A 230,441-nucleotide genomic window follows, 5' to 3' on the forward strand; every position below is an offset into this window, starting at 1 on the left:
CGGAACCCCAAATAAAAAATTCCCAAAAAAACCCCTTCCCTACTCCTTCTCTTAATATAATCTAAGATTTCACTGTTGGCTACCATGTTGAACTTTTGGCTTTTGATGGTCCACTTAAACCCCCAGCTCTTTTTCAAATGTAAGCATTTGCTGGGAAAATGTTAGTGGCTTGCCACAACTATCCCTTTACATTCCCCATTAAGCCTTCCCTAATCTTGTTCCTGCTTCCAGACATTTCATTTTTCTCCCCTTCACATATTCTGGGTCCCAGGAAAAATGACCTTCTTCCTGTTCTGCAAACTTAGCCTGCTATCTCTTGCCATCTTTGCATAGGTTATGACTATTTCTAGAATGTTAATTAGCCCCTCTCATCTTTGCCTTCCCCAAAGTTCTGCTTCAGTAGTCATTTCTTCCATGAAAGCTCTTCCATGTTCCTATTTATTAATCACTCTCCCTCCTCAAATTACTCTATTTCCTAATCATTCACAAATTGTTTTGTCTTTCCCAGTAAAACACAAACACTTCTGGAGGGCAGGGATCGTTTTGTTTTTTTACATTTGTGTCCCTGATCCCCAGTACAACCAAACACACAACAGGAACTTAGTGAATTGTCTTATCCAGTAATCTTAGAGCTCACAGTTGCATCAGCACTCCCCGGCTTGCCCCCATGGCTCCCTCTGGTGGAAGAGACTTCAGGCAACTGGGCACTGTCAAGCCCTGGAAATAAAGAATCAATAATTCAGCAGATATCTATTGATTTCTTACTATGTGCCGAGCATTGTGTTGGGCATGGAGCGTACATGTATAAAGAATGAAAACAATCCCTGCTTGAAAGAAGATTACAGGAGCACCAGCCCTGAAGTCAGGAGGATTTGAGTTCATATCTGATCTCAAACACTTAATACTTTTTAGGAAGAAGGAGGAGGAGGAGGAGAAGGAGGAAGAGGAAAAGGAGGAAAAGAAGGAGAAGGAGAAGGAGAGGAAGAGGAGGGGAAGAGGAGGAGAAAAAGGAGGAGGAGAAGAAGAAAAGAATAAAAAGAGAAGAAAAGAAGAAGGTGAAGAGAAGAGAAGAAAAGAAGAAGAGGAAGAGGGAAAGAAAAGGAAGATGAGAAGGAAGGGGAAGAGGAAAAGGAGGAGGAGGAGGAGGAGAAGAAAAGAATTAAAAGAGAAGAAAATAAGAAGGAGAAGAGAAGAAAAGAAGAAGAAGAGAGAAAGAAAAGGAAGAGGAGAAGGAGGAGGAAGAGGAGAAGAAGAGGAGGAGGAGGAGGAGGAAGAAGAAAAAGAAGAAGAAAGAGAACATAAAAAGGGAAAAGGACCCACATGTACAAAACTATTTACTGCAACTCTTTCTGTGGCGGCAAAGAACTGGAAACTGAGGAGATGCTCAGCAAGTTGTGGTGTATGATTGTGATGGAATAGTATCGTGTTAGGACAAATGATTTCAGAAAAACTTACATGGAGCTGACTTACACCAACTGACGCAAAGTGAAGCAAACAGAACTGGGAGAACATCGTATACAGTAAGAGCAACAGTGTGTGATGGCCGACTACGATTACTCAACAACATCATGATCTGAGACAATTCCGAAGGACTCACACACCCTCCACATCCAGAGGGAAAAGCTCATGGAGTCGGAATGCAGATCGAAGCAAACTATTTTCACTTTATCTTTTTTGTAGGTTTTTTTCCTTTTGGTCTATTTCTTCTTTCACAGCGTGACTAATATGGAAATATGTTTTACATGATTCCACGTATGTGACCTATTTAAAATTCTTGCCTTTTTAGGGAAGGGTGGGGAGGGAAGGAAGGAGAAAAACTGGAACTCAACATTGTAAAACAATGCATATTTTGAAATCGCCTTTATGTGTAATTGGGCAAAATGAAATTCAGTTTAAGAAGAAATACCTTTGAGAAGGACATGATTAGAGGGGTGCTCTAGGAACACTAGTCTGGCAACATGTAGCTCTAGTGAATCAGGGAGGAGAGAGACTAGGGGGAGGAAAAGCAGTTCTCAGCTTTTATAATAATCCAAGAAGAAATGGAGAGGGGGTGGGTGAGAGGAGATGTTTGCCCAGAGCTTTTCTGTTTACATATGTTCTAAAAGGAAGAAACAGAAAGTCCTTCTACTTTGGTTTGAGAAGTCCACAGAAAGAACAGAATAGGGGAGCTGTGGCTAATCACTAAGAAATGAGCAGCTGGGGGAAAAAAATATCAGATACTGATGTGAAAAAGACCTGGGTTTTTTTAAGGGATATAAGGCAACCAAACACGTGTTGTGGCCAGAAGAACCTGATCAGATCTGAGGTCTAATGCCCCCATTTTACAGACAAGGAAACTGAGGTGTAAGGAAATATAGTGGGGAGGACAGAGCATTGGCCCTGGAGAACCTGAGTTTAATTCCAGCCTCAGACACGTAGTAGCTGGACCCTGGACGAGTCACTTAAGCCTGACTGCCTCCCCCCCCAAAAAATGTAAGGAGGTAGGAAGGGAAAGGAATGAACATTTAGAAAGTACCTACTATATGTTAGGCGTTATAATACTGTGCTCAATACTCTTCAGATTATCTCCCTTTTAATCTCATAACTACTCTGTGGGGTAGTTGCTGCTATTATTCTCATTTACATGTCTCCCTGCATGTAGCAGAGGCGTCATTGTGTGGCTTAAAAGGAGGCAGAAAATCTGTCTCTAGCCTCTCTATCTCTCTATGTCTCAAGTCTCTTTTTCTCTGTCTCTGTCTCTCTGAATCTCTTTCTCTCTTTCCATCTCTTTCTGTCTGTCTTTGTGAGTATGTCTTTCTGTCTCTATCTCTCAGTTTGTCTCTTCTCTGTGTGGGTGTCTCTTTCTGTCTATCCCTCTTTCTATCTGTCTGTCCCTGAATGTCTCTGTCTCTTTGTGTCTCTCTGTGTGTCTCTGTCTCTGTGTCTCTTTTTCTCTATCTCTCTCTCTCTATATCTCTTTTTCTGTTTCTTTCAGTCTGTCTCTGTCTCTATGTCTCTGCCTCACTGTTTCCTTCTGTCTGTCTTGTCTGTCTCTGTATGTCTCTGTCTCTCCATGTCTCTTTCTGTCTTTCTGTGTATCTCTGTCTCCGTATGTCTCCATCTCTTTCAGTCTGTCTCTGTGTCTCTTTTTCTCTATCTCTCTCTGCATCTCTTTTTCTGTTTCTTTCAGTCTGTCACTGTGTCTCCTGTCTGTCTGTCTCTCTCTGTCTCTCTGTCTGTCTGTTTCTGTTTCTCTTTGTCTGACACACACACTTTTAGTAAGGTAGACTTTACTTCCTGCCAGGAGGGAAACAGGAAGTTGGGGCCAGAGACTTCTCTGTTCTCTTCGGAAGAGGGCAGTACCCGAAGACTGGCTAGCTACTCCCTTGCATGCTGTTAGCAGGGGGGACATGATCAGATTCAAGCTAACTTCTGGTGGCTTCTTTCCCTAAGCGGGAGAAGGACCCTAAGTTTTATATCCAAGGCTTACCCCTTTCCCACCAAATATTTAGTCCTTGGTCAAGAAAAACCCATTATTCAAATCAGCAGCAAAAAAGACAACAGAGAAGGTCTACAACGGAACATGTACGTCAGACCATACAAGGTGAAGGAGCTCTCTCGTTGGGAGACAAAGTGAGAGAGAAGAAGGAGAAGGAAGAAAAAGAAGAGGAGAGACAGGAAGAAGAGAAGGAAGAGGAGGAGGAAGAAATGAAAAGAAGGAAGAGGAAGAAAAGGAAGAGAGGAGAGACAGAGAAAAAGGAGGAGGAGGAGGAAGAGAAAGGAGGAGGAGAGAGTAGAGACCGAAAGAGAGACAGAGATCTCAAGCTCTCACCCAAAGTGGGCACAGGGGTATGAAGACCCCGCCACCTCCTCTCGTTCAAATTGATAAAAGGCTTTCCCCAGGGTCTTTTCCCTCACCAAACTGAAGTCAGGCTGACCTTTTCCATTTCCCCTCTGAAGCTGGAAGGCAGAAGCGCCTGAAGGGATGCCAGGGCTTGAAGAAAACTCAGAGGCAGCTTTCACCTCCACCAAGAGAGAGCGAGTGCCATCCCAAGGGGCTTTGGCACTAGGATTACATACAGTTAAGGAAACTGAGTCAGAGAGAGATGGAGTGATATACCCGGGATCATGCAGCCAGTCTTGATACCAGGCCCAGTACTTTGCCCACTTTACCACCCAGCTAGCTCAGCAATAAAGTGATTTATCTAAAGTCAGAAGGGTAGTGAACCTCAGGGAGGAGATTTCAACTCGGGTCCTCTATTGCATAAGACATAGGATTTGAACTCAGGTCCTCTGACTTCAGAGACCACATTGCCTTTCCTAGACACATTGTTCAGAAAAAGAATACGATAGTCCCGTGGTGCCATGCCGTCCTCAGGCCACATCTAGGTTATTCTGCCAAGGTTTGGGCACTCCATCTTAGAGCAGCGGCTCAGAACTTTTTGGTGTCCTGGAGCCCCCCTTGGCAATCTGATGGAGTTTTCACAGGATCATCTTTTTAAATGCATAAAAGAGAAGCTGTTAGTTTTAGAAAATTGGGGGTAAATGTTTCTATTTGGGGGTAAATTGGGGGTTTGTAAGTATCTAGGGTGAGATTTGAACTCAGATCCTCTTGATTCTAGAGCTGGTGCTCTGTCTACTGTGCCACCTCGCTGCATAAGACATAGGATTACAAAGAATACCATGCCTATTGAAATGTAGTTCTCAAAAAAATATAGATATATTTTACATTTATAAGCCTCAAATATTGACAAGCTGATTGTGTTCTGTTAAATGATCAGACTGGAGAGATAATTGGTAAATCAGTCTTTCACAGATAAGTTAGAAATATTGGGAAAAAATTTTTAAAGACTTGGGGGACAGAAAGGAAAAGGAAGGTGGTATTTGTCTATTAATAACTAAGGGCAGGGAGGTAGTGCAGTAGATAGAGCACCAGCCCTAGAGTTAGGAGGACCTGAATTCAAATCTGGCCTCAGATTTTAATTGTGTGAATTTAGGTAAGTCAAGTCACCGAATGTGCCTCAGTTTCCCCATCTGTAAAATGAGTTGGAGAAGGAAATGGCGAACCACTTCAGTATCTTTGCCAAGAAACATCAAGTCAGCCTCAAACTCTCACGCTATATGACCTTCACTTTGTCACTTCACTTTGACTGCCTCAGTTTCCTCCTCTGTAAAATAAGTTAGAGAAGGATAAGGCAAACCACTTCCATATATGTATGAACAACAAAGCTTGGCCCCAGAGGACAAAACTAGAAGCAGTGGGTGGGAATTTCAGGAAACTATACTAGGAGGGCTATCAAATCGGGCGTACCCTTTGACCCAGCAGTGTCTCTACTGGGTCTGTAATCCAATGAGATCTTAAAAAGATCTTAACATCTTAAATGTTTATGGCAAGAAACTGGAAACTGAGTGGCTGCCCATCAAGTGGAGAATGGCTGAATAAGTTATGGTATATGAATGTTATAGAATATTATTGTTCTGTAAGAAACAACCAACAGGATGATTTCAGAAAGGCCTGGGGAGACTTACACGAACTGATGCTGAGTGAAATGAATCTGAAGATCATTATACACGGCAACAGCAAAATCATAAGATGATTGGTTCTGATGGACGTGGCTCTTTTCAACAATGAGGTGATTCAGGTCAATTCCAATAGACTTGTGATGAAGAGAGCCACCTGCACCCAGGAAGGGAACTGTGGGGACTGAGTGTAAATCACAACATGGCATTTTCACCATTTTTGTTGTTTACTTGTTTTTTTTCCTTGTTCATTTTTTTCCTTTTTCATCTGATTTTTCTTGTGTAGTACAATTCATGTGAAAATATGTATAGAAAAATTGCACATGTTTAACCTATGTTGGATTATTTGCTGTCTAGGTGAGAGAGGTGGAGGAAGAAAGGGAGAAAAATTTGGAACACAAGATTTTGCAAGAAAATGTTGAAAACTGGCTTTGCATGTATTTTATTTATTTTTATTTTTTTAATTATAGCTTTTTATTTACAAGATATACGCATGGGTAATTTTTCAGCATTGACAATTGCCAAACCTTTTGTTCCAATTTTTCCCCTCCTTCCCCCTACCCCCTCCCCCAGATGGCAAGTTGACCAATACACGCTAAATATGTTAAAGTATAAGTTAAATACAATACATGTATACATGTCCAACAGTTATTTTGCTGCACAAGAAGAATCGGACTTTGAAATACTATACTATTAACCTGTGAAGGAAATAAAAAATTTTACATGTATTTTAAAAGTAAAAAGCTATTATTTTTAAAAATAGAGCCTCAAAGGTGAAAAAAAGTCTCTATAACTTTAATTTGAAATATTGTGATTTGGGAATGAGTTCCTGTCTACATTTTTAAAAAAAAATTTTCAAGAGAATTGAGATTAAGTGACTTGTCCAGAATCACAAAGCTAGTAAGTGACCAAAAGGCCAAATTTGAACTCAACTCCTGACTCCAGGACCAATGCTGTGTCCATAGTACTACCCAGCTATCCCTTACATTTTACATGTAAAGGTCAGTGTCATAATTAGGAAGCACAATAGAAGGCTTAACTTGAAATCAAGAACTGAGTTCCGATCTCAACTCTAAACCATTCTAGCTGGATAACCATAGGCAAATCATTTAAATTCTCTGAGCCTCAGTTTCCTCATCTGTAAAATGGGAATAATCTGCCTGGAGAACTTACTGCACAGGTTTGGCAGGGATGGGGATAGGTCCTCTGATTTCCTTGACATAGAGAACTCCCAAATGAGGAAGGGCTCCTTACTTCTAGCCTGGGCACAGAGAGGTTAAATGATCACACAGCCAGGAATATTTGAACAGAGATTTCCAGAATTCAAGACTAACTCTCTCACCACTAGGCCAGGCTGACTCTCCTCTGGTTGTTGTGTGAGGAAAAAATGGGCAGCTAAAGACCCTAAAGCACTTTGAAGTCTTCAGATCATAACCATCTGTTATATCACATCATCAGAGAGAAAAAGCTGAGAATATTGGATTCCATGACCCTGGAAGCCCTCTCTTATTCTACATCTATGATCCTATCGTCCTCTGGTGCAATCACGCTTTATTTCTCTGAGCCTCAGTTTCCCCATATGTAAAAAGTGGGAGTTGAGCTCCAGGGCCTCACGGGTGTCCTTTTAGTCTCTAGATTTTATATATTTATATTTATATGTTTACATCTTATAAACCAGCAGCAGCATTTTTCTATCTCCCATCCCAATATAAACTCCAGTTTTGTTTTTTTTTTGTATTTTGGGGGGGTCAGGAGAGGGTCTATCCCCGGGATTTCATCCAAACATCCCAGATGCTTCATTTGGTTGAATTAAGGAAATTAAGGAGCCAAATCGGAGGTCTCTTTAACCAACAAGACTCATGTTGGGGGAGGGGACGGAGGGGAGGAGTGAGACATGACTCCCTGGCTTGGCATGTGAGCACTAGTTGACGGAGGTACCAGCCACAGAAACAGAGAAGTTGGGAGGAGGAGGAGGAGGAGGAGCAGCAGGTTCCAGGACAAGGAGATGTACTAGGAGGAGGAGGGCTTCAGGTTTGGGCACGTTGAGCCCAGCACGTGGAATCTATGAGTAGTCCCAGTTGGCTAGCATTTGGCTGAACTCTTTGTTTGTGGTATTTGACTGTCAGCCTGGCCCTTCGTTCAGAGACTCTCAGTTTCCTCATCTCTAAAATGGGCATTTATTTTCACGAACTACTTCCCATGGGTGTTATGGGAAGACTAAAGTACCTTTTTCTTGCTTGTGACCCCCTTGGACCACAGCACCCTCTGGTGGCGGACCACCCCACACTAGAGCCTTTCATTCTCTTTCAGTCTGTCCAAATTGTACTTTGAGGGGTTCTTTATTGTATCTTCTTTATTTCTTTATTGATGTCATCTTTTTTTTACATCCCTTCCATTTTCCAATATATCCCTTCTCAGCCCAGAGAATCATCCTTTATTTTTTATAATAGCGTTTTATTTTTCGAGATAAATGCAAAGATTTTTTTCAACTTTTACCCTTGAGAAAAATTGTGCTCCAGATTTTTCTCCTTCCCTCCCCCCTTCCCTCCTCCTCTAGTATCCAATATAAATTAAACATGTGCAGTTCTTGGGGAACGGCTGAACAAGCTGTGGTAAATAAAGATAATGGAATATTATGTTCTATAAAAAATGAGGAATAAGCTGATTTTAGAAAGGCCTGGAAAGATTTACATGAACTGATGCTGAGAGAAACAAACAGAACCAGGGATACATTGTATACAGTAATAGCAAGGATATACAATGATCAACTATGAAAGACTCAGTTCTTCTCAGTGGTTCAGTGATCTAAAGCGATCCCAATAAACTTAGATAGAAAATACCATCTGCATCCAGAAAAAGAACTAAGGAGCCCAAATGTAAATCATCACTTCTTTTTTATTTTTTTTTAATCTTTCCCCTGGTTTTCCCCTTTTGCTCTAATTTTTCTCTCCCAAAATAATTCATAAAGTAATGTATATTAAAAATAAATTTAAAAACAAAATACACTCAAAGATAGTTTTCAACATTCACCCCCGCAAAACCTCGTGTTCCATATTTTTCTCCCTCCTTCTTCCCCCCACTTAGTGTCTAATATAGGTTAAACATGTGCAATTCTTCTATACATATTTCCACATTTATCATGCTGCACAAGAAAAATCAGATCAAAAAAGGGGGAAAAACGAGGAAAAAAAACAAGCAAGCAAACAACAAAAAAAGGTGAAAATTTGTTGTGATCAAATAACTTTGGACATGTATACTTATATTGAATTTAATGTATACTTTAAATATGTTAAAGTATAAATTTATACTTTAACATATTTAACATGGATTGGTGACATGTCATCTGGGGGAGGGGGGAGGGAGAAGGAGGGAAAAAGTTGGAACAAAAGGTTTGGCAATTGTCAATGCTGAAAAATTACCCATGCATATATCTTGTAAATAAAAAGCTATAATAAAAGAAAAAGAAAAGAAAAGAAAAAACTAGAAAGGTAAAATAAAAAAAAAGAAAAAGAGGAAAAAAGAAAATTTGTTGTGATCTACATTCAGTCCCCATAGTCCTATTTCTGGGTGCAGATGGCTCTCTCCATCACAAGTCTATTGGAATTGCCCTGACTCACTTAATTTTTGAAGAGCCACAATTACAATTAATCATCACATAATCTTGCTGTTACTGTATACAATGTTCTCTTGGTTCTGTTCACTTCTCTTAGCATCCATTCACATAAGTTTCTGAGTCTCGCTAAAATCTTCCTGCTGGTCATTTCTTACAGGACAATAATATTCCATAATATTCACATACCACAATTTATTCAGCCATTCTCCAACTGAGGGGCATCCACTCAGTTTCCAGTTCCTCGCCACTACAAAAAGGGCCACTTGAAGCATTTTTGCACATGTGGGTCCTTTTCCCTTTTTTATGATCTCTTTGGAATACAGACTGAGTAGTGAGACTTCTGAATCAAAGAGTATGCACAGTTTGACAGCCCTTTGGGCACTGAGAGCCATCCTTTGCAACAAAGAATAAAAAAAGAGAAAAAAAAAGTTCAAAGAAATTAACTAACGATTAGAGAGTATATGCAATATTTCACAACCATAGTCCCCCACTTCTGCTGGGAGATACATCCTCATATTCGAGTTTTGAAAAGGAGGAAAATGTGCCCTGTTAAGTTGCTTTTCAATTCCTCCAAAGAATTATTTTCTAGCTTCTCTATTTCTCTTTATCTTAAAAATCGGGGCAGCTAGGTGGCGCCATAGTGAAGAGTGCCAAACTGCAGAAATAAGGATCCGAGTTCAAATTTGACCTCAGACACTTCCTACCTGGGTGACCTTGGCCAAGTCACTTAATGCTGTTTGCCTCAGTTTCCTCATCTGTAAAATGTGTTGGAGAAGGAAATGGCAAAAAATACTCCAATATTCTTGCCAAGATAATCCCAGACGGGGTCACGAAGAAACAGAAATGACTTAACAACAAAACAACAAAAGTTTGGTTTAAAATAAAGCTGGACTTTTTAATCACTCTAGTAGTGGTTATACTCTACTGTATGTAATTGAGATTCAGTAGTGGTATTATTTATGGTTTGTATTTGAATCTAATAATAATTTTCAGGTATCATAAAAGGATGTTGAATTATGAAAATGAGAAACAAATTTTAAAACTGGCCTGATTTACCATTTCCTTACTAAGATAGAAATAATAAAATGTCAGCAACTCTTATCTTTAAAAAATACATAAATAAATAAAAAATAAAGCTGGGGCAGCTAGGTGGCACAGTAGATGGAACACTAACTCTGGGGTCAGGAGGACCTGAGTTCAAATATAATCTCAGATGATTAGTAGCTCTATGACCTTATACAAGCCATTTAATCCTGATTGCTTCCAAAACCAAAATACTAATAATAAAAATAATGGAAGCGAAGATTGACGTTGGGTGGGGCTAAATTCTGGATGACCACCAATTGGAGATGTTATAAACATGTTCGGGAATGGGTTGGGCTAGCTCATGTTTGAGCTCCTTTTTAACTCAAGAGTCTGTGATTCTGGGGTTCTTTCTCTTGATGAGCTATATAAGCTAGGTCCTCGGTTTCCCCTAGTGAGATTCTAGACTTCCTGGGGGGCAGACCTTCCTAGTACCTTAAATCAGTATCCCTAATACTATATATCCATGCAGATTCCAGCCAAGGATTTGGGCCTCGGTGAATCCTTCCAATCTTTCCACAGATCTGAAGTCACAGGAAAGGGTGGCCCAGATATATGGGGAAATGTTTTATTCCTACTTTTCTTAATGTTTCTTAATTAAATGTGATTTTGGGGTGGTTACTGTGTTGTCTAGCTAAGGAATAAGAATAAATTTATTCCTTGTGAGTGGAGAGACCCATAAAGTACACAGGAATAGCTTTTCTGGGGTACTCATGAGAAAAATGATATCAATTGCTACATTAAAAGAAATAAAACTGAATTTCACAGAGAAATGACTTGTCCAAAATCACACAGTAGTTAGCAAGTTTGTGGAAGTAGGTACTCAAAGCCTACTTCAATATTCTTGAGATTCTATCATGTGTTTGGCCCCACATTTAGTACATATCGGGGGTGAAAGGGATATATTAGAAGTAGCGGCTGGGTGGTGAAGTGAATAGAGCATCTGTCCTGGAGTCAGAAGGACCTGAGTTCAAATTCAGCTGTTTGACCCTCACTGACTGCCCTCCCCCTAAAAAAAAGTGGATAGAAATTTTCCCTGACTGTCCTATTTCTAATCCTTTCCTACCTCTGCCCAAATAATCCCTGAAGCCCATAGTCTTGAGCATGTCATTCTTACTCAAAAGAACACTCCCAGTTGCCCAGTGAATAAATGATAGACTCCTGACTCTGACATTCAAGGCTTCCCACAGGGTTCCCTCTATTTTGTGGGTTTTGATTAGACTGCTTTCCATGCTCTGTTTAGTCTTGCCCCTGCCATCCCCTTTACTCCCACTGTCCCTCTGGTCTCAGATGGATTCTCTCACTTTCTCCAGCAATGGAAATTCATACCGTCTTAAGGGTTCAACCCAAGTGGCTTCTCCTTCAAAGGGTCTTCTTACTTCTCTTGCTGCTTCCTAATATTTTAACTGGATCTCTCCTTTGCATTTCATAATAACAGCTACCATTCATATAGCCCTTTCAGGTTCACAAAATGCTTTGCAAATATATTCTCATTTTTTCCTCACAACAACCTTGGGAAGGGTATGCTATTCCTATGCCCATTTTATATATGAGGCAAAGAGAGGCAGTGGTTAACTAATTTGCCCAGAGTCATATAGCAAGTAAGCATGGGACTTTCTGATCCAAACTTAAAACTCGATCCACTGCTTCATCTAGCTACATCTCCCCTTGTAATAAAGATTTTTTTAGAGTTTTCTATGGTGTGTTTTATATTTTCCCACACTTTCCAATGACATATAACGATAGTTTTTAACATTCATTTTTATGATTTTTGAGTTCCAGATTTTTCTCCCGCCTTCCCTCCCTTCCCAAGACAGCAAGCCATCTGATATAGGTCTACATGTACAATCACGTTAAACGTATTTTCACATTAGTCATGTAAGAGTGATTTGTATATTTGCCTTGAGAGGTAATGTAGTATAGCAGTTATTGCACCTAGGTTCAAATTTTACCATGGATATGTAGTAGCTGTATGACCCTGGACAAGCCAAGATTTATTTATTTAGTTAGTTTTTTGTTTTTGTTTTTGTTTTTTTGGACTAGGTGAAAAAGGAGATGTTTTGCCTCAGTTGTTACCTAGCCTTAATCACTGCATGAATTCAGCCTCAATCAAGCTGAGACCTGTTGAAGACCTTAGCTTAAAAAGGTTAAGATCTCCCATTACATCCTGGGTCATCTCCAGTTGTCTTGATCTTTATCTGGCCACTAGATCCGATGGCTCTAGAGGGGAAAGTGAGGTAAGTGACCTTGCACAGCCCTCCCTCACATAAATTCAATTCAGTTGTATATTGCAGCATCACCTCCCTGATGCAATAGTCCTCTTTCAGAGGAAGGACAAACAACAGTCTCCTAATCTCCATTTCCTCATCTGTCAAATGGGCATAATTTTGCCCATAATTCACAGGGTATCCATGAGCATTAAGCAAGGTTCTCCATAAAAGCACTCTACAGACCTTAAATCACTCTATAAATGTCAGTTTAACCACTATAATGGGTCTGCCTTACATGCAGATGCTTGGAATGGGTTTCCTCTTTACAGAGGAGCAGCTACTAGGACAGTCATCATGCAAGGGATAAATCTCTTACAGAGACTCTTAGGGAGCATGCACAGACATTCTGTAACTGGTTCTGGTCCACTGACCGCGAGGTGAACGAGAGACTCTTAGATTGGACATGGATGCATTCCATCGGCTTCTGTCATCTTTCTTGCCTCAATTCTTTCCGCTCTTCTGCTCCATCAGTTCTGCTCCATTCCCAGCATTCAGGGAGAGAAAATTCCATAAAGAGAAAGCCCCAAGAATGGGCTTTCCCCATGGCCTCCACATTCGCTCTTTTCCATTTTAGGGAGCAGTGCCTCCCTTTAAGTTGAAGCTAAAATTCCTCACCTTTTCCAATCGCTCTTAATACACTATTGTCTTCTCTCTTTTAAATATTTCTTCTTTATCTCATATATAACTTGTTTGTATATATTGCTATTAATTTATTCTATATCACTGCCTGATACAGCATCTAGGGGAGGAGGTGGGTGAAGGAGGAGAAAATTTGGAACAGAAGCTTTTGCAAGAGTCACTGTTGAAAAATTACCCACACATATGTTTTGTAAATAAAAAGTTTTAATAAAAAAATAATAATTTATCATGTATCCAGCTTGTTTGTATAAAATTTTGCACCATTAGATTGTGAATGGGGACTCTCTTTGCCTTTCTTTGTATTCCCCCACATGCTGTTTATATGCTTAGCCCAGTGCCTGGCATATATAATAAGCACTTAATAAATGCTAATTGACTGACTTTGAACATGAACTTGGTAAGACCCATGCTACAGAAGAGTTGAGGTAATCTGAGCCCTCCTAGAGATCTACTGGATATAGGCAGGATTTGGGGGGGAAATATTTATATTTTGTTCTTGCTGTATTTTCAAAGTAAATTTTTATTATTATTACAGTCAGGTCTCACTCTTTGTGACCCACTGGGGTTTTGGGGGCAAAGATACTGGAGTAGTTTGCCATTTCCTTCTGTTGTTCATTTTATAGATGAGGAAAATGAGGCAAACTGAGTTATTGCATTGTAAAATATAATCAATAATCACCATTAAGTATTAAATAGAACTGAGGTTTAAGTCATTGGCACCTTAAAGGTAGGGGAAGGGTGCCAGAGGTGCCCGTAATGGAGTAGAGAGATAATCAGTCAGCCTTGAGGGTTTCCCTCACACAAACACTAAAGAGTAGCCATAGCCTACCTTGCTCTTGAGAAGAGAGCCAGAGCTTACTTGCCATTTTAATATTCATTTAGGCAAGTCATTCTACACATGTTCTGAGTCTCAGTTCTTTATCTGTAAAATGGAAATAATTCTGCTTTCACTAGTTCCCTCAGAAGGTTGACTTCAATCATTCAATGGGCACTTATTAAGCACCTATTGTGTACCTGACACTGTATTAAGAGAGAAAGCGATACAAACCAAAAGGAAAAATGACCAAAAAGAAACAATTCTTGCCCTCAAGGAGCTTATGTCCCATTAGAAACAAACAACTAAGAAAAAGTTCTTGCCCTCAAGAAGTTACATTCTATTAGAAAGAAACAACGTGAGCATAGATAAATTATATATGCAGAATAATCTAGAAGAAAGAGCTGGAAGAGCTCCACTTCTTTTTACAAATGAAAAAACTGAGGTTGAAAAAAGGTTAAAAGAATACTATATGATGATCAATTCTGATGGAACTGGCCCTCTTCAACAATGAGATAAAACAAATCAGTTCCAATAGAACAGTAATGAACTGAACCAGCTACACCCAGGGAAAGAACTCTGGGAGATGAGTATGAACCACTACATAGAATTCCCAGTCCCTCTATTTTTGTCCACCTGCATTTTTGATTTCTTTTACAGGCTAATTATACACTATTTCAGAGTCCGATTCTTCTTGGGTAGCAAAATAACTGTTTGGACATGTATACTTACATTGTATGTAACTTATACTTCAACATATTTAACATGTACTGGTCAACCTGCCATCTGGGGGAGGGGGTGGAGGGAAGGAGGGGAAAAGTTGGAACAAAAGGTTTGGCAATTGTCAAGGCTGAAAAATTACCCATGTATATAACTTGTAAATAAAAAGCTACAATAAAAAAAGAAAGAAAAAAAGATTACAAGGCTTGCCCAGGATGGCACTCTAAGTAAACAGAATTTGAAGTTAGGTTTTCCTGTGTCTCTGGAAAGAGGGGAAGAGCTGGAGTTGGGAACTTCTGCGTTCTAATCCTGGCTCAGACACTTACCAGCTTTGTGACTTTGGCCAAGTCACTTTACCCCTACCTCAGTTTCCTTCTCTGTAAAACAAACTGCAGAAGGAAATGGCCAGTCAGGCCGGTGTCTTTGCCAAGAAAACCCCAAATGGAGTCACAGAGAGTCAGTCACGGCCGAACAGCAACACGACTTCCTGACCCGGGGGGCCCAGAACTCTCTCGGTACTACAGGACATAAATCAAACTTCAAAGAATCCCAGAATTCAAGGCGCTAGAGATAGCCAAGGAGAGCATTACAGGGGAAGGGTACGACCTGGGCAAAGGCCCAAAGGTGGGAGACGATTAGATTGTAACGTCCTTGGGCATAGGTGCTGTACTGTATTTATCTTGGCAATCCCAGAGCTGCTGAAGTGTTAAACAGCTATTTGCAAGACATGAGTAGCTGCCCTGGTATTGGGGATATTTTTATCCCCTACCGTTAACCATTTGTCCAATAGCCCCATTCTGGGCCGCTGACTGCTCCTGCCCCTTTTAGACACGCTGAGTCAGGGGCCGACCCCCTCCCTCCGATGGAGACTCCTTCCTCACCCCAAACTCCCAGGCTCTGAGCATTTTTCTGACCTTGGCAGAACTGGGGGGACTCTCTCCTTTCAGGGCCCCAGAAAAGGCAGCAAGTGGGTCTTAATTGTCACTTGAGCCTGTTGCCAGAAGCCTCTGGCAGGCAGTACCCTCCCCCTCTCGAGCTGAGCCGTTCTCAGGTCTCACTTTGTATAATTAAAAAGAAAAATAGAACAGCTGATGTTGCCCAACATGTATTTAAAGTGACATTGCAAGCTGTGGGAGTAAGTAATGGAAGCTTTTTAAGGTTTAGATGAAAAGGCTCCAAGCAAGACTGTCTCTTGACCCGGGACTGGGCCCCGCTGCTATTAATCCCCAGGCTTGGCCCCAAAAAGCCTTTTAGTCTGGGGGTATTTCTTTCCAGGAGAACAATTTTAGCTTGATAATAATAATAACTCCCTACATGCCTGGAACTTCGTGTCAAGCAATCCTTGAGGGCCCACGGGGAAGGCAAAGATACTCCAAGTGCAATGGGAGAAGCACTGACTGAAATCTGAGCTCCGGGTTCCAATACTACCTCTAAAACTCCTTTTGGTGACCTTGGGCAAGTGATTTCATCTGTCTGGACTAGAATTGCCACGTCTGTAGGGTTGGGACTATGTGATCCCTGAGGTCTCTTTTAGCTCTAAATTCATGATTTGCTATAATATATCAGATTGCTTGCTGTCTTGGGGAGGGGAGAGGTAAGGGAGGGAGGGAGACAAATCTGGAGCACAAGTCTTCCAAAAATGAATGTTGAAAACTTTTACATGTATTTCAAAAAATAAAATACTATTAAATGGGGGGAAATAAATAAATTCATGATTTGATCTCTTTGAGCCTCAGTTTCTCCCTCTGTAAATCTGAAGAGAGATGGTAGACCTCCCCTAGATGACCTCTAAGGTAGATCTTACCTTTGATGTACTCCTAAAGTTTTGCTAGAAACTGAAACACCCACTGGGAGGCTAGACGCCTAAACAAGTCAGAACTTAACTCACATTGAGACATCAAGGGCTAAGACCCAGAATCAGCTACTGAGAGAGCTCCGAGAAGTAGATCAGCCAAGGGGTTAATGTTTTCCTTGTTTTTTTTCTAGTAGAATTCTGTCTCGTTACAGTTAGGGCAAGCTTTCTGGCCACAAGAGCTTTCTTTTTTCCTAATGGGAAAAGAGAGAGGAAGAAAATCTATTTTACTTTATTTAAAAAAAAATAACTTTAAAACTCAGCAAGCTCTAGGTCCCTTCTAGTTTCCAAATCTCCAGTCCCATGGCATCCTGGGACAGCCCCATTGCACTGTGGGACAGCTCTAACTGTTAGGAAGTTTTCCCTGACAACATGCTGGATTTACAACTTCCCCCATCACTCTTGGAGTTACCCTTTGGGGTCAAACAAATCAAGGCTAATCTCTCTTCCCCATGACAACTCTTCAAATCCTGGAACTCGGCTTCCATCTCTCCCTCTTCTCAAGACTAACCCTGCCCAGTTTCTTCTGCTTATTCTTATGTACAATGTACTCAAGGTGCTTGACGATCTCAGTCTTCCCAGTCTGAACTCTAGCTTATCAATATCCTTCCAAAGAAATTCCCTGCCCAGAGCTGGACAGAGGACTTCCCAATGTGCTCTCAAAGGGGCAGAGAATAATGGGGTCAGATACCCCCATATTTTAGTCTCTTTAAACGGGCTGTGCTCCTATTAGCTGCATTCACATCCAGAATGTCTGGCTACTGAATTTCCCTTTTGGTTTGGTTTTGTTTTCCAAAACTTTAATCATATTTTAACAAATACATCAAAGTAACTATAGAAAAATCATATTCTGATTATTGTTCTGTAAGAAATGACCAGCAGGATGATTTCAGAGCGGCCTGGGGAGACTTTCATGAACTGATGCTGAATGAATGAACAGGACCAGGAGATCATTATATACTTCAACAACAATACTATATGATGATCAATTCTGATGGACGTGGCCCTCTCCAGCAATGAGATGAAACAAATCAGTTCCAATGGAGCAGTAATGAACTGAACCAGCTACACCCAGTGAAAGAACTCTAGGAGATGACTATGAACCACTACATAGTATTCCCAATCCCTCTATTTTTGTCCATCTGCATTTTTGATTTCTTTCACAGGCTAATTGTACACTATTTCAAAGTCCAATTCTTTTTGCACAGCAAAATAACTGTTAGGACATGTATACTTATATTGTATTTAACTTATACTTTAACATATTTAACACGTATTGGTCAACCTGCCATCTGGGGGAAGGGGTAGGGGAAAGGAGGGGGAAAAGTGGAACAAAAGGTTCGGCAATTGTCAAGGCTGAAAAATTACCCATGCATATATCTTGTAAATAAAAAGCTATAATAATAATAAAAAAGAAAAATCATATTCTACTATAAGTGACATAAATCACATAAGCCATAAATGATGTTTAATCAAGATGGTAAGATATGATCTTCAAGTTTTAAGGCCATTTTAAAACTTTAAAGCTGAACTTCAGAGAAATGTTACCATTTTGATAAAGTAATTAATTAATAAGGCATTTGAGCTATAAACCTTAAAAGGGAAGAATTTTCTTGTAAAAAGGTCTCATATATAAAATGGAAATTCACAACTTTCCACAAGGTAAGCTCATACAAGTCAATTAGAGAGACCACATAGTTAAGTCAGAGAAATCATTACTCTTGCGGCAAGTCACAACTAAACGCACTTCAATTAACTTAGTTTTAGAAATCTTTTCCTGCCTACTGATGCCAAATACACCTTAATCATTTGTCATGTTTTGTACTTAACTTGTATACAGTTACAAGCTTCTTGGAGAATCTCAAGACAGAGCACAAGATTCCTCTGAGGGCAGAGGTTTTTCTGTAGATCCCAGATGATTTACAACCAAAACTAGTGATACTGGATACATCTGTAAGACACCGGAGGGAAAATTCGTACCAAAAGAGTGGAACAGCAGCTGAAAGGTGTTGATCCAAAATGTCTGACAACTTTTAGCTTGAAAATGTTTCTAATGCTGAGCATCTTTCCAATAAATAATTTTCACTATTTAAGCAGACAGAGGTTTCCTTGAATTGAAAAAATAAACTACTTGATAAATATTATTTGAAATTATTCTACCCTTAATAAATTCACTATATGAACAAGCCTTGTGCATTTTTAGGACTAAGACTTGTACCATATTAAGTAATTCAAGTCATTTTAATTATAATAAAATATCAATTTCTTTCGTTTAGATTCTGTTTCATAAAGAATGTGAAAATCTAAAGTATTAAATCATCTCTTCTTCCTTCACCCTCATATAAAAAGTAATAAGCAGGGAAGCAATTTGGCTCTTAGAAATAAACGTTAATACCAAATGAAAAAGGGTTATGATTACATTACAGCTAAACCTTCCATAATTAGACACTGAATTCTTTAAGAAAAATCACATCTGAAACTATAAAATCAAATCATAATTAAAACAAAACAATTTCCAAACACCAGGTGATCAATTGATGCTTCAAAAATTAAAGCCCTTTAAAAACTGAGCTAACCTTGGAAGGATAGAGCCATAAATGGGAATTCATGCTCTGCTCATTAGGAAGCATCCCAAACCTTCCTCAGGCCAAGTAGCAGAAAAAGCTCCCTCTAATAGGGAGGGATTGGATACCACAACATGAGAAGGCTGCTCACTCACCTTCTCTGCCCCCATTCCCCAGGGAGACCTTGTCACCAGTAGCTCCCTTTTTAAATTAATTATTTTTTTAAAATTTTATAAGCTTAAAATTATTTTATTTTTCCAATTACACGTAAAGATAGTTTTCAACATTCTTAATGTGTTATTTTTAATAACTAGACACTAGGGTTACTTCATAGGATCATCTATTTAAAGCTGAACAGGAATTTAGGAGCCTTGAAATCCAATCCCCTCATTTTATACATGAAGAAGCTGAGACCTGGATCGGTGAAGTGCTTTCCCAAGGTTACCCAGGGAATAATGATCTCAAGGGGATATAAACTTAGATCTTCCTGATTCTGACCAATAATAATTATTGTTGTTGTTCACTTGGATCCAACTCTTCGTGACCCCTTGTGGGATTTCTTTGGCAAAGATAATGAAGTGATTTGCCATTTCCTTCTCCATCCAGTTCATTTTATAGATGTGGAAACTGAGGCAAACAGGTTAAAGTGACTGGACCAGGGTCACACGGCTATTATGTGTCTGAAGCCAGAATCAAACTAACAAAGTTAAATCTTTCTGGCTCCAGATCTGGCACTGGATACATTGTACCACTTCCTATATTATTCTATATTGGTTTTGGTAACACTCTTATTCAAGTCTCTCCCAGTCCAATAAATCCTTTTCCTCACATGCAATGTTAATCTCTCTACTCAACAAACTCAATTAACTCTAGGTGGCGCAATGGATAGTGCCGCAGCCCTGAAGTCAGGAGGACCTGAGTTCAAATCTAGCCTCAGGCACTTAATACTTTCTAGCTGTGTGACCCTGGACAAGTCACTTAACCCCAATTGCCTCAGCAAATAGAGAGAGAGAGAATACATGGTGCAGTTAGAATGTAAGCTCTGTGGGGGTAAGAACAATTAATTGTTTAAATATCACATAGCAGATACCTAAGAAATATTTGTTAATTGATTGGCTGATCCATGATCTCTAAAGAGATTTCTCAGCCCCTTCTCAATCCCATCATCTTTTGCCCTAAATTCGCTTCTAACATTAAAGTCCTCTCACCGTAAGTATCAAAGGGTGGGGAGACCCTAAAGTTGGTCTGAGCAGAAAGAAAGAAGGAAAGCTCCTGCTAGGCTGGGCAAATGGGGGAGGGGCCCCAGCAGGATGGAGAGATTATCTTCCACCCCCAAAACACCCCCCCACACACTCCATTTCCTCTGGAAAAAAAGTTCCATTGTTCTTTTTTCCGAGGGCCAATCAGACCCCTGCCCTGCCCCCACTGCAGGCCTTTCCCGACCCACATCCCCACTCCTCTCCCTCCCCGTCCTCCTGGCCATCTCGGTGGGGAACAATCTGTCTTCAAAGCCCTAGGGAGGCCTGTTTGGAAAGTGATTAATCCCCCCCAACCCCTCCCCTTAATGGCTTAGTCAAATGCTAATATTACCTCTCCTCCTCTCCCCCCAAATTCTGAAGAATGGTGTAGTCCAAGATTTCTTCCTTTCCTCCAACATATCCCGGAAGCTGGAAAATTGAGGACTACATCCATAAAGGTAAATGAATGGACACATGGATGGGTGGATGGATGAAAAAGTTTTGGCTAAGCTCCGCTATTTTGCCAAACCCTATGTTAGGCACTAGAAATACTAAGACAAAGGCAAGCTAGACCTTGCCTTCTTAGAGCTTATCTTTGAATGGGGCAGGCAACACATGAAGGGAATTAGAATCCTGGGAAGGAAGAAATTACCAGAAGGATCACTGGAACTGAAGGGCAGCTTTTTGTCATAGAAGCATGGATTTCAAATATAAAGGGACCTTTGAGATCATTAAATCCAATCCCCTTTCCCTTTGGACAGCTGAGGAAACCAAGGCAGAGATGTTCCATGATTTTCCCAGCCAGTGAGTATTTGAGACTGTATACAAACATAGATCTTCCTGACCCTATCCATTATACACACAGTGATTATTTTATGTAAATTCAACTTTATGATTTTAGGTAAAGAATTCTGAAAGAAATTTGCATTCAAAAAAAAAAAAAAACCCACACCGATATTACTTTTACTGTGTTCTCTCTTTCTATGCTCAGGTCCCTCTTCCCATCCACCACTCACCTCCACCAAAAAAACCAACTTTCTAAGTCAATGGAGAAGAATGGACAAGCTGTGACTCGGGACCCTAAAAGGAAAAACATTTGTTCCTTTCTGTCCACTTACCTTAATATCTGAACCTTTGTATGGCCATCCCAGACCCTGCATGTCACCTGGTCTGTGTCCATGTCCAACCTCCATGTTTTACCTGGATTTTTTCTTGTCAAATCCAGCAAGCCATGTTCCTCCTCTTGATTCTCTGTCCCCTTCCCCCTAGGTCCTTGCACCTGTGCGGGACCCCTTCCTTCAGGATGCCCTTTCTGTCTCCCTGCCTCTCTCCCTTCCTTATTGTATTAAATTCATATTAGGTTAAAATCGCTTTACTGTCCAGCCATCCACTTCCATAAGGAGAGAACAAAGGAGTTTGTCTTGTTTCTGCTTTTTCCAGAAGCAGTGGTGGTTGTTTGATTCATCTTCCCTGAAATAAAATGATATCTGAGTCCCCAAGATGGAGAGAGGTCCCTCCTAGCAAACGAGGTCTATTAAAAATTGTGTAGACCAGAGGTGTCAAACACTTGCGATTGGACACACTCCAGAATGGACTCCAATCAGATTAAAATGTCATTAGGAGATATTTAACAGCAACAACCAAAAAAAAAAAAAAAAACTCAATAGAACATAGATAATGCTATTGTGTGGTTTTCTAAGTCAGTGTATGCTTTATGTATGATTTTAGCGGCCTCCATTCCTATGAGTTCAACATTTGTGCTGTAGATCTTTTGGTGAGTCTGTGTTCTGGTTCAGCCCCAAGGCCAAGCTGAGTGAAAGTTTTTTTTGACACTATGGTTCTGGGCCAGGCCCTTGCCTTACATTCTGTCTGGTAAGAAGACATAAAGACACTTATTCTTTCTCTGCCTCAGTTGTCCCATATGTAAAATGGGGTGAGTAATAGCATAAAATGAGATTATTTGTAAAACATTTTGCAAATTTGATATCAAGATCTTCTTGATTCTAACTCCGGTGCTCTATCCACGGTGGTGCCATCTAGCTGCCTCACTTTGAATCCTATCAGCCAAATCCAAATTGAAAATATATCTGAAAGAGTGAAAATATGTTGTTTCAATAACAGCTTGAAGATGCCTGAAACAAAAGTGTGAATGAAGAAAAAGTATTCAATGATTTCCAGATACAATTTAGGATTTCTTCAGTAAACTTCATGCTGACACTGAAAAACAAGTTCTTGTGATAGAAGAGAGAAATAAAGAGTTAATCAATGAATGTAACCACTCAAGAGAGCAAATATGTAAATGTAAAAGTGAGAAAGCAGAAAGAGAGGTAAGTCTTTAAATAATATTATTTGATAAGCATTTGACTTTTTGAAATGATTTTCAAAGTTATTTTGAGCAAGAAAAATTAGGAATTTGAATTTTCAGCAGGTAGATGATACTAATGTTCATTGCAAAAATTCTGATATAAGAAAGGAGAATGAGGAAGCAATAACATGATGAAAATTACTCTGATATCTATCTTTTAGATAAGGTGACTCGCTTTGCTTAAATGTATTATGTAGCTAGGCCACAGAATTTTAAAAGCAGAGTATTGGGTTAATAAATATAGTTTAACACTTGTAAATAAATACATTTATAATTCAAAAAAAAAAAAAAAAGAAAGAAAGAAAATATATCTGAGAGCTAGAATTTATTTCCCAAGCTCATATGAGGATGAACACTCTAGGCAAGGAATGATTTCCCCAATCATCTTAAGATCACCAAGATCCCCTAAATTTTTCCAGGGCCCAGCTAATGTGGTGTTATAAGCTACAATAATCAGGGTTTCCCTTTGAACATACATTTCAGGACTTGGTGGGGAGGGAACCTCATTAATTCAGGAAAACTTGGGCACCTGCTGAGGCAGATGTGATAACATTCTATTAAAGCAGAGAAGTTCAGAGTTCAAGAAGGGTGGTAAGGTCTGAGATCAAAGGATGACAGGAAATAGCAGAAGTGAGAAGTGGGACTCAGGAATCACAACCTGAGCCAGTTTCTGCCAATAGATAAGATGGGTGTGCCTTTAATTCAACACACATTTCTTTTTTAAAGTTTTATTTAATATTTTACTTTTTTCCAATTACATATAAAACCAATTTTAACATTTTTTCAAAATTTTAAGTTTCAAATTCTCTCCCTCTTTCCCTCCTTCCCTTCACTGAGAAGATAAGCAATTTGCGTTATACACGCAAAACATATCTCCATGTAAGTCATTCTATGAAAGAAAAAACATACAAAAAACCCCCAAGAAAAATATAGAAATTAAAGAAAAGGTATGTTTGAGCTTCATAGGTACCTACTATGCACATGGCTCTGGGCTCAGCACTAAGGATGATAATTAAAATTATTTATTGTGTAGTGGTTAGAGTGTTGGACCCAGAATCTTCTGATTTTGCTGTTCTTCAATTGTTTTTCAGTCATGTCTGATTCTTTATGACTCCATTAGGGGTTTTCTTGGCAATGTTACTGAAGTGGTTTGCCATTTCCTTCTCTAGCTATTTCCTTCTCATTTCACAACTGAGGAAACTGAGGCAAACAGAGTCATCCAGTTAGGAAGTATCTGAGACTAAATTTGAACTCATGAAGATGAGTCTTTTTGACTGCGGACCTGGTGCTCTATCCACTGAATCATCTAGCTGCCCTTGGAATCAATAAAAAACCTGGATTCAAATCCTACTTCTGAAATACCATCTGTGAGATGTTAGGCAGATGACCTACCTTCCCTAGTACTTCTGTAAAATGAGTTTTGACTAGAAGGCCTTCAGAGTTGCCTTCTAGTTGTAAATCTATGATCTAATGAATCATTTCATCTTTCTGATCTTCCCTTTCCTCATGTACAAGTAGCCTCTTATCAGCAAATGGGCTGATGGGAAGCGTGTGATTGTTTCAAGTAGGAAATGGGAACTGAAGAGTTATGGGAGGTAGAGGAACTGGAAGGAGGGAAAGTCTGGGGAACTTTGGAACTCCTCTGAAAAGTGAAAGGCCTGGGGATAGATAGGTACCAGAACTAGATATTCAATTGCAGATGAAGCTCTAAGCAGAAGGTAAACCTGAGAAATTATAGTCAGTCTGGCTCATTGACCCAATTACAAGATGATCTTCCTGGACAGAATTTTGCAATTTCTATAACTGTCGTTTCCATTAACAGCTGCTGATTTTCTACTTCCTCCCCTTTTTATGCCCCATCCGTTCAGCCTGGTGAGCTGGCATCAGTTACCTTCCAGTTTCCTGATCTCTTTAAATCTCATTATTTACTGTCTGTACTTTTATAATGGGTTTTGTCTCCAGATAAGGATAAGTTGATTTTTCATTACGTTCTGAGGCAGCGTTTGCAATAAAGAAATGGACCACCCAGTGGGGAAGGAAAAAATATCTCTAGACTTACCCAAGAGTCATATTAAAAGGTGTCTCCTTCTTTAGAGACATGAAAAAGAGCTTTATGTAAAAGAAGGAACTTGGTCTGGATGGCCTCTGATTTCTCCCTGACTCAGTTTCTACATCAGTAATTCTATTTTCCTATATTCTTTGTGGAGCTCCCAATCTAGTAGGGGAGGCTTCCCACTCGCCAAAGAACAACAACAAAAATAAAAACCTAGGGGAAAAAAGTGTAACTATACAAAGGAAAATCTGTTAAGTATAAGAGAAATGGCAACCTTTGTGACACCTAATAGGAAAAGGGGACTTTTCCATCTCCCCCCCAAATAAATAAACCTGTAGAAGACGAGCTGGGATCTGCTTGTTTGCATAACCATTTGGTTAAAATAATATTTTGGACTTCATTAATATGGCTAAGAAAATCAGCCCTGGACTCTGCTGAGCTGGTACAGGTAAAGTGACATGTGGGGAGATAGAGATAGGAAACAGAAGCAAGAAAAGGAGGAGGAGAAGGAAGAAAGAAGAGGAAGATAAATGAGAAAAAGACAGAAATACAAATCTAATTTTAAGATTCTAGTTGTCTCTGGTTTTCTCTTTGCAGTATTCTGGTAAAAGAGAGAGACTGAGAGAGACAGAGAGGGAAGAAGAGAAAGGGAGAGACACACAGATAAAGATAGAGATAGAGAGACAGAAAGAGACAAAAATAGAGAAATAGAGAGACACAGAGAGAGAGGAGAACATACCATATGTAGAAAAATATTTAGAGCACCTCTTTATATAGTGATAAAGAATTGAAACCTAAGAAGAGACCCGAGGAGGAGCGACGAATTGTTGAGCAAGTTATAGTCTAAGAAGGTGATAGGAAATGATGAAGGGGGTGGTTTCAAAACAACCCAGAAAGACTTATATGAACTGATGCAAAGTGAAGTGAGCAGAACCAGAACGGTTTGTAAAATAACAACAATATTGTAGCGATAATCAGTTTTGAAAGATTTTACAAAATTTAATCAACAAAAAGACCAACCACAACTCTAAGTCCGAAGGGATTCAGGACCCATCTCCTGTTAGATGATGAAGTCTCAGTGTGTTGATTGAGGCATATTTTCTTTATACACATTTACAACAGCTTTGGGTTTTTTTTTTGTTTTTTTTTTTTTTTGTTTTTTTGTTTTTTTTTTTTTGCTTTCTCAATGGGTGGAAGACAGGGAAAGGGAGGGAAAGGATTCAAAACTGAAAAATAAATTCAATTAAATAAACAAAAAACAAATTTATTTGCCCTGTAGACAGCCTTCTTTTCCTTGTTACAGAAGGACTTTCTGACTCTGATTTGCTCTTGCTGGTTTTCCATCACTGACAATCTCCATTTCTTTGTCCCGTTACCTTTCCAGGCAGAATAGAATCTTCTCTCTGGAATTTTTGTGAGTTAACTTGGATGTTGCTTTCTCAGACTACAAATGAGAAAATGACCTGTTGGTAGTTGGGGGTTGAGTAAAAAAACTACTACCAAGGGCAGCTAGGTGGTGCAGTAGATAGAGCACCAGCCCTGGAATCAGGAGGACCTGAGTTCAAATTCAGCCTCAGACACTTAACATTTCCTAGCTGTGTGACCTTAGGCAAGTCACTTAACACCAACTGACTCAGCAAAAAAAAAAAAAAAAAAAACCACAAAAAAACAAAACTACTATCCCAAGAAGTTGGGGTCTTTGATCGTGGCTGACTCATAGACTTCTGTCCAAATGTTTGAATCATTCCATATAATCTATTGAGTTGTCACACAGTTGAAAGATTGTTTCAAAGCTACATCTCTTACAGATATCTTTAAATTGAGCCATCCCCATAGCCATTGACTTCTTGGGTCATTCAGGTCATATTTACATCTTCAGAAGGTATCATCTCTCTTGTTTCTATTATTATTGTCAATAGGCAACAAGAATTCAGATAGCAATTGTCCTTGGTACTGAATGATATGGCCAAATTCTGTCATTGACTTTGTGGTCATTTATTATTAGTTCGCATTAATGTAAGTATCTTAAGGTTTGCAAAATGCATATCTCTCAATTTCTCCTCAAAGCAACTCTAAGGTTGGGTGCTATTATTACCTCCATTCTACAGATGAGGAAACTGAGTCAACTTCACAGCTAGGAAATGACTGGGGAAGCATTTGAACTCAAGTCTTCCCCATTCCAAGTCCAACTCTGTAGCTACCACATCATTTAGCTGCCAAGGGCCATAAAATAATTCCTGTCTTTGATTGCAGTCCAAATATGAGGGTCCAGGGTTGCTTCTCCTTCGGAGAGCCCCACATCCCTTCCAGGTGTTTCAATTCAAAACCTGTTTGAGCAGTAGAGGCCATGTTCCTGCCAAAGGACTCACCATTGATCCCAGCTAACAAGGGATTGGGGAGCTCAGAAAACATTTGGGAAAATGAAAGTATAAACAGAATCTTAGGGACAAGGTTACCTCAGATTCAAGGATAACATAAACCGTAGCAATCAATCCCAGGCTGGAGATGAGTATAAGAGCTGGCTAATGATAGAAATTTAAGGCATCCTTCCCAAATCAATTCCAAAAGCAAATTGATTGTCTCTCTTGGGGTGGGAAAGGTCTCTGTTCCTAGTGAGACCCAGGGATAGAAGCAGGGCAGGTGGTAAGATGTATTTATTATCTAGACCCCGGTGCTTGGTAACAGTGGCCAACAGGTTCAAGACAGAAGCCAGAAACTTCATTTCACATTGCTGTGAGCAAGCTCTTGGATCAAGAGAAGACCAAAGAGAAAAATCGGTATCAAAATATATGTCATACATACTATTTGGAGCAGCACTTTTTGTAGTAACAAAGATCTGGAAGAAAAGTAGATGGCCAAGGATTGGGGACCAAATTGTAGTACATCAATGTAGAATGCCCCCTGGACAGTAAGAAACAGTGACCATGTGGAACACATGGAAGTACAGGAAGGCTTCTATGAACGGATGCAAAATGAATAGACAGAACCAGAAAAATAACATACACACAGACAACAATAACAGAAGTGAAAAGAACCACTACTGCAAAGAAATAAAAAAAATTTCCAAAATTACAATGAACAAACATGGCCCTCAGGAAAAATATGAGAAAACCCCTCACTTCTTTGCAGAAATGGGGATGCAAGGTCATGGAAAACTGTATACACTGGTTGTTGTTTTTTTCAATCAGAAGAATTGCTTGATTTTACTGTTTTCCCCTCTAATTACTTATAAAACTTTTTTTTCATTAAGAAGTCAGTTCTCTGAAAGGGGGAGAAAGATGGGAGGCAAGGGGTAGAATCTGGCTGATGTAGAAAGAAATCAATAAAGTCAATAAAATATTTTTTCACTTAATAGTATTTTATTTTTTCCAATTACATGTAGAGCTTTCAACATCCATTTTGTATTTTGAGTTTCAAATTTTTTTCACCCTCCCTTCTTTCTCTCTTCCCTTCCCCCATCCCAAGACAGCAAGCAATCTGATCTAGGTTATATATGTACAATCATTTTAAACATTTCCATGTTAGTTATGTTGTGGAAGAAAAATCAAGACAAAAGGGAAAAACCATGAAAAAGAAAAAGAAAAGTCAAAAATGGTATGCTTCAAATGGCATGAAGTCTCCACAATTCTTTCTCTGGATATGGATGCCATTTTCTGTCCCAAGCCTATTGGAATTGCCTTGGATTGCTGAGAAGAGCTGTCTGTCCCAGTTGTTCTGTTACTGCATACAATGTTCTCTTGGTTCTGCTCACTTCACTCAGCATTAGTTCATGTAAGTCCTTTTAGGCTTTTCTGAAATCAGTGGGCTCATCATTTCTTATATACAATCAACAGTATTCCAGAAAAAGCTATACAAGGATACTCTCAAATTCTCCCTTAAAAACTTTAGTGTCTGATGGGAGACACAGGACTGCCCAGCATGGCGAGCCTCGTCAGAGAGGGCACTGAGCTCTATGACCAAAGCAGAATTCAATTAGCTCAGAAGAGAGGCAAGATGTACAAAGTTGGAGAATCCGCTCGTCATGTTGATAGGAACTATTTGCCTCCTACCTGTGGCAGAGCAGTCGGTACTCCTATTGGTCTGATCAGCCAAGGTAGGACACAGTGTAATTTGACTCTTCTAGCAGAGTGATGTCATTCTGGTCCTCTGAGAACAAAGAACAATCTCATCTAATCCATTACATCCAAGTATGGCATCTTATTCAGCCATTCCCCAACTGATGGGTATCTATTCAATTTCCAATGATTTGTCACTGTTATGCCTTTTCTTCCTTTTTCTCTAACATCCTATCTCTCTATCTCTGTGTGTCTCTCTGTCTTTGTCTCTCTTTCTCTCTCTGTCTCTCTGTCTGTCTCTCTGTCTCTGTCTCTCTCTCTGTTTCTCTCTCGCTTTTTCTCTCTCTCCAACAAGGGCTGCTGGAAACATTTTTGCCCGTGTGGATCTCTTCCCCTCCTTTATGATTTCCTTGGAATACAGACCCAGTAGTGACACTTCTGGAACAAGGGTATGCACAGTTTTATAGCCTTTTGGGAAATAGTTCCAAATTACTCTCCAAAATATCTGAATCAGTTTGCAACTCCACCAATAATGCATTAATGTTCCAATTTTCCCATATCCTCTCCAACATTTCTGATCATCTCTCTTATAAATATTTTAGCCTGATATTTGGAGAACCTTCCCAGGCTCTAATATACCTTCCCAGGCTTGTTTCACAATACTGTCTTCAAGTATTCTGTATTCCTATCAAATTAAACTTCAGTTCTCTCACAGATTTAAAGTGGAAGGATCATCAGAGATCATCTAATCCAACCATCTTATTTTAGAGATGAGAAAACTCAGATTAACCCTGGATCCCATAGGACGAATCTGTAACCACATCAAAGGTCAATGCAATATCCTTCAATGGGTTTAAATTCTACTGCTTTCATGATGTTTCTGAGATCTTAGTTTCCGCTGCTGTCCCCATCCTTCTCAAATTATGTATACAGATAGATCTAAAATCCTTAATGTAATTTTGTTATGTTTCAAACTGCACAAAACTTTTGGGACAACTTGTTTGCATGGTGTATTCCATTGGTGGAATGTAAACTCCTTAAGGACAGGGACTACTTTTTCTTTGTGTGGGTACCCAGCACATAATAAATGCTTAATAAGTGAATTGCAGAATTTGAAAGCTGGTTTTCACAGGACTTTAATAAAGATGTGGTTCAATAAAATATCTCCCAGGCTTAGAAAATACTGCATGGTATAGTGGATAGTTTATTGGATTTGGAGTCCAAAATTCAAATGCAGCCTAAGTTGGAGAAACTTAGGACAAATTGCTTAACATTTCTCATCCTCAGTTTCCTTATCTGTAAATTGGGGGTATAAATGGAACCTCTCTGCTAGGGTCGTTGTGGGGGGTAAAATGGAATAATATTTACTTATTTATTTTCTCAAGAGTATTTTATTTTTCCAAATACATATAAAGATAATTTTCAACATCCATTTTTGTAAGACTTTATTTTTCAAATTTTTCTCTCACCTTCTCTCTCTAAAAGATAACAAGCAATCTGATATTAGATTAAATATGTGCAATTCTTTTAAACATATTTCCTTATTTGTCATGCTGTGCAGGAAAAATCAGAACAAAGGGGGGGAAAAACCATGAGAAAGGAAAAAACAACCAACAGCAACAACAAAGGTGAAAATGTTATGTTTTGATTCACATTCAGTCTCCATAGTTCTCTCTCTAGATGTGGATGGCATTTTCCATCACAATCCTAAGTCTATTGGAATTGCCTTGAATTACTATATTGTCGAAAAGAGCCAAGTTCGTATGAACCATTACATAGAATTCCCAATCCTTCTATTTTTGTCTACCTGCATTTTTGATTTCCTCCACAGGTTAATTGTACACTATTTCAAAGTCCTATTCTTTTTGTGCAGCAAAATAACTGTATGGACATGTATACTTATATTGTATTTAATTTATACTTTAACATGTTTAACATGTATTGGTCATCCTGCCATCTGGGGGAGAAGATGGGGGGAAGGAGGGGAAAAGTTGGAACAGAAGGTTTTGCAATTGTCAGTGCTGTAAAATTACCCATGCATATATCTTGTAAATAAAAAGCTATAATATTAAAATAAATAAATAATTAAGAAAAAAGAAAAGAGCCAAGCCCGTCACAGTTGATCGTTACATAATCTTATTTTTTTTTTATTTTATTTAATAGCCTTTTATTTACAGGATATATGCATGGGTAACTTTACAGCATTAACAATTGCCAAACCTCTTGTTCCAATTTTTCACCTCTTACCCCCCCCCCCCCCAGATGGCAGGATGACCAGTAGATATTAAATATATCAAAATATAACTTAGATACACAATAAGTATACATGATCAAAACATCATTTTGCTGTACAAAAAGAATCAGACTCTGAATTATTGTACAATTAGCTTGTGAAGGAGATCAAAAATGCATGTGTGCATAAATATAGGGATTGGGAATTTAATGTAATGGTTTTTAGTCCTCTCCCAGAGTTATTTTTCTGGGCATAGCTAGCTCAGTTCATTACTGCTCCATTAGAAATGATTTGGTTGATCTCGTTGCTGAGGATGGCCTGATCCATCAGAACTGGTCATCATCTAGTATTGTTGTTGAAGTATATAATGATCTCTTGGTCCTGCTCATTTCACTCAGCATCAGTTCGTGTAAGTCTCTCCAGGCCTTTCTGAAATCATCCTGTTGGTCATTTCTTACAGAACAGTAATATTCCATAATTTTCATATACCACAATTTATTCAGCCATTCTCCAACTGATGGACATCCATTCAGTTTCCAGTTTCTAGCCACTACAAAAAGGGCTGCCACAAACATTCGTGCACATATAGGTCCCTTTCCCTTCTTTATAATCTCTTTGGGATATAATCCCAGTAGTAACACTGCAGGATCAAAGGGTATGCACAGTTTGATAACTTTTTGAGCATAGTTCCAAACTACTCTCCAAAATGGTTGGACCCGTTCACAACTCCACCAACAATGCATCAATGTCCCAGTTTTCCCGCATCCCCTCCAACAATCATCATTATTTTTTCCTGTCATCTTAGCCAATCTGACAGGTGTGTAGTGGTATCTTAGAGTTGTCTTAATTTGCATTTCTCTGATTAATAATGACTTGGAGCATCTTTTCATATGACTAGAAATAGTTTCAATTTCTTCATCTGAGAATTGTCTGTTCATATCCTTTGACCATTTTTCAATTGGAGAATGGCTTGATTTTTTATAAATTAGAGTTAATTCTCTATATATTTTGGAAATGAGGCCTTTATCAGAACCTTTGACTGTAAAAATATTTTCCCAGTTTATTGCTTCCCTTCTGATCTTGTCTGCATTAGTTTTGTTTGTACAAAAACTTTTCAGTTTGGTATAATCGAAATTTTCTATTTTGTGATCAGTAAGTTACATAATCTTATTGCTATGTACAAAGTTCTTTTGGTTCTGCTCATTTTTTTCAGTATCAGTTCATGTAAGTCTTTCCATGCTTTTCTGAAGTCAGCCTGTTGATCATTTGTTATAGGACAATCATTAAAATAATATTTATAAATATATTTATAAAATATGTTATAAACTTTAAAGTAAATCCCCATTATTCAGAGGAAGAAACTCAGGCAAACAGAGCTTAAATGACTTGTGCAGTCATGGTTAGTAACTAAAGGCAGATTTGAACTCAGGCTTTTCTGATTCCAGACTTCATGCTCTGGCCACTGAGCCATCTAGCTTACCCCTGGTAAGTCATACTCTCAGTTGCTCATCTGTTAAAATAGGGCAACTAATCTGAAATCCTTTTCTTCCTTCCAGATCCAGCTACTATTCCAACTACTTCATGAAGTCTTCCTCTCCTTTTACTATCTCTTTCCTCAATTTTTCTCAGAATATTTGGTCTGGACTTCTTTGTTCCAATTCCAGTCTGTCTGTTATCATATTTGGAAATGTGTGGGTATTCTCTCCAAGAATTGTCTCAGAGAGGAGAGTGATATGTAAGAATCTAAAGGTACAGAGGAGCCAGATTGTGAAGGGCTTTGAATGTCAGAGTACTTTATATTTGATCCTGGAAGGATTGGAGAAAGAGTCCCTGGAGTTTGTTGAATAGAGGGACATCAGCTCTGTACTTTAGAAGGATCACCTCTGCAGCTGAGTGGAGGATGATTTAGAGTGGAGAGAGATTTAAGGCAGAGGATCAATAGACCACCTAGATCTATAGGACTGCTAAGGGGCACCAAAGTGTCAGGTCTGGAGTCAGGAAGATTCAACTTTCTGAGTTCCAATGTTGCCTGAGACACCTTCTAGCTATATGACCTTAGGTAAGTCACTTACCCCTGTTTGGCTCAGTTTCTTCATCTGCTGGAGAACGAAATTTATTTGGCAAACCACTCCAGTATCTTTGCCAAGAAAAGTTCAAATGGGGTCATGAAGAGTTGGATATAACTGAATATTATGTGGTAGAGATTTTGCTAAATGCTAGATACACACACACACACACACACACAAAAACAGTCCTTGATGTCAAGGAGTTCACAGTCATTGAGATGAGACAATACGTTAACAGCTATGTACAAACAAGATCTAGACAGGATAACTTGGGGGCAGTCTTAAAAGGAAGGAGCTGAGATTTTTATTTTTTTATTTTTTTGGTGAGGCAATTGGGGTAAAGTGACTTGCCTAGGATCATACAACTAGTAGGTGTTAAATGTATGAGATCAGGATTTGAACTCAGATCCTCCTGACTCCAGGGCCGGTGTCCTGTCCAGGAAGATGCTAAGATTAAAGAAGGCTGCCAAAGGCTTCTGAGCAAAAGGTAGGACTCTGTAGAGAAAGAAATGATAAGATTGGGTAACAGATTTGCTCATTAAGACCCAGCTGGTATTGAAATCCATTCTCTAATTAAAAAAAAAAATCTATTCTCCCACCTCCAATTCCAGAATTATTTCAATTATATTATGTAAAGCTGCCTCAGTGGCATTCTTACTGAATCTCAGGGTTGGGAGGGACCTTAGAACATAAAATAGCAAAGCTGAAAGGGATCTTAAATTACAAAATGTCAGAATAAGGGACTTTAGAACACAGAATGTCAGATCTGCCCTAGAATATAGTTTTCAGAGCTTTGAGAAATCTTAAAAGTAAAAACTGTCATTTTTCAGATGAGGAAACTGAGACTTAGACAATTAAATGACTTGATCAAGATCACACGGCTATTTAGCTGCAGAACTGGAATTTGTAATCAGGTCTCTTAACTCAGCCAAATGTTATTGTTTTGTTTTTGTTTTTTGGTAAGAATCCGAATGGCCAATTGCTCCTCAAACACAGATAATTTGATATTAGCACAAAGGTTTTGTGATAGAGAAATAAAGCACGACAGAGCACTTATATAAGCAAGATACACTGCTGGAAAGGTCCTTATCAACCATCCAGATCTTTGGGCAGCGAATATAATTTTGTTCCTTTCCAGGAGGAATATAATCTGCCCAACACTCTGGCTAGACACACCTATAACACAGACAGAACAAAGACTTTCTTTCTTTTCTCTGTATAGCTCTTTCCTCCCCCCAATTTTTAAGTAGCTCAACAAGTTTCCAGGACACAGTTTGTTTGTTTGTTTTTGAGGTTTGTAATTGGAGGTTGTGACTTGCCCAGGATCACACAATTAGTAAGTATTGGAACGTGGATTTGAACTCAGATTCTTCTGACTCCAGGACCTCTATCCACTTTGGCGCCATCTAGCTGCCTCCCCCACATGGTATTTTCTTAAGAGTTCCATCTAGGGAGCTGAGATAGAAAGGTGGAGTTTCTCCACTCCAAAGTATAGTCATGACAAGATTTTTATTGTGCTTTTGATGGTAGCCATAGTTGGTCAAATGTTGATGTTGTGAACCTGAAAACAGGGAGAGCATAATGTTCAAAACTTATCTCTATCTACCAGCTAAGAAGCTGTGTGAAGCCTATGCAAGGGTCAATGTTGAAAAATTATCCATGCATATGTTTTGAAAATAGAAAGCTTCAATTTAAAAAAAAGTGAAGAAAAAGAAGAGGAAAAAGAAGTGGAAGAAGATGGAGGAGGAGGAGGAGGAGAAAAAGAAGTAGAAGAAGAAGAAGGAGGAGGAGGAGAGGAGAAGAAGAAGGAGAAGGAGAAGAAGAAAGAGAAGAAGAAAGAGAAGAAGGAGAAGAAGAAGAAGGAGAAAGAGAAGAAGGAGAAAGAGAAGAAGAAAGAAAAAGAAGAAGAAGAAGAAAGAAAAAGAAGAAGAAAGAAGAAGAAAGAAAAAGAAGAAGAAGAAGAAAGAAGAAGAAAGAAGAAGAAGAAGAAGAAGGAGAAGAAAGAAGAAGAAGAAGAAGAAGGAAGAAGGAGAAGAAAGAAGAAGAAGAAAGAAGAAAGAAGAAGGAGAAGAAAGAAGAAAGAAGAAGAAGGAAAAGTGTGAAACTGAGAAACTTGAGTATCCTCTCAGAGCCACAGAAAACTTTTAAAGACTAAGACTACATTCTAATAAGGGGGATGGAGGTAGCGTAATAGTTGATAGAGCACTGGCCCTGGAATCTGGAGGACCTAACTTCAAATATGGCCTGATACTTCCTAATTGCGTGAACCTGACCAAGTCATCTCCCTATGTTTGCCTCAGTTTCCTCATCTATAAAATGAGCTGGAGAAGGAATGGCAAACCACTCCAGTATCTTTGCCAAAAAAATCCCAAATGAGGTCATGAAGAGACAGAAATGACTGAACAACTAGATCTCAATGAATGCAAATACCACCTACGTCCCAATTTGAATAATGAATCCTGGGGAAGCAGTCGCAGAATTCCAACTTTTCAAAATTATCAAACATATTATGTAAAATGTGGTAATTGGTTCCATCCTAAGGAAATATTTAGTGCTTATTCAGTTGGAATTTGTACTCAGGTCTCTTAACTCAGCTTTTTATTGTGGAATAGGGAGGAGAGAATTATTATTCCCATTTTAAAGGTGGGTAAACTGATACCCAGAGGGAATGTAAATGACAGATATAAGGTCATACAGTTATTAAAGGCAGAAATTGATTCAGAAACAGGTCATACAGTTCTTTCCAAATCTAATGCATGTTTTATGACTCTGTGGCAGGTCATTTCATATCTTTTGTAAAGTACAATAAAACAAATGTGTATTTTATTATAACTTTAAACTCCAGGGATCAATGGGCCAACCCCTCAAGGACAATGAATTGTTAAAAACAAGGTATGGAGAAAAAGCATATGGTAAACGTGATCTTAAATTTTATGGATTAAAATTGTGAAAATGTCAAGGAGGAAGAGACACAAAATATGAATTGTTAGAACAGGGATGGTCAGGCCTAGGAGGGCTCATAGAGCATGGAATGTCAATGCTGGGAAGAAACAAGACCATCTGTTCCTGTCTTCATCCTAGAGTTTAATGCCTTTTACAAGGTTCAAGATATTCTGTGGGTCCCCACCTCTAAAACTATAAGCCATTTGCTTTTATTGATATGTTTATATTTTAATAGTGTAACACCCTATTATACTGATTAACTTATTTAGGTCTAGAGCCAATATTGGCAGCTTAAGGCAGCTTGGTGGTACAGGGGATAGAATACTAGGTCTGGAATAATGAAGATTTGTATCCAAATCCAGTTTCAGGTACCTATTGACTATGTGACTAAATCACGGGATCTCTCTCTGCCTCAGTTTCCTCAACTGCAAAAGGGATTTAATATTTACACCTACCTTCCAGAATTGTTGTGAGGATCAAATGAGATCATATTTGTAAAGCACTATACCCAGTGCCTGGAATGTAGTAGGTACTTAATAAATGCTCATCTCCTTCCGTGAGGTACAAGTGTTTCTCTCCTTTTTGGTTTTATAGAGTTTCTTAGATGAAAAATTATGAATTTAATTACAATTACTTGGAGCCTGCAGTTAGGAAAATTCCTATTATTAACATAGAAGTTGGGCTCTGTGCCCACATTTCCATTTATATCTATCTCAGGTTAATCCTTGGCCATTTCATGGATGAGAAAAATTACAGTTTACTGAAAAAATTCTAAATAATTAAAGAACAGATCATATAATAGTAACATATTTGTGGGTGGTCAGGGGAAGTCGGGAAAAAAGTTGACCGTTTCTTGGAACTTCCCTTAGCCTAAATCTTGAGCTCTAAGATCCCCACAGAGCCAATGACCTTCCTCAGTGTCTCCCTTCTAGGCAGCAGTGCAGCCCTTCCTTTGCCCCTCTATGTGCTGGAATACCACCTTCTCTGCTGATTAGTTCTCTAGCCTGAGAATTTGTAGATAACTCTTGGGACATGATTAAGTATCTTCCACCTATTTGAATATGATTTTTGGGCCAAGTTACCACAGATCAAAGCACTTTCCTATTCTTCATTTAAGGTAGTGGTCCTCAAAGTAGAGTCCAAAGAATTGTTGGGGTCTCTGAATCCCTTTCAGAGGGTCTACAAATGCAAAATTATTTTTTATTTCTAATATAGTAAATAGGTATAAATATAACCCATGTGAACAAAAACTCTTTGAACAGATCCTCGATAGTTTTTTAACAACATGAAGATACTGAGAACAAAGGTTTGAGAACCACTGATTTAAGGTCTATCAGATCAGTGGGTTGTTCATAACACCCGTAGTTGAATATACCAATCACCTCACCTTTATAATAGTCAGCCTGAGGACATAATTAGCTCACAGAACCAGCATTTATTGAAATAAAACATCAAGAAAAGTAGCGACACTGATACATTGTTGGTGGAATTGTGAACACATCCAGCCATTTTGGAGGGCAATTTGGAACTATGCTCAAAAAGTTATCAAACTGTGCATACCCTTTGATCCAGCAGTGTTTCTACTGGGCTTATACCCCAAAGAGATACTAAAGAAGGGAAAGGGAGCTGTACGTGCCAAAATGTTTGTGGCAGCCCTGTTTGTAGTGGCCAGAAACTGGAAAATGAATGGATGCCCATCAATTGGAGAACAGTTGGGTAAATTGTGGTATATGAATGTTATGGAATATTATTGTTCTATAAGAAACGACCAGCAGGACGAATACAGAGAGGATTGACAAGACTTACATGAACTGATGCTGAGCGAAATGAGCAGAACCAGGAAATCATTATATACCTCAACAACGATACTGTATGAGGATGTATTCTGATGGAAGTGAATTTCTTTGACAAAGAGAAGATCTAATTCAGTTTCAACTGATCAAGGATGAACAGAAGCAGCTAATCCCAGAGAAGGAACACTGGGAAATGAATGTAAACTGTTTGCACTTTTGTTTTTCTTCCCAGGTTATTTATACCTTCTGAATCCAATGCTCCCTGAGCAACAAGAAAACTTCGGTTCTGCATATATTGTATCCAAGATCTACTGTAACCTATTTAACATGTATAGGACTGCTTGCCATCTGGGGGAGGGGGTGGAGGGAGGGAGGGGAAAAATCGGAACAGAAGTGAGTGCAAGGGATAATGTTGTAAAAAATTACCCTGGCATGGGTTCTGTCAATAAAATTATCAAAGCCAAAAAAAAAAAAAGAAAAGAAAAGAAAAGTAGTGACAAGACATCTCCCCCCATAAATCTGAAGTGTATATTTCTACAACATCAATGGCAAAAGTGGATGTCTTGATTTGAAAGGCACAAATGTAGAGAACATATATGCTCTCGGTTACTCAGCTGGACAGTGTCACATGTTACTCCCAAAAGGATTTGGATTATTTTTTTTCCTTCTCAATAGAACAGAATATATTCCCAAATTCTCTCTCAAGAAGATCCCTTATCTGGCATTCCAAAGCTTGAATCCCTATAAACTACGACCCAAAGAATCTCCTTTCTCTTCTAGAAGACTAGATTCTGAGGAAATGGTGTCTAGGGAACTTGGAATCACTTTTCTTCCATGAAAGCATAGGTCTCCTATGGCCATGTGTTTCTACAGGAAGTTACCAGGGTTCATTCTGGTTTAGGTGGGGAAATCCTCCCCTCCTTCATTTTGCAGCTACCCAAAGAAAACGGTGAGACACATGACAGAATCAGGTCCAATGACTTTTATAGGTTGTAAGGCATAAGGCTGATTTTCCACCAGCCAATCACATGGATTTTCCTGGGTTCCTTTAGTGGCCACCTTCCAATGGAGTGACTCATATAATGTGTCATGGAACTGCTTGAAGAACTTTTTCAGTTTAGTCAGTGACTAAACAAGAGGTTGTCCCCTACTTTGTTATCAGGTTGCTTGGGAAACTCCTTATTTAAGGACATCCTGACCTACTTCTGAAAAGCAGAAACAATCTGCAAATCACAACCCTCATTCCAGAAATGCTGAAGATGGGCACTAACAACAATTTTACCTCTAAAATCATAAATGAGTGTAATATAATATGAATATTATCATTCTTCTTATATAAGTTATTATATTGTTATAATTATATATTAAGGTATTATAATAATTATATGGTTAGAATTGTTATATTGTCATAAGTTTAAATAAATAAAAACAAAATCATTTTTTAATTGCATCTGAGATTCTTTGGCTACCAGTCAGTCAAAAAGCATTTATTAAATGTCTGTTATGTATCAGTCAATGTGCTAAACACTGGAGATATAAGAAGAGGAAAAAAAAGAAGAGGAAAGGAGTCCTCAATTCAAGGGGGGAGACAACAAACAAATATACACTTGTAAAATAAACTATTGGAATAGGAATAGGATTAGGAATATCCCAATATTTCAATAGGAATAGAAATTGGAAGAGGAATTGTAGGAAATAACAGAGGGAAGGCGCTAGAATGAAGAGGGATTGGAAAAGACTTCTTGTGGAAGGTGGGATTTGAAGGACGTCAGGAGATGGAATGTAAAGGGAATGTATTCCAGGCATGGAGGAGAGCCTAAATAAGTGCCCAGAGTCAAGAAGGAAAAGACACCAAATAGGAAAGATGGAGTACTTTATCATCATTGGGGAGACAGGTTTGTAGTGATGGCTAGAGTTTGAAGAAATAGGAAAGGAAAAGATTGAGATGAAGAACAGTTAATTGCTTATGAAATAGGTGTTCCAGAGGGCAGTTGTTTGGGATTTTGGGATGTGAATTTGAAGCAGATGAGAATAAGGAATCCAGTAGTAGGAGTGGAAAATAGGGTTTGGATGGTGACCCAAAAGGGTTCAGAATCAATGAGATGTGTAGGGTGTGATGTTCATCGTTCAATTCCTCTTCCCAGATGAGGCTGGAAATCAGACAGGAGCCATGAGCAGCATGAAATAGAAGGCACATAGTCAAGTGGGAAGCACCATTTTGCTCCTCATCTTCCTTCCAAAGGCTAAAGATTAGGCAGAAGATGAAAAGTTCCAATCCCTACTGATTCTCCTCTTCCTCTTCCCCTTCCTTCCGGGGACAGATGCAGAAGGGAAAGAAAGTTGCTCCTCTTTGCTCTGGGAAGCTCTCCATAAAAATAAGCTGTGTCTCATAAATCTTCTTCTTCTCTCAACAATGAACCCCATCGTTGACTTCCAAGATTGTAGGTTCCAAGATGTTAGGGCCTGCACTATTATTTATTAAACAATTATTATGTGCTAAAAACAGGGGAAATACACAGAAAAGTCCCTGTTCCCAAGGAGCTCACATTCTAAGGGGGAAAACAACACACATGGAAGGTTTCATCTCCAAGTCAGATGGAAAGGGCCTGTGGTTTTTAAAGTGCAGCAGCAAAGCAGACTGATGCCTGAGTACATTTCTTTGAACAGTAATTCTAAGAAAGACAGGGAATTTCCCCCCTTGGCTACCACTTCTCAGATTTGAGATGTCTTGGGTTCCTTTGTTGGTACCAGCTGTTTAAAAGAAAACATTTCTTGCAGTCAGACTGTTTTCTTTCTTTCTTCCTTCCTTCCTTTCTTTCTTTCTTTTTTTCTTCCTTCCTTCCTTTCTTCCTTCCTTCCTTCCTTCCTCCCTCCCTCCCTTCTTCCCTGTCTCTCTCCCTTCCTTCCTTCCTTCCTTCCTTCCTTCCTTCCTTCCTTCCTTCCTTCCTTCCTTCCTCCCTCCCTTCTTCCCTGTCTCTCTCCCTTCCTTCCTTCCTTCCTTTCTTTCTTTTTCTTTTTTCTTTCTTTCTCTTTCTTCCTTCCTTCCTTCTTTTCTTCCTTCCTTCCTTCCTTTCTTCTTTCCTTCCTTCCTTCCTCCCTCCCTCCTTCCCTCCTTCCCTCTCTCTCTCCCTTCCTTCCTTTCTTTCTTTCTTTTCTTTTTTGTAAATAGTATCTTGTTTTTTTTCCAATTATGTGTTCATAACTCATTCTTTGTTTAACAAGATTTTGACTTCTAAATTTTTTTCCCTCCCTTCTTTCCCTCTCTCCCTCTCCAAGACAGTAAGCAATCTGATATAGGTCATCCACGTGCAATCATGTAAATATATTTCCACATTAGTCATGCTGTGAAAGAAGAAACAGAACAAAAGGGAAAACACACACACACACACACACACACACACACACAAAGTCAAAATAGTATACCTCGATCTGCATTCAGACTCCATATTTCTTCCCCTGGATATGAATGGCATTTTCCATCAAGAGCCTTTTGGAGTTGTCTTGGAATATTGTATTTCTAAGTCCATCATAGCTGATTGTCATATAATATTGCTGTTACCATGCACAATATTACCCTTGTTCTGCTCACTTCACTCAGCACCAATCCATGTAAGTCTTTCCAGGCTTTTCTGAAATCATCTTGCTTATCATTTCTTATAGCACAATGGTATTGTAATACAACTTGTTCAGCCACTCCCCAACTGATGGGCTTTCTCTCAATTTCCAATCCTTTGAGCTAGATTGTTTCTTGGAGGAGAAGAAATACTTCTTCCAGATGCCATAGCTGAAAGGACTAAGAAAACTCAAACCACACCCTTCTTGTCCAGGAAATAGGGATTTTATGAGTCATTCAAGACAGTATAGGCTTGAGGTGAAAGTGAAATTTAGGTCCAGCAGTCCCACAAAGATCTTTTGTCTTTCACAGAGAATCAGTGCTGATGAGTTATTATTTTTTTCAAATATTCTTACTTGTTTTATTAAATATTCCCCAATCACATGTAAAAATTTCTTAATATTTGTTTTCTTTAAATTTCGAATTCCAAATTCTCTCCCTCCCAGCCCTCCCCATCACTTGAGAAAGCAAGCACCATGATGCTGATTATACACATAAGTCACACAAAATCTATTCCCGTGTTGGCTCTGTTTCAAAAGAAGAGACACGCAAAACCCAAGAAAAATAAAGTTTAAAAACTATGTTTTAATCTCAAAGTTTATCAGTTTTCTCTCTAGAGGTAGAAAAGCACTTTTCACCATGAGATCTTTGGAATCATCTTCGATCATTGTTTTCATCAGAGTAGTTGTCTTTTATAGTTGATCATCCTTATAATTTTGCTGTTATACTATACAATATTCTTTTGGTTCTACTCACTTTGCTTTGTATCAGTTCAGTGCATATAATCATCATTCATATATAATTTCATCAGTTCATATATAATTTCATATAGTCATCAGTTCATATAAATCTTCCCAGGATTTCTGAAACCATGCTGCTCATCATTTCTTATAGCACAATAGTACTCTAGGAGATAGATTTTAAAAAATAGTATTTGTTAATGCATTAATGCATGGTCATTCTGGCCCCCTCTTTCAAGGCAAGGTAGACTATATTTTCCCTCAGGCTTGAGGGATACCTTAAAGAATCTCTTTGCCATCAGCTTGAGCCCCCATCAGTGGTGTTCTCATTTTTAGGAGCTCAAGGGACTACCACACCACTTAACCACTTAACATTAGGTAGTATGCTGCTATCCATGTCTTTACAGACTATTCGGGTTGTAGGTGGCCAGACTCAACATATATATAAGACATACATATCTGAATAAGACATACATATATATATATATTTTTTTTTTTTGCTACGGCCAGCATGAGAATTTGCTTTGCCTAACTATGTATATTTGTTATAAGGTATTTCTTTTTCTTTTTCAATGAATAGTGACAAAACAGATCTTTGTTCATTGAGAAAAAATGAATTATTTTAAGATTACACATTTCTTGATCTCTAATACTCTGCGCAATAATATCGAACAATTCACCTTTTTGTTTGTTTTCTTCCTCGTGTTTTTTTCACTTTGGTCTAATTTTTCTTGGACAACACGACAAACATGGAAATATGTTTTAAAAGATTGAACATATTTAACCTATATTAATTTGCTCGATGTTTTGGGAAGGGGAAGGGAAAAATTTACAACCCAAAGTTTTACAAACATGTATGTTAAAAATTATATTTGCATGTATTTTAAAAAATAAAATACTATTGAAAAAATAATAATGTACATTATTAAGTTTAAGAAACTTAAATTTCAGGACAGCTAGGTGGCGCAGTGGATAGAGCACCAGCCCTGAAGTCAGGAAGACCTGAATTCAAATTTAGCCTCAAACACTTAACATTTCCTACCTGTATGACCCTTGGCAAGTCACTTAACCCCAGTTGACTCAGCAAAAAAAGAAAAAAAAAAAGAAAAAAAGTTTCCTCTTTTGTAAAACCTGGGAATTTAATATAGAGGAATTAGATCCAGATTTGGAGTTTGGGTTTGAGATTAAGCTCTATTATTAACTAGCTGTGTGATCTTGGATAAATCATTTTCTCCTTTCTCGATCTCAGTTTCCTAATCTGCAAAATGAGAGAGTTGGATTAGTCCTGTCCACTTCTAAATCCATATGTTCCTATGAAAAAAAAGGAAATTATTCACACTCTTAGTCTTACTTTTAAGAAGCCTTTCAACTAAAGCTAATCTTATTTAGACTTCCTGCAAAGAACAGGGTTTATGAAACTGGAATTCCAGTCCTGGTCCCTCCTACTTGGGTAACTGGATTTTCTCTTTAGTGACTTCATTTTTTTCAAATCTGTTTTAAAAAGGGTGGGGGGGCATGGCAGGGAAAGAGAATAAAGACAGCTCAGATTGCTTAAAAGGGCTGGTATTTGGGCAATTGAAATCTTGGCTATGCAAGACTTAGAATGATTCAGTATAAAATACACTGTTTATAGAGTCAGTATAGTGAAGTTCAAATTTCTCCTCTGATGTTAACTACTGGGAAGACCTTAAGTAAGTCATGTGCTTTCACTTCCCAGGCTATCTCTTTATTCATCAGTGAAATAAGCTGATTAACAACCATTCATTAACAAATAAGAGAAATCTCACTTGTGCCTTCTCTGGGAGGAAGGAGGGAAGGAGAGAATCTGGAAATCAAAGTTTTAAAAACAAATGTTAAAAATAAATTGTTTTACATGTAACTGGGAAAAATAAAATATTTTTAAAATAGGAGAAATCATGAAAAACCATTATTTCAGAAAAAAAAATTAAAACGACCCTGAGGTTCCACTTAATACCCATAAGATTGCCAAACAGGACAAATAAAGGAAAATGACAATTGTTGGAGGGGATGTGGGAAGATAAGCACGCTAATATGCTCCTTTTGGAGGAGCTATGAATTGGTACAACCATTTTAGAAAACAATCTGGAACTATACCCAAAAAGTCACTAAATGAAGCATTTTTTTTTTGACCCATGATTATCATTTCTATCTTTTTTTTCATAGCTTTTTATTTACAAGTTATATACACGGATAATTTTACAGCATTGACAATTGCAAAACCTTTTATTCTAACTTTTCCCCTCCTTCTCCCCACCCCCTCCCCCAGATGGCAGGTTGACCAATACATGTTAAATATGTTAAAGTATAAATTAAATACAATATAAGTATACATGTCCAAACAGTTATTTTGCTGTACAAAAAGAGTCAGACTTTGAAATAGTGTACAATTGGCCTGTGAAGGAAATCAAAAATGCAGGCGGACAAAAATAGAGGGATTGGGAATTCTATGTAGTGGTTCATAATCATCTTCCAGAGTTCTTTCACCACCATTATCATTTCTAAGTATTTCCCCAAAAGGGATCAAAGATGGAGGAAAGTCCCCATATCTACAAAATTTTTATAGTTGTACTTTCTGTTATAGCAAAGAATTGGAAAGAAAGTGAATATCCATCAGTTGGGGTACTGACTGAATAAACTTTTTTTAAAATTAGCTTTTTATTGAATACATGCAAAGATAGCTTTAAAAAAAAATTTTTTTTGCAAAGATAGCTTATAATATTCACTTTGCAAAACCCTGTGTCCCAAAATTTTCTTCCTTCCCCCTTTCCTAGAGAGCAAGCAATCCACTATAGGTTAAACATATGCAATTTGTCTAAACATATTTCCATTGAATAAACGTTTACTAATGCAATGAAATATTATCATAGTGTTGGAACTGCAAAAGGGACAGATTTAGAGATACCTTAAAAGACTTGTAGGATTTGCTATAGAGCAAAATAAGTAGTACCAGGAGAACAATTTATATAATGACCAATAGAAGGTAAAGGAATCTCACTTTCAGAGACTTAACTCAGGTCAATACAATGTCTAAACAAAACTTCCTGAAATCAATGATGGAGTAGGCCTTGGTAGACAGATGGCAGATTAAAAGTGCAGAATGAGATATACATTTTCAGACCCAGCTGAATTATCAATGTGTTTTGCTTGACTACTTTTATTTATTAAAAAGGAATAATTTATTTATTAAAAATATTTGCTTCTTGATCCATACTTAACGCCGTACACCAAGATAAGGTCAAAATGGGTTCATGACCTAGGCATAAAGAATGAAATTATTAATAAATTAGAGGAACACAGGATAGTTTACCTCTCAGACCTGTGGAAGGAGAAGGTCTTTATGACCAAAGAAGAACTAGAGATCATTACTGATCACAAAATAGAAAATTTCGATTATACCAAACTGAAAAGTTTTTGCACAAACAAAACTAATGCAGACAAGATTAGAAGGGAAGCAATAAACTGGGAAAATATTTTTACAGTCAAAGGTTCTGATAAAGGCCTCATTTCCAAAATATATAAAGAATTAACTCTAATTTATAAAAAATCAAGCCATTCTCCAATTGAAAAATGGTCAAAGGATATGAACAGACAATTCTCAGATGAAGAAATTGAAACTATTTCTAGTCATATGAAAAGATGCTCCAAGTCATTATTAATCAGAGAAATGCAAATTAAGACAACTCTAAGATACCACTACACACCTGTCAGATTGGCTAAGATGACAGGAAAAAATAATGATGATTGTTGGAGGGGATGCGGGAAAACTGGGACATTGATGCATTGTTGGTGGAGTTGTGAACGAATCCAACCATTTTGGAGAGTAGTTTGGAACTATGCTCAAAAAGTTATCAAACTGTGCATACCCTTTGATCCAGCAGTGTTACTACTGGGATTATATCCCAAAGAGATTATAAAGAAGGGAAAGGGACCTGTATGTGCACGAATGTTTGTGGCAGCCCTTTTTGTAGTGGCTAGAAACTGGAAACTGAATGGATGCCCATCAGTTGGAGAATGGCTGAATAAATTGTGGTATATGAATATTATGGAATATTATTGTTCTGTAAGAAATGACCAACAGGATGATTTCAGAAAGGCCTGGAGAGACTTACACGAACTGATGCTGAGTGAAATGAGCAGGACCAGGAGATCATTATATACTTCAACAACAATACTATATGATGACCAGTTCTGATGGACCAGGCCATCCTCAGCAACGAGATCAACCAAATCATTTCCAGTGGAGCAGTAATGAACTGAACTAGCTATGCCCAGAGAAAGAACTCTGGGTGATGACTAAAAACCATTACATTGAACTCCCAATCCCTATATTTATGCCCACCTGCATTTTTGATTTCCTTCACAAGCTAATTGTACAATATTTCAGAGTCTGATTCTTTTTGTACAGCAAAATAACGGTTTGGTCATGTATACTTATTGTGTATCTAATTTATATTTTAATATATTTAACACCTACTGGTCATCCTGCCATCTGGGGGAGGGGGTGGGGGTAAGAGGTGAAAAACTGGAACAAGAGGTTTGGCAATTGTTAATGCTGTAAAGTTACCCATGCATATAACCTGTAAATAAAAGGCTATTAAATTAAAAAAAAAAAATTTGCTTCTATTTTGTTAAAGGAGAGGTGTGAGTGGGGGTGAATGGGTACCTGAAATCGTGTGTTACCTTTACCTACTTGTCAGATAATAATTGCTTAATAATACTTTTTGTCCATTTTTTTTGTTGAAAGAAAAAAGGAAGAAGGAGAAAAAGAGAACCTTAAGAAGAGGTACCAGAAGAGGGTAGGAGGAAGTACTAAAAGGGGTCATGGTCAAGTTAGGCAATGTTAGTACTATAGTGTTAAAGTTAATGGACACTTAAAAATAACTGAATAAAAGAGATTTACTGACTGTTGAAATACTTTTGTTTGTTAGACTCATAATAAAATGAAATGAGGGGCCTGGATTGCATAGTTTCCAAGATCTCTTCTACCTTTAAATCATAAATAAATTATGTAATGTACTGTTTGTGTATGTGTTTAGTGATGGGGAATTTTTTTTTTAACTGGATTAGTGATTTCACTGATGTAAGGACAACTTCTGTCATGAAATTTCCTTTACTCATGCAAGTTGAAATCACTATATGCTCTTCTATTATAATCTTTAGAGCAATCACTCGATTCAATAGTGTGGTGAGACATAGTGGTTAGAGGCTAGAGTCAAGAAGACCTGAATTCAAATCTGGTACAGACACTTACTAGCCGTGTGACTCTGGGCAAATCACTTAACCTTGTTTGCCTCAATTTCCTCATATGTAAAATGAGTTGGAGAAAAAAAATGGCAAACCACTCCAGTATCTCTGTCAGGAAAACTCCATATGGGATCACAGAGTCAGATATAACTGAAAAATAATAACACCAATCCCTTCCCAAAACTATCTTTTAAAATTCATAAAATAGACTTCTAGTGTCGATATGGCAAAGGGAGGAAGGAAACCTCTAAAACTCTCCACCAGATGACTAGAAAATTGCCTCAGAATTGAAGCAGGAGCAGGGAAGTGGCTTACCAGGCCAGTATTCAAAGGTTGGTTTCTTTGGGGTTGGAAGTTTTGAGGTCCAAAAACCACAGGAGCAGCCAGCCTCATAGCAGGGGCCCATAGCAAGGCTCCATGTCTAAGGCCATCAACTATGAAGGTTCTAATCTCCTGCAAACCAGTAGTCCCCTAGGCAAGTAAACAAAAAAGCTCTACTCTAGAGACCCCCTATTCCCAGCACAAGCCACCAGCCAGGACTTAGGGTGCAGTCTCACCCTTGGGCTGGCCAATATGGAGACTCCTGGGGCATACCAACAGAAAAACTCAGCCCCAGGGCCCCACCTCTGGGGCACACTAGCAACAAGGCCCCTCTTTCAGAACCAGCCACCAGAATGACTCTGTTATCATAGCAATCAAGCAGCAAGGCTGTACCCCTAGAACTGGGCAGCAACCAAACCCCACAGCCAGTGAAGATCAAGCGGTAACCCCTACTCCTGGTATAAGTCAAAAGGGAAAACTACCTTCTAGAGAAAGCAAGCAGCTAAGTCTTGAAGTCCAATTAAAGCCAGCAGTAAGACCCAGAGCCTCAGCACGAAAACCTTGGGACAGTGCAGAACCAGGCAGAAAAAAAAGAGAAAACCAACCAAACAAAAAGGAGCTTAATTTTAGAAAGTTACTATGGTGATAGGGAGAATGAAGGCATAATCTCAGAAGTGGACAATGCTGTCAAAATGGCTATATGCAAAGTCTCAAAGAAAAATGTAATTTGGTCTCAGGCCCAAGAATAATTCCTGGAAAAGCTTAAATAAGATTTTAAAAGCAAATTAAAGAAATAGAAGAAAAAATAGGAAAATGAATATGAATTATGCAAGAGAATTATGAAAAAAGAGTCAAAAGAAAAAGAAAAGATATACAAAAATTTACCAAGGAAACTAGCTCCCTAAAAAATGGAATTGGCCAAATGAAAAAGGGGGTACAAAAGTTGACTGAAGAAAATAATCCCTTTAAAAATTAGAATTGAAAAAGTAAAAACTAATGAGTTTATGAGACACTAAGATATGATAAAACAAAATTTTTAAAAATTTAAATAGAAGTAAATGTGAAGTTTCTCATTGAAAAACAAAATGACCTAGAAAATAGATCCAGATATTATTGTTGTGTAAGAAACGATCAGCAGGATGGTTTCAGAGAGGCCTGAAGAGACTTAGATAAACTGATGCTAAGTGAAATGAGCAGAACCAGGAGATCATTATACAAGGTAACAATACTGTTCCATGATCAATTCTGACGGACATAACTCTCTTCAACAATGAGATGATTAAGACCAGTTCCATTTGTTCAATGATGAAGAGAGCCATCTACACCCAGAGAGAGGACCTTGGGAACTGAGTGTGAATTACAACATAGCATTCTCACTTTCTGTTGTTGTTTGCTTGCATTTTGTTTTCTTTCTCAGTTTTTTTTTTCCTTCTTGATCTGATTTTTCTCGTGTGGCAAGATAACTGTATAAATATGTATACATATATTGGATTTAACATATATTTTAATATATTTAACATGTATTGGACTACCTGCCATCTAGTGGAGGGGATGGGGGGAAGGAGAGGATAATTTGGAATGGAAGGCTTTGTTTGCAAGGGTCAATGCTGAAAAATTATTCATGCATATGTTTTGTAAATAAAAAGCTTTAATAATTAAAAAGAAAAGAAAAGAAAAGAAAATAGATCCAGGAGAGATAAAAATATAAGAATTATTTTATTACCTGAAAGCCATTATTTAAAAAAAAAATCCTGGACAACATATTTCAAGAAATTATCAAAGAAAACTGCCTTCATATATTTAGAACCAGAGGGCAAAATAGAAATTGAAAGAATCTACCAATTACTGCTTGAAAAAGAAACTAAAATGAAAACTCCCAGGAACATCAGAGCCAAATTCCAGAGCTCACAAAATGAGAAGAAATCGTTGCAAGCCAAAAGTATAATGGAGCTACAATCAGGATTACAGAATTCAGCATTTCCACATTAAAGAACCAGAATGTGATACACTGGAAGGCAAAGGAGTTAGGATTACAACAAGACTCATCTATCAAGCTAAATTGAAAATAATCTTTCAGGGGAAAAAATGGAAATTTAACAAAATAGATTTCTTTTAAGCATTTCTAATTAAAAAACCAGAACTGAACCAGAACATAAAAAGGTTAAAAAAGAAAAAAACAGAAATGAGAAAGAAAAAAAAAGAAATTCAAAAGGTTAAATTGTTTATATTTCTATGTCAAGATAATAGTTGTGAGGCAGCTAGATGGGGCAGTGGATGGAGCACCAGCCCTGAAGTCAGGAGGATCTGAGTTCAAATATGACCTCAGACACTTAACACATCCTAGTTGTGTGACCCTTAACAAGTCACTTAGCCCCAATTGCCTCAGCAAAAAAAAAAAAAAAGTTAGCTATGATATATCTCTGAAGAAAAATGAATGAGAAAGAATATGAATTTTTTCAGCAGTACATGGCATCTGCACAAAAATTGACATGTTTTAGGACAGAAATAGCAAACACATCCTTTTCCGATCATAATGCAATGAAAATTATACTTAATAATGGATAATTTTTACATCCAGTGTTTCTGATAAAGCTTTCATTTCTCAAATATATAGAGAATTGAGTCAAATTTACAAAAATGTAAGTCATTCCCCAACTATTAAGTCATCAAAGGATATGAATGGGCAGTTTTCAAATAAAGAAATCAAAAGTCGCATAAAAAATATTCGAAATCACTATTGATCAGAGAAATGCAAATTCAAACAACTGTGAGGTACCACTTCATATCTATCTGATTGCTAATATGACAAAAAAAAGGAAAATACAGGAGGGGATGTGGATATACTGTTAGTGGAGTGCAGTGATTCAACTACTCTGGACAACAATTAGTAACTATGCTCAAAGGGCTATGAAACTTGTGTATACCCTTTGATCCAGCAATACCATTGTTTAGTCTATAGCTGAAAGATATCCAAAAAATAAAGAAAAAGAAAAAGAACCTATTTGTACAAAAATATTTATAGCACCTCTCTTTTTTTTTCTTTTTTTCTTTTTTGCTGAGGAAGTTGGAGTTAAGTGACTTGCCCAGGGTCACATAGCCAGGAAAGTGATAAGTTTCTGAGACCAGATTTGAACTCAGGACAACCTGACTTCAGGGCTGGTGCTCTATCCATTGTGCCACCTTGTAGCAGCTCTTTTTTTTCTTCTTGTTTTTTTTTTTTTAATAATTTCTTTTTATTTTCAAAATAGATGCAAACATAGTTTTCAACATTCACCCCTGCAAAATCTTGCTTCTCTCACCACCTCAGACAGCAAGCAATCCAATATAGGTTAAACATGTACAATTATTCTAAACATATTTCCACATTTATCATGTTGCACAAGGAAAATCAGAGGAAAATGGGAAAAAAGTAAGAAAGAAAGAAAAAAAAAAAGCAAACAACAACAACAACAAAAAAAAGGTGAAAATATGTGATCCCCATTTAGTCCCCATAGTCTTCTTTGTGGATGCAGATGACTCTTTCCATCACAAGTCTATTGGAATTGGACTGAATCGACTCATTGCTGAAAAGAGCCAAGTCCATCATAGTTAATTATCACTTAGTCTTGTTGCTGTGTACAATGTTCTCTTCATTCTACTAATTTAGCATCAGATCATACAAGTTACAGCAGCTCTTTTTGTGGTGGCTAAGATCAAACAGAAGTCCAGCAATTGGGGAATGACCAAATAAGCTATGATATATGATTGTAATGGAATATTACTGTAGCATAAGAAATGACAAGTAGGATGATTTCAGAAAAACCTGGAAAGACTCACATAAACTGATATTAGTAAAGCAAACAGAACCAGGAAAATATTGTATATAGTAAGAGCAATATTGTTCCATGAAGAATTGTGAATGACTTAGCTATTTTTAGTATTACAATGATCCAAGATAATCCCAAAGGGCTAAAGATGAAGCATATTAACCACCTCCAGAGAAAGAATTTATACTGATTGAATAGACTGAAACATGGTATTTTTCACTTTCTTTTCTTTTCTTTTATTTGAATCTTCTTTACAAAATGATTGATTGGAAATGTTTTTTGCATAATCACATATGTATTACCTATATTTGATTGTTACCAGCTCAAGAAGGAGAGAGGGGAGGGATTGAATTTAGAACTCAAAACTTTATTTATTTTTTTAAAATTTTTTTTAATAACTTTTTATTGACAGAACCTATGCCAGGGTAATTTTTTACAACATTATCCCTTGCACTCACTTCTGTTCTGATTTTTCCCCTCCCTCCCTCCACCCCCTCCCCCAGATGGCAAGCAGTCCTATACATGTTAAATAGATTACAGTAGATCTTGGATACAATATATGTGTGCAGAACCGAAGTTTTCTTGTTGCTCAGGGAGAATTGGATTTAGAAGGTATAAATAACCTGGGAGGAAGAACAAAAATGCAAGCAGTTTACATTCATTTCCTAGTGTTCTTTCTTTGGGTGTAGCTGCTTCTGTCCATCTTTGATCAATTGAAACTGAGTTAGATCTTGTCTTTGTTGAAGAAATCCACTTCCATCAGAATACATCCTCATACAGTATCCTTGTTGAGGTATATAATGATTTCCTGGTTCTGCTCATTTCGCTCAGCATCAGTTCATGTAAGTCTCGCCAATCCTCTCTGTATTCATCCTGCTGGTCATTTCTTACAGAACAATAATATTCCATAACATTCATATATCACAATTTATTCAACCATTCTCCAATTGATGGGCTTCCACTCATTTTCCAGCTTCTGGCCACTACAAACAGGGCTGCCACAAACATTTTGGCACATACAGGTCCCTTTCCCTTTTTTAGTATCTCTTTGGGGTATAAGCCCAGTAGAGACACTGCTGGATCAAAGTTTATGCACAGTTTGATAACTTTTTGGGCATAGGACTCAAAACTTTAAATAAAAATGTTAAAAGATTGCAAAAAAAAAATCAAAGGAAAAATTCATAAAATAAAATACACAGGATTATAAAGGAAACCAATTGTACATAAACTATTAAAATATATTTTTAAAAAATTCATGAACTACAGGTTAAGAAGTCTTGCTACAGGGGCCCTTTGTTCAGATGACAAGAAGTAGGATATGAAATTCAAGATCAGCTTTCTTTCCCCTCCTGACTCAGTTTGTAAACTACAACAACATAAAAGAGTTGTCTGGTTAATGAATTAGTCTGGGAAATCTCTGTACCAGGAAATGAGATGGAAACATCCCTCTTTCTTCTCTTCTTGTATTTGTTTGTGGTCCTTTGGGTTACATAGGTGAATAACAAGCAATCCTAAAACATATTCCTGAAGAATTGTGATATAAACTGCTAGGCAGTTCAGGGGATTTAAGAGATTACTTCTGGTGAAAGGTAAATGACTTCAGTGTGGGTACTCTACTTCTCTCATAAGATTTTAAGGCAGGAGTTTTTTTTTTTCCTAACATACTTCCACTTTTATCATGCTGTGTAAGAAAAATTGCATCAAAAAAGGGGAAAATGAGAAAGAAAGAAAATAAGCAAGCAAACAAACAACAATGGCAAGAACAACAAAGGTGAAAATACTATGCTGTCATCCATATTCAGTCTCCATAGTCTTCTCTCCCGAAGGGGATAACATCCTAAGTCTATTGAAATTTAAGGAAGAAGTTCTAAGCTTGAGGTCTCTAAACTTTACACACACACACACACACACACACACACACACACACACACTCATTGATAATTGTATTTCAATTGATTTCTTTTGCAATCCTATATTTTATTTTTTATTTACTTAATATTGATTTTTAACTTGTTTTATTTACTTAAAACTATATTTCTGAGAAAGTGTCTTTGTTTTTATATAGTAAAAAGGTTCAAAACTTTTATTTTAAGAGATGGTCTATTGTCTTTAACAAAAAAAAATCATCATTTCTAATTCTCCCTCGCCCTCATCTATTTAACTCTTCCATGTAAAAAAGATAAATTTTTTTTTCTTATGATTAATATTTTGAAAGAAAGTTTTGAATTCCAAAATTTCTTTTTCCCTTTCACTGCTGCTTCCTCCGTAAGATAGTAAGCAATTTGATATAGGTTATGAATGGGACTGATTGGATGAAGTATTTCTCAGTATTGAGTCACATGTTCCCACAATGAGACCTTGCTCTCTGGAGGAATGAACTTTGAACCTGGAGATGTAGGAAGTTGCAGGAAGTGACATACCTGTGGGAGGCAGCCAGCATTAGCGATCATTGGATCATTGTTCAAGGATGGTTACATCCTGTGAGTCTATCTAATGAGAAGTCTCCAGTCTTTTGCTTTTAAACCTTGGACAAGGCAGAAGTTGACCAGGTTCCAGGAGCACATGGCGGGAGTTGGGATGGCTCCCAGTTGTGTGTTGGGCCTCTCCCTGCAGGGATTAAATAAATGTTTTCTCTTTGTACCTGAAGATGTCTCCGATTAGTTAATTGGATTGGGAAGGAGGTCTTGCATCCAACCCATCCCATACAGTTTCATCTGTGCAATCATATAGAACATATTTTCATATTAGTCATGTTGTGAAAAAAGAAAACTACAAAAAATAAAGAAAATGAAAAGAGTGTGCTTTGATCTATCTTCATACCCCACTTTCCCTGGATATAGATAGCATTTTCTATCATGAATCTTTTGGAATTGTCTGGGTTCATTGCATTGCTGAGAAGAGCTAACTCAACCATAATTGACCATTGAATAATGTTGGGGTTCCTGTGTACAGTGTTCTCCTGGTTCTGCTCATTTCACTTTGCATCAGTTAGGATTTAAAGGAAACCAGGGAGATCAATATTTGGAGTGGAGGAAGGAGAGTGTTCCCAGCATGGGGGACAGCCGGAGAGATGGACCATCTTGTTTGTGACAATTGGCACCAGAGAGAGGTGGTAGAGTGTGGAATACAAACCTAGCTGTGTAACCCCAATTTAATTGAACCTTTGCCTTCTTCATTTGTAAAATGGGCAGCTTGTCCTTCAGAGCCTCTGGGGTCCTTTTCAGTTCTAAATCTCTGATCCTGTATGGCTACTGACCCTCTTGGAGCCCCAGCATCTTCTTAGGAGTCAATGTATGGCTTTCTCTAAATGAATGAAATCACAAATTTTGGCCAGGAAATCTTTTACATGATTGAAGTCTTTGTGTATATGTGTTCTTGTTGAGACCATGGAAAGAGCAATGAATTTAGAATAAGAATAGCTAGGTTCAAATTCCACCCCCTGCGACCTCCTTCTGGTGCTGACTGTGACAAACAAGATGTTCCATCTCTCTGGCTGTCCCCCATGCTGGGAAAACTCTCCTTCCTCCACTCCAAATGCTATCTCCCTGGCTTCCTGTAAGTCCAGACTGAAATCCCATGACTTACAGGAAGACTTCTCCAACCCCCTTAATTTCCAGGGCCTTCCCTTGTTTAATTATTTCCTATTTATCCTCTAATCGCTTACTTCATATACATGTGATCTCTCCTGTTTGATTGCAGACATCTTTTATTTTTACATCAACTTTATTTTTGAATATATCCTTCTTCCTCCCCTTGGCAGCAAGCAAACATGCATAACCAAGATTTAACAAAGATTTACTTTTTAAAAATTTTTAATTAAATCTTTTTATTTTCAAAACACATGCATGGATAATTTTTCAACATTAACCCTTGTAAAACCTCATGCTCCAATTTCTCCCTCCTTTCCCCACTGCCTCCCCTGGCTGGCAAGTAGTCCAATGTGGACTAGAAATATATGTTAAATCCAACATATGCATACACATTTATATAGTTATCTTGCTGTACAAGAAAAAACAGATCAAAAAGGGAAAAAATGAGAAAGAAAATAAAATGAAAGCAAACAACAACAACAACAACAAAAAGTGAAAATGCTATTTAAGAAAGATTTAAAAGGATCTGACCATAACAGGATACAGGAATGGGTGAAATCACATAAAAATCACTTTACCTATGTGTGCCTCAATTTCTAAAAAAAAAAAAAAAAAAAAAAAAAAAAAAAGAACAGGGACTATTTTGATTTTCTATTTATGTTACCATAGCTTGGTGCAATGCTTTCTATAGACTAAACACTTAATGGATGCTTTGCCATTCTATTCCATAAGCTGAATATATGCCATAATCATCCGCCTTTATGTAATCATTGTCTCCCCTTATTGTAAGCTCTTTAAGGGCTATCTTTTGGCCCTTTTTTGTATCCTGAGTATTTAGCGCAGTGCCTGGAACATAGTAGGTTCTTCATAAAAGTTGGCTGATCAATTGAGTGCAAGTCACTTGACCTCCTTGATCTTTGGACTTCCATGCTTGCCTTTGGAGGGGAGACAGGTCACTGAAGGCTTGGTTTGGGGAGAACATGGCTACTCCGGGCCATGGGTGATGGGAGCCCCTACATACAAGGAAACAATAATTGCTCTGAGGCCCCAGGTAGGGAGAGGTACTTATCTCCTAGGAGATAACATGGCTCCACTGTTGCTTTATCTGTTCTTTCCTGATTTAGGTGAAAAAAGCATTGGAGATAGAACCTTAGGAACTTATAAAAGGGGGAAGGGGGACAGCACCAAGGGTCCAGAGTTTGTTGGTAGTGGGGTCTGGGGAGGAATACCCTTTACAGACCTACTTTAGCAATAGATAGAAAAAAGCTAAAGGGAGTTTAGCTCTTTAACAATGAAGCACTTAGAAGTGAACTTGGTGAGGAAGACAGTTGCCATTCCTTTAAGTTTGAGCCCACTCTCCCCAGAGCCTGAGATAATACAGGAGAGCAGTTCTAGAGCTTGAGGGATCTTTCGTTTTGTTGTTCTTGCTACATCTTCTCAGTAAATATCTTTGTTGAAGGAATTTTAAGGAATTATTTCATTAAGGGAGATTAATTAATTATTAGTTAATATTAATATTTATTAATCAGTAAATTAATTAAGATATTAATTAATATTAATTTAGCAGATTATCCCAGGAGGCTAATCGCTCTATCGAGGAAATAAGAGAAATGCTAATTGTGAATAATGATTGATTTCTCCAAGCGTCAGCCCATTGCATCAGAAGGAACTCCTAAGTCCCTCAAGGGGATCACTAGAATTCAGAGAGCCACCTTTGTTCTGGAGTGCGATCAGTGCCCAGCCCTGAAGAGTTTTTAAAGGCAATAAGAAAAGCATGGGCCTTCAACTGGATAGCCTCTGAGGTCCCTTTCTTTCTGTCAGGAGTGTGCTGGAGCTCTTGAAAACAGTTACAAATGATTAAAGAAAGCTCGGAAATCAAGAAAGGCTACAAATAAGGACTTTTTGTTTAGATCTGACAAAGCAAAGGAGAAAAAGTGTCACAAGGCAGATTAAACTTGCAAGTGTATCAAGTGTACAAAATCCCGCCTGCCTCCCAAGAGTCAGATGTTAAACATTTATGGGCATACGGCTGCTTCCAGATATAAATATATGATCTCTATTTAAAAAAAAAAAAAAAAAATCAGAGTATAGAACTCCAAATTGGAAGAAAAATGTAAGATCCTTTAGTCCAAGAACTATATTTTACAAATTCTCAAACTGAGACTCCCCTCTTAGATGGAGAGTGAAGTGACCTGCCTGAGGTCACAACTGTTAAATAAGAAAGCCAGAATTCTAACCCAGACTCTGGAAGCCTCTTTTCCAGGTACCTTGAAAATCTTGCGAGGGGAGGATGGATGGCTTCTGAGACCCTCTCCAGCTGTCAGTCTGTGACACTCTGCTCCTATGATCGCCTAGATTTTGGAGCTCAGGGCTGGACAAGTTGTCTTCATAAATATGGGCTTGAGTGAATAGGGCCACACACATTCCTGCTCCAGGCAGTTTTTCTGGGTGAGTGAGCAGAAGGTGTTAGTGAGGAAGTTATTATTATTGTGATTACAGTATTCCTTCTCCTAACACACCTTGTGTTCCAGGGAGCTTAAAAGCCTTACCATAGTGTTTCTTTCATGAAGCTAAATTAGAGCTTTCGGCAAAATTAAAATAACTGACTTCCCATGGTCCCTTCAAAAGCCACTTTTCTACCCATCAGCTCACTCTCCCTTCTAGCAACCACCCACCCAATCCGGCTGGGGCTGGGCCAGACACACAGCTCCAAGATTTAGGGCTGAAATTCAGGAAACACTTAATGATTGTGTGTGCCAGGCTTGGTGCTGGACGATGGGGAGACAAAGACAAAGAGAGACAATTCTGACCCTGAGGAGCTGATGATCTACTGGGAATGGGGAGACAGATAAGATAAAAAGCTGCCCTTCAGAACGGCATCTTTACTACATTTCCCATCATCCCTTTGTTCTAGCCCCTAGAATGGGAAATCTTCACCCCCACCTCCACCCCCACACCTCCCCTGAAAATTTCCAGTCAGTTCCAAGATCATCTTCTACAAGAAGTCTGTCCTTAATCCTGTGTGTGTATGAACATAAAAATATACACGGGTGTGTGTATAGACACCTGGGTATGTATATGTGTAGATATAAAGAGACCATATATTTGTATATTTATGCAGGTATACATATGTATCAATACATGCATGTGTATATCTAAACATCCCCATGTATATGTATATGTGTGGGTGTATATATACCTATAAAAGTGTATATAGAAACACAGAACATATGTATTATATACATATATATCAACCTATGCATATATGTACATATTACTCGGTTTGTATATGTATGCACATATGTAGGTATCTATAAATTATGTATCTATGAATATATGCATATGTATATCCCTCTGTATGTGTGTATATCCAAATATGCCCATATATATATGTGGAGATATATATATATATATACCTGTAAATGTGTATGTATAGAGTACATATGTATTATATGCATGTCTATATTTATCTATCAACCTACAAATATATGTATATATTACTCGGTTTGTATATGTATGAATATGGGTAGGTATATAGAAATTATGTATCTGTGCATATATGTATGTGTCTATCCAAATATGTATGTCTGTATGTATATGAGTATATACAACTATGAATGTATATGTGTATATATAAACTTGTATATATATATATATATATATGTGTATGCATACCTATATGTATAAATATATAAAATGTGTACATATGAATTATAAGTGCACATATACTGTGTATAAACATGTGTATATGTGTATATAAATCTCCATCTCTCTCTGTGTATATATATATATATATATACACTCACTACTTCCCTCAATAAAATGAATGAGTAAATACAAAGATAGAAATTATATAAAGTAATTCCAAAAAATTAGAAGATCTAAAAACTAGTAGAATCAGCCCATTAATAAACATTAATTAAATGGCAGTTAGTGTGCCGGGTCCACCAAAGAAAGGCAAAAAAACTGTCCTCAACAAGCTCACAATGTAATAGGGGAAAAACTGATACTGGAGGCAACACAGGAGCTTGCAGGGGGCTTGGTGTCATTTAATCATTTCAGTCATTTCTGACTCTTCATGACCCCTTTGGGTTTTCTTGGCAGAGATACCGGAGGGATTTGCCATTTCCTTCTCTCGCTCATTTTACAGATAAGGAAACTGAAGAAAACAGGGTGAAGTGACTTGCCCAGGGTCACATGGCTACTAAATGTCTGGGGCCAGAGGAACTCGGGGATTTCCTGACAGTCTATCTACTGCATTACCTAGCTGCCCCTTTGAGACTGACTGGAGAAGTCTTAAAAGTGGACATGAGAAGAGAAGGCGTTCTATTTGGGAGAGAGGTATTCCATTTATGTTTGCGGGCCCATCGGACCGTAACAGGATACAGGAATGGGTGAAATCACATAAAATCACTTTACCTATGTGTGCCTCGATTTCCTCATTTGCAAAACAGGGATAACATCTATCTCCCAGGGTTGTTGTGAGGATCAAATGAGATAATAATTGTCAATCACTTATGTAACAAGAGATGGATGGGAGTCAGAAGAGCTTCATTCAAATCTGCCTGAGGGTTTGTTATTTGACTTCTCTGGGCCTCAGTTTCTCCAAGCGTGAAGTCCAATTGTTGAACTAAACACGCCGATCCTTCAACTTGCAGCTTTGAAGTGGGAGCTTTGTGCTAGATGCTGGAGATACAGAAATAGTCCCTGCCCTCAAGGAGCTGACTTTCTAACACCAGAGACAAAGTCCACCCCCAGAAGTATAAGCCAAGCAGGTGAAAGGCAAGCCGGATGGGCAAAAAGATCCGTGGCCGGGGAACCAGCAAAGGCTGCCGGACTCTGTCACTTGAGCCGCTTTTTGAAGGAAACCAGAGATTCCAAGAGGCTGAGGGGGGAGGGAATTTATCCCAAGCAGGGGAAAGAACCAGTGTAAAGTCTCCAGATAAGAGATGGAGTGTGGAGTGGGACATCCTGTATAATTTTCAGCTTGTGTCTATGGATGGATGGAGGGAGGGAAGAGGGAGGGATGGATGAATGGATGGAGGGATGGACGGATGGATAGGTGGGTGGATGAATGAATGTATGACAGAGCATTTATTAAGCACATACTATGTCCCAAATATCTTGGGCTCAGGGACTTTTAATCTGGCACATTCCCCCCCCCCCAATTCCACTGGAGGTGGGGGTGGAGGTGGGGGCGTCCGGTGAGAGTAAGAAGAATTGACCAGAAGGATTTCAAAGGCTTGTTCTCAGTCCCTTCCTCCGCCCCCTTCCTACTCTGCTCCCAGAGTCTGAAATTCCTCCAGCAGTGCAACAAAGCCTTTCATTTCCCAATTAGAGATAAAGCTTAAAATGCAAATAGCCCAGAGAGAGCTAATCCATCAATCAACAAATATTTACTGAATGCCTTCCCTTTGAGAACCCCCAGGCTCCATCCTCCCCCAGCCCCAAAGAAGAGTAAGATTCTCAGTGGGACTTTGTTTGGGTAAGAAGCTTGAATACAACACACATCTATTAAGCTCCCCCAGGGCAAGGTACTGTCACTCTCTCCGGATCAGGTCTTCGGATTCCAGCCGGATAAAAAGGGGGTCAACAAATGCCAGACCTGAAAGGAACACACAGTCTCCCATAGTTCAATTCCCTACCAGCACTATGGTCCTCTCTCCAGGGACCCGACAAATGGGGCTTTTGTTTCCTCCCGTTTTGAAAGCACGCTCCTCAAGGGCAGGAACTGTCTGGATCCTGTAACTGAAGCCCCAGATTTTTAGCACTGGGCCTGGCAGAGTCAGAAAACAGTCGTAAAGAGTTTACTAAGTGCCAAGCCTTGTGCTAAACACTGGGGGTGCAAAGAAAAGCAAAGATAGGATCCCTGTCCTCCGGAGGGATTCGGGGCGGATCCCAGGGAAATAACAGGCAAGAGCTGTACAGAGAAAGTAGAAGTTAATCTGGGGGGACTGGGGAGGGTCGAGTTTTTGAAGAAGGTAGGATTTAAGCTATAACTTTCATTCATTGTAGTGGTCATTCATCCAGCCTAAAGATCAGCTGGGATGGGAAACCACACTTTCTCCCAACATAGCTCCTTCTATTTTTTGACAGGTCTCATGATTAGGAAGGTTTTCCATATATAGCCAATATTTTGTTCTCAGTTACTAGTCTCCATGATCCCCAGGTCTGTCCTCAGGGATGAAACCCAACTAATTTATCTTCTTCCTTCTGGAACAGAGGTCTTAAATCTTAACAGATAAATGATAAGGAGGTTCCTGAATTTTTTCTTTTAATATTGTGATAACTGTATTTCATGATAATTTGTTTTTTTTTGTAATCTATGTATTTTATTTCATGCATTTAAAAACATAATAATAATAACTAATATTTTCATAGCTCTGACTATATGCCAAGCAAGTGAAAGACAATGGTATTTGATTCCCATAACCACCCTAGGAGATAGGTGCTATTATTACCCCCATTTTCCAGATGAGAAAATTGAGGCAAACGCTGGTAAAGTAATCTGTCCAGGACCACACAGCTAGTCAATATCTGAGACTGGATTTTATTTTCATTTCTTCATAGTATTTTATTTTTCCAAATAGATGCAAAGATAGTTTTCACCATTCACTTTTGCAAAATCTTGTGTTCCAATTTTTTTTCTCTCTTCTCCCATTTCCCCCTCCCCAAGAGAGTAAGCAATCCTATATAGATTTAATATGTACAATTCTTCTAAAAATATTTCCATATTCATGCTGCACAAGAAAAATCAGATCAAAATGGGGAAAATCACAAAAAAGAAAAAAAAAACAAGTAAATAAACAAGCAAGAGGTAAAACTATTATGCTTTGATCCACCTTCAGTCTCCACAATTATCCTTCTGGATTCTGATGGCACTTCCCATCCCAAGTCTATTGGAGTTGCCCTAATCACCTCATTGTTGAAAAGAACCACATCCATCACAGTTGATCTTCCTGTAATCTTGCTATTGCTATGTACAATATCCATTTGGTTCTGCTCACTTCACTTAGCATCAGTTCATGTGTTTTTCAGACTTTTCTGAAATCTGAGATTAGATTTTAACTCGGGTCCTTCTGACTCAAGTCAAGCAATCTATTCAGTGGGCTACCTAGCATGCTTCTGATAAAGGGCCCATGACATCCAAAAATGAGGAGCCCCTGAAATCAATAGTTCAAATACTTGAAGAGGGACTAAGCCCTGGAAAGACAAGGACAGAGAACACAAATAAAGCAGTCCAGCCCTCAAGAACTTTACCATTCCATATGGGAAAATTTAAATAAATACTTAGGGGCATCTCTCTCTCTCTCTCTCTCTCTCTCTCTCTCTTTCTCTTTCTCTCCCTCTGTCTCTCTCTGTCTTTGTCTCTGTCTCTCTGTCTTTCTGTCTCTCTGTCTCTCTCTATCTGTCTCTGTCTCTCTATTTATCTGTCTGCCTACACACACACACACACACACACACACATCCACCGCCCTGGATGAGTAAGACAAGACTTATATGGGGGAGATGACATTTGAATTGACATTTGAAGGAGTCTAGGGATTTTGTCGGGGACTGAGGAGGAAGTAAATTCCAGGCATGGAAGACTGGGCAAAGGCATGGAGAGGTCAATTGGATTGTTCTGTTAGAGGGAGGTCAGAGCAACTGTACCTAAGCACACAGGAAGGATTGTGATAACCCTGGAAAGGTAGAAGACAGCCAGATCATGAAGGACGCTAAAAGGCAAAGAGACCAGTCTTAGAAGGAACTATTCTGCTTACTTCTGGCAAAGAGATTTTCAGAGACTGAAGTCTGAGGAGGAGAGGAGATGTCCCCCATCCCACACTGGGGACTGGGGAAGGGGGGGCCTCAGAGAGAGAAACTGGCTTTAAGAGAAACCACAGTCACTTCCTCTCCTGGCCTCAGTTTCCTCGTTTGCAAAAGTAGGTTGCAGATGACCCTTTCAGCTCTGAATCCTAAATCCCATTGAACACCCCCCAATCTACTCCTCCATACTTTTTTCAGGGCATCTGGATGGTTCCATTAATTAGGGAGAAGCAGGGGACATCCCTGCTACACTATGATAAAGTATACCCTCTATGTTTACAATTCCCATGAGGATAGTCAGCTGAAGCACTGGACTCTAATCTTTTTTGTTTTATTATTATAGCTTTTTATTTACAAGCTCTATGCATGGGTAATTTTACAGCATTGACAAGTGCCAAACCTTTTGTTCCAATTTTTCCCCTCCTTCCCCCCATCCCCTCCCCCAGATGGCAGGTAGTCCCATATATGTTAAATATGTTAAAGTGTAAATTAAATACAATATATGTATACATAACTGGACTGTAATGTTGAGGAAACTTAGCAGATCTTGATGAAGTATTATCCTACCTGAGACTCAGTTTCCTCATCAGTAAAATCCAGATAATATCTACTTTTATTTCCTTTACTGGAAAGAGAGCCCAGTGTGTCTCTTCTATTTTATAAATATGAGGAAGCTTGATAAATGCTCAAAGGATATAAACCGGGCAGTTTTTTGGTGAAGAAATCAAAACGAGTTATAGTCATATGAACAAATGCTCTAAATCATTATTTATTAGAAAAATGTAAATTAAAAACTTTGAGAAATCATTGTTAACCTAGCGGATTGGTTGAAATGACGGAGGAGGAAAATGACAAATGTTAGAGGGGATGTGGATGAGGGGAGATTAACTCACTGTTGGTGGAACTGTGAACTGATCCATCCATTTTGGAAAGCAATCATGCCCAAAGAGTTATAAAACTATGTATGCCCTTTGTCCCAGCAATATCGCTGTTAGATCTATTACCAAGATAATCGGGGAAGAAGGGAGAGAACCTATATGTTCTAAAATGTTTATAGTAGCTCTCTTTGTGGTGGCAAAGAACTGGAAATTGAGGGAATGCCCATCAGTTGGGGTGTGGTTGAACAAGTTGTGGTATATGATTGTGATAGAAAACTACTGTACTCTAAGAAACAATGGGCTAGTTGATTTTAAAAAAAAATCATGGAAAGATATCAATCAAGGGCGAAACTTTCTGAACCAAGAGACTATTTTAATCAGTAACGGCAATATTGTTTTAAAAACAACTTGAAGCAACTAACTAATTTTGAATATTATACTCAAGTCAGTTACAAAGGTCCTATGAAGGAAGATACTATCTGCCTGTAGAGAAAGAACTGATAAATAGGTGAATAGTATGATTCTAAATCCACATACAAACTTGTATCTAATGGTAACCATCTCTAGGGTGGGAAAGGGAGAGGGAAAAAATATAAAAAGTGCACAACAGAGAATAAAAATATAAAAATTTAGAAAGAAGCATAGAAAACAGAGTAGCTCGGAAAATGATGTGTATTGCTTATTATAGTTTTTCTTTCTTTTTAAAATTAAATTAAAAAGATTTTAGGTTATACATGTACATTCATTTTTTATATATTTCCATATGAGTCATAGACAAAAATCAGAACAAAAGGGAGGAAAAATAACAGAAAAAGGTGAAAAGATTATAGAGCTTTTAAAAAAATTAAAGTGTGAAATGGAAATTCATGGTTCTATATTGAATCTTCTTTTTATGTAGTGCGCATACGTACATGGAAACGTTCTCTCTTTTTTGGTCTTTGTGTATTTAAGTTCAAAATGAGTGGAAAAGAAATCCTCCAAAAAACTGATGTGAGGGGATCAGTGCTATTAGTCTATGGTAAAGGTAAAGGGCAGACCCCCTAATCTTCCAGTTCCATTAATTAGGGTAGAGGTGTTTGTCTGTCATTCACTATAAGTGTGGGGGTCTGTCATTCATTCAACCTACACAGATTTATTGCTGGGAATGTCAAGTTAAAGGGAAGACCATTACCCTCCCCCCACGCCTTACCCTTCTAGAACTTTTTCAATAGGTCAAGGGTACCATTAATCCCCCAAGCTCCCCTAGCCTGGTCCTCCCAAGGTGTGGTCCTGGGCTCCTCCCGCTGTCCCCCTCCCCATATCCAATCAGTTACTAAGACTTGTGGATTGCACCTTTGTAACGTTTCTGGTACTTATTCTGTCTCTCCTCCCTGGTGCGGACCCTCATCACCTCACTCTTGTAATGGCTGCCGGTACCTCTGTCTGTCTTAGATCTCTCCCGGTCCATCTGCTACTCAGCTGTTAAGTGGAACTTCATGGGAGTCTCTCTCTCCTCCTTTCTGTTTCCTGGCTTTCTGGCAAGTCCCAGATAAAATCCCACCTTCTACAGGGAGTCTTTCCTCCTCCCCCTTAGAGTTAGTTCCTCTCCTCTAATGAGCACCTCCATTTATGTCCCATCTTCATACATGTATTTAATTGCTGACACGTTGTCTTCCCCCATTAGACCGAGATCTCTGAGACCAGGAGCTGTCTTTTGCCTTCCTTTGTATCTTAGCACAGTGCCGGGCACATAGGGAAAACTTAATAAATACTTGACGTGAGTAAGCTTGGACTCAGAAAGGAGGTCACCTAAGGACACTCCGAAGGGGTATTTAAAAAGGAAGGGGAGGGTGGAGAACAGGTTGGGGGGGGACAGGGCCAATAGCTACTTCAACTCAGTTCAAAAAAGCAAGAAGCTTAGTTTATCAGAGCATAGAGATGATCATTTACTCCAGGCCCTTTATTTTAAAAAAGAGGAAATGGGGACCTGAGAAGGCACATGAAGAATCCAATTTTACCTTAGTGGCAGAGCAAGCCCTAGGACTCTAGGGAATAGCTGGACACTTTCAGAACATTTAGACAATCAATAGACAATAATGACAGCTAATTGCTATGCTGTGCTTTAAAGGTTTGCAAAGCCCTGGACATAAATTATCTTATTTGTCTTCATCAGAGACCTGGGAGGAAGGGGCCATTATTAGGCCCATTTTAGAGATAAGGAAGCCGAGTCTGAAAGTCACTTAACCAATATCTGTGGCAGGATTCAAATTCAGGTCTTCCCCTCGATTCCCTAGCTAACTTTAACAAGTATTTGTTAAGATACCTGGCTCTGAGATAGAATCTGAGGCTCTTCCTAAAACATCAAAATGTCCCCCCTGTCCCAGACCAAATAATTTTTTTTTTCATCATCTTTGTGAGGCCATCGGAATTAAGTGACTTGTCCAGGGGCCACATCTCTAGTCAAGTGTCTTAGGTCTCAAGGTCCTCCTGATTCCAACCACAGCATCACTTACCAGCCCCCTAAAATCATCTTTCCTAGTCTATGTTACTTAGTGGAATATAAACTCCTCCAGGGCAGGGGCAGCGTCTTAAATGTAACAGCATTTTCATATTTTTTGAATTCCACTCATTGAACTTGGGGAATAATAATTTCCACCAGTGTAAAAATTAACATTTAGAGGACAGGGACTGATTGTTTTTATCTTTAGAGAAATTGATGAAAACTGGGAGAAATTAACCAATCAACAGACATTCACTAAGCACTTCCGGAGAACTTCCCGAGGCACTCTGGGAAGGAAGGACCAAGAAAGGCCCTTCACTTAGAATGAATCAAGAAACCTCCCCTTCACTTCCAAGGGGAGGTTCAGCCCAGACTACATTTTCAGAAGAATTAAAGAAGGTCCTTCTTGTTCCTCAATAGTCTCCCATTTCAAGTCTTTCTTTTGTGGATAGAAGGCTAGAATTGGTACCACGAGAATGGGCAAACAGGCTTTCTGGCAGACCCTGCTTCCCTCATCTGTAAAATGGGCGAATTAAAATCTGTGGCATCCTACCTCATAGGATGGCTGTGAGCCTCCAGGAGATAAAGTGCTTTGTAAATAGCCCTCTGATTCTCCTCCCAAGGCTCAGGAAACCTTTCCAAAGTGGAAAGATCCTTCCCCTTGATGTTTGATGTTTCACACCTTAGAAGTACTCACTGTCCCAGTGGCCCTTCTTTCAGATTTCCTGGCTCCTCCCCTAACCTCCATTTTAACAATACGCCCACCCCACCTTCTTCTCTTGGCTGACTCCGTACTTGACTTTCTCTCCTGGATACCTTCTTCTCCCCACTACTCTCCTCCCCCGCTTCTTTTTTATGTATTGTCTTTCCGCCCATAAGAATCGTAAGCTTCTTGTGGGCAGAGACTGGCTTTCACCTTTCTTTGCTCCCTGTCTACACCTACTAAAAGCTTGATTTGATGAGTTAGTTCATGATTTAGTTGGTCAGGCCCTATTCTCCCTGACCTCATCTGGGGTTTTCTTGGCAGGGACACTGGAGTGGTTTGCCATTTTCTCCTCCAGCTCATTTTATAAATGCGCAAATGGAGACAAACAGGGTGAAGTGACTTGCCCAGGGTCACACAGAAAAGAAGTGTCTGAGGATAGATTTGAACTGAGATCCTCCTGACTTCAAGACCAGCACTCCACTGGCCGCCCAGCTGCCTGAAGAGTTGTTAGGATCACAGATGACAAAACTGGAAGGGACTTTGGTACACAGTTCTCTTTTATTGTCCTGACTCAGTTTCCCTAATTATCCTGACTCAGACTTGCCTCGGTTTCCCAGCTTCTCAGTTCTGCAAAACCTCCCCTCCCCCTTTATCAGAATACTTTGTTTTAGAGTATCAGAAAGCCTCTCCCCATCCCAAGCTATTAGAATATCAGATACTATCTTATCAACATGCCTCTCCCTAAGTCCCCAGTGTCTCCCCCTGATTATGTCATCCCCTTCTCTGGAGGCCCACCCCACCCTGTCAGAATCCTGTTCCGGCTCTCAATACCCTGACTCAGCTCCTGCCTCAGTCTATCCTCTGCGTCTGAGCCACCTGTATATATGTCATTGAGAATTTTGATTCTTTGCTGAATTCTTGGAGACCATAGTCTCCTTCAGCCCTGGGATCAAACATGGATCCATTCGATTTCAGTAAATCTCTTCATTTAATAAACTATTAAATACTCTCTAATCTCTACCTTGCTCATTTTCTCCGACATTACACTTCTAATCCATATGGACTTCTTATTTTATAGTGATGGGAATTGAGGACCAGAACAGGAATGAGACTTGCCCACGGACTCCCAGTTAGAGGCAAGGTTGAAAAACAAGTCTTTTGACTCCAGAACTGGGCTTTCAAGATAGAAGGTCAAAGTATCAGAGCTCTGCTACCAAAAGAGACTTTAGAGGAGATTAAATCCGGTCCTTCACTTTAAATATAGCCAAGAGAAATTAAATGACCTGCCCAGTGTATTTAGCTAGTATAGAACTCGAATCTTCTTGATACAATCTTGTCCAAGATAAGATTTGAACTCACATTCCCTGATCTATGCTGGCTCAAGAATCAAGCTCTTGTGAATTCAGGCTGTAGTTCCTATCTTTCCAAAGGACACAAAGTAGCCATTTTCCTTCTGTGACTCAACTCCTTTGTCAAGATCTACTGTTACTGTATTCTAAGGACTGCAAGCCCCAGAGGGAGACTGAAGATGAACAGAGTTTACAATTGAACAGGGAATATGATGAAACTTCAGACAGCTGTAATACACAATTCATAATAAATCAGAATTGCAAAATTAAATGATTGGGAAAAGTAAGCAAGTGTAGTTGTCCTGACTAATAAATTCAGGCTAAAATACTGGCCTTGGAGTCAGGAATGCCTAGATTTCTAATCCTATCTCAGACTACAATGATATGTATGTATGACATTGGGTAAATCATTTAACTCTTCCACATCAATTTCTTCATCTCTACAATGAAAGGGCTGGTTCATGTGTTTGACTTTAGTTCAAAATCCTTTATTAAGTTTTTTTTTAAAGCAGATAAATATTTGTTAAAGCCAGGCTTTAACTTTTTTTTATACTTAATAGTGCATTTTATTTTTTCAATTATTAGTAAAGTTAGTTTTTTTTTAATTTATAACTTTTTATTGACAGAACATATGCATGGGTAATTTTTTACAACATTATCCCTTGCACTCACTTCTGTTCTGACTTTTCCCTTCCCTCCTTCTACCCGTCCCCTAAATGGCAAGTTAGTTTTCAACGTTCATTTTTGTAAAATTTTGAATTCCGATTTTTTTTCTTCCCTCCATTCCTCTCCCAAGACAGCAAGCAATCTGCTATAGGCTGTCCATGTACAACCATTTTGAACATATTTCCATGTTAGTCATATTGTGAAAGAGAAATCAAAACAAAGGGAAAAACCACAAGAAAGACAAAACAAATTTTAAAAAAAGGTGAAAATGATGCTTCGATCCACATTTAGTCTTCAGAGTTCTTCCTTGGATGCTGAAGACATTTTCCATCTCAAGACTATGGGAACTGTCTTAGATCATGTATTGCTGAGAAGAGTTAAGTCTGTCATAGATGTCTTGCTAACAAGTATTTAGTGTTTGGAATCTCCTTCTTTGTGCTTACCTGCAGATGTCATTCCAATTCAGTCACGGCTGATTCTTGGTGACCCCGTTTAGAGCTTTGTTAGCAAAGATACTGGATGGTTTGCCATTTTTTTTCCCCTGCAGCTCATTTTATAGATGAGGAAACTGTGGCTTGCTCAAGGTCACACAGCTAGGAAGTGTCTAAGAGGCTATATTTGAACTCATATCTTCCTGACTTCAGAACCTTCGCTCTAACCAGAGTACTGCCTAGCTGCCTTAATTATTTATTGTCACAAATATCCTTCTTCAGGTTTTGTAAGGGTCAATGCTGAAAATTACCCATGTATATATCTTGTAAATAAAAAGCTATAATAAAAAATTTAAAAAACAAAACAAAAACCCCCCAAATATCCTTCTTCATGTGCAATAGGGCCCCCACTCCAGTTCAGGAATTAAAGAAGCATCGTGTCCTCTTCCCTTTCTCCCTGACAACTGAAAAGAAGGGGACACAGCTTGAAACAGTGGGAAAGGCACTGGATTCTAACCCTAATTCTACCATTGTGTGACCAATTCCAAGTTGCTTAAATTTCCTAGTGCCTCGGTTTTCTCATCTTTAATGAAGGAGTTGGGTTAGATGGTCTCTGAGATTTTTATGATCTATAGCTCCCTAGTCAGTGTCCCTGCCTCCAGTCTTCCCTCTTTTCCAATTTGTCTTCCAGACAGCTGCCAAAATCATTCCTTGCCTGGCATTTGAGGGCTCCTCCCCCATTCTGGCGCCCATCTATCTTTCCAGCCTCTTTTTATTACTCCTCTTCATGCACTCCATGTTCCAGCCAAACTGCCTGTTCTCTGAACTTGACATACCATTTCCCCCCTCTCTGCCTTTCACACAGGATACCATCTGGAGTGGTGGCGTGATGGCTTGGGATCGAATCCTGTGTCATCTCTGCTTCCTTTAAGGCCCATACAACCCCTGTTCCACTTTTTTCAGCTACAAGAACCATCACTGCCCTTGCATTGCTTCGTTCTTTATTCCCTATATATTTTAGTTTACTCTTTGTTTAATCTTATTTTTATTCTTTTGTTTACATGTCATTTCCCTAATACAGAGCAAAGCCCCTGAGAACAAGGACTGTTACGTTTTTGTGTGTGTTTGTATTCTCAGTAACCATCGGTTAGGTAGAACAAAGTGGAAAGACCTGGAATCAAGAAGATCAAAATCCAGTTGGGTTTCAAATTCAGTCTCCTTTCCCTCCCTGATCCACCATGAATCTATTTCTGTAAATCTTAAACCTCCCCAATAGAAGGGAAGCTCCTAGAAGGCAGGAATGAAGCCTCAACTTCTAGCACAGGATAGGAGTCGAAGCCTCTTGGCTTGTCCGAGATCATATAGGTGACAGATGGCAGATTTGGGCTTTGAACCCCCATCATCTCACTGCAAATATAGATCTCTCCTATCCCCAGCCAAATCCAGGTTGTTCACTAGAATACAACACAGACTCCCAAAGCTATCAGGATTTGTGAAATTAATCACTGAAGGGGAATCCGTCGTCCATGCAGAACCTAACCCTGTCTTTACCTTTGTAGACGGGCCCTGGGTGGCCATTTGCTCACCTAAATTCATCAGCCGGTAGCCAATTTTCTGGATCCATGCCTCTTCCAATTTGGCCATGAATAAAAGATATAATCCAATATGGGGTCTGTCTTAGAAGCCTTTCCAGCTTGAGGGAAACCTGCCAGAGATTGGGCTCTATTGATATCACGCTGGAGAACCTCCAATCCATCTGTCCATTCACCCATTTATAACAAGAGAGCGCTTTAGGGTTTGCAAAGTACAAATATTATCTCACTTTATCTCCTACCTCATATTATCCCCAATTTATTAGCTGAAGAAATTGAGGCAAATAGAGCTAAAGGGACTTGCCCAGGGTCACACAGCTAGCAAGTTTCTGAGGCAGGACTTCAATCTTGGTCTTCAAGACTCCAGGTCTAGTATTCAGATGCTGGGAATATAAAGACCCCAAAATCAATCAATCAGTACCCCAAAATCAATCAGTCAATACCCCAAAAGAAATAAAAAACCAAAACAAAACACCTAGTTCTTGCCCTCAGGGAGTTTGCATTCAATTATGGAAATGCTATGAAACTCTCTAAGAAAGGATATGTAAACATCCAAACACATTCTGAACATAGATATAGAATATATACAGAATAAATTAACAAGTAATAAAGAGGGATGTCTTGTGAAGGCTGGTGGGCTCCGTGAAGGAGGTGGGTCTTAAAATTTTGAAGGAGGCCAGGGATTCTAAGAGGGGGCCATGGAAGAAGGGATCAGTCTGGATAAAGGCCAGAGGGCTGGGGATGGGATGATCATGTTGGGAGGGGTGGAAAGCAGGCCTGCTGGGCCAGACTCTTGGGAATGATGGGATTTCAGAGGGCTTTACTGGGAGAGACACAACCTCAGAATATAAATGTCCGCCCAGTCTGGCCTGCCCCTGCAGGGTCTGCATTTTGGGGGTCTTCCATTTCACCTAGGAAGCTCTTTGAGAGCTGAGAACCTGCGGACTGCTGGATCTGGGCCTGAGCAAAAGTACACACCTCCTGAATACAGGTGCTCCTGCTTTAGAAAAGTCTCTCCAAACCCTCTTTCCCTCTGCCTCTCACTCAGTACTATTTTCTTCCTTTCAAAACAAGGGCTCTGTGGAGGCAGATAGATCGCTGTGGCATTGGGTTCAAATTCTGTCTTACTCATTTAACTTCAATTCCATCTAATTCAATAATTAAGTGACTACTACACGCCTGCTCTCAAGGAGCTTGCAATCCAACAGGACAGACAACAGGCAAACGAAGAGGTACAAAGCAAAGTACGCAGAATAAATAGGAAATAATTCACAAGGGATTAAGAGGAGTGGGGGGGGGGGGACTTCCTGTAGAAAATGTTAAGGAAACTAGTTAGTCAGTAAACGGGATAATAATGGGTGGTGGCTGTGAAGATCCATCGAGCTAATCGATATTAGTTTATAATTATTAGCTTTATTAACTATCTGTATACCTGAAGGCCCTCTTCCCCATTCCCATGTAGTCTTCAATTCAGCCACCGGGATCTCCTTGCTTAAGCCCAGAACTGTTTTTCCATCTCTTCCCAAAGGACCAAGTGGCTTCCTTCAAGTGCTGGCTAAAATTCCCAGTTCCACCAAAAGCCTTTGCATGAATCCCCTTCATTCTACTATCTTCCCTGGGGACGCTCTCCAGCCGATCCGATATTTGTCCATAGCATTTGCATTATTAGTTACCTGCCCCTTTAGAAGGCGAGCTCTGTTCTCCATTTTGCACTTAGCACGGCACCTGGAACAATGGGCGCCTAATAAGTGTTCACTGACTTTTTAAAGGCATGTGAGCCAGGTACCGTGCTGGCCTCGGGGATGGAAAGAAAGAAAAAACAAACAGCCCATTTTTTAGAAGGGACAATGGGTACACAGAGGACGCTTTTCGGTGGGGAGGAAACTCCTGCAAAAGGCGGTGCGAGAGCCCACTCTAAGAAAGCACGGGATTCTAAAAACCGGGGGGCAGGCACGAGGGACGGGCTGAGCCAAGGCTGGGAGCCTAGAGATGGGATATCCTGGGATAGATGTGGGAGGGGGGGCGGGATGCAGCCGGGAAGGGGAGGCTCCAGATGGTTTCCTAGGACTTTGCACCCAGGGGCCAACGGAACCCTCAGAAGTCCCCGCAGCCCTCGGCGGCGGCGCAGGCGTGCTGCCTGCTGCACACTCGTGACCCGACCACCAAACCCAGCAATGGGAAGCCAGTAGCTGCGCCCGCCCGCCCGGTGCATTCCGGGCTCTCTCTCCCGCGGCAGCCTCAGCCTCCGCCCCCGCCCGGCCGAATTCTCACCCCCCCCCCCTCCGCTCTCTGCCCCCGCCCCCGCCCTTCCCGGCCGAGCCTCCCTGCTCCGAACGCGATCGGCAACAATGTTTACGTTCCGGGGATTATGACGTCGCCGCCCTCCTCCTCCCCCCCCTCCCCAGTGAAAATGGTTTCCTAGGACTTTGCAAAACGGATCTCCCCAAAGTGTTGGTGCAAAAAACTTTGTAGATCTCGGCTGGGGCTTTTTTTTTTTTTTCGGCTTCTTTTTCTTTCAGATTCTGTTTTTGTTTTGTTTCCTTCGGTCCTTCTTCCTTCCCCCTCGGGGCCAAAATGCAGGGGGCAGGAGTGTTGCCAATTAATTGGTGAACTCTCCCAAAAAAAATGGAGGCAGAGAAAGGCTCTGGACGAAGATTGGTGTGTAGCTGGTTTTTTTTTTTTAATCTGTGTCTGTATATTATAGATCTCTAATTTTTCCTCCTCCTCCCCCCTCTCCTCTCCTGCGTTCTCTTTCCTTTCCGTGTGTTGAAGAGGACCGGAAAAGAAATAATAAATTGCATGCAAAAGGAAGCAGGCAGTTTACTCTTGGCCCCCCCCAGCTCAGACACTTAGGTGGGGAGGGCAGCTGGGGGAGGTGGCTGCCTGAGTGGGAACCGGGTGTGGGGGGCGATCGCTGGGGATTAGGACTCGCCAGCGTGGTGGTGATGGGGGGGGTGTGTGTGGGAGGGTTGTTGAGCTGGAGATGTGGGGAAAGGGGTGGGGGAATGTCCCTCCACGCCGCGTGCGTGTGTGTGTATGTGTGTGTGGTGGTGGGGGGAATGAGCAGTGGATGGAGGCAGCTGCTGGTGTGTTTGGGGTCCCCAGTGGGAGCTTTGTGAGCGGCTGGCCACCTTTCTCCAGTCCCTGTTCTCTCCCCCCCCCCTCTCATTCTTCGAGCGGGCGCAGACGAGCTCAATGTGCTGCAGCTGCCCGGTTCCCCGGAGGCCCTTGGGGGCACCTCGCTTCCCCATAACCAGATCTCCCTTTCTTCCACCCCGGTCCAGCGCCCAATGAGCCGCCGCCACCCGCTGCTACCGGGCCAGGCTTTACAAGCTCTCGGGGCCTACTCCCCCCTCCCGAGCAGCCCACCTTCTCCAGGCCCCTCACCTCCAACCCCCCTCGCGGCGCCCCCCAGCCCCGTCCGGCCGGAGCGCTTGGCTTTTCCTTGCCTGGAGAGCCCTCTTAGTTTACATAACCCGGGCTTGGCCCGCGGCTTCTACTGGTGGGGTGATGTCGCAGAGTAGGGGGACGCCCCCAAAGTAGTACGGGTGGGGCTAACTGCCCGAGGGTCCCATCGCTCTCGATTATCCGGCCGGGACTAATATGAAATGGCTGTGGGCGAGTTTTCCCTCCGGCTGGCTTTTCGAGGGGGGAGAACCCCCGGGCCCCCACCCTGATTGTAAAGGTGAATTCTCCTGGGGAGTCGGCCTGGGGGGGGGGGGGACGGTCACTGTGTAGGTGCCCTGCGTCTGCACCTGCCCGCTGGGTCGGGTTGCTGCGGGCTGGCAGACCCGAGGGACGCCCTCCCTGCACCCCGCAGTAACGCCGCGGGGTCTCTGGCTTGGGTCCCCGCAGCGTTCAATCAACCGTCAGGGGTATGACGAGAATGAGGATTCCTCGGACGTGGAGGAGATTGTGAGCGTCAGGGGCTTCAGCCTGGAGGAGAAATTACGCAGCCACCAGTATCGGGGGGACTTCGTGCGAGCCATGGACGGCAAAGGTGAGTCTGACCCCGCGTAGTCTGCCTCTCGTATTCATCCTGCCCGTCTTTGCTTGGCACTCGGGGGTCCCGGGCCGGCCGCTGCCGAGCAGCCCAGGCCGGCCCAGAACATCCCAGTCGGCGGTGCGCGCACGTGGGAAAGCTGTGGCTGGTTTGTATTTCGCGCTCCTGTCCCCCATTCCAGGGGATCCGGTGACGAAAGGAGGCTGAGCCGTGGGGGGGAGGGGGGAGGGTGTGGGCTGGGGGAAGGGTGACGGCCGGGGGTTAGGGGTGGGTAGCCCAGTGGGGCCTAGGCCGGATCTATGCCCGTCACCCGGGCACCCTGGTGCCCCTGGTCCCGAGCTGGGGAGGAGGGGGCCGCGCGCCTTGGACCAGGCCGTCTAGTCCGCTTAGTTGGGCCGTCTCCTCTGCCGATCTCCTGCGGGCTTCCCTGGCCGGCTGGTGCAATCCTGGCTTCGCCCTCAACCCCGAGCGCTCTCCGGGCCCCGCATTCCCTTGTCCCTCCTCTCTGCCCGTGTGTCCACCGGCAGCTTTTTCCTCCTTCCCAGCCCGAGATCCTAAGGGAGATAGGGCCCGAGCCCTCAAGGGCTAGAAGACATAAGCCGGCTTTGTGGGATTCCTTCCGGCCCCCGCACCTGAGCCTGGTCGCCTGGAAGTCGATCCAGACCGGGACAGCTCCCTGCGCCGGAACCCGGCGCCCTGTGCGCCTCTCGGCCGGTCCGAGACTGTTCGGGTACCCCCCTCAGCCCGCCCGGAGCCCAGCAGCAGAGGCTCAGCCAGTCTTTTTGCACATTTTTAGGGGGGGATTCTATGCCTTCGCACCCCCTGGTTTTATATCATAGCGTTTTCTTTCTGATTTGATTTTTTTACCTCTATTTATCAAAGAAAAAAAAAAAACAACCTTTTTCTTTTTCTACAGATAGCCTCCATTTCATTTTCTTTTGTCCCCTGTCTTTTAAACTAAATCCCTACGACTTTAGCTGCTGGCTCGTTTGCACGATTCCGCCTCCCTGTCCACTCTGGGAAAGGCTGAACCTCATCTTGCATTTGTCCTTAGAAGTTGTGTGTCGGGCCCCTGGGGCTGGGCCTAAGAGCTCGGGACTGGGAGGATTTTCTTCCCGGCCTTCCTGCCCATTGCACTTTCTCGTTAGTTCGCCACCCTTAACAAACCTTGGGGCGGGAGGGGGGAGGGGGCAGAGAAACAGGGAAGCTTCCTTTCCTCTTTTCCCGGGAGGATCTCCTAGCACCTCTGGAGCTTCTTTGAGGATGACCCCGAAGGCTGGCCTGGAGTCTTTGAATTGCTGACCTGGGGAGGTGTTGGGGGTGGGGGAGGACTCTTTTAACTGGCGCCACGGAGATCTCTCCCTTAAATCTATGGAGATTTCTTTCTGGAGCTGCCGTGACCTTGAGTAGGGGGGAGGCGGTGTCTTTCCAGGTGGGGTTGGGAATGGGAAAAAGAAACTCCGGGTCATTCGGTAGTTAAAGTCTTCTGACTCCCAATCCCGGCCTCTTTCAGCTGCATCTTGTTACCCTGAGCTTTGAGTTGTTAAAACTTTTGTACTGCCCTTCTTAATCCTGAATATTTGAGCCCTCGAGGCTCTGAAAATGGCCACCCTTTAGCTCTTTGCTAGTTCTCTGTTTTCTTTTTATCCTCTCTCTGAAAGTGGGCTTGTGTGGAGTTCCGGGTGACCTGCCCCCAGGGAAACTGCCCCTGGTATGGTTGGGAGAGTTGGGGGGAGGGGAGAGTGTGTGTCCCGGTCCTGAGGCTGAATCTTAGCTGAGACCTCTTCCATCTCACTGCACTCCGGGCCCCTGAACCGGAGAAAAGGGTTTATTCATCCGTCCCTAGGGCTGGGATGACCGGAGTGACATTTGCCTTGTGGGGATGGGCGTGTGTGGGGAGGGTGGGGGTGGGACCCGTTACCCTATCTCTTGCTTAAGACTTTTAGCCCTATCTTTCTGACTTGACTTCTCCCAGAAGTGTGACTGTGTTGGGTGTGGGGCTCAAAGGCAGGCACTCCTTAGTCTTTTTAGGAACAGTTCATTCATTGGGGAAAAAAAAAAAAACGAATTCAAAACCCTGTTCTCTGAAATTTGGGGGAGTGGGGAGGGGGTTTTAGAGGCGAGAAACCCAGATCAGCTTTGGGACGAGGAGAGGGATTACCTGCCACCTGTGGATTTTCAAAGACCTGAGACTTCTGGCTCCCTCTCCCTAAACTCTCTCGGCTTGCCCTCCCAAAGAACCCAATCCCCCCCAAACCTTTAGCCAGCCCTCTAGGTGGAAGGAAATACGTGATGGATGTAGCAGAATTGACACTGTCAAGACAACAGAATTGTACCTAAACTCCCTGGTTATTTTGGCACCAAATACATAGTTTCCAGGGAAACGGCTCACTTCCCCTCCCCTTCACTAGGCAGGCAATTACAATAAGGCCTTCAGAGATCTGGGGCTACAATGGGAGCCCTCCTCCGAGCTTTCTTCCCTATTCCGCACATCCATCCAGGTGTCAGGCTGGGCTGGGAAGGGCTTCTCTAGAAGCTTGGGTCTGAGGCTCCACCCTGATATCGGTCATAGCTCTAGGCTCCCTTCCTCCCCCTCCCCCCACTTCAGGGTGTTTCTGGACTAGTTCTGACCAGTGGGTTTAGGAATGACTGAGTAGGAAGAGAGGCAGTCTGGGCTCTGCTTATCTGGGCTGTTTCTTCAGGCAACAGCCCTCTCCCCTCTGATGCCCCAGAATTCCTTGGTTTATCCAGCTGGGAAATCGGCTTGGAGCTGGAAGAAACCTTGAAGGTTCTTAGGAGCATAGATTTTAGATTGAGAAGAGACCTTGAAGGTAGATGTTATTATTCATCCCCAGTTTACATTTGAGGAAACTGAGGCAGACAGCAGTTAAGTGACTTTGCCCTGGGTCACAGAGCTAAGTTTCTCAGTTGGGTTTTGAACTTGGGCCTGCTCCTAGTTGTCCCTGTGACACTTAGCTATGTTTTTTTTTTTCTTTATTGCTGAGGCAACTGGGGTTAAGTGATTCACTCAGGATCACACAGCTAAGTGGTTAAGTGTCTGAGGTCAGATTTGAACTCGGGTCCTTCCGACTTCAGGGCTAGTGCTCTGTCCATTGCACCACCTCGCTGCCCCCTTATCTGTGTTTCTTAAAGGCCTTTTGTGTACTAAGCACTGTGATAGGTTCTTGGGCTGCCAATACAACACGGAAAAAGAATCCTTATTCTCCAGAAACTTTTCATCCTCCAGGGGGAATGTAACCTGTCAACCGAGAATTATGAGGAGGAAGGAGGGAGCCCTAAGGATTATGGGGATTGGGAAAGGCTTCCGGTAGGAAGTAGCACATAAATTCTGCCTTGAAGGGATCTAGGGATTATAAGAGGCAGATGTGTAGAGGGGGTGCGTTTTGATCATGGGGACCAGCCTGTGCTGATGAGGTACAGAGCCTAGAGACGGCCATGTAGCCTAATTGCCTCCTTTTCCCTAAAAGGAAACTGAGGCACAGGGAGGCAAAGCAGCTCAAATCTCACTGGGGGGGTGGGGGTCTATGGCAGAATGGAAATTTCCTTCATTCCTTTGTGTATTGATCGATTTGCTTTAATCCAAATGTTCAGATTTCAACTTTGAGTACGTACAGAGAGAAGCCTTGAGAGTGCCTTTGGTCTTCCCAAACCCCGATGGACTAGGAATTAAGTAAGTCTATGTTACGTGTTTTCTCCCTCCCTCTGCATCTTCCCGGCTGCCAAGTTTTCTGACACTGGGCGAAAGGACTGAATGGGGTTGGCCCTTTTGAAAAGGAGCTGGCCCAAGCACAGCAGTGATCTCTAGTCGAGCTGCATTTTCTTAAGTACTGTTCAGTTTGCAGCCTCTCCCTCAGACCTCCTTCCATTGTGTCTCTTTCTATATTCCTATATCTGTTCATGTTATTTTTCTCATTGGACTGGAAGATACCTGGAAGGCCTGACTGGCTGGTGTGGATCATCCCCAGGGGTCCCTTTGAGATAATCCCCAAAACAGGGCTTTCCTAGGACAGAAACCGAGCTCCATGTCCAGATGTGGACGTGCGCTTGCCCCCTTGGGACCCCCCTCACCTTATATCCTGAGGAATATTCCGAGTTTACCTTTCTCTCTCTGGGTTGCTTGCTAGGGGGCTTGTTTTCCTGTCTCCCTCTCTCAGCTTGCCTCCTCTCCCCCCTGCCTCCAACTCCCCCCTTACATTCTTTCACGTTGAGATCTGTCAAAACCCAGAAAGAGAGAGGGAGGGAGGTGAGAGCAGCTGGATGTCTGGGCTGGGAAAGTGCAGGGTGGAAGAACTGGTTTCTGCCTTTGGAGAACGGACAGAGGGAGGAGGCTCCAATCCCATCATTCATGTCTCTCGTGTCCAGCATCAGAAGTGCTCTGAGCCCTGATCCTTAATTCTGGGGAGTTCGGACTCAAATCAGCCAGGTCACTATTTATTCTTCATTAGCACGGGGCAACTTTTTAACGCTGTTTAAGTTGCCTCAAAGGTGCGAACTTACATCCGCAACAGGAATGGCCTCATTCAGGAGAGTTTCCCCATGTCAGTGAAATCACAGAACCAGTCTAATTAATACTGCCACAACCATTATGGTTTAATGATGACAAATCCCTTTGAAGATGTGCTCTCCCCTTCCCCCTCCCAGTAACCTCTCTGGCTCAGCAAGTGGCCTGGTGGGAATTAGGGGATGGGAGTGAGGAGAGGAAGTCCCAGGGGAGAAACATGTACAAGAGATCTGTGAAGCCCCAAGGGAAATCAGGTATTTGAGCTCCCTTTCCCCCACCCCCACCCCCTAGTATGTCTCTGATCCAGATCTAACTTGTGGCTTCTGTCAATTAGTCATGAATCGGCAAGTCTTTATTAAGTGCTTGCTGTGTACTAGACACTGGGTTCAGTGCTGAGGATATATAGTCAAACACTACAGTCCTTCCCCTCACGTAGCTTACATTCTAAAGAGACAACATCTGTGTATACATATGTGTATAGCAGGGGTCCTCAAACTACAGCCTGCGGGCAGATGCGGCAGCTGAGGACGTTTATCCCCCTCACCCAGGGTTATGAAGTTTCTTTATTTAAAGGCCCACAAAACAAAGTTTTTGTTTTTACTCTAGTCCGGCCCTCCAACAGTCTGAGGGACAGTGAACTGGCCCCCTATCTGAAAAGTTTGAGGACCTCTGGTGTATATGATATATATAATATGTGTATATAATATATATATAAAGTATATGTGTGCATTTTATATATATTATAGGTATATTCAAGACAGGTACAGTATAACTTGGGAATCAAGGGAGAGAGTGGAAAGACTCCTCCAGAGTTTGTAGTTCAAGTATAATTCAATTCAGTAAATATTGATTAAGTGCCTGCTGTATGCTGAGCTGTGGGGATATATAAAGTAGCAAAAGACAGGCTTGCCCTCAGGGAGTTACAACCTAAATTAGGAGTCAGCTGAGTCCTGAAAGAAACTAGGAACTTTTAAGAGATGGAATTGAGAAGTGAGAGCTTTCCAGTACAAAGATTGAGGTGGGAGATGGGAGTATCTTGTATGGGGAACAGTCAGTCTTTCCAAGTTTCCTTCCACAGTTTAAGTCAGTGATTCTCAAAGTGTAAACCTTTCCAAGGGTCCTTGAGGTCAAGATTCTTTTTCTAACTAAAACATTTTTAGTTCTAATATGTTGAATATTGGAAATATAATTCTCAAAGTATAAACCTTTCCAAGGGTCTTGGAGGTCAAGACTCTTTATAAACAATAAGACATTTTTAGTACTAAAATGATAAATATTGAGAGATATAATCTGTGTAAACAAACCGTTTTTAGAAGGTCTCCAATAATGTAAGTAATGTTCTTAAGACCAAAAAAAAATTGAGAAGTGCTGCTCTAGGTCTATGATTTCTGTGATTTCTGCCTTCTCCCTCCTTTTTCTACAGTGGGGCAGAGGTGGGAAGTTGGTCATTTTTCTTCTGGATTTGGCCATAGCAGATCAGGTAATTGATGGAGAGGAAAGAGTAGCCCAGGGATGGGCTGCCTGGAAAAGAGAGCAGCTAAGGAAGGGTGTTAGTAGCAGGAAGTAGTTTAGGCCCTTAAGTTCAAGATTGGCACTTTCGGGGGCCTGCTCCTTTCCCATTCATTGACTGGTTGCACTATTTAGAACACCAGGAGCTGCTCAGAAAATTGCTTCCTTCCAAACTCTCCTTGTGCCTAGGCCAGACTCCATCCCAAAGACTGTGTTCAGTTCTAGGCGCCCTCCCGATTTAAGAAGGACATTGACAAAGTGGAAAATGTCCAGAAGATAGTCAAAGGTCCCACATAAATTGGAGGAACTATAGGTTTTTAACCTTGAAAAGACTTAGGGTGAGAAGTGCTGTTTTTGTTGTCAATACTGAGATTTGAAATATGGCTCTAATTTTAACTGACCATGTGACCGTGGGCAAATCCCTCACCTATCTGGGCCTTAGTTCCCTCATCTATAAAGGAAGGAGTTGGACACAATGGCCTCTAAGGTCTCTTCTAGCTTAAATTTGATCTTATGATCTGTCTCTGATATTAACTATGTGATCTTTGGGAAAAACACGTGACCTGCGTTTCCTCATCTGAAAATTGAGGAGGTCGGAATAGATCACCAACGTCAAGCTCAAGTGTCCCAACCCCTGCATATTGGCTTAGAAAACCACATATTAGCATCGTCTGTGTTCTCTCATATTTTTTATTATTTATTTTGTTAACCATCTCCCAGTCACATCTTCCTCTGGTTGCTGGTTCTCCGGAATGCTTGGTTCCATGACTTGGGGCTCTTCAAGCTTTCTGTCTGTGATCTTGTAAGCTCTCAAGTCCTGCTACAATGGGCTGTTGGGTAGAGAACCTGAGAACTCAGTGGGTTTCTGGAAGTAATGAATAGAATCCGCCTAGACCAGTTTTAGGTTAGACTTGAGGAAAAACTGTCTGAAAATGAGAAGTGTCTACATGTGGAATGAATGGGTCCTTGTGGGAGATCATTCATTTCTCCCTCACTGGAGATCACTAGGCAGAAGTGGGATGGCTGTGGGACAGGTGGGGATTCCTTTCAGGATTGAGCTGGAGTTCAAGGACCCCTGAGGTTCCTTCTAGCTCTGAACCTCTGATTCCTGGGCTCTGTTTACTTAGTTTCTTATCTGGTGTCTTTTGTCACCTCCAGGATGCCCGACCCTGATTTTACCGTCCGGGATGTCAAACTCCTAGTGGGTAAGTGACTGGCTTTTTCCTTTTTCTTTTCTGGAAAAAATTAAAAAATGATAAAAGCCCTTTGGTGACTTGGCTAGGCACGGGGTCCCCTGGGAGGTGGTGGGGAAGAAATGGTTGGTCACTTACAATCTAGCTGGTAAGGGCAGAGGGAACTGAAGGGAACGCTCGGCCCTTGGTCCTGTGGATATTGCCGCCATCTTTTTCCAAGAGACAGTTGGATGGGGGCTGACACCAGCCTCAGGAAAAATTGAACTGGAGTATGGCTTGAATGTTGCAGAATGAAGTAGAAATCTTCTTCCGTGTCCAGTAGAATAATGGCAACAGGAAGAGGCCAGGGCTAAAAGGGGCCCTTAGAACTCAGAGTGTCAGAGTTAAAAGGGATTGTGTCAGAGGTAGGAGAGACCTTAAACCAGGAAATTGTCAGGGCTGGAGGGGTCTCAGGATTGTTTGGGGCCTTAGGACATAGAATATCAGGCTTGAGAGAATCGTGGGAATACAGAATGTCAGGCTTGGGAGAGGCCCTAGAATAGAGATGTCAGTGCTTTCTAACCACACACTTACTTTTTAGAGAGGAGGAGTCGGCCATAGTGCTGAGACCAGAATCTAGCCCAAGGTTCTCCCTCTCTCTTCCTAGGATGTTCTAGCTCATCCACTGTGAGCCTTCCAGGACATAGGGGCAATACAGATGGGTTCTTGAATCCTGGGAAAGTGACTTTTTTCTCCCTTGAGGCTGCGCACTTTCCGGGTTCAGGAAGCTCGTCTCTCTTTTTCTCAATTTCTTTGAGTGCCCACTACTCGGATTGGCCCTTGGCCGGGTAGATGCTCCCAAAAGGGCATTGGCTTGGATTAAGGTTCTTGACAAGTTGTGGGCTTTGCCTGGATCCCAGGGAGCTCTCGGGCCTTCTTAGAAACTGATTCTTGTTCTGCCAGAAGTAGATAGTCCAACAGAAAGGGAAGATGAGTGAATATCTGTGTTCTAGATGTACGTATTATGGGAGACCATTCCAAATACAGAAGTGCCCAGGAATTTGTGGACTTTACAGCAGCAGGCAGATTTAGATTAATTCGAGAAGACATGGAAGAGATTTTGAGCTTTGTCAAGGACCAGAGTTTTGTGAAATGATCAAGGGGAAAGAGGCAGTTTGAGGGCTGAAGGTGGAAGAGAAGGAGAGTTTCCTAAAGGAATAAGGGCACTCATAGCTAATGACATCAGTTGGAAGGGATTAAAATGGAATCATGCTTTAAAATTTCCTTCCTTCCTTCCTTCCTTCCTTCCTTCCTTCCTTCCTTCCTTCCTTCCTTCCTTCCTTCCCTCCCTCCCTCCCTCCCTCCCTCCTTCCTTCCTTCCCTCCCTCCCTTCCTCCCTTCTTCCTTTTTTCCTTCCTTCCCCCCTCCCTCCCTTCCTCCCTTCTTTTTTCTTTCCTTCCTCCTTCTTTCCTTTCTTCCTGCCTTTTGCATTTTCTCTCCCTCTCACTGTCTTTCCAAATTGAACAATTAAAAAAATATTAAGCAAAACCCTTACAACAAACATTCATGGTCTAGCAAAACAGATTGCCACATTGACCATGCCCCCAAATGTATGGCTCCTTCTGCGTTTTACATTCATTTTCTCTTGGATGAGAAATGGATCTCATGTTTCGACTTCATTTTTCTGGACTTGGTTTCTCTTTGCACCGATTGGCTTTGCAGAGTTTCTTAAAGTGGTTTTTCTCTGTGATTGTTGTCATTATGAGACTGGTTCTCTTGCTTCTGCTCACTTCCATCTGCATCAGATCCTCAAGGACTTCCCAGTTTCCTCTGAAATTATCCTTTTGGTTATTTTTTAAGGCTCAGTAGTGTTGTTCCATCCCTGTTGTTTTCCCCATCCCTCAACAGGTGTTTCCAGTTTGGGGCTACTACTAAAAGAGCCATCATAAATGTTTTTGTAACTGCATGAAATTTTCAGTTCCACAATCATTCAGTCAACAAGTGTTTATTTAGCCCTGACAATGTGTCGGGCACTTGGCTAAGCTCTGAGAAAACAAAGAAAAATCTAAATCAGTCTTTGCTTTCGAGGAGTTTACATCGGATTGGGGAAGGTAACAAGCCCATAGGTGTGAGTGAGTGTGTGTGTGTGTGTGTGTGTGTGTGTATGTGTGTGTATGCCTCTGTAAGTAAGTACAAGATAGCCACGGTGGGGAGATGGGGAAAGACTTCTTATAGGAGTCGCCATGTCATCCGAGTCTGTGATAAAAGATGCTAGAGATTCAAAGAGCTGAAGGTGAGGAGGGGAAACATTCTAACCCTAATCTGAGGTGATAGATGGGACGTAGACTGTGGTTGGATTAAGTGAGGAGGAGAGGTAAAAGGTAAGGTTTGAGAGAGTCAGATAGGAGCGGGCTTTAAGTGCCAAACGGGAGTAGATATTTGATCCTAGAGGTAATAGGGAGCCATTAGAGTTTATTGAGTGAGGGCAGGGAATGACTGGTCACAGCTGATCAGATCTGTGATTTAGGGAGATCACTTTGGCAGCTGAATTGGAAGATGGGTTGGAGCAGGGAGAGGCTTGAGAGGCAGGACAACTGATGAGACTGGTGATAATCCATGGGAGAGGGGATGAGAGTCGGTAGTGGCAAGAGTCTGTAGTGGCAATGTGAGTGGAGAGAAGAGGAAAATGTGGAAATAAAATGTAAGAAGTCGCAACTGATTGCATCTGTGGGGACTAAGGGAGAGTGAGGAACCAGGGATGACATGGAGGTTGCGGATGCAAACCTGCGGCATTGGAAGGTTGGTGGTGCCTTCCATGAGTAATGATGAAGCACATAGGCCAGCATTATTTCTTGCTAACACTGAAGCCTTCGTTGTGTTACAGTCGGCTTCAGCTCTCAGATTCCTGCTTTTGTGATGCATAAAAGTCCATTTTTTAATTTTAAAATTAAAAAAAAGCTTATTTTTATTTTAAAAATGTATCATGTTCGATTTGGGATGGAAGCATGACACCCCGGATAAGAGAGTGAGCTTTAGAATTCTGGAGCCAAAAAGATCTGGATTCAAGTCCTGCTGTGTGATGCTAGACTAGTTACTCAATCTCTCTGTGCCCAAGCCTTTTAAGAGTGTAAATGAGAGTGAAGTATTGACCTTCATTGGTAGAGGGAATGTCTTCATTTGGGAATTTGTTCTGCTGACGAAATCGCTAGTTTGTACCAAGCTCATTAGTATTTTTTAAATTGAATCTTCTTTTTATTTGTTGTCTTTTGTTGAAGCTTCAAAAAACACCCCCCAGGGAATATCTCCCTTTAAAATTTTTAAAAAAAAACCCTTTTCTTCCCCCGGGGAACCTTTGGAAAAATTCCTTTTGTAAAGGAAATGGGTTTTTAAAAGGGGAAAAAAAAAAAAAAAAAAAAAAAAAAAAAAAAAAAAAAAAAAAAAAAAAAAAAAAAAAAGGAGGAAAAGGGGAAAGGGGAAAGAAAGGAGGGAAAGGAAAAGGGAGGGAAGAAGGAAGGAGAGAAGAGGAGGAAAGGGAGGGGAAGAAGGAAGAAGGGAAGAGGCAGAGAAGGGAGGGAGAGAGGAGGAAAGGGAGGTAGGAAGAAATGGGAGAGTGCTCAGAAACCATACTAGTTAGGTATTGGCCCAGTGGGGGCAGGTAGGTTTGGTGGTCTGTCTGTCTTTTCCCACTGTACCGGGCTGTCTCCTTGCAGGACATGTTCTGTTGGCTTAGCACTATCCTCCTAAGAGCCTGAAAGGCCTCTTTTATCTCATTTCGGTACTGGGGACACTGGGGCGAGAGTGGGAGAGGGATTCCTGGGCTGAACACTGCCCTTTCTTGGCAGAGCCCCCAGTCTGGAAACGCGTGTGTTTTCTGGAAATCTTCCCCCAAACGGTGATGGGTGCCCCTGGGAGAGCCTCAGAATTTCCAGGAGCTGTTAACTGGAAAGTTAGGTGTTAATTGGTTGGGATTTCCCTATTGACTTTCTTCTCTGAAATGTTTTCTCTTCCCTTCCTGAGGCTCTCTTGTTAGGGGGAGGGGGGGTCAGCTACCCTGCTTTTTGACCTTTGTCCCCCCCCTTGCTGCCTTGCTGGAGCTCCAGCCTATTGAGCTTTTCTGGGAGAGCTGGGGAAGGTGTGAAGCTTTTTCTTTGTCTCCTGGAAGTGAATTATCTCCCTCTAGTGTAGCTGTTTGGTAAATTTTTGTTTGGATTTGTTCTCATTTTCCCATCTGTTCTTTCTTTTTTCCTCCCCTTCTTCATTCCTTTTCTTCCTCCCTGTCTCCCCTTCTCCCTTTCTTCCTCCTCATCTCCCTTCTTCCTTCCCTTCCTCCCTCCTGCTCTCTTTTCCTCCCTCTCTCCCTTTCTTTCTCTCTTCCTTTTCTCTTCTCTCCCTTCCCTTCCTCACTTCTTCCTTTTCCTTCCCACTCCCTCCCCACACTCCCTTTACCCCTTTATTCCCTTCTCTTTCCCAGTGGATTTCACAGGTTTTACTGCAGACTGCTTACATCACGTTTGCATTTCCCAGAAGGGAAAGGGGGAGCTACTTCCTGACTAAGCTGGGTGCTAAAACGTAGCCTGAGGTTCCCGGGTGATGGGCAGCCAACCCATGTTCTGGGAGGCAACCAGCGGGGTGCAGAGCCGGCTTTGGGGCTGAGGGTGAGGTGAAGGGACCTCAGGCCCCCCAGCACATGTGACAAAGGAAGAAGCTGGCTCCTGGGCAAGTCCAGTCTCTGAGTTAGCAAGTCTCAGAGACAGATTTGAACATTTGACTCAAGAGTCTCGGTGTTGTTTTTGTCTTTCTTTGTTCCCTCTGGTGCTCAGCGCAGGGCCTGGCCCCACTCTTAGCGTTTCATAAATGCTTGGTGACCATCTGATGGCTCGCTGGACCAGAAGGAAGGCTGTCAGCCATCTTTGCTTTTCTTACTGTGTAATGTGGATCATTAAATCAGGCTTCACACTGGAGGGCATCACAGGGGCCATTTAGAAACTGAGGCACAGAGATTTTAAATCCCCAAACACAGGCTCTAGAACCTACAGATCTATGGATCTCGGCGCTCGAGTTTCCTCATTTTTCAGAACAGACAACTGAGTCCCAGAGACATTAAGTAATTTGCTCATGTCACACAGAATTTTTTTTTTTTAATAGCCTTTTATTTACAGGATATATGCATGGGTAACTTTACAGCATTAACAATTGCCAAACCTCTTGTTCCAATTTTTCACCTCTTACCCCCCCACCCCCTCCCCTAGATGGCAGGATGACCAGTAGATGTTAAATATATTAAAATATAAATTAGATACACAATAAGTATACATGACCAAAACGTTATTTTGCTGTACAAAAAGAATCAGACTCTGAAATATTGTACAATTAACTTGTGAAGGAAATCAAAAATGCAGGTGTCCATAAATATAGGGATTGGGAATTTAATGTAATGGTTTTTAGTCATCTCCCAGAGTTTTTTTCTGGGCATAGCTAGTTCAGTTCATTACTGCTCCATTAGAAATGATTTGGTTGATCTCGTTGCTGAGGATGGCCTGATCCATCAGAACTGGTCATCATCTAGTATTGTTGTTGAAGTATATAATGATCTCCTGGTCCTGCTCATTTCACTCAGCATCAGTTCGTGTAAGTCTCTCCAGGCCTTTCTGAAATCATCCTGTTGGTCATTTCTTACAGAACAGTAATATTCCATAATTTTCATATACCACAATTTATTCAGCCATTCTCCAACTGATGGACATCCATTCAGTTTCCAGTTTTTAGCCACTACAAAAAGGGCTGCCACAAACATTCGATGTCACACAGAATTTGAAGGAAGGTCCTGATTCCAAAGCCAGAAATGCTGGTCTCTAATTAGCTAAGCTGACCTGAAAGTTTTACTGGTTCCTTCCTTCATTCCTTCATTCCTTTGTTCCTTCCTTCCTTCCTTCCTCCCTCCCTCCCCCTCCTACCCTCTCTCCTTTCCTTCCTTTCTCCCCCTTTCTTTCTTTTTTTTTCTTTCTCTCTTTTCTTCTCTCTCTCTCTTCTTTCCATCCCTCCTCTTCTTCCTTCCTTTTCATGCTTTTCCCTCTTTTTAATTTCTTTCCTTCCTCCTTCCTTTTCTCTCCCTCTCTCCCTCCCTCCCTTTCTTTCTTCTTTCCATCTCTCCTCTCCTTCCTTTTCATGCTCTTTCTCTCTTTCTCTCCCTCTCCTTAATTTCTTTCCTTCCTCCTCCCCCCCTTTCCCTCCTTTCCTTCCTTCCTTTCTCCCTCCCTTTTCTTTTTCTTTCTTTTTTCCTTCCTTCCTTTCATTTTCTTTCTTTTTTTCTCTTCCTTCCATCCCTCCTCTCTCCTTCCTTCCTTTTCATGCTCTTCCCTTCTTTCTCTCCCTCTCTTCTTAATTTCTTTTCTTCCTCCTTCCCTCTCTCCCTCCCTTTCCTCTCTTTCTTTTTTCTTTCTTCCTTCCTCCCTCCCTCTCTCCCTTCCTTTCTGTTTCTCTTTTTCTTTCTTCCATCCCTTCTTTCCTTCCTAACTTTTCTTACTCTTTTATCTCTCCCTCTTTTTTCCTTCTTAATTTCTTTCCTCCTTCCCTCTCTTCCCTCTTCCCTTTCTCCCTTCCTCTCTCCTTTCCTTCCTTTCTTCCTTGACAGTTGGGGTTAAATGACTTACCCAAGGTCACACAGCTAGGAAGTGTTAAGTATCTGAGGTCAAATTTGAATTCAGATCCTCTTGACTTGTGGACTGGTGCTCCATCCATTGCATTTCCTAGCTGCCTTCATTTGGGGTTTTCTTGGCAAAGATTCCTTTTCCAGCTCATTTTACAGTTGGGGTAACTGAGGCATTTGCGGTTAAGTGACTTGGGGGGGGGGGGGTCACACAGCCCGGAAGTGTCTGAGCCTGGATTTGAAGATAAGCTTTCCTCATTCCAAAGACAGAGTCGGTGCACTATGGTGCCACCTAGCTGCTCACCTGGCACATAGTAGGTGCTAAATAAATGTTTCTTGATTCAGATGCTAAAAAATAATCCTAATTCATTTCAGTTGAATGCAAACAGCACGTGGATAAATCAGTAAATTCAAAATAACACAGTGGGCAAAAATTAATTGGGGGGGAAGGGAGACGAGCAGGAAGAGACACCTGAAAGGGGGGGGGCGGGATGCTTGAGCTGATCCTAGGCTGGAAATGGGTCTTTCATGAAGTGAAGAAGAGGAGAACACCCCCCACACACACACACCCACACCCCACCCCATTCAGTCCATGCAAGAAGGCAGGGAATGGGACTTCCGGGAGGCTGCTCCAGATTGTTCAGGGATGGTGCCAGTCCGGACCCTGGGGGATCCTGGGGGATGTCAGACACTTGGAGGTGGGGAGGGGAGGAAATCCAAGCATTTCCTGATGGTTGTTTGGTTGGGACCCGGGGAGGGAGGGCTGGCCAGAGCCTCCCGTGCCCTCGGGCCCGGGTCAAACACTAGGCTTTTATTTCAATGGGACTTTAAAATAGACTGCGCTAAGCCAGCTGGAGGCCGGGTAGCGGCCCTGGGCCCCACACGCCGGACCCTGGGGAGGGGAGGGGGTAGGGCAGGGGATGCTTGAAAGCTGTAGGCGGGCAGAGGATTAATTTCCCCTGTTGGAATTTGTCTGATGCATGTGCAGCAGGAGGCAGGGGCTGTGGGCTGAGAATACAAATGGAGGAGGAGGAAGAGAGGGGAGGGGAGGGGAAAGTAAGGGAGAGGAGGAGAGAGGAGGAGAGAAGAGGGGAGGGAAAAAGGGGAAAGGAGGGGAGGGGGAGGAGAAAGGAGGGGAGCATGGAAGCTGCTGGCCTACTTAGGCTTCTGAGCTTCAGCTTGCAAGTGGGGAAATTCCTGCTGTAATTTAGACTCCCAGAACCCTTTGCCCAGAGGCCCCGGGCCACAAGCGGCAGCAGCTCCTGAGGGTCCAGAAGAGGGAGGCTTTGGGATCCCTGGGAAAGGCTTCCAGGTTACAGGATGCTCCAGGGGGAGGGGGCTGCATATTCGGTGAGAAGTTCTGAGATTTCAGACCAGCAGAGGACTCACTTCCTGTCTGTCTGCCAACCTCTCTGGCCCTCGGTTTCCTCATTTGTAAAATGAAGTGTAGCCGGGGAACCTTGTAGAATCTTGCTCGAAATCTGTGACCTGAGCATTCCCTTGATCTGCATTTACATCAGCAGAGTCCTGCAGAGCTACAGAATGTTGGAATCGGGATTTGAACACAGATCGACCCCAAATTCATTGCTTCCCTGGCTCCTTTCAAGTCTAGTTAAAATCTCACCTCCTTGGGAAAGCCTTTGCCAATCACTTTAAACTCTAGTGCCTCCCCTCCCTTAATTATTTCCTATTTACCCTGTCTGCCGCTGCTTGCCCACAGTTGGTCATCTCCCCTGTTAGACTATAAGTTTCTTGAGGGCAGGAACTATATATTTTGTCTCCTTTTACATTTCGGGCACTTAGCACAAGGTCTGACGCTGAAGAAATGTTTGTTGACTGATAATAGAAAGAATCCTTTGAGGGCAGAGGGGGGTCTATGTGGGCAGTGGGCCAGCTCGTTTTTATTAACATTGGGAAGAGATTTGGTTGTGGGCAGTTAATCTTGGCTTGCAGGAGAGTCTCCTTCCTTTCTTTAATCAGAAGTAGAGAGCTCAGGGGTAGTTGGGGGGCTCAGTGGGTAGAGCACCAGCCCTGAGTTAGGAAGACCTGAATTCAAATCTGGTCTCAGACACTTAACACTTCCTGGCTGTGTGACCCTGGGCAAGTCACTTAACCCCAACTGCCTCAGCCAAAAAAAAAAAAAAAAAAGAAAAAGAAAGAAAGAAAGAAGAAGAAGCAGCTTGTAGAATTTTCCCTGAGTATCCTTTCTCCCTTCCCAACCCCCATCCCCCAGCCCACTGAATGATGTAGGGACATACCTGGTGGACCTCATTCCCCTAGACCAGCAGGCCATTTGACCATCTATTGGAGGTAAACTCAGTGCATGTTTTTGACATTGGAGTTGGGGGAAGAGCAGAAGTAACTCGAGCTCCTGAACACTGTCCAGGAAGCCGGACTTCGAAAGGGAACATCTCTTCTAATAATAATAGCTAACATTTATATAGCGCCTACTGTGTGCCAAAACACTTTACAGATATCATCTGATTTTTCCCCTCGTGACAACCCTGAGTTTGGGGCAGAGCCGGGATAAATAAAGCAAAACCTTCCTCTGTGTGATCTCATTTGTCGTCAAAAGTAGGACCAGTTATCACTAAGCCCATTTTGTGGAAGGAGAAACTGATGAATGACTTGGGGCTCTGTGGAAAGCTTTTGGGGAGCTGGTCTCAGAGATAGAGCTGCCCCAGTTTGGGGCCCAACACATCATGGTGCTTATGCTTTAGAAAATGCTGGTTAAAAAAAATGAATAAAAATGCTTGTTGTGGCTAATATAAAACTATCTTTTGCCTGACTTCATATGGACAGTCCATATCATATTATTTGCTTTCTCTATAGGGTAGGGAGAAAATATACAACTCAAAATTTAAAAAATGAATGTTATTTTTATTTTTGTTTTTTTGCTTTTTTGCTGAGGCAATTGGGGTTAAGTGATTTGCCCAGGGTCACACAGCTGGGAAGTGTTAAGTGTCTGAGGCTGGATTTGAACTCGGGTCCTCCTGACTTCAGGGCTGGGGCTCTATCTTTCCCCCGCCCTTTCTAGCTGCCCTGATAAATATTTATGAAGCTTCTACTGTGTGTCAGGTACTGGTGGAATAGGGCACATAGGAGGTGAGGGGTTAATTGTGTATGTTGTTTGTGAGCTCTTTGGGTCATAGCCTTCCATAAGTCATATTTGGACTTGTCTTCTAGCCATGAAAGTCCGGCCCTCTATCAGCCAGACGCAGCCTCCATGATGTGTCTATCACTGTTAATGCGTTCCACTGGACTCGAGAGCTCCAGAAATGGTTAATGAGATGGGGATCTTTGCCTTTAGTGCTGTTCTCAGCAGTCCCTCCAGCCCCCACTTAGGCCGTGGCTTCCAGGACACCTGGGGAGCTGTGGCCCGTCCAGAATCTGGGCCCGGAGCTCAGAGCGGCGCAGCTATTCTTAGCACAGAACATCCCTGTAAATCACTGTCCTCACACGCCGCCAGCTCCCCGCTCCCTCTCCCCGCCGGCTCAAGCCTTGGCTTCTGGCAGAACATGGGCCACTCTTAGGGAATTAACTCCTTTCCTGGGCTGGGGGGTAAGTGAGCCTGGCACTGAGCAGCAGGAAAGGTCCGGAAGCCAGCTTTGGCCCGGCCCCAGCCCCAGGCCTAGGTGCAAATCAGGGCTGAGAGGTCACAGCTTGACCTTCCTCCTGGACTGGGCTGGGCCAGATGGGCACAAGGTGGAGAAATGCTAGGATGAGGATGTGGCGCGTGGGTAACGATGAGGGTCATTTACTGTGTCACTCCAGGACCTGTGTGGTACTTACGGTAGTATGACATTTGGTCCCAGATTAATGTAAATTGAGGGACTGATGAGGCAGGAAGACGCAGAAGGATATCAGATATGTCCTCCATGGAAAGGGACAGAAAGATTTGATGAGAATAGTGAGAGAAACTTTCACTGAGGTTAGGATACAGGGTGAGTGGAATAAGAATAAGAATAGCCATTTATTCCTGTATAAATTTAAAGTTTACAAAGCACAGTGTACATGTTGCCTCACTTGATCCTCACAGCAATTCTGGGAAGTATTGCTATCATTATTCCCATTTTCCAGATGAGAAAACCAAGGCTGAGAAGTTAAATAATAATAGCTAATATGTTTGTAGGCTTGGACAACTAGGTGATATGATAGTGCACAAAATGCTAGGCCTGAAGTCAGGAGACTCACTCATTCAGATCCAGTTCAAATCCAGCCTCAGGAACTTACTAGCTGTGTGACCTTGGACATGTCACTTCACTCTCTTGCCTCAGTTTCCTCATTTGTAAAATGAGCTGGAGAAATGGTAAACCACGCCAGTGTTTCTGCCAAGAAAATCCCAAAGGGGGTCACGAAGAGTGAGACATGATTGAAATGAATGGACAGCAATAAAATATAGAACTTATTATAATTAAAGGCTTTACATTTATCTCATAAGTGTATCCTTTGTACACTTTCCTTTCAACAACCATGCAAGGTAGGTGCTGTTATTGTTCCTATTTTCCAGAGGAGAAAACTGAGGCTGAGAAAGCTTAAAAAGCAATAATAGCTAATATTTGTCATATTTACTGTGGCTAAACACTACTATTATGTCATTTAATCCTCACAACAACCATGCAGAGTAGGTCCTGTTATTATCCCTATTTTCCAGATGGGGAAACTGAGGCTGAGAAACCTTAAGTAATAATAATAATAGCTAAATGCTTTCCTATTATTATCTTATTTAATCCTCACAGCAACCATGCAAGGTTGCCGGTAAACCACTATTTTATAGTTAAGCCAACAGAGGCAAATAGGTTAAGTGACTTGCCCAAAATCACACTACTGGTAAGTGTCTTAAGACTAAATTTGAATTCAGATCTTCCTGATTCAGGACCAGTATTCCATGGACTGTGGTACCAGTTACCTTTGGGGTAAATGGTTTGTCCCAAACGTCTTTCAGAGGCAAGATTTTCACCAAGGGCCCTCTGGCCCCAAAGCTAGCCTTCTTTCCATTATGTCCCCGAGGCTGGCCGCAAGGATGGGGTTGACCTGGAAAGTCGGGAAGAGGGACAGTTTGGGGAAGGAATTCCATCATCTGTTTTCCTTTTACACGCGGAGCTGGGGAGTGGATGTGGAATCTCCAAGGAGTTGGGAGTATCTGCTAGTGTTTCTTGAGGCGGGTTGGGTCTGGAGCTAAAATCACCTGTGTGGAGGTGCTTATTGATCCCTCAAGAGATCCCTCCGAGAGAGTGTGGAGTCCGGGCCCAGGACAGGGTCTTTCTGGTGATTCTCGCTTAATTGAGCAGCTTGGCGACCCTTGGAGAGTCAGAATTGGGGGGCAGGGAAGCTGCGGGGAAGATGGGGAGAAGACACTTACTAAGGGGAAATAATTGTAAAGTGCTCAGCACAGTGCCTGGCCCAGAGTGGCTGCTCTGTCAGTGTTAGCCTTTTTTGTTATTTGAAAATAAGGTTTGTTAGGACGTAGGATTGGAGATTTGCACATGGAAGAAATCTTAGAGTTTTAAGTCTTTTTTCCCTTTCCCTCATTTTATCTTTCCAGAAATTAATCTTCACTCCCAACCCTTGAGCCCTCCCTTAGAATGAAGTACAGAAAAGGCATGGCACCAATTTACAACTCTCCCCAGTGTCTCTCTCTGTATCTGTCTGTGACATTTTGTGTCTTTCTGTCTGTCTTTGTCTCTCTGTGTGTCTCTTTCTTTGTCTTTATGAATCTCTTTGTCTTTCTATGTCACTTTCTCTGTGCCTGTCTCTCTCTCTCTGTGTCTCTTTCTCTGTCTCTGAATCTCTGTCTCTGTCACTTTTTCTGTCACTGTCTCTCTGTCTCTGTCTTTTTGTGTCTCTTTCTCTCTATGTATCTCATTTCTGATTGTCTCTTTCTGTTTAATTCTGTCTCTTTGTCTTTCTCTGTGTCTTGTTTCTGTCTGTCACTTTCTGTCTCTATGTCTCTTTCTGTTTCTCTTTGTCTCTTTCTTTGTCTTTATGAATCTCTATGTCACTTCTCTGTGTCTCTGTCTCTGTATTTCTGTCTCTCAGTGTCTTTTTCTGTGTCTATGAAGCTGTGTCTTTCTATGTCACTTTCCTTGTCTCTTTCTTTGTCTTTATGAATCTCTATGTCACTTCTCTGTGTCTCTGTCTCTGTATTTCTGTCTCTCAGTGTCTTTTTCTGTGTCTATGAAGCTGTGTCTTTCTATGTCACTTTCTCTGTTGCTGTCTCTCTGTCTCTATGTGTCTTTCTATGTATCTCTTGTTTCTGTCTGTCACTTTCTGTCTGTCTCTTTTTGTCTGTGTGTGTATGTGTGTGTGTGAATTTTTCTCTGTCTCTAAGAATCTCTCTGTTTTTGTCTTTGTATTTATGTCATTTTCTCTGTCTCTCTTTGTGTGTGTCTCTCTGTCTCTGTCTCTCTGCCTGAGCTGGGGCTAGTTTGTTTACCCCACCTTTATGTACCCAGTGAGCAGGTAAAGGTGTTGCTGTACCTCAAACTGTGTCAAAAGTCCTAGGAGTAACCCTGGGTGGAGGAGGGGATGAAGTGCCCTCCTCCTACTTGTCACTGTCGCCCCTGAACTTCCAAGCATATGTTTACCATTTATATATATAATCCATCACGATAACAAAATTGACACAAACAAGAAACATTTTCCAAATGAGAGTGGAAAAACAATAACCAGAACGTTTACTTAATAAAAAAACAAGAAAAAGAATAATCATGACATATCCTCTTCTATTGACTATAAATCAGGAATATCATATCATCACATTTACTCGGCGGGAGGCAAGTACAGGAATAACCAAAACACAAGTCTAACCGTAATCCACTTGTGAGGCAGACTCTCCCACCAATGTTGCAGCGTCCACGAGGGACAGCAGGCACACACTTAAACCTTCATGTGAAACCCACAAGTGGGAAAACCTTCACGTCTCAGGAGACTTATGATTTTGGACAAGAGGCCTTGAGATTGTTGCTCTCTTTAGAGAATAGTCTGAACTGTGTGTCACCTGTTGGGAGAGGCTGTGTTTCTCTGTTATTCTTGGGCTGCTGAAACAGGGTCAGGCTCTTTTTAGCACCTAGCCACCCTCGGCAGGGGCCTGTGAAATTGTTGTGTGCTTTCATGACAAGCAATTTTATTGAGCCTGAGAACTGTTGAGCCCCTCGGATCTTCTCTGGGCCTCTGAGAATTGTGATAGAGTCAGGCTGCCTTTCTTAGCGTCCAATAGCAGAAAATTGTGTTTTCTCCTGTCAGCCGTCAGCGAAGCCACATCCTTTCTTCAGTCTGCATAATTCACAGCAGTTCAGATGTCAAACTTTCTCCCTCTGTTGCTTTTTTTGGTCCCATATAAAAATAACAATAATGACAACAATAACAACTAGCATTTACATAGCACTTTAAGGTTTTCAAAGTGCTTTTTAAACATTATTTCATCTTGAGAAAGTTGCTATTATCTTTTTTTTTTCCAATGGATGAGAGAATTTAGAGAAACATTTTAAGGGACTTGCTCAGAATCACACACCTGAGTGTCTAATGCTGGATTTGAGCTCAGATCTTCCTGATTTCTGCTCCACTGTTATATCTATCATAATAGCCTCTCTCTTAAAGAAAGCAGAAAAAGAGGGGGAGCTAGGTGGTTCAGTTGGTAGAGCACCGCGCTGAAGTAAGGAGGACTTGAATTCAAATCTGGCCTCAGACACTTAATACTTCCTAACTGTGTGACCCTGGGCAAGTCACAAATAACCCCAGTTGCTTGGGGGGGTGGGGGTGGGAAGGGGGAAGCACAATGAGACAATATAGGCAAATCTCTGAGAGGTTTCCTTTTTCTCAGCCTGTAAGTAGTTCGAAAGGGCAATATTGTATTTTTCTATCCAATCAGCTCTCGGCAAAGTGTCACCTCTCCTGAAAGGCACAAATTCCAGCAAAAATCTACCATGCTCCAGTTAGTCGGCTCAGTATCTGTAAGCATGTCTTGTGGTTGAGTCTTCTCTGTCTTCTAGCCCTAACTCCTCATGAACTCATTTATTTCTCCTGTTTCTGTCTTCATCATAGGTTTTTCCAAAGCAGTGCCCATCTCTAATTTAAGATGAAAAAGGATTTCTCTTTCAGGTGTGACTTTGACAGCTCCTATTTCCTCATCCCACAGTCCCCAAATAGTACTTTGATTTACAGTTTCTCAGTTATAACCTTCAAAAAATCTGAAAAAAAATCATATATGAGTGAACTGATGTACAATGCCCTCCAGATATCTCCAGCTTCCTCGATGTTCTGCCTTCCAACAGATCCTTGTAGGACACTTAATGGTAGGTTGCTTTTTCTCTCAGCTTCATAGGATAGTCTGTGACTCTCTTCAAACATCTTTATTTGTGGAGCTGTTTCTTGTCAGATCTTATCAGGCTTTTGTACACAGTTCCCTTCCCCATCTATGTTCATATAACAGAGGGGCAGTACCTTGTACAAAAAAAACAGTTAAGAAAAACCTATGAATGAAGTCACAATTTGGGATAGGGAGGCAGTGTGGAATGATGGAAAGCACTGGTGATGGAAGTCAGAAGAACTTGAGTTCAAATTATGCTTTCCAGGGGTTTACTGGATCCAGAGCAAACCTTTTCAGTGTGAGCATACATTTCTCAGAAATTGACAAACGCTACCCATTGGGGGCTTTAGTCGTGTTGTGTGGATTCTTTAGAGTTGAGAAAGCAATGGAGAAAATGTTAATAATGCATATTAAACTTAAAAGTGTATGCAGTGCCCCTTCTCCCCCCAAGCTGGTTATTGAACATTTATCAGCAAGCTTATTACCTTGGAATCGTTAGCAAATCTCTTCATTTCTCTGATTCTCCCGTTCTTCATCTGCAAAACAAGGGGGTTGGGCTAGGTGACTTTTAATGTCTTTTTCAGTATGATGTTGGTGATAGCATATATACCATCCTGCCCCTGTAGCCCCCTACCCTTCTGCTCTATAGAGGAAGGTACTTCTTGACCACTTCTCAGGTTATCCTTCATTCCAGGCACTCTTCTCACAAGTCTTTTTGCATTCATATATTTCCTTTCTGGGGCACGAGTTTTATTGGTGCCTCTTTTTTTCTTCATTATAGTAATTTTTGTATCACCTCCATCGGTGAAATCTCCCTCTTCACAAACAGTCAGGCAAACCCAGCCGTGCCAGACAATGTATGTACCATTTCACACCTGTGGCCCTTCACCAAGAAGGAGACCTATTTCATCTTTGGCTTTCTAGGCTTAAAGCTGGCCATTGCAAGTTTTTGGAGTTGGGATTCCTTTTCAGTGTTGCTAACCTTTACAGCTAGGTGGCACCATAATGCAGAGAGTGCTAGACTTTGCGATCAGTCAGACTCCTTTTCCTGAGTTCAAATCTGGCTTTAGACACTTCCTGTGTGAACCTGGATAAGTTATTAATCTTATTTTCCTCAGTTTCCTCATCTGGAGGAATGAAATGGCAAATCACTCCAGGATCTCTGCCAAGAAATTACTGAACAAAAATAGTCATTTACTTGAGAGGTGTAAAACTTGCAGGCCACAGAAACTCTTGAGTGACAGAAACATCAAATTAAATGTAATTGGGAAATATTTTACAAAATAATGAATCGACAGAAATATATTAAGCATTTACTGTGTCCCAGGCACTGTGTTAAATACTGAGAATACATAAAGAGTCAAAAGATAGTCATTATTCTCAAGGAGTCTACAGTCTAAACATATGCAGACATGTTTAAAGCAAGTTATATACAGCATAAATAGGAAATAATCAAGTTATTGGAATAAAAAGGTTTGGGAAAAACTTGCTGTTAGAGATGGGATGTTATTTAAAACTTCAAGAAAGCCAGGAAGATAGTCATTGTAAAAGAAGAAGAATCTTCCAGACATGGGGGTTGGTGAGAGAGAATACTTAGAGCTGAGAGATGCAGAATCTTATTCATGGAACAGCCAGGAGGCTGATGTCACTAGATCAAAACCTCTGCATTAGGGAGTAAAGTGTAAGGAGATTGAAAAAAGTGGGAGCAGACCAGGTTATAAAGGGCTTTGAATGCCAAAAAAAGGATTTTTATATTTGATCCTGGAGGTGATAGGGAGCCACTAGAGTTTATTGAGTAGGGCGGTGACATGATCAGATCTGATTTTTAGGAAAATCACTAGTGACTAAATGAAGGATGAATTGGATGGATGGGAAGAGACTGGAGGCAGGTAGAATTCCAGCATGCATAAGGGTGAAATGGACAAGAGATGCTACAGAGGTGAAATCAACAAAAGATGTTGTAAGGGTGAAATCAGCAACAGGTCTTATAAGGGTGGGATGGACAAGCGATGCCACAGAGGTGAAATCAACACGAGATGTTAAAAGGGTGAAATAGACAAGAGATGCCACAGAGGTGAAATCAGCAAGAGGTGTTATAAGAATAAAACAGATAGAAGATGCTATAGAAGTGAACAGGCCATGGCAACAGCTTGGATGTGGTAGGGTGAGAGAGAGTGAAGAGACTGGGATGATTCCTATGACTCCTAGGTTAGGAGCCTGGGGAACTGGAAAGGATGGTACTTTCTTTTTGGTCAACGAAAAGTAGGAGAGGGGAAGGATTTAGGGAGAAATATAATCAGTTCTTTGGACACGTTGAAATAACTGGACATGCCATTTGAGGGGTTTGTAGCTGGAGACACAAAACTGGACATCAGCAGAGAGATTGAGGCATAAAAGGTGGGTTCTCAAACCATCAGCATAGAGATGCTCATTAAATCCACGCGAGTTGATGAGATCACCAAATCAAACAGTATAGAGGCAGAAGAGAAAAGGACCCAGGAGAGAACCCTATGGGACATCTATGATCAGAGAGTGATATTTGAAGAAGAGTCCTTCAGATAAGGAGGAGGAAAGGCAAGGGAGAGAGATGTCTCAAATACTTAGAAAAGAGTACTAAGGAGGGAGAGGATTTTCAGTAGTGTCAACAGCTGCAGAGAAGTCAAGGAGAATGAAGACTGAGAAGAGAAAAATTCAGCACAACCTAGAATAATGTTAATTTGTAGTTTTCTAAGTCAGCATGCTAAACTTTTTCTATGTGAGTTCCATGCTCTGCTATATATAATTCATAGTAGTTACTGTCTTTTTTTATTCATCTGGTTGCCTTACTTTGCTCTGTATCAGCTTGTATAAATCTTCCCAAGTTTTTCTGAATTTTCTAGTGCCATAATATGACATTATAGTCACATTCTGCAGTTTGTTCAGCCATTCTCCAGACCATGGAAAACCACTCTATCTGTAGTTTTTGGCAGCCACAGAAAATGGGGCTGTGAAGATCTTGGGGCCTGAATGGTGTTTTTTTCAGTCTTTGATCCATCTTTGTAATCTGGTCAGGAGTCAGATTACTGAATCTCAAGGTTTTGATGATGAAATATCTTTTATGTTATTTCTCAAGTGTACTATGTCTTTATAGGATCACAGAACCGCTGCTCAAGGGCTTTAGAGGGACCTCAGGGATTTTTATGTCTGATTCCCCTTCTTGGAGAAGTAACTAGTCTAAGATCATAGCAGTTAAATGGCAGTGTTAAACTCTGACGATCCCATGAGCCTCTCCTTTGCCCATTGAGTCAATTTCAGAATAACACTGGGCACCTGTGTGGTAGAGTGGACAGAGTACTGGACTTGGAGTCAGGAAGATCTGAGTTCAAATATGGCCCAGTATACTAATGATGTGACTCTGGAAAAGACACATAACTTTTTGCCTCAATTTCCTCTTCTGCAAAATGAACTGGAGAAAAAAATAACAAACCACTTCAGTATTTTTGTCAAGAAATTCCCAAATGGGGTCACAAAGAATCAGACATGATTCTTGAAAAATAAGTGAATGACAACAGAGTAAAATGCTTATCTATTTGTTTTCTCTGAGAAATATCTGTTAATCATACTTCTGGTTAGCTGACACTTCTGTCCTTGTTCAACTTTCATTTATAGAAAGTGTCAAAATTCATCTGATTTAGTTCCATTCTTCTAGCAGTGTACCTTGCATGTTTGACATTAGACTAGGAAATTCTATCGAGAGCATCAGTCACCAAATTAGAGATTTGTGAAAGCCTAACCATCATGTGATTCTCAGTACTTGCTGCTACTGCCACTCTAGAAGCAGGAGGGAGCCTGGCACTGAAGGCCATTTTAACATTTTCAAATGGGGAAAAAACCAAAAGCTAACATTTATATAGTCCCTACTATGTGCCAAGTACTATTCTAAACACTTTATAAATGTTGTCTCATTTGACCCTTGTAGCAATCCTAGGTCATAGGTACTGTTATTATATCCATTTTACAGATGAGGAAACTCGAGGCCTACAAACATAGAGTGACTTTCTTAGTGTCACTGAGTGCGTCTCCCAGATAACTTCATCCCTTATTTCTTCCTAGTGCTCTTGTCAGGTTAGATCTTAGCTAGTTATGACAACCTCCTCTCACCAGTGTCCTATGAGGGGGGTACCCAGGGAAGGGATTATTACTGTGATTTTACAGATAAGGATAAATGAAGTGGCTGAGTAGAGAAGAAATTTATTCAAAGGTACAGGACTCAGTAAGGTCCATAAGCCAGGTCTTATTTCCTGATTTCTGACTTCCAGAGAAGTGAGTAGAAAGACCGGAGGTGTTAAGGGAGGAAAGTGAGCCCAGGGAATTGGGCAGCAGGGAATCTTCAAGGTCTCTGGTACTAGTCCCCTTGTTGCCCTTGGATCTAGTCTAGGTGAAATAGGTTTTGAGTAGAAGAAGGAAGTCCAGAAGGGGTAAGGGAGGAGGGGCACAATGCTGAGGATATGAGATGAGAGTGATTTGTGAATGGAACACCCTCGGACAATTTTTTGATGAGGATTTGGAGATCTCTAGGCCAAGAATTGGTTCAGTGATGCCCTCTGGTGGATTTCTTCTTCCAAAAGAAAAAGGAAAAAAAAAAATTTTTTTTTTTTTGGCTCCAGGGCAACCAAACAGTAAACAAGCAATCAGGCAGATTGTTTAGCCTTCTCTTGTTCCTTATGATAACATTAACTGAAATTTAAAAAAAAATTTTTTACTAATGTCTTTGGTTTTTATGTCACCTACATTTCTCAATATATCCTTGCCCCTTCTAAAAAGTCAACTTGTAACAAAGAAGAAAAAGAAAAGAGGAAAAACCAGTCCATCAAAACTAACCAACATATTGAAAAAGTCTTATATGTAATGTTTTGCAACATAGTTTCTCACTTTGGCAAAGAATCAGAAAGTGAGGTTTCCCTTCTCTCTTTTGGGAGACTAAGCTTGAATTAATTCCCACTTGTAGAATAGTCACAAAATACTTTACATATAGACTCATTGTTGAGGTAAAACTTACAGTCCTTATCATACTCATTTTTACAGATGAAACTAAGTATCAGAGTTATGATTCTTCCCAGAGTCGCACAGCTTAAGTGCCCAAAGGAACATTTGAACTCTAGCCTTCTCCACTACAAAGCTAGCATTCTAACCCACGGAGAGACTCCACTACTGCTCTCTGATTGGATTATCAATTGTGGAAGTGGGTGTAAGTGGGTGGGTCTCTCTGATTCAGGTAGATTCTAGAGTTTAATGGTAATAACTCACCTACAAATTTTTAAATAAAATGCTATGCTAATGACAAACTTATAAGTATAATACAATTTTAGATATTTTACAATAAAAATATATTTATGTTATATAACGTATATGATATAGGACATCCCAGTGATTCCTATCCCATCATCTGAACCTTGCAACAAAATATAGTCAAGTAAAACAAATCAACATATTGGTCATGTCTAACCATATATGCCTCATTCTGTACCTGTAGCCCCTCACCTCTCTGTTGAAAGAAGGGACACATATATTGCCTTCAGTCCTCTGCAGTCAGGGTTGGTGATTGGTCAGAGTTCTGATATTTTTCACATTTCTCTAATTTTCTCTGGTTAGAAAAGTACTGCTACCATCCCTTTGCTAGATGGGGAGATTTATACTTTCAAAGTCACGGGACCATGTAAAGGGCCTCAGAGGCCACCTATTGTAATTCTTTTGATTTTACAGATAATGAAAATGTGCCCAATAAAATTATGACTTGCTCAGAGTCACTCCTTAGGTATTAAGTGTCAAAGGTGGGATTTGAACCCAGGTTCCTTGACTTCATAGCCACTGTGTAATTTCATTCCCCGTAAGCAGTCAGCATCAAAGATCCTTTGACTCCAGTCATGCTGCTTTACTAGAACCCAGATCACATCTCTTCCTTTGTCAGTTTGTGGGGGGGCAGTGGGTCTCCCCTCATAGTAGTCAGTAACCATTTGTAAAGCTCTGACTATGTGCCAGAGCACTGTGCTAGTATTAGGAAGACAGAAAAACCCAAAAGACAGCCCCTGTTCACAGCTCTGTGGCTGGCTGGCTGGCTGGTTGGATGTGATGGGGTTGGGGGAGCCCGGCTTTCTGAGTCCTGAGTCAGCTGGGGGGCCTATGTGTGGGTTCTGCCGCCAGGGAGCCGGCGACTGGTGGATGTGATGGACGTCAACAGCCAGAAGGGCACGGAGATGAGTATGTCCCAGTTCGTGCGCTACTATGAGATGCCTGAAAACCAACGGGAGAAATTGTACAATGTCATCAGCCTCGAGTTCAGCCACACCAAGCTGGAGAACCTGGTCAAGCGGCCCAATGTGGTAAAGACTCTCCTTCCCTCCCTTCCTTCCCCAGGGACTCCCATCTCCTCCCTCCTTGGCCCTGGGCCCTGCTGGTGTGGATCAGTATGGCCTTTGTCACAAGCTGAGATTGTACTGGACGTAGAGTTGCAAGGGACCTTAGAGAGCATTTAGTCGATCCCCCTCCTCTCCTTTCCCAGAGGAAATAACTAATACCCAGGTGAGGTACTTATCCCAGGGGATACTAGATCCTTCAAGTCCCAAGCTCCTTCCGTTCGTGGCTCCATGCTGCCTGTGGTGTATCATTGGCTTAAGTGGTGATTGAGACTAGAGGAAGAGGGCACCAGGGAGAAGGCTCCTTGGCCAGCTCCTGGCCAGAACAGGGGCTGTTGCGGGGGATAAAAAGGGCTGGTTCAGCTCTGGAGATGGCTGATGACTGGGGGCTTAGAGAAAATCTGTGAGATATTTAGGAATCTCTCCAGACGTCCTTGGAGCCCAAGGTCCACAGCATTCAACTCAACCCAACCCAACTCAATAGAACCCTTTGGATTGGATTTGACACAGTTCAGCCCAACCCAGTCCAATTTAAATCAGTATAACCAAATTAATTCAGTCCAGTCCAGGCTAAACCAGCCAATCCAATTCAAACCAACTCAACCCAATCCAAGTCGATATCATCCATCTAATTTAACTAAGCCAGTCTAATCCAGCCATTACTTATTAAGTGCCTACTGTGTGCCAGGTGCTCCTAAAGATATTTACGTTCTCCCGGAAGGATGGGTTGGGAGTGGTGGGAAGGTTCAAAATATAGCCAGAGAGCGTAGACCTGTGGAGGATTTACCAGGTAAGGCAATCAGGGAAGATTTCCTGTAGGAGCCGGTAGCCGAAGCTTGGTATTCCAAGAAGCAGAGGTGAGAATGGGAGCACGGCTTTCAGAGATCTCTGGCCTTGGCGGAGAGGGAAGGACGGGGCCTCCAGGCCAGGCCGAGCCAAGCCAGGGGCAGCCGCCCTGACGGGTGCGTGGTTATGTGGCTTTCAGATCGACTTGGTGGACTGGGTAGACAACATGTGGCCCCAGCACCTGAAAGAGAAGCAGACGGAGTCTACCAATCTCATTGCAGAGATGAAGTACCCCAAAGTTAAGAAGTAAGGCCATTCAGGGTTGGGGTAGAGGGCAGGGGGGCGGTGTGGGCCTGGGTGTAGACTCCCAGTTTAAAGGGAGGGCTGAGGAGTGGAGAGGGGCTTCTTGTTATTTGGGTCCAGCCTTCGAGGGGATTCTCCCAAGAGTCCCCAAACCCTTGGACCTCGGTCTTGTGTAGAAAGGGCTGCAGATCATTGTAGTCATTATTAAGCACCTGCTGTATGACACTCACCATTGTAGGTGCTAGGGATACAACAATAAAATGGAAGACAGCTCTTGCCCTCGAGGAGCTTGCCACAGCTGAGTACATACAGCCTGGTGACAGGTGGTAGGTCATAACGGGTAGCCTGCCGTATTGGGAGCCAGTCTTTCCCGAGCTACTTAATAGCTGTGCCAATTGGGGAGCATACTTAGAGAGATACAGGGATGACACCATCAGCCCAGGTAAGGGTCTTAGTCTTTCCCTGGACTCTCTTTTTCCATCTTTGTATTGGGTAGAAGAACCCCTTTCCTTGTCAGTTATAACATGGAAGTTCTCAACCCCACTGACTTAGAAAATACTAAAGTATCTCATTAAATCCCAGAGCACAGTGAATATTCTCAAGCGAGTTCCACCATGGAGGACTCGAGTCTGTGGACCTTGCTCCCACTGTATTGGCTTTTCTCTCTTTCCCCCATTAGAGCCAAGGCTTCCTTCTGGGCCAGAGCAGGAGCCCAAAGTCAGACCAATGGGAAAGGACTTTGATATTCCAGACTTCTCCCACTGACCATTCTGGGACCGACAGTGTCCTCCAACCAGACATTTCCTTTTCTCGCGGCTCCCAACTAAGTATAGTTTTAAATAGGAAATGAATTTAAGTCATTTTCCACAAATGGCACCATATACACTCATACTCCACATTAGGGAAACCCGGCAAATCTCGATCCACATGGAAGAAAAATTAGCAGGACCAGCACTTGACTTAAAGAAAACCACCTTCACTTTCCTCAGAAAAGGTTTCAGAATGGGATTCCTTTGAAGAGCACTGAACAGCGCTCTCTTGTTTGTTTCACCACTGGAATAGAATTTGTTGAATTAGGTTTACACACAATCCTTCCAAAGTTCATTCTCTTCTAATTTGCCTATTGTGCTGTAGGGCAGATAGATTTCCCAGCTCCAGCTGGTGACCAGGGGAGTGCCTTATGGGTACTCGGATTGTGATAGAAACAAAATTGTCACCTTGGAATCAGTCCATTTGTTCTCTCAGGTAAAAAAAAAGTTGATGTTTTTTTAACAAACTAGATAAAGAAGACTGGACTTCTGGGGGATTTATTTGGGATTTTTTCATAAATAATAATGATAGCAACTGGCATTTATGGAGTACTTGCTGTGTGCCAGGCACTGCCCCAAGCCCTTTATAAATTCTGTTCCATCTGCTTCTCCCAACAGTCCTGGAAGGTAGGTGCTATTGTTATCCCCATTTTACTGATGAAGGAATTGAGAAGGAATTTTTTTGCCCAGTGAGTACCTGAGGCTGGATATGAACTCAGATCTTCCTGAAACTTTTTCCATTTTTCTTGGTTATTATAATGTGTTGATCAAGGACCGTCTTATTCGTGTGCTGGGCACTATGTTAAGCACTGGAGATAATAAGAAAGGCCAAGAAAATAAAATCAAAAACACCCTCCAGTCTCCTCTCCCCAGGAGCTCACAATTTAATTGGCAAAACAACATGCAAGATGAGCAGGATGGGTGGAGGTGATAATAAAGAGAAATCGTCAGCTTTAAGGGGGATTGGGAAAAGTCTCTTACAGAAGGTGGGATTTTAGCTGAGATTTGGAGGAAGCCCAGAAAACCAGGCCCTTAGATGGTGGAAGGAGCGAGCAGAGAGACCAGAGTCAACTTGATCACATAGAGCATGCAGAGGGAGCTAAGGTAGGGGAATTTTGGTGTAATTTCTTCAGACCTCAGTTGTTTTCATGAAATGAGGAAATTTAGAATACGTCCCCAAAATCTCATCGCTCTGACCTCATCCTCATCATCACCATCACCATCGCAAGCCTTTGGCATTGTATTGAGTGCTTTACAAATATTCTCTGTCTCCCTTCTTCCCTCCCTCTCTCTGTCTCTCTTTCTCTGTCTCTGCTTCTCTCTTTCTCTCTCTCTGGCTCTCTGTTTCTGTCTCTCTTTTTTTAACAAGTTTGAACTCTCAAGACAACTAGATGGTCTAGTGGAGAGAGGACTGGGCCTGGGATCGGGAAGACGAGTGCAAATATAACCTCAAATACTTCCTAAGTGTGTGTTCCTGGAAAAATCATTTAGCTACTGTCTGCCTCAGTTTCCTTAACTGTTAAATGAGGGTAATAGCAACCTGCTTCCCCAGTTTTATGAGAATCAAATTAGATAGTTTGAAAATACTTTAAGGTAATGTCTGGAGTATTGTAGGAGCTTGATAAATATTTCTTTCCTTCCCTCCTCTTCTTATCCTAAAATAAGAACTATTAGGTACCTGAGATGTCAGTTGATTCAGTCCTTTCATTTTACAAGAAAGGTGAATGCCAGTGATTAAATTCAGGTCAGGAAGTAGATCTGAGATTCATACCCAGATCCTCCCAATCCACATCTGTCACTTCTAAGGATTGCTTGTGTAATCGACATTATTTTCTACAGTAGCTTTCCAGCTTTTCTAGCTTTGATCTTTTGTGTTCTAAGATGTCTTCCAGTGGTGAAGTCCTTGGTAACCATGATCCTTTGTGTTCCAAGGCCTACCCTAGTCCTGAAATTCTAAGACCCCTTTCCCTCTTCTGTCATTTTGTGTTCTAAACTGCCTTCTCATTCTAACCTTTTCTTTCTTTCTTTCTTTCTTTCTCTTTCTTTCTTTCTTTCTTTCTTTCTTTCTTTCTTTCTTTCTTTCTTTCTTTCTTTCTTTCTTTCCATTTTATTTATTTATTTTTTATTATTATAGCTTTTTATTTACAGGTTATATGCCTAGGTAATTTTTCAGCAGTGACAGTTGCAAATCCTTTTGTTCCAACTTTTTCCCTCTTTCCCCTCACCCCCTCCCCCAGATGGCATCTAACCTTTTATTCCAAATCAGCTTTTTGGATGCTTTTCAAAATGACAACTTTTAATTTAATTCTCAAGTCCATCTCTCCACTAGAGATCTCCTTTTTAGCAGAGAAGTATAGGTAAGACAGACTAATGCACTGTGCTTGTTTGATGATGTATGCCATATTTTACATCCGTAGCTCGCTGCCTTTTTATTAAGATTCCCTTCGCTGTTTGTCCGGTGAAATCATGTCACGGCTTTCAGAATTTTCAAAATCTTTCAGTGTCAGTAATTTGATTGTTGTCATTATGTTTGTCTTTCTGGCATTCTGTGTTCCAAGGGCCTTTCAAGGTATGACGTTCTCTGTTCTCGTGTCCCAGCTTTGCCGTTCTCTGTTACAAGGACCCTTCCAACTTGGAAGTTCTGTGTTTTGGGCTTTCCTAGTGTCCTCTCCTCTGAGATCGCCTCCACTTTATTCTGTATACAGCTTGGTTATATAGAGTTCTTTGCATGTGGTTTCCCCCATTAGAATGTGACCCCTTCAGGGCAGAAATTGGTTATTACCTTTCTTTCTATTCCAATCCCTTACTGCAGAGAACCCTTAATAAATGCTTAATGACTTGGCTTAAGGCCCCTTCTGGCTCTGATATTCCCTGTTCTAAGGCTTCTCCTAGCTGTGACATTCTCTGTTCTAAAGCCTTTTCCAACCCTGACATTCCCTGTTTTGAGATCCCTCCTTGTTCTCTCCCAGCTCTGACATTCCTTGTTCTAAAACTTTCCCGCTCCCCATCTTGGACATTGTCTGTACTAAGGCCTTTTGTTTTAAAATTCCTCCAGCTCTGACATCCCCTGTTCTAAAGTTCCTCCCACCTCTGACATTCCTTGTTCTCCTGCCCCTTCCATTTCTGATACCTCCTGTTCTAAGATCCCTTCCAGTTCTGACATCCCCTGGTCTAAGATCCCTTCCATGTCTGACACTCTCTGTTCTAAGATCCCTTCCATATCAGATACTCTCTGTTCTAAGATCCTTTCCATGTCTTACACTCTCTGTTCTAAGATCCCTTCCATATCTAACACTTTCTGTTCTAAGATCCCTTCCATATCTGACACTCTCTGTTCTAAGATCCCTTCCATGTCTGACACTCTCTGTTCTAAGATCCCTTCCATGTCTGACATCCCTTGGTCTAAGATCCCTTCCAGTTCTGCCATTCTATGTCCTCAGGTCCTTCCCAGCTCTTCATCCTGGGGACCCAAGAATATATTGCTAGATCTCACCTTCCTGTGGGCTGGGCTCTGCCTCTGAACAGTTACCAAGTTGGAAAATTGCTGCTTTTAAAACATTTTCCCAAATGCTTTTCCTCTGATCTTTTTAAAGAATGACCTCAAAGAGCCCATGCTTAGTCTGGGATGATTGGAACAAAGCACTGTAGCCATTTCTCTGCTGGCTGCTTTAACGTTTTCAATGCTCTTTCTTCCCATCTGGCCCCTGGAGAGATTCCTCCCATTTTAAAGACCTGCAGACTGAGGCAGTCTGGGAGGTTGCCCTGGGTACCAGAGCTAGGAAGCTGTAGAGACCAAATCCTATTCTTCACACCCACTTTTCTCTTGACCAGAATTCCCCCCTCTTAATGATGCTTTCCCTCTTGTAGCTTCTGGTCTTGGAACCATCTGAAGCCTCTGAAGCCTTGGGGCTATTTCTTCCTGCTGGGATGATTTGCAAGAAAGATGGTGGGAGGGTTTTGTTTATTCCCTCTGCCCCTAAAAGGAAAAATTCCAAATTCTGCCCAATCCCCTTCCATCCTGTGGAGCGCCATCTTGGGTAGGTCATGGGAGCCAAGATAGATGGCTAGAAGAGCCTCCTCTGACAGATAAGAGCAGGGAATCCCTGAGAGCTGAGTAATATTGCCCCAGGTCATACTAAGAAACAAGGTGCTGGCTTGGTTTGGGGAATTTAAATCCAGATTCTAGAGTCAAGGTCTCTTAACTGGAAGAGCCCTCCTAGGCCATTCAATCCAAGCTCCCATTTTTCAGGAGGGTCTTAATGGGGCTCAGCTAAGGTCATAGGTCACATGGATGTGACTTCTTATGAAGGGTGTTCCCTGCCTTCAGTGATTCGATGGAGGAGCAAGATTTCTGGGCTGAGACAGAGGACCCAATTGTGCCAGGGCTCCCACAGGGCTGGGATTTCTTTCTAAAACTAATGTTGCTCTCTGAGAGGAGCCTCAGGTTCCCCTTTCACTGCAGGCCTTCATACAAGAACAGAAGACTGGTTTAGGCCTTGGAAATTGCTCGGGCCTGGAGTCAGAAAACCCAAATTTGGTCTCAGACACTAGCTATGGGACCCTGCCAATAGGCTCCCTCTGCCTCAGTTTCCTTGTCTGTAAAATGGGGATCATATAATAGCACCTTCCCCTGCCAGGGCTGTTTGAGGAAGACCCCAGCGTAAAGCTCATTGCAAGCTTTTAAGCTCTGTCTAAATGCCAGCTTTTAGGCTGTTCCGGGAGCTTGGCGGTTGGGCCTCTGAGGGACTCGGAGATCCCTGCACCTGGGGTTTCCCCGGAGCAAGGAATTCCTGCTTAGGGGAGTTTCTTCTCCTGCGAAAGTCCTGTGGTCGTAGAAATGAATGAAATTAGGGGGATGTATTAACTGGATAACATATTAACTGGACAATTTCTTAGGTTTCTAGCTAGCTGTTTGTAGAAAGAGAGCCAAATCTTTTATCAATTTATATGCCTAGTTTTGCTGCTTCTTAGCTGTGTGTCATTGGGCAAGTAACTTAGCAGCTTGGAACTTCAGTTTCTTCATCTGTAAAATGGGCAGAAGAATATTTAGACTCTCCATTTTATTGGGTTGTGCCCAATTGATAAAATTATTCAAGGGTTTATGAACTGTTTTAAAAATGTAATGATCCTGAACTCTGAATCTTTAGGACTGTGTATTCTCTTGTGTGGAAATTTTCATACTGCTTTTTCATAGGTGTTTGGGGAAGCTATGGGAGGGTAATTGGAATTGAAGGAGCATTGCTGCTTAATGAGGGAACAAAAGAACTGTGAAGACCTCCACATACCCCCTGCTTCAGCATATTCTTTTTTCTTAACAAGTGTCAGGGAAATTATCTGTCATGTAAATGCCCAGGAAAAGCCAGCATTTGGCATAATGCGCACTGTGGCTTGCGCACAGTAGGTGATTTTTTTTAACCAGACCTGTAATTTCCTTTATAGAGAGAAACTCCAAGTAAGGGGAGCCTAGCCATACATATAAGGCTGAGCCCCTCTTCTGCCCCATATAGCCTCTTACCAGTTATCTGGGGCAGTGACTGGTTAAGTGACTTGTCCAATGTCCTACTCAGGAGGAGATAAGTTGGGTGCAATTTTTAGCAAATGTCCAGATTCAGTATTCAGCCCCTCGGTAATGGAGTATTCCCATAGGGTTGGGACTAGGGGCTCTTCTGGAGGTGACTTTTCAGCTGAGACTTGAAGAGAGCCAGGGCAGCAGGAATTGCAGGTGAGCTTACCTGTTGCACCTGGCATTTCTCTCTTGGGATTAGGTGAATTATCCCTGTGCTAATGCTTCCCTCTCCAAGCGCTGTACTTGAGTCAAGGGAAACTTGGATTTGAATTCAGCTTCAACCCAGACCCCTATCTATAAAATGAGGATAATAGCTAGAATGTAAGATGCCTTCTTCCCTATGTGAGATTGGGGTGTCAGTATAACGACCCCCATTTTACAGAGGGGCAAACTGAGGTTCAGTGATTTACCTGTAATTATGTATTTCATAGGTATCTTGAGTTGAGGTTTGAACATGGGCGTTTTGGACTGTAACTCCAAGGACCCATTCACTCCTCCATACTGATTCCCAACCATGCCTCTATGATCCCAGGTAGCATTGAGGATAGTATACCATAAGGACCAGTTAGAAAGACCTGGTTGCTACGCCCGACAGGCACTGTCTGGGTTACCTCTGGGCAAGTCATTTAATCACTTACTTCCTCCCCTCCAAAAAAATGTTTTTTATTGTTGAGGTAATGGGGTTCAATACTTTGCCCATGGTCAGTCACACAGCTAGTACGTTTTCTGAGATTTAGGGATGAAATTTACTGCTATGTGACCTTGGGTCTCATATCCCGGGACCTCAGTTTTCCTTATCTGTAAAATGCGTGAGCTGGGCTAGGTGATCTCTCAAGTCCTTTCCAATCCTTCTTCTATGCTCCTGGGGTAAAGGCCCTTGCCCCCCAAGACTAACACTCCCTCTCCCCAAGAAAGAACTGGTTGGATTCCTAGGTCTTGTGAATTTCAGAGTGCTTTCACCTCCATTCACTAAACAAACAGTAGGAGTAGAAAGGGCAGACATTTTTATTCCCATTTTCCAGATGGGGGAATTGAGACCTCAAGAAACAGTCATATGTAGAGAGTCACAGACCTGGGGAGTTTGAAGCGTGGACCGGAACCCACTTCTTTTGTTTGCCTCGAAGAGGGTCGACTTCTTTCTCCCAGCTGGCAAGCCAAGGGGCCACCAGAGGATGGGCAGTGGGAATGAGGAAGTACCATTTAGGTAACGAATCCATTCTGAAAAGCTGCTAGTCCCTCTGCCTCTTAGTGCTGCTGAGGAGAAGCTGCAGGGGATGCAAGGAAAGACTTGTTCTTCGCCCCCAGGGGTCAGGTTAAGTCCTTACTCTCTGGGGTTTCTTGAATTGGAAGCTGAGTAGAAACCTCCGTTGATGGGTATTGTGGAGGGATGTTGATAGTGGAAAAGCACCTCGAGGACCAGGGTTCAAATCCTCTTCTACTTCCCTCCACTATGATGTTGGGGCTCCTCTCTGGGCCTTAGTTTCCCCCATTGTAAAATGAGGATCCACTAGCTGTCCCCAGAGGCCTTTTTAAATTATATGATCCTCCCTTTCTGACACTTTCCTTTGAAATAGAGAGTTCCTAGAAATTCAAGTTTGAGTAAGTGGGGAGTCTAAAAATCACAGGGCTAGGGAGAAAAGAATGAGTTATAGGCTATAAACCCGGAAAAACCCTTTTGGGAACATCCAAACCAGCAGTCCTCAGGGGGGTGGGCTGCAAGGTCAAAACTATTTTCATAGTAATACAAAGAAACTTCCAATACAGTTAAATATTCATAGGTATAACCCGTGGTGGAGACTCCAGTAATTTTAAGAATGTCAAGGAGGTCCTGAGGTCAACAAGTTGGAGACCAGATGATTTAGGGGAAAAGGGGGCTTTTCCAAGATCACAGAGCTAGGAATCCAATCCTGCTAGCATTTAGGAGACAAAGACAAAATAGTCCCTACTGTGATATATTTTACATAATTTCTTAGGAGGAAATATAAATGTATTTGCATAAATGTGATAATTTGAGATGGGAGAGAGGAATAGAGACCTCTCCCTCCCCCCCCCGCCCCCCCATCCTCACTTCATCTATTAATGAAATGGAGTCAGAAAAAAACCTTCCCGAGTTGAATCTTAAGATTCTAAGAGGTGGAAGAGATCAAAGGTGGGGAGTGCATGTAGTCTAAGGACTCGATTCACATTTTTCCTTCGTTTTATTGGCTTTTTAATTTCTGTACCAATCTTTATTTCTGAACCTATCCCGGGAGGAGTGAGCCATCTCTTAAGACAAAGACAGAAAGAAAACATTTCAACAAAAATCAGTCAGTCCATCACCAAGGAATGATGGTGTAATCCCTATTCCATTGCCATAGGCGCTCACCTGTGTAAAGCGAGGAAGGAGGTGCATTTTTCTCCGCTTTTCCCTCTCGGACCAAGTTTGGGTATTTTCATTCCACAGTGTTCTGTTTGAGCTTTTTCAAACCCGTGTTTTCTGACTTCCAAGTTTATAGCTTTTTCCATTTGTGGGGCACAGCAACGTGAACATGAGGCCACAGAAAGTGGCTTACTGGATAGAGAGGATTGTGGGAACTTTTATTTCCAGAGCAAAAATCTGCCGCCTTCTCTTAAGCTGTTAAGACTTTTAACCTAGAACCCTTAGAGATCAATTAGTTGGAACTTTTTTCCCCCACTGTATAGGTTTTTTCTCCTGCCTCTCTTTTTTTTTCTTCAAAAAAAAAATTAATAATAATTTCAAGATGGGCTTGGCAGTGGCCAGTCCACACTGACCCCATTTCGGACCCAGATCTTGGAGGGTGTCTAGATTGGTTTCTCTTAAGTCATGATATGGGGTGGTTAGTATCCAATGAACTCATTGTGGTTCTGGGGTCATTTGTGGTAGAGTGGAAAGGGGGCTCTGCCCTAAGTCAGGAATTCTAGGTTGGATGTGTGTCATTTTGGCCTTGATCTCTCCCCTCAACACTGGGGCTCCCCCCCCCCCCCTTCAAGTTCCCCTCTCCATCCAGCGAAAATGAAGAGTTGTGGATTCTGAGTTGGAAGCGTCTTTTCAGTGTTTGTTAAACCCCCCAGGGCCCTCCTCTCCCCTGGGGAAATTCAGGTCGATCCCGGAGGATTCCTAGAATACTGGAGCTGGTGTGGACTTTTAGACAGTCCCCGGGAGTCTTTCCTTTTGAAGCCGGGGTGACAGAGGAGGTCCTTTGTCCAAGGTCACCTAGAAGTGAATAAGCAAATGGAGAGATGGGCAGAGATGGACTTGGAGGCTCAGAATACGAGTGCGAATCTCTCCTCCTCAGGCCGTTACTTGGGGGGAGGAGGGGCGTGGGATGGGGAGAGTAGCATTTTTGTCTCCCTCTCTAAAACGAGGGTACTGAGACCAGATGAGCACTCATCTCTCTCCCGGCTTCCTAGATCCTGGAATTTTTGAACAAGGTTGGTCTCTGGCTTCGGGACCCCAGGCTCTCTCTCTCTACTTCAGCCCCTTCCAGGGCTGTCCTGCTCCCTCCTCAGATCGTGATCCCCTTCCAAGGGTGTCTTAAGTCGCGATCCCCCCTTTCCCCTTGCGTGCCACTTAGTGGCTGGGACGCCGCAGCGCGTGCCATGTCGAACAAGGATGGACTTTTGCCGAGGGCCACCGGGACTCTCGTCGGGCCTGAGTGCTCACCCCTTGGGGTTCGCGGGCTGGGGGAGGGGTTCTGGTCGGAAGGAGCCGGGGGAGAGGGTCTGGGAGAGTGAAAGTGGCCCTCCCCTCTCGCTTCCCCTCCCCTCCCAGGCCGGGCGAGCTGTGGGCGGCGGCGTCCCCTGCTGCTCGCTGGGGCTGGGCGCCGCCGCCGCCGCCGCCGCCGCGTCCCCCCCTTGCAGCCAGCCACCCGCCCGCCCGCCCGCCCGCCCGGGCTCCGGCTCGGCTTGGTTGGGCGCTGGTGTTCAGTTTCAGCGCGTGGATGAGCTCGGCCAGCTAGCCCCCGGCTCCCGGGAGGAAGGAAGGAAGCCCGCCCAGCGGGGACGGAAGGCCAGGCTCCCCTGGGCTCACTGGCCACCCGGGCCTGGCAGCTGGGGTGCGCGGGGCCGAGGAGGCCGGGGTAACCCCAGCGAGGGAGCGGCGCGGCGTGGCGCGGGCAGGGCCGGCCCGGGCGGCCGGGGAGGGTGCCGCGGAGCTCGGTGCGCCCCCGGCCCCCGCCCCCGAGCGCTGTCTGCCTGCGTGGGGGTGTGCGCGCGTGTTGTGTGTGCGCCTGGATGTGTGTGGTGGGCTGGTCTCCGGCTTGTGCCCCGGAGGGGGAGGAGGCGGCGGCGGCGAGCGGGTGTGTTAGCCCGCCTCTGTGTGCAGCTCTAGGGGTGTGAGTGCGCGCGCCAGTGTGTGTGTGCGAGTGTGCGCGCGGGTGTGTGTCTGTGTCCCGGCTTTGTGTGGGCAGGAGCTGCGCGCGCGTGAGTGTGTGTGTGTTGGGGGGGCTGACGGATGTCCTGCGTGCGTGCGCGCCTGCGCGCCCTCCCCACTGTCACCCCTGCTCGGTCTGGGCTCGGACCTCTGCTGGAGGGGACGCCTACAGTACCCGTGCTCGCCACCGCCAGCTAGGCGGGCGGGCGGAGTTTTCTCAAGTTGGAGGACTGGGTGAAGCCGCCCGGGGCTGGGGGGAAGGGGGCGGGGACCGACGCGGCGCTCCCTGCCTCCGGGGGGAGGACCCTGAGCCAGGACTGGAAAGTTGATCCCCTCAGGTGCCCCGACCTTCCGAGCTCCCAGCCAATTAGGGCTTCTTAGAGAGAGAGACCCCCTCTAGGCGTCCACTTTGGAGCTTCTTACTTTGGGGGCTTTTTTCTGCAGGGACGGGGGTCTTTCAGCCCCCCCCCCTCCCCCACTGTAGGAGGACTGTAGTCCCCATCTCCCGCCCTGGAAAAGCCCAAGCTGAGCAGGGCCGCCCATCTGGAAGCTGGGAGACCTGGCTAGAGGCAGACAGACAGACAGACGGTGTGGATGTGTGCGTTCCGTGCCCACGGGTGGGCTCGGGAGGAGCCGCGGGCCGGGGCCGGCCAGGGCTAGGCTGGGCTGGGGGGAAGATTAGTTGGCTGTGGCAGAGAGCCGTGCGTGGCCCATGTGACTGCGGTGTGCTTTGGAAGAGGAAGCAGCAGAGGTCAGTGCAAAGGCGTAGCTTACCGGAGCCATGCAGCCAGGGGAGGGGGGAGGACGGGAGAGATGGCAGGGGCCATCCTTCCCAGCACCCCCCTAGCCTGCATCCTCCTTCCCACTGAAGCTGCTCTCGGTCCTTGGCAGCCTGGAGAGATACAGCGGCTGGAAAGTCCAGCTGGGAGGGGGGGGGGAGGAGGGGAGAGGTTCTAAGGGGGCCCCGGGGGCCTCCAGGGCCATCGGTCTCGGCCCTCCGCTAGCATTGCAAGTGTGCCTGGGACTGGAGTGGGTGACTGCGCGGATGGGGCTGTCTCAGGCCTCCTTCCTCCTCCAGCGGGAAATCCCCCTTCCCGGGGAGTGTGGTTGAGAAGTTTATCCCTCCTTTCCCTAACTGACTTTAAGCCTGAGTTGTTGGTGGCCAGCTGGAGGGGGAGCATCGGGGTTGGGCATTGAGATCGGACTTAGGAGAACCGGGTGCTCGGGAGTTTTCTAGAAGTAGAAGTATCTGGGGGTGCAGGGGGAGGTAAAGTTTGGCTAGTGTCCATCCTGGAAGGGGAGGGAACTTCCTTACTGGCTCCCTCCCCTGCCATCTCTGTAGACACCTGAGCCCAATTTCAGTAAGGAAAACAAGTTGGGAGGGGGGTGGAGTAACAGTAGTCTGGTCGGGGTTCTCTCTCCCAAAACGGGGTTCTGAGGATTTTTTTCCAAGATTCATGCTCAGTAGAAATGGAGCCAAGATTTAGAAGGGAGACCAGATAATTCGAGGGGGAAGGGGATGGGAGGGACTCATATTTTGAAACGTCGCCTAGTTGAGTTGGTCCTAGGAGGTGTGGTGGGTTCAGAGCTTGGGAAATGCTGCCCCCTCCCCTTTTTTTTGCCGTCTTTGGAAAAAGCAAGAGTTAGCTTCAGATGGAAGCTGCAGCGAGTTCAGAGTGTGGGGCCCGGCTGAGCTGGATTGGAGGGGGACAGGACAGGGGCAGATAGCCCAGCGGTGCCCGAGAGAAGGTGCCCACGGCCCTGCCCAGGCTGTCCAGCTGAAAAGGACTTTTAAAAAGGCAGCGCCAATGCCTGCTGCCTGTCTGGGTGACAGCACTGCCTACACCCCTCCGATGGGGTTGCTAGGCAGCCAGGCTCTGATGTACGGGAAGGCCCTGTGATTTGCTAGCCTCCTGCAGACACATGGTTAAGGTTCCCTTCAGCCTATCGGGTGGAGGGACTGGGGGCACGCCGTTTGCATACTGCCAAATGCTCCTTTACCTGGATGTGGGGTGGGAAGGGGGAGAAAGGAAGGGAAAGAGAGAAAGCTCCCCCCTCCCGCCTTCTCTTGGGCTTCACCTCCCTTCCCGTCCTTCCTCTGGACCAAGTCCGGTCCAAAGGGGTTGCTGCCCACTCCCCCTCACCCCAAGCCCTCCCCTTCCCCAGACCATGGAAAAGGAATGTGGAACGGAGAAAAGAGGTCAGTGGGGTAAGCGTGTGTGTGCACGGGCTCCGTGATGTAGCGGGGTGCATGCAGTGAGGAGGCATCCGCTCTAGATGCTGGCTCAATTGGGGAGGGGTCCCACGGGTCCGCGGAGCTCTGAGCTCCTGCCCTCGAAGCCTGCTTTTTCCTTCTTGCCCACCACCCAGCAGGGCAGCGGTTCGGCAGAGCGGGCAGACCAGAAGGAGGGGGCGTGCTCACAGGGTGGACAGCCTTTTTCCCCCACTTTGCAGTAGTGATATGAGCAGGGAAAAGGGGGAGCAGGGGCCATTTGTCCTTCCTGGAACGCTTTACCTGCGGGAGCCTCGAGGCAGGGGTGTCAGAGTGCCGGCTTTGGAGTCCCAGACCATGGGCAAGTCACTTTATTATTATCTGTGTGAGCTTCACTGTCTATATTTATTAAGAGAAGGGAATGGACCGGCTGTTCTGTCTCTCAGTCCCAGGTCCGGGCTCCCTTCTTGCCAGCTCCTCCAGCTCACTTAACCCTCATCGAGGACTGCCCTGGGACCCCCCTTATAATGTTACTCAGCTTGGAGTCTGTTCTCCCTCCCCTAGGAGACTGGAAGCTCTCTGGGGCCAGGAAGAGAGTTTAGACCTCAGTTCGCTGTGGATATTGTGTAGATGGTGGATGATAAATGGATGAATTGGGGGGGGGGGGACGATTGGGTATTAGGGATTTAGCTGACCACTACGCTCAGCCAGGGCCCAGCTGAGGAAGAAGGTCGGACCAGACCTGCCTGTGGGATGGAGCTGGGAGTGGAGGCGGGAGGTGGGGAGGTGCTGAGATATGAAACAGCCTGTGGTTTGGGACCAGTTCATGGAAAATAAGAATCTCCCCCCAGCCAAAAGGAGCAGGTCGTCGCAGCTTGGCCATGGTCCCCAAACTCATGGCTTTCCCCCAAGGGGATCACCAGGGGTAGCTGGTGTTTATTTACCTCCAGCTCCCTTGTGTCTTAGCAAGGGAGGCACCTCTGGGATATGAACTTGGCCCCTCATGAAACAGACCTTCAGGATTCTCTCCTTCTCTTTCTCCCCCTTGGGTGCCTACAGATACTGTCTGATGAGCGTCAAAGGCTGCTTCACGGACTTCCATATCGATTTTGGAGGTACATCTGTGTGGTACCACGTCTTCCGGGGCAAGAAGGTGAGTGAGCCGTGGGGGACTTGAAAAGACGCTGGGTTTAGGGCTGGATCCCAACCCTGGCTCCGTTGATCACTGCCTGCCCACGGCACTCCGGCCAGGTCCCTGTCTTCTGGGCCTGGATTTGCTTACCTGATAAATGAAGGGTGTGGAATAGGTGGCTTGTGGGGGCCCTTCCAGTCCCAAATCCATGAACCTGTGAGCACTTTCAAGCTGTAGGGCAAGACGCTTCATCTCTCTGAACTCAGTTTCCTCAGCTGTAAAAATTAAGGGATTGAAGGCAGTGACCGTGGTGCGTCCTTCTAGCTCTTAAGCTTATCTTCTTTTCCTTCTCTCTCTGTTCCCCTCCTCCTCCCAGGTTCATTTTTTGGCCCTGCAGGTCACCCCCCCACCCACCCACCCTCAGGATTGGAGGGTGCCCTTGTGTTCCTGAGGCACATGGGTGGAGACCAGAAGATCTGGGATTAGGGAACAATTAGGATCTTGCAGCACTACTTCAGGCTGTACCAGAGAGAGCGTGGCTAAAGGCTGAATCTCAGACCCGAGTCCAAATTTTGCCACTTGTAACTTCATGATCTTGAGTAAAAGTCCCCTTATCTCTGTAGCAATGTGGTCCTGTTTTGACATCTGGACTGAGCTTTATCTGAGGCCCTAAAAGGAGGATCTTCCCATTTCCCTGGGACTTCATTGTTCTTCTCTGCTTTTAACCCCAGAATGGGGAATCTCAATTTTGTGGGCAGTTGCCATAACTTTGTGACAGCACCATTGAGGAACCAGGTTTTACACAGGGGAGACGAGAATGAATAGGATGTTTCCAGAGGCGGTTTGAGTGGTCATAGCCCACTGGTCCCAGCAGTCATAAAGAGCTAGAATCAGTCCTACTAAGTCCTACTAAATACTGTGTGACCTGTGTAAGCTCCTTAACTTTCTCAGCCTCTGAGAGCTCATCTGTAAAATGGGTTAATAATAACTAGCATTTATTTGGTACTTTAAAATTTGTAAAGCACTTCACAATTATTATTTCATTTGATTCTCAGCAAGAATCCTGGGAGGTAAGTGCTATTATTATTCCTATTTTACAGTTGAGGAAACTGAGGCAAACAGATGAAGTGACTTGCCAGAGTCCCAGTAGCTAGTAAGCATTTTAGGTGAGATTTGAACTCCCATCTTGCTGACTCAGGCCCAGTATTCTATTCACTTGTCACTTAGATGCCTCTAGTTCTCAAGACTCAAAGGAGATGAGGAGTAAAATACTACTACTAATTGGAAAGAAGTGCCCAGTGTAATAGACCGTTCGATCCTGAGTCTTTTGAACCCCAAATTTGTGCTAGTCTGGAATTAGGAAGGCCCTAATTCAAATTCTTTGATATTTCCTAGCAGTATGACCTTAGTCAAGTCACTCATCTCTGTGTGCCTCAGTTTCTTCATCTGTAAAGAGGGAATCATAATAATAACACCTGCTTTCCCATGGTGGTTTCGAGGATCAAATGAAATAATAATTGTAAAGCCCTTTATAGACCTTTAAGTGCCATATAAATGTTGATTGTTTTTCATTACTATTATCATCTTTGTTGTTATTAGAAAATTAATAAGTGGTTCATATATATAAATATATGCATGTAAAATGCATGTTACATATATATCATGTTAAAAAATGCTCTATATAATATAGAGTGTTTCATTTGAGCTTCCAATTAATCAGTCGCTAAACACTACTGAGAAGCATTTTGCTAATTACTGGGTGATTAAAAAGACCAAAAAAAAAAAAAAAAAAAAGAAAGAAAGAAAGAAACATTTCCTACCCTCAAATTGTTTATATTCTATTGGAGAAGACAGACTAACCCTGTGAACCAAATACTACTCTTATCCCCTTTTGGTAGTTGGGGAAACCGAGGCTTAGAGCATTAATAAGTCTGTTGTTTGTTTGTTTGTTTTGTTGTTGTTGTTGCTGCTGTTGCTGTCCCTTGGTGAGAACTTAAGGGAGCCTATTCCAAGTTTATATTCAGAAGATCTGGGTTTGAGTTATGATCTGCTTGGGGGTATTTGTGATCCCGGAGAGTAACTTTACTCCTGAGCTCTGTTTCTTCATTTATGAAATGAAAGGGTTGAACTAGACTCTAAGGGAACTTCTGTTGCTATTTTGTTACATTGGGATGGATGTATCTTTTTAGGTTTGCATTGGCTTTAAGGCCCCGTGCCCTAATGGTCATGGATAGGTCTTGCCTATCTTTTGAGTGTGTGTGTGTTTTTTGCACACAATCTTGGTACGGTTTCTCTTCCAGATGTTTTTCCATCTGTTCAACAATTATTTTATTTTTAATTTTTATTCTTTATGAATTTCCTTGCCTTCCCTCCCCGGCCTAGCAGAATGACTCCACTTAACACAGATGAACCAAGGAGGTTTGGGATTCCACAGGAGTCCCCTCATCAGTTTCTAGAGAGGCAGTTTGCTGTAGTGAAAAGGAAATCGAGGAGCAAGTAGATGATGCAGTGAGTAGAGCACTGACCACGAAGTCAGGAGAATTAAGGGTTCAAATCTGACTTCAGACACTTAACTCTTCCTACTGTGTGACTCCAGGCAAGCCACTTTATCCCAATTGACTAAAGAACAAAGAAAAATCTCCCATAAGCCCTGAGTTTAGATTCTGCTATGGAATCCTAATTATTGGGTCAGTCATTTAACAATATCAGGCCTCAGGTTTCTTATCTATAAAATGGAGATAATAAAACCTAAGATCTTTACTTCCTGAAGTAGTTTCCGGGCTCAAATGAGATCACCAAAACAGTCATTTTTACTCACCTACTATGTGCCATGAACTGGTAGGGATACAAAGGTAAATCAAAAGGTCTGTTCTATTAAGGATTATAGAGTTGAGAAGAGGGAGATAAGCATTTATTAGGTGCCTCCTGTGTACCAAATACTTTGTTAAGTGCTTTACAGATATATCACTTGATCCTGGAAGTGACTTTGGGAGATAATTCCTATTATTATCTTCATTTTACAGATGAGGAAATTGAGGCAGACAGTGACTTAATCAGGTTCACACCTCTAGGAAGTGTCTAAGGCTATATTTGAACTTGGGTCTTCCTGATTTCAGACCCCCTGCTCTATCCTTGTCAGCTGCCAGAAGCTGCTGTCTCTGGCCCCTTTAGGGGACCCATGGGGAATTCATACTAATGTCCTACATAGGTTCCAGAATCGTTGGAATTTGGGAGATCTTCATTTTACAGCTGGGGAAACTGAGATTAGAAGCAAAGAGATTTGGCTAGTTGGTGCTGAGGTGGGATTTGAATCCAGCTCTTCCAGCACAACCCTCAGCAACCAGCAGCCACCGAGCCTTGGATTACTCCTTTACAAACAAACGCGAGTTGGAAAGCATGAGAGGTTGGGCCAAGCTTTGTGATGGACTCGTTTCTTTTCTCAGATATTCTGGCTGATCCCCCCCACTTGGCACAACTTGGAACTTTATGAAGAGTGGGTACTCTCAGGAAAGCAGAGCGACATCTTCCTGGGAGACCGAGTTGAACAATGCCAAAGAATTGAGCTGACCCAGGGCTACACGTTTTTTATCCCTTCCGGTAAGTGGCCTGGGCCCAGGCCTGTGGGCCTTTTTGGGAGCTGTGGCTGATGCCTCTGTGGTGGTCCTCTCCATCATTTGAAATGATCTCCTACCTCTAGATTGTTTATTTGTCAGAGAGATGTATCGCTGAGACATAGTCTGCTTCTTAACTTAATATCCTGCAACTCCGTGGTGATGCCTTTGAGGCTACCTTTTGTCTAGGGGGACTCTATTTGACATAGGTCTTTTTTGTTGTTGTTTTCCGAGATGGGGATGATATTATTTCCCATTTTAACTCTTTCTCGAGGTGCTCTTAGAGCCTGGTCTGACTCTTGGGAGCTAGGAGGCAGTTGGGAGTGAAATAGGATCAGGGTGTAAATCCCCTCTTTGCCACCCATGTGAGTTTGTGTATATCGTCTTCCTTTTTCAGTCTCCCTCAGTTTTCCTTCGTAAAATCGAAAGGATTGATCTCTTTTACTTGTCAGTTTCTGATCTGATAAATGGACAGGGTGGGCTGGACGGTCCTGTGTTGGTCAGAACCCATGAAGATGCTGTAATCCACAAGGTGGGCTACTGTGTAATCGGTCTGTCAATAATGTCAGTTGTCCTAGGGTGGTCTGGGAACAAAGATAAAGGGGATTGTGGAAAGACAATGTGAGGCAGCTTCCTTCTGTGGAGTTCAGTGACAAGAAACATTAAAAAATATCCCAATCATATCATCTATAACATGGCTTCTTATAGTTAATCCACTCACAACTCTTTTTTTGCCTGAGAAATTTTGATATGACCGAGTACATGGATATGTAAAATAGGTATACAAATCAAACATTTGCTGAAATAAATCATAATTTCACAACCCCCACATTCATTAGGAGACCTTATGTGGAGTCGTGAACCGTAATTTAAGAAGCTGGGTCTATGAAAATAGAGGATGGGAAAGATACATCTTAACAAGTAATTCGGGTGATAAGACCTGGGATTTTTGTTGATTACGTTATTTGGACTAGTGGCTACTAAATTGATGTAAGGTTGAGTTAAGGGGTATGATGGAGGAGCAGGAAGGTTGAACCTATGATTGCCCTGATATAGGGGAATCCCAGGGTGGAAACTTCTATAACAATATGATCAGCCCTGTGTCTTGGAGCAAGTCAAAAACGATTCTTAATTCTCAGGCCGGCTTCTTATGAACTACCATCATTCTCTTGTCTTTTTTTCCCCTATATAGTTTGTATTTTTTAAGTCTATAACCCTATTGTCCTCTCCCTGTTAAAAGATAAACTATTTGAGGAAAGGGACTAGATTCTCACGTTTGTCTGCATCCTCAACATTGGACTTAATGAAAGATTACATGGCAGAAGAAGCAGCCCATCACCTGGACCTGATGTCACCACCACTCTTGGAGTAGGTCCTTACGGCACAGTGGAGTGAGACAGAAAGAGAGAATTTATGGATTATATACAACTCTTGCCATGAAGGAAAGAGCTGAGCAGAAAAGAGAGGACATAGGAGGGGAATTTGGGACCTTGGAGATTTTCTAATTTCCTCCCCTCCATCCCAAAGAAGAAGAGGTCAGATTCAGGGACTAGTTCAAGTCACAGAGTTAAGTCTTAGAGTTAGGATCTTTAACCCTTTGAGTCTACTTCTTCATTTCATAGAAGAAAGGATTGGGTGCTCCCAAAATTATACAGGCAGCGTCTCACTGTCCTAGGAGGGACTCCAAGTACAGGACAACTCTGTCCTGATTAGTGTGAATCACAAAACTGTGAAATGGGTGCTTTATCATACTGCATGTTTCCACTGGGCTAGAACAATAATGTCCATCTGGGTATTAATTAAAACTTCATTCACCACTTTTCCCTCATGGGCCACAATAGTGAAGAGGAGCTTAGAGACTTGTTCTGCTTGGCCTTGAAGTTTGGTGTCCAGGCAAAATTCTGTTTGGTAGGAACGTGTCTTCTCAGTTGGTGCTGTTCAGCAGTTCTAGTTGGACCGGGTCTCCCCGTTGGCAGTGAGCTCCCTGTCATGGAAGCCGAGGGAGGTTGGATAACTGCCTGGACTGATATCGAAGGCACTTCTGCAGGAGGTTGGGATGGTGAGCTCCAAGGAAATAGAGGTGCAAGAGGCAGAAGGTTAGATTTCTGACAGTCCCAAAGCCAGCTACGGGTCACTGAGCAGCTGGTAGGGTGGCATCGGGCCTGGGGCTCAGGCTGAAGGGAGAAGCTGGTTAACATTGTGTTAGATGGTGTAGGAGGAAAGTCTTACTCTCCGTCACCTCTTTGGGACCCTGGCTCAGTCCCGAGGCAGGCTGATTGTTGAGGGCTTTTGAGGGGTTTCTAGGGGCAGGGACCAAGTCATAAAGAAGATGCCTCCCTGTGAGAGTTCCCACTATCGTCCCCTCATCGGGGTGAATCGTGGTACATTCTAAAGCTCCTTCTGGGACCGATATTCTCTGAGTTCTGCAACTGGAAGTCTGGGAAAGAACAGCACTCCATAGAGCTTGGAAAGCCGGGCTTCTTGTCTTGGCTATGCCATGGGTTGTTACATGTCTTGGACAAGTTGGATCTTCTTTCTCCAGGGCAAAGCTTCTTAAACTGTGGATTTTGGCCCCTTACGGAGCCACATAGCTGAATGTGGGGGTCAGGAAATTTTGGGTTATTATCATTCAATGTTTGATTTGTATTCCTATTTTATATGCCGACATAAGTGGGATCATAAAAAATTTCTTGGGCAAAAAGGGGTCGTGAGTGGAAAAAGTTTAAAATGCTTTGTTCTAGGGGAAGTTGGATTAAATGGTTCTAAGGGGCCTCCCGGCTCTGACATTCTGTGTTCTAAAGTTCTTCCTTACTTTGACATTCCCAGTTCTAAGATTAAGGATCCATCCTAATTCTGACATTCCCTGTTCTAAGACCCTTTCCAACCCTGACATCCCCTGTCCTAAGACCCCTTCCAATCCTGATATCCCCTGTTCTAAGCTCCTTCCCAGCTCTGATATTCCCCGTTCTAAGACCCCTTCTAGCCCTGACGTTCCCGGATCTAAGACCCCTTCAAGCCCTGCCATTCCCTCTTCCAAGCTCCTTCCCAGCTCTAAGTTTTCTGCTTTCAGGGTCCCTCCCTCACACTGAGCTTCCATAGCCTGGAGGGCCGACAAGTCCCCGTTTTCAGCACTTCTCCTGAGTTAGAACAAATATTGGGGCTTCCTCTTCCTGGTCATTAGGCAGAGTAGCACGCCCCCCCCCCCCACTTGCCTTGGATCAGGGGTGGGGGCAGGGGGGGTACATTTGGGTGATAAGGGGCAGTCAGGTTAGAAGCCATGTTGTGGGAGGGATGAGGAGAGGAGGCTTCTCTGCCAGGGAAAGGCAGGACCAGGGCAAACTGCCTTGAGTTCTGCAGCAGGCGAGCGTTAGGTCCGATGCCAGCTGGGCAGGGGCTCTAAGGATGTGCTGATTTTCTTGCTGTGGAGCAGCTTGTATATAGGGGTTTGTGTCCAGGCAAAATTCCTTTGAGGGGAGACAGAATTTGCTTTTCAATAGTGGGGTGGACTCGGGGTCTATCCTTCCCGTGGCCAGAAATCCCGAGCCTGGGATTGTTGGCGTGTGAGGACATTGACTACCATGGCCCCCTCTTTCCACATTTGGAAAAAGGAGTGAGTGAAGCTCAGCCTTTCTCGTTTCTGAGAGCTGTGGGCATGTGACATTGAACATGTTACATATGAGAGAAAAGTGCTGGAGAAAACCTCCTATTCCTCTCGCGGGGTGCTAAATTCTATCATCGATCCACCCATTGGAAAAGCAGGTACCAAGTTAATTCCTTTCTCTGTTTGTACCTCGGCTGTCACATCTGTAAAATGGGCAGTTATCTGTTGCCCCAGGATCATGAGCTCATAAGTCTAGAACTAGAATGTACTTCAAAGGCCATCAAGTCCCACTCCCTCATGTCACAGATGAGCAAACTGAGGCCCAGGGAGGTGGTTTGCCCAAGGAAATGCTGGCAGCGAGCATCAGAGTAACGATTTGAATTCAGCTCCTCTGGTTCCATAGCCAACATTCTCTTCAGTGGTTCTCAAACTTTTGTTTTCAGTACCTTTAGCCTATTAAAAATTATTGAGGATCTATCCAAAGAGTTTCTGTTTATCTGGATTATATTTATAGACATTTACCGTATTGGAAATAAAAACTATTTTTGAATTTGTAGACCCTCTAAAAGGGTTTCAGAGATCCCCAGGATTCTCTAGACCATACTTTGAGAACCACTGCTTCTAGAGCATGCTCCTTTCTCCAAGGGGCTCTGCCAGGCATTTTCTGTTCCATCGAGCTGCTTCCCTGTGGGATGGAGGAAGGAGGCCCCACCCTCTGCCCTGGTCCTTTTTCCCCACTGCCTCGGCTCTAGGACACCAACAAGGACTGGGACCAGATTCCGTGGTGGATTCCCCCCCCCCCCCCAACACACACAGCTGCCACGTCTGTCCCTCCCCCCCTTCCTCAGCTCTGTTTGCCTCGGGGGGCCGGGGTTACAGCTCCCAGGTGTGTGAGGGCCCCCAGTCCAGAAGCAGGAGGCATTTGCCGGCCTCTGGGATTCTGTGACTAGCCTGCCCGGGGTTGAAACACCTGTTCTCCGCACTCCTGGGCGTAATGAGGTGCTAGGGCCGGGAGGGAAGGAGGGGGCCTTTCTGAGAACGGCTTGGGAAACCTTCAGCCTTGTTCCTGTCGCCTAATGGGCTTTATCCTGGTGAAAACAGCATTTACACATGGGAGCAGATGGTGGGGGCTGTGGGGCGGCAGAGATCAGAAGCTGCTCGGAACCTCCATGGAGTGGGCCAGGCTGCTCTGGGCTTGGGGGTAGGGGGGCAACAAGGACAGCCCAGGATTGGGGATCTGAGATGGAGGGAGGGAAAAGGCTCCTCCCTTCTCCCTCTCTCTCCCTCCTCCCTCCCTCTCTCTCCCTCTTCCCTCCCTCCTTCCCTCTCCCTCCCTCCCTCCCTTCCTTCCTTCCTTCCCTCCTTCCCTCCCCTCCTCCCTCCCTCCTTCTTTTCACTTTCTTGCCTCAGTTTCCTCCTCTGTAAAATGTGGCCATGTTCTTAGGAGAGGAACCTTTCTGGTGGAGATCTCAGGTCCTGGGATCCTCCCCTCTCCTTGTCCCTTTCTCTCCGTGGTTTCTGGTCTTTGCCCAGACCCAGGATTCCATCAGGGGAGGGAACTTCCAGGGCAGAAACTTGCCAGGGAACCACAGTGCCCAGAGCTCCAGGCTCGGAGGCAAGAAGACCCAAATTCAAAACCAGCTTCAGGAACATCATATCTGCGTGACCCTGGCTAAGTCAATCTACCTCTTCCTGCCTCAATGTCATCTGTAAAATGGGGATAATAACTACTGTCCAGGGAACTATTATTTGTAAAGCACTTAGCACTGTCTGGTGCATAGTAGATGCTACATGAATCCTAGTTGTTATTAGTATTATAGAGGGTAGGGAGGTATATTTTTTCCCAATTCTTCAGTGAAGTCAAGCTCTGTCAACGGCCCTGTTCTTTTGAATAATTTGATCATTTCCCCACCCAGAGGCAGCTCGGAGTTGGTGGGTAGGAATTGTCAAGAAACTGAATTAAATCCCACCTGGTTCACAATCTGACTGTGATCCCTGGCAAGTCCCTGACTCCTTCATTGCTTTAGGAAGTAAAGACGCTGGTCTACACTGGTGGATGGAATTCCCTCACCTGGAAGTCTTCATACCCGTGAAATCACACGTTGTGTCCATCATTCGCCGATGATCCCATCTCCCCTCATACGTTAGTGTGCTTGTGTGGGGATCCTTCTCCCCATTTTGCAGATGGGGAGAGGGCCAACGGAGGCCCAGAAGGGGGCTCACTCTGAGTGAGCTGGTGGAGCTGGGACCCCTGTTGTCCGCACGACGAAGCTTCCGACAGCCTGACCGGGTGGGCTGGGCCTGTGGGGGCCCTTTCTTCCTCCTGGTTGGTGAGTTAGAGCTGCAGAGAGAAGCCGGGATTTCTTGTTCCCCGGCTCGGTACCCCCAAGCGTCCAACGAGCAGGACCAGGGACGCGGATGGCAGGAAACGCTGTTTAAAAGCCATGTTGCCGAGGATGTAATAACAGTACGACTAATAATAACCCAGGCTTCCAGCCCCCTCAGGAGAAACAAAAACTGCAGTTACTGAGAAAACAGAGTGGGATCTGGCTCTTGGGAAGGAGATGAAAAGCAAATCTTAGAGGCGACGTAGACATCTAGAAGCAAGAAAATCTGGTGTCTCAGAACCTGGGTTCCAATCCTGCCTCCTGGAGCTAACTAAACTCTGTATCTGGAGCCCGACTGGCTCATGTTGGTGAGCCTCAGTTTCCTCAGTTGAAGAAGGAGGACGATGGTGCTGGCAGGGGGCAGGGAGCCAATGCTTCCTCCATCGGGTTGTCCAGAGGCTCCCTCGAGGCCCCGTTTGTAAACTCTCAAGCTCTCGGTCAGGCTCAGGGAGTGTTATCATCATCAGGAAGGGACCGGCCAGGAGGGCACCTAGACAGTCCCTTACATTTACTTAATGCCTGAGGGTCTGCAAAGCGTTCTGCAGATGTTCCCTCGGACCATTCGATCCCAGCGCACGTTGAGGAAGTTCCCCTCCCATTTTCCAGGAATGTTGGGCAGAGCACCATTTCCCCCACGATCCCCTGGCTCTGGGGCCCTCCCGGCCCTCCTTCCATTTGAGAAAGCTGCTTGTGGCTCAGGCCAAGGGGTAGGGGACCCTTTCTCTGGGCCCTGTCCACCCTGGCTTTTGGGGAGCTAACAGTGCCTGAGTGACTCTGGGGAGCTTGGGACTGAAGTAGAGCTGCCTTGGGGCAGGGGGGAGCCATTCACTTCCTGGCATGGGTGGAGAGCAATGTAAAGATTTTTTTCTCTGTCTCCTTCCCTCCTCCTTCATTCTCTCTGTCTTTATCATTCTCTGTCTCTCTTTCCCTCTCTGACTCTCTCTCTCTGTCTCTCTCACTCTGTCTTTGTCTCTGTCTCTCCCTCTCTCTGTCTATATCTGTCTCACTCTTTCTCTGTCTCTGTCTCACTTTCTCTTTCTGTATCTTTCCCTCCCCCAATCTTACCCTTTTTTTCTCCCGTTCTCTCTCTCCCTCTTTCCCTCCTTCTCTCTCCCTTTCACTCCCCCTCCCCCACCTGCCTCCTTTCTCCTTCCTTTCCCTCCTCCCTTCCTCCCTCTCTTATTCCCCCTCCCCCCCTCCCTCCCTTCCTCTTTCCTATTTATTGTCACCTCTTTGTCTTTCCGCATCTCTTGGCGGCTTCACTAGGTCTTTCTCTCCTTCACCTGAACATCTCCATGCCAACGAGGGGGCATCAAAGGGAGCCTCCTGTTTGCTGTAGCTCCATCGCTCAGCACGTGGGGAGGCCCCCGGACAAGCGGAGCCCCTTTCAGAGGGTGGTCTGTCAAACTGAAATGATTTTCACGATGACATCTAGGCACTTTCCTTTTTAACATGGTAAAAACTGGTAGATAACTGGGCTGTGCTGGTAAATGTTTAACAACTCACTCTCCAGGGGACACAGGTGTTCCTGACACACTTTTAGATTCACTTTCCATTATTAACATTTTCCCATCACTTTCTTGAGTCTAAACAATCAACAGAACTGTGTATTAACCCCTGACTTGTAGCATTTGCCAGTTTCCAAGCATCAACGTCCATACCGATAATTTAACATTCATCTCTCACGGACGGGCTCTGGGATGCTGATGGTTATAACTTATGCAAACCCAAGTTCTTTGGGAGTGTTTCAGTGTTTTCTGACACCTCATGAGCCTATTTGGGAGTTCTCTTGGCAAAGATACAGGACTGGTTTACATTCCTTACAGATGAGGAAACTGAGGCAGAAAAGGTGAAATGACTTGCTTAGGATCACACAGCTATGAGGCTGGATTTAAATCTGGGAAGATGAATATTTTGGACTCCAGACCCACTCCTCTCATTTAGCTTCCCCAGGGGTAGTTGGGGGTCCTTAATAATTTTTTAAGACAATAAGGTGTCCTGAGACCAAAAAGGCTGAGAATTGGTTTAGTCGGTGGGGAACCAGAGGTGCCGTCAGGAAGACTGCTTCAGCTTCGGATCTTAATTCAGCTCCTTCCTTGCTGTGCGGCACTGGGTTCAAATTCCCAGCCTCAGTTTCCTCCTCTGGAAAGTGCCCTAGGGGGTGCCCTTCCTGTTCTGACTCTGTGATGATCTGACCCTGTGAGCTCACTGCCCTCCCTTCTGCTCCTGCAGGCTGGATCCATGCTGTCTACACGCCAGTAGATTCCCTGGTTTTTGGCGGAAACATCCTGCATAGCTTTAATGTGCCCATGCAGCTGCGCATCCATGAGATAGAGGACAGAACGCGGGTAAGGAGCCCTCTTTCTCTCCCTCATTTGGGGCAGGACCTTGGACTCTAGCTCCACACACTTAGGAGTCTCTAGGGTCGGGGGTAGCAGGAGAGAGCCACCATCACCCTCGGGAGCTCTCTGTTTTCCCGACCTTCCTCCCCATCCCTGTGTGACAACAGGAGGATGGCCACTTGAGGTCAAGCTCGGCCAGCACCTTCCTCCTCCAGAGTTTCTCTTTCTCTAGGCAGCAAAAAACCCCTTGTCAATAAGGAAGTGACCCCAAGGAAACCACAATCTGGGCCTTTCCACCTCTTACTTGTTAAAGGAACCTCTTAGGGAAACTGAGGCACAGATTAGTCCTCTTAGCTTCCTTTCTACTGCTTTGTGTTTTTTTAGGGAATGCCAGAATCTGCTGGGGAACCCCGGCTATGTGTAATCCCAGGCTTAGGTCCTGAGGCTTTCCATTTTTAAAATTCATAGATTTTTTTAGCGGGGATGGTCCTTAGAGCCAATAAAGTCCAACCTCTCTTCCCATATCATTTTTTTTTTTTTTTGACAAGACAGTTGGGATGACTTGCCCAGATAGTAAGTATTAAGTGACTGAGGCTGGATTTGAACTCGGGCTTCCTGACTCCAGGGTCAGTGGACTCTACCCACTGCATCGTGTAGCTGCCCCCATCCCCCATGTCATTTTAGTCTGATACTTTAACTAAATGATAACATGTCACAGTCAATCATTCCCACAGAAGGCTTTGGCCCATGTGTAGGGGACCTGCCCAGAGGAACAGAGATCGGCACACCAGAAATGACCTGAGTTTTGCCTCTGAGACTGCCTACCTCCATGGGCTGGAGAGTCTAGCGTCCCATCAGCTCATGAGCAGACAATAATATCAATCTCTCCCTTTTTTGGTTGTTTTTAATTAGTCTTTTCAATTGTGTCCAAATCTTAATGACCCCATTTGGGGTCTTCTTGGCACAGAGACTGGAATGGTTTGTCATTTCCTTCTCCAGTTCATTTTACAGATGCGGAAACTGAGGCAGAATTAAGTGACTTGCTCAGGGTCATACAGCTAGGAATTGCCTGTGGTCACATTTGAACTCAGGAAAATGAGTCTTTCTCATTTCAGGCCCAATACGGTATCCACTATGGCGCTACTTAGCTGCCCAGCCTTTCCTTTTCATCGATTTTTTTTCCATTAAATTTTATATTTTTCAGGCAACAAATATTTGCCCTTTCTCCTTTTTATCCCCTTTCTCACTAACTTCCACTCTTTCATCCCTACAATTGAGAAAACTAAAATCTCTGTACCAAACAGACTGTCTCTTTGTGTTTCAGCAAAACAAATTTCTATATTTGTCATATCTAAAAGAAAACAATTTAAATACATGTATATTATATATACAAACATATAAGTGTTTATAGCTATAGGTATATCTCCATCTCCATCTTTGTATCTAGCTAACTTTATTTTATCTATCTGTCTATATTTCTCTGTCTATCCATTTCCAGTCTGTCCTCTGAGTCTCTCATTTCTCTAATTAGAAGATGGATAGCATGTTTCATCATTAGTCCTAATAATTATGGTTATGAGAAAACAGGTTAAATGACTTATCCAAGGTTCTACAATTAGTAAGTGTTTAAAGTCCTCCCGTCTCTGAGCCCAGTGCTTCCAGTATTGTGGCGCTATCTAGCTGCCTCTCCTTTACTTCTCAGCTCAAGAAAACCAGGACTCGAGGGGTTCTGGGAGGTAGGGATGTTGTATGTGTGTGTGTGTGTGGGGGGGGGGGTGGCCCTTCCCTCTCTCCCTGTCTGCCCCCTGACACATTCACTATTCAAAATCTTCCCTCTTTTCTGCCTACTATTCCCGACACTGAAAAAGACTGTTGAGAGGTAGGTGCTGTCATGAGCTCCATTTTCCAGTTGATAAAACTGAGGCAGCTAGTAAATGTTAAGTGATTTATAGCACATATTGGAGGCTTAATTGAAATTCGGATCTTCCTAACTGTAGTTCTGATACCCTATCCACTGCGCCACGAGTTGCTTCTAAGTATGTAGAGTCCTCGTTTTCCCTTTGATCATTTCCATGCTTCTGGATATGGGGGATCTAATAGAAATTCATTGTATTCTCAGTCTCTGGGTCTCGCTGACCCAGTTTTTAAGTTTCTGGGAGTTTGTGCTGGAGGGAAGCAGCACGGAGGGATGGATGCACTGGGCTTCCTCTTGAGAAGATCATGGGTTTAGGTCTGGAAGGACTAGTAGAAGTCATCAAGTTCAACTCCCTTCATTTTTCAGAAGAAACACCAAGGCAGAATTTAAATAAGTTGGCCAGGGTCACACAGCTGTTGTCTTAGTCAAGATTTGAATCCAGGTTTTGCTGCCTCGAAGGCTGGAACTCATCCCACTCCACCTCCTGGGGTCCTAGAAAGATGTTTGCAATAATTGGGGGAACCTGCAGATTTGAGTATTGCTCCCTTGTAATTGCTACAGGCCTCCACGAGATGTGGTCGATTTTTAGATATTTTTAAAGGGAAAAATTACCTGCAGGTTTCATCCACAAAGGGCTTTTCTACCCCCGAAGTGCCATATAAGTGGAGATTGGACCTGTTCCTCCTCTTCCTTCCAGTCCTGACCCAGGTCCCCTGCAGCTGAAGGGGATTGTATATGGGACCTCTTCTGACAATCAGAGCTCATGTATGAGGCATAAAGGGTCTGGGAGACATGGGTTCAAGACTCTGCTCTGACCTATATCAGGCAAATCGGTTAACTGTGTCCCTGTGCTAGGTAATTCTCTAAGACTTTAAAGCTGCAAAGGAGTTGCCAGTGAAAGGGATTTCCATACTGGAAGCTCCAGAAAATGGTGAAGTTGCAGGTCTGGCTGCCTTGACTCCCTACACCCACCCTTACTCTCCTAAAAACAAACCAACATATTTTCACTAGGCTGTTCTTTCCAAGGTTAAGGCCCAAATGCTCCTTAAATTCCCTGTAAGAAATGACCAGTTTTATTTGCCGGCAAATAGCCGGGGAATAAAGGCCATACCTATGAGCTTCCAGACATTTCATAAACTTGTCAGTTAAACTGGGAACTTTAAAGGATTTCTTGCTTTTTACAAAGGCCGTTTCTTCTCTGGGTTGGGGATGGGTGGGTCTGAGGAGTCTGGCTTCTTATCTTTGGTGAATGCATTTTCATAGGAAGGGACTTTAGAGAGGGGACCTGGGGCTAAAATCCCACTCTGTGTCACTTTGCCCCTGTGACCTTGGCCCTGTCCCTCATTTAGACCTCCATTTCTTCATCCGGGTTAAATGAGAGACTGGGACTTGGACTTCTGAGGTCCCTTCCTGCTTTAAATCTATGTTCTCCCTCAATTTACTGATGGGGAAATGGAAGTCACTTGGTCAAGGTCACACCCTCCACAAAAGATGGATGGAGCAGGTACAAGAATTGCCTCTAATCGTTGCTCTTTACTCCCATGATTTTATCTGTAATCCAGATTCCCTCTCTCTCCCCCACCATGAGAAGTGGAAAGGTATTTTTACCTTGAACTCCTTTGAAATAGTCAACCTACTGCAGGATGAAAAAGAGTGACGACGTCCCTCACTGTCCCTGGACGGGGCTTTTCCACCTGCCTCCACCCCTGGCAGGGCCATGAGCACAGGCGGCCTCTCATTGGCAAGCTGTCAAATTCTCTTCAATTTCTGGTCTTTGGAGAGGTTTGGCAACAAAACTGATGTGCCTTGGGAGCCAAGACAAGGGGAAAAAAGCAGGGGAGAACTCAGGCTAATAGACTCTCCGAGTCAGATAAAATACCGAGTTTCCTTGTCATACCCACTCTGGCTTAATTTTCCCTATCCCTGGGAGACTTCTAAAGAAGGTTATGGCCATTTAAAAATAGTTTTTCAGCAGTAATAAAAAAGATGTCTTGGATTAGAAGCACCTGTTAATGGGGGAACGGAGGTAAACACTCGTTATTTAAGCTTTGTGGTTTTCTTTCCTCATTTAGTAAAAGGGGAAGGGGGTGAAATAACAATTTTTTTTGACTTTTCAGTCCCAGGATAGAAACCAGGGAACTGGCAGGCCCATTGACTAAGCCGTCTTGGCCCCTACTGGCTCAGCCAGGGGAACAAAAGATATTTTCTCAGCAGCCAGCCCTGGGCCCCTCAGTCAGCTCTCCTGGGCTTGCCAAGGAATGGATAAATCCTCATCCTTTGAATACTATCCAGCTGAGCATATTTGTTTGAACCTGTTGCAAGAAACTGATGGAAAGACGGTAGCCACGTCCAAATGGAGAGCTCCCTATTGTTTATATTCCCCAGAATCTTAAGAGTTTCGTCATCAGTGGATCAGTTTCCTCCTTTTCTCCTCCTTAGCCCGTTGGACATGGAGTAATATCTGTTTCTCTCTTCCCTCCCCCAGTGAAGACTTAACTTGGCTTAATCTGAAGCAGGTAGAAAGTTTGATGCTATGACTGGGAGTAGCCACTGGATGCTTTAAGGAAATTGCTAAAAACCGTTTCATTGTTCCCATACAATACTTTTCAGCTTATCACTATACCAGGAAGCATCCCTGTGATCATTTAGTGCACAGATAGCTCCTTTCGAGTTATCTTTTTCCCTGTCTTACTTGGATGTCTCTAAAATAGAATGCATTTCAGTTGCCCAGGAAAGTTACTATCACATAACTTGTCCGATTCCTCTTCAACTAAGGATTCTGGGATCATTTTGTTCTTCAGTCATGATGTCAGTCCTGTCCTGACTCTTGGTGACCCCATTTGGGATTTTCTTGGGAAAGATAATGAAGTCTTTGCCATTTCCTCTCCAGCTCATTTTCCAGATGGGGAAACTGAGGCAAACAAGATGAAGTGATTTGCCCGGCGTCCCCCAACTAGGAAGTGTCTGAGCCCAGATTTGAACTCTTAAGGAAGATGAGTCTTCCTGATTTCAGGCCGGGCATTCTATCCACTGTACCATTTAACTGCCCTTCTTGGATCATAGAATCAGTAATTTTGAACTGAAAGTTGCTTTAGAATTTATCACTTTTGATCTCTCACTTACACATGAGCAAAGTGGAAAGCAGGGGGATTTAAAATTTAGAATCATAGGGTTAGAACTGGCACGGATCTTAGAAGCATCTGCTCTGACCCCTTCATTTTGCCGTTGAAGATGAGGAAACTGAGGCTCCATGACTTATCATTTAGTCAATCAACAGTCATTTGATAACATTTATTAAGTCGTCACCACAAGCAAAGCATGTAACGGCTGCTATAGAGCTAGACAGGATGGTAGAGATAATTTTAGTACAATCTCTTCATTTTGAGTATTAGGAAAAACGAGGCTCAGGAAGGTGAAATACATAATTCAGACTTTTAGTTTTAGAACTGGAAGGGAACTTTGTCTTGTTTTTTGATCTGACAGATGATGAAACTGTGGCCCAAGAATGATGCAGAATTATCAGATCAGGTCTAGAAGAGATCTGAGAGGTCATTTGTGGGAAACCTTTCATTTTGCTGATGAGGAAACAGTCCGAGATATGGAACGACTTGCCCGAGATCACATAGGTAGAAAGTGACAGAGCCGCAATGTGAATGGATGCAGGTCCAGATCCTCCAGAGTCAGTCGAGTATTATGTGGCCTACCTTGTGCCCCAAAGCACAGGTTAGTGTCAGAGTCAGGATTTGAACTCAGCTCACCGACTCCAAATCTAGCAATCTTTAAACGGAAACCTCCTTGCCATCTTTGCAGATGTGGAAACGATTTCATTCCAATTGACTGCTTCCAGACTCCCATTTTTTTTTTTTCCAGGAGAAAGAAACCCAACAGACTCCCTCCCTTCCCCCAAACACCATCAGATACTTGGGACTTTTCCATCACCTAACACTTGAATGCTAAGGGAAGTATCGGCCGGTTATGGGACTTCCCAGGCCCCTTGCTGTACCTCGTAATGCCTCGGCTCACTCACTTCCAGTGTGGCTTTGGGCTTCTGTATTCACTAGTCAAGGTCAGAGTTTAGTAACGAGGTCAATGGGAAGGAACTCAATTTGATCCTTAAAAAACCTGAGAGAGCTTGGGAGCACTGCATGCTTGAGGCCGACTCGACTGCCTTGTTATTCACATTCGATTAACATGAGTAACATGGAAATTTGGTGAGGCTCTGCAATCTGTCACCAAGTAATGTTGAGCAATGCTGTCTTTAATATCCCCAGGCATGTGGCTGAAACCTTTTGAAGGCGAAGGGTGGAAGGCGACTCCCTGTTTGTAAGTCAATTCTTTTGCAAATTTTGTTTCCTGCAGTGCTCTCTTGGAAAAAAAATTATCATCATCATTATTATTATTATTATTATTTTTTGAGTTCCTTCGTTAGCATCTGCTTTCACCCGATTGATTTCCCTCGAGGTTCAGCAACTGAGAGGAGGATTGATCTTTCCTACCCTCCTGATCCATGAACAAGTTTTTTATTTTTTTATTTTTATTTTTTATTTTTTTGGTTTTCATTATTAATTTTTTTTTTTAATCTAAAAAGACACTTGGGTTTGATGGTGCTTGGCCAATTGCATGTTGACCCAGAGTGTAGGGAATCCAACCAGTCTTATGAGACTGACTTAAGGAGGCTTGGAGGAGAAGGAATAGAATTTGGCTCAGTAAGCAGCCAGGCGCTGTCCTAGGTGCTGGAGACACAGCTAAAAATGAAACAGCCGTGTCCTCAGGGAGCTTCCATTTTATCGGGAGGGAATAAAGGAGGAGAGTTTAGACTTGATTGTATAAGCTGGGGAGGAATTGTCAAGGAGGGGCCATCAAAGACCTGACGGACCCTTGGTCCCAGGACGACCAGATTTGCTCCTTAGTTAGCCAAGTACTTTTTTTCCTCCCAAGACATCGAGAGAACTGATGGACTGATAAAAATAGAATCGGAAAATCTTCTCAGCTGAAAATGGGCAGCTCAAGAAAGAAAATGTAGCTATCAGATTGGACTGAAGCCCAACCTAATGCATCCTCCCTTCCCTCCCCCCTCAGTGCAAAGTCCAAGAGCTCCAGAGAGCTGTGGGGCATGATGACTAGGGACAGAGAGCTGGCCTGAGAGCCAGAAGATCTGGGTTCAAGTCCTGCCTCTCACAAGTACTGGCTGAAGCGCCTTGAGCAAGCTGCTTGGCCACTAGATGCCCCGGGCAACTCTAACTGTGTATGTCTTAGAGAAGGTGCTGACTTGCTTTGGTAGGGAGGGCTATTGAGCAGTGACGCTGGCAGTTTGAGGAGAGGGAGTGGGAAGGAGTGAGAGGGAAAGGGAGAGAGAAAAAAAGGAGAGAAATAAAGGAAAAAGAAGATGGAGAGAAAGAGAAAGGAAGAAGAAAAGGGAGACAGAAAGAGGAGCTAGTGGCCCTACTTCCCATCTGGATTGGGAACAAGTTTCCCTCACACCAGAGGAGGTTCTGCAGGTGGTTTGGAAGGGGTCTTTAGCGGGGTAGCCCAGGAGAGGCTCAGATCGTGTCCTCTGTTGATGACTCAGGGAGGTCCACAGAACATCCTGTACCCCCTGAGGCGTGCTGCCAGATCAGAATGCTCCTGCTGGAAAAGGTTTTGGGTTCAGGGCTGGGGCAGCATAGATGAATAAGGCTCACTGAGGCTCATTGACGCTTAGGCAGGAGGCTGGTTGCCTTTTTGGACACCTCGGTTCTTGTCGGCTCTGGAGGCGTCGCCCTTGTCTTGGCGTCTACGGAGGGGCCACCTACACCCACCTGTTGTGGATACTGTGGGGTCTTGGGACAGGTCCCTAAGAGGGCAGAAGCCCTTCTATCCTCCCACACACATTAAAGCCCAGACACCCCTGGGGAGGGCGAGTATTGTGCTACTACCCTGACCTAGAGGAGAGTAAAACTTGTGGGATCCCTTCTCTGTAGCTGGAAAAGACCTCAGAGACCTAGTGTGACCCCAGAGCAGAGGAGGAAACCGAGGCCCCAAACTAGGGTCACACACAAGGTTTTGGATGAGTTCTAGACTGAGAACTGAGATTTCTGAGGCTGGTTAGTCCAGCCCCTCTGTTCTCCAGATGAGGAAACTGAGACCCGGAAAGCAGAGGGACTTCAAGAAACAGATTTAGAATTGGAAGGGACCTCAGAGAACACTGTCTATCCCTTTCCACTCTTGTTTTATACGTAAGGAAATAGACTCTGGGAAGTGAATAAAATCACACAGGCAGGAAGTGGACAGCTGGGATTTTCCTTTGTACCATGGATTCCCTTTTCTCCCCTGCTCTCAGATTTCTCCCCTCTCCCCTCGGCACTTATCGGAGATAGAGAAATGAAGGCCCTTCTTTAATGGCCAAGGAACCTTCCATCACACCTGCCTGCTCAGCCCTGCACATAGTCAGGATTGTCGGGGAGCCAGGGAGGAGACTGCCCTTGCCAGATAGAAAACCTGGGCCATGTGAAGAGTCCTTCCCCCTTCTCCCTTTTTTCTCCTTTCCCTCTTTCCTTTCCTATCCCTCTCTTTCTCTCTCTACCTGTCTTCCATTCCTTTCCCTCTTTATCCTTTTCCTCTCCTCCCTTCTCTCACCCCTTGCCTATCCCTCTTCTCTCTCTCCCTCCCTCCTCTCCCTAGCTCTCTTCTCTCTCCTTCCTTTTCCCTCTCTAGCCCTCTCCCCTTTCCCCACCCCCTCCCTATCCCTCTCCTTTCTCCCCCATCCCTCCATATTCCACTTCCTTTCCCCCTTTCCCTCCCTATCCTTCTCTCCTTCCCCCTCTGCCATCCTCATCTCTTCTCTCCCTCTCCCCACCCCATTCCCTGGTCTCCCATCCTTGTGGTAGCATTCACCCAGCAGAGTCCAAATGAGGCAGCTGCTCTGGGGCATTGGGGCTCTCCCCGATCCTTTCCACCTCGTTTTCCCTGACCTGGCCGGGTTACAGGGAGAGTGTCCCCAGCCCTCTCTGGAGCTGAACCGTTCCAGTGATGACTAAGGGTGATCCCATCCCACCCCCTCAGTCCTTAGAAGTAAAGAGGAAGCAGTTAGTAGTAGAAGCTCTGTTAATCCCAGTCTGGCCTCGTGACCAGAACTCCAGCGTCTAAATCCCACTGGGAAGTCCCGAGTTCTAGGGGACGACCGTGTCCAGCTGTAACTCCGTGCTGGTGGGTGGACAGAGGGAGAATATCTTCTTGGTACGTTCTCGTTTGTCTGGCTTCTGTGTTCTCCCTTCTGGAGTCCATTTAGTCTCTTAGGGTTAACGAAGATGGAAAAGGGGAAAAAAAATGTTTTCTTTCCGGGGGGGCCGTGGCCTGTCTTTTCTCAATGGGTTAGGGAAAAAGGAGGATGGTGGGAGGCTGCAAGAAGTATCATTTGGGCAATCAGACAAGCCCGTCTCCACGGGAGTTGGAATAGTGACTTCAAATCTAGATAGGGTGTCCTCCTCTTTGAGTCTCCCAGGTGAATTGCGGGGGGGTGGGTGGGAGCCCTGTGTGAATGGGGGCAGCTCCCTGGCCCCCCAGCCCTACTCTCTCCTCCCTGGGTGCGCACACTAGTGAACCCTGAAACGATGCTATCCCCCCTGGCTGCTCATTGTGTATGCTGCTGGCATCTGGCCCCGTCCAGCCCCTCCCTCCCTCCTCCTTCCCTCTCCTCCCCACATCATTCATGCTCTCGCTAAGGACGATCAAAATGATGCCTCAGGGGGCCCCTCTGCTGTAAACTTCTCGTGCTCCCCCTTCCCCTTCCCTTCCCTCCTCCCCGCCCCCCCGCCCCCCTTCTTTGCTCACTCCTCCGGAAACTGACCTCCACCCACCGGGTGTTGCTTTTAGGTACAGGCCAAATTCCGGTACCCTTTCTACTATGAGATGTGTTGGTATGTTTTGGAGAGATACGTACACTGCGTGACCCAGCGTTCCCACCTCTCTCAGGAGTACCAGAGAGAATCAATGCTCATTGGTGAGTGCCGGCGGGGGGACCGGGGGGGAGGGGGGAGGCTTGCCTTGCATCTGGGAAGTCTGTCTCCTGGCTGCCTCGGAGTGGGGAAGGAGCAGCTGGTGGAGGTTGCGGGAGAGGATCCTGAACTCCGTGGATTCTGTTTGGAGATGAGGGCACTGGGGGGCAATGACTGGGGAGTGGTCGTCCCTCGGGAGGGAGGGTCCCCACCTTGGACAATGGTAACCGAGGCTCTTTGGGCACTCGTGAGTCTTGAAATCATCTGGGGCTTTGCAAAAAAGGGAGGGTCCTGGGAGGGGGGCGCTTTGTAAGACCGGTCCCCGCCGTGTCTGCAGATTTTGGGGGTGTCCATCGCGCCCGAGCTTGACACGTTCAGTTTTAAGCCTTTGGTTTTTCCCTGTTTGATTTTTCTGCATCAGTGAGTGGCTTTTGTCTCACGGAGGAGAGAGGCTCTCGGGGAGAATGCCCGGGGCCCATCTTTAACTCAGCTGCTGCAAGGGGCAGTCGGGCTGGGAGATGGGGAGGGATGGCCGGGAAAGGGAGATCAGTGGGTGGCGAGTGAGACTGAGCCAGGCAAGGAGAGAGAGCGTTTCTCCCCGCAGCTGCAGTAGCCCTGCCCCCCTGCCTTTATTTAAAGGGACATCATCCCACGCTCAGTTCTCTCCTCTCACACATCAGCCCTGAAGTTGCATCCCGGCAGCTGATGGCAGTGGGGATGTGGACTGAGCAAAGCCGGCTCTTCAACCCCGAGTTCTGAATAACTCATGTTTCTCTACCCATAAGGGTTTGCAGAACCTGTTGTGCGTGAAACTTGTAGCTGCTCTTTTTTACAGATGGGGAATTGGGTGTAGAGAGTGATGTGCCCAAGACAAGCTGGGCAGCCTGGTGACTCAGTGGAAAGAGGGGGTCTCAAAGGAAGGAGACCTGAGTTCAAATGTGGCTTCAGATACTTACTAGCTGTGGAACCCTCGTCAATTCACTTAATCTCCAAATAGGGATCATCACAATCTTATCTGAGCTAATCTACATATTCAGTGTCCTACCAGTGTCCCACAGTACCAAGCAGTTATTTTATGAAACTGGAAAAATAGTGACAAAATTCATTAGAAAACAAAAACTCAAAATATCAAGGCTGAACCTCAGCTAGTGTTATGTAGGCCTTTCCTCAATCCCATGGTTTTGATCTTTTGAGGAAGGAAGGCAGGGAAGTAGGAAAGAAGGAAGAAAGAAAAAAGGAAGGAAAGAGGAGAGAGAAAAGAAGGCTGGGAGGGAGCTTTCAAAAGAAGGAAGAGAAAAGAAGGCTGGAAAGAGGAGAGAGAAAAGAAGGCAGGGAAGGGAGGAAAGAAGGAAGGGAAAAGAAGGCAGGAAGGAGTGAACAGATGGATGGCTGAAGGTGTGAAGATGTATTTTTGTGATTGAATGAATGGGCAAACTTAGTGGGGGTCAAACATTCTGCTGATCACTGAAGCTACAAATAGGTTCACATCTTCAAGGGGGTGGGCAGGGAATAAGTATTCATATTGTGCCTATTCCATGTCAAACATTGGGGTAAATGCATCACAAATATTATTTCATCTGATCCTCACAACAACCTTGGGAAGAAGGTGTTAAATTTACTCCCATTTTATAGATGAAGGAACTGAGGTGGGATTTGCCCAGGGTAACCCAACTAGTGAGTGTGTGAGGCTGGATTTGAACTTGGCTTTATAACTAGTATTTGAAGCTGGATTTGAGCTTGGCTTTCTCCTGAGACCAGGCCTGGCTGTGCTACCTGCCTCCTTGATAAGAAAATTTAGCTGCCAGTGGCTACATGGAAAGGCCTGCTCAAGTCCTGCCCTGGATTCTGGCCCACCCCCTTTCACTGTTGGAACCAGTTTCTTTCCTCCAAATTAAAAAAAAAAAAAAAAGCTATTTTTTTCCTTATATCTTCAGCAGTTTCAAATGTCTCTCTCCTTTCTCCCCTCCCGAGAGAGTTCTCTCCCATCACAAAGAATAAAAATGAGGGGGAGCTGGTCAGCAAAAATGCAACATCTGAATGTGACAGGAACAATGCCATTCCATACCCATAATCCCCTACTTCTGGAAGTAAGGGGGGTGGGGGAAGGTTTCTGTTTTCCTCCTTTCTTTGGCCCAAAAGTTACTTCTTATATTGAAAATAATTTTTAATGGCTTGGGTATTTTTTGTTTTTACATGGCTTTCATTTCCAAATTTATCCCTATCCCCACCTCCCCCAGTGAACAGTTTTTTGCAACAAAAATTTACAAACAAGGATGTTTTGTGCACCTGTTGCCCCTCCACCTTTACCAAGAAGGGAGGCCCATCCTCAGTTTTATCATCTGTAAAACATGACAAATAATACTTGTCCTCCATTCCTCACAGACTTGCAGTGAGGAAAACCGGCTTTGCCAGTCTCCATCATGACGGGCATCGATTTAATGCTTTAAAGTCTGCAGAACCTTTAGCCTGGGTTATCTTCCCTAGTGCCCGATGTGCTGTGGGTGCCGTGGGTGTGTGATGGGATGAGGAAGCTAGGTCTGAGGGATTCAGTGAGCTGGCCCAGGGTCACACAATTAATACATCTTCCAGGTAGAATTTGAACCCACGTTTTCCTTATGGTGAAACCAATTTTTTCTGCCGGATCAGTTGTGTTTCTAAGGGAAAAGAGAGAGAAAGGAAGAGACAGAAAAAGAGAGGGAGAAAAAAGAAAAAGGAGACAGACAGATACACAGATGGAGAGAGCTTATGTATTTCATGGGTTTTTTTTTTTTTTTTGTCATGCAGATGCCTCGAGAAAACCCAGTGTAGACGGCTTCTCATCTGATTCTTGGCTGGAGATGGATGAGGAATCCTGTGAGTTGCATCCCCAGGAGGAGGAAAAGGAAAAGAAAGAGAAGGAGGAGAAAGAGAAGGAAGAGAAGGAAAAGGAGAAGGAAGGGAAGAAGGAAGAGAGGGAGAAGGAAGATAGCGTGGACAGAGTACCTAAGCCGTTGGCCCCAGTGGTTCCCCCCATCCTGCCCGTCCTGCCCGTCCTGCCCATCCCGCCCATCCTGCCCTTCCTGCCCCCCAATGCCACCGCCTCTCCTACCAGCATCCCCTCGGAGGGCCAGGAGGCCGCCATGAAGAAGCCCAAAGCAGCCGCCATGCGGTACCTCAAAAGGACTTTGTCCAACGAGTCAGATGAGAGCGTCAAATCTGCCATGACCACAGATTATCCCAAAACCCCGACAGGCTCCCCTGCCACAGAAGTCTCCACCAAGTGGACTCACCTCACAGAGTTTGAACTGAAGGGTCTGAAAGCGCTAGTCGAGAAACTGGAATCCCTTCCGGAGAATAAGAAATGTGTCCCCGAGGGGATTGAGGACCCCCAGGCGCTTCTGGAGGATGTGAAGGTGGGTAGCAGAGGGAAGGGGAAACTTTTATGTGTTATTTCTAGACAAGAAGGAAGGGAGACCTCAGTCCTAGACCTGATCCTGGAAGGCTTTCCCAGCCCGTTTTACAAGAGGAATGGAATGGATGGGAAGCATTTGTGAAATGTGTCAGTGTTCCAAGCACGGTGCTGAGAGAGCCATGGGAGGGACTAAGTCTTGGAGGCCATCTGGACCTCCTTCTCCAGCCTGCCTCCTCCTCCTTTTCCAGTTAAGGAAACTGAGACCCAAAATTATACCAATTGTGGGTGTGAGAGGCAGAACTGGACCCAGAGATCTCTCCAGGTCCTCACGCTCAGAGGTCCCAAGGATTCTCACCAGGAGGGGACCAAGGATGATGCAATCTAACTCCCTCATTTTATAGACAAATCACTGAGTCAGAACTATCAGAGACTTGGCCATATTAAGAAGTGACCTAGCTTGGACTCGAATCCTTTACCTTCTGGTTTCAGATTTGTGTTTCTTTTGCTACTTCTCTTCCTACTACCACTGCACAGTAGAGCCAATTATTTGTTTTACCTCCCTGGAAGGTCATAGCAACCCCCTGAGAAAATTATTCCAGGCTTGATGATCAGTTTTCCCACATACCTATATATGTACCCAGTGTTTTCCCTGATAGAATGTAAGCTCCCTGAGGACGGTTTCATTTTTGTGTCTGTATCCCCGGGGCCAGTCTAGCAGGCTTTGGGATTACTTGATTATCCCCATTTTATAGAACACAGATTTAGCACTGGATGGTATCTTCGAGGTCATCAAATTTCATTTTTTAGATAGAGAAATGGGGTGAGAGGGTCACAGCTCCTGAGGGTCGGAGGCAGGATTAGAACTGGTGTTGATGGTCCGTAGTTAGTTCATAAGGATGAAATCTGCAGTCACTGAGAGCACTGCAGGAAGGAGAGGGCTGTCAGGTCTCACTCTCTCAAGAGTGGTGGTCTCTGGGATATAGATGGGGCTGGCTGGCTCAATGGGGACAAGGCAACAGGCCTGAGGCCAGGAAGATATTCCTGAATTCGTTCTCAGATACTTAACTCTGGGTCCCTGGACTGGACACTTGCTCTCTGATTCCTCATTTGGGAAACAGAGATGGAATTAATAATATTATTATTATGTCCCTATATCCTGTGACCTCGGCTAGTTCTGAGGTTCATATGAAAATGAAGAAACATAAAGTGCTTTGTGAGCTTTAAAGAACTACATAAATTAATAGTATTATTATTATTATTATTCGTAAATTTTGTGAAAATTTAGAGAGGTTTTTTGTTTTTATATTACCTTCCCTCCCAAATATTTCTCTCCTCATTAATCGATCCCTTTTTTAATAGATAATAAAAAAAAGTCACCTAAGTAACAAGGTACATAAAGTGCCAGGCCTGGTTCCTGAGTTCAAATCTGGCCTTAGAGACACTAGCTGGGTGATCCTGGGCAAGTCACTTAACTGTGCTTGCCTCAGTTTCCTCATCTGTAAAATGAGCTGGAGAGGAAAATGACAGACCAATCTCTGCCAAGACAACCCCAAATGGGGTCAGGAAGAGTTGGATGTGACTAAAAATGACTGGACAACAGCAAAAGAGAAAGGAGGGAAAAAAGAGCAACTAAGAAAACTTATCAGCATATCAGTTTCCTGATAGGTGCCATATTCTACTCCTGCATCCCCTCACCTTTGTAGAGAAGGTCTGCCCTCTTCCACTACTGTCTCTGTCTCTCTTTGCCTTTGATTTTCTTTGTCTCTGACTGTTTTTCTCCCTTTCTCTCTCTCTCTGTCTCTGTCTCTCTGTTTCTCCCTCTCTTTCTGTCTGTCTGTTTCTCTCTGTCCTTCTGATTCTCTTTCTCCCTCTCTTTGTTTCTCTCTCTCTGTCCCTCTGTCTCTGTCTCTCTCCCTGTCTTTCTCTTTTCCTCTTTTTCTGTCTGACTCTGTCTGACTCTTTCTGTCTCTTTTTGTTTCTCTCTGTCTCTCTCTATCTTTCTTATCTCTATCTCTTTCTCTGTCTCTCTCTCTCTCCCTCTTTTTAAAAATTTGCTGGTCATTATTTATGATTCTTGAAAGTTCTTAGTGCGAGACCAGATTCAGACCTCCGTTTGATTTCACATCTCTAGTGCCCTGATGCTCAAACGCAGCTAAATCCGAGGGATGGGAAGGGGTCAGAGAAGCAGCTGAGATTCCCAACTTCCTGCCCTGAAAGCCTCAGTAGGGGTCTCTTCGGGAAGGAAGGAAGCCTTGGCTCCCTGTCGGAGAACCTTCAGATGCAGGCAGCAGGGGGCAGTAATGCTCACCCTCAGGAAGCCGTTAGGGTCTTTATACACCAGCTGGGTTTCTGACAGAAGGTCAGAGCTGGAAAAGGAGCTTAGGGATCACTGAACTGAACCTCTCATTTCCCAGAGGACTTAAACAGAGGCTTGAGTCAATTAAATATCTTTCTCAGATCTCATACAGCTTGTAAGTGTTAGGGGTGGGATTTGAACTCAGGACTTCTGATACCATATTTATTGCCTACCTATCTGGGCCCATTTCTTTTTAAACAGAGCATGAAACTGAGGCTCAGAGGAAGGAAAAAAGAAATGAAATAAGTCTTAAATATCTACTAAGTACTTGAAATATAATTTTTGATCTTCCCACAATCCTTAGAGGAGAAATGCTATTATTATCTCCAATTTGAAGTTCAGAAAATTGAAGCAAAGAGGTAACTTGATCAGGGTCATACAGGTAGTAGCAAAATCAGAATTTGAATTCAGATCTTCTGCCTCTAAGCCCAGTGCTTTTTCTACTTACTTGTTCTGCTGTATGGTGAATAATTTTTTATTTTAATCGAATTGTTGGCTATCGACATAATTTGTGATCGAAAAGATCTGGGTGGCAATCTCGTTAGAAGTATTAGGAGTGATTGTAATTATTGTTATGAGAAAATGTCTCTTCAATCTTCTATCCAAAAGGTAAGAAGGGGATAATAACTGTAACTATACTAAAATAATGATAATGATAGATATAATAATACCTGGTATGTGATAAAGGATAGGGCATTCAAAGTTAGGAAGGCCTGGCTTTTCCTGCCTTAGCTACTTTTAGCTGTGGTGCTGGTCAAATCACTTCAACTTTGTCTGCCTCAGTTTCTTTGTCTGTAAAAGGAACCATTTGGCCTTAAGCTCTCTTGATTAGTTAGAATGTGGCTAGAGAGAGCCATGTAGACCACGAGAGGCTTCTAAGTCATGTCCAGAATTTCTTAAACCGTGGGCCTCGGTCCCATGTGGAGTTGCGTAGCTGAATGTGGGGCTTTGAAATTCTGATTTATTGTCCATAAACGTTTGATTTGTATCCCTATTTTATTTACTTACATACCTGGGGGCACATAAAAAATTTTCGGTTTAAAAGGGGTCCCAAGCGGACTTTAAGAAGCCCTGCTCTAGGACTGAAGACCAAGGAGGCCGGGATAAAGTGCAAAGGAGGGACCCGACAGAGAGCTGGGTGGGCAGAGGGGCAGACTCTCAGAATGAGTCAGAGCCTAACTTGTAGCATTGTGATCTGGGAAGTGGGATTTGAAGGGAATCCCCCTGCTTTTTTTCCTGGACTTTTTTTTTTTTTACCCTCTCCAAAATGTTGACTTCTGTCTGACCTGTTCCTAGGCACCATGGGAGCACAGGAAGATGAGGTGGATTCCTCTAGTACATCCCTCTCGTTTTACAGATGGGCAAACTGAGACTTGGAAATTGAAGGGATTTATCCAGGGACTCCCGGGCTAGGGTTTAGTGCTTATAATGTTCTTAACTTGAGCTTAGGCTCCCTTTTAGGGTGGGAACCTGCCCTTCCTCTTTCCCCTGTTCTCTTCCTGATCTGATCTAGTTGGATTTTCAGCAAGAAACAGCCAGCTCTTCCTCTTCCTCCCCTTTGTGTCTCTTTCTCTCTCTGTCTGTTTCTCTAGCTCTGTTTTTCTTTTTTTGTTTGTCTCCCTCCCTCCCTCCTCTCCTTCCTTTCCTCCCTCTCTTCCTCTTTCTTTCCCTCCCTCTCTTTTTTCATTTCTCTCTCCCTTACTGTCTTCCTTCCTCCCTTTCTCCCTCCTTCTCTTCCTCCTTCTCCCTTTCCCCTTCTCCCTCCCCTCCCCTTCTCCCTCTTTTCCTCCTTCCCTCCCTCCCTTCCTTGTCTGGTTAAAACAATGAGCTCAGGGCTTTATTTGATACTGTCTTCTTGGGTTCTTTTTTTTCCCCCTGAGGTAATTTGTGTTAAGTGACTTACTCACTGTCACACAGATCGTATCTGAGACCAGATTTGAACCCTGGGCCTCCCAACTCCAGTACTGGTGTTTTATCCATTGTGCCATCTAGCTGCCCCCTCTTTTGAGTTTCATCAGTGTAGGGAACTTCCCAAGTAGAAATCTGCCCTGCTGGTGCAACCGGCAGCTTATCAGGAGAGGTGCCTGGGATGCTCAGAGGTCAAATCATATGTTCAGAGTTATATTCCTTCTATAGGTCAGAAGCAGGTCTTGAACCCAGAGCTTCATTATTCCAAGGAGGTATTTGTCAGCCTCTGTCCCTTAAAAGAGTGGGATAGAGGGATCGCAGTGGATACAGCACCAGCCCTGAAGTCAGGAGGATCTGAGTTTAAACCTGGTCTCTTAACACTTAACACTTCCTAGCCATGTGACCCTAGGCAAGTCACTTAACCCCAAATGGCTCAGGAAAAAAAAAAAAAGAGAAAGAAAACCTTTAGATGCTGGATAAACACCTACTATTATGATGGAATAAGAGTGGGATAAATGATTAGGATTTAGAGAAAGAAGAGAGCATTCTGAATTGGTCTTCTCATTACATGAGAGGTAAGATTTGAATAGTAGCCAGAAACGAATCATTAATATTTAGAAAACTAATGATATTAGCATTGGATTATAAACTTCTTGAGGGCAGGAGATCCATCTTTTGCTCCCTTTTGTGTCCTCAGTGTTTAGCACAGTGCCTGGCACATAGGTGATTAATAAATGATTGATTGAGGGAGAAAAAAGATTTGAGACCATTCTAGGCTGGGGGGAGAATGGGTTTTTTATTCCCCGTGACTAGTTTGGTGGGAAAAGGAGCCGATCTCTTGGTTTGGAGCAAAGGACTCTTCTGTTAGGCATTCAGTCATCAACAAACATTTATTTATGTATTATTCATTTATTTAGCATTCACTGCTTGCCTCAGACTCTGCCAATTCCCTGGCATATATATAGGATGGGAAAATAGCGCTCTCCCCTCAAGGATCTTATATTCTGTGGGAAGAGCCGTATCAGAAGCCTAGTACAGCTTAAAGCCCTTAAAGCTTACGGCTGCACTCAGTCTTGTGGGACACCATATATAAAATACCCAGAAACTAGTGGTTTGGTGGTTTGGGGGAGTGGCAGGGGCATTCAATGTGTGGTCAGAGGGAGAATCAGAATGTGGGCTTTGGAGGAAACTGAAGATTCCAGGAGGCAGAAAAGAGAGGGAGATATGTATTCCAGGCACGGGAGGCTGACAGGGCTAAAGCATGGAGGTCGGAAATGGGAGTATCCTATATGAACAACAGCAAGAAGGCTTTTTGGTCAGATCTTAAGACTAGAGTGAGGGGATTGTTGCACTAATTTAACGCCAACACTCTGCCGGGCACATAGTAGTTGTATAATAAGTGCCAGTTGACTGACTTTGTCTATTGTTAGAATAAGATTGGAAGAATAAGTTGGAACCAGATTTTAAAGGGCTTTAAATACCCAAATAAAGGAGATTTAAGAAGTCCCCAGAATTCCTTGAGTGGGAAGTGACATGGTCAAACCTAGGCTTGGTTAGGAAGGCAAGTCTAGAGAGGCAAAGTTGAGCCCCCGGTTCATTATTATTAAAGAATCTTTAATAAAATAATGATAAGGATAATAATACCTACCATTTATGTAGTGCTTACCACGTTCCAGGCACTGTGCTAAGCACTTCACAAATATCATCTCATTTGATTCTCCCAACAATTTTGGGAAGAAGATATAATTATTATCTACATTTTACAATTAAGGAAACAGGCATGGAATTACATGACTTACCCAGGGTCACAAAACTAGGGAATGTCTGAGGCTGGATTTAAACTCGGGATCATGAGTTCATTCTGTCTGCTGTCCCACCTAGAGGCCCACATTAACAATGTTAAGCCAGTGAATTTGGTACCTGTAGGTGCCAGACAGCTGGTAAAGTTGTATAAACTTTAACACGAGTGCTCATCTGTTGGCTAAATCATCCAGCTAGTTAAGTGATTATAAACTTAATTATTACCAAGCAGGGTATTACTAATTGTTAAATTAATTACCAATGGATGATTCTTTAACATTTATTAACTAGTTTGTTGATGGCTTTTTGTTTTGTTTTTGTCCTTGATTTCATCAGTATAAGAAACTCCAACCAGTAATCTTAGAGAATTGCCTGAAACAACGTAGAGGTTACAGATTTAGTCAGGCAGCCAGGATGGGTCTGAGGTAGGACTTGAACCCAGAAGCCAGCTCTAGTCGTTATCCCCTCATTCTGTATTTTTCCTTTTCTGACCAGACATTTCATGGGTAGGGGAACTCCTGGTGAGAAAACCTATTCTATTAAAATAGATGCTACGCTGAGCCTTCGAGTGTTAGCTATTAATTAGTAGTAATTAGTACTTATAATCCCTCACATTTCTGTAGTTCTTCAAGGTTTACACTGGCCCTGTCAAAGCAAGACTTCTCTGCTTTTTCTTTCCTCTTGTTCTTTTTTTGAAAATACAGATGCATTCTTAATTTTATACCATGGGAAGTTTCTAATTTTATATTTATTTTTATATTTTATATTTATTTCTCCAAGGAATTTGCCTTGGAGAAATAAATAATAATACGAACCAAATCAATCACATCAACCCCAATAATAAGGTTTAGGTTGTAAACAATAAGAACGATGGTTATTAAATATTATTATTATTTTAAATTATTATTAAATATTAAAAGAAGGGTTATTAATAGCAATAACAATAAGAGTTAAAATTGGTACCAATAACAATAATAAGATGGGTGATGTGAGCAATAATAAGGGTTAGGGTCCATAGCAACAACAATAATAAGAGTTGGCAACAATGTCAACAAAAGGATTAGAGTTGGTAACAATAACCAACAAGAGTCAGGGTTGGTAATAACAACAACAACAAGAAGAAGAGGTTGGTAACAATAACAACAATAAGGATTAGTGTTGGTAACAGTAACTAAAACAACAAGAACAATAATCAAAATTGTAACAATAACAACAATATAAGAGGGTCCAGTACGGGTTGTTAATAATAAGAGTCAAGGTTGGTAATCACAACTACTACTCCTAGCTCACATTTATCGAGTACTTTCAGGTTAGGACAAACATCATGTTATCTCAGCGGGTCCTCACAAAGCCCTGGGACTCTGGAGTTTGGTCTCGGGGGTCAGGGCTTTCATACCTTGCAGAGTTCTGAGTTTGAAAAGAAAAGGCCTCTTTTCATCGCTTATTCTTTCTAAAAGCAAAGCCAGTTATTCGCTGCCCAGATTGTGCAGTCCATGTGCATTTAAGAACCATTCCATCTAATTTCTTCTTCTTCTTCTTCTTCTTTTTTTTTTTTTTGCTCTCATTTTTTTTAAATAGCTTTTTATGGACAGAACATATGCCTGGGTAATTTTTCAACATTGACCCTTGCACTCATTTCTGTTCCAACTTTTCCCTTCCCTCCCTCCACCCCCTCCCCTAGATGGCAGGCAGTCTCATACATGTTAAATATGTTAAAGTATATCCTAGATACAATATATGTATGTGTTCTCTTGTTGCACAAGAAAAATCGCCTTCCATCTACTTTCAAGGGATTGAGATTGTACTGGCTTTAGTGGGCACCAGCACCAGATTCCCTAAGTTTTCCATTCTTGGTGATGTTTACGAGGTAGGGCTGAGAAAAAGCTGGGTCTTGGGAGAGACAAATTTCAGGTTCCATTGATTAGAATTAAAGGCTAGTCTGATTGATACTTATCCTTTTTGTAAAGAAGTGGATTTTTGAACATGGAGGAGCGAGATGGGGCCATAGGGCTCAGAGTGCAGGCCTGGAATCAAGAAGATTAATCGTACCGAGTTTAAATCTGACCAATTGGTTTGCCCTAGTTGACTGCGCACATCAATTAACCCTGTTTCTTCAGTTTCCTCATCTATAAAAATGAGCTGGAGGAGGAAATGGCAAATCACATCAGTATCGTTGCCAAGAAAACCCCACATGGGGTCACAGAGACTTGGACATGACTAAACTGACTGAACGACCACATAATATAAAGAGTGCTGCACCTCAGGTCAAAGGACCTGGGAACCTGAGCATTACCAGCATGCTCTTGGGAGTCATTTATTAAGTGCCTACTGTGTGCCAGGTGTCATGGTAAGCATTTTACAAATATCTCATTTGAGTCTCATGGGCCCCTGGAGATATAGTTATTAGTGCTGTTATTATCTCTCTTTTACAGGGGAAGAAACTGAGACAGACAGAGGGAAAATGGTGTGCCCAGATAGCACTTGTGAGTTTCCTTAGGCCCAAGGAGAATAAGACTTGCTTAGGGTCACATAGATAGCATCAGGGGTAAGATACAACCGAAGGCTTCCTGATTCCAAGTCCAAAGGTCTTAGATACTCTAGTATCAGCTGTGAATGCCCTCCCCTTCTTGGAAACCCTGTGCTTGACATACTGCCTTGCAAACAGCAGGTGCTCAATAAATGCTAATTGTCTAATTATATATACTACTAAGTATAAAAAAATTACTCTCTTTTGCATTTAACTTTGTGCTAGGACAGTGTCTGGCATACAATAGGTGCTTAATAAGTACTAATTGACTATATACACTATTTTGTGTAAAAAGAATACTGCCTTTTCTTTATTTTGTATTTAACTTTGTGCTTAGGACAGTGACTGTCATACAGTAGGTGCTTAATACATGGGAGTTGGCAGTATATGCTATAAGAAAAGAATTCTGCCTTCTGTTTATTTTTTATTTAGCTTAGTGCATAGCATAGCATAGGCATAGAGTAGGTGCTTAATAAGTAGAAGTTGGCAGTATATGCCATAAGTAAAAAGAATTTTGGTTTGTTTATTTTTTATTTAATTTACTGCTTAGCATACTATCAGGCATACAGTGGGTGCTTAAAGTCAGACAGTATATGTTATATGTAAAAAGAATATTGCCTTCTCTTTATTTTGTATCTAACTTGGTGCTTAGCATAGTGTTGGGCATGCAGTAGGTGCTTAATACATGCTGGCTGGCTGCCTATTTATGCTACTGTGTCTCCTCCCTGAGAGAATGTCAACTTCTTGAGGGGAGGGACCGGTCGTTTCTGCTTGTGTATCTCCAGCCTCTAGGCTTTTGCCAACATTTAAAGAATTCCTCTTGGTTGGTTGTTCACACTGCCTCTGTCCCAGGCACATTGGAGCCCTTTGGATAGAAAGGCAAAGGTGGCCCACTGGGGGCTTATATCCCGTAGGGCTCGCCCTGAGAGCAACATCGAGTCCAACCCACTCGTTTAAGGAGCCCCATAGGTCAGCAGCCCACCGAGGATCGATTCAAGCCTTTGTTTGTCCTTCCTAACCAGTGTCCTTTCTATCTCCTGTCAGCTTTCTCCTCCCAGGATGCTCTGGGAAGACCCAGGAGCATTAGAGGAGGAATTGTGATCCTGGATGCATCCTTAGGTGTAGCCCTTTGGCCATTGGCCAGCGAGAGCAGAAGGGCCACTAGGAACACCCCGTTCCCTTTCTTCTCCCTACCTCAGCTTGCACCCAGTGCCCTAACCCAGTTTCTTTCTCTGACCACAGAATGTCCTGAAGGAGCATGCTGATGATGATCAAAGCCTGGCGATCACTGGCGTGCCTGTGGTCACGTGGCCCAAGAAGACAACAAAGGTGAGCGGTCGCCAGCATGGACCTCCCTGACCCTATGTATCCTCTTCTCTCGGACCCCTTTGCCGAGGTCGGTGGGTGGGTGGGAGATTCTCTTTCCATGCTTTATTGGTAGCTTTCCTTTCGAAGCTGAAAACGCTCAGTATGTTGACTTTGGTGTCTGGGGGGGGGGGGGGGGGGGGGGGGGGGGGGGGGGGGCGGCTTCTCCAAGGGGCGTGGGGGACGTGTGCGGGCGCCGGGCATCTTCCTCCCCCAGAGTGATCCGTGACCAAAGCCCTTCCTTAGAACTTGTGCCTACTGTCTCTTTTTGATTTGTGCCTAGCAACGCTGCCTTCGGGGCGTACAGCCCTCACCCTCCTTTCTTCCTCCTTTGCCAGTTGCACATGTACTTGGGGATGCCTTTTACCTTGAAGTTGGTAAAAAGCCGCAGCCTGGGCTCATTCGCCATGTGCATCTTTCCACCGCCCCTTGGTAGGTTGTATTTTCCTGTGCTTTACCCATGAAACACTCGAGTGTATGATCAAAAAGAGCCCCACTGTGCGCTCGGGAGAATGCCGTGGCTGGCTCGACAGGCTTACTCCATGCTGCTCAGATTCCCGGTTTTCGATGGATGTTTTTGTTTTCGTTTTATGTTTGGTGCACAAAATCCTGGCGCGGCTGGCTCTGGTTCCCATTTCTAGTTCCCCCTTTAGCCCTGGGATTATTTTAACCCCTCACAATGTGTGTTATTGTTGCTCTGCTGGTTTTTCTTGGTCCTAGGGGGTTAATTTTCCTTCTTTTTCACTGGCTTTTTTCACGTGTTCCTTGTTGTTTTGGGTGAGAAAGCCCCATTGGTGAAAATAGAGCTGTAGCGATCTTCTCCCTTCTCTGAATCCTTAAGCTTTTGGGCTTCTGAGGAATGGCAGAGGTGCCCTTTGCTTTCATGTGGGTCTCGGCATCCCTGACCAGCCTTCCCGAGGCAGCTCTGAAGAGTCATGGGACGCCCATCAGCCGGGGAATAGCTTTGAGACAGCTCTTAGCATCCATAGAACGTGAATTTCTACAAGAATTCCCCCCAAACCAGCCAAAAGATGGTTCTCCGCCAGCTGCTCTCATCTCAGGATTGAGGAGGGATCCACAAGGATGGCTCAGCCTGTCCACGGGTCTTGACCCAGGGGGGACCAGCCATGGCTCCCTTGTCTTGGGACCTTCTGCCTCCCAAGTCGATTTCCGGCATCTTTAGCAAAACTGCTTTTTTTACATAGAATCCCTGGAGACTGTGAGATGATTTCTGGTGGAAAGGGAGGGGAGATGGGAAAGGAGGAAGGAATACGTTCTGGGCTTGGAGATTCCCACTGAAATTGGTTTTGCAAAGCCAGGCAGTGCAAAATTAGTCCCCGTTTCTGCCTGGAAATGATTGCACTATAGGAATGAATCAACTCCACATACTCTGTGGCAAATCACTTTTTCTCTCCGAGACTCAGTTTCCTCATCTGTAGAATGGAGGGTTTGGATGAGATGGCTGGCTGGCTGAGGTGAATGAGCCCCATTGGGAGAAGAGCAAGAAAAGGGGGAGATGGGAGAGAACCTTGTTGTATTTTTTTGTCCTTCCGCCTAAGGTGGAGGGGTGAGGGCATGGGTCACTAAGGCATAATCTCATTAAAGAAGTGACCGCTTTAGCATTTTAAGGCTTTGAGGAAATGGACCGGATGATAGATCAAGGCTACCTGGGAAGGATGTCATGATCCCGCCTGCCTTCCTCACCCCCTCCCACTCGCCCAGATCTGGTTGCTGCTTCTCTGTCAGTAAGAAGTGATTAGTGCTAAATGATGATTAGTTTTCAAAAATACTTTGATCTGACACCTTTCTGGGAGGAGAACCAGCCTGGTTCTGGAAGCAATTAGTGGTCGGGAGGTCGTGGCTAAACGCTTCGTCTCTAACAAAGATGCTGCCTAATCGCCACCATCCCGTAGTTACTGTGAATTACGATTTCCCCGGAAGTGGCGATGGATTTGTGTCTGGCTGGACCGTCTTCCCCTGGCCTCTTTCCCTTTTCATGTCCAGCTGGCAGGGTCAGTCGAGGGGATTCCGCATGCAACCTTAGAACTGAGCCAAGCCCGTGGGGCCCCCAGAGAATTGAACCTCTGACCCTGAGCTCATTAGCCCCCTCCCCCCATCCAGCTGAACTAACTGGCTCCAGCTAATCTCTAGATGGAAAAGATCCTCCTGGATTTATGGTGGGAGCTGTTGGGGAAGATGGAAGCCTGGTTTGCCTGAAAAAGAGACTGTTGAGTGAGGTCTGACTTCTGTACTCTTGCCTCTAGAGGCTAAAACACGATAATCACTTGAATTCTCATTCCCAGTCATTTTTCCGGAAAAGTGAAACTGGCGTGGGTGGGGACGAGGACCTCCGGCTTGGGGTGCTGGGACGGGGCTGGTTGGAATGTCTTGTGTGTGAGCTTCCTTTGGGACATAATTGGGACCGCCCTGACCTGACCCTCATTCCCAACCCCCAGTTTCCTTCAAGCCCCAGCTGAAATCCTGCCGGAGAGGCAGGAAGCTTTTTCTTAATTTCCTTTCATTCTAGCTCCTTTTCCTCTGCTAATTATTTCCTGTCTGTCCTATTTCTTTCTTGTTTGTACATAACTGTTTGACTATTATCTCCTCAATTAGATTGTGACCTCTTTGAGGGCAGGGACTGTCTTGCTTTTTTTTTTTTTGGTATCCCCTTGGCTTAGCACAGTGCTTTGGGACATGATGGGTGCCTAATAAATGTTTATCAACTGGCTTCCCCCACCGCTGATAAAACTCATAACATAAAACAGCAGGGCATTCATTTATATATAGGGACCTCTGAGGGTATCTAGTCTAAATCCCTCCTTGTGCATATGGGGAAACTGAGGCCTAAGAGGTTAAATAATCTTTCTCCTCTGACATCTTGATTTCCTTATCTGTTCATCCCCGAGGATAGATGCTGGGTAGGTGGGGGTAGCTAGAGGCTGGCAGGAAGGCTTCATCTAGAGTCTTACCTCTAGGACTTAACTAGCTGTGATACTCTGGTCATTTACTTTCTGGGAGTGCATCATAGTACAATTGGAAGGGCTATCAATTTGAAATTAAGAAGGATTAAGAGAAAATTTTGATTCATATCCTGCTTGTCATTTTGTGACTTTGGGCACGTCTGGACCTCAGTTTCCTTATCTGTAAAATGGGAATAATGGAACCTTCCCAAGGCTCAAATGAGATGATAACCAGCACAGTAATAGCTTTTGTTTACATATAGTGTTTTACACATGCCATCTCACTTAATCCTCACGATGCCTGTAGGAGGTAGGTGTGATTATTATCCCCATTTTAAAGATGAGGAGACTAAAGCATAGAAGTAAAATGACCTGGTCAGGGTCACACAGTTAGTAAGCATCTGAGGTAGGATTTGAACTCAGGTTAAGTCTGGTGCTTTATCTACCCTGCCACTTTTGTGACAGAGTTCTTAAAGTGACAGGTTCCTATCAGCTATCATTGTTGCCTTCTTCTGAAAGTTTCTGGGGGGGGGAGGGGTGTTCTCTGAAATGTTGAGAAGAGCGATCTCTTCACAGGCCTGCGGTTTGCTACCAAGACTGTGATTACGCTGGTGCTGGGATCTCCCAAGTGAGGGAAATCCATTTTCTGCGGCAGGTGGGCACTTTGTCTGCTGCTCCCCACTCTCCAGAGAGTTGAATTCTGCTTTTTACATTTTCTTAGGGTTTATTTATTTATTTTAAAAGCCCAGAAGTTAGTGGAAATGAGGGAGGGATGCTGCCCTGGCAGTTTGCAAGGGGTGGAGCCCAGCAGAACAGGAGTTTCCTTCACCCAGCTCTTGGTTTCCTCTCTTTGTTGAAGAAGGCGAAAGCTTTGTGGCTGACCCTGTTTACTGAGCGCAGTTGGGAGGGCCCAGTGCTGTCTCACTCCTCCCTTGTGTTCACTAACAGTAATAGATAAAAGGACAGACAGGGGGCCGAGATGCTGCTCTGGGATTTCAGTCATATGGGGAATACCCAGACAAGGAAACTCCCCTTACCAATCCAAACAGAATTTTTTCTTCAGGATAATTCAGAGTACCCCAAATTAGTGCAGTCTTTGGCTTTAATAGCTTACAAATCACATTAATTCTACCAATCATACAAAAATTGACTTTTGGGGCACTGCATAAATAGAGTGCTCTGCAAACCTGAAGAATTATAGAAATAGTAGTAGTAGTAGTAGTAGTAGTAGTAGTAGTAGTAGTAGTAGTAGTGGCAGGCTGAATAAGTAGTGCTCTGGAAACCTGAAAGAATTATAAAAATGCTAGTAATAGTAATAATACAAGATGGCTAAATAAGTAACACCCTGCAAACCTGAAGAATTATAGAAATACTAGTAGTAATAATAGTAGTAGTAGGCTAAATAAGTAGTTTTCTGCAAACCCGAAGGAATTATAGAAATGCTAGTAGTAGTAGTAGTAGTAGTAGTAGTAGTAGTAGTAGTAGTAGTAGTGGTGGTGGTGGTGGTGGTGGTGGTGGTAATGGTAGGCTGAATAAGTAGTGCTCTGCAAACCCAAAGGAATTATAGAAATGCTAGTAGTAGTAGTAGTAGTAATAGTAATAGTACAAGATGGCTGAATAAGTAATACCCTGCAAACCCGAAGGAATTATAGAAATGCTAGTAGTAGAAGTAGTAATAATAGTAGTAGTAGTAATAGTAGTAGTGGTAGTGGTAGTGGTAGTGATAGACTGAATAAGTAGTGCTCTGCAAACCCAAAGGAATTATAGAAATACTAGTAGTTGTAGTAATAGTAGTACAAGATGGCTGAATAAGTAATATCCTGCAAACTTGAGTTATAGAGATGCTAGTAGTAATAGTAGTAGGTTGAATAAGTAGTGCTCTGCAAGCTTGAAAGAATTATAGAAATGCTAGTAGTAGTAATAGTACAAGATGGTTGAATAAGTAACATCCTGCAAACCTGAAGAATTATAGAAATACTAGTAGTTGTAGTAGTAGTAGTAGTAGTAGTAGTAGTGGTGGTAGTGGTAGACTGAATAAGTAGTGCTCTGCAAACCTGAAAGAATTATAGAAATGCTAATAGTAGTAATAGACTGAATAAGTAGTACTCCGCAAACCTGAAAGAATTATGGAAATTCTAGTAGTAGTAGTAGTAGTAGTAGGCTGAATTAGTAGTGCTCTGCAAACCTGAAAGAATTATAGAAATGCTAGTAGTAGTAGTAGTAATAGTAGTACAAGGTGGCTGAACAAATAATACCCTGCAAACTTGAGTTCTAGAGATACTAGTAGTAATAGTAGTAGGTTGAATAAGTAGTGCTCTGAAAGCTTGAAAGAATTATAGAAGTACTAGTAGTAGTAGTAGTAGTAGTAGTGTAGTAGTAAGTTGAATAAGTAGTTCAAGCTTGCAACTCTGCAAGCTTGAAAGAATTATAAAAATACTAGTAGTAGTAATAGGCTGAATAAGTAGTACTCTGCAAACCTGAAGGAATTATAGAAATGCTAGTAGTAATAGTAGTAGTAGTACAAGATGGCTGAATAAGTAATACCCGCAAACCTGAAAGAATTATAGAAATGCTAGTAGTGGTTGTGGTTGTGATGGTGGCGACAGCGATGGTAACAGTGATAATAATAAGTGACATTGCAGCTTTGCCTGAAATGCCTTATGCCTTCTGATCTTTCCAACAGCTCCGTTTGCCAAGTTCTGCAGCTTTTTGTGTCCATTTCACAGCTAAGTAAAGTGAGGCTCAAGGATATACGTGACTTGACTGAGACTGGACAGACACAAAGGATCTGTCTTGGAATTTGAAGCTAGATTTTTCCCGTGTCATCTTCAGCGCTCACATGTTATATGCTGAATCTAAAATCTGCCCACCCAGCAGTCCCAGTTCTGCCATGTGGGGCCAAGCAGGCCCATTTTAAACTCTTCCCATGTGAGAGCCCTATCGATAGTTGACGGTTTGGATGATTACATCTCTCCCGTGACTTTTTTTTCCATCCAACCGTCCGGGCTTCCTTCATTGACTGCTGGAATGATGTGGTTTTTAAATCCCCTTTTCCAGAGCGGCCGAGAAACACAGGCTGTTGCTATTATTAACCTGGATAACCTCCTTGGAATTCCAGTGCCCCTGTGAGGGACCGAGAAACTCTGGCCTGGGACAGTTGGGCTGGACAATGGCTCTCTCAAGGTTCTGAGGCAGTTGGAACAGTGGATGGGGGAGGAGGAGAGGAAGTGGACTCTGAGGACGAGTGGGGAGCTTTGGGAGCATTTCCAACCTGACATGGGAGAGAGCCCATGGGGGCAGGAGCAGCCCAGGGAGCAGAAGGCCGGTGCAAAGGGGGGGAATTCCAGGCAGAGAGCGGCCGAGAGACACAAGCTGTGTCCAAGCAAAGGGTGGAAAGGCCTCCGCAAGGCGAGGAGGAGGCAGGAAGTCGGGGAGGAAGCCAGGAGGGAAAGTGGAACCAGAGAGAGTGGAGAGAAAAAAGAGGCAAGTAGCAGTAAGGGGCCTGGGGGTGGGAGAGGGCCCAGGGAGGAATCGTGGGGCACGGCATCCTGAGGGAGAAGAATTTTCCTAATGGCAGACTGAAAATCAGCAATGTGAGGGCTTGAAGCAAGCGCTGGTTATAAAAATAACAAATTGCAATGAAAAATCTCCATGTAGCAAAAATAAAGTTACCAAGTAGATGACTCTGGGAGAGCTAGATGGCTCAATGGCTAGGGCCCTGGCCCTGGAGGCAGGAAAACCTGAATTCAAATCTAGCCTCAGATACGTACAAACCGTGTGATCCTGGGCAAGTCACTTACCCTGATTGCTCCCCCCACCCCCAAAAAATAATAAAATAAAATAAATTGGATGATTTCCTTTTTCCAGATAAGGTCACAGTAGGGAGAGGCCTCTTGGTGCTCTCTTAGCTTTGCTGCTTAACTTCCCAGGACAGCCTTGAAGAAGTAGATTGGCTTTTCTGAGCCTCACTTTCCCATCCTTCCCGGTGTTCGCTTTGTCTATCCAGGGACCATTAGAGAATCATCAGAGCTTTAGGAAGGGGTCATGGGTATGAGGAGAGCAGTCTGTGCATTTTAAAGCACTCTATACATGAGTCATGAATAGGCCACAAAATTCATTAAAGTGAAACCATTTAGAACAGAGCCTGGAATTAGTTGTAAGGGCATCCCATGGCCAAGAGCATTATGGGGTCGGCGGGTGATATCTGTGAACTGAATTGGCGGGGGAGGGTTTGAAAATGTTGCTCTAGCCAGAGTCCAGATTTCTTGAGGAGCTGAACCACACCCCTCTCTCCTCCTGTCTGCCCTCCCTCCCTTTCTCATGTATATTTGTAGAGGTGAGTACTACGGGGTTCAGAATTAGAGTGTGGAGCCTGGAGTCAGGAAGGCTCACATCTGCCTCAGACATTTACTAGCTGGGTGACCCTGGGCAAGCCACTTGATCCTATTGCCTCAGTTTCCTCATCTGTCAAATGAGCCGATGCAGGAAATGGCCAACCTCGCCAGTATCTCCGCCAAGAACACCCCAAATGGGGTCACGGAGAGGCAGCCATAAAAGGGCATAAGGTGTGGGGCGCTGTCAGAAATAGAATAGAATCGGATAAGACGCAGTTCTTGCTCAAAAACTGCCGTTGGTCGTTGGCTCTAAAACCTGGCTTTGAGTGCCTCCCAGCCACCTTTCTGGACTTGTTCCATGTTTCTCCCCATTTGCTTCAGTCTTCTTTCCAGCCAGGTGGTCCCATCTCCCTCTGTGAACTTTTGCCCTTGACCCTCCATCCTTAGAGGATCAAGGGCAAAGGTTCACGGTCCTTGAGGATGGGACCTGGTTTTTCACTTAATCTTCAAATGGTCAGGTCCACAGAGCGCTTGGCTTTCATTAGGGACTTAATAAAACCTTTTTAGATCGAATCCAGGACGGTTCCGACCTTCGAAATCCATCCTCTTGACAGCCTCTAAATAAGGCGCATGTCCCTGTCCCTGTCGGGTCACTGTCACAGAAGATGGGGAGTGAGCTCTCACTTCTCAGATCTTTGGATGGAAGATAATGGAGGGGATGCCCTTTCTCCCAGATGGGGGAGAAAGAATAGTGGCTTTGGTAGCAGGGGACCTGGTTTCAAATCTGGCCAGATGAGTTCTCTCTGGGTCTCAGTTTCTTTCTCTGTAAAATGGGGAGAAGTATTAGACTAGCTAGATAAAGCTAAATAAATTCCTTCCTATTGTAAATCTGTGAGGGTCATGTGACTGAAAATAGACACCCTTGGTTCCAGATCAGTTCAAGTATCTCCATCTGGTTGGCGCTGTGAATAGAGCATCAGATTTGAACCCGAGTTCAAATCCAACCTCAAGACATTTGGGCAAGACATTTTATACCTCTGCCTGCCTCAGTTTTTGCTCATCTGTAAAATGAGGGTGATAATAGCGTCCACCTTTCTAGATTGTAATATTTGTAATGCTCTTTATAGACCTTAAGATGACATACAAATCATAATTATTCTTATTATTTTATTTTTATTTTTCTTTCCTGCTCTGCCTGTGCTACTTATATGTTATTTCCCTTCCCAAAGAGACGTAACTTTTCCAGTGTAGTCAAATGCTAGCAACATCTCCAGACCGGGAGGTAGTAGAATTGCTGCACTGAGATTGTCCTGGGATAAGACCTGCTTACAATTTAGTGATTTCTTTTTTTGTTTTCCCTTTTATTTAAGAAAAAGAAAAAAGCTTTTTAATTGATCTTTCGTTGTTTACATCACTTTTATGTCCCAATAAATCCTTCATCCCTCCCTTCCCTTCTAATAAAGAAGAAAAAGTAGCCCAGCATGCCGTATCAACTGAGTCTGACGGTGTATGCAGCATCTTGCAACCGTAGCCCCCCGCCTCTGCAAAGAAAGGAGGGAGGTCAGTGTAGCATGTGCCAGGAGATGTTATTCAGGGTATCCTTAGGGTTTAATGTTCTTCCCTTGAACGAGCTTTCCTCTGTTAGTCTTTGCTCTTTCTTGGGCAAAGGGATTGTATCATGGGGAGGAGAATGTTTGATGGGAGACCAAGGCTCTTGAGTTCAAATCCCACCTCTGCTCCTGACTACAGGGAAAGTCTCCTGCCTCTGTTCTCTACAGAAGAGGGACTTGAATCAGACCTTGGCAATGAGGCCTTTTCCTGATCAAATCCCTAAGAGCTAATGTTAATAATAATGGGCTGCATTGCGCTGTAAGATTCTTGTATCCATCCTGTGGGTCAAGAAATGGAAGTTAAGTGAGGCTGGTGGGCCCTTTCCCCCTCCCTCCAATGGCAGGCCTGGGAAGGGAGAAAACCCAGGTGTTCTGGACTCTGCTGTCCACTGAGGCTGGACCCGATTAGTAAGATAACAGTGAAAGAGGGAGGCCTTGGAGCCCGGGCCGACTTGGCTCGGGCTTTAGGTCTCCTTGTCTGGTACTCAATCACCCAACTGGTATGGTTACGCTGGCCTTGTCTCTTGTTCGCTGGCTGGCTGCGTATCCTATTTGCCATTTCTGTCTTAGTCTCTGTCACCTTCCTCTTTGTCTGACTGTCCATCCAGCTGTCCATCCTTTTATCTAACCGTCTCTCTCTTTCTATTCTTCTCTGTCATCTCTCCATCCATCCATCCACCTGACTATCTAACCCTGTTTCTTTCTGTATCTGTTCATTCATCCATCTATGATTCTCTCTTCTCTATCTCCTTTCTGTCTCTCCCTTCCTTTCTCCCTGTCTTCTTTTTCTCCCTTCCTTTCTTCCCTCCTTCCTCCCTTTTCCTCTTTCTTCTCCCTGTCTCCCTCCTTCCCTTCCTACCTTGTCCCCCTCCTCCCCTCCTTTTCTTCCTCCATTCCTTCTCTTTCCTTCTCTGTTTACTCTTTTCTCCCTTTATTCTTTCTTCTCTTCCCCTTTTCCCCTCTCTTTCTCTCTCTCTTTCTCCCCCCTCCCAATGTTTCCTTTCTCCTCTCCCTGTCTCCTCCCTCCCTCTTTCTTTTGGTCTGAACTATGATTATTCAGTGGAAGGAGATGCAGTGAGAGATTGCCTCTAAAGGTGTGGCTCTGAACTTCTCTGTTAACTCAGAGGGTTCAAGTTAATGATGGTGGACAGTGGGCTGAAGAGACGGCACTTGTTTAACTTGGGGGAACGTGGGGAGGTAGAGACCTCTTGTCGCATTTGAGGGACTCTGGGGATAGAAGAGAGATTAGATCTGTTCCATTTGGCCCCAGGGGCCAGGGGAGGAGGAGCGAGCTGCAAAATCCATTGAGGATTCCTGTTAGGGAGAACTTCCCACCCATTCACTTTGCGCCCCCCCTCTCCACTTCTTCTCCACCCCCACCCTCGCCCCCTGTCAACGTGCTGCCATGTAGGGCTTCAAAAGGGCTAGCCTCCTTTTGGGGATGTTACTGTAATGGGGATTTGCATGGGCTGGACCAGATGATCAGTAGGGTTCTGTGGTTCAAAGGGCCAGCGTGTTTGGCTTCCATCTTTGTATCTCCACTACCCAGTTAGTGCTTAATAAATAAAATGCTTATTGATTGATCTGTAGCCTCAGAGAGTTGCCAGGGGCACTGCAGTGTTACATGGCTTTGCCCAGAGACTGGTTAGAGATGGGCTGGAAACCTTCTCGTTCGGTTCTGCGATCAGCTCTACCCATTTGGCAACACTGCCTCTAGTCAATAATAACAGGACCTTTGCACTCTACTGCGTTCTTCTTTACGCCTCACAGCCAAGGATCTGTGCCCTTTGTTCCTCCTTGGCAGGCTTCCCAGAGTTCCTTCTCCCGACCCCCTTTCAGATCCCGGCCGTCCTTTCTCCCCCCCCCCCCCCCAACCTGCTTGCCCCCCCCCCCCGTTAGCGCTCACTTCCTTGGCCAGCGGTCACCCAAAATCCCCTTTAATTAGAGTTTGCCCCCCTCTCTTATTCCGGTAACTGCCCTGCTGCCTGCGCCCATCACGGCAGAGACGGCCAGATTCTTTGAAGCGATTGAGATGTTGCAGATTCCAGCCTCTGGTGAAATAATTAGAAAACCTGGTGGGGCGCTGTCGCTGACGGGCTCTCCTTTATCAGGATCTTATTTACGGAACAATAGCGAATCCTTCCGACTTTGGCAACTTCTTCAAATGGCATTTTATCCTTTTCCGTTTTGAAAGAAGACATCTGATTGCCGATGTTCGCGATCGGTCGTTCCGGCCCCTTCCTCCCCCTTCCCTCCTTCCACAATGCTGGATGCTCGGGGAGATGGAAGCCTGGACATGAGGGAGAAGGATGCTCTGGCTGGGGTAGCCCACCTTAGTCCGGTAGCGCCCAGCTTGTAACCAATCAGGTGTGATTAGTGGGGGCTTCTGGGACTGGAAGTTGGTGTCCTTTGGGGACATAGAGCTAGACTTGGAGGCAGAGGAGCGGGTTCAAATTCTGACTCTGGTCCACTGCCTCTAGGACTTTGACCTTTGTTTTTCTATAAAGCGAGGGGGTCTCTCAGGTCCTGCCCAACCTTAAATTGAAACATTCATTAAAACACATTGTTCTCCAGCCACGAGGCAGAGAGACATTTCCTGCCTCTAAAATGAATCCACTCCTCCAAGCATTTAGTGGCCCCCTACTGTGTGCCCGGCAGCCAGGGGGCACAGTGCTGAGTTCAGATCCCACCTCAGATCCTTCCTAGCTGGGTGATCCTGGGCAAGTCATTTAACGCTGGTTGCCTGTTTCCTCGCTGTAAAATGAGCTGCAGAAGGAAATGGCAAACTGCTCTATCATCTCTGCCAAGAAAATCCCAAATAGTCAGGGAGAGTCAGCCACCAAACAACAGCATTTTGTGTCCAGGGCTACGAGATTAAAAAAAGAACAGTACCCTTGATTTCCAGGAGCTTCTTAAATAAGCAGGAAGAGCACCAGACATGGGTCAGGAGGACCTCGGCTGGAATCCTGGCTCTGGTACTTACTGGATAGGTGATCCTGGGCGAGTCACATAACTTTGCGCAGCCTCAGTTTACCCATCTGTGACGTGGGGCTTTTGAGAGGATCAAATGGGATAACATGTATAAACCATTCTGCAGGCTTAAAAACAGTATACGATAAAAGCTAGCCATTATTGTCCTGCCGGTGGCGATACAGAAAAAACATAAACAATGTTACTTTGAGAGTGGGAGGTTGTCAGTAACTCGGGATTCAGGAAAGGAGGGAGAGGATGTCTGAGCTGCGATTGGAAGGAAGGGAGGGAAGCCGCGGGGCCTGGCTCTGGCCTGTGGACTTGAGCGTGTGAGGCGCCGGGTTCGAATCCCACTTTATTCCACAAGGACCTTGAACAAATCACTTTTCTTCCTTGGGACTCGGTTTATTCGTTTTGTAACATGGAACCTTCCAGTTTTAAGTCCTCAGTCCTGTGGACTTGTGTCATCCCATCCCCAATTTCAGCTTCTCCCGTCATGTTTGTGTGGGACTTTCCCAGCTTGACCCGGTTCCATAAATCAGCCAGTCCCCCCACAAGTTTCTGTTAATTATCTCATGACGCGTCTGGGGAGATGGAGCCCAAAACCGAACCGTTCCCTGCCCCCGAGGGCCTGATATTCCGTCGGGGAGGCAGAGGGCAGCCGCGCAGTTTCTGTACGTGGACAAGATGGATACTAAAGACATACAAGGTTATCGGGGAGGAGGCACTAGTGGCCGGGGCAGCGCGCCAGGGCTCTCGGAGGAGAGGCGGCGTTTGAACCGAGTTTGGAGGAGACTGGACGTCCCTGAAAGGTTGAGGCAAAGTGGGGTGTGAAGAGCCCCACGTGCAAAGGCTGGTGATGGGAAGCTCAGGGCTTGTTTGGGAGGCAGCAAGAAGGTGGCGTGGGGGTATTGCCAAGGGGGGGGGGAATAAAGCCTCAAAGGCGTCCAGTTGTGGAAGCCAAGTGTGTTGGCGAGGGGGAGTCACTGGGGTTTCTTGAGGAAGGGAGTGACGGGGTCAGATCTACACGAGTTGCCGCGGAGGCCGGGAGTCACAGGAGTTGGTCCTTAGTCACTGGAGGCTGAGTTTTTTCCTTGGAAATCCTGCCCCCCCTCCCAGGAAGGGGGGTTTGCCCGACTGGACACGGAGCGCCTCTCGTTGTGCCTCGGGAGTGTGGGGAGGGCTCAGGGAGGGAGGGCGGTGAGTGGGACCCAGGCAGGAAGTAGGTTTTTGAAGGAAACTGAAATCTCCCCTTGGCCGCCATGGGACAGTTAAAACTGTTAGAAAGTGAAAGTGAAATAAAAGCAAAGGGAAGTATTTTAATGTCTTCTTCCTACCTGCCCCCCTGAGAACTCGGGGCCCTGGAAAGGCCGCCTCAAACCTCGCCGCTTTCTCTGTTTGGGACCAGGATTCTTTTTCTTTTGGGATTGAGAATTAGGAGGTGGTCTGCTGCTGGGGTGTTAGCTGTGTGCGTATGGGGGTGGGGTGTGAGAGAGAGACAGACAAGAGACGGACAGAGAGACAGAGAATAGAGAGAGACATACACAGAGAGAGAGAGAGACAGACAGACAGAGAGAATAGAGAGACAGAGAGACAGAGATAGAGAGACATACACAGAGAGAGAGAGAGACAGAGACAGAGAGAGAGAGAGACATACACAGAGAGAGAGACAGACAGACAGAGAGAATAGAGAGACATACAGAGAGACAGAGATAGAGAGACATACACAGAGAGAGAGACAGACAGAGAGAATAGAGAGAGACATACACAGAGAGAGAGAGAGAGACAGAGACAGAGAGAGAGAGAGACATACACAGAGAGAGAGAGAGACAGAGAGACAGATAGAAATAGAGACAGAGAGAGACAGACAAGAGACAGACAGACAGAGAGATGGACAGACACACAGAGACAGACAGAGAGAGAGGGAGACAGAGAGAGATGGAGAGAGACAGAGAGGGATTCAGAGAGAGAGAGAGATAGACAGACAGAGAGAGAGACAGAGATAGCGAGACACACAGAGAGAAAGAGAGAGACAGAGACAGACAGAGAGAGTGTGTGTATGTGTGTGAAAGAGAATGAGAGAGAAAGAGAGTGAGTGAGTGACCCATTAATGTTTGGCTCTCACTAATGGTTTGGTTCTGCATGAGGAGGAGGGGAAATGACCAAACCAGGAAGAAGAGTTCCTGAGAAAGCACTTACAAGCTAAACCCAGGGACATTCAGTCGTGAAATCAATAAGCAGTCATTGAGACTTCCTCCTTAGCAGGGACTGGGCTAAGTGCTGGTCATACAAAGAAACTGCAGTGGTTGTTGCCCGACTCCTTGTGACCCTGTTGGGGTTTTCTTGGCAAAGACACCGGAGTGGTTTCTACTTCATTTACAGATGAGGAAACTGAGGCAAATAGGGTTAGAAGTTGGATTTGAACTTTCTGACTCCAAGCTGGGGGCTTTACCTGCTATGATGCTACCCTGCTTCCTGGCCTCCTGGGCTGCCTTCGAGGCTAACCGCCCCCTCTCCTCCCCCCCCAGCTTCAAGAAGCCATTTTTTATCCCCTCCAATGATCTCCAACCATCCTCCACATAATCTTGTTTGAAAATAGTTACTTTCATGTTGTCTGTGCCTTTGAAGGCAACCTCGGTGCTTAGCCCAGTGCTGGCTTATAGTAGGTGCTCAATAAGTGCTTCGTGACAGACCATGTGACCATGTGTAAGTTATTGGGCCTCTGTGGGCCTGTCTCCTCCTCAGTAAAAGGGAAGCTTTGGGTTGGATGACCAAAGATGACCTTCCCCCTCGGGATCTAGGATCTCGTGAGCCTGGCCCTGCTTCTTTAATCTGTCTTGTGCTTTGGGGGGCCATTCATTTGGGTGTCGGCCTCCCTGATCCACAACGGGCGGCCCACCAGTGATGAAGGCCCCGGGAGGTTGCTGTGAACACGATTCCTGTCCGATTTTCTGTCCGCTCTGCCCCAGTTACTCCTGTCACTGAACAGAAGTTACCTCTGTCAGACTGAGACCTGTTAAAGACCTTAGCTTAAAAAGATCAGGCTCTCCCCCCACATCCGGGGCTATCACCGCTCCTCCTGCTCTGTATCTGCCTGCTGGATCCCAATAGCTCTGGAGGGGAAACTGAGGCAGGTGATCTTGCCAACTCATTTGTATGTCATGGTAGCCCCTCTGACATCCTGGTCCTCTTCGAGAAAGAAGGACAAACAATGCCTTCTCTGAGATTCTGGCATCCTTTGAGCACGTGGGATAGAAAAGTATTTTTTTAACACTAAAGAAAGTAATACAAGAAAAAACCCCTGGTGTGTCTATCCTTCAGCCTCTAGACAAGTTAGTTTCTTTCTCTCTTAGCCTCAATTTTCCTTATCTGAAAAATGGGAATGATAATGGCAGCTTCTGTTTTCCCTCCTTTTTTCATACTTAATAAAAAAAATTCTTATTTATTTTTAACTTTAAAGAAAAGTTTGAACTCCAAATCGTCTCCCTCCCAAACTCCTCCCCTAGCCATTAAGAAGTGAAGCAATATGAGATCAATCACACAAAACATTTCTGTAGGGATAGTTAACATTTTTATTAACAGTACTTTGAGACTGGCCAAGCCCTTAATGAATAATTAACACATTTGATCCTCCTGACTGGGAAGGTTGGTGCTGTTAGTATTCCCATTTTACAGGTGAGGAAATTGAGCCAGAGAGGGGTTGTAGGTTCATAGGATCTGAGATGTGGAGCCGGAATGGCCCGTTGGCTCTTTTGATTATTTCCTGTTTTTCCTGGATAGAGCTTCTTTGTACATATTTGGGGTGTGTTTTTGTGCCCTCCTCCTCCCCTAGACTTTGCTCCTCAGTGCCTGGCACACAGTAGGTGCTTATTGACTGACTGACTGATGAAAGGCCCCGAAGCTATCTCGCTTTCCCTTTGTGGGGCAGTTGTTTAGTCTGAATCATGGCTGGGGCGGGGAGGAAGGAAGAGGGTGCTCTGGATTCCTGTTGGTGAAAGCCTGTTTTTTATTTCTCTCCTTGGGGCACTCTCTCCGAGTGCCCTTCATCCAGGAGGTGCTTAATAAGTGCTTGTCCGATTATTGTTGGCTGGTTGGGCTGAGTAAGGGATTGAAAGCAGGGCGGCAGATGCCCACATTTATGTTATTTTCAGCTTGCTACACCTCCTTGGCACGCCCAGGACCGGGCTGGGCTCGTTGTGAAGGTGGCAGCTCAGGAATGCCCGGCTTTTCCCTCCCTCCCCCCTCCTGGGCCTGGCATCTGGTAGGGAAGGCCTGGTGAGACTTGGCCCCACATCCTTGGGAGAGCTTGGTGGCCCAGGCTGCTGCCCGACCCAGCAGAGAGCCCCTGGAGAACCTCTCCATCATCCCTGCCTTTCTTAAAAGGGCAGTCAGGTAGGGGGAGGGGGAGGGAAAGCCGGCCTTAGGCCAGGAATCCGGAACGTCAGATCCCACTTCATATACTTTTAATGCTGGGCAGGGCGTCACTCAGCCTCAGTTTCTCCATCTGTAAAATGGGGATAATGCTAGCACCCTCCCTTCCTGGCTCGAGATGAGCAACATCAGATATGTTCTTATTTTGGATTTAATCTCTTTAATGTGGTGGGCATAGAAGGAAGCAGAGAGGATACTTTAAAAACAGCCATTTAGAATTGTTTTTAAAAAATTTTTCCCTCCCATTATACATTTATATATATTTTTTTACATTTTGAGCTAAAAACAGACATTTTTAAAAAAATCTTTCTCTCTGTCTCTCCCCCTCCCTCTCTCTTTCTCTCTCTCTTCCCTTCCTGCCTTCCTCCCTCTTTCTCCCTCCCTCCATCTCAGTCTCTTTGTGCCTCTCCTTCCTTCCTTCCTTCCTTCCTTCCTTCCTTCCTTCCTTCCTTTCCTTCCTTTCCTTCCTTTCCTTCCTTTCCTTCCTTCCTTCCTTTCCTTCCTTTCCTTCCTTTCCTTTTTCTCTTTCCTTCCCTCCCTCTTTGAGTTCTCATATCTCCAGAGCTAGTGCACTATCCATTGTACTACCTACTTATTCCAAACCAGCCGTTTTTTAAACAGTTAAGTTAAACAGGGTTAAGTGACTTCTCCAGGGCCATACGTATCTAAGGTTCCTCCTGACTCCAGGACTGCTTCCCTGTCTACTCTTCTCTTAACACACACTGCCCTCCTCCCCCCCAGCTCTCCCAATTGGGCCTATTTTTAAGAGAGTGGAAATGCCTTAGGGACCTTGGAAGTCAGTGAGTCTGTCCAGAAGTGATTCCCGCAGGTCGCATGGACGGCGAGATTCAGACCGAGCTCCTCTGGTGACGAGCTGAGCTGTCTTTCTGATGTCCACCAACAGCTGCCCCGGGCGTCCCCGTTTTCTCACACTAGGGATCAAGCTCCTCAGTTATATAGAGAGCATATAATGTCCTAATCCTTGGCCATAGATGTACGTGGAAGGGCCCTCGTCACACGCCCAGGCACAGAGTGGGGGCAGCCTCTCATGGGACCGTGATTGTATTTATTTCATCCAAACCCCTCATTTTGCCAATGAGGAAATCGAGTTCTGGAGAAGCCGGGGCTTGTCCAAAGTTACTTGATCTGTCTGAGGTGGAATTTGAACCCTCGGCTTCTGGCCTTTCTGTCCCTCCCATATTTGGGCCTCCTGCTGGGAAAGCTCCCCAGGCACGTGCACCCTGGCACCCACTCCTCTGCCGATGTTTCTCTTTGGAGGAAATTGGGCCGGGCTGACTGGATTGGGGAAGAAGCAGTAGCTTCCTCTTTCCTCTTTCCCTGTAATTCAAAATACTCATCGTATTTTAACTAAAAATGAAAATTCTGACAATAGGGCTGGCCAGGATTAGAAGGGAAGGGACTTGGAGGCCATTTGGCCCAACTTCTCTTCGTTGTTCAGTCTTGTCCAAATCTTCATGATTCCGTGTGGGGTTTTCTTGGCAGAGACGCTGAAGGACTTTGCCATTTTCCTCTCCAGCTTGTTTTCCAAATGAGGAAACTGAGGCACAAAGGGTGAAGTGACTTGGCCAGGGTCATACAGCTAATAAGAGGTTTGAACTCGGTTCTTCCTGTCTCCAGTCTCACTGCCCATTTGATTTGTAGTGGGTGCTTAATAAATGAATATCAATTGATGGAAAGGGAAGAGCCCTAGTAACTGGGGAGTGGGGGGGCCCAGAATTAATCAACATGCACTTATTAAATGCCAACCAAGTTCCAGGCTCTGGAGAAACAAAGAGAAATAAAACAGGTCCTGCCCTCAAGAAGCTTCTCATCTAATGGGGAGCGAACATGAAGATCATTTGGGGCAGAGGCCATTCCCTGGGCAGAAGCAGAAGGCCTTGCTTTAACAGGGACTGGATGATTAGGAGGAATATCTGGATTTTATGGGGGGGGGGGGTAGGGGGGAGTGTAGTGCAGAGAGTACATTCTAGGAGTGTTCCGAATGCCCAGGGAGATGGTGGGTCCTGGGCCAGGACCAGCAGAACTCCGGTTTGGCTGAACTGCAGAGTGGGGAAGGCCGATCACTTCCCAGGAAGGAAGGCTGCGGCTTGGGGCTCTGCAACCTGGATCAGGGCTCTGCTCTCCCAGTATTTATACTATTTGGAGAATGACTATCTCGGGGTCTCTGGGTACTTCAGTGTGCACGTATCTCTTCCCTTTAGAGAATGCGGGCCGGAGTAATGCAAGGAACCTTGGTTTTGTTGTCTGAAGGCAGATCTGCTAACTTGCTATAGGAATGACTTCTCTGGGACACAGTTTCTGAAACTTGAAGGCATTGGGCCCCTCGTGATGTCTAAAGTCCCCTTGGGCTCTGCGTTTCCCCTCCGTGAAATAAGCCTCTTAGGGAGCTGTCTCTTCGAGAGCAACCGTGATTCTTTTTAGAAGCTTCCACGAGATAAATGCTTTCTCTTTGAGCTCTGCAAAAGGGCCTCCCCAGGAGGAAAAGGCATTCGTGGAAGGAACATTAATAATTTCCTTAAGAAAAATCTGTAGCTTTTTTTCCTTGTCAGACCCATCCTTCCCCACTGTGTAGTTCCTTCACTGAACCCGGAGGCCATAGCTCTCCACCAGCTCACATGTGATATAAACTTTCCACCTTGGTGACATTGGCTATGAACTTTGGAATAAATTTCTCTTTTCCCCCAACATCACTTCCTCCCCTCCTTTAACTAGCCCTCCATTCTTTTGAGCTAATAAAAACTCAAAACAAGAAAATAAAATCAGCATTATTCTATACATCCATCCATCTATCTATCTATCTATCTATATCTATATTTTGTTTTTTTGAGAGGCATTTGGAGTTAAGTGACTTGTACCATCTGAGGCTGAATTAGAATTCAGGGCCTCCTGACCCTAAGACTCCAACTGCCCCTAAAATCAGCCTTGTCTTATTGCTTGCTCAGCAGAACTCATCATTTAGATTAGGCAAGTGGCCACTTGCAGGTGTCCTGCCAGGTGACCTAAGGTCCCTGCAGGTGAGGGAGGGACCTAAGAGCAAAGGATGGTGGGTAGAAAATCGGAACTGTCCATGGGGAGCTATGGACAAAGCAGCCCTTCTGTGGGGCTTCGAGGATGCTCAGAGATTGACAGTAGCCTTGTTTGGAGCTGGTCCTAGAGCCCAGAACTGTTAATAACTGGGATTCAATCACAAATCTTTACTCCCAGGTCTCTGGTGCTGCCCTTTGCCCTTAGGCAACAGAAACAGCCAGGAAAAGAACTGTTACTGAGCCAGACTTCTTGGCTTAGTGAATAGAAGAGCCAGGAAGATCTGGGTTCAAGTCCTTCAACTTATTGTCCCAGGAAGGTCTAGGGAGTTTTCCTTTTTCTTTAAGAACAGTGGAATCACAGGGTGGACACTTTGGCATAGGGACAGGAAGTATCCTGTGTGAGGAATAGTGACTCGGGAGGGCAGGATGGTCCCAAGCCTGGGCTTGAGAAGGCTCAGTTTAGTTCATTTGTACCTCTGACGCTTGGTTCCTGTGAGAATTTGCGACAGGTCACCTCAGTTTCCTTGTCTGTAAAATGAGACATTTAGACTCAGTGAGCTTTTACTTGGGTGCTTCCAGATCTAACCAAAGGGATTGTTTTGGGTCTTGCAAAACCCATTCTGTATTAGAACGCTACCTGTATAATGGGCGAACTGCTTGTTGTCTATGTGAATGGCTGATAGCAGTGATGTGTCCACAGGGGAGACCTGGGAAAAGCGCCTCAAGAAGTTTGCAGGCAGCTCTGGGGAGGGGAAGGAGGGCTTGATGGAGGAGGAGGCAGCCCCTTCACTTCACTGGACACTTGAGGAAAGAGATTGAAAGTAGTATGTGAGCATCTGCAGGAGTGGGGAGCTTATTTCAAGCCTAGGGGGTTTATGAGCAAAGGATTGTGGTTGGAGAATCGGAACTGTTCCCATAGTGGAGTGGGCTGCCCCAAACAAAGCCACTTAAGTGGTGTGTTATCAAAGACGTTTTTTCCTTTGGAGGTGGATAAAGTGGGCTCTGCTCTTGCTTCCATTTTTGAGATTCAGTGGTTCCATAGCTCCCGTGGAACAATAATCCGATAGAGAAAAGGGAGGAATTATATAATAAAATAATCTTGGAAGAGAAAGGAAGAAAACAAACTTTTATTAAGTACCTACTATGTGCCAATTACTTAACGAATATCATCTCATTTGATCCTGTTCACGACAACCCTGTGCTTCTGTTATACCCATTTTTACAGTTAAAGAAACTGAGGCAAACACAGATTAAGGGATTTGCTCAGGATCACAAGATTCAAATCCTCTCTCTGACATTTCCTAACTCTTCCATTAAGAGGGAATTGACTTTATCTCTTAGTCTCAGTTTCTTAATCTGTAAAATGGGGAATATTGCCTGCTTTCTAAGGTTGTGGAGAAACTCCAGTGAGATAATGGCTCTTTTGATGCTTTTTGTAAACTACTTTTCCCCATATGCTTCTTTAAAAAAGATACTGAACTAAGTAAACACCAAACAATGTCTCTATTTGTACATTTTAGAACCAAAAAGAGATTGTGTATGAAACTGCAAGTTTCTGTTAGGTAGAGCTTAATTTTTTTTTTTCTTTTCTTTTTGTGTTTTAAATTTTTTAATGCTTTTTTGTCTTTTTCTTTATTCAAATTTTTTTTTTTTATTTTCAAAACATGTGCATAGATAATTTTCAACATTCACCCTTGGAAAACCTTGTGTTCCAAATTTTTTTCTCCTTCCCTTTCCCCCACCCCCTCCTCTAGACAGCAAGTAATTCAATATATATTAAACATGTGCAGTTCTTCTATACATATTTCTACAATTATCATACTGCACATATTTTCTTTCTTTTTTCAAAAATGCATAATGACTTCAACATGTAACTTTCAAAGCCATCCCACTTGTCTGTGCTTCTTTCTGGCCCGTCCACTCTCTATGAACTTTTAAAAGTACTATCAATGCCATTATCCATCCATCCATCTATCAATCCATCCATTCATTCATTTATCTATTCCTCTATTTGTCTGTATGTCAATTATACCTTACTAACTGTGAAATAATCTATTTGGAGACGTTGCCCTCTGGATTTAGTTGCTGAATAGAATTTATAGGCACTAATCATCAGAGCCAATTGCTTCCCTCTCTCTCTCCCTCCCTCCCTCCCTCCCTTCCCTCTTTCCTTTCTCCCTTCCTTCATCCTTCTCTCCAATCTTCCTCCTTCCCTTCCTTACTCCCTCCCTCCCTTCTGTTCTTTTTCTTTCTTTTTCAGTAACTCCATTTCCATTGGTGGAGTATGAAATGTATTGATGAGAGCAGACCTTTGTTGGTCATTTTTCTACTGTTCATACATACACATGTGGACTTTGTCATGCTGATTATGGATCCGAAGAATCGGAAAGAAGAGCAATAAGGGGCTGAAGGAGGGAGGGCAGTGTGGTAGAGAGAGGAGATTTAGGTTGGAATCCCGCCTCAGACATTCACTAGTTGTGTGATAATGGACAGGCAGTCACTTATATATTGTCTGGATCTTAGGCTCGTTATCTGTAAAATGGCAATCATAACTCCAATAGTGTTTTCTTAACAGGGTTGTGAGCAAAATCACATGAGAGAATGTGCGTAAATTATACTTTGCGTACTTTACAACATTCTATAAATTCAGTTGTTAGGATTAGTGGAATTATCTTTAGAGTAACAGAAGGGGTTGTGGGGACTTCAGTCTTCCGAGTGTTAAAATGAATTCGAGCCCTCCTCTTATATAAATCCTGGGCAGGTCACTCACTTAATAACCTCTCAGTCTCCCCAAGGCAGGGTTGGAAGACTGTAAATTGCTGAACATGTGCAATGCATGTGGTAAAAGGAGCTTCCTTACTAGGAGTTCCCTGGGCCAAGGAAGTCACTAGTCTGGACCAAAAAGTCTCTTATTCGGTAGTTAGCATCTTAATATGTTTGAGAATCACAGGGAAAAGACTTGGGTCATCTCTGATTCTGTTGATAGTAGTACTTTTTTTTTTTTTTCTAATCTCTTCCTAATCTGGGGTTAAAATCATAGCATCTCAACACCTGGGAGGGACCTTAGAGATGGCCCAAGTCTCCCCCTTTTTTTTTTTTTTTTTTTACAGACAGCGTAGAGAGGAGAATAGACTTCCCTAACCTCACACAATAGAACTGACATTGGAATTCAGGTCTTTTATTTGACCAATCAATTGTTCCTTGGACTGCGTCTGCCTTAGCCCGGAACTTTTGAGATGCAGTTAAATACATTCATAAATATTTGTCGAATGAATAAATGAATGAGAGAAATAAAACCACCCACTTCAAAAGCAGATCCAAACACTTTGGCTTATTCCCTGATTAAGGATATGGCATGCAAGCACCAGCTTTGCTGTCAGAAGCCCTGGGTTCAAATTCTAACCTGTCTTTATGTGAACTTGAGCAGGTTATTTTTCCTTCCTCTTATTCTGTTTTGTATTTGTAAAGTGGAGATGGTAATACATACACTGTCTACTGCATGAAGTTGTTATAGAGGGAGGAAAGCCGTAAGCTTCAAACTGCTATGGAAATGACACTCCTTTTCCCCGTCGTTCTCTTTATTGATAGTAATAGTTTCCTTGCCCTTACCCCTTCTCTGTTGGTTTTGACGAATTCTTAGGGATTTGCCGATTTGAAAATAAGATGGAAATTTCCTATCTGCCTGTCTCTTTGTACCTGGTGAATGGCATCATGGAAGTTGAGAAACAGAGAAGAAAATGCAGAGCACTTAATCCTGAGAAAAATTTTAGAAACCTTAGATCAAACTCTTTTGAGGGATGAGTTTGGGTTTTTGTTGGTAGTGGGATCCTTGGATTTCAAACTGGAAAGGACCTGAAAGTATAGAATGTTAGGATCTAGAACACGGAACATCTGAGCTGGAAGGGATCTCATGGGCTTGACTATCTTGTTTGTGAGGAAAATAAAGCCCATCAAGGTTAAGTGGATTGTGGTATCAAAAGATCAGGGGAAAATAGTTTTATTAATATTTTTTTTAAACTTTAGTCACTTTTAAAGACACTCTTTTCTCCCCCTGGAGCCCAGTGAACCTGCCTTTTACCAAAGGAAGAAACAAAACAGACTAAAACAAAAAAAGAGAACTGAGTTTGAGCCGGGACCATAGGTCATGCAGCGATCTGTACCCCCTGCCCCCTACCTTCTCAATGAAAGGAAGGAAGTTTCCTCATTTAAGTCCCTTGGTTAGACTTGAGTATTGGAATTTACACAGAATTCCAAAGTATTTATTGCCCTCCTGTGTCTTCTCACTCTGTAACCATATTCTACCGTGTTCCTGTGACCCCATGAGCCCAGCCCTTGCAGCCACTGGGCAGCCACTTTGTCTCCAGGGCTGAGTTCAGGACGGATGAGACCTCAGGAGAGAGGGCTGGGGCTGGGCAGCTTCTCTAGAGCAAGGAGCAGATCGCTGCTCTGTTGGGCAGTGAGTGTCTACAGAGAGTCCTCAGAGGCACAGACTTCAGCTGGGTTGGGGTCCTTCCTTCTGGAGGCCTCCGGTGCTCGGGCTTCCTGCTCGGTTCAGCTGAAAGCCTCCGGGCCCTGTGATCATCTTCCACAGTTGAGATGCTGCCCCTGGAAGGCAGATGCTGGATAGGGAGGCCAGGCCCTAGTGCCCACCCCGAGGAGCGGAGGGTGCCGGTCCCTAGAGTGGCCAGCTTGAAGGCCTGACGGGCTTCCTTGGAATTGACCTAAATTTCGCATCTCAGGAGCCCCCTTTGAATTGTTTCATCTGGAAGTTTATTAGGAACAGCCATCCCCTGAAACGGGCTCTCCCTCTTTTAAGAGGCCGAGAGGGAAGGCTCGGAAGTGACTTGGCCGAGCTAGGGGATCCTCGGGTTGTAAGGGCCGGACCTCCGCTGCCTCCTCCCTTGACCCCTACCGTTGCCCGGACTCCGCTCTGCTCTGGCTGGAAGCTGTGCGGGGGACGAAGCGCTCCCAGCGCAGAGGGAAGTTTTCTGTCGGAGAGGCGGGGATGGGTGCCCGCCTCCCCAGGAGGCGCGCTGGGACCCCTGCCCCCCCCCCCGGCCCGGGCCCCTGGGCTTCCTGCAGCTGGGTGCCAGTTAGAAGCTGGGTCAGCGCGCGGCCGGGCCGTGGGGGGGTGCGTCGCGATCCCCCTTTGCCCAAGGCCAGGGTGGAGCTCGGAGCGGAGACTCGGGTCCCGCTGAGCGGCGCAGAGCCGGCCGCGGGGAGCCCGAGCAGGCGGCCGAGCTCCGGGCCCGCGAACTTTGCGAGTCGGAGACGGCTTCCCCGGGCCGGGGCCATCTCGAGTCCGTCGGGACCTCCGGGGACGCCGCGTTCTTGGGGCTGACTCCGGCTTCGGCGGACGCCGCTTCCGCACCGGGAGCGCCCCCTCCCCGGACCGGGAGAGGCCCTTCGCCGGGGGCGGCCGTCCTTCCGTTTGTATTGTTCCCCGGGGCGGGGGCCGGGGCCCGGCTCCTTCCCGGCCCTGGGGCCGCCCCCGTTCCGGGGTCCGATCCCCGGGTCCCGGCGCGCTGCCGGCCGGGCGGGCGGGTGGGGGAGGGGCTCTGCCCGTCCGCTAGCCGTCGGACCACACAAAAGACCCCACCCCAGGCTCGGAGTGCAGTCCCGGGCGCCGCGGCCGCCCCACATGGGCACCCCGGGCGGCGCGCCGGGCACGCCCCCACGCCGCCCCCGGTCCCGGCCTCGCGCCGCCCGCCGGCCGCGGCCAGCCGGGGAGGGCCCCCGAGGGGAGGGGGGAGCGGGAGGCGGGGCCCTCGTCCCCCGCCTCCCCCCCGGGCGGCCCCGTGTCACCGCGGGCAGGGCTCCCTTTGTGTGTATCCGAACCCGCTGAGGCCCCGCCATTGGCTGACCGGGGGTGGGGGGTGGGGTGGGGGGGGGGGGGGGGGCCGGCCCCTTCCTGGCTCGACTCATGAATATGCATGAGGCCCCCTCCCGTCCGCCCCCCCGCGCGCGAGTGTGTGTGAGTGTGAGCGAGAGTGTGTGAGGGAGCGGGAGGGCGAGTGCGCGAGCGGAGCCGGAGCCCGAGCCCAGCGGCCGCGGCCCGGGCTCCCTCCCGCGGTGCAGCGGCGGCGGCTCCTCCCGCCATGCCCGGGAGCCCGAGCCTGGGCCCACCATGAGCCATGGCCATGTCCGTGAGCGCCGAGGAGGACGACTATGAGGAGCCCGAGCACGACCAGGTCGGCCCCGGGGCGCGGGCGGCGGGCGGCCGGCCCCGGGGCCCCGCCGCCCAACAAAGTTTGCGGCGCCCGGCCCCGCGCGGCCCGGCGGGCCGGGCCCGGGGGCGCCGCGGGCCCGGGGCCGGACCGGGGAGCGGGGCCGGGGAGGGGCGGGAGGGGGCGTGCGGGTGTGCGGGGGTGGGGGAGCGGGCGAGCGGCGGCGGGGAGGAGGGGGGAAGGAGCGAGACAATGTGTGTGCCCGCCCGGCCCCGGCCCCGGCCCCTTCCTGCCGGGCACCGCTTCGGAACTTGCCGTGCCCCGGAGCACATGTAGCCGGGCAGCGGCTCGTGCAGACGGCCCCGGCCCCGCGGGCCGTCCGGGGGCTGCAAGCGCCGGTGCTGCTGCGCTGCCGGGCCCGGCACTTCCCCGGCCGCCCGCCGCCGCCGCCGCCGCCGCCTCCCTCCTCCCTCCTCTTCCTCCCTGTCAGTCATTCGTCCGCGCTGCGCGTCTATCTGTCAGTCTGCGAAGTTGTGCCGGGACCGGGCCTCCCGCGGCTGGGGGCGCAGTGACTGGCGCTCGCCTCGGGTGGGACAGTCCTGGGCTGGCTCGGCTCTCCGTCGGGGAGGGGGGAGCACGGAAGGAGCTCCAGCCCGGGCCACTTTGGGGGGCTTAACTTAAGAGAATCGGAGATGCTTGGGACGTTTGCATGATTGCTGCAGGAAACGGCCTCGAAGATTGCATTAATTGGCCCTAATTTGATCTATAAGGAAAAACCGTCTCTGGAGGGGCGAGGAGGAGGGGAGTGGGGGAGGGGAGTGGGCAGAAGGGGAGAAGTGCTTGTAAAACAAAGCCGGGGGTTTATTGACAACTGGAATTTACTTCGAGGATTGTGGCGTTGTGTCTGTGAGTGTGTTTTCCTCTCCTGAAAACGACCGGGTTTTAGGGGAGGGGAAGAAAGTTCAGGTTTTATGAAGTAATCTGTAAAATAATATCAGAGACATGTGGTACAGATTATGTCTGTGACTCGTGAGGAGGCACTCTGGCCCTGGTCAGGGGAGGTAGGGCATGGAAGTGCCTTGTGATTTTTCCATCATAGCCGCAACCTTGAGCTGATGGAGAGAAGATACGGCCCAGAGCAGATGGGGCTGTGATCCTGGGAGGCAGAAAAGGGAGCCTAATTATTGTTGTACACTTAGACGCTCGTTATCTGGGAAAGCCCTGCACGTGTCCGAGGGTGCAGCCAAGTTTGATTGAGTTGGTCTGATCGCCTCCCGGGGCTTATTCCAGGACTCGGTGGCTTCCCTTCTGATTTGCAGGTTCCAGTGGATATCGGGGCTGGCTTAACTGGAAGAGTGCCCCTGCACCCATCAGAGCCTGCCAACTTTTGACAAGCTGCTGGAATAGCCCAGGGAGGAGTGGGACTGGCTTCTTTAGTCATGCCTCTTGATTTTGATGAAAAATCTCCCACCTGTAGCTTTGGGTACTCCATTCTGCTCTCAGGTTATCTCAGTTTGGGACCTGATTTCTTTGATACAGAAGAAAAGGCAGTGGATTTAACATCAGAGGATCTGGGTTCAAATTCCCCATTTCCCACTAATATCTACAGACTTCATTTCCTTTTCTGTAAAGTGAGTTGTTGACATTCAGGATTATGCTAGTAAATATTTAACATTCTCTGGATTCCTGATTCTCTGGAACCTATACACTTTTAAGTTTCATCTTCTAAGTTAACATTAAGTTCTAAGTTAACATTTTCTTCATCATTTTAGATCTAGGTTTTGATAATCAGCAAAACAAATTAAGCCCTGATTTCTGTCATTTGCAGATTTCTGAAGTGTAAATGCTTACCCTTTATAGTTACAATAAGAAGAGCAAGTTCTTTTCTTTGCTTTTTTCTTTTTGGCAGTTGGGGTTGAGTGACCTGTCCAGGATCACACCGATAGGAGGTGTTAAGTGTTAAATGTCTGAGACCAGATTTGAATTCAGGTCCTCTTGATTCCAGACTCAGTGATCTATTCACTTCACCATCTAGCTGCCCCTTAGCTTTTAAATTTAACACTTGAGATGCTGTAAGGACTTGAAGTGCGGTCAGCTTTCAGCTCTGAAGGAGCCTAGTTAGGAATTTGATGTCAGTTAGTCACTAAACTTGTGTCAACTGCCAGCCATGTTCTAGCCACTGGGCTAACTGTAAGGATACAAAAAAAAGAAAGAGAAAAGAAAGAAAAGGAAAAATATAGTCTCTGTTTTCTCAAGGAGCTCCCAGTTACAACTATGTACCTTTGAGATGTACATGGGATATATTGTAGATCAACAGAGGGAAAGTGCCAGAATTAAGGTGGAAGACTTCCTGTAGAAGGCTGGATTTCAGTTGGAACTTGAAGCCCAGAGGTTGGAATGAGAGGGAAAGCAATCTAGGGAACATGTCAGGTCTGGTGAGCTCTCCTTCCTTGGGGTAAATGTCAGGAAAAACTTGTTAATGACCTGAGCTAGCCCATAATGGAAAAGGTTGCCACAGGAGGCATGAAGCTTGGGATTAGGAACATCTGGATTCGAATCCTTTCCTCCTATATTTAAAAGTTGTATGCCTCCCCATCTCCACCCCAGCAAGTCACAACCTCTCTGAACTTCAGTTTCCTAATCTGTTAAATTGGGATGATAATAGCTATATTTTGGAGGACCAAGTAAGGTCATGTGCATAAAGAAGTCTGGAGTATTAGTTTGAAGGTTCACTTGTTTAGGCCTCGGTTTCTCAATCGGGTTTGCTGGGAAGATAATAAGGACACACTCAGATTTAGAGTTAGAAAGCCATCTAGTGCAAACCCTTTGATTTGTAGATGAGCAAAGTTAAGTCCAGAAAGAATGAGGGACTTGGCCAAGATCGCAACTAGGAAGAAAGCAAAGGCGGCCTTCCCATCTGGTGGTCTGTTGCTCTAAAGCCACCTTCAGTGCTGGGTCATCACAAGCTTCCCATTGACATGACATAAAGGGGATTCCCATTACATTGTGAGTCTGTGATCCCCATCTAGGAGCTGTGGGGGGGGAGGTACCTAGAAAAACTGTTCCAAGGGGCCCTGGACTGCCCCAGGATGTGGTGGGCTCCCCTTCCCAGGAGGTCTCCCCACAGGGGATTCCTGGGCCTCCCCTGGGTTGGGCTGGATGGCCACTGGGGCCCCCCTCCGAGAACACCGTCCTCCCCCCCCCCCCCCAGGACCAGTGCTGGGGTAATTGTGGGTCACTAGGTGAGGTGTGGGAAGCTGTTCTTGTGCGCCCCTTGGCTTTGGAGAGCTTATGTTTAAGGTGACCGGTGGCTTCTTGGTCTTGGTTACAGTCTGGCGATGGTGGCGGATAAACTCTTTCTCTAGTTCACAAAGCAGAACTTAGTCCTTCTTTCTCTCACCTTAAAAACACTGTATCCAAATAAAGGAGATCCTGACAGGGCTGTGAAATGCTTTCCCTAAGAAGGAACACACTTGTCCATCGCGTCTTGATTCACAGATGGATTTTTTTGGCCTGACTTGGAATTTCAGTAGTGTAGAGGTATGTGAATGAGGTAGAGACACCTGCTCTGAAATTTGGGGTCTTGGGAAGTGGCCTGGGCCCTGGCAAGCTTAGGGGTTCTCCTAGAATTGCAGGGATAGGACGGGTCAGGGCTGGGGCTTGAATCTATCTTTCTGGCTGAAGGGGATGGGCTTTTAACCATAGTGCCTCGGTCTCCCATCTAAGAATCGCTACTGGCATTCATGTAACACTTGAAAATTTGTCAAGACTTTCCTTGCAACATGGCTTTTGACCTCATCACCAGCCAATGACACACTCCCATTTTACAGATGAGAAAACCAAGATCCGGAGAAAGAGTCACTCTCTTTCAGCCTGGGGCTAGCAGTTCTTTTTGAGGTCGGAACTCTCACTCATTCTTTTTCACTCAATGTCTGTAAGTTCCTCTCTTTCTCCTGATTGGTTGGCTGTACTGCTACCCCTGAAGCCTGTCAGGGGTTTGTTTCTCCAGGGACTCCCCGTGCTCTGGTCCCGTCTGGACCGCCCTGATTGCCGGAGGCATCTATCTCCCACTGCAGGGTGGGTCCCCTCTTCGTGCCACAGAGAGCAGCAGGTTTTCCTGCGTGGTTGGAGGAAAAGGTCTCCTGGCCCTCTGACTCAGCTGGGCTCATCTTTCCTGTCCCTCCTGTAAGGAGCAGCGTCAGAGCAGAGCCAGGGACAAGTTTGACCCTCACTCTGGGACGGAGCTCGGGGGATCTGGCGCGCCAGTGAACATTTATGTGGGCCTGCTGGGGCCTGGAAGTCCTCAAGGAGTTCACATCCTAATGGGGGGAAAAGTCAAAAGTTACCTTCCGTCTTCTCTATCTGTAGCTTGTGGATAACTAATTATTTACATGCTGCCTCCCCCGTCAGACTGTGAGCCCTCTTTGTATCCCTAGTGCTCATCCCAGTGCCTGGCCAAGAGTAAACCTGCCTGGTTGGATCCGGTGCTGGTAGAAGAGCCCAGCTGCCCATGATCCTGGGGGGTTGGAGCCTGCCTGGACCCTGCGCAGCCTGTGTGATTCTCCTGCTGCATCAGCCAGGGTACAAGCCTACCACCCTTGAGGGTGGGCTCCTCTGCAGCCACCACGGTCTCTGATCTGCTGCCCCAGAGCTGGAAGGGCCCTCCCGGGCCATCGGGCCTGTGCGCTCATGGACAGAGGAGGACCCGGAGGCTCAGCCCATCCCTCTGACCCGGCATCTCCGGCCTGGTGCTTCCAGCTAGTGTGTGTTGTGCCAGAGGCAGCAGCCTGGAGTCCCTGCCCGGAGGTAGCAGCCTGCTGCAGAAAGGACCTGCCACTTAGAGCAACGGTGGGTCCTTAGGCTAGTTGGCAGCCTTGTCCAGCGGTGAGAGTGGTCACATTTCTGTAACGTTTTAGGATTTATACAGCCCTCTCTCTGCTTGTCTCACCTGAACAGTGAAGAAGGTAAAGGTATCATTCCTATTTTACAGATGAGGATACTGAGGCTCATCCCTCTGCGAGTAGATGTATGAGGCAGGATTTGAACCCACCTCTTGCCCAAAAGTCCTTCTGACTCCATTAGGAATGGGTCGTGCCACAGGAGCCTCATTTTACTATTTTGATCGTGTAACTAGCCCAGCTGGCCCACAGGGACTGAGACCTCAGCAAAGGAAACTGGAATTGCTGCTGTTATCCCCATTTGATATATGAGAAAGCTGAGGTGCAGAAGACCAGCACTTGTCCGGTGTTCACAGACTCCTGGGCTCGAGGGTGAGATTGGACACTAGAGTCATCACTCCAGTGCAAAGTACCCCGCTATCTCCTTTCTGGGATTCTCTCCCCCCTGGGCCCCCGGCCGGTCACAAAGCTGGAAGGAGCCGCTTCTTGGATGGATGACCAACAGGATTCGGAAAGGTCTCCAGAATTGGGTCCTTGGGCCCTGTTGAGCAAGGCGAGTGTTTTGGAGTACTGGGTCCCCACTCCAGGGTGGGAAAAGTGTGAGAAGAGCTGAGAGCTCTCTGTGGAGCTGTGTAACGTTAATGACGATGATGGTTATTACTGAGGAGACAGTCTTCAGACGGTGCAACTTGCTGGACTTTGGAATCCTTTGACTTTATATCGTTGCTGTCTTGGGCTCTTCCTATAACTGGGGTCCCTAGATTAGCGTCATGGAGTCGGCGTTAGAAGGGACTCTGACCCAACCAGAGAGTGAACAGCGCTCAGCCTTATAAAACATCTATTAAGCACCTCCCATGCGGCAACTTGGGACCAATCATGGCCCATTTCTGAGATAGTTTCCTTTACTGTAAATCATTCAATCAGCATATATGAAGCACCTTCTGTGTTCCAGTTCCTGTCCTCAGTTTATAGGGGGAGACCACACACACACACACACAAAATATATATTACATAGATACGCACCCCCATATGTGTATATGCTATCTACAAGATGAATTGGAAATAATTGAGAGGAAAGGCACGAGCCCTGAGAGGGCTTGGGGAAAACTTCCTGGAGGAGGGGGGGAACTTAAAAGGAATCCAGAGAGACCAGGAAGCGGAGATGGGGAAGGAGCCTGGAAGGCCTGGGGCTGAGAGGAAGAGGCAGAGCTGGGATTCCCGTTTTCCACTGCCTTGAGTTTAAAAATGTAAGAAGTTTATTAATTTCTTTTTGGTGTCCTGCCAGTTTTCCCAGTGGAGCCTGTGCTCTCGTGTCCTGCCGTTTTCCCAGTGAGAGCCCGTGCCCTTGTGTCCTGCCAGTTTTCTGCCCGTGCCCTTGGCTTCTGAGTGTCGGCCCTCCCGGTGGGGGCAGCTCAGTGGGGGATGGGTGGCAAGGTTTGACTGAAGGAGCCACAGCCCCCCGATGCACAGGGATGGTGATGGGAGACAGGCCGACTTCTGCCCTCTCCTGTCTCAGGTCTGGGCCAAGGCTGCTGTTACTCAGACTCCACGGGGTCAGGGCCTTGGCCTTGGCTGTGAATGCTTGATTTGTAGCCATCGAGATGCAGAAGGTGTGGGGGAAGATTCAGGCTTGGGAGGTTACATGATGCTTGGCGCTTCGCCTGGGAGGCTGGGGAGAACCTGGGCGCCCCTCGGGTCGGCATCCACGTCACATCCTGTAAGTTGTCCGGAGGCGTTGGGACAAAGGGATGGGAGGCAAGGGACCAAGGACGTGCCCCTGCCGAACCATTTCTCCCCTGAACACCTGTGGCTCCTGGAGACTCCCGAGTCAGGGAACCTTGGCGCTCTTCCTCAGTGTCTTAGCTTGCTGGCCCCTCCCTCTCCCCACCTGGACTCACTGTTTGTTAGATACCAGTGATGGAAGGCAGAGGCGTCTTGAGTTTACATAATTTGTGTGTGTGTAATGTATAATTGTATAAATTGAACTCAGAGGGCATAACAAGGAACGGCTTTATCCCTACGACCAGTGCAGTTACTTGGCATATGTTGGTGCTTCATAAATGCTTATTGATTGATTGCTTCTTTTGTGTCTCCCACAGTGCCTACTGTGGGGCCGATGGTACTTTCCTCCTCCTAAAAAGTAATAACAACTGGCATTAACATCACGTGTGAAAAAATGCTCTATATCCCTATTGATTAGAGAAATGGAAATTAAACCAATTCTGAGGTACCATCTCCCAACAATTGGATTGGCTGAAATGATAAATGCTCAAGGGGGTGTAGAAAAATTGGGACACTAATGCACTGTTGGTGGAACTCTGAACTGGTCCAGCCATGTGGATAGCAATGGGAATTATTATGTTCAAAGAGTTATTAAGTTGCCTCCACCCTTTGACTCAGCAATACTGTTAGATCTATTTCCCAAGATAATCAGGGAAAAGGAAAGTGACTTCTGTGTTCTAAACTCTATCTAGCAGCTCTCTTTGTGATGGTAAAGAGCAGGAAAGTGAGGGGAGCCATCAACTGGGGAATGGCTGAATAAGTTGAATGTGATTGTGATTAGAATGGGATGTGATTAGGAAAAACATGGATAGACTTGCATGAAATAATGAACAAAATGAGAACCAAGAGAATGTTGTATATAGTAACAGCAACTTTGTTTGAAGAGTAACTGTAAATGACAAAACTCCTGTGACTGATACAACATTCAAATCGGCTGTGCTGGAAAATGCTCTCCACCCCCAGAGAAAGAACTGATATATGGGAGCACGGATTGTAGGCTGCCATATAGAAAGTTGGCCTTCGGTAACGTGGGATTGGGAGGCAGGAAACGAGACAGCTCAGGACCTAAAATGTCACAGCAACAACAACAAAAAATTAAAATAATTTTAAAATTTTATTCAAGGAATTCGCATTTTGAAGTTTACTAAGACTTTTACACCTACTATCTTATTTAATCCTCACAAGAATTCTACCAGATAAGTCCATTTTATAGATGAGGAAACTGAGGGTCACACAGCTAACATTTTTATAGTGTTTTACTGTATGCCAGCTACTGTGCCAATCTCATCCGAGTCTCACAACCACCCTGTTTTACAGATGGGAAAACAGAGGGAAATGGAAGCCAGGTGACTTATTCAAGACCATATAGCTAGTAAGTTCACACAAAGTCCAGTTCTCTAATCAGACATATTGGCAGTTCTCATTAACTCAAAGAGGTTTGGGACTGGGGGAGAGTAGAATCAGCATGCTGTACTAGAAAGACTAGAGATTTAGATCTGGAAAGAACCAGAAAGACCATCCAGATTTCTTTGTTTTATCCCTGGAGAAGAAGATCCAGCAAGGGACTTGTTGCCTGAAGACACACTGTGGAGATAAGGGAGACTAGACTTGAGCCCATCTCCTCTGGTTCCTAGGAACCCGGCACGCGGTGGGGAAAGGACCGCCATCTGTACAAGGAGCCTGGTCTGCCAACTCCATTTCTATTTCTATGGCGCTGGGTCAGCTTAGAGAAAGGCCAGCTGGAGCCTCAGACACTTAGCACTTATTAGCCGTGTGATCCTGGGCAAGTCACTTAACTCCAGTAGCTAAAGGAAGGATAGGAGGGAGAGAAAAGAAGAGAAAGGCAGGAGAAACGGGGATCTGAATCCTGGCACTGGCGTTTAAGTAGGAGTCTCCTTGCTGAACTGTTAGTTTTTGGCCTGTAAGATGAGATTGTGATTACCCTGCGTCCCCCACGGGATGTGTAAGAGGGGCTCTAAATGTCAGCTCTCAGAGTAGGGATGGCCCGCATTTCGTGCCCCTTCTCCACGGCAGATCCCCGGGTGCTTTGTGGAGGCTTTCAATGATCTGGGTTAAGAAGGGACTGATTGCCCTCTTCACAGCCTTCACAAGCCCCCTGTGATCTCTGAGACTGGCCCTTAAAGCCGCCCACTTCTCTAAGCCTATGTCATGCACCCCTTCACAGGCCCTGGAGGCAGCCTCTGCTCGGGGACACCCCCGGGCCTTCACCTCTTCGGTTCTTTCTGGACTAGTTTGGTTCCTTCTTAGAACTGGCTCCGCTTTGTGCGACCTCGACGTTCATGTCATGTGTGTAACTTGTGTCTCTGGCTCTTCTCATCACCTGCCCTTAGAGCGAGAAGCCCAGGAGGACGGGGGCTTGTTTGGCTTTTGTCTCAGTTCTGCTGTAATGTGAGGGAGGGGATCATCAGCAGAGGGCTTCCTGTTTATAGGAGCTAGTGGATGAGCTGAGGCTCCATGGGCCTGGAGAGCAGGAGGACGAACCCGGTGGCAGGAAGCTGCCGGGGAGGGGGACCTCCCCAATCCCACACAAAGTCCCCGACTCTGGCACTGGAAGCCCTGGGTCACTGAACCCTGGCCAACCCACTTCTCAGATCTTAGTTTCTTTGCCAGTAATATGGAGAATGGGTGCACTAAGGTCTCTGGTACGGCAGGTTTTTTTTTGGGGGGGGGGAAGGAAGGGGGGGGGTTGAGAGATAGAACAGAACCCTACTGTTGGACAGGATCATAAATGTGCAGCTAGTCATCCAATCCCACCACCACCACCATGAGGGAATGGGTCTGCAGGAATGGCCCGATTCAGCCAAGAGCATAAGTGGGATTTAAATTCGGTTCCTTGCATGCGGGTGCCATTTTCCTTCCCTCAGCCTGCCAAGGGCTCTGTCTGGGCCCTTGGAAGAGGAAGCGATGAGTAGATGAGGCTCCCAGACTTCTTGGGCTTATCCCATTTTTTAGCTCTCTTGTCTTCCCATGGCACTCCATCACTGCTCCCCTTCTGCCCCAGTGTCCTTTAGGTTTATGAGGGATTCCCCAGTTCTGTCCTGGGGGCCCTGAGATCTAGAGGGATGTACCCTGCCTGGAAAGGCACCTGCTGCCTGGGCCAGGCCGAGGGGAGCGGCCTCAGAAGGAAGATTTCAGGCTCGATGTGAAGAAAATCCTGCCCTTAAAGCTGTCCCAGCTGGGGAAAGGAGTCTGTTCCCCTCCTTAAAGCTCTTCAGGCACACGACTCATCGGGGGAACCATAGAAGGGACTATTGTTCCAGAGTCGCAAGCCCCCTCCCACCTCGGGCCGGTGGGCACTAGGCCTGAGGCTTCGCTGGCTCCCTGCCTCCTGCCTCTCGGGCTTGCAAAGACTGAGGGTGGATTTTTCTAAAAGTGTTTGTGGTGTGGCTCGTTGGGCCGTTTGCCGGTTGCTGGGTGTCCCCTCAGGCTTTGCTGCTACAAAAAGGAGCCGTCCCCTTCTCTGGTTTTTGGGGATGTAGATAGCAGCACCATTTGGCCCAAAAGCACGTCCAACGTAATAGCATTTTGGGGCCAGAGTTCCAGCCTGCTTCCCGGAGGGGCTGCCCTAGCTGGCGCGCCATCCTTGTTCCCCACAGCCCCACCAGCATTTGTCCTTTTCCCTTTCAGTCATCTTGGGCAGTGGGATAAGTGTGGGGAGCTACCTCAGAGATGCTTTCATTTGCATTTCTCTCATTATTAGTGACTGAGAGCACTTGGGGACTTAACCTGTGCAAAAGCCCCTGAGTGGGAGGGGGAGTTTGAGAGCAGAGGCAGCAGCCCGGTGTGCGGGCTTGGGGTGAGTTATGTGGAGTGGGATCATGGGAGGCTTTAACAGCCACATGCAGGGATTTTCCATCTGGGTGATACTAGGGATTCCGGCTCCGATTTGCTGGGGACTGAGGGTCAGGGTGTTCCATCGCAGCCCTGCCATGTTCTGCCAGTGTGACCTTGGCCAGCCTCTGCGGGCCTGTTCCCTTCATTGTAAAAGAAGGTGGCCGGATCTCTGAACCTCGGAAGAGAAGCAGCCCTCTGCTATCTTCAGGGTCCCTCGAGGGTCACATCTGAGCTTCTGACCGTTTGGGGTTTTACTTGTGTTTTTGGTGAAAATAGAAGTTGTTGGAAGAGAGGGCCTGATGCTGTGGAGTGAGGAGTCTGGGGGTCTGGCCATGTCTTGGAGAGATTATGACGGTCAGACCAGTCAATAGGGGGGTGACTCCTGGATTGGGGGGAAGCGGGGATGGTCTCGGGTCCATCCCTGGCCTGGCGTCCACCCCTGGCCTGGCCACTTGGGTCTCTTTCCTTCTGTGCTGGCTAGGCCGCTTCTTCTCATCATTTCCATCCCAGACACCTCGTTAACTACGGGGCTGCTGGGGGCCTAGGGCCAATATCCACTTTATACTTCCCTTCTCCTGTGTTTGACTCTGTGTCCTCAACTGTAGGGTCTCTCTGAGGCTCTTCATCTTTCCCTCTCCTGTCTGTGAGGGCATTTCCCACCTCAGGGAGGGAAGATTCTCTGGCTTTGGGGGGTTTATACCTCAGGCCCTGGCCTATCCCCAGCAGGAGCCTGGGGCCTTGCCCATGGATGCCTTGGGGTGATGGAGGGTTGGATGAGTTGGGAAAGTGCCAAAAAATGAAATGCTCCTCCAAAAGAAGGGTTTCTAGAAATTAAAGGCCTGGGGGGTCCCCTAACTGCTTCACTCACCCTCGGTTTCTCTTTTTCTGCTAAACGCCCCCCTGCCCTTCCTAGCATTTTTGTGACAGCAGAGGCAGGTGACCCGGCGGTTAGAACCTAGATGAGGAATCAGGAAGGATCTGAGTTAGAAGCTGGCTCAGCTGCATGTCTGTGGAGGCCTGGCAGCTCCCCTCTCTGGGCCTCAGTTTCCCCATCTGCAAAATGGAGGCATCAGACAGGCCAGTCTGCCTCTGTAGGTCCTGTGGCCTTTGGAGCACAGGGGAGGACCTCAGTGCCCTTCGGGCAACTATCCCGTGCTGGCGGCGGCCTCAGCAGGGCTCCCTTGCCTTGGCCCCAGGCCATCTTGTTGGGCAGTTGCTGCTTCTCCACAGGCAGCTGTGCCTTCCCTTCTTTGTAGTAAGCTCCTGACTGGGGAGGGGCTGAGGTGGTCTTGGAGGGCCCAGGCGAGGCCTTTTACACCCTTCTCCCAAGTGCTCTCCATGCCCACCCACAAACAGCTCCAGGCAGGAGCTGGGGGGAGGGAGCCCAGCTGTGATGGGCAACTGGGCCTGGGAAGGGGGGGCTTTGGGCAGCAGAGAGGAGGAGAGAGGCAAGGGTGGGGGAGGGCTGGCTGGAGAGTTGTGGGGGAGGGGCCCTGAAGCTTCACCGGGGCAGCAGCTCTGGCCACACAGCCGACACCATTACCCAACTTCACACTCACATTGGGGGGCTCGTGGTCACAGGAATTTCAGTCACATCTCAGCAGGCACTGACCCTGTCACAAGTGATGGAGCGTTTCTCCTAAGGAAATGGTGCGCTTTTAAATGCTTGGGGGGAGTCGTCGGCAAGAGCGGCCATCACCAGGCTGGAGCGCGGGGGGCTCGGCTGGAGGGCGGGGGGCTCAGAGAACTCTAATCCTGCTGAGGAGGGGCCCGGCCTGGCCCGCGGGGTCTCGGGGTCTTGCCCGTTTCCTGCACAGGGGCAGGGTTTGCCCTGGGTATTCCCACTCTCCTGTGATAGGGCCCCGGCCTGTGCTGAGCCTCGGCTCTGTCCGCTGCCAGGCTGTTCTCCTGGGGGTTGGGGCCCCCACAGTGAGAGGGCCCCTTCTGGCCGAGGGTGTTGGGACAGAGACGGGGTGGGTGGTTTCCTGGGAAGGGGTGGGACTCCCTTGAGTCCTAGAAGAATGAATGGAATCGCGGCAGACGCCTTCCCCCCCCCAGGAGGGTCCTGGGGTTAATAGGAAGGCTTTCAGGAGGCTGGAGAGATTGGGCCAGAAAGTGGCTTCTGAGTCCCGGGTGCTTCCAGCCCCTGGCCCAGGAAGGGGAGCAGACCGGTTACTTTTCCCGCCCTGCCGGGGAGCTCTGCCTGCTGCTCAGGAGAGATTTATGGGCTCCTCGATTTAGAGCCTGAAGAGCAGTGGAGGCTGAGGGGCCGGCCCTTCATCTCCGAGGCAGGAAGACATCCATCAGGCCGATCCTGCCTCAGACATTAGTAGCCGGGAGACCCTGAGCCGACCACGGAGCCTCTCGGGGGGCACGAAGTTGGTCCCCTTCCCTGCCCTTGGGAAGCCCGGCTCTGGAGCCACGGAGGCTGCTCTGGCCTAGAAAGTTCGGTGCCCCTGGCACTCTGGGAAGCCGAGAGGCTTGCCCGGTGCTTTCGGTCTTATTCCCCAGTCCCCACACGAGCTGGGGCAGCCCCTGCCCCTGGGGCTGCGGTTCCCACTTCAGGGGTGACTCAGATTTACATGGCTCATGGAGGGCGGCCCAAACTCGGGTTCCCCTGAACCCCTATTTGAGCTTGACTCCAAACTTGCTCCTCTTTCCATGGTTCTGCACCGTCCCCAGTGTTTGGAGGCCTTTTCGTTTGGGGTTTTTAATAGACTTTGAGCAAAGGAGCACAGCTTGGTCAGAGAGAGCTTTGGGTCCCATTGTCTGTGATGGGACTGGGGATCAAGGCCCCCGGGAGCAAACTCCCTACTCATGGGCCGCAGATTTCCCCATTTCTGTCTCGGGGAAGCCGGGGTGCCGTGCAGTCCTTCTCAGCCGGGGGCTGTCCCCGTACTGAGGCCGCCGCAGGCCCTTCTTGGGGTGGCCCCTCACCCGGGCACGTTTTTTGGCATCTTGCAGAACCGTGCAGTGGGTCGGCCCAAGGGGAAGCTGGGCCCAGCCTCGGCAGTGAAGTTGGCCGCCAACCGGACGACAGCAGGGGCACGCCGGCGACGGACGAGATGCCGCAAGTGCGAGGCCTGCCTGCGGACCGAGTGTGGCGAGTGTCACTTCTGCAAGGACATGAAGAAGTTTGGGGGGCCCGGGCGCATGAAGCAGTCGTGTATCATGAGACAGTGCATCGCGGTAAGTGCCCACGGGTCCAGGGCTGGGGGGCAGGATTTGTCTGGGCCAGGGCTCCCTTCTGCAATGGGCCAAGACCCCCGCGGGACCCCTGTGTGCATGAGGGCTTAGCTGGGTCAGATTTTTTGTGACCCCATTTAGGGTTTTCTTGGCAAAAATACTAGAGTAGCTTGTCATTTCCTTTGTCAGCTTATTTTACAGACAAGGAAAATAAGGCAAACAGGGTGAAGTTTTTTGCCTAGGGTCACATAGCAAGTGAAGGCTGGCCTTCAAGTCCGCTTCCAAGGTCTCCCTCGGAGGCCTCGGCGAGGCCAGGAGGAGACCCCTGGGTCTCGAGGCCGTGCTGGCCCAAGCCAGAGGGACGTCCAGTCTGTCCACCGGTGTGAGGGCCACCTAAAGACCGGCTTGCTCGATTCTAAGCGTCTCGTCCTGTGCCCCATCCTTGCTGTAATTGGCCAACAGCAAAGCCTCCTCTGGCACCTGCCACAATCCGGGCGCTGAGCTGGACGCTGGGGCTCCCGGAGGCTCCACGCTGACCAGGCCCCATCCTGAGGCTCTGGGGCTGTCCATGGCTCATTCTATCTCGCAGGGACCTGCCCAGGAACCTGCCCAGCGGCCCAGGTGTCCTTGTGTGGCTCACGGGACGCCCGCCTCTGACTTCACGTCATTATCAATTCCTGCTCCCTGGCCGCAAGTGGCCCTCTCCCAGCCCCTGACGCCCTCCTCCAGGATTTCAGCCCTGCACGGCCCCATGCTGGGAGGTTGCTGCAAGACCTGGAGGAGGAAAAAAGGTGGGAAAATGCCACCTGATGGGAAGAGAAGGCCCCAAGGGGACGGTCATGAAGCTTCTCTTGGGATCTTCCAGAAAATGGGGGCTGGCCAGAACCAGGGGAGGGGCTCATCTGCCCTGGGGAACAAGCCTCCCCCACTCCCTGCAAAAACTAAAATCGTTGTGTTCTCCAAGGTTGGTCTTTACAGAGCACTTTCAAGCCCCTTCCCATCCAGCTCAGAGGCTGCGCTGTGGCTACTCCGGCAGCCGCGTGTCCTGTCTGTGACCTGGCTGCCGGCATCTTACAGTGGGGCTAAGGGGGAGTTTTAGGTCTTTGCTTTCCTGCTTTCAAAGGGAAAGGTCTTGGTGGAAGGTCGGGGCTCTGCTCCCCGGGGACTCCTGCAGGAGATAAGGGTGATTGATGGCCTGAGAGGGCGGGGCTGGCCTGGCGTCTGGCACAGATCGCACCCGGATGCGGGGTGATGGCCGACAGGCTGGGCTGTCCCCGATCCAGAGCCCGCTGCAGCCGGTGCAGGAGGGAGATGGGGAGTCCATGTGTCGGGGGGTCTGTGTGTCCGGGAGCCCATGTATCTGGAAGTCTGTGTGTCTGGGTGATGGGGAGTCCATATGTCCGGACGTGGCCCAGCAGCAGCAGGGCCCCGAGACAGACCCAGTGCAGGGGGAGCAGGGACTGGCCACTCTGCCCCGGCTTCGGGCTTTGTCTGTCCCGGCTTCGGGCTTTGTCTGTCCCACGGTCGGCTGTTGTTGTTCAGGAGGGCAGGTGATTGTAGTTCCTCGTGACCCTGTGGAGCCACCCTCGTGGGGTTTTCCTTGCAAAGTTATGGGGGAGGATTAAGGCAAACAGGTTGAGTGCCTTGGCAAAGGCCATATTTACGGCCAGGAAGCATCTGAGCCCAGTTTTGAGCTCCTGCTCCAGCCCCCGGGCTGTCCGGCCACTCTTGCCTGGATGGGCAGGGGGCTCCCAGGCCTCGTGGCAGAGCCGCTTGTCTACCTTCCTGCAGGCCCCGGGGGGTGCTGGGCAGGGCTCCTGAGCTCTCCGAGCCCTGGCTCGCCCACCTGTAGAAGGCGTGTGTTGGGCTCTCCCTCTGGTGCTCCTGGGTCTGCATTTCCGCCTCCTGTCCCCCTGCCCAGCTGAGACTTGGAGGGCCCACGAAGGGGTCCCCTCCCCATTGGATGTCAGGGGCCCTCCTGTCTCTGGCCGTGGTGCTGCCCCTGTGGCTCTGACCGGCGGGTACTCCTGGTTCTGCCTTGGTTCTCTCCGGTCCCTCCTCCCCTGGGACCCGAGGCCGGAGAGCCGCTGGCTCAGCGGCCCTTCCTTCCCCTTCCCTCTCCTCTGCTCTCCCTTCACAAGCACATTCCCATCCTCCCTTCATTGGGTCCTTTCAGGGTCCTGGGGGGCCCAGCTCGTTGTCACGTTGCCTCCTCTGAGAAGCCCGTCCAGAGCCCCAGGCCCACCCCCTCACTCGGGGCATTGTGGCCTCCGCTGCGGGGCCGTGCTTTCCCTCGGGCTCTCCTGGGGGGGCTGCAGGAGGGCCGCAGTCGGGGGGTCACAGGGACGCTTCTGACTGTGCTCTCTCCCCTCGGGTCGCAGCCAGTGCTGCCCCACACCGCTGTGTGCCTGGTGTGCGGCGAGGCGGGGAAGGAAGACACGGTGGAGGAAGAGGAGGCCAAGTTTAACCTCATGCTCATGGAGTGCTCTATTTGCAACGAAATCATCCACCCCGGATGCCTTAAGGTGAGCCTAACGCTGGCCCCGCCCTCACGGGGGCCAGGGCCGAGTTAGCGCAGCCGCCGGGCGCCGTTCCCTGGGCCCGGCCCGGAAAGTCTCTGGCTGGGCTCGGTCCCAGGATCAGGCCTGTCACAGCCCGCGCCCACTGCGGCACCTCTTGGGACGGAGTGGGAGGCAGAGGGAGAGCGGCCCAGGGGGGCCGGGGGCTGACTGATCCCTCCCCCCCTTCTGGCCCTTTGCTCTCGGGGCTTGCTCCCAGGCTGGGGGAGGAGGGGAGAGAAGGCCGGTGGGAGCCTGCCCGCGGCCCTGAGCTGGCATTTGCTCCCTTACCCGGAGCCTTCTGGAGCTCTTGGCCGCTGCCTCCAGTTGCTTGGTTCCTCCAGGGACCCCAGAGGTTGCCCAGGTCCCCTCGAGACTTTTGCCAGGGGAACCGGCACTGCCCTGGCGGCTCCTGAACAGAACCTGGGCCCCAGGGGCGGGATGACTTCATCCCGCCTATTCCTTGGCCTAGACACTGGCTGCCGCCCGCCTCTGCCCGCGGGCAACTTTTTTGGGAGGAAAATGGCGGCTTTGGCCCAGCAGGGGCCTGGTTTTGTCTGGCACCCGCCTGGGCCTTAGTGCAGGAGGGTGGTGAGGGGAGAGGGCTGCTGGGGAGGTGGCCCCAGGGACGGGGGGAATGGACAAAGGGGGACGGGGGACGATGAGGCTGCCCCAGGGACAGAGGGGGATAGAAAGGGTGAGGCAGCCCAGGGGACGGGGGGACGAGGCTGCCCCTGGGCCCGGACAAGGTGGGAGCCTGGAGGGGGCTCACTTCTCAGCACGGCTCCTCTTCACAGGTGAAGGAGTCAGACGGCGTGGTCAACGATGAGCTTCCCAACTGCTGGGAGTGTCCCAAGTGCAATCATGCCGGCAAGACTGGGAAATAGTGTGGGCCCAGCCGGGGGGCGCAGCCAGGAGGGTCGGCTGGGGGTTGCGGGGGGCCCCCCTCCCGTCAAAGATAAAGGTTGTTTGTGTTTTTCTCTTCTTGGCGTACAAGCAAAAGCGCGGCCCCGGGTTCAAGTACGCCTCGAACCTGCCCGGCTCGCTGCTGAAGGAGCAGAAGATGAACCGGGACAACAAGGAAAGCTGGACGGCGGAGGGGAGTCCGGGGGCGCCGGCGCAAGTCAGGGAGCACGCCGAAGTTGCCCGTGGCGCCATCCTCCCGGGGGAATCCGGAGGGTTCATCTGAGGGGCGGGGAAAGCCCAGGGTTAAAACCAACCCGGGTGGGGGGGCCACGTGGCCGGGCCGGGGAGGTCTGGGCGGCGTGACCCTCAGGCCCCTCCCTGGGCGGGGTCCGGCCCACCCTGAATGGGGCCGGGCGGATGGGGAAGGGGGCTGGGGGGGGCTGCGGCTTGTGGCCTCCCCCCCGCCAGCAGAGGCCCCTCGGGCGGCCCCTTTGAGTCGGTCTGGGGGTTGGGACGCTCCCCCCTTGTGGGGTCCGGCCTCCACACCCCCCAGAAGGGCCGGGCCCTGGTGAGCACAGGAAGCGCCGTGCGGGCCCTTGAGAACCTCCAGCAGTGTCAGTGCCAGGGGTAGTTGTGGCCCGAGGTCTCTGGGATCCCTTTTTCCTGCCTTGGCCACTGGGGGGCACCTGGAGCCTCTCGGCCCATTCCCTGTGGCCTGTGGTGTGAGGCTGTGCTCCCGGGGCCTCCACGTTTCCTGAGGCCAGTGCCCCCCCGAGTGGTGGGTTTGAGGGTTCCCGGGGGTAGGGGCTCTTTTGGTTCCGGCCCCTGCGGCCGGGACCACGGGGTGGCCCTGGGGAGGGGCCCAAACTCGCCCTTTCCCTTTCCCATCCGGCCCCTCGTGTCTCCTCCCCACCCCACAGCCCCCAGCGTGGTGCTGTCGGACCACCGCGGGACCGGGGGCGGGCGTGGCGGGCTGCCCCTAAGGCCCGCCCCCTGTGGGGCGATCCTGGAAAAAGCAGGGCCGGAGGACGCCCCAAGCCCCGGCCTTTAAAGGGCCGGAAGACCTGCAGGGAAAACAAGGAAGCGTCAGTCAGGTCCAAGCTCCCCCTGCGGGGCCCCACGGGCGCCCGGGGCCCCGACAAAAAGGAGTGCGCCCCGGGCGGCGGCTCCCAACAAAGGGAGCTGGCAGGGCTGACAAGAGCTGAACCAGGAGATCCAGGGGCCGAGAACAGCCTGCTGCGGAACCACCAGCCCATCAATGGGCGGGAGGCGGAGCGAGGGCGGCTGTGGCGATGGGGACCCCCGCTTAGCAAAGGGGCCTCGCGGGCCCCACCTCCCGGCACCCTCTGGTGCCCACCAAACCCCCCATCCGGGCCCCGCCCTCCCTGTCCCCACCCAAGTGCATCCAGATGGGCGGCCCCGTCATGCCCCGGCCCTCACCCCCAGAACCCTGCCCCCTGGATGGGGCCCGCCCGTCATGCAGCGGGAAGTCTGGATGGCCGTGTTCAGCTACCTCAGCCACAGTGACCTCTGTGTCTGCATGCGGGTCTGCAAGACCTGGAACCGCTGGTGAGGAGGGGGGAGGAGCACGCGGCACTCCAGGGGGGCTTAGAATCAGGGCATCTGGGGCTCCAGGGAGCTGGGAGGGCGCTCGGGAGAATTACAGGCAAGCGGTGTCCCCCCTTTCAGGGTGTCCAGCCCCCTGGGGGAGCTTTCTGCTTCTGGTCAGCAGCAAAGGAAGCGCTAAACTTGGGTATCAGTTAAAATAAGGATGAGGCTTTTCCCATCCATGTTGATGCTCTCCAGGGGGAGACCCGTGGGACTGGAGGCTGACGGGGAGGGCGGGGGCAGTTGGGGAATGGGGCCACTTCTCACCTCTCTGGGGGCCTTGGTCACAGGTGCTGTGATAAGCGGTTATGGACCAAAATTGACTTGAACCACTGCAAATCCATCACCCCACTGATGCTCAGTGGGATCATCCGCCGACAGCCCATTACCCTGGACCTCAGCTGGACCAACATCTCCAAGAAGCAACTCAGCTGGCTTATCAACAGGCTGCCTGGTGAGTGTGGGTCTGCTTCTGGAGACCCTTCCCCTATGGAGCCCAGGGTGGGCCTGGAGGGGGGGGGGGCAGCAGATGATGGGGAGAGGGCTTCCCCGGTAGAGCCCAGGGTAGGGCTGGGGGGGAGCTGGCAGAGCTTCTCCCATGGAGCCTGGGGCGGGGGCCCTTTCCCCGGCAGAGCCAATGCGGGACTGACCACCTGCCTGCACGTTTGCGTGTTCCTCTGCAGGGCTCCGGGACCTGCTGCTGTCCGGCTGCTCCTGGATCGCGGTCTCTGCCCTGTGCAGCTCCAGCTGTCCTCTGCTGCGAACACTGGACGTGCAGTGGGTGGAAGGACTCAAGGACGCCCAGATGCGGGACCTTTTGTCCCCCCCCACAGACAACCGACCAGGTATGGGGGCCCACAGGCACCCTTGTCGGGGCCAGGGAGGGAAGCCGGGGGCAGGAAGCCAGTAAGCGTTGATTTAAGTGCCTGGGTTGTGCCGGGCCCAGTGCGAGGAGTTCATCCTCCGGTGGTGGAGACATGGACCTGTAAATAGGTAAATGCAGGAGACACACAAGGTGGGAAGTGGGGAAGGCCCCGGGCGGGAGGCTGGGACACTGTGCTGGGCCACCATCCCCCGCCCCCCCTGCCCTGGAGAGCCACCTCTGCCGACAAAACCTCGGAGCTCCTCACGCTCAGCTCAGCACTGATTTCATCCCCGTTTTTAGAGGTTTTGCTGACAGGTTTTATTCACCAGTCACTTTTTCAGATTTCCACTCCCTCAAATGCCCTCTCGCCGAGTCTTCTCTTGTAGAGAGAGAATCGGCCCTTGACCTGCCCTGCAGGTAGCGCCCCCTGCCCTGAGTGCCCCACTGGCCGCTGGCCCTCCATTCCCTCCTTTCAGGTTGGCCCCGGCTGGGCAGCGCCCCCACTTCTCTCCACTTTGTTCATCTGTTGTTGCCATTGCCCAGGCCGGGCTCTGGGCAGGGCACTCTAACCTGGGGGCTCGGGGTCGGGCCCTTGCCTTCAGGTCCACGAGAGGCGCCAGAGGCCACGAGGGCCGAGGGAGTCTGGGGCGGCTGCTTCCGGGCCGGCCCTTCCCATTCTGTCCAAGCATCTGTAACACTCCCAAGGCCAGGCCCGGGCGAGGCTCGGAGGCAAACATGGCTTCTCTATTCATGTAACGGGGGTGTCGGCTTCAAAAGGCCTCTTTTGTTTGGAGCACGCAGGCGTGCCACCCTGGGAGCCCTTACCTGCCTGCCGCCCTGGGAGCCCTTACCATCCATGGTACAGGCGGGCTTGCTCTGGCTGAGGAACACGGCTGAATCGGGGCAGGCTCCTGTCGGGTTTAGACCCTTTCCCTGCTTCTTCCCTTCACATCTGTTCTGGGCCAAGTGTCCCTGGGATCAGGGCAGCTCTGCCCTCCCATCCCTGGAGGCTGCTGAGCTTGGCAGCTGGGATGTCACCCAGATCGGGGCTTTGGGGGGTCATGGCCTCCAGCCTCCAACCCACCTATGCCCTGGCCCTTCTCCCATTTCACAGAGCACTCCACCAGCATACAGGCTTGCTCTCTCTCATTCGGGCCTTCCTTCTCTCCCTCACGCCCCTCTCCCTCTTTCTTCCATTCCAACCCCCACCCCAATCTCTGTAGCTCTCTCTTTTTCCTTTTCTCTTTCTTTTCCACCCCCCCCCCACACACACACGCTTGCTCGCTCTCTCTGGCTTCCCTTCTCTCTCTTTACTTGATTTTAACCTGCAGCCTGTTCTCCCCCCCCTCCCCAGGCCAGATCGACAATAGGAGCAAGCTCCGTAACATTGTGGAACTGCGCCTCGCTGGGCTGGACATCACGGACGCTTCCCTGCGGCTCATCATCCGCCACATGCCCCTGCTCTCCAAACTGCATCTCAGTTACTGTAACCACGTCACCGACCAGTCCATCAACCTGCTGACGGCAGTAGGGACGACCACCAGGGATTCCTTAACAGAAATTAACTTATCAGGTGAGGGCCCGCCTGACCTGGCCAGTGGCTTGTGGAGGAGGAGTGGGCGCCCGGACCCAGGGGAGCCCCTTGCCTTGAGGCTTCAGCTAATTTGGGAGCCTCATGGGAGGCTCGGCTCCTTTCCTGGGGAGAAAGTGTCTGTGGTTTCTGGCTGCCCTCCCTTTGGGGTTTACCCCCACCCTACTCCCCCAGGGCCCGCTTTGTGGGAGAGGGCAAGGGCATCCCCAAGGGAGGCCCTAGCACATCTTGTCTCTGTGGCTGTGCTGGTCGGCACAGCTGTCGCTCACACAGCAAGCTCTGGCTTTCTTCCTCGGGTCCCTTTTTGCACCCGTCTCGGTTTCTCTGACTTGAAGCCCTGAAAGTCCCTTGGACATGATGGAGCTCAGCTCTCCCTCATCTTCACTCTCTCTTGGATAACCCTGGTGTTGTCTTCTTGAGTTGTGGAGGTTGGGCTCAGTCTGGCTCCCCCAAACCTCGTGTCCCGAGATGCTCAGAGCCCTCTTTGCTTGCTCCGTCTGCCACGTTGATGGCCCCGAGGAGCCTCCTCGCCTCCTCGCCTCCTGCCCACCCATCATGACCTGAGCCCTGTCCTTGGCACCCTTTTGTCACCCACGGGCCGGGCTTCTTCTGTGACTGATGAGGAAGAGCTCTGAGGGTGAGGGGCTGCATCATCGTTCTTTGGGTCTGTTAACCTGGACTGGATCCCAGGTGCCGGGTGGATGTCTCCAGCCCCTGGCAGGGTCTGGCCTGAGAGTCCTTGGGATGGGCTGCAGAGGGCCCACCCTCCCCCATTTTCCTTCCCTGGCTTCAGTGTCTCCGTCCCTTCAGGGGGTCTGCCGCACATCAGGGCCACAGGACTTTCCAGGCTCCTAGCTCCCTGCTCTGGGCTGCATCTGGCCTCTCTGAGCCTCCCCTGGGCTGTCCTAGTCCTGTCCCCACACCTCTGAGCCTGACCGTGATGCCAAGGTTACCGAGCTCAGGGCCATGAGGTGGCCGCAGGGTGGCAAGCTCTGCAGCCACTTGTTGGCCTCTGGAAGCTGATCCATCCTCCACCCAGCTCTGGCCTGTGATACTTGTAGCCACCTTTTTGATTCTTTTGTTTCCCTGTGGACAACAAGGGATTCAGTGAGTTGGAAAGAAGCTTTCCAAGGTCTGCCCTAAGCCCTCAGCCTCTCCTCTGTGACTGGGATTTCTATCTGTCCCCTGAGATGAGGAACGTCCTCGGGCTGGGCTCCCCCATGGCCCTGTCAGACCTGTGGCGATCAAGGCAGCGCCCACCACGGGGGAGCCTTGGTTTAGGGAGGGGGCAGAGGCCACCCGCGTGACGGCTTCATGAGAACTCTCAGGCTTGGCTGTTTCAGGTCCTCCCCTGCTATTGTCATGAGTGCCCCCCACTCCCCATATGACATCTGCACATGGGGCAGAGTCAGCTGGTTTCCTGGGTTTTAAGCAGGTTATCCATTTCAGGAGCACAAGGGGGGCTGGGGGTGGGGGCGGCAGGGACTGGCCCAGGGTCACCTGGACAGTCACCAGCAAAGCTTGGGGGCCCAACCCAGACCCTTTTTTCCCAGTCTTATTGTTTTGCCCCACTGCTTGGCTGCTTCCCAGCATCAAAACTGAGCCAGAGCATCTTGGGCCATCAGGGTCAGAGTGGATGTTGATGGAGTGTGATTGAGGACAGCAGGGTCAGACCCAAATACAAAGGAGGACACTAATCTGCACAGAAGGCTCCATGTTCTTTTGTATTTTTATTTCATAAAATGTTTGCCAAGTTTTAATGTTTTAATCTGGTTGAGCTGCTCACTCCTGGCATTGGACACCTCTGATCTAGAGTAACTCATTATGTCCTGGGCCTTGAGCTTTTTTCTCAGCAGTTCCTAAGTTTCTGAGATCTTTTATGGGAAACAGCAAGATCAGGATCTACCTGGAGTCCTTAGTAGACAGCTACTTTCATCCATCTGGGCCTCAGTCCCACATCTTATCAAGGGAGGAGGTTGACCGTGACGACCTCGGAGGTCCACTCCTTTTGGTTCTCAGTCAAGGCTCTTGTTGGCCACCTGCGAATCCGATCGATCCCCCAGTTGTTTGTGCCGGAAAGGCGCTTAGCCATCTCCCGCCGCCAATGACCAGAGCCTCGGGCCTGCCTTAATGGGTGTCAGGGTGCTGGACAATACCGATGGTGCTTTTTCTCTTTTCTCTTCCCTGCAGACTGCAATAAGGTTACTGACCAGTGCCTGTCCTTCTTTAAACGTTGTGGAAATATCTGTCAGATTGACCTAAGGTACTGTAAACAGGTGACCAAGGAAGGCTGTGAGCAGTTCATAGCCGAGATGTCGGTGAGCGTCCAGTTTGGGCAAGTGGAAGAAAAACTCCTACAGAAACTGAGTTAGTCCAAGGACAGGTGTGTAAATAGCGGGCTGGGGAGGGGGGAAGGAGAGGGGGAAAATGACTTTCATTTCAGAATACATGGGGATTTTATTTTACACTTGGAACTGGACTCGCAGACAAGAGCAAAGATCCCGTTTTACAAGCCCTAATGATCGATTGATCCCGGAAAGGACCGAGTTCACCTCCCACCTTGTGAACGCCCAACGCACGCATGGCCAGCCGGGGCACTCTGCACTCCCTGGCTTCTGTGATGATTCCTAAGAGATATTCACAGCTGGGGGGCGGGGGGTTGGGGGGAGGGAGGGAAGGACAGACTGTTGAGATATTATTTAAATTACCGGAGCATGAGCTTGGAAGTGTACATTTTTTTAATTTCTACTCCTCTTTTTCCCATGGTGACCCCCTTCCCCCTGCCAAGTTTTTAGTATCTTTCCAACGGACCACAAGCTGCATTTCTGCCACCTCGACCCATCCTTTGTTTTGTTTTGTTTTTGTTACATGATACATGATGCAGAACTATTTTTGTACAAATTGTTTAAAGGTTATTTATGCAACATTTGAATGCACACCAGTGTTGTTTTTCGTTTTTGATTTTGGTTTGGGATTGCCAACATTTATGGTTTACTTAAGGTAGGAGAGAACTTCACCTATACTTCATAGATAATACTCCATCAGCAGATGTGTCCAGGTCTGACCAAGCAGGCTCACACTTTCAATTTAAAAGCATGTTTGAATGGGAGTTTATATCCTGCTTGTATCCTTCAGAAGTGACATAAGCATGTTGTGGGAAAACGGTGTCAATTATAGTTGAAGACAGACATTTGGCCAAGTTTTCTCTGTATAGAATTCACCTTTTTCCCTCAAAATTTTCCAATTCCGATTTCAGCTTTTGCACATAGGAGGTTTTTGCTCCAGCATGAGCTCTTGTTATTCTATAGACCTAATTTATACAGTGAGTCAAGCCACAGAATAAATGGTCAAACATAGTCTCTTTTTCTCCTTTCCTTTGCAATGTGAGTTGAGTTCTTGGTTCAGGTTTTCTGCCATGCTTCCTTCCTTATTGTACAATTATGCATTCGTAAGTGCCATTGTTGTAAGGTGGTGTTTTCATAGCCCTTCCCAATGAATTTTTACCTTTGTTGAGTTTGTATAAACAATTGTACAAAAGACAACACCACAAGCCTTTGAGGGTTTCTGTTCTAGGGAGTGGGAAAGAACTGGTTTGGAGGGCAGACTCATTGACCATGTCATGAGAGCAAGTACCATTGAAAACAGGAATAGCCTCTAGTTCCTAGTAACAGATGACTCTTCTAGGCTTAGATGGAGCTGGAAGGGATGAGGCCATCTATCAAGGAGGCTGAGTAGAGTCCTCATTTGGATGGGAGGCAAAATGTCTGCTCAGCATTTGGTTCATTTCTCTATTAGATGGGGAGAGGGAACCTCAAACATTTCTTAATGAATGGTTTCAATAAAACAAGTAGCCTCATTTAATTAAGATGGGTCCAGTTAACATGGGGCTTAACAAAACCAGTGTCTTGAGGTTAGACAGACTCGGGTAGCTATCATTCAATAGAGCTGGAGAGCTCCATCCAGCCTCAAACTTAGGGGGAATTGATTGTTCCTTTCAGAGAATCAGTTGATCTCTTTAATCTGGAACTTTGCCAGAGGTAGGTTATCAGTGCTGAATTCGTTAGGAAATCTGGGTCACTATGACTTCCTAGGCCAGTGACCATGAACAAGCCTTACTTTCTGAGCTGAGGCTCTGGTCTCTACAATCTCTCTACTTCTCGTGCTTGCAGCAGTGTTCTTTGGAGACATCATGTAGAGATGCATGGCACTTGTTTCCATCATAAGCCATTTTTCAGTACCCACTATTGGATAACCCCACCTTATCAGCAGCTGCTTTGATGTGCGGCATGGTCAAGCCTGTCTACATCAGCTTTTTGTTTGTGAAATGAAAATGGTAAACCGAGACTTAGACTGCAATGTTGGTAGTGGAGAGTTCCCTCTATCTGTATGTAGATGACAAAACTGGGGTCCTGCTGACATGCCCTTTGTACATGGTGCCATTTGCAGCTCCTTGAATGTTAGTTTGGAAACTATTTTGTTCCATAAGGGTTCCCTTCAACAGCAATTGTAAATAATTCTTTATACAATATACCCAGTGAGCAACTTAACCTTTATTTAAAACTCTCCAATGAGATCCCACCAGCTCCAGAGGAAGCCTATCAATCTCATCTCAACCATTCTAATTACAAGGGTCTTCTTATTTAAGAGATTTAAGTTTGCCCTTTAGTAACTTCCATCTGCCCCTCACTTTGCCCTGTGAGGTCAAACATTAACTGAATCCATCTTCCATGTGACAGCTCTTCAGGTTCTTGAAGGCTGTTCTCAGCCCAGAGGCTCAGCACATCTCTACTTCTCATGCAACTTGATTTCAAAGTTCTTCACTGCAACTCACAGCTTTTCTATCACATGGTGCTTAGGGTTGAACTCGGTATTCCAGATGTGGTCTGACCGGTTCCTGCAGGACTTGGACATTGTGCTTCTCAATGTAGTCATCACACTGTGGAATTTGTTAAGCTTTCAAGGCCACTAAAAAGCTCCAGATCTTTCAGACTGTTATCTAGCAATTCCCATGATGTATTGAAGTTGAATGACTTCTATTTGTTCCTATTAAAAGTGTACATTTTATTCTGCCCATTGGCCAGCCTGGATCTTTGTGAATTGACTTTGCTCTATTTCTCCTAGTTTTATTGAGAAAAACAGCTTAAGGGGTTCCTATAAGGCTGATGTGAATAAATAAGGTCAGTTTCTACCTCTTTTGAAATGCTTTGGCAAAAATCTTAAATTGATCTAAATTATACAGCATCCTGTGATCTAAACTGCCCTTCTCCTGTGATCCCTGTAAGAACTCTGTTCAGAAAACAATCTGTGACTGGTGGCCATCTCTGCAATTATACTAGCACTTCATCCAGCAATGGTGTGCTGCTCCTATCCTGTGAGTAGGGGTCTTGGTGGTGGTCAATCCTTTTTTGAGATTGTCAGAGTTAGTGAACATCAGAATTCTAAGTGGAGTGTGGCTGCCACCTTCAGAGAAGTCCCTTTCTACAGATTATTAGTTCCTGGAGGCCTGTCATTTTTGCATGTTTTAGACCTGGTCTCTTCTTGCTATGGTGGAACAGAGGCAGAGAGAGGAAAACAAGTGCTGTGATCTACTCCCTTCTAAATTCCACCCAGCTTCCATCTTTGACATCTCTGTCCCAAACCATCTATCTATCTGTACCACCAAGTCCTCTAAGTGCCACACGAGGCTTATCTAAGCTTGTTTGCCTCAGTGTTGAAGCAGCTGGACCTCACTACTGATATGTCCACAGAGCACATTAGGAGCACATAAGGCTCTCTGCTCCTCGCTCCTCTGTCCTAATGTCTTCCAAGTTTCCTTCCTGGGAATGGCTCTTTGGTGGTTACCCTTGCTTTTAAAAGGTAAGGGCGGGAAGCAATCTGTTTCTTGGAAATGCTAAGATCTTTCCCTGACAGCTGCAAAACAGACCACAGTCGAGCATTTATCAAGCTAAAAGATTGGGAGGTAGAGTACAGGGAGCAGTCTGAAGTACCCTTTCACAGGTCCCGCTTCTCCACGGGATATTAAATATCAGCAAAGAAATTCCCAAAGTTTACAGTTTACATACCATAAACAAGATGAAGCTTATCAGCAGTAGATCAAAGAGCAGGCAAGATTTTACCAACTTAAATGGATTCCGTGGATTATCTTAGATCCTATCTATACACAGGTCATAGTTGTTTTGATACATTATTTTTAGAACATTTTTTTTTACCTGAGGGGAATCCCCCCCCCCCCTCCCCTCCAACCCTAAGGCTTTTTTATTTGTAGCTTCATGAACATTCCAACAACACCTGCTACTTCTTAAGATTTATGGAAACACCGAGAACGGGAATCTTGGGGTCCCCCAAATTCAGTGCTTCAACAAGAAAAGCTGAGTTAACACCTCCTTAGTACATTAACTAGATGTGGAGATCTAGTTAAAGTCTTTAAATTTTTAAAAAAGTCCATCATAGATTTCTACATGTAGGCAAGACCACTCTGGTTCATGGATCTGTTTCTGTAGTTAAATCAATTTGTTACCCAAAACAAAGTTTTGTGATTTTTTTTTTTTTGCACGTATAATATAAATTTGATCAATTTAAAATTTGTTTAAAATCTGTAATTTATTCCTAAACTTGAAATGAATTATTAGCAGGATAGAACTGAGGGGGAAAACAAAACAAAAACAAAAACACCTTCACTATACAAGAATGTGAAATGTTACAAAAAAAAAAAAAAAAAAAGGCCTTAACATACAAACTTGTGTAATGACAAACACTCTTGATGCACCAATTAGTAAGAAATGCTTAATCAGAACATAAATTGACATGTTTATTCTAAGGCGCTGGCAGTTTTCTATGTAGACTCATTTGTCTCCGATTATATTGAATTTAAACACTAGAAGAGCAACAATGTGGAAACTTATATTTTATCAATTAGCATTTTAAACACTTTACTAATAAAAGGGTAAATAATCTGTGACCACTGCTTGGAGTATATATATACTATGTCCTCCACGTACACTGATCTTGTTTGAAGGGGCAGCAGTTAAGTAAAAATGAAAAAATGATGTCGAGGCAATGAAAGAGGAGGAGCAGGACTCTTGAGAGCAACAGGCAAGCTGAAACAAACTCCTTTAACAGTTTGTGAACAAATCTGGACGCTCTTGTCAATGGAAAGGATCCTGGGAACCTTCTACCCACTCAAACTCCCTCCCAGATTGCCAAAGGAAATGTCATAGAGAAAATATTTCCACATCAAACTTGAGCAAGATGAACTCTTCTTTCCACAATTCATAATGAACAAAAAAAACACAAACAAAACTTTTAAAAACAAAAAAGTCCAGCCTTTGAACAGCAATGGTTTCAAATCCTGTCTGCTTATTGAAATGCCTTTGAAATAAAATTGTGGGGCCAAATAGGAGATTTTTTCTATGATTTAAACACATGCACAGCTCGAACCACGTACTGCCGGCAGATGGGACACTCGCTCATTCGCTTGCCACATTTGGTGCAAGTGACCATGTGGCCACACTCCAGAAGAACACAATCAATGACTGCATCCATGCAGATCCGACAGAGGTTGTCATCTTCTTCATCATTGAGCTGCATCTTATCTCCATCTGAAAGGCAACAGAAGTGTAAGGGCCATGGGAAAATGCATCTAGTGAGCCAAAGTTCCCACAGCCCCAGTTTAGACAGATGAGCACCTACAGACCCTTCCTCCCCCAGCCTTCTGCTCATTTCATGTAACCCAGGTTCAGGAAACAAAAACCAGTACTTGAAGGCCAAAGACTGAATTAACAAACAGTATGTCCTATTGGACCTACCCAACAAAAAAGTTAGGTTTCCATCTCATTACAGATGAGTTCATTTATCTGGCCTACATTCAGAATCTGAGAAATTTAGGTCAAAATAAGGAGATAATACATGAATTTGGAACTATAGGCTTAATGTTGCCAATAAAGCCAAATTTGAGGGTCCTCTTTCCACAACTATATCATAGGTATGGATGGCTGAAGAACCCAAGGCCATATATAGGCACAATCTCTACATCTGATAGGCAGTTCCCCATCAAAAAACTATTTCAGGAACTTTCTTGCTTCCCCAACTACGTGAAACAGTAAGTAAACCTTTGACCCTAAATACTTCCTGTATGTTTCAGAAATAATTTTACTTGGGAGAATGCTGAATGATGGCTAGATTGTGAAATAAAAATTGCCCAAGATACAGACAGTCAACTAAACTGTGTCAAAACCCCGGAATGTTTGCATGTTTTTCTTGTACACCATGTCACACTAAAGAGAAAGTCAAAGGATCTCAGATGATGGACTAAGTTATTCAATGGTTCATGCCCCAAATTTTCATTCACAAAATACCCATTGCAGGTATCCACCCACCACCTTTAAAAATTAAGATAATGAAAAAGGGATTCATTAGACTGTTCCTTCTTTAAAACAATAGTTTTACTTTGATATGGGGGAGAGAGGTTGGGAGTTGTACATTCCAAGCAAATTTTATACCAAACCTACATGATTTTTGATTTTCCTCATTTTCTTTGTATAGTCTGTTTACTCTCTCTACCAGCTCCCACTTTTCACAACAGCCAGAATAGTTGACAAAATTCCGAGCAAGGATTTCCTTCAATTGTCGGACACTCATCCCTTCGACATCTTCAAGACTTGATAGATCCGATAATGAAGCTCTCATCCGCTTTCTAGAGAGTCCAGGGGTCTACAAACACAGACAATTTTCATTACATTATGTTGCACTCTAGGGTAAAAACTAAAAAGGCAGAGATTGGTACTGCTTGAATTTCAAACTTCAACATTCCCATTCATGGAAAGGCAGCATTCTTCCCCACCCACCAAGCCTAGCCTGCCAGAAGCAACTTGCAAGTTTTAAATGTATGGGAGGGCTCCCTCACCTCTTCAGCATTTTCTTCATCATCTTCTGTGTGCGTTGAAGGCGTTTCACCTTGTCCCTGTGCACATAATGAATCTGATCAGGACCAAAAAAGACACTTTCCTAACAAGATTCAGGCCATAATGACAGTATCTAAAAACCACTTTGCCCCAAACAATGATGAAATGATTTCTATTAACAGCACTAGTTTTTCCATGTTTTGAATGAGTCTAGATTTTAGACACTGAGAACACTCATATTCAATGTATTCAAAGAATCCTTTTCCTTTTCACTTTTAAAAGGCTTGTTTTCATGAAAATCCAGTGTTTGAAGTTTATGTGCAAATAGAAAAATCAAGGAACTGACAGAACCCATCCAGATTATCTAGAGAAGGTCGAAATAAGTTGTTATGCCAATAGCACAGAAAGGCTAACACTGCTATCCTACAGGGATACTCCGAAAGATAAGTCTTAATACTCCCACACCCATTAAAGACTAATTGACCACTAGCTGAAGTATTTTTTTTTTTATCCTCAAAAGCAGGAACTTCAATTTCCATCAAGATAACTCAAATCTTTGACACATTTAAAACAACTCCTTCTCCTTCGGCCACTTTCACTATTCCTTGCTTTTCTGTTGACATGCCTGAGGTCTTCCAGTTCCCCAAGATCAGGAGGAGGATGTCATCTTTGATTCTTCCCTCTCATTGCCAAATGTCAGAAAAGTCTTCCATTATAACTGAACTCTTGTAATAATGGCTTCATACACTCAAATCTTCCTCTAGTCCAGGAACTTTTAAGAACCATATTTTGCTAACTATATTTGATGTAATAATAATCATAGGTATTTTGTTTTACACTTTTAAAAAACATTACTCTGAGAAGGAGATCCTCAAAGGGATCCATGACACAAAACAATTTATGCCTGTTATGATCTATATGTCCCTTCCACAATTCACTGTTCACAATGCTGCCTAAATTTTCTTAATGCACTGCATGGATCGTGTTACTTCCCCCTCAGATAACAAAAAAATCAAAACATCCTTTTCACACACTGCCCTGGCAAAATGTCTTTTCAACTATCTCATTGTTACTCCTTGTATTCTCAACAGTTAACCTTTCCTTCAAACCTTGCCTTCAAATCACTGTTATCTTTTTTACTTTTATACCAGCCCCATGACTGACTTTATCCTCATCTACTGGGATCCTATTCTTTGAGGACCTCCACACCCACAATTTGTTATCTTGTCCATTTCTTTCATCTGTCAACGATGGTTTCTCATGTAAGATTTTTCAAAGCACTTAATTCTTTTTTGAATCAGTTGTCTGTCCTGACTCCCTCCAAAAAGACACGAGATCTTTCTCAAAATATCTTTGCATATTTATTAGGCAAAATGTAAATAAAATTGTAGAAGACAGTATTTAAAATAATTTTTCAGTGTATGTCAACTTGTTTGGGCCTTAGTTCACTCACTTTAAAATAAGGGGCATAGGAAGAAATGATTTCTAGGAATTCTAAACTTCAGAAGCATCAATTTATCTATAAAACTGATAAATCTGCTCATTTGGCTAAATCTTCAGAGCAACCTCAACTGGGCAACACTTTGCTTATAAAAACCGATTTAGTAGTATTACTAATTCATATAGTAAGACTAATATTGCATCGAGCTTTGTTACCCCTTCAGTGCTGAATTTGTCTAAAATACCTATAATACTTAACCCATCAACATAATTCCAAAAACATTCATTTTGCACCATAAGCTGCCATTAATGTCATTTCCATTTAAAATCCATAAATTAGGATACAAGAGTAAAATCACTCAGTCTTAATCTTGACACCATCAGTATGCTGTAAATAAAGCCTGAAATTTGCCAAGATAGATTAAATTATCAGTAAAATATGAAATTGTACTTTTTTGCATACTTAAAAGCTTGCAGTTACTTTGTTTACTAGTTTTTCCTGAGATGAGATGCTCTGTGGGTACTTCCTACTCAACCTACAATTTACATAGTCATAGTGAACTTTGCACTTAGAAGGCCCTACCACAAACATCCAAGTACTTATGGAAATCGGCTACCTGTGAAAGTGCTGCAGGGCCAGAGTTTCCTCTTTGGCTTGTGAGGTCTCCCTGCGATGAAGACACTGTTGAAGAAGGGACTGGGTACGTTGAAAAAAATGGATGTGTAAAAAAGCCAGAAGTCTGTGATCTTGAAGAATTCAGGCTGTGCGTGTCCATGTCTTCCTCAGAGCCCAATCCATGATGGCACAATACAAGATCAACCAAGTCTGCTTTCTCTCGGCAAGTGTCTATTGGTATATTTCGAAGAATGAGATACTGCCTCAGATCTTTGACTTTCAGTCGCATTAACTGAGGGCGCTGAAAGGAAGTTTCTTGTAACAAATGACAAGTACAACATCTTCGGAAATTTTCTTGTATGACTGAACAGACAGAACAAAAATCCTTCTTGCAGTCACAACATACATGCTAAAGAAACAGAAAGGAAAGAAACCACTTAATTATGGATGCCATACAGTCAACTACTTTAATCCTTGTTTTTCTTGCATTAGCAGTTCTTAATATATTAAGTGACATTGTTACAAACCACTATGTCACCGACCTATTTTTACAGGTGTTCCCAATTCCCTTATATTTAAACACTTGAAAACAAACTGTTGAAATGATTTGGGTTCAATAAAGATACTTTCAGAAAACCATACAAGCTTGTGTTAATGAATTAAAACCTTTCCACCCCCAGCACAAACATATAATTAGCAGAGAGCGCAGCTGACACTAAGTGGAGAAGGAACGGGGAGAAACTTTTCCCTGGATCTTTTCATCAAGTATTTATTCCCAGTTTAAAGAAAGATGTGAACACCACAATGAGAGTGAATAAAGGAGAAAGGCAATTGATCCTTCAAGGTTAATCCTAGGAAATAGAGTATTCTGCTAATACAATAATCTGTACCTTTTCATAGCCTTAATCACTCTCAAAGCTCCATCCCAGCTTAGAGACATGGTAGTTTAAGAAATGCAATCATTCATTTCAGTTTGTTGCAGAATAAATTTCTTAAAAGTAATTAAGATGTAAACTGCTAAAAGATTTCAAGGCAACCTAGGAATGTTAGGTTAATTATTAAATTTCATTTAATACTTAAGAATGTACTAATGGATGATTTTGAAAAATAGAGATCAGAATAATACTATAACAATTTAACAAATTGGGGGGAAATGTTCAAGTGTTTTGCATAAGGGCACAGTCATTTGCTATAATTAGATCAATGAGGAGTCTTGGTGCCCTGACTGAAGTGACCACAGATCTCTATGAAAACAATTCATTCTTCCTTAAACAAAGGCTGCAGTGTAACTGGTTAAACCACATGATTCCTGGATATCAAGGCAAGCTGTGCAAGTCAGCAGACAGGTTTCAGGATTGATTTAAGTTGTCACCTGCCTCAGTTTACCCATCTGATAAAATATATTTAAGAAATGTTAAATATAAAAGCAATATAGACATATTAATCATGGAGTATCGGAGCTAGAAGGAATCCCTAAAGTATTAATAAAGGCAAAAATCTTGAAGTAGTTCACTTTCACCTAGAGGAATTTACCTGCAACTTGATTTAAATAAAGTATCAAAGATCTAATTTATTTACTAAAAACAAAAAACTCACCTTTTTTCTAAAAACTGAAAATGAAAGTCCACAGGCTTTGCAAACTATATTAGCTCCTCCTGTAGCTGCTGGTGGGTATGTGGAAAAGTCAGTGTTTGGGGCAAATCTGAACGGGCCGGTACCTCCCCCAAATCCAGACTGTTGGCCTCTTACTGCTCCAGTCCCCATGACTTCATTCAGCAACCCACAGCACGAAGCCCACATAGATGTGGCACCCGCCTGAAAGAAACCACCAGACAATTAGTAAATTCATTTCAAAGTACAGTAAGCCTCAGCTACCTGGACACTTCTCTGGAAATGAATGGTTAGGAATTAGCTGAGGGTTATTAAAACCCTTTATGCACCATGATTTTTCAGTTTATGAATAGAAACCTTTCCTCACCATTTAAAAGGTTATTATGATCAATTATTTTATTTGCTCAAATACCAAAAAAATGCTGTTAAGAGAACTGCTTACCTGATATGCTGGGGACCCACTTCTTTAACTGCTATGTGCTTGTACATAGCAGCTCCTTCTCATTCCAATTCTTGCCCTGTCTTAGCAATTTGTTGTCAGGCTTAGAATCCAGATAACAAAGCTTTTAGAACTGTGTGTAAAAGTAAGAGCTAATTGGCTTTGAGCAAGAGTCTGAAGGTCTTGCACATTAGTATGTATAGGCTTTGTGACATTTATATTGGCTTTTCAGAAGTGGTTTTTGGCTCCATTTCCTGGAAAGGCTGCCAGATAATTGAGTTTTTAATGTAAGTTACATGTAGCATCTGAACCAAGCAGTTTCTCTTATCTGAATCTTCAATCAAAATATTAACAAAGTTATTTGTAAAAGTCTAATTTAGAGAGTCTATCTAAAGACAACTTTATTAGTTCTTGCTGATATTTCAAAGTCACAGGTCAACAGCACTAGAAAGTGACATAAAACAATAAGAAACCTACCAATGCCCAAGTTCAAAACTATTCCAAATTACAACAAGGTAGAATCTATAATTAACGTCTGATCTGTTTGTTATAAAGCACTCACTTTATCTAATTTGAATCCTTCTGGCTTCACCACAGGTCAGGTAAGAAAGAGTAAGAAACTTTCCCAAGAAGCCCAAGGCTCAGATGTTATATGTGTTGTCTTTAAACCCACTGCTGTCTCTGGTTCTGGGATGATTTTAGAAGCAGGGATTGCTCCTTTCTTTGTAGCCCTATCACTTTATACAATGCCTTAAAAAAGGTGCTCCTAAAATAAGAGTGATGATAGCAACACCTTATTCCCAGGATCGTGAAGACCACACAGCAGGCTGGATCCAAAATCACCAAGCTCTGAATTCAAATACAGCCTCAGACATGTCCTAATTTGTCCAACCCAAGACAAATCATTTAAACTGTTTGCCTTGGTCTCCCCATTTGTAAAAAATGGATAATAATAGCAACATTTCCCAAGATTATGGTGAAGTTCAGCTATGAAAACTTTAAAGCACTATACAAATGCTAGCTATGTAAAATTAATATTTACTGGGAGAGAGCTATAGTTATATCCTGTTTAAAACAAACTAGGTATGTTAAAATATATTTTAAGCCATAAAGGTCCCTATATTTTCTATGATTTCCTGTAAAATTTAGCATAGAGAAAAGTTAGCAGGAGGTTGAGAGGGCTTAAAATCAATTTTCAAGCATTTGAAGGACTATCTCCAAGTAGAAAGAGATTAGTTTTTTCAGTTTGGCCCTACAGAACAATCCTAAGAGCAATGGGTTGGGTAGAAGCTAGAAGCAAATTTTGGTGTCATGCCCAACAAGCAAGAAGAGATGGATGCCTCAGGATGAGCTTAGTTTCTTACAACTAGATAACTATTTGTAGAGGAGATGTCTTTTCAGACATGGGTTGGACTTGATGGTCTCCCAATATATTGAGCTTTTTTTAGTGCTTTTGAGGAAAGACTTGTTTTATTCAAAATCTAGACATACTCTTTTAGGTATATGTTTATCGTATATAGTTACAGGTAGGGTTCTATCTTCTCTCCCCCACAAAAGCTCAAAGTGCTACAATCTGACACTCTCCAGTGGGACAGACTTTCCTGTCCACTTAGCCTCTAAAGAGCTAAAATTAATCTTTTATTTCATAAGTGATTGCTGTTTCCTGCATCAAAATTCTTTGAAAGCAGAGACTATTTTAAAAAATGCATCTTGAATAAAAGTTCTTAACCTTTTTTGTATCATGGATCCTGTTTGTTAGTCTGACGAAACCTTCTCCAAATGCTTTCAAATGCTGCCCCTTACAAAGGAAATCTATTATATTTAAAATTAAAATTGATCTTAAAAAAAAAATTCTCATTTAAGTTCACAGGCTCATGGTAAAGAACTCCTAATCAGTACCATAATATAACAGAGCTAGAAGTTCTAGGGCATTTTGAGCTGTAAAGAACTAGAGATCTAGTCCTATCTCCCCCCCCCCCCCACCCTTTTTTAAAAGATGAGGAAACTTAAGAGTTTAAAGAATTTGCACAAGTTCATATAGTAAGTTTCAGAGTTGAGATATGAACCCAGTTGTAACTCAACATCAAGGTTCTTCACAATACACCTTTGCCTAGTACTGAAAGGAATAATTTTTTTCATCATAAAGAAAATCTTTTGTTAGTTTCCCCTTACTTGACAATGTATTCTTAGTGATTCAGGGATACTGATCCACACCTACTAGCCTTTGGAAATACTCAAGTACTGAGTACTGCCTGCCCTGACCTAGGAACAGAAACCTGCAACTCAGTCCTCTTTTGGAGAGAGATGAAAAATTTTTTTTCTTAGTCTCAGGTTTCTTTTGAACTAAAGAGAAATCTATCAGTACTTAAATCAAAATCCAAGGAAGCAGTGCCCTAACCTTGATCTCATTGTCAACACTCAACTGCTGGTTATTCTCCTTGAAGCAAATCATATAATCCGATATTGAACTGAAAGGGGTTTTAGAAGCCATCAAATCTTCCCCCAATTTTATAGATGAGGAAATTGAGACATGTAAGTCAAATAACTTGTCCGGGCAGTTGGTCTTCCAAACTGCAAAGTCCAGACAAAGCCCTATCCAACACACAGAGACGAACCCATAATGGGCTCAATGTTTGCTTAATGGCGGAAATAGCTGAATCCCTTGTGAAAGATTTATAGAACATGGCCAAGAATCCCACAGGACAACACAGTATGGATGAGATATGTAATCTGGGGCATCCCTAGAAGGAGTCCATGTTAAATGAAATCACAAATACACCTAAAGTATCTGAAAATACTATACCTGAAAGCTGTAACAAAGGAGGAGGGTTTAAAAAAAAAAAAAAAAACTAAGATCACAGAATTTCAGAATTAGAAAAGATTATCGAGTCCCTTCACCACCTAAACAATCTTTACAAAAACTTTCCTAGTTGTCACCCAGCCTTGTTTAGAGACTTTTTAAGCAATGGGAACCCAAATCTATTTAAGCAGCCCATTCTATTTCTGAACTAGTATAGTTAATTTACCAAAACAACAAAATTTCTCATATCACCTCTTCAAAAGAACTTTTTTTCTACCCTTTTCCTTCCATTGAGGGGACTGGCTTCAAATTAAAAAAAAAAAGACCTTTTGCAAATTAGGAGAGGCCTCAAAGAATAGGCCCCCTTTGAGATTAGCACAATTACATATTTTGTAGGTCTTTCTCCCAGAGACGGTGGGAATCTAAATACAGCTCTACAGAATGAAACCACAGTAGCCATTATATTAAGTCAGAATCTTGAGATAAAACATGTTGAAAAACCTTATTAGATCTTATAGTGAGAATCAAACTACTTGCCTCCTGTAACTATAATTATAATACTGTTCATGTGGAAACCTAAACAATTTGCATGCTGCAAAGCCCACCTTGGCCCTTCTTTCAAAAAACTATTAAGTTTTTAAGCTTTCTCTTTAATTTTTTAGAAAAGCATTTAAATAAATTAATTCAACAGGTTGTGTTAAGTCAGACTGTTCCATATTATCACTGTCTTTAACAAAAGTGTATTCCACAGCAGGGCAGCAACACTTTTTTCTGAGACAGAGCCAGTCAGAGAAGCTTCAAGTTTTAAATTTTGTTTATGGGCACATGTTCTTATGTGACTTTAAAAAATCCTGCATAAAGAATATTTCTTTTCTTTTCTTTTCTTTTTTTTTTAAAGAACAAGTTTTTAATACAATCCTACTGTAACTAATGTGTCATGGACTCCTGGGAATGTTTTTATGCATAAAACTTAATTTAAATATATAAAATAAAATACAGTGGGATCTCAATCTAAATTATGTATAGTTTAATAAAGATGCATTGTTTCTCCCATTCAAATTCACAGATCCCTTCAATCTGATGACAAGGGGAGCTTTAAACTGAAGAGAGACCCTGAAACTTTCTTTCTAAAGGAGAAAACCTCCTTGAATACTGGCCTCGGTAAAAGGACCCCGCCCGAGGCAAATAGGATAAGTTATCCTGGGAGACAGGCACCATTCCCACTGATTAACACTCACTACCGATTAAGTTCTCCATAGAGGTAAAGTTTAGTCCAGACACCCATTCAATTCTAAAATTCTCCATTAATGTTATTTATAGGAAAGAGGAAAAGATTTTAAGTTACTTTCTCCAGAATATTAAAAAAGAACAAAGAATCTAAAAAAAGATAATGAATATGTTGATGCTAACTAGAGACTCCTGAAGAAACTACTCAACTGAGTATAAAGATTTATTTTTAAAAGCTTATTATCAGGTGGAGAAAATTTAAAATTCATTCAATAAATATCTATTGTGTCTACTTAGAGAACAAGGCTCTATACAGAACTCAACTGTTAACTAAAACATCCTACTAGTATTATGAGAAACAGGTACTTAATATATACATGGTGTATAATAAATGTTTTTTCATACATTCAACAATTCTAGATTCAAATTTTTTTCACAAAACCATTTGAAAATGAAAAATTGCCACACAGCGGTTAATATTAACAAATTAATGAATTTTCATGAAGGTTATTTGATCAGCTATTCAACATTATTTGCACTGTAGTGGAGATTCTCTCAAAAGATATCCTACAAAATGCTGCAAAAAATGGTTTATCATTTGCAAATAATAGAAAACAAGTAATTTTAGGGTAAGGTAACTTACTTTTACATATCCAGTATAATATTCACAAAACAAACTTGACAATCATACATACTTCAAAACACATCAGACTTGGAACTAGACAGAGAATTCAAGAAAAACAGTTGCTGAGAAGAAGCTGAATAGGTGATTCAACCCCATTGTGCCACCATTATTGTCAGATTAATCAGTATAGCATTCTTTGCTGAGGAATTATGGAACACTGATTGTTACCTACAAATGCTTTCTGAAAACTGCTAGTGAGGAAGAACCTCCGACTATCTAAATTTTCTCTTAATCCTGGTCACAGATAAGACATATAGATCTAACACAGAAAGGACTTCAGAGGCCAGCACATCCTCACTTCACATGAAATGGAAGCCCAGGGAAGTGAGTTTATCTGCCCTGCGCAAGGTCACACTGGGATTAGGTTGCACAGTCAAAATTTACTTAAATCCTTAAGCGTCCACCTTCCAGGGTTTGTTTTTTCATTTTAACACAAGGTCGCCTATACATTAAGCAGTACAGAGGACCAGTCTTGGAAATGACAGATATTTAGTACAAATCCTGCCTCTACTAGGTAGCCAAGTAGCACGAGTAAATTAAAAACTCCTAAATTACAAATTGTCCATCTGTGTAGCTGGAAGGAAATTTCTAAACTAGTTCTCCACAAGGATGAAATCAGAAGCCCAGTGATGCACATACAGATGTAATTTGTATGGGTCAGAACTACCATAAGGACCTGAACTATGTTTAATTAACATGAGATTCCAATTTAGTTCCAAAATCCTGCCCTCAGCAGGAAGATAAATAGCTGTCGTTCAATTTAAGGATAATAGAAAATGACTTGATTTTAAGACAGTAATGACTAAAAATTTACTGGAAAGACACATATTGGAGGGCTGTGGAAAAACAGGCACACCAGTGAATTATTGAAGGCCCTGTGAACAGGTCCAACACTTCCAGCAAAAAATTTGGAACTATGCTCCAAGTTACTAAACTATACATACTAGATTCATATAGAGAATGACCCAAGTCTACTAGTATTGGGCCTATACTCTAAAAAAAAGACAAAAGGGACCATATTTCAGAGAAAACTAGGAATGCTTTTGATCTAATGTCAAACGAAGCAAGCTAGTAAAATTTATACAATTACAACAAACATTATGGAGAAAAACACCATAGACAGACTTTTGAACTACAGTAATAAAAACATGAAGATTAATCATGACACCCACACCCGTCTTTTAGAGAAATGATGCAGATTTGAACATTACTAATGTGGTCATGTTTTACTGGATTCTGCTTATTTGTTTTAAGAATTTCAAGAGTTTTTGGGTGCTTTTAAAAGTTGTTCAATGGGAAGGGCAGGAAAAGATACCACAAAAATTAAAGACACAACCATGAAAAGTCCTCACTTCCAGGGTAAAATTGCTATTTGTTTATTCATCTGTCCAGTAATTAAAGTCATTTTAACTTCACTGAAAAGAGCATTTGTTTAGTTGAAAGCCCACTATTGTTATAATTCATGTAGTGAATACTACTGAAATCAAGACAAGGGAACATGTCTAAAAAACTGATTACTTACGAGACTTTATAAAGCAATTCAACAACATAGTTGTCATTTTACATACAGTCAACTAGTCTAAGACACATATCCTGAAAGTCAGTTTCACAAAAACTAAAATGTAAAGAAACTTTATTCACAATTATCAGTTATCAAGTTTAGGAGTAGCCGGAATAGCCAGAATTTTGTAACTAGATTTTTTTGTTGGCCCGAGAGCATGGATTACGGTATTAATAGGGGGGAAAGGAGCTACTTTAATTCAGTTTTCAGAGAGCGCTAAAAGAGGCAGATTGAAGGGAGAAGAACCTTAAGTTTCCTTAAGCCCGCATCTTTCCTATCTTTCCTAGGGTACAAGTTCCCTCTGCTTCACTGCTCCCCAATCCCACGATTTCCGCACTCCATCCGTATAATACTCAGTATGGATCTGGGGGTTCGGGCGCCGGAGCCTTCTGCCTCCTTCCACTGCGGCTCCCAAGCGCTTTCTCAGACGTCTGCCGAGCAGCGCTCACGGCTCGGCGCTCCTACCGGGAGAAGGTGAAGGATACACGGCTCGGGCGGCGAACCTGCCCCGACCTGCCGCCCCTCTCTCGGACCTTCTCCGCTCTCCTCCCCCCGGATCGGGCAGCGAGGACAGAGAACAAACGCTCGGCAGTTTAACAGTCGAGGAGCCGGGCGCCTCCCCGGGGCGGGCGCGGGGGCCCGCGGGAGAACGAGGCCGGATCACCGCTTTAAGCCCCGCGGTTCCCGGGCTGCCCCAGCTCCCGGCCCCCTCCCCCAACCGGCCCCGCAGTTCCCGTCCTGCGACAGAGACGGTCCCCCAGCCCGGGGCCGCCGGGCCCTCAGGGGCCCGCACGGGTTATCGGCGCACTAGCTCCGATCCCCGGCGGGGGGCGGGCCGGCGCCAGGGAGGGCTCGGGATTCCTCCCGCCGGCAGGGGAGGAGGATGGTCGGCCGCTGCCGGCCCCGGTCCCGTCCCGCCCCCCTCCCCCCAGCCCCAGAGGGAGTCCTCTCACCTTCATGGCCGCAACCGCCTCTCCTCGGTCGGCTCTACCGGAGAACTCAGCACCATAGCAGCCCCCGGCCAGGCGCCGAGCTCCCGTCCTCACAGGGTGAGGGAGACGGCAACCGCAGCGGACAAGGCTACGGCTACGGCTCAAGCACCTCTAGTCGGCGAGCCGCTCGCTTGTCTATGGAGGAAGCGTCGGCAGCGGCGTCGCCACGTAAGGGGCGTGGGGGCACGCCAGGCGAGAACGGGAAAAGGCTAGAAGGGGGAGGGGACGAGCGAGGGCCGAGCGGCGGCCGAGACGGCCAATCCAGGGGGAGGGTCCGAAGTGGACCGGCCTTGGAGCCAATCATGCGTAGGAAAAGGGGAGGGCCCGCAACCTGGTGGAGGGTAGGAGTTGGGCGGGGAGGGGGAAAGGGCGTGACGGAAGAAACCATTCCGCCGAAGTGCGTGGGGGGGGAGAGATTTCACCAGTAATGAACTAGATGAAAGAGCTCCTTAGTCATCTTTCTCCCGAGGTAAGGGCCGCCCCTCCCTTCCAGAGCTGGGTGATGACGTCACCAGGGAGGAGGAGGGAAACGGAGAAGGCGCGAAAGGCAGAAGGGAATTCGAAACGGCTCTAACGGTCGTAACGGCCCCTCGCGGGGCGCGCGCGCCTGCGCGTACCCCCACCTTTGCCCGCTATTCTTCGCTCGTTCGACGCCCAGGAGGGGAGGGGTGCCCCGAATACCCCAAGAGTCTCGTTAGGCCCTGGCACACCAGAGGCACTTCATAAATGCTCCCCGCCCAGGGGCTGGAAGGAGCTTGACCCCCTGGGGTGGAGGCTTCACTGAGGTTTCCTCACAGACTCCATCAAAGCCCAGGAAAGCTTGGGAGGGGGGGGGGAAGCTTGTTACTGATCCAGGCCCCCCCGCAGTGCCCCTTTGATTGGTTCGCAGACGGACGTGTCCCAGAGGCTCCTTGGCCGAACCCGCCTTCTGCACGTGGGGAAACGGAGGCACTGAGGGTTCCAAAAGCAGTGGGGATCATGGGTGGCATCTGAACCCTGCTCCTCCTTGTCCAACTGAAAATGGGCCTCACAAAGCTCCCAGGGTGTGTCAGGAGCCTCACAAAGCTCTTAGTGTGTGCCAGGAGCCTCACAAAGCTCTTAGTGTGTGCCAGGAGCTTCATAAATCTCTCAGTGTGTGCCAGGGAACCTCTCTATGTGCCAGAAGCCTCATGAAGTTCTCAGAGTGTGTCAAGGGCAAAGGCTGCCAGGTCATCTCCTGTGGGGAGAGACTGGATTAAGTAGCCACTTGGCCCCCCCCAATTCTGAAATGCTGTGCTGCTGAGATTCCTCCAAACTGGGGTTCTGTGACTAATGCCTCATTATGACATGGAGATGACCAGGAGTTCTGAAGGCTCTCACCATGGAGCCCAGGTTCTGAGAAGGGCGGAAGGAAGCCCCCAAAGCACAGCTGGAACCTGTGGGGATGCCTTTGACAACCTGTCTGTCTCTGCCCAAGCATCTTTTCCACATACAATTTACAAACTTCAAAAATGAAGACAGAATTCTGTAATCGAGATTAAACAATTACAAAGTGCTGGTAATCATTCTGATTCATCCAAATAATAATCATTTCCTTTTGGTGTACTTTAGAGAATTATTTCCCTAAAACCAATCCATTTTTATCCATTCTGAGAATTCCTTTTAGCTTGGTTAAAGGTGCATTCAAGAGACTCTTATTACATTAACTATAAAGGGGCTCTTGGTCTGACCATTGCCCTAATTAGGTAACGAGCATTTATCAAATACCTACTATGTGCAAGGCAATGTGATAAGCACTGGTGATACAGCATCTAATAAACAATTCTGTACAGACTACATATAGGAACAATCATCAGAGGGAAGGCACCAGGATTGAAGACTGGGAAAGCTTCCTGTAGAAGGTAGGACTTTAGTTGGGAGTTGAAGTCAGGGACAGACACAGAAAAGCAGGGGAGAAAAAGGCAGAAAGCCAGAGAAAATGACCAGAGCTGAGATAGCCTTGTTCACGGAACAGCCAGGAAGTCAATGGATGGAAGAGAAGGGAGGAATAAGAAGATTGGTGAAAAAGTAGGCAGGGGTTGGGTTATAAAAAGCTTTGAATGCCAAATAGAGCATTTTGTATTTGATGCTGAAGGGGATAGGGAGCCACATTAGTTTACTGTGTAGGAGAGTAACAAATTTGACAGTGGAATGTAGGATGGACTGGACTTTTAAGAATTGTGCTACCTTAGAGTCTATGGCCTCAATTAAAATAAGGAAATTAAGAAAAGGGAAATTTGGGGAGGGAAAAAAGAATGGGTTCATTTTGGGATATGTTGAGTAAGGTATCTACACATCGTAGCTGGATATGTAAGACTAGATAAACATTTAAGAATTATCAGCAACGAGATAGTAATTAAATCCATGGAAATGATGAGATCAACAAATGAAGCAAAATAGAGGGAAAAGGGAAGAAGGCCAGGGCCAGAGCTCTAGGGAGCACCTACCATTAGCAGCTATGACCTGAAAAAAGACAGAAGAGAACCAGGAAAGGAAAGCATCATGGAAGCCCAAAGAGAAGAGAGTGATTGATTAATAGTGTCAAAGGTCAAGAAGGATGAAGACTGAGAAGCAGCAGTTCCATTTGGCCATTAAGAGATCACTGGTCACTGGAGAGCAGTTTGGATGAATGAAGGGGCTGAAGACAGGTGAAGAGAGGAAAGCGAGGGGAGGGGAACAATCACGAAGCTGGGGGAGGGAGAGGGAAGGAGTAAGGGTAGGCTGGGGAGAAGAGGGCACATTTAAGCAGCAGAAAGCAGCTGACCAACAAGCAGAGACTGAAGTGGGAGGCTGCGGAGGAGAGAAGGCAGGACAGACTGGGACTGCTTGGGCAGGCAGAGGGGCCTTGCTTCCAGAGAGGGAGGGAGGCTGTGGGACAAGGAAGCAGAGGAGGAAGCTCTCAGTGCAGTAGGAGGCAAGGCTTTCAGCCCAATAGGATCCACGGCAGGCCCAAGAAAGGATGAAAAGGTTGGGAAAAGTGGGGAGAGGCGTTAAGGAGGGAGGCATGAGCTGAGATGCAGTGCGAGCCTATGGGGGATCTGGTCAGAGCAATTTTGGCTCATGATTCTTTTCAGCTTCTGTTCAGCAGCATGAGGGGGAGCAATGGATTTTAGAGAGAAAGACTTCCCCAGATGATCTGGCCTCTCTCGTATAAGAAGGGAACTCAAGGATTTCAGAGCCTGTCCTCTCAGCAACGATTGCATATAGATAGATAAAGGTTTGGACAAATTCAGTAAGAAAATCTTTCTAAGGAGGGGGGAGGGACATAATGTGCTTCCATACCAGCAGGAGGGATTCTTGTAGCGAGCTAACTTGGAGAGGCCCCTCCTCCTACTCCCTAGCTATCCTAGGTCCCCCCACTCACCTGAAGGTCCACAATGCCTTGAGCCACAACCCCCAGGCAGACAGCTCTCTTCTCCACTAACCCCATCCTTCAAGCTGTTTTTTGCTTCAGGACAAAAAAAAAAATTCCTTCAAATCTCAGAATCTCATTTCCCCAGATTCAGAGAGACCTGCCTTTTAGACCACCTGTGTAGGGTATACCTAGTTTCCCACAAGATGACTGATCTATTCCAGGGCTTGTCTGTACCTTTCCAGGTAGGAGAGCCAAACAGTGACTTTGAACTTGGCCCCTCCCAACCCTCCAGCCCCTTACAAATGGCCAGTCACCAGGAAAGGACCTGAGCACCCCACTGATCTAACCCCCCACCTTGTAGAACAAAAGAGAACCCAGACCAAGAGAGCTGAGGGGCACAGTTCTCAGAGAAAGGAAGTTGCAAAGTTAGGAGCCCCTTTCATTGTTCTTCCCCACGATCCACACTGCCTCCCTGGAGATCCCTGAGGTCATATCAAAGGTCAATATTTAGGCCAGAAACACTTGGGTGGAGGCCATGAAAGCCCTAGTGCAGAAGGTGGCAGTTGAGCTGAGATTCTGGAACTTTGAGATCTCATGACTCATTTAATAAAGAGTTAGGAAGCCCTTATCATGCCTACTGTGTGCAGAGCATTATGCTAGGGCCTTGTGGGAGGGAAGGACTTTGCTCCCTGACTATCAAGCTTGTGGGGAGATAGGACACCAACCCCTGAGCTTTAACACACGCAGTTACACATGCACAACATGGAGCTAGGTTAAGTCCCAGAGGAAATGGCAAAGATTCAAAATCTAAGTATCTTAAACCAGAGGCTTGTGGGAAAAGTGCTTCATCCAAGTATAACAGGGATCCGATTGATTAAACTCCTCATTCAGGGTCCCTTCTGAGCCACAGATATCTCTCATTTCTCCCCAGGGCTGAGAATGGAAAAGCACCTGCTCAGTAAGTATTTGAAAAGTGGGCTGGAGAAGCCTTTCAAAGACCCGTAGGAGCGGATTCTCTAGAAGATGCCTTCTGCCTCATTATTCCCCAACTCAATGCACAAAGCAGCCCCCCTCCTCCTCCTCGCTTCTTTCATTGCTGCCCCAGGCTGGACTCCTGACACAGCATGGTAAGAATCCAGTAAATAGCTGTCAATCATACAAAGCCATGGTGGTTCTCACCTGGAATACTTAGCAGAGTGTGAAAACATCGAGAGAGGGAAGCTGGAGCGCAATGAGCAAAGGGACATCCGTGTACCGGCACAGGAGCCCGCGAGTCAGTGCGTGCACACACATCCATGGAGTTTCACAGCGCGTGCATACACACACGGCAAGCGGATCAATAAGGGCTGGGGGGGAGGAGGAGGAGAGAAAGACAGGTACAAGAAGTAAGGTAGATGTAGATGGACGCAGCTGCAGCTTCAGGTGGCGTTCTCAGAGGCAGTGGTGCAGAGACAGAAAGCAGGCCTATCTAAACAGAAAGGATGTACTCGGTGCAACTCACAGAGCAGGACTGTTATGTGCAACAGATACACACACTCACAAGCAGATGGATTCCCCGAGCACGCGCACACGCACAGCCCCTAACCGCGGAAGCGAAATCGCATCTAAAAGCTCAGCCACGCGGGTCTGCGCAGAGGTGCACGTGGCCCGGGGAGAAAAGTCAGCTGGGATGAATGGGGAAGCAGGCGGGTGCAGAACCGAATCTCCACACCTCCCTGCGCTCCGAGGGACGGGCTGCTGGCGCCAGACCCGGAACGAAGAAGGCCCGACCCCCAGAGGTCGAGCCCGCCCTCAGACCCTGCAACCACAGGCAAGTCGCCGGTCTTTCTTGCCTCGTTGGCCGATGTGTCCCGGGAGCTGGAGAAAAAGCTCTGCCAAGAAAATGCCAGAAGAAGCCTGAAGGGCAGGACGCGACCGGAAAACGGCTAAGCAGAAGCGTCGGCGCTCACAGAAGAAGCGGAGACAGTGAGGCCGGGCCGACGGCTGTGCACGTGAGCACACACAGCGATCATCCCCACGCAGGCCGCGCGCCCCACTGGGGGCCGCCCCCGGAGGCGCAGGTGACAGGTGCGAGGCACATACAACTCCGTGCGCAGCGTCAGCTGCACACAAACGCAGCCTCCCGGTGCGCCCGGCACAGACCCACGGCGCGCCAGGGACACGCCTATTAGCCGGCACGAAGCGCGTGCAGGCCCCGTGCCCCGACGAGGAAGCGGAGGCGGAGGGACCTACAGCAAACCTGCGCCGGCCCCAGAAGCGCAGTCAGCCTGTGCGGCCGCCCCCACCCCCCTCTGCGTCCCCGGAGGCCGCGGCTGCTCCGCGCGGCCCGTGCGGCCTCGGGGCCCCTGCCCGGACCTGCCTGCGCGCGCTGCCCACGCTGGCCCGACCCGGCTCGGGACGCTCCCGGCTTCAGCTCGTTGTGGCCACGGCCTCGGCCACGTGCCGCTCTCGGCCCGCCGACTTCACTTCCGGTGGGGGCGACCTCTGACGTCAGCCCGTGGGAAACGGCCCACCAATGAAATCTGGCCCTCCCGGGAGCTCCGCCTTCCTCCTGCGCGCTTTAGGATCCTCGCCCTTGTCTCCCAAGCTCCTCCCGAGGCAGAGCCCCCTTCCCTCATCCCCCCGGGCAGGCTCTCCCCTCCCCCCTCCTCCAGCTGCAGCCTCTCCCTTCCCCCTTCCCCCCTCCCCCAGCTGCAGCCTCTCCCCTCCTTCCCTTCTCCCCCTCCCCCCCTCCCCCAGCTGCAGCCTCCTGCTGGGGCAAGCCTCCTGGGGCTGGAAGCCTCCAAGGCAGCCGCCCCGGCCCCGGCCCTGTCCCCGGTCTACCAAGGGGCCGGAGCTGCCACTTTCCCCCGCTCCCAACTGTGTCGTGCCTTTGACCTTTGAAACCCCAGACCATGCATCTTGCTCACAGGCCAAGGAAGCCCCCGGCCCACAGGCCAGCCAAGATGATCTGCAGGCCTCTAGTCGCTCAACTTGCCCCTGCTTCAGTCTCCAGGCTTGGGACCCTCTGCATTCATCTTAAGAGGTTCATAGCCTTTATTTCCAAAAATAATTGTTTTTAGTTCCTCCTTTTTGGGTTTTATCTCATATTCTTTTTCTGATGTATCCTCCAGTTTCTACCCAGCCAACTGTATAACAAACATTTTAAGAGAAGAAAAAAGTTGTTCAGCAAAACCAAACAATTCCTCACATCTGTCACAGCATCGTATGAGGCTTCTATAGCCCCATGGCCTCCCACCCCTTCAAAGAAGAGGCCAGATTGGTCACTCTTCTTATGTGGTTCAGTTCGGTCCTGTTTTACTTTGTTCTTTTCAGTTGTGAAATAGCCATGAACTCACACTCACAAAAGTTTCTTTGAATTTTTTCAGTCATTTCTTGAAAGTAAGATTCTCTTACTTTCAAGGACAGTTTTTTAGCCAATTCCAATTCAATGGACTTGGTTTTGTTTCTAGGTCTTTGCTACCCCAAAGATTAGGGTGCATGTGAGACATGTCTTTGCCTCATTGGTCACTAAGCCAAGCTGGCCTTGTTATTCGCACCAGACGTTCCATCTCTTGTTTCCATGCCTTTGTACCAGCTGTGCCCCGTGCTTGCAATGCTCTTCCTCCTCACCTTGGCCTCTTACCATCCCTTGTTTCCATCAACTCCCCTCCCCCGGCTGCCGGTGCCCTCCCACAGGACTCCGGGGGCTTGAGGTCACAGTTAACCCTCAGGCTGGTGCTGAGAACTGACTCAGTAAGAGGGGAAGCTCTTTCCCCTATTCTCTCTCTCTCTTACCTCATCTGGCGACCCAAAATGGGTCTGAGGGTATTGGATGTTTATTTGTCTGTGCTATTTGTCCTCAGTTGCAAATGTTGGAGTCACTGGACCTTGAAGTTCCACGCTGACCTTAGAGCCAGGATTTAGGGGGAGATTATATAGCCCATGGGGGAGAGCTCTAGCAAGAAAAGCGAGAGTGTCTGAGGCTGCCAGCTTTAAGGAGGCAGCTTTTCCGGTGATGCAGGCAGGCAAAGGAGGCTACAGCCTCCCCACAAGATGGAGAAAGAAGAGTGCCTCTTGGGAGATCTGGGCTAGACCCCTCAAAGATGTCTGCACGCTCCACAGGCCCCATTCCATGTGGAGAGAGACGTGGCTACATACCCCAGCGCCCCGATAGAATGGAAGCTCTTGGGAGCTTGTTTTTGTATCTCAGGCACCCATCGCAGTTCTGGACACACAGTAGGTGCTTAATCCTTGTGGTTGTCCTTTGTTGTTGAAGAGGACCAAAATGACATCGCTACATTAGAATTGAGTTACAGTGTGTCTAACTGTGGCCGATCAGACCAATACGAGCTCAGAATGCTCTGCCGCAGGTCTAATAATCTATGGAACATTTGGGGTGGATTCTCTAGCTTTGCACATGTCGGGTTTCTTTTGAGCTATTTCAATCCCATTTCCTTATAGAGCACAGCCCCTTCTCTGATGAGGGCACGCCACGCTGAGCAGTGTTGTATCAGTGTCTCAAATGGCATGCAATCAATTCTAAAGTTCTTGAGAGATTTTGAGAGTATCCCTCTATCATTTTTCCCGACCATCACTTGAGTGCTTGTTCTGTGTGAGTTTCCATAAAATAGTCTTTTTTGTAAGCTTATATTTGATGTTCAAACAATGTGGCCAGCCTTAATAATAAATACTTTTTGATTGAGATGCCTAGCGGTGGCAAATTTTGGGTCAAAGAGTATTTGTAGTCACATTTAAAAATGTCATCCTAAATTGATTTCCAGAATTGTTGGACCAATTCACATTTCTACCAGCAGTGTATTATTGTACATGTTTTCAGGCAGTCTCTCTGATAGGGACTTTTCCATTTTTTGTCACCTTTGCTAGTTTTTTAGGTGTGAGGTGACATTGTTATTTACATTTCTCTAATTATTAGTGATTTGAATAGCCTTTATATGGCTGTTAATCTTTTGCAATTTTTCTTTTGAGGACTAGTTGCTTTAATCTTTGACCATCATTGCATTGCTTTTTCAGTCTTGTTCTAGATAGGGTTCCTCCACTCATTTTACACATAAGTATACTTAAACTTAACTCTAAGGTATCACTTTATACCTCTCAGATTGGCTAAGATGACAGGAAAAGATAATGATGAATGCTGGAGGGGATGTGGAAGACTGAGACACTAATATATTGTTAGTGGAGTTGTGAACTGATCCAATCATTTTGGTGAACAATTTGGAACTGTGCCCAAAGGGCTATCAAACTGTGTTTACCCTTTGATCCAGCAGTATCTCTACTGGACTGTATTCCAAAGAGATCATAAAAAGGGGAAAAGGACCCACATATGCAAAAAATTGTTGTAGCGTCCCTTTTTTGTAGTAGCACAGAACTGGAAACTCAGTGAATGCCCATCAGTTGGGGAATGCCTGAATAAGCTATAGTATATGAATGTAATGGAATATTATTTGATTGGCGGGATGATTTTTTTTACAGCTTTTTATTTTCAAAACATGCACAGATAATTTTTCAATTTATTTTTATTTATTTTATTATAGCTTTTTATTTACAAAACATATGCATGGATAATTTTTCAATTTATTTTTATTTATTTTATTATAGCTTTTTATTTACAAAACATATGCATGTTCCAAATTTTTCCCTCCTTCCCCTCACCCCTTCCCCTAGATGACAGGTGGTCCAATATATGTTAAATATGTTAAAGTATATGTTAAATCCAATATATGTATACATATTTATATAGTTATCTTGCTGCACAAGAAAATCGGGTCTAGAAAGAAAAAAAAACCTGAGAAGAAAAACAAAAATGCAAGCAAACAATAACAGAAAGAGTGAAATACTATGTTGAGTCCATACTCAGTTCCCACAGTCCTCTCTCTGGGTGCAGATGGCTCTCTTCATCACAAGATCACTGGAGCTGGCATCACTCATCTCATTTTTGAAGAGAGCCACGTCCATCAGAATTGATCATCGTATAATCTTGCTGTTGCCGTGGACAATGATCTCCTGGTCCTGCTCATTTCACTAAGCATCAGTTCATGTAGGTCTCTCCAGGCCTTTCTGAAATCCTCCTGCTGAT

At 45.0% G+C, this 230,441-nt stretch overlaps 2 protein-coding genes across 3 annotated transcripts; one reads left to right on the forward strand and one right to left on the reverse strand.

Annotated features, from left to right (window-relative positions):
• Positions 1-73,363: 73,363 nt before the first annotated feature.
• On the forward strand, positions 73,364-207,441 carry KDM2B (lysine demethylase 2B). Its single transcript, XM_031948530.1, has 23 exons — positions 73,364-73,703; positions 74,901-75,045; positions 78,661-78,739; positions 82,238-82,284; positions 103,386-103,564; positions 104,583-104,689; positions 118,705-118,798; positions 122,221-122,374; positions 130,609-130,724; positions 140,485-140,611; positions 143,391-143,998; positions 153,831-153,917; positions 192,972-193,196; positions 195,575-195,718; positions 196,549-196,635; positions 196,740-196,930; positions 197,126-197,284; positions 197,578-197,943; positions 198,104-198,226; positions 198,556-198,719; positions 198,949-199,110; positions 200,485-200,703; positions 202,912-207,441. The coding sequence occupies exons 1-23, from the start codon at positions 73,671-73,673 to the stop codon at positions 203,091-203,093; spliced, it is 3,798 nt and encodes a 1,265-aa protein (XP_031804390.1). The 5' UTR covers positions 73,364-73,670; the 3' UTR covers positions 203,094-207,441.
• Positions 207,442-207,516: 75 nt separating this feature from the next.
• Positions 207,517-222,521, reverse strand: RNF34 (ring finger protein 34). 2 transcript variants are annotated; one of them, XM_031948544.1, is made up of 6 exons: positions 220,954-222,518; positions 213,274-213,492; positions 211,679-212,086; positions 209,624-209,680; positions 209,229-209,430; positions 207,517-208,319 (listed from the first exon to the last, which is right to left on the reverse strand). In XM_031948544.1, exons 1-6 carry the CDS (start codon positions 220,957-220,959, stop codon positions 208,129-208,131), a joined length of 1,083 nt encoding a protein of 360 aa, XP_031804404.1. In that variant the 5' UTR covers positions 220,960-222,518; the 3' UTR covers positions 207,517-208,128. The 2 variants fall into 2 exon arrangements, with proteins under 2 accessions (XP_031804404.1, XP_031804405.1); XM_031948545.1 differs by lacking the exon at positions 209,624-209,680 and having other exon boundaries at positions 220,954-222,521.
• Positions 222,522-230,441: the final 7,920 nt, after the last annotated feature.

The sequence above is a fragment of the Sarcophilus harrisii genome, chromosome 1, assembly GCF_902635505.1.
Source record: "Sarcophilus harrisii chromosome 1, mSarHar1.11, whole genome shotgun sequence".
Classification (NCBI taxonomy): domain Eukaryota; kingdom Metazoa; phylum Chordata; class Mammalia; order Dasyuromorphia; family Dasyuridae; genus Sarcophilus; species Sarcophilus harrisii.

What these genes read in the sequence shown, in the direction of transcription:
- RNF34 (XM_031948544.1), bottom strand. An exon ending in GCCCTGCAGCACTTTCACAG is followed by an intron (nt 209,681 to 211,678) that starts GTAGCCGATTTC and finishes TTATGTGCACAG; the next exon opens with GGACAAGGTGAAACGCCTTC. An exon ending in TGAGGAAAATCAAAAATCAT is followed by an intron (nt 208,320 to 209,228) that starts GTAGGTTTGGTA and finishes GTTGCCTTTCAG; the next exon opens with ATGGAGATAAGATGCAGCTC.
- KDM2B (XM_031948530.1), top strand. Translation starts at nt 73,671, where the DNA reads ATGGAGGCAGAGAAAGGCTCTGGACGAAGATTG. An exon ending in TCCACCCCGGATGCCTTAAG is followed by an intron (nt 195,719 to 196,548) that starts GTGAGCCTAACG and finishes TCCTCTTCACAG; the next exon opens with GTGAAGGAGTCAGACGGCGT. An exon ending in CAGCAGTGTCAGTGCCAGGG is followed by an intron (nt 197,285 to 197,577) that starts GTAGTTGTGGCC and finishes CCCACCCCACAG; the next exon opens with CCCCCAGCGTGGTGCTGTCG.